This window comes from Triplophysa dalaica, chromosome 19, assembly GCF_015846415.1.
Source record: "Triplophysa dalaica isolate WHDGS20190420 chromosome 19, ASM1584641v1, whole genome shotgun sequence".
NCBI lineage: Eukaryota > Metazoa > Chordata > Actinopteri > Cypriniformes > Nemacheilidae > Triplophysa > Triplophysa dalaica.
This window is the reverse complement of record NC_079560.1, coordinates 1,930,169-2,173,961: the sequence shown is the minus strand read 5'-3', so window position 1 is coordinate 2,173,961 and position 243,793 is coordinate 1,930,169. Positions and strand designations below refer to the sequence as shown.

Genomic DNA, 243,793 nt, shown 5'->3' with positions numbered 1-243,793 from the left:
GTGATTCAGTCTTTACTCAACATGATGCCAAGTAGTTATAGGACTATTCTACATTTTTTAAAGAATACAATAATAGATCTTTCATTTTGAAAGGAGTGCTAAACAGTTGTATTTAACCCATGGTTAGAGCTATAAGTGGTAGCACAATCCTTCTTGAAGATCTTAAGATATCATCTGAAACGCAACATTTATTAAATAAAACAGTGTAGACCTATGACAATTGTAGATGAAGATATTGACTAGATTTTTTTTATTTTTTATTTTTTATTCCTGGATTTAAAAAGTTCCTTTTTTGGGGGGGGGGGGGGTCGTGGTTTTAAGACTATAACATTTGTCCGAAAGACACCCCTTAGAGGTGCTAACAGAAACAATCCCCCAGTTTGAGTCTCCCAAAAATTCTTTGACCTATTACCATAAACACATCCTTACCTAAAACTCCATTAACAGAAGCTACATTTAAAACCCCACTGTTGTGACTCAGTCTTTACTCAACATGATACCAAGTAGTTACAGGACTATTCTACATTTTTTAAAGAATACAATAATAGATCTTTCATTTTGTAAAGAGTGCTAAACAATTGTATTTTAACCCATGGTTAGAGCTATAAGTGGTAGCACCCCCCTTCTTGAAGATCTTAAGATATCATCTGAAACGCAACATTTATTAAATAAAACAGTTTAGACCTATGACAATTGTAGATGAAGATATTGACTAGATTTTTTTTTTTATTCCTGGATTTAAAAGTTCCTTTGTTTTGGGGTCGTGGTTTTAAGACTATAACATTTGTCAGAAAGACACCCCTTGGAGGTGCTAACAAAAAACAATCCCCGATTCCTCCATGACCAGGAAGAACATGGCAGTGCATGTCATTGAATCAAAAAGATATAGTTATGACACAATGATAAAATGGTGACCCAAAAACGTTAATCATTTATCAGATAAAAATCTTAAACCTGGAATAAAATAACTCTTAGATGAAACAAGACATAACCATTATCTATCACAAATTTAAAAAGACAACCGTCAGGTTTCAAACTGTGATGTGAGAACACCAGGTGTCATGCCAGCAGGCAGTAAAACATTGTATTACATGATTTTCAATAATCACTACTATCTCAAACACACATACAGGCCTACGTACCAACGGCTCTTCTTAAACATCCGGGGGTTTTGCTGTGTTGTGTTGTTACAACAGGGGGCGAACCTGTAGATAAATTGAAAGCACTTATTCATTATATATTTTAATTAATGCTATGACCCTTATAAATGTAATATGTTCATATTTACATACCGCTTGGTCCATTTAGTTTGTTCATTTCTTCTAAGCCAGGAATATCGGGGTCGTTCAAAGCACCTACTTCATTACATACAACCTGTTTTAAACAAGGCACCAATACCATGACCACATAAACATTTTGTTTTTATTTGTTTCAAAGAGAAAACGAAAATCACATACCGTTAATGAATCTTGCCATTTTAGAAGATTGGGTAGTTTTTCAAAACGACAAAGAGCTGAATGTCTGTTTACCGCAACCGACCGTCTTGACAAACAGGATTCCGTAACGAAAGAACTAACTTTTTCAGCCTTATAAAGACTTACAGGGCCGTGTGTTAAAATAGTTAGGGGGTGACTCCATTAACATATGCAAAAACACACCCCCGGTCATTGTAACCACACACACAAACACAAACTAACAAAGCCCCAAAACTCTTTATCATATTAAATCATCTTAGACCTACGACATCCTCTCAGGCATAAGGAAGTACTTGATTTAAATCAACGCACAGGTGACGGACATTTCAAAGAATTCAAATTTAAAACAATTGGTTCACATAGACACATTGGCGTCTCGCCACTCATTCGGTAATCCATGACACGACTCAGAATACCTTTTTGTTTAGAATTGGATCATTGCCTTAACTCTACGTTACAAATTTCGTTAGAGAACACCCTGTTTAATATGAAAAACACACATCCATGCCGAACGATACCAAACGCCTGTTAAAACGTAACTGACTATTGTTGACATTTTTCTTATTCTATAAAACTTTTGTCTGAATACTTTTGTTATATGTTTAATAACGTTAAAAGAAACAATACAGAGCCATATCCTTGAAGCATATGTATTTTATGCCTTATTGATGATAATCGGAACCACATCGCTTTTAATCATTATCATATAAAATCTTAAACTATTGGTACCATTCACTCTTAGCTGAAACAGTGCATTTAAACGTTAGGACTCCACTCTAACACTCCCCCTGCTTGGTTTTCACACGTTTAATGAGAGATCAATCGTTTGCCTGACCATCAGGATGACAGGCCAACAGATGAAGACAACTACACATTAACACAGCTATAAAATATAAACTAACAAACAAGACTGTCAGATCATAAAAACTAACTTACTTTGATTTACTGATTAATTACTTACTTAGGGGGAAAGTGGGGACACACACACACATTTAGAAGATTTCAAACAACAAGCACCAACTCACTCATTTGCATGATAAAAACGCCAAAGCAAAGGAAACTTAGAGGAAAAACACTTATACTACATTTAGTTTATCTCACTAGTTTACAAATGTCTTTCACTAATATCCTGCAGTAAAAGCTAAACAGGATGAAAACAATCCTTTTTGATAAGGAAGTAGTGAAGGGGGGTGAGGTTGTTAGACCCACTAAAGGAAGGGTTGGGGTCAGAGGATACCCCACAAAATCAACCATAAAACATATCTGTCATCAAGATTGACAGGCCATAAAAGTCTCAGTTTGAGTGACAGGTGTCATAAAATTTGACAGGGGGTCATAAATCAATCAAACTATTTGACACACAGTATATGATACAACTACTAGTGCCCCTTGTTTCTACTTTAGTCCATGTTTTGCCCCCAGGGGGAAGTTTTTGTTTGTCTTTTTTGAAAAGTCTTTTGGTTTTTGTTTTACATTTTCTGTTAAAACCCCTTAACTGCTGCCTCCAGTTCTGGGTTCTGTCCGCGAACCATGACATATACCGTCAGCATGTCTTCTTACAGTCAGCTGTACTTTGGTATAGTTGGATACCTCACCAGACTGTCACCAATGCAGTGCACTGTACTAAATGAACACAATATATGTCCACATGTGAGGAGTTAATGTGGGGCACTGATGAAGGAGTGTGGCATTTTGATTGGATGTGTGTGAAAATGCAATCAATTTATTTCCTGTAAGATTTTTGTGTGTTTCATAGAGGATTGTGTTTTAGGACACTGAGTCGAATGTCAGGAAGTGTATGGTTTTGCCGATAGGGTATGTGTGGTTCTTAGGGTGACCATATAAAACATTGCTCCCAGATGCGTCCTTGCCCGGATTTGGGTGCATACGTCATGGAGGTTCTCACATTGCAGTAAAAAAAGAATTAAAAGAATGCTTTCAAGAAGTGTTGTGGGAAAGGAAACTTCAAGTCAGTTCAGTTCTTTGATCAGCAAAAAAGCTGCTCTTACCAACAACCATTTTATTAAATGTTTAAATCATATACTGCTGTAAGATCATGCTTAACTCACGTAATGAAATCTTACAAACACACAGTATACTGCATTTGACTACTAATATATAAAAAGTCTTTCTAGGCATAACTAGAAACTCACTTATTGTAGATGAGTCATTTTGATTAAAACGTCTGCTGAATGTAAACATGTTCTAGGTTTTATATGGATAGAAAAGAGCTCTTAAATATTGTATGATGCTCTTTACACCCATTGACTAAGAGTGAATAGAAATTATTGTCTATTGTAATATTTCACAATATACGGATAAAATATAACACCCAGATACAGGTCACATCTTAAGTTTAAATGGCATGCAGACACTGGCAGACACATCATTAAAAACATAGAAACATAAACTCACAGGCAGCTGCTTCCTCCTTTTTCTGTTGTGTTTAGGCTTCACTGATGCTTTGTTGTTGTCATCATTTTGGACACTTAAATCAAAATTTAATCCGTGTCAAATGTATTTTCTTCAGTTCATCAGGTATATCTGAAGGAAAAGTTATTAGTTTTTTTCAACTGCTTACACACAAAATGTTTACTTGTCACACAATTTCTGAAACCTGACACTCAAACACCAGAACCACACACCAAATTGGCAAAACCACACACTAATTCTCAACCTTTGAACAAAGACCCTACAAATATCCTACAGGAAGTATTTTGATTTCCTTTTTCAAACACAACCAATCAAAATGTCACACTCCATCAGTTCCTCACATTAAATCCTCATGAGCAAACACACATTGTTTTACCAACCAATCATGACTATAGAAGAGGCCTATAATAGGTCATGGGTCAAGTTATGGGTTTTGGACAATGGATGCAAACAATGCAGACAGGTTAAGAGGAGTCGGAGGGAGAGCCAGAGGAAGAGGCAGAGTTAGAATTAGAGGACGAGGAGTTGGAAGGGGAGCAAGAGGAGGAAGAGGACGAAGAACAAGAAGAGTGGTCTTCAATGAGATTAATCTGAGGATTTGCCTGTTTACTGTCATGCTTACATACTATTTTAATTGCTGTACAAATAAATTGCATTGCTGTCTCGTTTGAATTACATTAAATTCATGTTGTAACATACATTTCACAGTTTAAATGTAAAAACAGAATGTAAATGTGTGCATAATCATCTGTAGTCGAAACAATAATAAAACAACATAGAAATAAAGCCAAGAACGGCTTGCATACTGTCACGTTTCCCGTTAACATTTGAATATACAAATGAAATGACTAAGCCATCAGCAGAACGGCAGAATCCTTAAAGCTGTCTTGACATTCGATAAAGTTGTGTTTTTGTCTTTGTTTGAAACTTGTAGTTCTTAACAACAACTATGCAAATGTTGTGCAGTATAATTAACTCATGCATTCAGTTGCATGCTACTGAAATGCCAAATAGGTTTTGATGCTGTTTTAAAGGAAGTTTGACCATAGACAAATATTGTGGTTGTGCTGTATCCCACAGACTTTATTTGCATGTTTAATAAAGCAACCTTTATGTTCTTGTGCAACCTGTCAAATTCCACATTGCATTTTGAATAGCAAATGACAAACAAATCATATGAGAACAGGGAAATTCATACCCTATAGATGACTATTGATGCATTTAGTTTCATGCCATGTAAATCTTTTAGAGGTTTATCCTGTTTTAAAGGAAGTTATTGGACCACAGACAAATTTTCTTTCCACTGTCCTTAACTCAAAAATAAATTAAAAATTTTTGATCCGAAATTTGCTTATCCTTCATTTCAATCGCTTTGCTCCAATATGTTACAGCATTGGGTGACACTCTACATTAAGATACCCTTTATGAAGCATGTATTAATGTGTTCATTAATGATTAACAAATGCATTATAAGCAGATATAACTGCATGAATAAATAGGGGGATTCTAACGAAATACCTGCCAGATCGTGAGCAGGTAAAAAAACAACATACTTTTACATTTCAGGCATTTGGCAGACGCTTTTATCCAAAGCGACTTACCTTACTTTATCCTATACATTTTACATATGTATTTGCAATTCCCTGGGATCGAACCCACAACCTTGCGTTGTAAACGCAATCCTCTTACTACTGAATTACAGGAAAGCCTATGTCACCCTACAGTGCACTCAAAAAAAATGAAAATTGGCGGTTGTTGGTCCAAAGAATGTAACTATGTTTAAATTAAATAATGTGGTTACGTTTGAGCATTAAAATTAAGACAGTCATATTGACAGAATTAGAAAAAGTGACATTTCACATTTACACAGCTCACTTATGTTAAATGAATGAAACGGAATTGCATTGCTTCTGCAATACCGCACTTTGGTCAGCAGGTGGAGCGATATATGCACATGCGCAGATGGAAAGCACATTCAACGATCGTCGTTCAGCTCACTCACTCAAAGTCTCTCAACGCCATTTTAAGTGAATCAAATTCAACATTTCCCAATCTACATTCTGTCTTTATGTGGACACAGGTGTCTGACAGCCTGCAAAGAACTTCAATATAATAATGAATCTGCTTTCGAGTGAAATAAATAATGAATAAATACATTTATTAAGTGTTTATAACATGTAAGTTAAAAATGGCTCACTATTTGGCAAATATATATTTTTATTCATGCAGTTATAACTGCTCCATAATGCATTTGTAGATGAATTATTTATAATTAATGAACAAATTTATAAATGCTTTTAAAATGGTTTCTTAATGTAAAGTGTTACCCAGCATGATACTGGCCTACTTACGGTTCAGCATGTCTGTAAGTATGCCTTTAATACATGCACGAAATATTACACGATGAAATCGCTTTAAAATCACACAATCCTTGATGCTATGGATGCGTTTTTGTTAGTTAAACTACATAACGAATAGAAAAGTTAGGGGAGGAGTTAACAAAAACAAACATTGATGAGACGTGGTAATAAAACAATGTCTTAAACAAACATGTTTGCTTGTTGAAGATGGAAAAGAGTTCTTAATGTTTTGGGGTCTGTTGTTTTATTTCTGATGTGTCCCTTTCCTAATGTGGCCTGCGGAGGGCGATATATCCCGTTTGGAAGGAGCTCACCGCAGGTCACGTGACTGTGAGCGCTGAAAGCATTGTGATACCGCCTGTGAACACCAGGTGTCAGCACAACACAAAGCTGATTTACATCATTGAATTACTGAGTGCTTGTTTTGAAATACTTAAAAAAGTCATTTGAACATTGTGTAGACGCGTATGATTCGATTCCTATACGATTCGATTCTTGTCTAAAGTAGAATGAAAATGAGACACATGTGGGTTAATCTTCAAAAACGTTAGACTACGTCTTATTACAGTTTCTCTCAATTGCTAACAAACAATTCATTAATCAATTTACCATTTTCTTTTTGCAAAGGTTTGACCATGTTATTCACAAAACATAAATACACAATGCAATTAACTGAAGTGTCAAGATGTAAACTCAAATAGCACACATTTATCCATCAGTAAACATTCATTGGCAAAATTGATGACACAGACATCAGAATCTCAGGATGATATCAATAGGAGCACAGGTTATTGTACATCATCTACTGGGGCTCATTCTACTTTACAGTAGTGTAATGTTTTGTTTTTTACTAAAGCTCATTCTTGCATTTTGCTCTAAGTGCTCTCTATATATTATATGTTCCTAATAAACATCAAGCTGTCAAATTATTCTTGAATCCCTATAAGAGATATTAGTTATAGTGTTTTGAATTGATCTCACAAGTTTCTATGTTTTGGGTGATTTTGAGGGATTTGTGTCATGTCTGCAGGAAAAGTTTGTTTTTTCAGCAAGTTTGAATGGTTTTGAGAAGAGAACTTCATTTTGACCCGAAAATATAATGTTTGGGGAATTGTCTTTACTGTTTTGAGAATACTAGGCATAATTTCAAAAAAAATGTTTAAGCAATCGAGAAAAACTGTAAACATCTAGATCTAGATAGACATTTTCTGAGAATGCTACACACCATATGTAAGAGTCAAGCAAGACGTAATAGGCCTATTCCTCGTTTTCAGAATGAAGCAAGACACGGCAATAGAACATATTGAAAACACACATTTTATGTGGAATGATACTTTCTACACTCTACAATGTTTTGGGCTGTTTTTCACCCATGCTGGGTAAATATTGGACAGAACAGCAGTGCTCCCTCCAATATTAACCATGATCTAAAAGAACCCAGCACTTACATAATAAAAAGTTTAAAATCTTTTTTATAGGCTATATAACAAATCTGTGTATGTGTTTTTTTCCTTGAGGCTATGAACAGAATTTAACTTAGTATTGCTTAAGACTGCATTTAAATAGCAATATAAGTTCTTTCTTTATTGCACCAAAGATCTTTGCAAATAGTTAATATTTTCACCAATTTAATTTGATAAAAAGTATGTGTAGACGTGTTATGTTTGTATTTCATTATTTCATGTTTTTCCAGTCCTGTTTATTTTTTCATAGCAACATAATACCAAGGAAATGATTGAGTAAAGCATTGTATCTGACTCTAAAGAATTTTTCAATGCTATGTTTTAAAAAATATTTATACATGACATGTTAATTATAGTTTTTCATTTGACAAAAAAATTATATATATAGTGAAACATGAGAAAGATAAGCTGCATTTACAGGTTGCAATCCAAGACTGAACTTGTTTTATTAACATCATGGGCATGTCACGCGACCTCTTAAGCTCCCTTGATATCTGTCTCAACTTCAGTGAAATTTTGATTAACAATAGTATTTCTCTACGATTGTTTAGTGTTTCTATGGCTTATACTTGTCTCTAAGTGTGTCTTGTTACCCATGGTTGTCTTGTCATTGTCTCATGTTGTTTATTGTTTGTTGGTTGTGTCGTCTCCAGGTTCTGTTCATTGTTTCTTGGTTTTATGTTTATGGCTTATATTATATGTTTGGAGCTATCAGCAGCATGTAGATCCTGTCTCTCTGCTTTATGTTTTTACTGCAAACTCTCACTTTGAAGTGGACTCTTCTGTTTTTAATTTACAATTTAGCATTAAAGAATGTAAAGTGTTTGAAAACTTCTATTCAATTTCTGTATACTTCCTTGATACCTGTAAGATATGAAAGCTGTCAATTATACTTTTGAATGGCTGTAATTAATGTTAAAATTAATTAAAAATAATCAATTTGATAGAGACATCAGTAACTAATGTATTAATATTGAATTTCATTCATAAAATGATGCTGGTAAAGAAATCTGTTGTTTCTACATTAGTTTGAAAATTAAATGTGAAATTATTAGAATGTAAAAGTATATTTTAAAACATTGATGTTTGGGATTAATCGTGATTGATCACAAAAGAAATGTGTGATAAAACAGATTCATTTTTTTAATCGATGCAAGCACTACTTAACAGTATAAATTTATAAACTAAAAGTAGGACCGTCTAGTGCCAAATGAGATAATTAAAAAATGATGATAAAACAGGCTGAAGTATGTCCTGATACCCCGACAAAAAATGGGATTGTGTATTTTGTACTGTGCCCACACCCCTCAATGTTTCATCTCAAGGGGTTACTCCCATAGATGAATAAATACAGAGTTAAACTAGTACTGCATTGTTTGTGCTTGATCTGTAGCGGGTTTTAATGGACCGATAGGAGTCGGTTTATGGTTTGCTGGTGCTCAACCTCCATGAATGACATGAGGGTGAATAAAGGTTGAAAATATATTTATATTTGGGTAAATTATCCTTTAAAAAGTAAAAGTGTTTTTACTACTTCATCTGAAGGAGACTTAGTGAGATGATAACTGAGATGATAACTGTGTTAAGAGTTTAGAAAAGTTGATAAAAGTATTGCAAAAATTGTCATAGCAATTGGAAAAAACTGTAACAGTACAAATACAAATACATATTGAAATGTCCTTTCAGGATTATAAACCACCAACAATATTTGTAAGTTTGGTAACAATATGTTGTCTTTATACTGTAATGTCCCATTCACTATTTATTTAATAAAATGTGAATGCTTCTTTGCACATAAAAAATTATAGATGGATATGTATTTTACATTAGGAAGGGGATCCCAGGTTCATCTTTCCCTCAATTTACATGTTAATGACATAGCAGCTGTAAATATAGACTAAGGCTGTGATTTATATATTTGCATAAGTGTTAAAAAAATGTTACAAGTATTGGAAAAATTGTCATAGCAATTGTAAAAATATGTAACTCTGTTCTCAATACAGGAAAATTGTTTATGAATGTGAAGAAAGTTTCTAAATACTAACGATTTATTAATGCTGGCCAAAACAATGGTTTGTTGTATGTTACCTTTTACATTTGCAGTTCACATTTCTTCATTGTTTTTAGTTAAAATATGTTTATATTAGCTTATATGTTTTCTAGAAAGAGAAGAGTTGCTTTAAGCTGTGGATTTTTGTATAGAGTCTGTAGAAATAAAGGTTTAGGTAAACATAACCTGTAAGCTTCAAAACTTTGAGTACCTTCTGTCATTTTTTATAAAGACAGCACAGTTAGGTATGTAAACATTTAAACATTCTTACGTGAGACCAATATGCATAAATATTCATATTCAACACACAAACACACTTTTAAGATATATATTTTATTAAATATTAGGTTAGGCAACAAACATCAGCAACAAACAAATTTAATTTAGTCAAGTATTTAGTAAATTGGGTCACATTCTATTTTTTGTTGTAGTTGTTTGTGTTCTTGAAGAATCTGAAGTTGTGCTGAATTCAGTATAACAGAGAGTAGAAGAACACTGGACACAGCAGGAGGAGAAAACTGCCCTTATAGCCTCCATCTGATCAAAACACAAAGTAAACAGAAGAAAAAAATTTGTCACATATATTTGCTGTAGATAACAAAAAAGTCTAAAGACTCTGATGATTTGGTGCTGGTTTTTGTTGTAATAAAGAAGTTAAATACAGAACTTCACTTACAGGCTACAGTAAACCAGGAGAACATTCAAATGTAAATTCTTAATTCATACAAAAACATTTTTCCACATAAGAATAATATACATATTGTGTAACATTTTACAGATTTTTTGTACAGTGGAGTCATTTTCACCACACAAAATACATTGGTGTCAGCAAATGAGACAATTTAGGAAATTGAGATTTTTACATCATCTGAAAGCTAAAATAATTATCTTTCTATTGATATATAGTTTATGTATATAGTTTCTATTGATTATAGTTATGATACAACATTTGACCGGGATTAAGCTATTTAAAACTCTGGAATCTGAAAAAAATCGAAACACACTCACAAAAATCAAAAATCCACTCACAAAAATAAGGTTTTGCTATATTTACAGTAGGAAATTTACAAAATATCTTCATGGAACAATATCTTTACTTAATATCCTAATGATTTTTGCATAAAAGAAAAGTAGATAATTGACCCATATAGTGTATTTTTGGCTTTTACTACAATTTTTCTCCTGCTACCTAAGACTGCTATTGTGATGTAGGGTCACATAAAGTGTGTTAATTATTCTTGCAAATGTAGTCTGGATTGCTATTTTTGTGGACAGAAAAGTGACACGGATCATTCTGTTCAAATGTTTACATACAACTGACTCTTAATGTATTCTTTTGTGTTAAAGAAAAATCTGTACATTAAAATTGCAGTTGCAATGTAGAAATGTGTCAGGAAATATTCACTGATTTTAATATATATAAATTAGTAGGGAGGTCAAAGGACATACCTGCGCCATTGCAAAGGTCTGTATTACAGCACTTGGTAGAAGTTGACCCTAACACAGTGTCTATGGTCGAGGCTTGACAGACGGCTGCACAAGCTTTAGTCGTAGATAGAGAACCTGCAAAAACATAAAATACTTTATATGAGGAAATAATTCCTATACCAATAGTCTCCAGCATGGTGCCCACGTGAGGTCTTTTGCTTACAAAGCTCGTTCAAGACATTTTTAGAATAAAACTTTTAAACAAACTTCGATGAAATAAGAAACAGTTATGTTAACATTTCATACAACATTAACCCCATTTCTATAAAATTTTATGGCTTGCAACCTTTTGATATATCAAAAGGTTGCAAGCCAATTTATATTTCATTTCACATTTCCTCTCCATTTAACTGTCAGTACATTATTACAGTAAATTTCCACAATCAAACCAGAATTACCAACAAAACTTGTCACTGTTGTAGATAAACATTGGGTCACTCCGGCAGGACATGTCTCTGTTGTATTACAAGGACTACTCAGAACAGACGTGCACACATAACACTGGAGAGAGTATCCTTGAACACAAGAAAAGTAAACGAGAGAGTTTTAGTAGTTTCTTTATGTAAATCAAATAATACATATTGATGCATTCTAAGTTTTGTATTACCTCCAGCGATGAGTATGAAGAGAAGTGCAATGGTGATGCGCAGATCCATCTTCAGTCAGGAGAGGAATGATCTGGTTTCAGTGTGTCAGTGTCTCTTTATACTGTAATTGTTCAGAAAAGGGAGGGCACAAAACTCTGCTGCTCCTTAAAAAAAGGTGCTTGTGTTTTAACACACTTGTCACGTTACAGCTGTAATGCATAAGTTCATAGAAATCTCTCTTTCAGAGTGTTTGTATGCAACCAAAACACTTTCTGCATGCATTAAGGGTGTTTTAATATATCAAACGTGTCTTTTCCAAGGACACATTAAAAAAAACACGGAACCTCAAAGTGTATTACCGAAGGACTTGTAATGTATTTAACAAATTTAGCATTTGAAATACTAGGCACAAATGTGAAGATTTTTTTACTGAAACTTCTTTTAGCCACAAATCAGTTTTTATATTAATCCTTGATTCAGCTGTTCCCTGTCAGAAATGCGTCCATGCTTTAACTTAACTAAATCTTATTTATTTTTCAGTATTTGTTGTGAAATAATTCATGTTTTGTAACAATAATTAAAAAAAAAAAATCTAACAAAAGTGTCTAAGTATTTGAGTTTTGCTGAATTTGAATTTAGGAGCTTTTTTATATATTTTTAAAACAATAGCTTTACCATCTTTTCACCCGAGCCAGTGCTCAGGAAAAATGTTTTCACTAATCATTGTAATCACTATTAAAATGTTGTACAATTATCAACTTCTCTTATTGGATTAAACATTTAATTAGTTGCAAAAACACTTATATTTCGCATATGAAGGGTTTCAATTGGTATAGAACTAAAGATGACTATATGACAGATTGGCTTAACACGAACAAGGAGTGGTAATGTATATCACATGCCTAAACAATTAAAATTAAGGCGTAACTGTAATCCATCTATTCCTAAAATACAGAGCATTGATCACGTAAATGTAACTATTTAACCAAAGAGGGACCTTTTAGACGTGTAAATTAATGGTTATGGTATATTTTAGTGTGTACCTTATTTTTTCAGTATGGAACACATTGTGTTTTATGTATGCAGCCATGAGATTATTAAAGGCTTTTCGATGACACTTTAGTTTATTGCAGATGGACTTTAAGAACCCATAGAGCACCTTAACTTTTTTATTTTCCATATGAAGCACCCTCAATAAGGTGTAAGGTGTTTTAGTGCTGTTTTTTTGTATGTTTAAAGTTCTTTGTTCACTCTTATCTTTTCATTTCCTGATGTAAGTAAAGAGATTTTTATACACTGATCAATTCATGTTGTTGTTCGCCTTCATTGACAGTACTTATAGTACTTATAGTCCACTTATAGACAGGGCTTGTTCTGAAATCACAAAAGACTATCTGCTTCCATCTGCTGGCTGTTGTTGTAAGACTATCATACAAACTTCATGTTTTTTTTTTTGAGCTGTACAAAAAGTAACAACACTATGACTTTAGTTAATTTGGCAAGTCAAACAAGCCCTTGCAGAGTTGGGATGCCTGATATGAACATATACGGCAACATCACCTTAAAAACATAAAGCCATAATAATGTTCGGCAGCTGAATTATTGGAACGTTCTTCTTTTTTTAAATATTGTTTATTTTTGTTATTGATATCAAAGACAAGCATTCAACAATGATATTAAGTAAAGCATTGTGCTGTAATTTAACCCATGATTCAGTGATCTTTTTTGAAACACAAAGTAGATGAGCAGAGAAGATAGGAAGAGGAAACTGCTGTATAGAATCTCTCTAATAAGAAAAAGCAGTGGTTTTACACAAGCATTATGATATTTCAAGGTGGAATGCATTTTCTGTGCACCAAATACAACATGGCATGTGCTGTATTTTAATATCAATCATATTACTCACCACCTTAAGACTCAAATTATGATTTGTAGATTTGTACGGGTCACTGCTCAGCGCTTGTCCTTTAATCATTGATATAGTCCTTTACATTCCACTGGACATCCTTTGTTGATGATCTCCTGCAAACCTGAAAAATTACCCCACCCCAAAAGAGAGAGAGAGAGAGAGAATCTACAAACTCCATATATTTACCAAATAACCCTTAAAATTCAGTGAGTGCCTTTTTTACCTCCGCTGAAAAGAACACAAACAAGAAAGATGGAGACTTGCGGATGCATCTTGGGTCAAGACAAGAGTGAATAACCAGTGTTGTAGTCGCGACCAGCTCATTCGAGTTCGAGTCAAGACCGAATCAAGAGAGGGTTGAGTCCGAGTCAAGTCTGAGTCCTAGGACAAGAGGTCTGAAACAAGACCTATGGAAATTTTCAAGAATATGTTAAATGTTTAGTGGAAACAATAAAACTGGCTCATATAGTGCATTGAATATCCCATGGCATATACACTGTTTTTTATTTACTTTGACTGATATTAGATTTAACATATTTTTAGTTGAGGTTAAAAAAGGCCACATAGTAAGTGTTGTAAAGGTAATTTTATTACAATTAGGACTTCCCCTGACCAAAGAAATCTCCACCAGTTTTTACTTTGTACAGACTGGACAACAATATTAAACAATCAGGAGACGCCTGCATGCAAAGCCGTAGAAACAAGTACATTGTTGGCCAAAAAAGGGGCGTCTTTTCAATGTATTTAATATTTTTAATAGGACTCGAGTGGACTCGGGCATAAGTCCAATTCAGAACATGTCCGAGTACGAGTCGAGACCGAGTCAAAGTGCACATAAGTCCATGACAAGAGCAAGACCATTAAAATAGGGTCTCGAGACCAAGTTCAAGACTAAGTCCGAGTCTCGAGACTTCAACTCTGTGATTAACTCTTTTGCCGTTTTATGGCTTTTCATGAAGGTGGTGGAGGCAGTGAAAAACTACAAGTGTAACTCAAAATAATATTGTAATATATATAGTGGTGCTTTTTCTTTGCAGCCTGTTTCCCAGAAAGATCTTTATCAACGTACCCAAAAAAGTTGTGGACCCTTAGCAAAACCATTGCCCTTAAAGTGATAATGCAATAAATAGATGTTTCCTGTTCTTCATTTAATGGAACCTTATGTAAACTATTTTACACCATTTGTACCATAAAAATACAAAATTGACAAGTTGTCTTAATTTTGAAAAAAATGTTTTTGACAGATTGATTCCATTTATATCGCCAAATTTTTATTTAAATTTAAAATGTATTATTGTGTTGAGATCATAGTAAATTTATGTTTAGTGTAGCTTAATTAAAAACAATCATAAATAATAAAATACTACTTTACTAGAAATAAAAAACGGTTAAATCTGCTTAATTTTGATAACTGTAGTTATTTTATGTGCGGTGTAACAGCTTTAAAAGAATTTAAAATATTTTAAAACGGGTACTTCATTATATAGTGAAACTGAACTGTTTTAGTAAATTACAGTACGTTAGAAAACCCGAGACATCTCAGCATCCATCAATCCATTTTCCATACTGCTCAACCTATGAGCTGTCCGAAACGCCCTCTTTTAACCAGTCACGCGCTCATTGGCGTATTCCAATGTCAGTAACTCTGTTTCGCGCGGTGATTGGTCAGCTTGTGTGGTGTTTAGGGAAGACCCGCACCGCACGGAAGTGGCTCTTCAGAAGCGGCAGTAGCACCGATAAGCTTTGCTCTAAAGAAATCTAATATTGGTAAGATTCCGCCGATTCCGTCCAGATTATAAATACTTCTATTATCATAAAGCTTATTTGTGTGGTTAATAAACAAGTATTTGCACTTTGTTTGTTCTCGTTTGATTTTTGTTTCCGACATTGGACTAGCAAGGTTGCAGGCTAGGCTATCATGCTAGTAAACAACCTTTATAATCACAAATGTTTACTGTAGTGTAGTAATATCTATGGCTAATGAGACGCGCTATAACTGGAAACTATTGAGAATTTATTTTGTTTAGGTAGTTAAATTATTTAATATGGCCTTGTTCCCATTTCCCAAGTCACGTTAATGTATCACTGGCTAGTTAATCCCTTAGCTGCAAGAATATGATGTTATATTGAATCTTTATGCTGTTATGTTTGACGAGATAGTTTTCGTTTAAAAATTGTGGAATAACTGTGCTGTCTGAAGATAGATTACCTGTTACAAGCAGATGAATTCGGCTTGATTTGAATGGTTATATTAGGTAAACCATCCATTCTAAAACTGAACCACTGGCTTTGATGCCTAACTTGATGTGAAAGTTGTGGTTTTCTCACGTCTCGATGTGATTGTGTGATAAAGGACTAACTGTTTTTCTCACATCCTTTGTCTCAGTTTGTAGTCATGACCACGCTGGATGATAAGATCCTAGGGGAGAAGCTGCAGTATTACTATAGCAGCAGTGAGGATGAAGAGAGCGACCACGATGAAGAGGAGAACGCTTCCAAAACCATCCGTGACCAGGAAGTGTTGGATGTAGAAATTGATTACAGTGCAGATGGCAGTTCTGTCAACACTGGTACGGTTGCCATGGGAACACTGCCTCCCCCCCTTAAGACTCTTAGCAGACACTTTCAATTGTATGTGTTGTTGTATATAGGTTATGATATAAAATGAGGAAATCTAGTCTGTATTTACTCATCAAATAAGGTCAGTTGGTGGCATTCTATGTTAATTAATTTGTACATAAGGTCAGATGTCTAAGCTTTTGGTGGTGCATTGAAGGGCATGAATTTAAAGCACTGCATCTCAAACGATAAAAGCAAAGCTTAACAGACAAATGCCTTACTACCCCTCAGATGTCATTGGATTAAATATGGTTTCTGTCCATGAACATCAACCTCATGTGTGAGACTGATCTGAGATCTTTTTGTGTGCTTCTCCTGCAGGTCCGAAGGGGGTTATTAACGATTGGCGTAAATTTAAGCAGCTGGAGAATGAGCAGCGCATGGAGCAGCAGAAAGAGATGGAGAGACTCGTCAAGAAACTCAGCATGACATGCAAGTCGCATTTGGACGAGGAGGCTGAAAGAGAGAAACAGAAAAAACTGCAAGATAAGATCGCAGGAAAGGTGAGAAAAAATAACATGCACATGAGCAGAATCTTATATCACTCTGTATATGTCTACAGGAGTATGAATGGCACAGTTAAACGGGTATATACTTTTATTCCACATTTCCATCTTTCTTTCTTCGTCTGTCAGATGACGCTTCGTGTGGACGAAGATGAGGAAGATGATGATGATGATGATGAAGCCTTCCTGCAACAGTACCGCCTGCAACGCATGGAGGAAATGAGGCGACAGCTGTGCGGGGGGCAGCGCTTTGAAAAGGTGATTGACATCCCCTCGGGGGTGGAGTTCTTGCGTGCCATTGACGAAGAGGGCAAGAACACGCTGGTCCTGGTCCACATCTACGAGCCGGAGGTGCCCGCCTGCCAGGCCATGGAGGGCAGTCTGCTGTGCCTGGCACTGCAGTACCCGATGGTATCTAATCAAGAGTCATTGAAAAATCATCGTGTTAACTAATAAAAATAAGTTAGTAATGTCTCCGTTCTATTCTGTGACCGGCAGGTGAAGTTTTGTAAGGTGAGTGGTTCGGCAGTGGGTACGAGCGCTCTCTTCCGCACTTCGGCTTTGCCGGCCCTGTTGCTGTATCGAGGGGGAGAGCTGGTGGGGAATCTGGTACGCGTGTCCGATCAGCTCGGAGATGATTTTTATGCCACAGACGTCGAAGCGCTCCTGCAAGAGTTCGGCCTGCTACCGGAGAAATTCACACAGCCAAACAAACACTCATCTATTCGAAATGCAGCTGTCACCAACGACTCCGACAGTGATCTGGACATAGACTAAATGCTTGTACACACACACACACACACATGTACATACATGCAGAACAATATGCACTCTTATTTACATTTTCTTATTATTTCAAATACAATGTAGTGACAAAAACACAGCAGTTGGAGTTCATACAAATCTAAAAGTTCACACTACTGTTAATACTGGGTCTCTGTACAAATATTATGCCCAGTATGATGAACTATCCAATAGCAGCTTATTGTTACTGGACCAAATATAACAGACATTGTCAGACCACATGTGTGTATGTGTGTGTGTTGTCATGTCAGAAACCTCTAGAATCGAAGAGCGTTTCTTTATGCAAAAGTAGCTAAACCTTTTAGAGAATCCTGCATTGATGTTTCACTATTTATTATAGATTTAGAATTATGTATTTGTTTCCTTGCATGTGATTTGTTGGTACAATTTTAGTTTGTACAATTTTAGTTTGCTTTGCCCTCTGTTAGTTTTATACATTTTATAAACATACCTATTAAGATAATTGCAAGAATAAAAAAAACTTGATTCAGATTTTACTTTGTAATTAATGATTTGTATTTAAGAGAATGAATGTACTGGGGATAGTTCACCCGAAAAAGAAAATTATGTCATCATTTATTTACCTTTAAATTGAAAAGGTTCTGAGGCGCTTTTGACTGCTATTGTAGTCAACGGTGCCCCCGAACAGTTTGTTTTTCCAAATTCTTCAGAAAATCTTCAACATAAAAACAAAATATTTCTATAGGTTTGGGACAACTTCAACAGAATAACAACAGGTTTGGGACAAGAGGGTTCTTAATTAATTCAGTCAATCAAGTTTTGATGAATTTCTTTTTTGGGTGAAATGTCCCTTTTGGGGGAAATGTTTTATTTAGACGTTTCTCCGGTACATAAGATGTAATGTCTTTATGGACACTGTTTGGACATTGTAGATCAGTATATCCAAGGTTTTCAGTACGTCTATGGCTACGTTTGACCTCAACAGCATTATGGTTTAAGAAAGTAATGTACTAACTTAGCATTTTAAAAAGAGTTGTATTAAGAATTAATATTTATTTTTCATTTAAATTCTAGAGATCTGTATATAAAAGCCTGGACTAAATAAATAACGTCCTTGAGTCAGCAGAGGGCGCATGTAATTGCAGGCCAGTCGAGCCTTAATGAAGTTGTAACTTATCAATGTAGCAAATGTATTGGCGTAGTGTTATGTAAATATGATCTTATCAAATTGTACACCCGACCCCGAGAAAATTATGAAAATTATGTAATATGATATATTCATTTTATGACATTCCGGGGCGGGGCTAATCTAGAGACAGCCATGTCGTCACATGTACACGTCGTCAAGCAGGACGCGATCGGCCAACATGGCGGACGAGTGTCAGTCGCGTCGTCCTGCATTTTTCTGAAAACTCAAGCCTAGACGTGCTCGTATTGAGTTTTGTTAGTGTCGGCATACCTCGTTCGGGAGATAAGGGGTAAGAGTTTTCCAGTGCTCTGTATATTTGTGCTCTGAGGGACCTCTTTTTAAGGGGATTAACTGTAATGGTTAGCATGCTAACGGCTAATGGCCCAGTCAGCTGTCATATGTAATACTTCACGTCCTATATTTACATTCATATACAAGTTATTCTCTAATGTTCATGCTTATGACATTGCCACGTGTCGCCTCCTAGATGTGTAGTTGTACGTGCAGATAAATGTGTGATTAAAAGCTCTTAATTTGAATGTATAGTTGATTTTTGCCTCTTGTCTGTGTGGTTTGCACTGATGCAAGTTCATCTGGTGTTTTGTTTTGACAGTTTTGTCCTCTGGTTTTAAGCACCTTTGTCAATCAGTATTAACTTAATGTCAATACTGTTGCGTGTTTCATACACGAGTGTTCTCTGGAGTATTTGTTTACTGAAAGAGTTAAACAAACAGGAATTAAAGAGCAGGACGTGACATCAGATGATAGAATTGCGTGGCAGTCCAGTAAGAGGCGCTATGAGTGTCCGCCTTTGGACCGGATATAATCCAATCCAATACAGATTTTCAATAACAGATGGATTGGTTTGATTTGTTTCTACAAGGGGGAGACGCTGGGCTACAGTAAGACACAACGATGAAGTCATTAGTTGAATACGATGCGTCGAAATAAGAGTATAAATTACTGAGATATAAAATGATGCATCAGCAAATTCGAGGTCTAAAGATCAGTGCCTGTACAAAGATACACAGATTAGCACAGAATTTATTGTCAAAGCTCTATGTATATTGTGCCAATTGTTTTCTTAAATTTATGAAATTACAAAATGAACTATAATTTAACTGTAGTAACCATGATTTGAGTACTCAGAAATGATGGTCTCATCCAAATAATCATATTTCTGCTGTGGTGTTTGTTTTAAAACTTGCAAATCACAATTAATGAGGCAAAAACGTTGTTACACTTTTACTATAAGAAAAACCCTAATTTTCATTATGAATAATAATATCTAGTACTCCTAGTTCTGTGTTATACATTTAACAATGAACCTTATACTTGCTATTAATCCTTACTCTAAATAAGTGACAAAAATATGTTAAAGCAGCTTATTATCTTTGGCACTAATCCTAGTTTTAATGTTTACAATGCAAACCTAACAGGGGGCTTTGATAACCGCTCTCCGCACACTTGAAATTTGAAATTGTTTGCAGAAGTGATTCTATTTTTTGTATAAGTAACATAGTCAAGGAGAAACATTCTTTTACAGGACCAAATAAGTTATGTTGTTAAAGGCCGCTAAAACCATCACAGGCTGCATAACAGGTGTCACCCAATAAGATGAACATGGTATTTTCATAAACAGAAACCGTATCCATCACCTGCTGGTGTTGATTAAGCTGTAACGCCTGCAGGAGTAAGTCCCCCTGCTTAAGTGTATAAGACAGTCAGGTTTCGAAGTTCAGTGTCATTTAAAGCACATTTCTCTCTTACACCCGGCCTGCAATGTGCTTGATATCGTTTTACAGATTACGGTGACCCTCATATGCCAAGATGCTGCTGTCCTGCTGTCCACAGAGGCCTTATGAATGTTTGACAATGTGATAAATTGCTGCTGTTTTTGTCCAAACTGTTTTAGGAGTGCAGTCTAGTGTTAGGGGTATGGAAGGGAACTCACTTTATTTAAAATCTGCTGCTATATGGTGAGGTTGAGAACATTCGTATAGAACCTGTGTTTGTTGTGATAATAGCCCTATAGATAATAACTGTAGGCCCCAAAATACAGATCTCATTTGTTTGTATTGGTGACACGTAGTCTGTTTAAGTGTGCTTTTAGAGGGATGCCCCGTTGCCATTTTAAGGAACATAATTGTGCTTTGCTTTATAAAATGGACAATGTTGTGAACTGTGATTTCACAATTTTCATTTTAGCAAAAGGAAGTGCATGTGTTAGAGGCCGTCACAGAACCATCACAAAGATAGACAACATATATCAATTGTGGGGTGCAAGAAATGTCCCATAGTTTCCCATCTATTGTTTAATCTATTATCCATCATTTGACTTTATTTCAGAATATTCTTATAGGCCTATGCAGTTATGTATTGTGACCTGTTTGCGATCAAATATTTGTATTTGTTCTGTCAAAAAATAAGTGTTGTTGAATGTAAGTGTTGAGTATCGAACAGTTAGATAGAAATAACCTTAATCTATGTTTTTCATCTTTGTAAGGAGATCTCCAATAATTGAAAAGCCCTGAATTTCTGTGAGAGTCAGCGAAGATGCAACCTCCTCCTCGGACAGCCCCGCCTGGAGCTGTTGGACCTCCACCCCCCTCCAGCGGGACCAATGCCTTCAGAAGAAATAGACCCCACAAGCACGGGGGTGCAGCTGCTATGACGAGCGCTATCCCGCCCACCCAGCCAATGACTGATCCTTTTGCCTTTGGTCAGTCTCCCATGCCTGGTGGTAGCCAGACTCCACCCACAAACAGCAACCCGCTTCCTATGCATGGAACGCCAGTGGCTGGGTTCAACTCTACTGCTCCACCACAAGGAGCACAAGCAGCCTCACCTGGCCCCCCACCAAGAATTTTTACCCCACAACCTATACCCCCAGGACCTGCACCGAGCTGCAACCCTCCCTCTACAGAACCAGGATACTTTTATTCCCAAGAACCTATGCCCTACATTGCACAGTTGCCTAACCCAGCCCCTCACTTACATTTTAACCCATCACATCCTGCTTCCACTGCCCCAACACCCCCAGTTCAAACACCAGCTCAATTTCAGTCCCAACCCCCACCTGTTCATTCCCACTGGGTACCCGATCACGGTAGCCGCCCACCTTCGGTTCAAAACTACTTTCAGCCCACCAGTGATCTGCCTTCTCAGCCTTTCCATTCTCATGCCCCACCCCCTGCCCCCTCTCCACACTTTCCCCAGCCTTTTTCCCAATCCCAAAATCAAGGTCTGCCAGCTCCCACAAATATGACAGGGCCGACTGGGCAACAAAACTCCCACTACCCAGCCGAGAGTTATTTCAGTCAGTCAGGTGGAACCTTAGAGCCGTGGTTCAATCAGAATCCACCTCAACCTGCCAGCCCTATGCCTCACCCTGAAGCCCCCAGTGATCCTGGAACCCTTTCAATGTTCTTTCGAGGTAACGATGTAGAAAATGTGGAGACTTTGTCAGGGGAGGGCCGTGTAAATGGAGTTTCTCACCCTCTTCATTCAATGACTGAGGCGTCTGGTCCGTACCTAAATGACAGTGGTAACATCCGAGCTGGGGCAGGGCCTTGTGATTCAGTGGATAACCTTGAATGTGAACCGAACCAAGAAGTGCTGCCTAGTGAACCACCACCAAGCCACGCCTTTGAGGTGGGGCCCAACCTCGAGATACCTGACACTGCTCCTCGTCTTGCCCGGTCTGCAAGCGTTTCATCCAGCTACAGCAATGTCAGTCACAACAGTGGGCACGGTCCTCACAGCGGCGGCCATGCCCCTCGGCGACAACAAGGTGTTATGGGAACGTTTATACAACAGGAGAGTCCCCGACCATCAGATCACCCTCCCTTGCACCCCTCCACCGGTGGCTACTTTGAACAGATAGACTCTAACCCAGCTGCGGAGACAAGTCCTACTTTCCCAACTCCTAGCCCTCCTAAACCAGTCGGTGTGTTTCAGGCAAGTGCAAACTCCTCTTTCGAGCCCGTTCGCTCGCATGGCGTAGGTGTTCGACCCGCTGAGGTTGATCGTGCCCGTATGGTTGTGGAAAAGGGTGGACGTGATGTGCAGCCTGGCAACCTCGAACAACCACCTGACAACTTGGAAACGATTTACTTACCAGAGCGACGACCCTCATCTCGAGCTCAGGGAGCACGGCGCCCCAGTGAGAGCCCCGCTACTACACTTTGGGCTCAAAATGACCCTGCCAGTCTTGGTGCTAACATCCTGTTAGCCCCTGCAGCGCCCTCACTGGCTGCAACATTCGTCCCACCGCATCCTGAAGAGGTCATCCAACCCCCCGAGGATGGCCCTCTTGATTTGCATCCAGCTAAACCAAACCCACAGCTTCCCTCTGAAAACTTGGAGAACCCACCAGACTCTCAGGCAGGTTTAGGATACGCCTCCTTGCTTGTGGCCACACCCCCTGTGGAGTCCCTAAACCAGCCTGTGTTGATTGCCCCACCTTCTTCTAATTACAGTTTGGTTACCTCTCAAAATCTTTCGCAACCATCCAATCAGATAATTCCTGAAGAGACAGTCACACCAGTCCACCTACCACCTTCTCTGACCAATCAAATACCCCAAAGTTCTCCTTCAAATCAGCTGCAGCCTCTTTTCTCTCAACCTCTTAATCCTCCTTCCACTCAAGGCGTCTTAAATTTAGCACGAGAGGCCAAAGATCCTCCGGCCTCTGGTCAAGCAGCCCAACCTGCTCTCTCAAGAGCCCAGGCTGTTAAAGGTGATAGCCAATCTCTTCCGCCTTCCATTTCTCAAGCTCTGCCTTCATCTGCTGCAAGTAATCATAATACATTTTCAAATTATGAACTTCTTGATTTTTCTATGCATCAGCCACAGTCCACAAATCAGGTAACGGGCCCGGCCGTGTCGCAGTCAGCCCAGCCACCAACCACGGTAAATAACACGCCTGGCTTTTACCTGCAGGTCACCAAAGATGCGCAGCAGGGTGGGCAGCCCGACAGCGAGGCTCAGCCCCTTCAACAGACCTCAAACCCTCCCAGACCCTCAAGCAACCAAGCCAACAACGAACCTGCTCGCTATTCCCACCCAGCTCAGTTCCAACCTCCTCCGCAGGTCCCGCCCATTCATCCAGGAGCTCCGCCTGGTGGACCTGGATCTGTTCCACCCTCTTTTTACCCACCCCAGTCTGGAAGCTCTGCCCACCAGCCGTCCCAAGAACCCCAAAGACCTCCTTCTGTTCTGAGTGGTCAGCCTGGTTACGGTGCTCCACCTGCGATCCCTCCAGGTCCCGGCTATGCTGGGTATTACCCAGGGGCTTATCCAGAGTACCAGGATGGGAGGTTACCCTATCCACCCCAATACCCAGTGGACCCGAGAGCTCAGAGCTACCAACAGGTGCAGTAATCCATTTATTTTTATAAGTAGTCTAATCAGTCAAATTTTTATTGATGTAAGTGACATGTTTCCGTTAACGGATCTTGGTGTGGTTCTTATAATTTGTTCTTACTGTTTTAAATCAGCAGGTCGATTTCTATCGTAGAGCAGATCCTCGGTATGGCCAGTATGATGGTCAGAATTCCACTTACAGAGAACCTGAGCGTCAACCCGAGAGACCAAGTTCTAGAACTAGCCAGTACTCAGACAGACCCAACTCCAGGTGACACTTTGGCCTTGCTTTTATTGCTTGGTCCAAAACAAAGAAGTAGATAAACCATTTTTTGTAGTGTGAAAGTGCCCTTGTCATTGAATTATAACAATGTATTTCTTTGAAAAATTCCTTATTAGGCAGGGGTATCCAGAAGACTATTCTAGATCCAACCGTAGTGCCCAAGATGAATACTATGCAAACTACTATAAGAGACAATATGATGCCTATGGAGGTAAGGACCTTGTATGTCCAAAACCTGTGCTTTTTAGAAAATAGAGAACGCTTGTTTGAAATTTTGTTTTTATTTCTTTTATTTAATGACTCATATACTTGCGAAACCCACACACCGATGAAGAGGGTGACCAATAGTAATGATTTTTAAATATAAAAAAGGACAAAATATCGACATACAAGGTTTCCGCCCGACATTGTTGGTTAAGTCTGTTTATGTTTTGAACATGATGTTTTGGCTCTCCGTTAACGCACGTGTGTGTGTTCAGACAGGAGTAGGTGGTATGATCCAAACGCTGTGTATGATCCGCGCTACAAAGCATACTATGACCAGACATATGGCTGGTACAACTATGACATGGATGCATACAGAAGAGGAGAGCCTTATTACAACCAACAATATTCTAACAGGTACACACAACAGACATGATTGTTTACATCCCTTAGCGCCCCACTTCCCTAACCGTTTGTTTCTGTTTCAAGGGGTAGAGAGGGGTACGACGATCCGTGGCGGTACTATCCCGGTTACGACAACAGCTTCGATGACGACTACCGCCGGCGTGAACAGTATCCTGACGACTTTGACCGAGCTTCGGTGCACAGCGAGCAGTCAGCACACAGTGTGCATTCATCACACAGTCGACGCAGTAGCTTCAGTTCACGCTCACAGCAGGTCTGTACTAGATTATTGTGTATGTGTGTGTGTGTGTATGATGGTACTGTGTGTGACATCTTGTGTTCGGCTCGCCTTGCAGAGTCAGGTGTACAGGAGTCAGACAGACCTGGTCAGCGCAGCCTATGACGCCACAGGAACGACTCTTCCAGTCGATTACACCTACAGCCAGTATCCCGACCCTTCAGAAGCCACAAATTGCAGTCAGATTCCTTATAATCAAGCTGACGGCACCTGGAATGCCCCTGAGCAGCGTAAATATTACACAAAAACACACCAAAAGCTGTGAATTCAGAAAAAGATTTACCCAAGGATGTTTCAGTGGAAGTCAATGGGCATGTTGTTGCGTTGTTAACGTTCTTCAAAATATATATTTTTTGTGTTCTGCAGAAGAAAGAAGATCAAACAGGTTTAGAATGACATTAGGTTGATGGAGACGATTCCTTTAATTTATTATATTCATAGTTTCTCATTCTATGTTTCTCTCAGCACCTCCAAGGTCATTGACACCTGAAAAGTTCTCTATTCCTCATCGCTGTGCCCGGTTCGGTCCGGCTGGTCAGCTCATCCTTGTTCAACCGAACCTGCCTTCCGCTGGTCAGCCAACACTTGTGGAGATCCACAACATAGAGGTAAAGAAATGTATAAATATAGCATAAAAACATTGTAACAAACTTCATTTTCCTTTCCACTTTCCAGTTGAATTCTTTTTACATGTTGTTTTGTTATGGGTTATAAATATTTCTTTCATTTACACTGTTGTGAGGGGTCAGTTAAAGTCATTCTCGGTTGTGATGTCATTCCAGACAATTCTGCAGGACTCTCCAGAGCAGTCTGAGATTCGTTCCTTCCCTGGCCCTCTTGCCAAGTAAGAGTAATCATTTTCTTGCAAAAGAAGACTTGTTATCTTCATAAGTGTAGAAATCTCTGGCATTTGTTGTACACGTGATGTCTAAACTGGTATGTCGGCTGTACTGTGTTTTTAAAGTCATGAACGTACCTAAATGCATCTTGTATGTATGTACACAGGGAGGACACACACAAGGTGGATGTTATAAAGTTTGCTCAGAACAAGGCCCAAGAGTGTTTACGAAATGATGACCTCATCGACAAAGACTCTGCCTACCTCATCTGGGAGTTCATTGTGCTGCTATGTCGCCAGAATGGGGTGTGTGTCTTTCCCAGCCTCACCTCCTGGTTGGATAATATGTGTAGTTAAATGTATGTTTTGACTCTGTTTTAGACGGTTGTGGGCACGGATATCGCTGACCTGTTGGTAAAGGAGCATCGCTCTGTCTGGTTGCCGGGGAAATCCCCCAATGAGGCGAATCTCATCGACTTCAACAATGAGGCCATAGAGCATGCAGAGGAAGAGGAGGCTGGGCCAATATCTCTCCTATCAGACACTTTCATGGGCGTGCCTGAGAATATCGGCAAGGAAACAGAGCGCTTCAGAGAACTTTTGCTATTCGGCCGCAAGAAGGCATGTCAACACACACACTTTCAAATATGAGCACTTATATGTCAGCTTTAATAGTAGATCACTGTTCTCATGTTTAAATATGTGCCTGTCGGGAAAACTGAAATCTGTTTTTGTCGTCTTAGGATGCGTTGGAAGCTGCCATGAAAAATGGCCTGTGGGGTCACGCACTACTATTGGCCAGCAAGATGGACAACAGAACCCACGCGCGTGTCATGACCAGGTAAACCGTGCATTCTTGCGACCACCGGCGGCGGATCAATGTTCCTTTAAAGCCACAAATGAAGCTTACGTTCTGTTTTGAAATTGTCTTTCAGGTTTGCCAACAGCCTGCCTATAAATGACCCCTTACAGACGGTTTACCAGCTCATGTCGGGTCGAATGCCGGCCGCTGCTACTGTAAGAAAGACAGATATGTGTTTGTCAATAGGTTAGCAGTCATTTATACAGTACTTAGGGTGTCTATTCCTCTCGTAGTGTTGTGGAGATGAGAAATGGGGCGATTGGCGCCCCCATCTGGCCATGATTCTGTCCAACCTTACACACACTCTTGATCTCGACAAACGCACCATTTCAACCATGGGGGACACATTAGGTACGTTAACATACATAAACACAAACAGTGTCATGTGGTAAATGTATATTTTACACCTGTTGCGAATGTTCTCTTACAGCGTCTAAAGGTCTGGTGGACGCGGCACATTTCTGTTACCTGATGGCTCAGGTGGGTTTTGGTGTATTCACCAAGAAAAGCACGAAGATGGTCCTCATCAGCTCCAACCACAGGTGTGAACAAAACATTCAGTTTATCAAAGACATGTACATGTTAGAAAATAAGCTTGCTAAGATCTTAAAGCTAAGCAATGCTATGTTAATGTAAAGTCATATATTCTCGCTCTCACTTTCATAGTTTGCCATTTTTGAAGTTCTGCTCAACGGAGGCAATCCAGCGCACAGAATCGTACGAGTACGCTCAGTCCCTCGGCTCTCAGCCTCTCTCACTACCAAACTTCCAGGTGAGACAGAAACGTTCACAAACATCAGAGGTCAGGCTAAGCGGAACCAGAGACGTCATGATTTTTACCCTTTGGCCCCTACAGGTGTTCAAATTCATCTACGCGTGTCGCCTGGCGGAGCTGGGACTTTGCGCGCAGGCTTTCCTTTATTGCGAGGTCATCTCCCGCACTCTCCTGACCCTACCCGAGTACTGCTCACCTGTGTTCACCAGTCAGCTCATTCAGGTAGAAGCGTACAAAACAACACGTCAGTCTTTGTCTTGAGTTCGCAGTACTGTGATGACTGATTGTTCATTTTGTGGTCTGATTCCAGATGTCTCTGAGGTTGAGGTTCTTTGACCCTCAGCTGAAGGAGAGACCCGAGCAGGAGTCGTTTATAGAGCCCGACTGGTTACTGCATCTTAGACAGCTGGATGGACAGATAAAGGTTTGTGTCTGCCTTAGACATCATTTAAAAGTAAAAGACGTTCTACTTCAATCAAAACGTTAACCTCCAAGGAATGGCGCAAGGGCGGCTAAAAAAGCAGATCGCTACATCCTTTTCATGCCCACTTAATTTATTTTAATTAACGAATACTAATAAATTGTTTGTAGAAAACAATATAAATATTTACAAAACTGTTGTGTTATGGCCTGGTCCAGGAGGGTGTGATCCCTCACCGTGCAGACCGCAGCACCCCACAGCTTTACCCCTGCAGTTCTCCAAGTTTAGAAGATCAGAGCAGCCCACCGGACCCCTCAACTCTGACCTCTGATCCCCACAATCAACTCATGACCTCCCTCGTACCCACACCCGGGGTTCAGCTCATGCCACCAGGTATGAGCCGTGCTTTGTCAAATGTATGTACAGGTGAAGGAAAAGGAGTTTTCATAAATTCACCGTCTACTTTCATTGTGTCTTTTAGCTCCTCCCACTATTCTCCAGGACGGGACGGCCCCACAGCAACAAGTCCCACCTCCTGGTGAAAGCGTTCCATTCTACCCAGTGGCCCCAGGACCAGCCCAGCCGAACTTTGTGGCACCGTACCAACATGAAATGCAGGAGCAGTACATGCCCATCCCACCCCAAATGCCACCCCAGATGCCCCCACAAATGCCACCTGCATACAGCCCCACAGAAATGAATCCACTGATGCCACTTCAGATGCCCCCACCAATGCCCGGGGCAGAATCTGGATCCGCTCAGTCATCTCCTCAACAGTTCCCCCAGTCGTCTCCGACATTCAGTGTCCCTCCTCAGCAGGGGAAAGACTTCTATGATGAGATGGCACGCATGGTGAGTTAAAAATAAAAGGGAAAAAGAAACCTAGAGACTGCCTATATTGGTTAATATTAAACAGACTTTTCAATTGTTGTCAGTAAGATCGATTGAGAAGTAGTTGGGAGTAAAAATTTTAATTTCAAGTTACACATCTGAGACAGTTTACGTCTGTTTTCAAAACACATTTAAGCGAACAGGCCTTCGCACAAAACTGTAGTTCTTTTGTAATGTGGTTCCTCTTGTGGTTCTCCTCGCAGGGTGCGGGCAGAAGATCTAGAACCACTTCACTGTCATCAGTGCACAACATGGTAAAGTCAACCTACTCTGTCTGTTCTGTTTTCAGACCAGTTTTTTTCACAGAAATGAGCTTTGATTTCTCCATCGTCTTTCAGGTGCCAGGACGCCGTTCTAGCGCAACGTCTGAATCATCAAATCATTCAGGACGAGAGCGCAGCAGCTCAATAGCCAATCAGGGCTCTCCACCTCCCCCTTCCATCCCTGAGTCTCCACACCATGAAGAACCCAAGAAGAAAGACTCTCCGAAAAAAGTCAGCACATACTTTACACAGACACTTCCAATGCTTGCTTTATATAGTGATTTGACATAACGACCGAAATAAAAGGTCTTGCATATTAAGATCCAGACCAGAAGATTTCTCAATTTTTCTATAATTCTATATAAATATATATTTCAATACTGATTGAATTTATTATAAACATTTTGGTATTTTTTCTGATTCACAAATTGTCTCCTAAAGTGGCTGATATTTGGTGACAAATGACAGCAGTGATGTAATGAATTTTATGTTCTATCTCTGTTCCTCAGGCTGCGAGCAGCGGATGGCTGACGTGGCTTTATCCGAAGCGCAAGAATGAAGCACATCTCCCAGATGACAAGAACAAATCTGTAAGACTTTGGTTCTTCATCTGCTCATTTCTCTTCATCATATGAGATTTAACATCCCAATTATTTTTCAGATTGTTTGGGATGAAAAAATGAAGAAATGGGTTAATCTCGAGGAGCCAGAGGAAGAGGTACAGCATATTAATGATTCAAATTATTTTGAGCTTCAGACTGTGTGTATGTTTTTCGGAATAACTTGTTCGTGTTTTTTTTCCAGAGTAAGCCACCTCCCCCTCCTCCCACCAGCTTTCCCAAAGCCTCAATGGGTGGTCCAGGGATGGGGCCACCATTTGCAGGGGGTCCAGGGGCGGGGCCACCCGTCAATATGTTCTCAATTAGAGCAGGTACAGGTATGTGACCCACTTGACCCAACTGCGAGTATATCTTTCATATTGATCCTGCTTCCAAAGTGATGCTCCTGACTGGCCAGTAAATGTTTGGGTGTGTGTTTCAGGCACTAAGAGTCGGTATGTTGATGTGTTGAATCCCAGTCGTAGAGGTTCTAAACCCGTGGCCAATGTACCGCCTCCTGCTGACCTGTTCGCCCCGCTGGCACCCATGGCCATGTCCGCCAACCTCTTCACCCCCGCTGCCGGTGTGTGCGAGTAACATCCAGTTTGTGTTCATCAAGTTTGTTTTGTGAAGAGTCTAACCTTTGTTTGTTTAGCCCTAGATGAGCAGCCGACGGAGGGAAGCGTTCCAGACGCCGGCTCAAAAGACACACAGCAGACTAATGCCACAGTTCCACAGGTACACACACATCTGCCCTGCACAACAGTTCCGCACACACACACTAATGGACCGTTTTATTTACAGTTTTTATACTAAAATGAGCGTGTTTTTCTGTCTAGATGTTTAATCCGAACACTTTGCCTCCCGGCCCAGAGGGAACGCGATCAGGAGAGGTCAGATCTTCCTTTGATATTTCATATCTTGTTTTTAAGACCACGACTGTCGTATTTGGCTCTCTTACTCATGAACGCATATTCATACACATGCTCGCATACACACTACTGCTTCTAAAGCATACACACTTAATCTTGCATCTCTAACTGTTTTCAGGAATTTTGGCCTGTAGATTCAATAACTTGTGCTATAAAGTGCATGACTGCGTGTGCCAGTGTCAGTAATTAACCTTTTCTTTATTCAGACAGTGTGAATGCAAATCATAACATGCGTTGCCATTCAGTTATGTCAGACACTTGATCTGTTAATTTACAATCATACCAATCTATAAAATCAAATTGTCTGATTTGAGATGTCAGAGGACAAAAATATCATTACAGCAGGTGTTGTTTGTTCGGTTTTAAGTTGTCGAGGGAAGTTTAGTATGTTTTAGTGATATTTAGCCCTGAACCGGGTTAATTTCTGACTCTGGTGTGTTTAATAAAGGGAATGCATTTTAAACATGCACTCTTATTGGCTACTGAGGTGTGTAATTGCCATGGAGACCACTGATTGTGATGTAATGGTATTATAATGATTGACAGAGACTTGCGCTGCTTGGGATTAATTTGGGTCTTTGGTGTTTTTGCTTGTTTGTTCGTTTGTTTGATTTATTCCTGCTGTTCTAGCTGTCACGTTCTAGCTCAATGAGTTCTCTGTCTCGAGAAGTGAGTCAGCACTTAAATCAGGTACCTTCAGCTGGTTCTTATCCAAACACACACACAAAACAAAAAATGTGTTATTTTTTTAACACACACAGCCTTTGCTATGCACATCTGCACTTCCTAACTTCACACGCCTGTAGCCACACCTCCAGCACGACACCCACGGTTACATCAGCAGCCCTCATATTTCTCAGCCAATAGGAAGGGCTCTTGGATATTGAACGGGGCGTGCTGAAGACTGAGGCTTTGACTCTTCTTACTGCATGTTATCCAATGAGCTGCATGATGATTGTGACTCACAGTGGGCATGGCAGTCTGTGTAACCAAGGAGATGGTGATGATGCTGCCCTCTTGTTCCTATAGTAACCATAGCTGTATTCTCACAGGTTCCCGCTCAGCCACCATTGCAAGGAGCTCCACCTACAGGAGGCGTGACCTTTTACAACCCCTCCCAGTTTGCACAGGTAAGAGTCACTTTTTGAATGACAGGTGCTTCGCTTACCATCCACTTGATGTTTCATTACATTACTTCCTTTCTCTTTCAGTCTGTTCCAGCAAGCCGCACTCGACCCGGTCGGCTGGGACAGAGAGGGTACCCTACACTGAAGTAACAGAATCGCTGTAGATTTAGATCAAATTGTGGTTCTAGACCAGATCGGACTGAAGTTTGGTTCCTGCCTGGACTCCTTGAAGCTCTGGCATCTGTCCCTCAGCCTCCCGCAAAATTGGTCGTACTCATCACCGTCATTATCATCAATAATCCTCATAATTACGAACGTTGACGAATGGATCTGATGCAAACAGACTTGGGCTCGATACCCACACGTCGTATGGAAAAACACTTCTCCACTTTTTTTTTAATAGACCTGCCATACCTGCTGCGATCTAACGCTGCCCTCACCCATGAACAGTTGACGCTTTACGTGAGCGTTGTGATCACAAGTGCAATATCGCGATCGTACCCTGTGTAGTTTTTATGTCGTGGCTCATTTCAGCAGGGTTTGTATGAACGTGTGCTCGTGTGTGTGTGTGTCTGATGGGAAGAGATGTGGGCGTGCTTTGTTGGCAGGAGGCAGCCAGTGCATGTTATGGGGCGTTCTGACCTGTTGTCATGGGAACAGTGGAGCGTACCAGAATGTTTTAAGGTATTTATTAAGCTTCCTGTCAAAATGAAATGGTCGAAAGGGACTTGGCGTCAGCGGACAGGAATCAGGTTGAGTTTAAGCGTAGCCAAGATGTGCTCAACAGAACCGATCTCTTTTACCTACGTATGATCGCATTGATTTTGTGAGTAGCAAAAAAATGAAATCATACATTTACATGATTTTCCTGTAATCCTTTGTGTGTCGCTGATTCCGCTCATTAAATATCATTATTGCTTTGCTGACTTCATCTCATTCTGATTTTGCTTCTCGTCTCTCAATCACACGATTGTTCTTTGCTGGTTCTGGGTTCTTGTTCCCATGGTAACAGCGAGGTTTTGTAATTCCAAAGGACAGCTCTGTTTGAAGGAAGCTTGGACTTTTCCAATGCGTTTAGAAATTGACTGTACAATTCTTGATAAAGTGATAATAAAGATATTTTTGAGCTCTTTCACCTTCAGATTGTTGTTTGTACCAAATGCAGGATTTTTATTAGGCCACAAACACCCACTTTTTATTTCATGCTGGTAAGCGTTTGAAGTCAACTTATAAAATAAAAAATGTCTGCGAGGAATCACCAATGACTCAGTGTTACCCAGAATCATGTTTCAATATGAAATATTTAATTTTCATGGAGGCAATGCAACATTGACATCACTGAATAAGTTAGGCTGACTGAGATTGTACGTAAAAACATGCAACTAAATTCATTCTGCTTTCGTTATTTTAAGCCATACTACATAGGGAAAGCTTAAGTGAAAGCTGATTATAACACATCATCAATGATCTTTGTGCAAATAACAATGTGCAGAAGTTTGTGGAATGCTGAAGCTGTGGTGTAGTGATGGCACATTCAGCTGCTCATGCAAGAGATGAAGGTTTAATTCTGGTTGCAATTTGTCTTGTCCACAGTATCTACCGTCTTTGTTAATAAAAAATGGCAAAAGCCTAAAAAGCACCCATGTAAACAACATGAGCTGTGCGAATAAATGGTACATCAGTCTGGCATGAGTCTAAAGTACATGTAAGTTTCTCTGTCCTGTAGTCCTCTAGGCCACGTGGTCTGAACAGAAAGCGTCATTGTGACATCTCCATTTGTCTTTGGCTCACAGCGCCCTCCTGTGAACAGAAAGAGAACATGCATTTTTAAACAGCTTGACCAATTTTATATTTATATATTAAAGTATATACTTGGCACACTTTGAAAAAGGTCTGAGATCATAAGATGTGATACCAGTTCACATCTTAATCTTTTACAACAAAGTACTGAGAATGATGAGAAAAGGTGTGTTTGTTTTGAAGTACCAAAGCACTTTTTGCTTTCTGAACCGCAACCTCCAGCATGGCCTGATTTGAGAGAATCTGTTGCAAACTTGCAGAATCCATTTCTAGTAGCATCCCTACACACACACACACACACAAAACTTTACTCATCACACAGTATGGATCAAAAACTCCTTATACTCCGGCCAAACATGCAGATCCTAAGGATGTGAGTAACTCACCTGTGATGTCGGCACAGTGGGCGGAGTCTAACTGCTGCACGAAACTGAAAAGTGTCTCGCCGATGTTTTCCACATCTTCTGTATCGGAGCTGTCACTCACATCTGTTGCTACGTCACCCTGCCTACACCCCAAAAAACATAAACATGACGTAGTCTTAAAGTTTCTGATTCATCCGAATACAGAATGCATGTTCTTATAATGTGCTACATTTCTTGAATTCTGAAAAACACAAACACCTACTCTTTTAAAGTTTTTAAAGCAGTCTTGACTTGCTCCTCGAGGAGCGTGTGATCTAACAGAAGCTGCAGCACTGCCTCCTTTTTCTGCTCCAATAACATACCTGCACAGTTTTGAAATCATGTTATTATCACAACAGAGTTTAAATTCACTTTAAACACAGTTTGATGGAAGGATGGATAGATTCACCTGTAATCTTCTGTGTGTGGCCAGTGTTAAAGAGGTCAATGAGGTCATACAGCTGTTCACCCAAAGAATCTGAGGACACAGAGACTGCATCATCGGTCTGAGACACACCTTCACTAGGAAAAAATTACAGGTCAAGCATAGGTTGGGTTCTGAATGGAGGCATACTGTATATGAATTCATTATAAGAAAACATCTAAACTTTCGGCAGACGTGTGATACCTGTTGTCAGACGACGTCAGAGCACCCAAAGCTCGTTCAATTGCCTCATTAAGCAGATCTTCATCCTGTAGCATCTGATTCACTACAGAAGCAGGCAGCTCCAGCAACATACCTGCAGCCAAGCACAGAGCAGAGATCAGACAATGAATAATAAACTAGGTTTACACGTCACAAAAGTTATAAACATAATAACATTATATTCTGCTTACATCACCTGTCAACTTAGGTGTCCTGTCGGTATATTTGGGATAAATGACATCATACAGTTTCTCTCCCAAGGAATCCACATCTTCATCACCCTCCATCACCGCAACGCTAAATCATTTATTTATCGGAAGAACAATATTATATCTCACATATGCTTCCATTTATATAACTATATTGTTCTCAATTTGTTTAAAATACAAATCGTAATATTTACACTAAACGTCAACGTAAGTAACATCTGAGCAGTGTTGTTCTCAACGAGCGCATGAAAATGACGTAGAGCACATAGTGTGACGTGACGGCCTTGATCCTCCGCGTTTATGTGCCCTGATATTCATCCGCGCTGTCTTTAAAAATAAAACCGTGTTTTTATTTCAAGACGCATACGCGAATGCTTTTGAAACAGATTTTTTTAATGAATCATATGGACGTTTAATTTTTGTCGATTTTTGTCTGTACACTTAAACTAACGTTTCTAATCCTCACAGCGGAGTGGGAGAACTACGTAAACGCCACCGGAACCGGGTCTTCTTCCTTTCCCTCTCTCTTCCTCTGTCGAGAAGGTAACGTGGTCGACTTGTGTTATTTCTTCAACGCTAAATTTAACAGTTTATAAAGCAAATGTTGGCAATAAATGTGTACGAGAGTGCATCGAATATGTTATAAGTCTCATTGTGGCTGCAGCTGCGACTGTTGAGTTAATGAAATGGCAGATTTTTTATAATACACGCTAACGTCATGGCTTTGCGTCGCGAGGCCTTTAGTGAGACAGACATCAGATAACCAAAATATGGCCAATAATCACACTTTTAACTGCACGTGAAGTTTGTTTTTTTGCTCCTCATGACCCGTTTAACTGAAATTTAAACGTTCCTTGTATTAGATGGCTTTTGCTGCCTTTTATGTCCTATGGCAGTGTTGATGTCCAGAATGTGATCGACAGCAAAATCTTGATTTGTGTTCGTTTGTATTCTTTATAATGCAGTTTGTTCATGCTCGTGTATGATTTTACCCTTTTTTTGCTTGGTTTATGTAGGACAGTTACCATGGCTTCGTCTGATCTGCAGTGGATGGTTGTCAGGAACAACTCAAGTTTCCTGATCAAGAGGAACAAACAGACCTACAGCACCGTAAGTGACTGTAAAGTTGCATTGGATGTGTTTACACCGCAGTGTATGAGGCGTGTGTCTGCACTAAAGTTGGTGACCTGTGTATCTGTGGAAATCTTAAAAAGTGGTTTCAATTCCCTGTATAGTTTAAGGCAATTGGTAGCTGATGTCTTGCATATCATTGATGTCAAATTCACGTTGCACTGCACATATCTTCAGGACTTAAAAACATACTTTATGTAAAAAACTTGATGTCAGTCATTCGTTAATAAACACACCACACACATTGACTATTAAAGATAACTGTCTTTACTTTGAACTCATGGAGATGGCTTTTATATGTATACTTGTATTTATAAAGTTTCTTATGGTAAGTTTTTTTTTTTTCTCTCTGAAGGAGCCAAATAACCTGAAGGCAAGGAATTCCTTCCGCTTCAATGGTCTGATTCACCGGAAGACTGTTGGCGTCGAGCCGGCAGCTGATGGCAAGGGTGTGGTCATCACCCTGAAGAAACGTGCAGGTGATGGTCCATCACTGCAACAATTTTGTCCAATTTACATGGAATCTGACCGTTGTAGTGTGAGATTCCTTTCCCAAAATGATTTTATCGAACCTGTGCACAGCTTTACTACAAAGTTTTTGAGTTATAGAGAGGTAGTAATATGATTCTTTACATTGTCTGTTATGTGATGTCTGTATTAACAGGTTATGTGTGTTTTTAGGTCAGCGCAAACCTGCAACCTCATACGAGAAAATCACCATCAACAAGAATTCTCGTGCCACTCTCTCCAGTGTGAGAAACATAATCCGCAAAAATAAGTACAGGAAGGACCTCCGCATGGTATGTTAACACTTTTCTTCACCTGCAGAGATAAAAAACTGAACGTTTGCTTCTATCAGAAATAAAGTGTCTAAATCAAGTTTTATAATAGCATGTTTGACGTACTTATGCTCAGGGCTGTACAGTGAGACATGTCATACATCCTATGAATGAATGAGTTATACACTTCAAACTGTTGTATTGTCTGTAACGTACTATATGAGGACATGAAAACATAAACTTCATCCACAGAGATGTTTATTTTGAGCATTTCGAAGTTTGAGTGACGACCCGCCAAAATAAGTCCGCTTAATTTCAATCAGATGATAAAATAATGATATAAGCTTTAGAAAACACTATAATGTACTTTAATGTTTACTATAGTAAGGTTCAATTTTACTATAGTACACAAGAATTTACTGCTGTTTACTTGAGTAAATTCTACAGAATTTTAATGCACAAATGCATTTACAACTGTTAAATTAAGCATTGAAAACACTGAGAATTCAGAAAAAATCAAATGGAAGAAACGAATTCGGGCAAAATTAAATGGTCCTAATTTATCCATTTGTATATCGTTAATGTGCATTTTGACCTGGACAGATAAGACGTATACTTGTGCCTCAAAACTTTTAAACAGCTGTAGCACGTGCCATTTCCAAAAAAAATAACATACAGCCCTGCTTATGGTCTTGGAAACTTTAATTTCTATGCAATGCACATCACTCACTGTGAAGAAAATGTACTAATGGATAAAGTTAAGAGGTTTTGTTCATCTGAAAAGATTTTGATGTTCTGTGGATCATGAATGTTCTCTCTGTCTTCCAGGCTGCTCTGAGACGCACTAGTGCCATCTTGAAGAGCCAGAAGCCTGTGGTGGTTCGGAAGAAGCGTACCAGGGCTACCAAGAGCTCATAAATACACAGTGCATAGACAACTTTTGACTTAATAAAAGTGATTTTGGTCAAACATTCTTTTCTGGTCTCATTTCTAATCTACTACGTACTAAACACTGAGTTGTACTTGTGGAGCAGATTGCAAAGTTTATTTTGTGCATTTTATAACAAATGTCATGTACTGGTTATAAGGATTTTAATTTAAGATTTACCGAATGCAGCACTTTTCATAAATGAATGTTTTGATGCTCTGCTTGAAAATAATGAATTGCCTACTGATGTTAGTATGTTCCACCTTTATAAAATGATCACAATGCATAAACGGTCATAAACACAGTTATGAACATTTCTTGGTACAAAATCTGACATATCTAGAAGCTTTAAGTTTAGTCACACTGATTCAACTCCATTTCCACAACTTGTAGGGCAGATTTGTTTTAACCCACATCATGTTTCATTCACTGGTCTTGTATACAACAAGACTGGTTTATCCGTGATGAGTTTTGATGGCTGTACTGGGTTAAATACTGCTGTGTAGTTTGGATAGTTGTATTCTGTCACATCAGTGTAATCTAAGTTCACCCACTGCTTAATGATTGAATTGATCAGGATAAAGTAGAGAACATCTCTCTCTCCCCTCTGGCACCGTATTGCATTGACAGATGTGTGTGTTGTTGACTTTAGTCCTCCTGGATTAGGTTTACCAGCTCGTGTGTTCGGACAAAGATGATATTTCTAATATTGTGATCAGTATATGATCCTGGATTGTATGTTGATGATGGATCAGTCACAGGTCATGCGGTGTGTGTGCTGCTGTGTGCTGCTGTGTGTTTGTTGTCAAACCTTCGAGCTGCAGGACACGATACATGCTCTGATCGAGGAGAACATCCAGCTTCACGACCAGCTGGAGAACCTGACCAGAGCCCTCCGAGAACTCCGACAGCTTCTGTTTCATCACAGCGACGGTACAGAACCCGTCAGGAGCCCCTCCTGTGCTGGTCTACATCATTCTTTACTCTCTCAATGTTATTAACGTTTTTCTAACAATCTGTGATTGCGGGTTTTGTGAGTTATGAAAATGTGAAGATCAGAAAAATAAGTTTAACTGTTTTTTTCATTCTGAGCGGAATTAAGATCAAATGATAATGTGTTTAATTTAGATAAACCTCAAGATCATGATGAGGAACTTCAGCATCTCTGGGATGAATGGTCTCAACACAGTAAGCCAGTCTCTCTCTCAACTTCACTTACATCCTGAAAATAATGAGTCTGCATTTTAACTACTAATATGTAAATTTTACTTGAAATTAGTCTTCATTTTTAGACCCAGAACATTTTTAAATGTGTCACCTGTTCGTTGTGCTTGAATATGAATGAACTGCATGTTAAACGCATTACTTCACAAGTGTGACACTCACGCATTTGTCTGCGTCTCTCCAGAGCTGATCTAAGAATTTATTCCATAAGCATTTGAAAAAAGATGTTGTCTACAACACTATTTGTGTAGAGTTTACTTATATTTACTAAACTAATGTTTTATATATGCATATGGAGGAATTTTACCGCAGTTTACCATAGTAAATAAGTAGTATACCACAGTATGTGAACAAACATATAATTAATATATGTAAAAGAATGGAAAACACAGAACAGAAAAAACTTGCTAAATAATATGCCCTAAATTACCCAACTTCAACATTAATGTCCTTCGTCCGTTATGTTATAAATTACATATAAATATTTTATATGTATCTTTTACCTAATATAACAGACATTTTATTCTGTACTACAACAGTTTGGCCTGTGCTACAAAACTTTAAACCTCTGTAGCACCAGCGCTACGTGCAAAAAAAGTTAACGTACAGCCCTGCCCAGTCTATATTGACTTGTGTCATGATGGAAACACTGGGCACTGCTCATCAATATTGACAAATGACCTTTGACCGTATAAGGATGGAAGCCATTGATTGACAGAATAAAACGGTTAATGTTCAGAATTGAATATTAACTTTATTTACTAAATAACGCTAACTGTATACTGCATAGTATTTTGATAAGCGAAAGGTGACATTATTTCTATCAAGCTTGATTATACCTGAAAAGTCAAGTTTCAGCATTCTTAATGCTTTTTCTAGTCAAAGTCTACAAAAGCTATTCAAATGTTATACATGGTTAGCACATGCACATATATTCCAGATGCAGGGTTAATAAACAATATTTATTGTGTCAGAACAGTGGGAATATGGACCAGGTATTTTTTATACTCATACAGGTCTATAATTATGTTGTAATTTATAGACATTTTTTTGCATGTGTTGCAGGCATCACACCTGAGACTCACCTGCTGTTGGAGCATGCGCTCTGCGGACATGACCTTCATGGCTCCGCCCCCTTAACCTCAGGACGCCTTGATTTACTGCTTCTTCTCGCTTCCATAATGTTGGCACACAATATCCTATGAGGCACACACACTGAACCACTGTATACGAAAGTTAGGATGTGTTTTACATAGTGTGTGTGTGATATTTACATACACAACATGGACATTAATTTTTACAGAAGCGGTTTCCCACTCAAAAGGGGATTGAAGAGGATAATCCAACAGATTTTAGTTCATCAGATGGTTGTATTTTCTTCTGCCATAAGAAAACATCCACAACATGGTACACTTTAACCATAGTCAATTTTAATATGTGAAATTATCCTAGAATCAAATTAAAATGTTTGAATCAAATTAATCACTTTTTTAACTTCAGTGGTGGTTATTTTTAACATTTTAAGGGCTTTACCAAGACCATATACAGATGAATAAAGCCAAACAATGTACAATCAATGCAAGTCAAGTTTTCAGTGCAAAATGATATATTTATTTAAATAACTGCATATACATTTTAAATTGTTGTTTTAATGGATTTAAATATTTGTCGTTCAGATTTTCTGAATAAAAAATGAGTATTCAAATTGTTCTGACTCCCCGTGGTTTGCAAGCAAATTTTATAACAAACAATAATAAAAGTCGTATGCAAACAGACAACGATTTGGCAACAAGCTTTTGAAGCCTAAAAGCATAAGTAACTAGATGCCGCAATATCTGTTTCTATGGGCAGCTATACGTAGGTGGTCCGCCATGGAATTGGGTTCTGAATTGGGTTATTTTGTAACTTTTGCTCCGGTTATCCACGGGTTAGTTCTGTTATACAGCTGTTAATCTTAAAATGATTTCATTTATGATTGTTAAATTCTGTTATTTGGATAGGCTCGTCATGAAGAGCCTGCTGACTGTGTAGGCTTATGAAAACATATTTGTTGCCGTGTAAACTAAAAACATTTTATTTCCTGCACTAACACACGAAATGGTATCCAATTTTTCGGCAATTAAAATGCGCAGCCATGCCTGCGACTGGGCAGTGTTGTTGCGTTTTAGCGAACTGTGAGTGACGTACGTGGACCGTTCCAAGATGGCGGACGCGTTTCCAAGCCATGAGTGCTTGAATGTGTCATCCACGTATGTCTAAAACTCTCCGTCATGACGCTGGATTGAAGTCTACAAGAAGTGACAACGCATTCTGATCAGAAATTAGCTGCTTTATCGTGTCTTCTTTAGCATGCATAAATAACGGTTAACGTTACGCTTTCTAAGGTTGCCAAAGTTGTCTGTAACAAACGAATGATATGTGTTACTGAAGTCACATCCCGCACTTTAGCACCACATCATCCAAAAGTTATGCAATTCAGTCAAAATATTACGTTTAACGCCTGTTTTGGCGAATCAAGAGAGAAAATTGTTGTCAGGTTTTTACATTCTTAAATCACAATAATCTCACCTAACGGAATACTTGATCCTCATAAATGTTCATGACATGTAACGTAGTCTTGCAACTCCGTATTCATTTCCACTGTTTGGTTGTGGTTTGATTTGCATCTTTTGCACTTTTAATCCAAACTCCATTGCGAAAGATGCTTGTTTGTGACAAAAAAAGACCATGAAACAATCATGCGAAACCGCCGAGCTCTCTTTCTCGTGTTGTGGTCAACAGATGATCTCACGGGTCTTTCTTCCATGCTGACAATGACAAAAAATACACCAAACAAACTATTTTTGTCCACAGAAATAAATACGCGACAATGTCGCAGGAGCGGGCGGTGTGTCACTGATAGTAACCAATGAGAACGTTAGAGCTAATGACTTAAAGGGGGCGCGACCAATTGTGATTTGTTTTGTTCTTTTATTTTGTTTACGTTTTTTATTACGTCCCCAGGCTCCTCATGAAAGAAATTGATTCTTTTTTGTTTCATAATTTATTAATTTGTTTTGTTTGTTTAATACATTTATCAGATTGGATTGTTGTTTCTCAACTCAACTTTATTTATATAGCGCTTTTTACAATTTTCATTGTTACGAAGCAGCTGTACATGAGACACATTGAATACAAGAAAAACAACTGAAGACATATACCTGTATACCTGTAAAAACAACAAAAGACAGAGATACAAATGCTCCACACACACAATATGCATACATACTTACACACATTGACATAGACGCACACTCGCAAAAACACTCGCACACACGCACAGTGAAGGCACACATTTGGGATAAAGGAGAGAGAACCACAGGTCAACTATTAAACGGACTATAAATTCTTATATGCAATATTAATCATGTTTAACTTCTAAATTCTAAAGCAGCCCCAATATGAAAAAACAATATGAAAACGGTGGCGAGGAAGCCAAAACTCCAATCGAGAAAAAAAAACTCAGGAGAACCCAGGCCCAACCAGGGGATTCCAGTTCCCCTCTGGCAAAAGCTGCGGCCTCTGCACAAGCTCAACAGTGCTTGCACAACAAGGCTTAGTAAAATAAAAAAAGCTCACGTATAAGGTAAATTATAGATTTAAGATTATCAATAACAATCTCATAGCATTTGAAGTGTTTTAGAAAAATCGTGTCAAATTGCCGCGTCCTTTATCCAGCTCTATCATCTCAGCTCTTGTCAGGTCATCGCTTCCCATTCTCAGCTCTGCCATCAGGTCTGGGCATGAACTGCATCCTGCGATAACCTTGGAACAAAGAGACAAGACTGGCTGAGAGTAGAGTACTGTTCTGTACTCTTTGATGCAACAAGTACATCATTTGTTGTTGGGTGTGTTCCTGGTTCCGGTTGATCTAGATAATGCAGCCTAAATCCTATGAGGATTAATATTATGGAAGTGTAGTGTATGCAAGATTAAAAAGATGCGTCTTCAGTCTAGATTTAATCTGACAGAGTGTCAGTGTCTGCCTCCCGGACAGTGCAGGGCAGATTATTCCAAAGTTTAGGCGCTAGATAAGAAAAGGGTCTACCACCTGCACTTGATTTTTAAATTCTATGTATTACTAACTAACAGGATGCCTGAGAGCGTAATGCACATGGAGGATTGTAATACAATAGAAGTTCATTTAAATACTGTGGCGCTAGTCCATGTAGGGCTTTATAGGCAAGCAAGATCTTAAAGTTAATGCGATTATATGCGGGTTATATGCTCATACTTTTTTGTACATGTAAGAACTCAAGCTGCCTCGTTTTGAACCAGTTGCAGTTTTTGTAATAGGCCTGCAGGGCAACCACCTAATAGTTAATAGTTCTACACCTCTTGTTATGTAATGGTGAGCTTTGAAATTTTCATACTCACACTAAAGACATACTTTACAATAGAACGAGTTAAAATGACATATATATTGCTTAAAATAAAAATAAACAAACATGAAGGCTACTTTGGTGTGGGAACTTATTTAATGGGTAGTCTATGTAAGCATTAATTCCAATTCAAAATCCACAAGTATGGAAAAATGACAAAGTACAACACTGAGTTAGACTGCAGGCGGTGTTTCCAATGTAGAACAGAGATTTCATGAGACATGACCAGAACGGACTGAGCATTGCTGAGGTAATCAGACTTCAAAACTTCTGAAACTGAACGTTCACATGCTTTCATAATGGCTACTAGAACTTCAGACATGAACACAGACCTGGTACAGTACGACTTTGATTATTATTATGGACAAAAATAAACAAAAGGATAGAAAAATAAAAACAGATCGAAACGCAATATATTGTTCTCTGGAAGCCCAAATTTACACATAAAATAGAAATCTATCAACTGGAAGAGCAGTTGAAATACAGATAATAAAGTAAATAGAGACTCTCTGAAACAACAGAGAATTTGATTAAAAAGCGCGTTTTAAAATTTAAATAACATTAAATTAGCAAAAGGGACTGTATACATCAAAGGCTGCAGAATTTTACATACTGTTTGAAAGAAACATCACTGGTTTTCCTTGGTTTTATGACCATAATCATTGTAAAGCAGGGGTGTCCAATGTTGGTCCTGGAGGGCCACAGTCCTGCAGAATTTAGCTCCAACTTGGTTTAACACCTCTTTGGAAGTTTCTAGTCTGCTTTGTGAGACTTTGATTAGTTGTTCAGGTGTGTTTGATTAGGGTTGAAGCTAAACTTTTCAGGACACCGGCCCTCAAGGACTGAGTTTGGACACTCCTGTTGTAAAGGATAACAAACTTTCAAATGTTTCTGATGAAATTTTACACTTGTTTAAAACACACACAAAATGATTCCCTCGCTGTTGGCTTTTCAAAGTCATAAGTTATTGTGTTGCTAGTGAAATGAATCTACACAATTGTTCTCTACCACAGATGAAAGCACACAAGCGTTTTGCACAGTGCCTTCAAAATGTCGATATGTTGCAATGGCAGATTTTAAATGCATTGACTTTTTCTGATCGCATTTTGATGACCTGCGCTTGTTCTGAGAGCACCTTCAGAATGAACACACAACTCACAAATAAATCAAAACAACACGGCCACTTAAAAAAAAAAAATCTTCAAGACTCTTTACAACAAATAGCACCATTGTTACCCAGATTAAAGGGGTTGTGAGTGACTCTCGTGTAACCTGTCGAGAACATATATATCGGGTCATATTTCACTCGGGAAACAAAACAAACTTTTTTTTTTATTTATAAAAATGTGTAGTCCTAATGGACCTCAAATGATTTATTTCCTTTACATGAAATATACTTGATTTTTGAGTAAATGTGACCTTGACATATTTTCAAGAGGCATTCAACCTTTATGCTGCACATGTCTTTGAACAAAACACACCCATCCTAGCTGAGACACGCCCCCTCCTTAAAGTGACAGGTGCACCTTAGTCAATTTAAAATAAGGCAATGCATGTTATGCTCAGGTGTGTCTGTTTAGTGATGAACAAGATATTAGTTTGATAGATAAACGCACTTTACTTAATGAACTGTGACACACACACACACACACAAAAGACACACATTCGAAGACACTAGCACAGCTATATCAAAATGTGACATCATACACCTATACACACACACTTCCCTGTCTTATGGAGTGTTACAACAAATCTTTTGAAAGAAAACACTCCTGAAAAAGCCTTCTAAATAGAGACACACACTTTAGCAATATATAGTCAATTATAATTTTTCTTTGTTTTCTTATTGCACTTTTAGCACTTCTTTTTTTTACATATGACAAAATTATTGTATAAAATATCAGATAAACATTAAGTATATATATATATACATAAAATACCTCCCAATGATCTTCATTCATCTCTGCAATAAACTGACTCCTATTATAAAAGTACACGTTTTATAATAACTTATTATTATAATTTGAAAGAGCAAGCAATAGAAGAAGAAGAGAAAGAAAAACAGAATGACTGAAAAAGAAAACTCCAAAGAAAGAAAAAAGTTTGGCAGTTTCTCCCTGACCCGGATGTCCTGAGTATTTGTCCCTGTGAGATGATTGCCTTGTGTTTAGAAGAGTCAAATCTGATTGGACATCTACGGCTGGTAGGGGCGGGATCTATTTTAGACTCCAGGAGTCCTTAGTGCTAAATCCCCCAAAGCCCCACCCACAGGCCCTCCTCTTGTTTCTGCAGTCCAATCAGTGGCTGATTACAGAAGGGGGCGGGGCAGGGACGGAGTGTGTGGCGAGTGCTCGAAAGCAAACCACACATACACACTAAAGAAAGCACACAGGTCCGACTTCCAGGTGAAGGCGTGATGTGGGTGTTGTCTTTGGTAGATTGCTTAAGCGTACAACAGGAAGTAAGGTGGGGTCAGACACCCGGAACAGGAAGTCAGCACGCTGCCAGCGTCCATTCAGTTGCTAACCAAAAACAAGCAACACACAATAAGCGTGTAAGACAGTGACCACACATAATGTCGATGTCAGTTTAAAAAAAGAAAAAAATGCACATCTGTATCGAATACAGGGTTATGACTGTTAACTTCCATCCATCCATTTTCTACCGCTTATCCGAACTACCTCGGGTCACGGGGAGCCTGCGCCTATCTCAGGAGTCATCGGGCATCAAGGCAGGATACACCCTGGATGGAGTGCCAACCCATCGCAGGGCACACACACTCACTCATTCACTCACGCACTCACGCACTCACACCCTACGGACAATTTTTCCAGAGATGCCAATCAACCTACCATGCATGTCTTTGGACCAGGGGAGGAAACCGGAGTACCCGGAGGAAACCCCCGAGGCACGGGGAGAACATGCAAACTCCACACACACAAGTCGGAAGCGGGAATCGAACCCCCAACATTGGAGGTGTGAGGCGAACGTGCTAACCACTAAGCCACCGTGCCCCCATGACTGTTAACTTAAACAATTAAAACATTTCTGCTCCTTAATAAAAAGATAGGGCTAAATTTTATTTGAAACAATGTTATTAATTAGCTTAAATACATTTAAGATAGATCAATAATAAAAAAAAATGACAAAAATTGCTAAAAAAATAACATAAAAACAAAAAATCTACGGATACAAGCTATTAAAAAAATGAACAATGAAAAATAAAACAGAAATTTGTTTTATGAATAATTAAATTACTTTTTTTATAAAAAATCTGGCAACAGACTCGTGTAAACACATTTTTTACATTTGCAAAATAAAAAGTTAATTCAAAGCTCATTATCATGGAAATATGGGTGGTTTGTAGACTTACCCAGCAGGTGTCTGCTAACACATCGGGATTTAGCGTCTCACCACTCCACGCCTGGAACCGAACGGCATTCTGGGCCGGGAGCAGGGAAGGGCCATTTCTCCAAATTGTAGTGTTCAGGCAGTGGATAGTGATTCGCTGCTCAGCGCCTGAACTCAGCAGGTGTATGAAGTTCATCTGGACACGCCTGACGCTGAACTCCAGCTGAGGGCGTCCAATCAGAAATGAGTTATCAATGTTAACAAATTGGTCATGGACCAAGGTTGTGACTTTTTGTGTTTAAAGTTGAAGGCAAATTATAGTTAAATCAAACAATTTGGCTGTTGGATGAATGTTCCCGACCTTGGCTGTCGTGATGGGTCTGAGGCAGGTGCGTCCACCACCTGTGAAGTTGCACGTCACTTCAATGGAGTCTGAGGAACAGCCCAGGTTCGGGTCGATCCAATAAGTGCCTTAAAAACATCATACACACAAACATGTAATAGACGCCTTGCACAGGCTCCACAAATATAACTGTTATTGTCATCATGAAAATGTTATATTCAAGTTCAGTTAGTAACGCATGAAATTTTTTTGTTATGCCCAACGCACACACACCATCATAAAGCGTATTCTGGCAGCTGTGCAGGTCCTTGCAGAGTTGAGCAGGATGGTCCCGTGTGCCCAGTGGGTTCTTCAGACTGTGAATCAAAGAACTCAAGTAATGGAGAGTCCGCAAGATATCCGGTGCCTGATCCAACACCGGCATGTCCATCAGACTGCGACCCTGCGGAAGAGGAGCAGACACCGAATAACACTTATTAGAAAAACACAGAATAACCTGCACTGATAAAATTAACAAATCATTCTGCGGTCACACTAGACTTTGAGCATGCGAAATTCGTTAGGAAGGTGCTGCAAAAATGGACGGAAACGATTCCTCCATCTTTTACATTTCTTCAGGGGCGGCTGACCGGTAGGACATTCTGTCAAAGTCCAGAACGGCTGTAACCAGGGGCGGACTGGCAGACGTATTATACACACAAATGTACGCAACGCGAAGGCATTATATAACGCAATCCACACGTTACATACAACCCCCCTCGACAGAATTGGTGGAGGGACGATGTTGGCCGAATAATCCAGGGCCGAATTTGCTTCGCAGTCCGCCCCTTTCTGAACCGAGAGGTCATGTTGTGACGTTTTGATCTTCTATCGGTCTCTCCCATTCACGTGACACGCATTCGCAGGTCAAATTTCACTAAACTTAAACTTAGCTACCCAGCGAAATATCTCTGGACGGGCTTGCGTTTCCGCTCTGACGAAAAGTCTAGTGTGACCGCGGCATATATCTGATGCGCGTATGTACTGAGTCTCAATGTTCTTACGTCAGATCTCTTTGTGTGGGTGTCTGTAAACGCAGCAAGAGCTACACCAAGAACATCATGTTCCTGTTAAAGCATACAAGTACACAAGAGAACTTTATTATCGAGATGCTTAGAAAACTCACATACAATACTTGTGCATGTAGACTATTTTCCAAAAAAAACTATTTGGAATCTTAAGTCAAATACTTACAAAAGTTGGTGGGATACTTGGTGGACCCTTTACAGGACAGAAACATAATGTGGTATGAATATTAGATATTATGAACACATTATACAATACAGTACGCATGCGTGTGAGAGGTCAGTCTTGAGGTAAGGTGCGTGTTTACCGGAGCTCCAGGTGGGCCACGAGGTCCAGGAGCACCCTGAAAACACAAACAAATAGTAAGAAACGTGTAAATAGTTTCTTGGCATCATAATAACGCTGATCTTTCTGAATGATGAGATGTTCTGCATCCGTATAAGCCAACACTTACTCTAGGACCCCGAACACCCTGCGTAAGAAACAAGAGAATAGTTTAGAAATCTTTTCTGTGCAATTGAAAGTATTGTGAAAGAACGTGAATGCATCTTTTACCATGTCTCCTTTGTTGCCGGTATCTCCCCTCGTGCCCTACAGAGAGACATGAGTGAGGTCAGAGGTCAGCTGAAGGTCAGATATGAGCATCATTATCACTACAGTGCGCTATAAATGTCACATGTACTCACTGGATTACCAGTCGGGCCGATTACACCAACAGGACCGGCTAAACCCGCTTTGCCCTGAAAACGACACACCAGCATGTGCATGAACAAACAAGGGACTTATTTAAATTCAAATCAGAGTAATTTCCAAAAAGATGAATTTTTGTTTTCTCACCACGCTGCCCTGTGGCCCTTTAGGTCCCTGAATACCCTTCGGTCCGAAGTCTCCCGGTGGTCCCTAAAGTTCACACAAACACAGGTCACCATTAATGCAAAAGTGTGTTTATGTGTGTGTCATCCACACACCGCAACATTCATGAGTTGGAACATTAAATGACCACAGAGACCAGGAAAGCTTGACGCTATTTATCAGGGTGGAGACCTCAGCGCAAGTGTATAAGATATTTATTTTTTACTCATCATTGGTTTTATGAATCAGGACACCAAACTGATGTCACAATCAAACCTGTTTTATAAACGTAGAGATCCAGGAGCTCAGACACACCGTTTATCACAACAAACACTTTTTGTGTCAGATGAATATTTTTGGTTAGATGAATTATGAAGCTCTTTGAGCATGTGCATAAAAAATGCTTTCCCAGCGGAGGGATATGATAAATCTAAACTCTCATGCCGGGGTAAATGGAATATCACATTTCTGTTATTCACCATAAACACATTGTGTATTCATCCACTAGGTGGAAGATCCTTTTCCTATAGCGCCTAAACTTTGGAAAAATCTTTAATAAAAAAAATTTATTACGTCCGTGTGTGTGTCTATGTCTATGTGTTTTAGTACGTGTGCATGTGTCTGTATGTCTGTCTTCTGTGTTTTCACCTTTTTCTTGTTTTTACACGTATAACTTGTCAATATGTCTCATATAAAGCTGCTTTGTTACAATAAAACAGTGCTATATAAATAAAGTTGAGTTATCGTCCATTAGGAAATTAAACTCACCATTGGTCCAAACATTCCAAGTACACCTGGAAACCCGGATTCCCCGACGTCACCCTAAGTCAAAAACTGAAATTAATACTGTTTTCCATGTAAATTCTTATTTTATTGTGAAACATCTCAAAGTGTTAGCACAACTCACAGGTTGGCCCTTAGGACCCCGGTCACCCTGAGGTCCAGGAAGACCCATTCCACCTTTAAAACCTCTCTTTCCTGAAGGGCCAGCGTGACCAGGAAGACCCCTCTCACCCTATTCACGAACACACAAACACCAACATTTAGCCAAATTATATACTATTTTATACTTACATGATGACTTTTTACATTTACTCTGTATGTAACAATATGTTAAAGTCATCTTTTTCTGACCTTTGCACCATATGAGCCTTGTTCTCCTGGTAACCCGGGAACGCCAGCTTTACCAGGGGCACCTGATTTGCCAGGCACACCAAATTCGCCATCATCTCCCTGATCACCCTGAAACAGAAAGACAAAGAGGTAATCACTAGATCCTATACTAGAAATTTAGGATTTCTCAAGTAATCGAATCATTCTTACTGGTATTCCCGGGCTTCCATCTTTTCCTGGGACTCCATCCATGCCGGGAACACCCTCCTGTCCTTCTCGCCCCACTGTGCCTTTAGTACCGAGTAACCCAACAACACCCTGATGACAGCAGATGAATCAGTTATTCGGTATGAAAGATGTGGAAATTAATGTGAGAAAGGATTTTACTGGGTGAAGAAAATAGTCAAGAGAATCACAGGCCTAAAAATTTCCAAAATGTGATGTTGCCACATTAAAAAGAATCTCTCAGCAATTTCTACCTCAACGTCAAGTTTTTAGATATTTTTTAAATTACAAAATAAAGAAAGTGCATATTATAGTAAGATTTACTGCAATTGATTTGAAACGATGCTCATCTCTACAGGATGAGAATAATTGAATATATCTCAAAGGTGTCAAAAAGGCTTTACTCGATGCAATGTTTTCGGCCTCTTATCCTTTATAGAAATCGTATATTTTTCTTTTAATGGAGTGAAAAATGTCCTCAGATGTTCTTAATGAGGCTAAAATGAATTAATGCCACACAAGAGATGAGCGATGTCTCATTTTACCGGTGTTCCTCTGCTGCCACGTTCTCCTGCATGACCCCGTTTACCCTTCTGACCCTGAGAGAGAGAATCACAGAGAGCGTGTGAGAAACAATGTAACACAATGTGACAGAAATCTAAGAGAATGAATCGTGTTCAATGATCACACAGACAACCACAGTTTTACCTGTTCTCCTTTGGATCCTTTGGGGCCCTGTGTTCCACGTGGACCAGGATCGCCCTTAAATGTGTTTAATGAAATCAAAAGCCAAATGTAATGAGTTTGCAGTTTTGAGTTGTGTGGGTCTGAGTTCATTATGTTTGTATAATTCAGTATATTGATGTACTTACAGGTAATCCAGGAGCTCCGGGTTTGCCTCGTAAACCATCAACACCCTGCTGACCCTGTATATACGAACAACAGCTTTTAAAAACCTCTCTGAGAAAACATACACACATTCTATTTAAAAAAACATGGGATTGGTGCTTGCAATGTTTAAGAGGTGGTTGCCAGGGCATTGTGAATCTAAACCAGCCCTGCATCTTCTTTTTTATATGATTATGGGTCACAAAACAAGCTAACAAACTTCACAAGTGGATAAACAAAAGTGCTTTTAAAACAGCGCTGTGTATCTCACCACATATCCAGGATCTCCCGGTTCCCCTCTGTCTCCACGCTTTCCCACAGGTCCCTAAATAGAAACAGACACGTTTGAAGTTGTGAATGTTTCCAATGACTTTACATTGAAAAGCACAGATCTTAAGCGTGAAGAGGACTCACGGTCAGTCCCTGAGGACCGGGAAGACCCTCCACCTTTCCATCATCCCCATGTTCACCCTAAAACATGACATGATGCAGAACATCAGATGAAACCACACAGCATATCTGATTCAAACCTGTGTTTGTGTGTGAACATCAAACATCACAAAGTGAATCCTGAGATGACTTTTAATAGGGTTGAAAGAGTTCTTATGTAAGATGGACACCTGTTGGCTGCGTTTTCTTAACTATCTGCTTAAATTTGAACATTTTGTGAGGATATCAAAATGCAAGCATGGTTATATTGGGCAGCAAAAAAAGTTAAAGGGTGACGCTTTCTGTCTAAACTACAATAACAACTACACAGCTTCCATGAACGGCTCAGAACCCCTACATCCATAACCAAAGCAAACCAACTAGTTATAGGCCTTTTCACATGACGTCACACATCTTCCGTTCTGTCACTAGGCAATGTAGCGTTACTTCCGCTAGCGCCATAAAATGGAGTTTACAAAGTCCCTTGCACAGGAGCCACAAAAATGGATAGATGATGTACAACATCTTGCAGACAAATTTTGGCTTACGACAAGATCAAAGCTAGTTTAAGGATACAAATACTTTGTTGAACAGTACCTGCTTGATTATGAAGTTAAGTGTTTTGTTTTCTTTTTGTGTAAGCGATAGGACAAGTACGTGAATACGTGTTCTGTCAGTTTTTCTGTGACTGTTGTTAAATTCCAGCGCGATGGCAAAACAGAACTGCTTTTAATTCTTCTTTCTTGCAAGACGGATGTCATGAGACACTGCTTTGCGAGAACGCGGAAGTTAAGTGACGGCACTGTGAAAAGGGCCTATTGTGGCTGGGAAACAAATCTTCCAAAATGAAGTCTTGCAACTTATGACAATATGATGAGTGATACTTTCACGATTAATATAAAGTTTAATGTTTTTGACAGCTATTTTAACATCCTAGTGGAGAATGAGGATTACCTTTTCACCTTTTGGTCCCGGGGATCCAATTGGACCCTGAGGTCCCTGGTGACCCTGTAAAGATAGAAACAGTACACGTGCTGATAAATTCATGGTTATAAATACTGTACTATTTTGCTTATAGAACACAATCACGGGATGATATCGGTTTTTGTCTCTTTCTCACCTCATATCCTGAGATGCCGGGATCGCCCTGAATCCCCATTCGCCCAGGAGCGCCCTGACACAAAGCAGTTTTAAATTATAACAACTTTTCTGAGCAGATTACAAGAAAATTGGTCAAGTGTGATAATAACTGTTGCTTGTTTACCACAGGTCCGATGGTTCCCCGCGAGCCCTTTGGTCCAGTGGTGCCAACTGGTCCGATCTTTCCCACGGATCCTGTCTCACCCAGGTGACCGATGTGACCTTTGGCACCCTACAGGTAACAAAAAAGTGCCATTTGTATGGCTTAATTAACATGAAACAGACTTAAACACACAATACCATATACTTACATAAATATATGACACATTATCTCACCTTAAAGCCTGGTTTTCCTCTTTCACCATGTTTACCTGATTTTCCTTCAGGACCCTGAAAGCATATGCGCAATAAATCGAACTTGATCTTGAATCGAAACTTGAGCAGGTGATGTGTTAGTTATGTCACTTCTGTGTTATTTATTGAGTTTTCGAATGCAGTGTCTCACTCACTCTGACACCAGTGAGTCCGGGGTCGCCCGGGGGCCCTTCTTTGCCCTTGATTCCAGGGTCACCTCTGACACCCTGCTCGCCCTCTCCACCCATGTCCCCTTTCTCACCCTTTTTAAAAAATACAAACATCATCACAAAACAATGAAAACATGGGTCACCACTGAATAGGATCCACCAGGACTTTTGTAGATTGGGATGTCAGCCATCTTTTACCTTTGCACCATCAGGACCAGCCGCACCAGCCTCTCCTTCTAAACCTGGTTCTCCCTGTAATAAATAAATAAAACATGTCACAACTTTAAAACTGTTTTCGTGCTATAGTATTTTATATACAGCTATCGCAAAAACACACCCTTGTTCCGATCATCCCCGCGGCCCCAGCATTCCCCTCCAGTCCGAGTGACCCCTACGCAAACAATGAAGAAACTTAACAAGACACACAGAGGGTTTTATTCTTTCAAGCAAGTTTGCATTTGTTTTAATTCCACACATGTCCAGTGAGCCAAACGGCAATTATAACCGACGACGTGTGACGCCACGCTTGTGCCAAGCACAGGTTGATATTATTAGACTTCAACAGTGCTCATTCAAAACAAATAAATTCACATAGGGCTCCTTATTAAACTGAGAGGCAGATTTAGCAACAGCTATTAAGTGCAGCGTAGAGAAAAGAATCATGGGAAATGGATTTCGGTTGAATTAATTCTACCTTCTCGCCAGATTCTCCTGGAAGTCCTGGGTCACCAACTTTTCCTGCAGGGCCCTGAAAGAGAGAAAGAAATGATGGATGGAAAATTTTATTATTTTCATCAATCATTATAAGTGGAAATTACAGTGTAAATAGCATTAATAAACTTAATCATTTGAATCTCTTTATTAATAAATCAGATCTGACAAAAGAACGGAAACATCCAGATGAGTGTTTGTGTGATGAGAGCAGTGTGTGTGTTACCTTTGGTCCTGGATTTCCAGCGGGTCCGATTGTTCCTGGAGGCCCGGAAGGGCCCTTGTCCCGAACAAACAAAATCCTTCATCAGTAACACATTCATATAAACACTATACACACATACTCATTAATACGGCATTATCATGATGTTAAGTGTGCTGCAAAATCATATTTACATTATGCAGTTACGGTATTAATAAAACTTTTTTGATCTTTTGTCAGCAAAGGCAAATTGGATAAATATCAGAGCTGAATACTAAAAAAAAGACAAATTAGAGTATAGACGTATGATAATACAATGTAAACAAGAGCCAAAATGCTGAAACAACATGCTGGTATTTTTGTTGATTTATACAACGTACTATAATATAGAAATATAAACAAGCAAAATACAAGAAAAAATAAAAATAAAATATAAACTTGCAAATAAGTAATTCTGTGCATGACAAAAGTAGAAGTAAAGGATCACTCACTGACTCTCCTGCAATTCCTTTGTCTCCCGTAGCCCCTGACGGGCCCAGTATCCCCTACACACACAGATTGATTCTCAATATCAAAAACAATCTAATGAAGAAGATTCTTCATTAAAAAATATTTTGCGTTAAAAAAATAAGTGTGTTATTAATATCTAATATTATTTAAATAGAGGGACGAACCGGAAATCCCTTTGGCCCCGCCTCCCCAGGCTCCCCGATCTTTCCCTACAATAAAGAGACATAGTGACAGTTACCATAACACCAAAATCAAGAGATTGAAGTGGCATTGTGACAGTTACCATAGCAACACTAATGAGTTTTTACCGCATGTCCTGGGAAGCCAATTTTTCCTGGAGGACCATCAGAACCCTGTGAGATGAGATAAAAGTGAGACATAAAAGCGTACAGAATTGATCTGTGGTCATCGGGTGACCTCTGCGGTCTTTACCTTCTTGCCTTCAGACCCGAGTTCACCTGTCAAACCATCTGGACCTCTAGGACCCTGGAACAAAAGCACAGAATAATTCAAATTAATTTCTCATCTATGATTAGAATCAAACACTGACATATAAATGCGTGCACACACAACCCTGCTAGAAAAAAAACAATAAATAATAGATCGCTGTCCAAAACGCAATAAAAAAAGAAAGAGCTTTAATGGTTATAATGGGAATTGTAATGGTTTCAATGGAAACTATAGTGGTGTCTACTGGTATGGGATGGATTCTATTAATGGGATGTTACCTGTCAGATTAATCCTATTGAAATACCGAACCAAAAACCATTAATTTTGTAATGGTTTTGATGGAAAAAGTTCAGAATTGTATTTGATTCAAACCATTCGAAAATCTATGATAGTTTCTATTGTGTCTTTTCAACAGGGAAAAAATGCTTGAGGTATACTCCACCACTAGAGGGAGCTTTACTGCAGGGTTTATTTGAGAGAAAAAAAACTAAAATGAGAGTCTACATATGACTGAAACAATGTTCAATCTGTCTTTGGGAAGGAAGACAAACTCATGTTCCTATTGCATCTCAAATTCTACAGTTTTATATAAATAATATTGATTATATTTCTGATATTTTATAAAAACAATTACAACACATTAACCCCAAACCCCACCTATGCAGAACCCATACCTGCACTACTAAGTAAAAACAACGTCATTTGTTTTTACTTTCCAAATTTATGACATCCACAGGGAACGGTGTTTTACCCCAAACCACAATACAAAGCAAAATACACAAACATTATCCCCTTCAGTGTGCAAAAAACATCTGTCTGGCACGTCTCTCAAGTTAAGATGAATGATTTTGTCGAGACAGACATGGATTATCTTACACTATGAGAACATTGAATGTGTGTTTGTGCGGATAATTTCACTAACATACGGTGTGTGTCCAGCCAGAAAACATCAAACTGTTGAAATAAAATCATCATCCACAATCTCTAACAGCTGGAATAGATTCCCTCTCCCGCAGACACACACTTTGACACACTGCCCTTGTGATGCTGACAGGCGACCAATGACTGTTGTAACCGTGGCGACCGTTTTTTAACATTAATAGTACATCTTTAATTCTCAGCACCCATCAATGTGATTTCATGTCGATGTTATTTCATTCTGTAGGTCTCTTGTGTTGCTACTAAACCGAGGAAACCCAGTTTCAATTTCTCAAATGCACAAAAGACATCCGAACGTCCTAAAATGTACACAACAACATGCTGTGATGTCTAGACGTCTGTGAGCATCTTTCAAATATGTGGATAGCAATATTGAACCTCTATAAAAACACCCTTTTGACAAGGAAATGAGAATTGTGTGGATGCTATGGTGTTACTAAGTTATGTAGTGTTGTTCAGCTTTGAATTTGTTACAAAGACAGGTTTAAGTGTTCTTAATAAACATAGTTGTTGATGATACCCGACAGGGTTCTCATGCTCTTTCTCTCCAAACTTGGCTCAGCTTCACTGACTCTGTGATTCATCAAGACAACAAATTGTGATTTACAGATTTCAGCGATGCTGTGTTACTAAGACCAGACAGGGTCATGGAAACACAGAGCTTCCCTGATCTTGTTTCTGCACTTCCAGCCAATAATGTCAAATCTGACGGCTAATGAAAAACATTTACTCTGTGTGTGTGCAACTGGTTTGACTCCCGTCTACAAATTGTGTCTGTCACTTGAAATAAAAACATCACCTAAATCACTATTTCCTTACACACACATGGACTTTTGATGCCTTACCCGTCTTCCTTTAGGTCCTCTTACGCCAATGGGTCCACGTGATCCCGGCGTGCCCTTTGAAAACAGACACAGGTAAATTACACAGACGCTTTCATGTCTCGCTCTCATTGTGGCTGATGGTTATTGTCGGGCAGACGGACTTCTCTGTGTGTGTTTAATGTCTGTCCGGACCATAATCACAGAACGTTTCACAGGTGGTGTGTGACAGCTGACAGACAGCAGAAGACTGAGAAAGCTACAGCTCTGTAACATGATCCAAACTGTGATGTAGACTTACCGGACTGCCGGCTGGTCCCGGTGGGCCGCTCTCGCCTGGGGTCCCTGGGTGTCCCTGAAAATGAAACAATATGTAAAAACATCATATACAATACAAATGAAAAAACACAAACATACTTCATCACAGTGGATAATAATAATATTACATAAATATTTGATTTAAAAGTATTTCATTTGAATCTTTATTATTAAATATGTCTAAATCATACCACTCTTATGGCGGTAGTACCACTGCTTTGATATATACTATAGCACAAATCATTTGCCATGGTACATCATGGTACTTTACATTAGTGACAGTTTACCATAGTAATTTTACTACATTTTTACAATGGCACTTGTTACAAGCAATGATATGTACAGTAGAATAGATCCAATTTTGTGTCTACAAATAGATTTTTTTAGTCTAGACATAACAAGTTATTTACACACAAACACACAGACGGGATGTGGAAATGAGAAATATGACATATCGCTTTATTGCCAACTGAGCTCTCTGTAAGTCGCTTTGGATAAATGACTAAATGTAAATGTGATCTTCAGATAGCTGAGGGCCAGTGGGATGTGTAACAGTGATGAACTTTTCAACACTTATGATTTGACGATTAGAGAACGAGAGAGAGAAAGAGTGTGTGTGTGTTAAAGCGTACCGTAGAGCCTTTTTCTCCTGGAGGCCCGGGCAAACCTGTCTCACCACGATCTCCCTAAACAAATCACACAACGTTTACACATGACCAATGTTAGGGGTAACACATTTCGAGCTATTATCTATTATTTTGAAATCCCTATTTTGTTCAAGTTAAAATTTTACAAAACGTTTGTTAAAGTTTGGCTCTGCTAATAATTATGCACAAAACAAGCACATGTTTATCTGCTATTATAAACTAAACTGTGTTTTAACAGAAAATGTCTGTGTTATATAGGGTTAGGGTTCAATTAAAACGTAAAAAATGTTTGTAACGTATTAAAATCAAATACAGTATTGGCCTTAAAATGATTAGAAAACTTAAACTAAATAAAAAAATAGAAATATTAGCTAAACAAGATAAAGATAAATTAATCTTATATAGCAACATACAAAATAAAAATAAACAATCTAATTTTACATTTTAATAAATTAAACTAAAAACAAAACTATAACAACTCTGCTATGTTGTTAAATGTTTTTAAACTGTGTTAAAAAAAGAGCGTTTGGAAGAGAGCGATCGTTAGTCAGATGACAAAAATCACACAAAAGCTAGATTTCGTATTTTTTCACTGACAAAAACATGCAACAAAACGACATCGCTGCCAAAGAATAAAACGAGTGTGCGACATGACATCTATTATCGCCAAAATAACATCTACGCCGTATATACAGTGGTTTTACAACCACCTTCAACACTTTATTTATCACATTCATAAAGGTGCATCTTACCTTCTCTCCACCTATTCCAGCCTCTCCTGTGGGACCGATGAAACCAACGAGACCCTAAAAACACATGATGACCAGCGTAAGGGTCAGACCGTGTGTGTTTACAGGTATAATTCACTCATGATGTACTCACTCTCTCGCCCATGGGTCCTGCTTTTCCTGTGATGCCCTGCTCGCCCTATGGCAGATCAGAGGGTGTTTGGTTTATAGTGTGCGTATGTGAAAGAGATTTGTGTGTGTTTACATTGTTTTGAACTCTCACTTTGGTTCCTTCAGGTCCGGTGGCCCCAGGGAAACCCAAACTGCCCATTAGACCCTGACGGAAGAACGAAAAATAAAGACACTGTTAGGATTTTCGATTCAAATGAAGCAGCCGGGCGTTTGTCTGTTTGCAAAAACTATGTTTTTTTAAACGCATTCTTCATCTATGTTCTTTTGGATGAGACCCGTTTAAAAGGTCCTTGATTTTTGACGTTTGTGTTGAAAAAGATGAGTGTGGCACTGAAATCAGAACACAAAAGAGAACATATGGAAATTCTCACAAAAATATTCTATTACTGACCGCGAAAACCAGAGAGAGAGGGAAATGAGTAAAACAGATACCTGTTTGAGAAAAAAAGGAAAGAATGATGGACAACCTCCAAAAATGTTTGGAGTTTGTGCCAGAAACGCAGTGATTAAACAAGAAAAGATGGAACGAAAGAAGGAAACAGATTCAGACGGAGAATGAGCCATGTTACGCAATACAGACACCGTTCGCAGTGGATACAAAACTTTCTGCAAAGGTTAAAGTGATTTTAAACCATCCCACAAGATCTGCCTTGAGGATTCATTGACATTAGTAATTAAACCTGTTTAAAATTCATATTTGCCGTTGCACCATCTTGTGGCTCATCGGGGAACTGTACTTTTATCAGCACTTACGTGCAAGAAACAAATATACCCCCAAAAGCACTGCAAAAAGAAAATAAACCACGTTTGACCTTTTTTGTAACTGTGACCATGTTTATGTAAATTTGTGATTTGTAAAAGAGAATGTTATGTGTCTGTTGTTATTTTCATTATTGCATGATGCACGGATGCAAATACAATTGGTCCTCATAAAACAAAATAAGAAAACAGGTTCATTAAGCAAAATGTCATTTCTCATTTCTTTTTATTAAAAATATGAATTTGATTAGTTTGAATACTTAGTAGGCACATGCTCTAAAACAATATCTACATCCGGCCATCCCTAAATTCTCACCTCAAGTCCCGAAGGCCCTAGTGGTCCTAGAGGACCCTCGTCACCCTGAAAATTAAAATGAGCCACAATCATTTCTCACGTTTCTATTGGTATAGTAAAATACATGTTTGATACTCGTGATATGACACGTGTATAGAAACACACAGACCTGTCGCCCAGCAGCCCCGCGAGGTCCCGGTAAACCCCTGGCGCCGAGTTTGCCCTAAAAAATCAAAAACATTGACACATACAGCATGAACATGGCTGTGCACATATACAAAACGCTCTTAAATTTTTTCAAATCTTTCACCTTCGGGCCTTCAGGTCCATTGTGTCCAGGCTTTCCAATGTCACCCGGGAAACCCTGTGTCAAGCACAAATCAGTATATTAACCATCAATCATCAACATTTATTTGATGTCCACAAAATATTTAAACGTGTCTAAAGTTTTACACCAATTGATATTTTTATGCTTGTGTTCTGGTTTTGAAATGGCAATGATAAGTTGATTCATACCTCAAGTCCTGGTGGACCCGGCACTCCGGTGGGCCCTCGTTCTCCTAATTTCCCCTATGAAACACACATAAACAACACAAAGACAATCATATAAACTGTTTTTTATTAGAGCAAAATTGAGGTTTATCCTTTTTGAATGATGTTGTACATTTGCAATGCATACACAGCTATGAGCAACACATATGTTCTATTAAAGAAAGAAAGAAACCTGCAGTCCCGGCTTTCCTCTAGGTCCTGGTAACCCTGGCAGACCCTGAACACCCTGAAACAAACACACAACAGATTGTAACATAAACATCAGACATCTGGGTTTGTAAGCGTGTATTTAAGAGAGGGAACTTTAGAAAGGTACCTTGTCTCCCTGGAACCCGATCTCTCCCTGCTCTCCTGGAAGCCCCACATCACCCTGAGAGGAAAGAGAGAGAAAGAGAGAAGAGTCACAAAGTCAGAAATGACAGAAAAAAGATGAGAGAAAATACAAGTTTATGAAGACATTTTGAGTTCGGTTTATTCAATCTATTCTTGTCACAATTTGGAGCAAAGACGTTTAAAGGAGAAGTGTGCCATTTCCACACAAGTAGTGGAACCAATAAAAAAAAAATGGGTTGTGACCTTGTTTAAAAAACTGGTAACAAACAGAGACCATTTATACGTTTAATCTGGATAAATTTTGATAATTTCAATATTGATAAATAATCCATAAACATTCTCGCAGTAACTTTAAAAGAGCATTTTATCAACATTATGTGTCATTGCTACGGTAAACATTATAAAAAGTACATTGTGGTAGAAATAATTTTGCCAGAACTTAATGGGAACGTTGGCAAAACATTCCTAAAACGTATCATTGGTGGTGCAGAAATCACACACTTCACATCTAAAATCTCACTGTAAAATGCTAACAACTATACGGTTGACCAACAGGGATGCTTATAAAACGCATGCTTAACACTGGCTGGCCAATGGGGAGAGAGAATTTCCATCACATGCTGCTGTGTAACAGGCCAATAACAGAGCATTTAGATCACCTTATCACCTTTCAGACCGGGCTCGCCCATGTTTCCAGAGACACCCTGCAGCAAACACACACAGAAACACACACAAGCTATAACTGCAGGAGACTGACATATGCAAGAGGTGGTGATGTGTGCACGTGTGTGATGTACCTTCAATCCGTTTGGACCTGGTAAACCGATGATGCCAGCCGGACCCATGTCACCCTGGAGAAGAGAAAGACATGACTGTGATATATATATGATATAACACCTGCTGTCAGGTAGGCCTATTTTGAGCTAAGATCTTACAAATAAAATTCAACATTTGTGAAATGTGTGGTATCATCTGTGTCATGCTGCCACTTCTTCTAAAGATTTTAAAGGAAGCTGAAAGGCCCAGTTCCCCGAATTTTTTTTTTTTTTTACTTATCTCATGTCAATCATTAGTGGAACACAAAAGAAGATATTTTGAGAAATGTCTCAGTGGTTTTCTGTCCATGCCATGGAGGTCAATGGGCTTCAATGTTGAGTTAATAATGCAAGAATATGTATATTTAGATTAACTTTATAGGGAAAGTTCACCCAAAAATGAAAATTCTGTCATGATTTACTCACCCTCAGGTTGTTTCAAACCGGTTTAAATTTCTTTGTTCTGATAAACACAAAGGAAGATATTTGGAAGAATGTTAGAACCAACCAGATCCCACCCCCCATCGACTGCCGTCTTATTTATTTTCCTACAATTGCAGTAAATGGGGCATGAGATCTGTTTGGTTACTGACATTCTTCCAAATATCTTTCTTTGGGTTTTGCTAAACAAAGAAATGTTTACAGGTTTGGAATAACCTGAGGATGAGTAAATGATGACTAAGAAATTTCATTTTTGGGTGAACTAGCCCAAAAATGTTATGTCGGTTTGGTAAGATTTCCAGCAGGGGGCGTATTTCCCCACATCACCAAAATCAAACTTCACTCAAACTTACTTCCACTTGCAAAATGCAGATCTGAATTTTAACATGTTTTAGATTTCATTTGCACAACAAGAATAACCTTTAGATGAATAAACATTATTATGTAAAGCAGGTACCATTTAACAGTACAAAAGTGTTAACCAAAGATATGGACATATTTGTCAATGCCTTTGCAAGCACGTATATTGTCCCGGACGTCTATATATTAAAAGCAAAAGTACTCAAAGCATCACATTTATGTGAATTGTTATCGTCCGCTGCCAAAACCCGCACAAACAAATTTCACTCACAATCAATCCAAGGACACCAGGAGGACCAGGAGCTCCAATAACACCCTGAATTGATACAGAATAAAAGACAGAAAGTTTCCACATTAAACCAACAGACTGTTGTTGTTTCAAGGATCAGGAGTCAACATTCACCTCTAAATCTGGGTGTGGAATGTGTGGCGTTTATAATATTTGCTGCGTAAATGGCCCTTTTTTAGATTCATAGATACAAAACCGCCTGTAGAAACGCATGTGTGTGACACACAGATGGTTTGTTGTTGCCGTCTCAACAGCGTGCTGGAATCATTTCCTCTCTTTCCCCTGGTGTGATGAAAGGATGAAAGAGGCATTTCACTCCTCTCTTCAGGACACGGGGAACAGGAAATGAGGGGACTCTCCACTTCCTGTTTTCACAGTTCCACTGAGACTCAAGGTGAAAAGAGGCAGGCCGGGACTTAACTGTCACCTACGCCGACCAATCAGAAGCGGTTTTGGAAAACAACAATCTTCTTTGATCGTTTCTCAGTCTGACATGATATAAGACTTTTAAACCAGCCTAGGCCAAAATGAACTAAAATCCCTCTAGACATAAATCCACATCAGCCTAAATTTATAATGCGCATAACAGAAAACGATACGAGAGTCCAAGACAACAAAAAAACTCACAGGCTCTCCGTCAAGTCCTGGCAGCCCTCTCTCTCCAAAATCACCAGGGAAACCCTGACATCAGAGAGAGACATGAAGCGAGAGAGAGAAAGAGAGAGAGAGAGAGAGAGAGAGATTATAAAACACCAGAAGTGTAGTCACGGCAGATAATTCACATGCTGCTTGGCATGCAAAAGTCGCCTCTTCTCAAGCATCCACAGGATTCGAGCATCATTTATTTCTGTGGCTCAGATGGTGATGAGCATGTTACTGAGCATGACTTCAAAGCCCTTACGCTGATGTGTATTGATGTGCTATACACCACTTATAATAACATCACTTGGTTAGCGTGCTCAGCGCTGCTCATTTGACAGGATGACTCTGAAGTCAGAGGTCAAAGGTCACGCTGACTGAAATCCCATCGTGTCCCAAGGTCATGGAGAAATGATGACATCAATGTGCAAATATAAATACACTCTTCCACACAATCTTAAATAACAACCAAATGGACTTGGTGAGCCTTATGCGTTGATGTACAATTTGTTCTACTTCCTTGGATGTGATACATCAACTGACTAATCAATATACATATTTTCTCACACACACACTTACAAGCAAACTCACGTCTGAATCTATAAAGTATGTTGAGACAAAACTTTACCGGCCTACCCATCTTGCCCCTCTTCCCCGGTGGACCAGGAATACCCTGAAAAAAAGAGACAAAAGAGAGAGAGAGAAAGATCTTAATATAGATTTACATGGAAAGCCCTTAAAGAAACAATCGATGTTAAAGCAGTGTAAGAAAACAGATACACACACAGATTTAAATGGCTCTACCGTCACACATTGACCAGTAGTGGGCAGCACTTGATTTAAAAATCTACATGTGTAACACTCCCCACAAAATGATGTTAATGAAAAAAAAAAACTACATTTTCCAACAGTATTATTTACATTTACGCATTTAGAAGACGCTTTTATCCAAAGCGACTTACATTGCATTATCCTATACATTTATACTTAGGTATCTGCAATCCCTTAGGATCGAACCCACAACCATGCATTGTTAACGCAATGCTCTTACTACTGAGCTACAGGAAAGTTTGATAATGTTTGATAATGCAAAACTCTCCAACAATGAGGTTGTTATGTTGTTCTGAATGGTTTCTGGGCCGGAGAAATATAATATACGTAATACGTAACGTAACTACTTTTATCTAAAAAATGGCTTCCGGTGCATTCAACAGCGCTACCATCTGAGCTACAGTAAACCCTGAAGCTCAGGTCTGTCCTTCAATGTAAGTCTACAGGATGTTTTTATCCATTTTCCTGTCCAGCAAGCAGAAATCACTGAATAGTCACAGCCCAGCTCTCCGCAAAAAGGCACGAGATTCAACAGGAATATTCGTAAAGCGGAGGAATACATGCTCGCTAAGTGCACTCGTGCCCACATTACTGCTGAAGACATCAATCGGGTTACACATGACAGTTTTTACAGTCAATTTTAAACTCACTCTTTCACCATCAGATCCAGGTAAACCAAAAACTCCAGGGATTCCAATGAAACCCTACAGAACGAAAGAGAGAGAGAGAGAGATGATGCCCTGCCATTTAAAAAAGTTAAACAACAAGATCTCTTTAATTTCTCAACTGTTTCTCCAAGACAGTTATTTCCTGGGAAAAAGGCTGTTAAATAATCTGGCGAGTCTTCTCTGGAGTGAGGTCACAGTGTACAGTACAGATGGAGCAGATGAATCTGATGATGGATGAACGGGCGTCTCTTCGTGATGATGCAGGCCATGAGGTAAGTGTATATGCCCATGGACTGCATGGTGCTGGCCTCCACAATGTAGTCCAAGGGCACATACGCTCACTTCAGGGAACACGTGATGAAACACAAACACACGAACAACACACAAACACAGACAAACGTCCGCTATAATGGTAACATGGGCTTATGGAGTTAAAAAACGAAGCAAGAGGTGTTTACATGTTGACATATGAATCTGTATGTAAAGACACATGCATGTATGATAATGTTTGTGTGTGTGTGGTGAAAGACAGCAGGGCCTCTTTTCAGGGATTTTAAACAGGAAATTCCAGCCAAAGGGGGCGGAGTCACGGCTGATAAAAAGCCTTTAATACTGCAAAAGTGTTTGTGCGTCTGCATATGAACTGATGCGATTGTGTGGTTTTAAACAGAAAAATAGATGACAGGGCGATAAAGGACAACTGTTTTAACGTGTGAACATGTTTACGTGACCGGCGGAGTCTAAAATCACACAAACACACACTTATGGCTCACGCCGCTGTCAGCAGCTAATCTCTCACAGTTTGAGACGTCTGTTGACTTTGGAAGCAGAAAAACTGAAATGGGAAATTAAGCCGTCGTAAAAACGCATCGTCACTTTACAATTTGAATCAGACCGACACAAAATCACAGATAAATGATGACAGATGATGATGACAGCAATGACATCTAAAATCCCCAAAATGATGAAACAGGTAGTTGTGTACACACCCGAGCACCTTTCGGTCCAACAGGTCCTATCGGGCCGGGCAAACCCTGAAAGAGCAGAAGAGAAAAAGAAACTTGGGTCATTTAATAATGTACAGAGTCTTGTTTATAAATGGATTTAAACAGGAATAAATAATGGAAATATCCAAACACATGTGCCCTCAAGAACTAACATCCCGCTTGGATAGACACTAGCCCTAATAAACTTCAACCATAAAACAAAAAGCAAAAGTTTCATTTAAGCCGAAGATGTCTTTATTTGGTAAAGTTACAAAAAAAGAGGAGAACCAGATATTACGTTAAAATAAACCTCGTCCCACATTTATTTAGCAATAATGACCATTTACTGTATTCCGCTTGTTAAATGACTAAAATGACATGAAATAGATCAGAGTTAAAGATATTTTGATAGGACTATGTGGGACGAAAGAGACGACGATACGCGAGAACCGAACACACTTCTGCAGTCATTTATTTAGAACGCTTCGAGAAACCAATCAGAATCCAGCGTTCCAGCGAGCCGTGTGTAAATTTCATAAAGTTTACATAAGCGACTTTTACAAGCTCAATATGTGGAACAATCTAGAGGCGTGTGGATATAGAAAGACGTTAGAAACCTATTTGCACGGATGGTGTTTTGGAACCAAGAAATGTTTTTCAAAACAGAACGCTATTGAAGTGCCAGAACTCATAGTTAGGTCTCTTCCTAAAGACTCTGATTTCCAATCACTGCGGCCCCCAGATACACAACACAAGGCGGTTTGTGTGCCAGGGTGACGTGTTGCTAGATTAATCACATATTTTCCATAAAGAGTCAATGAGAAACACAGTTTCATAAACACACACACACACTTCAGGGCAGAGAAAGATCTACTGCACCTGCCTGCCAGGATAGCCTTTGGCTCCAGCACTCCCATCAGGACCATGTTCTCCCTGTAAACACAGACATGTTCCTAATATATTATACAATCACATGATGTACATCCTTGTGGTGTTTCCTTTAAGTATCAAATGTTTCTTCTAAAGATGCTTTGGAGAAATAAAATGAAAAACAAATGAGATAAATGTTTAAACACAAAGAGTATGGAAGTGTAAAACGAATAAAATAATGATCTGGATTTGGATCAATTTGATGAGAAATGTTTGAGTTCATATTGAGATCTTTAATAATGTTGACTTTTGATTGCAGACTTGAGAAATCTGAGTTCAGTTTGTGACATTGTTGATCTTTTCTCAAACTCTAATGACAGAGACATTTGTGAGACGTCTGGCTCTTTTTCTTCAGGAGAAACATCTGAGATTCAGTTGAGAGTTGAGCTAAACTTTCCATCTCACTGATGTCTAGGAGAAATAATTGAGATATTAAAGAAATCTCATCTGTGACTTTTCATCTTTTGGGTGAATATTTGCACATCTTCAAAGATGTCTGGGTGTGATTTTCGATGGGTTATGTCAGAAGAGACCTCAACAATCTCTCGTTTCCCAACATTAGGATTGCAAAACACTTAAGAAAAACTGTTTGAAAAAACATATTTTACTGATACTTATGGTATCCTGAGTTTATGTGAGCAATAAAACTGAATAAATGTACTCTTGAGATCTCGCTCATATCTCAAGAGTATCTCATTGCTTGTCCAAGACGGTAAAGAATAGGATTTTGCTGAAGCTGCTCTTTCTCAGATGTATCTTTTCTAGTTTCAGACAAGGACCTTAACAGTGTCTCAGTTTGCTCAATATTTGCTCAATCTATGTCAAAATTCATTTCTGCATGAACACACATTTTCTAAGAGAAAGTAATTCTGTACTCTAACTGAATGTCAACAACTCATTTCTGTACAATTATATTTCTTTTCAGAAGATTAAGGAGGTATCAGTTTTCTAAACAATGGAAGTTTTCAGGAAACCACTTTAAAAATATTTTTGCGCAGTTCTTTTTAGTGACACTAGTGGCCTCTTGAGTTATGAAAGAGCAACAAAACTGAGCAATAAAACATTCCTGTGTGTGTGTTTGGATTTTCTTTTACTAAACCTTTGGCTTCTATTCCCAGGTCAGCAGAAAATAACTTATTTTACTTAAAATTACTTTTTTTATCTGTGTATAAGAGGTAAAACTCTAATTTTATCAATGTCTCACCAGCAGAATCCTCACATTTTGTTTGTATGCATGTGTTTGTTTATGTATGAGTGTTTGTATGTTTGTATTACTCACAGGTTCCCCGGGGAGGCCTGGTGGTCCCGGATGGCCTTTTTGCCCCTGCAAAAAAAGAGGACACGTGGTGACTAGTAAACAAAGTGTATTCTCTCTCTCTCACACACACACACACACACACACCTCCTGCAGCGTGTGTGTGTTTTAAAGATCCATTAATATTGACGAAATCCATCTGCAGTCGATCAGACAAAGCAGTTCAATATTTTCCATCCTCTTCCATCATGTAAGTGTGTCTGCATGTGTGCGTTTGTGTGTACATTACAGACAGAAATGTTTTCCTGCTGGAGTCAAGCTCCCACGAGTCATACAGGCACAATATTGTGCTGACTACAGCAAGACGTTTACACAGAGTGGAAAATACGCATCAAAGGTGGAACAGAGAGAGGGAGATAGAGAGAGAGAGAGAGAGAGAGAGAGAGAAAGAAAGAAAGATAGATAGAGAGAGAGAGAGAGAGAGAGAGAGAGAAAGAGAGAGAGAGAGAGAGAGATTCTGGTTCAGAGTGAAACCTTACAAGCAGACAGGAAAGAAAAAGGGATAAACTAAGAGAAAGAGAGATGATTTTCCATGTAGTGGTTACACACAGACCGCATTGGGAATCTGGCGCTTCTTACAACAGTGAAGTGCAGAACATGTATTTATGCAACTATCCAGCTATGTCAGACACAGACAGACGTACAGTTTAGACAGACTATGAATTCAGATTTAAACATGAAACTAGCACTCATTACAACATACACACACACACACACACACACACACTTTCCCCGCCAGACCAGTGAAATCCAACCCGTCACACTTCATGTTTGAGAGATGTCTGTTTCTTTCATTACATTTCTTTGTGGAAAACCCATCTCTAATTTCTACATGTACCTCCACATTCCAGTGAACACACACACGCAGATCACAAGATTTCTGATTGTTATTTTGTTATGAAAAGTTTTTCTCAGATTTTATTAACTATTGTCATCACATTGCTGTGTTGGCACCATCATTCTATGAAAATAAGACAATTAAGGACAATAATTGAAAGGTTCACACCACAATCCCTTTACAACGTTAAATCCCTGTAACCCACACCTTGTCACAGTTTACTGCATATATACACCACACGCTTCTCTGCTCTAGAACAACTTCTATTTTTACACAGTGGTACACACACGTGTTCTTGTGATTCACATGTTTATGTATGTCTGACTCCCCTGATGTTCTGCTTTACATTCTGATGTCTGTGTAACAGACCTGCAGCCCGCCAGATATACACTGAGGCAAGCACCCAAACACACACGTGCACAGACATTGACACAAAACACACACAGACATGCACACTTAACGCACACAAACACAGTACACAAAACCCACAAACACATAAGCAGACATGTACACAAAAAGCACACACGAAAAACACACACAGACATGCACACAAAACACACATATGCACCGACATGAACACACATGCAAAGACAAGTACAAAAACACAACTACACACATCACCGGGGTTGCAATACACAGCAATCACAATCGTGATTAATCGCATCCAGGTTATAAGTTTGTCTAAAAATAATATTTGTCTCTGTTCTTTGGACAACAATGTTGTATTTATAAACACATACACAGACATGCACATATTTAAGAAAAACACCAAAAATAAAAATGTATAAAGATTTATGTGTAGTTTTTTTAATGATTGGTAAATATATTATTATATATATTATATGATATTATAACCTAAAAATTTAGACCAGTGGTTCTCTCTTTTCATTGTAAGGCCCCCTTAGTGTAGAGTGGATCGCTTTGCGCCCCCCCAAAAGATTTATAATCCTAAACTTAGAATTTTAAGTAAGCCAAAAACATGTTCAGTTATACAATGCACATCAATTATTTTGGTATTTTTTCCCCATGTTTGATTGCCTAAAATTTATGATACATTTCTAAATTTTTTAAAAAAATGCCACAAAATCTGTGCTCCCTCCTGGATCCATGTGGGGGGCCCCTAGTTTGAGAACCACTAGGTTAGTCTATACACGTAAAGTATGTGTAAATACAGAATGAATATGCACAGTCCACAGACATATATTGGACACAAACTTTTATTCTGGATGCGATTTGTCGTTTGACAGCCCTAATTGATAATATTTTAAATTGTCCCTAATTGACTTGAATTATATTGAATACATCACGTTTTTCATTAGGGCCATCAGTTCATATAAACATCACAATATCACAAAATGAAATATAATTCACAGCAGTCAAGTGACTTTACTGATGTCCTGGGTCACACCACACACTCGTTGAATCAATTCTTATTCAGTTTATCAGTTGAAGCTTTAAAGATTCACACACCAGAAACCATAACCAGTGTTACAGTGAAACAGCAGAGAGTCCAAAACTACTCTAATCATACACAGCTGAGACACACACACACACACTACATTGTTACACTAATGTTCGTAACAAACCCACTTACAGTGGACCACTGTATGCTTCTCAGTGGCCTAGTTTGATGTTTGTGTGTGTGCTGAGTAAAAGCGAGTGATAGACGACTCATTGGGGATTCCATGTCATATTTACACTGGGTTTCCATGACAACGGAAGACACAGTGAATGAGTGGGAGAGTTTCTGGATGTTTGTGTGGGTCTCTTAAGCAAATGTGAGATAATGTCACCCATTAAGTTCACGGTAAACACAGCGTGTGCATTATGTCCAAATTAATGAAAAGTGGAGAGAAAGGTTTTAGCATTCCGTGAAAATACAGTACGAGTGCGTGTTTAAATCTTACCTTGCGGCCTTCCACCCCGACCAAACCAACAGGACCGAGCAGACCAAGATCTCCCTACACACACGCACACCAAAACACACAGGCAGGTAAACATGAGACACAACCCTTACAGAGTTGCTGCTGTGTGTGTGCGTTCTTGCCATATTCCAAAAGTTCAACAAACAACATTCTTGCTATCAAACAGTATTTTTTGCAATATATACTTCTAGACTTGCTATAAAGTGTATCACGTCACATTGGTTTTCAGTTTATATGGTTCAAACAGTTATCTAAAGCATGTGACCCCTGGGGGTCGCAAGGCCTCGAGGGCGGGGTCGCAAGATGTTTTCCAGAAATATTTTTTTATTTTTAGAAATAGCGTATGTAGTCAATAAGTTTAACAAAATATAAAAATATTAATTAAGTTAAAATGAAAGCATGCAAATAACACGCCTCGGCCTTAGGAATTTCCTCCCCCTCAATGGTGACCCCGAAGTGATAAACGCCAATATCGACCGCATTAGGTTAGGTGAAGCAAGTCCATTTACGACACCACGTAAAACAGTCTAAATCTGCTGTGAGATGATTTTTTCAGGTTTTAAGTTAGACATTTGTCGAAATGAAACGTTATTAATAAATAAAACTTTAGTTATTTTTGAAAATAACTTTCAAATAATATTATGCTCTTGTTGCCATTATGCGTGTTTGGGTAGAATAGGGGCGTGTGCGCATTGTACGCAAAGTTTGTATACTTTAAACACCTACGAGGATAGTGGGGATCTCGACTAGCACCGTTCTTTTGGGGTTCGAGGGCTGCAAGTTTTAGGAACCCCTAAACAAAAAATACAATTTGGGACTGTCACGTTGCTAGCCTTTCCCTTCATGGTTACCATGGCAAAAATCACAGTATAATTGTGACATCTATTGAAGTGTTTTTGAACGACAAATAATGCTATCGATTAAACCTTTGATTTGGTCAACAAATCACACTTAAAATTCAAGTGTAAGAATGAGAGAGAGAGAGTTTGTAGACAATTGCGGCTATTAAGGCACAATTTTAAACAGGCGATGAATTATTTATGATATTATCATATGGGTAAAATGAACACGTCATCAATAATCATGGTTTTTGTATCGTGATTATTGCCAATACTGGTATTCTGTGCCACGCCTAATTCACTCTAACTGGCAATGGATCTCGAAAGTCTTTCGTGATTTGCAAAAGTTGAACTTTTCTCGATTTAGTTCGCTGGACTTGAAACAGAACTGAACTACAAATTAACCAAACTAAATGTTTCTTGCCTAAGGTTAACATATTAGTGACTTTTCTAAATCGATCATACGGGTGCTTATCTTTCATTACATGAGATACGCATGAGATACGTTGATGTGTTTTTACTTACTTTTTCTCCTTTTGGTGCTTTTCCAGGAGAGGATCCAGGGTCTCCTTTCTTCCCCTGAGAGAACGAATGACAGAAACAGAGGAAACGGTTTGTGTGAGCACCTCAGGCTGTTTCACCTTGACCTCGCCGGAAATAATTAAACACGGAGAGCAGCCTTCACAAAACCACACACGCTGTGTACCACATTTATTTTATTTACAACAATTAAAATGCATTAAACACATGCATCAGAACACCACACGCAGAAAAGCACTTTTTACAATCTCATTTTATTGCATTGGTTTTGGTTTACAACCCCTCCTTCACAACACAGAAACACTCTTCACTAAATCTTCTGAAAGACGTTCCACTACCTGCTGGGCTTCTCTTAAGTCCAGATAAATCAGTGTGTTTGTGTGCGTTTGTGTAGGGTTGTGTACCAGCAGGCGACAGAATGATGAGTAAAACAGAAACACAGAGCAATGTGGATCGCAGTTGATCTGACAGTAAGTGTGGATGTGTTGGTTTGTACCTTCAGTCCTGGAGGACCCTGTAGACCAGGCTTGCCGTGTGGTCCTGGGGGTCCCTACAGGAAACGACAAACAAATTAAATGTATACATGAGTGAACAACATACAAAAAGTGAAGGGTCAATGATTCCAGTCAAATATTTATGATGGTGCACTACATACAGTGATGGCCAAATGTGATGTTTGGAGCGTATATTTGTACGATGTTTACTTTTAATTGTTGATTAAACCAAAATGTGATGCATTTATAATATAGAACGGACAAATCACGAAACTTTTAAGATATTTGCTAACCAATCTTATTGGGTGGAAAAGCAAATCAGTGAACATGGGTTTTAAATATACAAAAAAGGATGGACTCAATAAGAATCTATCCTTAATAAATTATATAAACAAATAATATTTATATAAACATGGGACTGGTAATACCAAGGAATATATTTTCATATTTATATTAAATATATATTTCATTAATATATAGCTTTAACAATAATCGCTTTGGATTAAAGCATGTGACAACTATGACTGATATATTCATTCTTTTATATAAAAAAAGAGATTTTAAATTCATGGCACTGATTCTGTGAGTCTCCTGTGCGCCATGTTATGCACTTGAAATGCATTTTCTAAAAACCACTCATAATGAGATTGTAAAGTGAGCCTGGCTTAATGTTGTCTGCGCTTACTGAATGTCTTCTTTGTTTAACTATTAAGAACACACACAGACTCGCTCACGCAAATAACTCAACATGCACATTTAACATGAGAAGGGTGCCGGCCGAACAAGGGCTTGCAGTCAGACTGTATAACACATGGTCTAAAATGCTAACACACACTCGTTCACACCTGCACACACACATCTCACTGCGTTCCCTTGACGCGTGAACACTACATGTTGACTACGGTTGCTAAAACAACGCTTCACGGCCGTGTGATCCTGTCAACAAAGGTCAAAGTTCAATCAGAGTCTCAAGGGTCTACAGGGGTCTGTGTTTGATTATGGTAGAAGAACCTCTTCAAACATGTAACCTCATTTAACGGGACAGTACACCTAGAAGTCATCTTTTTAAATTCAATGACTTAAATCTCTAACACAAAGCTATTGTATGGCTTTACAGCCATATGGACAACTTTATTGGACTTAAGTCACCATCCACTTTCATTGAATGAACATTTCAAGAAACAAACCATGGATGACTGGGATGTGTTTTGTTTCTTTCATCTGCCACAAGGGAAATGACAATAAAACCACTTGACCACCACTTGACCTTTGGGAACCAGTCTCTTCATAAAACTCAGGTCTCTACTTCAATGTACGTCTACAGGACGTTTTGTTAAAAAACTCTTGTTTTCCAAAATAATTATCTAAACATCCATGAAACAAGATATATTTAGGCAAGACGCAAAATGACTGCACCTTTTAAATTCGAACAAAATGTTTGCCAGTTGGTACAGAAAATTATCTCAATTAAAAGAAAGATTTTAAAAGAAGAAGATTTGTTGTTACAGCAATGGCAAACCTCCTTTTTCTTGTTTTAAGCATTAAGCTTCGCTAGATTTCTTAAAAAAAAACGAATAAATAAAACTATTTCTAAGTGTATACATATACATTTGTGAGCCTGGTCAACAAAACCGAAATTGAGAAATTTACATAATCTGAAAGCTGAATAAATACGATTTCTATTGATGAATGAGTTGTTAGAATAGACAAGAATATCTGGGTGAGATACAACCATTTAAAACTCAAAATATTGAGAAAATTGCCTTTGATGCCGTCCACTCACAAAAATAAGGTTTTTATATATTTAAGGTAGGAAATTTACAAAATATCTTCATGAAATATGATCTATACTTAATATCCTACTGATTTTTGGCATAAAATAAAAATCAATAATTTTGACCCATGCAATATATTTTTGCTTTTTACTAAAAATGTTCTTGTGCTACTTAAGACTGTTTTTGTGATCCAGGGTCACATTTGGTTTCAGGGATGTTTAGATAAAACAACACAAAACGACACAAGATAAAGATGCTTTTTGGATCTTAAGCAGGCAACACAAACAAACGTGAGAGAAACAGAATTCCACATAAAAACAGACAGACGGCCTGGTTTGTGTTTTCTTCGGAGGTCAGTTTGACCTGTAAGAGCTTTTATAAGGCACTGCATTTTACACACTTCCTGTTTATATCTGAAGGTCAAAGGTCAATGCCTTACACACACCCACTCGCTCGCTCACTCACCCGAGGTCCTCTCTTCCCTGACTGCCCCGGTTTCCCTGGAGGTCCCAGAATTCCCTGCGAAACACAAGAAGAGTGTAGTTATGAATCAAACACACACATGAATACACCCACAAAAGATTGACTGTGTGCGTCTTTGTCTACGTGAAGCCGCACCGCGTGGCTCTGTTTGGAAACTAAACACGACCAAGAAGAAACAGGAAGTCATTTCAGGGAATTTCCTTTTTGGGATAATGTGCTATATACAGACGACCTGTAGACACTGTATCCAACTGTGTTTGATGGGATGTGGGGGTCGCTGCGGCCTATTTCTGTCCCACAATCCAACAGTTAGAGACTTGATGCCATGCATTTGAAATACTTGTTTTTACCAGGACAGTAAGGGACAGTACACCCAAAAAATTTAATTTGGTCATCGTTTATTCTTTATTCATGTGATTGAACCGGTATATGACTCTTTAAGATATTTTGAGAAATGTCTCAGTGGTTTTGTGTTCATACAACTGAAAGCAAAGGGGGTCAGTGTTGTTTGCTGATCAACGTTTTTTTCAAAAGGTCTCCATTTGTGTTCTGCAAAAGAAAGTCATACGATTTAAAATAACATGAGGGTAAACACATTTTTAAGTGAACTATCCCTTTAAAAATACAGCTGACAAGTGCTAAAGAAGGGCCGTGACAAGAATACATCCACACACAGTTTTAAATACATTACAAAAGTGAAAAATTCCTCCACCTCTGACTGAAAATACATCAAATATCATCAAATGGGATTTGATCTACCTCGTCCAGCCCTAACTAGTACACACTATATGAAGGTAGTTGTTAAAACTCAGTGGGGTTGTCTCTCGCTGACCCCGCCTCCACGTGGCACAGGATGAAAGAGTTCCATTGAGAAGGACTCTTACAGAAGATGAGTGTGTGAGCAGGGTTGTGTTTATGTTAAGAATCTTAGAGGTCTGGCTCTGAACCATGCCTCTGTTGATAGAGGGGAGGTGGGGGTTTCTCACCCACATACACTACACACCCACCCAAATCATCCACACACGCACGCCTGTGTATGTGGACACATCCTCAAAGTGATGAATGAACCACGAGATGCTCCCGTGATGCAACTACACTAAAATCAATAATAATATAAATCATCACTGAGATCACAAAGGAGAAATCTCACAAATGTTTCAGTCGAGTCTGCAATTAAAAGTCAATATTATTGAAGATCTCAATATGAACTGAGCTCTCCGACCCAAGCCATTTGAGGAGAAACATCTGAGACTGTTACGAACCACAACTGAGAACAGAAAACGACTTCTGAGCCATTAAAGTAAACTACAACTCCGTTTTAAACACAGACATTGTGTAGTAAACAGTATTTTTGGGTCAGTAAAGTAAAGCTCAAGAGAACAACTACACCTCTTTATCTGTGAGTAAATTGTGTCCTGCGGGACAAAACTGTACATAATTGTAGACTGAAAGTGTGTGTAATTGAGAGAAGCGTCTGTGTGTTCAGGGTATTTTACTGAAGTACCGTCAGAATGAGTCTTTATGGTGGATGACAGCAGCTCTTGTGCTATTATCCTTTGCTAATAACAGAGAAGGTTCTGTGCTACACACTAAGAGACCCCCCTCTCCCAATTACACACATACACACCTGAAAGCCCCCACATAAACACACATTGGGTTTCCACGTTTTATGTGGAATTTCCATAGACGCAAGGGTTACATTTTCAAATTTGCATCATTTAGTGTGTTTATAATTGCTGTATAGAAACCCACAAAGAGATTGTCTATGGCAGACGGTTGCCAGGCAACCACCGTGATGCTCAGTCAAAAACAGACACTGTTAAAATGGCATCATTGTTCGTTTGTCCTCACATGGTCAAGTTTAGTCAACTGCTTTGGAAAATGCCCTCTAGAAGGTCTGAGTCGTCGAGCGGTCTTCCCATGACATCATCACAACAGACGTCCCTTTGAACATCTCTGTTAACAGAGCCGTCGCCAAGCGCTTTCCTTTACATTATTACCACTATTTCCACGTTGACACAGGACAAATGGACGCATTATCAGGCCTGAAAGTATTTAAACACGACCATCTCGCATAGTATAACGCAAGTCTCTTTGACTTATTTGTTTTTGGGGTAAAAGGTGGGGTGGCTTCTTTTGAAATCTAGCCTCTTAAACAAGCAGGTTCAGGAGAGTTTATTTCATCTGATTGAAATGGCATGCCTAGTCTTCAACGGAAAGAACGACATTCCCTTCCTGTAAACTTTTGTAAGAGCGTGTGTGTGACGGACAAAGCGTTCACTGCTTCCCCTGACCTTTGACCCCCGTGCTTTAAAAGCACTAAGCATGACAAATTTTTCGCTGACAGTAATGTTGGAATAAGCAGTAACCCAATGAATGTTTCACTCAACCGAACTAAAATCCACATTGTGCTGCTTACATCCCTCAGGGAATCGTCGAGCTGCCTGAAAATCAAACCCGATGTCCTTGATTATAACATTTTCCAAAGCAGTTTTCTTCCACACAAAATAATTTTTCCTTGCCACCATATAAAGGCATCACACTGACTGTAACTTTACTGAACGAGAGCTTGACCCGTGTTAATGGAAAATTCAAAATGTGAAAATCCAGTTTTAGACATTTTGTAATATATTGCAGTAAATTAACTTGAAAAGCACTAGACACCTATTAAAAAAAAGTTTCGGATCAAGGCCATCAAGTTCAAATAAAACCTCGTTGATCAATGTGTATTTCCCCTTAAAAACACACCACAACCAAACAGACACAAAATATATGGACTACGAAGGTTGGTATATAAAAGGCAAAGACTCTTACTATTGGTCCAGGATCTCCTTTTTGTCCCGGTGGTCCGATCGGGCCGGAAACCCACGTCGGCTCTGCCTCCAAACTCTGGAAATCTTCTAAAGCTGGAGGGGTCACAGACTGGGGGGTAAACCTTGAAGTAGCTGGTGTGACAGATGTTTTTGATTTGTTAGAATCGTTTTTTGGTGGTGGCGTGTTTGGGGCGGGGGTGGTGAAGAGTGTGGATTTGGGGGTTGGCAGGGTTTTTCTGTGCTTGTTTGAAGCTGTGGTGGTGGGTAAAGCGGGTTTTGGGGTTGGCGGTGTAGTTTGGGGTGAGCGCTGGGTTGGGTATTTAGGCTGAGGTGGCTTTTTGGTGGGGCCTGGTGAGGGTCTTTTGGAGACGGTTGGTTCTGGTTTGAGAGTGTAATTTTGTTTCTTGGGAGGTGGAGCGGCGGTGGATGTTTTCTTGGGCGGGTTAATTTTGCGGTGCGAGGTGGGCTTTGGTTTGTTCACTGTGGGTTTTGCGGCAGTCAGCTTTGCGGGTTTGAAAGGTTTCGGGGATGGTTTAGGTTCAGGGGTTTTTGGCCTTCCGGGGATGGATGTCGGTTTAGCAATTGTAGGCTTTGGTCCGGAAGACTTGGTGGGGGGTTTTCCTGGAGTTGGTTTGGGTCCACTGGGTTTACTGGGGGAAGGAAAGGCCGCTGCAGGCTTTATGGCAGTCGGCTTGGGGCTTTTAGCTGTCCTGAGTGTAGGTTTAGGGGTGACAGGATTTAAATTTCCCAAAGATGGTCCAGTTTGTTTCATTAAAAGGGGCTTGATAGAAGAGTGCTTAGGTCTCAACCCGGCTACACTGTCACTCACAACAACAGGAGACCTAACCGGGACATTTATGGATGCCCAAAGAAAACTAGTGGGAGCGGGAGTGAAAGTGCGACTGGGTGATATCGTCTGAGCCGATAGTGGTCGGGCATTTCTCAGAGGAAGTGGAAGAGCTGCAAGCGGTGCCGCTGGCCTGTACGTGTCGTTTTCCCTGCACTGCTTGCGAACGGCGCTGCAAAAATTCTGCTGCGCCTGAGCCGAGGGCACCACATCGAACTGGCAAACTGCCCCCTCAAAGGGTTCCGTGCCCGGAAGCAGAGCACTGCTCCCACCCAAGCGGAACGTCCCACGGGGGTTCAGGCGTTCCGGAGGTACAGAGAGTTTTTGAGTTAGCCCGCTGTCGCTCTCCGAGCAGGGAGAGCGTAATGTCACTGACGGCCCGTTTAGAACAAAGGCCAGATGATGCCAGCGTCCGTCATGGAGCTCGTAAGGGAAGGTGGCGACGTTCCCGGGACCGGCGTGAAGGGATAGTTTGGCTGGCGAAATTTCCAGCCCGAGCTGAATCCGATTCCCAGAGAAGACGGAGAAGAGGAACGCCGAGTTAAGGCGGTGGGATCGGACGCTCAGGACGATGGTGCGGTTCCAGAAGAGTTCCACTGGGAACACGGAGCGCGTCGCCGTGGTAACTCGTGCCCGCGTCGTAAGGATGACTCCAGAGCTGAGGGAGATGACACCAGCTGGAACGGCACGAGAACCCAGCTCGGCGCGGAGAGCCAAACGCTGCAACACGTCCACATCTGCAACGTAAACACAAAACAACAAATCACTCAAATGATCGAGGCAAATCGCTTACATATATATATCACAATGTAGAGCGAATGAACGTCTTTTAAATAGAACTAAATAACAAAAATAACACGCATTATATTAATAAACTAGTCAACCTTACTAATTCTATTTTCATTTCTTTATTTCTTTTGTTACAAAAATGCAGCTATAGCAGTTCATAAAGGAGGCCCGTGCCTCCCCATTACATCATTTAAACATGTTTTAACTCTGTTTTATACCACATGTGTTCAATTCTGCCGGGAACCAAACTTCCTTTGAGGCTGTAGGCAACTTCTGATCTATGGACGGCCATGTATAATGCCAAAATTCTTCAGTGCCAACATATGGCAACAAGGAAAATTGTTAATATATGACATGTATATGTGTGTATGTGTTTGGACAGGGGTCAGTGTTGGCTTCATAATGCCCAGCCAGAGCCAAGAGTATGAGAACAGAAACTACTTCATTCACACTAAACTCAACAGAACACTGTCTGAGGCATTTGACTGTAAATCTGCACTGTTCAATTTGGAAAGGCTTTCTTTCTTCTGAAGGACACAAAAGAAGATATTTCGAAGAACGTTGATAACAACATTGAACCCCATTGACTTCCATTGTAAGAACACAAAACCACTGAAACATTTCTCAAAATATCTTCTTTTGTGTTCCACTAAAAAAGTCGTTTTTGGAATCGAACAAATCACACAAAGCACAAACAGCGCTGACAGCATTACCCAATCCCAGAATGCATTGCATTTCTTTGTGCTCGATCAAGTATCATGCCATTAGATGGCCTCATTTATTACAATGAGCCAACATCTTATTATAAAGTCATTTCTATTATTGCGATATAAACTGTTTCAGTATGGACACTTTGATAACGCAGCATCTCTTGTCTGACATCTTTGCTTTCAGATCAACTCCAGTTCACAGACAATTGTTGCGTGTGTGACTGTCTGTCCAGAGATCGACATGAATCAGCAGTCAAACGGGAATATGAGCTCATTCTTTCTATTGAACAGACACACACACACGCACTCATTCATGTTACGGGAGTTGGAGAAAAAGGACACGCTTTAACTAGAGGAAAAGTGCTTGGAACTGATGGATGCTTTGGCAGAAGAGGTGATAAATTGGTAAGGAAACTCAAGCACGCGTGGGTCAGCAACAGAGAGAAAGTGTTTGTCTTTCACAAATCGCAATAAAAAGTTTTACGTTGTAAATCTTTCCCAACTTAGAGGAAAGTGTGTAAGAACATGAAACTTTATTATCCCGCAGTTATTCAGTGGCCTTGAGCTGTCCAGTTTTAACACATTTGACCATTTCCTTGCTTACTCTCTCATACCTGTGTAAACAAACACATAAATAAATCAGAAGATGTCTTACCTTCAAAGAGTTCTTGAGTGAATCCCAAAGAAGTGCAATAAAGAAGAACACACAGAAGAAGAGCTCTCCTGGAAACAGACAGAAAATGAGAAAGTTACTTCTGCTTCCACTGTCTCAGGGCAACAAAGTAAAAATGATGAATCGGGATTTTACTTAACAGAAGCCACTTGTCAAAACATCATCATTACAATAGACGTTCACATCTCAGGGTTCTTGCGCTGGCTTCAACCCAAACTAGTGGAAACTTTTACTGGCAGAAGCATCTTTCAGGAGCATACCATCAAACCGACGTGTGATGCCGTGCGGTTAAACGTATTAGCCGTGTTTACAGTGAACGAGAAAGTACCGGGCGTTTCATTTATTTTGTTTGGTAAACAGCCAAAGTAAACCAAGAAAAGTGCTGAGCTAAATTTCTGCTAGTCATTATTTCATACGCAGTGGACAAAATAGAAAAAAAATCTCTCTTGAAAAACTGAAGAAACAAAGTCATCTGGGATGGCATGAGGCTGAGCAAATGATGAGAGAAGTTTTATATTTTAGTGAACTGTTTCTGTGTGAACTGATGATTATTTGTTTCTTTGGTCAACGTATCCTAACAAGAAATGAGTACACTTTCAAATTTATTTTATTAGTACACTTAAGTAAAGGTCAGGTATATTTTTAAGAAGTAAGTACACTAAAAATCCATGTATTAGTAGTTTACTAGTGAGTGCACTATTTTAGTACACTGGCCCACTTTTTAGTTCATAAAAGTATACTTCAAGTTTTACAGCATCAAACTTTGAATTCACAACTGGACTTTTTTTATACTCCAACAGCAAGTGAACTTATAATGATAGTTTAATACTTCCATGTTTTCTAATTGACGAAAGTACACTTTGAAATATACTCTCAGTAAACTACTAAGTTCAGTTTTTTTAAACAGTGTGTATATGTGCAAGTTTTCTTTAAGTGGACTTAACATCATATTTATTGCTTTAATGCATATATCATTTTGGCACTTTACTGGTATACTACGTTCCTATTTAGGTATTCATTTTATACTTGAAATGTACATTTTACTATAGCTTTGAAGTAAATTCATATGAACACGGTCTGCAAAGAAGGTCAGCTTCAATTCTACAGCAGTTTTATTTACTTTAAGTAAGTTTAGGATACATCATGTAATAAGTATCTAATAGGCCACTACAACTACAAGCTAAGGATACTTAGAACACTTTATTATACTTTTAGTATATGACAAAATATTATGTGCAAGCATGTATACGTAAACTTCCCGGACAGTGTATTTTCAAGCACATTCTGAGAAGTAGAGCAACAGTATGTATTCATAATTTTAGTTTAAAGGAAGCATACTTAGCGACCCTAACTTACGGTTATACATTCTTTACCCTACCCGTACACAATACTAACAGTGATGCTCACCATAGATAGCACAACTACAAACACAGTGAAAACTGTTCAAATGTATGTGTGACAGAACCGCTGAAAACCATAAGAGGTACTTTTTGTCATAGTGACCCTGTTGAACTTTGAACCCTAACCTCAGATTTCACAGGCACATAGGAGAGGAAGTGGATTTCAGTTATGATTGGCAGTGTAGACAGAGTTATCCAGACCCCCGCCGTGTAGGCAGACATGTTTGTCTGTGTGTCTTTGTCTCACAGCTGTTTTAATCGTTACCTGGTTGGTGACCGAAACACACACACACACACACATCTACATGCCATGTACACAAACACACACACGCTCCTAGACTCCCTCAGGATCACATACCTGAGTCAGGAAGTGAGGTGTCTCAGCACAGAACGCGATAGCCAATCAGAATGCCAGAAACATGGGCCAGCCTGACCTCGGAGTTACTAAGTCGCCGCAAACAGACGTGTGAGAGATGACTCATGACTGCGTCAAGCATCTCTTGAGTCTCGTAAACACAACGCGAGAGAATGTTTGTGTGTGTGTTGTGCAAAGCATAAAATACAGTAAGATCGCAAAAATAAGTTGATCGTCTTGTGGCATTATAACCGGCCAGATATCAACCAAATTGAAATTCTTTCATCATTTATTCACCCTCATGTAATTCCAAACCTGTATGATTCTCGGTAAATATTACAAAGAATGTTGGCAACCAAACAACATTGAACTCCTTGACTTCCAGTTTGGGAACGCAAAACAACTGAGACATTCCTCAAAATATCCTCTTTTGTGTTTTACAGGAGAACGCGTCATATACAGGTTTTGAATGACATGAGGGTGAATAAATGATTTTATTTTTGGTTGGACAATCACTTAAATCTCCAGATGTGCTGCAGTTATTGAGGAATATGTGACCACTGGATGGCGCGATAGACCATTCAGAACCGTATAGACAGAGCCAAGACAATCTAATGCTGAAGTGAATGTGTTTAACTGAGCTAAGTGTGCTCCACTTTCATTGGAAGCTGATGGAGTGCGTCCGGTTTTATGAATGACGAATGTCTCCACGTTCTTGGGTGTGCAGGATTTGTGTAGGCTTTTAAATACATTGACAACACAAAACAGAGAAACTCAAGTGACAGCATATGAGATGAAAAGCAAATATGAATGTTTTTTCTACGGTTTACTAAAGTGAGCTAAACAAGTCTTCCCTTTGGGAACATTCCCAACTGGAAAAACGATTTGTAAGTGAAGCTTTCTCATGATATTAATCATCATTACATCAGTCATTATAATAAGCTCTATAGTATATACAAACAAGACCGGACCCTGGTATGTCCTCATTTAGACAGCAGTAAAAGTGTGTGTGTGTTTAGCTCTCAGGTCTTTTCCAGCACCTGCACAGTCATTTAGTGTGGAATGTTCTCAATGGCAGCCGCCACACACAGCCACATACAAAAGTGCAAACTCACACACTATGTACACAGATGACTAAAGAGACCCAATCCTTGCATACAACAACCGTTCTCTCTCTCTCTATTTAGTATTGGGGCGGTGGAAAATTCCTTCCGTTCGACACACACTGATGGACATTGATGGGGAAGAACATGGCCCCTTCCCACTCTCTCTCTCTCTCTCTCTCTCTCTATCTCTCTCTCTCTCTCTCTTAGATGACTTTGAATGTTTGTATGCATATGCAAGATACCAATCATTTTAAAAAAGATAGAAGCAAATCATTATTTATGTAAAATCACATAGGCTACAGCACACACACAGAGAAAGTACTAAATTTGTTCTGTCAGGTCTATAATTGGTGTAATGTAGTGCGCACCCTGGTGGGCAGACGAGGCAGCGCAGGGTCTCCGGTTACTTACAGTTTAAAACGAGCGATCACCAACGTCAGAAAACAAACAAACCAGACCGCACAAGAACCTTAAACTAGAGGAACCGTTATCATTTATTTAAAAAAATAACCAAATCTGCAATAAAACGCTAAAACGGATTTAATACGAAACACCTGTTCACCGGCGGCTACTGTGTATGTATCAATGCGCACGTACATGTGAGGGACTATATTTTATAGAGGAAGCGTTTAATACTTTTAAAGCTGAAGTTTGTAACTTTCTAGGTTAAAAGTCAAGTGGGATGGAAAAAGTTTGACTTCATGGGACTTCAACCCACATAAAGATAAGTAGGTAAAAAACTACGTAAATAACCCACAAATTTATGCTTTAAACAAAGGTGGTTATGTAGAGGCAAAAATGTCAGGTTCATGTTTTTTAAGTAATTTATTTTTAATTATTTCTAACGAACTTTTAAGGAAAGTTAGTTAATTAACAATTAATTTGGTGAACGTTGGCCTCTTCATTGAGTCAACATATTTATAATATTATTATATCAATAATATTTATTGGCCTGGCAGACAGCAAGAACTCCCTGCAGAGATACAAATTGGCCTCAAAAATAACAAGCATAGTAAACTTTATTACATCCAGCAGCTTCTGAGCCCTGAACAAGTTCATTCATTCTTTCATTCATTCCTGACGCGTCCTCTCGCACCGCGACCATCACAGTGCCGCAGCTGAGGTTGCGAGGAACGAAACCTTTGTTTATTTAGCGTCACTGTGCGGTTTGCACTGTGATGTTCAGTGGCAAACACACACGTCCACGCACACTGAGGCTCCTTTGAACGGACGCGTCCAAGAATTTCATGTTTCCAAGAGCGCAGGAGTTTCTAATGAATGCGCAACAGTCACCAACAGTTACCACTAGCGCGTCTGAAGGACCAGGCTGGCACACAGGAGGTTCTCTTTATGGAACCCAATGGAACAACGCTCAGAAGTAGAACAGTTTGACATATTTTTACATGACACGCGATAAAAGAGCAGCAAAACGCAACGCAAGCGTACCTTGACCATGCATTAAAACGCAAGAACGCGTCCTGTGCCCGTTTGCCGAAAATAAATCCAAAGACCCATGCCACTTTCAAACTGCACCGTGCCAGCAAAACGAAAATGGTTTGTTCTAAATTTACACTGATGCGTTTCCTATGTGTGCGCAATGATGAAAGCGAGGTCGAGCTGTCTTGTGCACATCTCTCCTGGCACACCTGGAGCCTTCTCGTTCAGTTCTGAACTCCGGCCAAGCAACACACAGGTACAGCGGTGCGCCCACAACAAGCGCTCATTCACCCGGCACCAACACACACAACCCAGTGAGCCCTGCGCAAATATCCAGTCACCAAAGCGCTCTTTGTCTCGGGTATCGGGGGTGCCCGACCTGCGCAACCCGTCAGGTTAAGAAAAACACGAAACTTACTTTGCTACGAGAAGAGAGGTTCTGCGGTCTCTCCTTCGGGTCGCCAAATTCATTTGTATTCATTTGTCCCGGCGTTCAAAATCCGGATGCGTTAATCTCTGCGTGACTGCGTCGCTGACCGACAGCGCGAGCCGTCGTCTCGTGCATCGGATAAACTGTGTTGCGGAATGAAGGCGATCTCCCACCGGTCTGCTGCGCGAGACCACCATAAATCCCTCCCGTGGCGCGACGGGAATAATCCGCGGGCGATTCTCTCCGGTCCTGCCCGGGTGCCGTAGGCATTTAGAATGAGCCGGCTTGGCAAAAGCTACACCGGGGCTGCTGGATGTTGGGTGCTTGGGGGGTTTGAGGAGTCAGGAGTGGATGTTTCATACTTTTTCCTTTTTTAAATAGCAGTTTGGAGAGCAGCTGCGGCCACGGCGGGTGTCGGGTTACATGGCGGAGCCCGGCAGCCGCGCGTAACGCCCCATATGGGAGGGCGCACCGGGCCGGGGCACCTCCACAGATGCATCCAAGGTTAGGCTACCGATAGGCCTTCCACATTTTAAACACTGGGTGAGTTTTAAAGCTAAAGTAACGCAATTATGCCTAATTTTGTTCACTGCTTGAGACTATTTGTAAACGATTCCCAAAGGAATTTTCTTTCACCCCCAAATCACCTTTTATATAGAGAATAATTTTCCCAAAGGGAAACTGTTACTCTTTTGGTTCTGATAAATACTCAGAATGGGTTGAGAACATAAGTTCAGTGTGAAAGGGCTTGCCTTGTGCCAGCAGATCCCAGAAACAAGCTCTGTGCAAAGTGAATTACGCGTGGAAAATCACCTGTTGATCACAGCGAACATCTGAACATGAGAAAATCATTTCTCTGAGTTTCTCTATGGCCTGTTTTGATTAGAAATCGTTCTGAAATACAGTTACAGTGTACAGCGTTTCCTCTAATTATGTGCACTTTGGACACTTAACCAGAGCTTATGCACCACAATTCTCCATGGATATTTACCAGCGTGAATTTAGAGCATTTTACTTGCTGTAAAGACACAGATTCTGATCTAAATATGGGCTACACACCCAAATCCAGGCCAGCACACGTCCCACCCTGTAAACTGGAGTGTGTATACGTACATTTCTACTTGAGGGCACCATGCACACACACAATTTCATATTTCTACTAGTTAATTGACAGCACATTTTTCTGTAATGTAAGTCTTTGTGATCTTTTATCAAAATGTAAAAACTTGCTTTGCCTATAATCTTTTTTTCTGAAGATATGTTTTAGAAGTTTTTTTATAAAATCTTTCTCATAGTCAACACAATACTTTAGAAATAATGGCAAAACAATCTTGTTTTTACACAAACTATTACCTTAGATATGATGAGATGTTCTTGAGGTTACGGCCTAGGCTGACTTTAAATACCCGTTTATACATAACATAACACACATACATGTTAAAAAAGAGAGAGAGAGCTATTAACTTGACCACAGTTGACACAGGTAAGTGTTACTGTAAAAGCACTTAACAGTGCAGAAATCCACACGCTCACTTTCAGAAAAAACACAATCTGTGATTTTAAGACCGTGTTTATGCGAGACAAAAACACAGATTATTTTACTCAAATGGTGCGTGAAAGCGCAGCTCTGTTTTGGCCCTTTTTCTGTGCGTCTGTCATTACACGAGTGTTGCTTTTGAGTCCAACAAATCATCTGTTATTTCTGCTGCAGAGAATGTTAGACCCGTGCCACAAAATTGACAAATTTGTTCCTGCTAATCCTCTGTATGAACTAATCCATCATCTCACACCAAGCTCTTTCCCAGAACTCAAGCGCTAGAGAATGTGTATCACCACAGTTCGAAGGTCATCGGGCTACTTCCTTAACAACCATACATTATCCAAAGCTGGGTTCACAATACTCCCATGCCGCAGCATTACTATATTTTTTAAAAGTACTAAACCAGTGTGCACGGTTTGTTTTAACGCTCTCTACTGATTAACGCTGTTCTGACGCTGTGGAGAGTAGAGAGCAGAAATTTTAAGCTTTACATAGATACCAAACTTGAGTGGGTAATTCCCAAAGAGCAGCAGAAGCAGCGAGTGAAGTGTAAACTTGTTTCCAGCCAATTTTGTTTGAGATTTTTCTGCATCCACTCACAAAAATAAAGTTTTGATGTACTTACGGGTAAGGATATTAACAAAATATCTTCATGTAACATGATTTTTGTTTAATATCCTAATGATTTTTGACAAAACAAAAATTGATCATTTTGGCCCATACAGTGTTTTGTTGGCTATCGCCATAAATATTCCTGAGCTACTTAAGACTGGTTTTGTCGTCCAGGGTCAGAAATGTCTCTCTGCTTTCGTGTCCATACACGTCAAGGAGTTCAGCGTTCATTAAAAAATCTTCTTTTGTGTTCTGCAGAATAAAGTAAATGATACGTGACATGGTGGAATAAATTCAGAAAGATTTTTTGGGCAAATTAATTCACATGTTTTGCTGTTTTGTTCCCATTTTGTACAATGTTTTTAGCCAATATTTGGTCAACAGGGAGATACTGCCTTCAAGTCAGAAATATCAAAATGATTATTTCTGATCACATGAAGGAGCAGTTAAGGTTGTATTTCTGAATTACAATTGATACAAAAGTTTTGACGATGTACCTGGGCATATTGATATCAAACATGATAGATGATAGTCTGCTGTCAATGGTAATGAATGATTCTCTCAGATCATTTACTTTAAAGGGATAATTCACCCAAAAATGAAAATTCTGTCCTCATGTCTTGGACCCCATGTACTACCATTGTAGGAAATATTTTATAATAATATTTGTTCTTTAGAACACAAAAGAAGATATTTTGAAGAATGTAGGTCTCTTTAGAATACAATTATCCTACTATGGTAGTCAATGGGGTCCAAGAACTGTTTCATAACAAGCATTCTTCTAAATATCTTCCTCTTTGTTCAATTAAACAAAATAAATATAAACAGGTTTGGAACAACTAGAGAGCGAGTAATTCAAGACAGAATTTTCATTTTTGGGTGAACTGTCCCTTTAAATGGGTGATGTAAGGAGCTTTTTGAAAAATAAATCAATTCCGATCTTTACATGATATTTAACAGAGAAGGATTAAAATTCTCATTGCCATGACTTTTGTAATGGACTACCTGTCTGGGCACTTTATAGTTCCATTCCATTCCATTTTCTACCGCTTATCCGAACTACCTCGGGTCACGGGGAGCCTGCGCCTATCTCAGGAGTCATCGGGCATCAAGGCAGGATACACCCTGGATGTAGTGCCAACCCATCGCAGGGCACACACACTCACTCATTCACTCACTCACGCACTCACACCCTACGGACAATTTTTTCCAGAGATGCCAATCAACCTACCATGCATGTCTTTGGACCAGGGGAGGAAACCGGAGTACCCGGAGGAAACCCCCGAGGCACGGGGAGACATGCAAACTCCACACACACAAGTCGGAAGCGGGAATCGAACCCCCAACCCTGGAGGTGTGAGGCGAACGTGCTAACCACTAAGCCACCGTGCCCCCCCACTTTATAGTTGAATACTGATAAATTAATTATTCATACAATCCACAGAAAACCGTTTTTGTTACATTCTCAATAACTTTGTTTGGTTTACGCTACTTCCATGTTATTTTTCAGCTCAAACACATTACATGTCGTAAAAACAAAAACCTGACTCAGAGTTACAAGTTTTACAGATGCACATAAAACTGTACTCCAGGGACAATACATCACAATGGTCAGACGGAGTGCAATGCATTGTGGGATATAACATTCATTCAGGTGTTTTATGCATACACAAAATTCCTATCCCGTGCATAGTATATCTCCTGTATTTCTCTTTTCTGAGACATACAGATTAAAAAGTAACTCACTTAGAGCCTCTAAATAGTGTGCTCGCACTTCAGTTTCTTCTCCGTTTCAATCTCAGAGATGCGCTAAAATTACAGCCCAGTTTGTGCGTCTGTGTGTGTGTGTTTGTGTGTGTGTGCTATAGTGTACCACCCAGACTGCTTTGATTACGCTCACGCTGACCCAAAGCTTTAATTACAGTCCAAACCAAACGATCCCAACACTCCACAAATAACCCAGTCAGACCAGATCAAACGCTCAACGAGCACACACACCATCATTAAGCAGGACACGCCCCTAAGTCTGCCGTGCCACGCCCTGAACCAATCGCATCGCAGCCCGAGCCAATCTACGGGCCTCGCTGCGAAGAAAGAAAAGAAAACATTAGGAGTCTCATGATAGACTCTGGACTAACTGCAGATGGATGGAAAGTCATCTCCGCAAACGACCAAATAATGAAGCTAAAACGAGTCTTGCGTGGGTTTTTTATGTTTTTCAATCATCTAAATTCAATCAAGTAATGATACATGTGAACCACACAAGACAGGGTACCAAAAATGAATTTTACTGTGTTTATGTAAGATACATAAAAACATTCCCGCGTGTGTGAGCGGAGTTTGGGTGGCTGTCAAAATAGCCCATATCTCAAAACTCCTGTCTTCAAGTGGCCTTTTTAGGTAAAATGATACAAATAAGAGCACAAATTAGCGAGGTATCATTCATTTTTGTTTCACATATAGTGCAAAAGTTGTTTCATGGGTTGCAAACAAATTAGTTCAAACAAATATTATTGCACACTCGCTTCAGTTTATTAAAGCCAATGTTTATCCAGATGTTGGTTATAACAAAATCAAATGTAAGTTTCTAATTTACGGCTTTAAGTGGTGTGCATGTATTTATATTTTTTGTAAATTAAGTTATTTATTAAATAAAAGTCAGTATAGCTGCAAGCGGTATTATTTAGGTTAAGAGTTACTGATCAAGTGTATAAACAATAGTGCTAAAAACTCTCTCCTTATCTTACCATGATTCAAAATGAAAATATCATTTTATTTGAGCAGTCAGGTATGACTTTGCAGGAAATCTCAGTTTGTCCATTTGGTTTTGTCTTTCATTAAAATATGAACATAAAGAGACCTGGAATTTAATGTTTAAAAAAAAGATGACATGCATGTTTTGTTGATCGGCTGTTTTGTATTTCGCAACATCGGTCACAGTTCATTTGGATAAGAACTGTCTGAATTACATCAATTAGCCTGCCAGATGCTTTCAGCCTTTCTCATTGTACCAAATACAAACAGTTCATTCAGTAGATTCAGAAGCAGCTCCTCCTACAGGTAGGAAATGACTCCGATCAGAGCCAAAATGAACATGAAGCTTGGAAGCATTTCATGAATCTATTAAACCCCTTTCACAAGAAATAAGTGGAGAACTTCTGTGGAACACAAAAGAAGATATTTTTAAAGTGATAGTTCACCCAAAAAAATAAAATAATGTCATTACTTATTTACCCTCATGTCATCCCAAACCTGTAAGACTTTCTTCATTCTTACTTTTCTTAAAGATATTTTTTAGAATGTTGTTGACCTTAACCCATTCACTTGCATTGGTTTTGTGTCCATACAATAGAAGTGAATGGGTGCTGCCGTTGACCGCTTACCGACTTTTTTCAAAATATCTTATTTTGTGTTCTGCAGAGAAAAGTATTGTAAGTACTTTAATACAGGTATGAAATGACAAGCGGGTAAATAATGACGGAATTTACATTTTTGGGGTGAACTATCACTTTAAGTCAATGACGACATTCTAGAAAAAATCTTCTTTTGTGTTCTGCAGAAGAAAGTCATTTTGACAAGAGGATGAGAACATGATGAAAGAATATTTATTTTGAGTGAAACATCCCTGTAATTTCATTAAGAAAGCAGAGTCTTGGCTACAAGTGTTTAAGACAGATACATGAGACAACACAGACACACACACAACATAGGCATGTCCGAAAACACACATATCCACTTTCACTTAAAAACACACACACATACAAACATTGTTCACTCCACCCAACAACATACTGGTGGCAGCATGGGCATATCTATATGTGTAAGCACGCCTACAACCATCAAAAGCACACACATACACACTCAAATACACACATGCATGTACGCACACACACACCCACAGGCATTTCCGAGTGTGGTTCTCAAAACCAAAGTGCGGTTGCGTGTACAGCAATAATCACCAACCTACACTCTCATAACACCACCAGAATAACCTACACACTCACACACACACACACATACACACACGATTTAAAGCACCAGAATAGCTGAACATACAGTACATTAAACACAGACTGCAGGCATGTAATTTCCTTTTAAATGTCCTACATGAACAGACACATGTGTATAAGCAGGGTTGTTTATTTTGAGATGAAGGCAGAAATGCAAACCTCCCTATAATGTGATCTGACAGCACGAGACTTACGATTGTCATACAGCATTATGCAAACTATGGATTATATGAAAACAATTCATGTGTTCGATTGAAGTGCCATATGACACGTTTGCTACATGTCAACTCCAGAGCGAGTTCACACAAACATTATTTTTCAGTTTAATCTAGAACAAGATCACATTTAAAATTTTCGTGCTTGTCAGCGTGTAAAACCTTGTGTGTCTTTTTGCAAGAAACACAAAGTAGTACTTAACAGACAGAGTTCCAGTAAGATGATCTGTGTCGAAGAGACAGAGACATAATTAGAGAGCAAATAAAGTTAATCAGATTACGGTCACCGAATAAGATCTGTGCACAACACAGTATATATAGTCGCGGAGAAAGTTAAAAGACCATTTCAGAGGACCATTTCTTTTTTTGAATTTACTTTTTTTATTATGTTTTCCGGTAAAATGATCACTGTTGTTTCATTCCGTGAACTACTAACAATATTTCTACCAAATTAATTATAAAAATATTGTTTCCGTCTACATTTATTTGCAGAAATACTGGAGAAACAGGTGAAAATAACAGGAAAGATACATCTAGAAATGATGATTAAATGAAAATATTGAATGGTCTCTTACTTTTTCTGACTTATTTAAAGGGGTCATATGACACGGCTCAAACAAATATTATCGATTGTTTAGATGTAATGTAATGTGTATACATGATTTAAGGTAAAAAAAACGCTGTATTTTCCACACACAGTACATGTTTGTGTCTCCTCTTTGCCCCGCCTCTCTGAAACATGTGAATTTTTTACAAAGCTCATGGCTCTGAAAAGCGAGGTGTGCTATGATTGGCCAGTTACCCAGTGCTTAGTGATTGGTCGAATACTGCAATTAAAATCATACCACGAACTGACGTATATTTGTGGGGGTGTGGGGGTTACACGAGGCGTTACAGGCAGGTCTGGGTGAGCATTCGCATTTAGATAGAATGCATCTTTTGTTTAGACACTTTTTTGCAATTTTACATGTCTAATGCATGGGAAACTTATAGACACAAAAAACACGTATTCGCGCCATATGACCCCTTTAAGGGGCAAAATGTGCACAGATAAGTGCGTGTGTAGATCTATGTGAGTGTTTCGTGTTTATGTTTGCTTTCCCTTGACCGCAAGCGTGGATAGGATCAACTCGTATGTTGTGAAATTCCATCTGCAGAACTCACACATGCAACAAAATTCATATTCAATCCAGAGTCTGAGTATATCTCGTAGATTCTAAAGAGACGTATGCCCTAACAAAATGTGTCGCCGTGATGTTGATTCTCTGCCTCCTTTTGCATAACTGATTCAGAACATAATATCTGTAGCGTTCAGTAATCCTGTATCATTCATGTGGTAGGATATAGAGTCAAGTCACGTTTCACTCCCTGAAACTTGTTCACTTAACACAATACGACTAAATTCACTATGAGAAATACTTCATACTCTTCTCTCATACAACTGTGCATGTAAGATGTCAATGCTAGACTCATGCAGCCTTGGTTTTATTGTCGTTGAATTACAGACCTGATGTTTGGTGTAAACTATGAAGTCTATTTTAAAGACCAGATTTGATATCCTGTAAAACAAACTCCTTGTTTGGTAGCCTTCATGAGCAGGAGATGATAAAGTTTTAAACACTTAATGTTGAGAGTGTGAACAGACAGGGCTGTGTGCAGTCTTTCATTTATAGATCTTCACATGCCTTAAATGTCTATATGTTTATTTACTAGCTGCTGTAAAACGGCCACAGGCATGCTGGGAAAGTGTAATGTAGCTTTATGAAGTCCTCTCACGCTCATCTCTCAATTTACAGTACACATACAAAAAAAGAAACCTAGAAATCACTGCATACTATTTTAAGTATGGAAGCATGCAGCATGTACTTTTTATACTGTGTGGAGATGTAAGTTCAAGGATCAAAATGGTAAATGCTCCCACATACCTCACCTTGTATAACATCGTATGCGATTATTTCTGAGTTGATAAATGAACGTTAATCCCTGATTGAACATGTAAAATCAAATCAAACTAAAATAAAAATGATGCACTATACAGTACTGAGCAGTATTTAGGCATCATGGTATCACGCAAAGAGCTGCCGTGCTTATTTCCACATCTGGTTTCTGTCCCGGTTTGGAAATATCAAGACATGTTTCTGAATATTCATTAAGACACCCAGCAAACATTTTCTGTGCAAACAGCAGAATACACAACAGAGTTCCAGTGTAAGACAGAGCGAGCTGTGAAATGCAATAACACAACACACCACTAGAGGGCTTCATCCCATATTCATCATTAATGTAACATTCAATATCCAGGTGTCATAGAATACCTCTCCTGTCTCACGCTCACTTCTTCCTCTTCTCGTTTCCCGCCTCGTCCTCCTGCTTCCTAGATTCCTGTCAAGCCGACAGTGTACGACTCTGTTCATTCTTTCAATAAAAACTAAACAAATATTTACTTTCGTCATTATGATCCCAAATCCCCACAACCTCGCCTTTGTCTCACTCGGTCTCTCGAAACACACCCACCGTTTACCAATCTGCACCACAAGTGTAATGTTGTATGGAAATGTGTGAATATGCAATTTCATCCCTTTTCAAGCCAGTACAATGGACGGCTATTCAAAAAGATATTTCTGTGCACACTCTTCAGATGTTCAGATGAAATGCGGAACGTGTAAAAAAAAAGACACGCATGACCAAAATGGTCCTTTAATGGTGTTTGAGGTCAAATATGATTAGGATGATGTGTTTATGAAAGGTTTTGCAAAATTAGCAATTAATCAGAACTTTGGTTTGAAATGGTAAATGTGTAAAAGTGATATCAATACTTGTATGTTTCCATGAACTTGCACGTGACGGCTAAAGGGTTACACAGTGATTCTGAAGAACGTGTGTGTGTGTTTGTGTGTGTGTGTTTTTGAAGGTCTTAACTGTTTCCCTTCATGTGTCTTGTGGCAGCAGGAAATTAGTAGATTTGCCTTTAAACCATGCCTTCTATATTCTATACATGCACACACACGCATGCACACATCCATAATCACCCATCTAACCTTACAGCACACCACTAATAAATGAGTGAGAGTAAAAAGAGATGGAGTATCCTCTCTCTCTCTCGATCCATCACATCCACACGCTCTCTCTCTTCAGTCCTGAGGGATCGGGAATAAACATTTAATTTCCCCCTCTCAGCACACAGGACGTCTTTTATGATGTCAGGAGTAAGAACGCGTGAGTGTGTGTAAGGTGGGGCCATGCAGAGATTAGGTGATTATGCTGTTGGCACACTAGCGCGCTGTTTCATTGCCTCTTATGTAAGAGGCGCAGAAGACTTCAATAAAAAAAGTGCACTGGCATGACGAGTCAAATTCAGCGTTGTTGAGTCCCCTTTATGAGTTTAAATAAAGAAATAATAACATGTGTAAAATCACACGCGTTAGCTCTGTTCCAAATCTTGCTCAGCGAACGTCCAGGGCAGCAAAATGAAAGTGACCAAAATGAAACTGGGCAAGTGAAGGATTTGTAACGCTCTATAAATTCCTGAGCCACAGGACTGCAAACTGCTCAAATATAGCTTTAAGTGATCCATTTCAATTAGTGTAACTTTTCAAATCAAACTTAAGGACTACTTCAAATGTAAGATGTAGGGCCCCGTGCGGAGCTGCGCGAGGAGGCCTACATTTAGGATGTTTTCAGGCAGCTGCACAATGCATTGAGACTGTCAAATGTGCATATTCCAATAGTTTATATGAAGAATATGGTTCCTGTCATGTTTTTATCGTGTTAGCTGTATTTTTGTCGAGTTATTATGGCTTAAATCAAAACAAACCAACTGCAGTTTGATTATAGATTGGAATGCATAATAAAAACCTATTTTATCTTATTTTGGAACCAAACTCTTCATATGTAATACTTATTTCTTATATATGTGGAGCGAGGCAGGAAACAGACGCAGATTTTGCACATGGAACTGAAAGGCGGCATTAAGTTTGGTAAAAACCTCTTTCTCTTGTGGCAGTAAAGTATGTAGCTGAAGCGAATGTTTACTCATTCCATACATTTACTCAGGAAATTAAGTACCTAAGGTCTCTACAGCAACACACACACACTTCATTCCTTAATTCACATCCCCCTGGCAAAAAACGAACAGACACATCAACACATTCACAGGTATAAGGAGCAAGTTACCTACGTCTTTCCCGTCTGTCTCTGCACGGCCGTGTGTGTGTGTTTGTTTGTTTGTATGCTGTGTATGTTTTCTTGTGGTTTGCTGAAATCTCTCATGCCAGGAATCTGTGCCATCCTCCTACATTCTGGGCACAAATAAAGCACACAGCAGGGATGCAAATATTAAATTTGTACACATATTGGCACGGAAATAAGTTCATTCCAAATGTTCATTTAATCATCATTTCTAGATTTATTGTGTTCACTCCAGTCCAGTGACTGTTGAATTTCAGCCAAATCAAACCTCAGGAGTGACAAAGTCATCCAACAGCAATGTGAAAGACTGACAGCAAGACACATTAAAACTCGGACAAAAGTTTTAACATAAAAAAACGTATTCCTAATTACATGTAGAAATATTACATTTAAAATTGAATATGACCTTTATCTGTTGCAGAGCATCTATTTTGATTCTTTCACCTGTTTCTCATGTTTTCATTTCTGCAAATAATTATAAACAGAAAAAATATCCTCATTTTAAATTTGTGAGAAATATTGTTAGTAGTTCACAGAATGAAACAAAAACGATCATTTGACTCAAGCACTATGGCCTGATTTCACAGACACACCTTAAGCCAGGATTATTATTTATGTTGCTTTTATAAAAATTCCTTAGAAGAATACATTACTGGTGTGCATCTGGAGACAAAACAATGGCACTGATATATTTCTCGTCAAGTTAAGACAGGTCACACATTCATTTTAGTCTGCGACAAGCCTTAAGCCTTGTCTGTGAAACCAGGCCTAAAATAAGTACATTTAGAAAAACGGAAAAAAATTAAAATGGTCTTATGAAATTCTTTCAGTGGCTGTATATTCAAATAAACTAAGGAATGTTATAAGCAAAAAGAAATGCTCATTGTGCCCATGTGCTTGCAGAAAATATAACACTAGCGCACAAAATTCAACTATAAACGTCTGAAAGACAAACACTGTGTAATTATCAAAGTTTGTGCGCGTCTAACTTGGATATTCTCTGTGACAGAAATGCTATAAAGGTCAGAATAAAACCTTTTATTTCTTGAAAAGATTGTAAAGTGTTGTAGTGGCTGGTTTACTGGCATAAGTGGAAAGATCTCCAGACCTGCATGGGGTCCGGATGAGATCTTATCACCTGGTTAATCATTCGACACATGAACATCAGAAGACTGATCACTTTGAAAAGTAACAGAACGCATCAGCTATCATTCTTCTTTAACACAGAAAGTGTGGGATCCGTTACACGTTACAGTTACAAACCAAAGAGGTTTCTTCAAATCTAACAATATAATTCATCTCTGTTCTCCACGTGTTGTACTTCAGCTTTAGCCACTAACTTCCGTTTACCCCTAAATCTTGCCGTTGTATTGTTTTATTCTAAAAAAATGTGTGGGTAGAGTTAATCCAGATTCATTTTAATGAGCGTTATCTTAAAACAAAATAGAAGTCTGTGGCATTTCCCTGTTTAGACGGCTATAGGTCAATGTGTGTGTGTTTGTGTTAGCACTGTGTTTAGATTGTGATCTGGTGATTTTGGTTTGAAAGATTCATGCTCATTGTTACAGTGATCCTCAGTGTATATATACAGTATATATATATCTTCATTTGTTTTGACATTTAAATTGCACTCTTGTTGTATTGTCACTATCTGACTGTCTATCGCTGTTTTGTTCCTGACATTCCTCTTAATCCTGTTTCCTGTGGATCTGTAACTGCTGTGTGCTGTTTTTGTGGCTCTTGCAGTCTGTAAAAAGAAACAGCAAACCATTATCTGCTCCTCTGAAATCTCTTAAGTACAGACTCAGATGGGCTGAGACAGACAGACAAAGAAAGAGACAGAGAACAAGAGTAAGGCAAGCATACAGAGAGAGGGAGAGAAAGACAGACATACCTGCATATACAGACAGACAGACAGACAGACAGACAGGATTAGAGAGGAGAGATGAAGTGAGTGGATGTGCGAAGAGTCAATAAGAGAAAAGAATGATTGACATTATTTAGTGGAATGTGAATGGAGCAAACACGCACACACACATGCACACAAAAACACACACATCTCATATAAAAGATAATGATGAAGTCTCAAAACAGGCTGTAAAGCTTCCCCTCTCTCTCTCTCTCTCTCTCTCTCACTCTCTCTCTTTCTCTCCCTCCGTCTCTCTCTCTCTCTCGCTCCGTCTCTCTCTCTCTTGCTCTTTCTCTCAAACACACAAACAGACACACACACACACATACACTTAAATACATCTTTTAGAAATAAAAGATGTAGCATTTCAATTTTAAAGCATCACAAATTTAAATTTGCCCGGTTTGGACACGTCATATTAAATTTTTTGCCTTTTTACAAGTACAGCAAATCTTATACTGTTTTCATACTGGAATGATTTTTCTGTCTTCTAAAACCTGGAATGAATGTTGTTTGAAGTACATGAAGGTATACAACATAATTGTTGTTTTTGGATGTGCTAATCTTTACATATACCTGATATCCTCTTGCTCTCTCTCTTTGCTTCTGTTTCTCTGTCGCATTTTGTATCTCTTCCTCTCTCTTTGTGGAACAGCAGCCACAGATACCTCATTCATTTTACAGTAACAGTCTACAAAATCTTGTGGCACAGAAGAAAACATGTAATTTTGCTATAATTTGTTCCTTCTCTGTCTGTATGAAAAAAGACACGGACACTTCTTAACAAAAGCACAACTGATCAGGTAACAAACTTCATTGTGAATGAGATGACTGGCTGTTGCTGCTCCCTCGGGTTCACACCTGTTACTGCAACTGAGATGATACACACAAAAACAGGATACATGAACACACATTTACATAAAATGGTATTACCAAGTTACAAAAAACATGGTCTTCTTTTCAGTATCAACATGATAAGAATCCAAAAACACGGAACCGGCATGGTAGATTGAAAAATGATATTAACATGATACTTGTTTAAATAACATGACACTACCACGGTATATGAAGTTTTTTACAAAAAAAACCATGGTAATTTCATGGTACTTTTTGGTACCTTTTGTCTACTGTATTTTTATCTGTGGTCTGTGCGCCGTGTCAGGTGTTACTCAGAAAAGCGCGTTCCATCCACCCACAAATACACAAATACAGAACCAGCGTTCATAAATTAAATCAAACCTAAACCAAACCCAAAATACTGCTCATGTTAACTTCTAACAGCTGCTGAGAGAGAGAGAGAGAGAGAGAGGGATGAGAGAGGCGTAATTGTAGGCTGTGAGATATATATTTTGCTGGGTGCGTATATAGTAATTATGTTTATATATACGCATGTCTGCACTGTTCTCCTGCTATATTACTGACCGCTCATCCCCGCCTCCAGATGACCATCGCTACGGCAGCAACCGCACGTTTCCCTTTAAAACCCTAATGACAGAGTGCAGCCACAGCAGAGAGAGAGAGAGAGATGCTGATGGTATCTCGATGGATGATCAACAGGGACTTACAGAATATTCTACCCTGGTCCATCAAAAAGTATTTTCAAGGTATCAAGCTATCACACCTCCTAATACTCTTTTGTCTGTGTCACCTAGGATGCTCCCTTAGAAGGCAGCTGACTATGTAGACGGCACAGCCCAACAGCAAGTGCATGCATTGATGGATATTTTAGATTCTACATGGGATTGCAGAGTTGTGGGTAGGGTTGTGTTCAAGAAAAAAGCTCTTTTGAGTAAACTGAATGACCCTTTTTAAGTGGAGATCTATCGCAGTGTACACTGGCATACCTCTTCATGACCCAAAACACACGTGAGGTACTAAAGTGTGTTTCTCATTCACTTCATTTAAGTGTATGTGTGTGTATGGTTTAGCAAATGGAAACGAGTTAGTGAGAGAGAGTAGAGAGAAAGTGCCACTGTTCCTCCTAACATAACTGTGTGTGTGTGGAGGGACAGAGAAGGTTTTATGACTTGATCTTTCCTCTATTAATGAGAAATGTGTCTAAAACGTGACAAAGTCTTTGATGGGTGTGTGTGGATGTTTACTTTTGCATCCAAGAGGCTGGTCTGTGTATGAGGTCTGTTTGAAGATACGGGCATCTGTTGTAAGACGCAAAGATATAACAAATTCATAAGACTATTTATACATAACAATCTAACCAAGTTTCTCACTGCATCCATGCTAAATGAAATCCATGAAAATGTTGCATATACCTCTGTTATTAGAATTGTCTATTTCATTTTGGATCTGACGTCAAGCTCCATCACAGTCGTGTGTGTCCAATGTGTCTGTGGTCAGGGACGAGTCAGAACACACAGTTTGTCAAAATAAAACTCACACCTCTTGCTGTACTGTACATTTCCACAGGAAAAGTCTCCGTTGACCTTCTTCAGTCATGCAATTGTCATGCAAAAATTATTATTTCATCATTTGTTTCCCTTTGTGCCCACTTGGATAAATTAACAAAATGTCAAGTCAGGATACAGAATATATAGAGAGACTATGGAAATGTGCATCTTTCACAAAAGTTCACAAGGTGCACTAGTTACAGTGGTCACCATCTACATTAATTGTTTTGACAAGCGTAACTAGAATATTTATCTTATTGCTTTTGTTAAAAACGAAAGAGATAACAACAAACATATTTGACATTACATGAGGGTGAGCTAAAATGACAGAATTTGTATCCATCGAATGATACATTGTATTCTTCTGCCAAGGTTTCTCTCTCTCATGCAGTTTTATATTTTCTCTCTGATAATTGCTCCATAATCTGTGATGATCTTAATTCAACAGTCAATTTAACATTCATAAACTCTGCTGGTTTACTAATGTTGAAAACTGTGTTTTAAACGGAAGAGCTGAGTCTTTCTCTGCACCGCGAATGGAGACAAATCGAGTAAACATAACATTGCCAAAACACAACACAAAAACGCAGCCAAACAAAATTCCACAAATAAAGCTGACTATACAAATAAAACGAGCAAACCAGAGAAACGTAAATACAGTTTAACAGCAGCGACACAGTGCGCCTCAGTCAGGTGCCCCAAATAACCATCAGTCCAGGGGGAGGAAAGTGTCCACCCAAAACACAAATACACACACACGGTTTAGAGGTTCACAATCGGTGACTATGACATTAAGGAAATGTAAGATGAGGTGTACGCCACTTTTCAAATCAAGACATCCCAGAAAAATGTTAATCAAATCTAATTTGTGTTCCTTAAACATATTTACCTTCCTAATGTCTCCAGAGAAAACAACTTGAGAAGTTTCACATGTCTCCGTTAGAGGTCAGAAAAAATCTCAGATTGGCAAAAATCTACAATCCAAAAATGTCAAATTCTTCCAAGTAAAAATGATCTAAGAACATACCTGAGAACTCCATTATTATTATTAATAAACTATTACTGTATGGTACTGGTACTGTATTTATATCCAATTGTTTTTAGGGTTAGAAAGCTTCCAAGTGTGTTTGTACGTCCAGTGTTCCTAACCAAATCATATGCTACCCATAAATTGTCAGCTATAATACAAACTCACAAACACTTATTGTGTTATTATGGTAATGACTGTTAACTGTACACTTAAATCACAGTTTAGCTGTAATCCAAAAGAAATGAGACATGAAAAATGCCAACCATTTCAGTTCTATCTTCTTTTACATGTGAGTGTGTTTGTGTGTGTGTGTGTGTGCGTGTGTGTTAAAGCACCGGGACTGTAATGTCTTTCAGAAATGAAGGTGGGTCTTTGGTGCTTTATTTTTGCTCCTGGATTGAGGTTAAACTAGTGTGTGTTTGTGTATACGTGTATGTGTATGAGTGAGGAATCTCATTTTACCTCAAAGGAACAGGGAGGCTATTGACGACTTGCTCAGATGCTTACAAACACATACACACACATGCACGCACACACAGAAATTTAGGGTACATATGTGTGTGAGAGTTCTGATTAGTTGATGTGATGTGCAAAAAATGGTTTGGTTCAATTAGGAAAATTCAGATTTCTACAAGAACTCACACAGAATAGACTAGAAAAACGAAGAAACAACAAAACACTCTTGAACGGGTCATTCAGATTTCTTCCACAAACAAAGTTGTGTGTAAACAGAATCCCACCCATAATTAATGCAAGAGGAAAAGTTGCATTCAGACAACTTGTGTTCTGTACACACACATTCTGTGCACATAAAACCATCAGTTCCGTTTGGATGAGCAGACAGACAAACTATGTATAGGTTAGTAGAATTGTAGTTATCTTTCATTTGAGTGAGACAAAGCCACACTAAACACACAAACACAACTACATATGAATTACGGCAAATTCCTATTTATCAAAACAGTGCAAACTTCCTAAACTGGCTTTGAGAATGAAGAGAAACACACACATAATAAGACTGCGGACAAGCATCCGTATGGAATAATCCGATAAACATCCACCGCCGCTTCCTACAGCAGAACAGGGATTACTGCTGAATAACCAGCTATACACACACCTGCAGACTCCACAAACACTGATACGCACAACTGCACACCAACATGAGGAATCACACACACCCCACAGACACCGGCATGTCTGCCGTATACTGTGAAGTTATAATATACTATTATTATCTGATGTCACATCAACTGTACTATCACAGATCTTTTATAAAGAAACAAACTGACTGAGTATCGAAGGCAATAAGTGCTATTACTGATAAATGATAACGAATTAATGAAGGGAAGAAAACAAGACCCAATAACGACATCTAGTGGCTGAAAGAGGAATTGCAATACCTATACTTTCAAGCTTACAAAGTGATAAAAACACCATAAAACCAAAGCGAACACGCACATATACAGCAAGACTCTTTGATATATTCAAAATATTTTTTTACGTTCTAAAAGCCAAACCATTTTAATGAAATTAACATTTTGCTGAAAAATGAATACGATGGGAAACTACTGAAATAAGACATTTGCTAAAACACATTTTTTTAATAGTTTTAATGTTATTTCGAATGGAAACCATAAGTAGTGTTGTTGTTTAAGGAGGGGTGACAAACATCTCTAAAAAATCACCTGTTTATAGCTCACCTGGAAATGATCGCTTGACTCCTGAAATATAATATACATTTTTTTTCTGGGATACTTACATTTAAAAACCTAATGGATGCATTTGGAAACTTTATGTGTGTATTTCTTTTTTTAATAACAGCGCATAAATCTCGCTCCTTTTTCTGCGTATCATTCAACCGTCGCCTCGTGTGACCAGATCCCCGTGGTCACGTGATCCAAACAATAGCGCAAGATGGCGGCGCCTATCGAGAGACTGCTGAATGAAATCCGCGAGTCCGAAGAGCCGATCGAGGAGCTTAAGACTCTCCGGACGGCCGTGTTTGCTACACCCGCGAGCGGCCTCAGAGAGACGTTGTCCGGGCCGCGACTGGAGGTTTTATTCGGCCTTCTGAGCACCAATGACAAGTGAGTGTTGATATTGCTGAGTCAAGTGACACAATAAATACACCCTACTCTCAGCTTGTAATGTTTAAGTGTTATATAATTTCCTTAATATTTTATTTAGTGTTGCTTTCTGTGTATTTGTTAATTTTTTATTAGTCCTTAGACTGTAATTTACTTTATAGGACTTCATTTTGGATGGAGATCATTAACTCTACCAAATAATACATCCCTGCCTAAACTGGTTTTGCAGGTGTAAACTGGTTTAGGATGATCTCGCAGTCTAGACTGACGGAGCACCAGCTTGTCTAGACAGGAAGACCATCTTAAACCAGCAGAGACCTTCTAAAAAAAACGATTTAACGGTCTAAGAAGAGCAAACAGGTTTCAATTACATTGATGTTCGTTTTTCTATGTAGAGAGCAGATAGAGGTGTGCGTGGAAATCCTGGGTCACGTTCTTCAGGCATTAGAACCCGTGCAGCTGGCACAGAACTACAAGACTGCGCTTCACAGCGGACTCAACCATCCGGATGATTCTGTCAAAATTCTCACCCTCACACAGGTCAGTGGATCTCTCTCTCTCTCTCTCTCTCTCTCTCTCTCTCCCCCCTCTTCATCTATCTCACTCCTCTGTTTTGTTCATAGATCGGCCGTGTTATTGGTCATGCGGACGGAGCGACTCAGATGCTGAACAGCTCAGAAATCCTGCGTGATGTGATTCAGTGCATCAGTATAGAGCGCATCGCCGTGGCTGAAAAGGTGCTGAGACGCGTCTCGTGATGATACAGAAAAACTTCAATGATCTCACCAATTACTCTTAAAAGTATGAGAATACTTTTAATAGAATACTTTTAAATAATATATTATTTGAAATTTCTCTCCATTAGGCGATAGCTGCCCTCCGTATGCTCAGCAACACAAAGGTGGGGCTTGATGCTCTGTTCCGCTCCGATTTGCTGAACAAACTGAAGGATGTGATGAGTACCAGTGACATCATCAGGTACAGAGTGTACGAGGTATGTTATTTCATCTAGAGATGAAGAGCAGTCAGATTTACAGATTAGATCTTTGAAGGTAATGCTCTGTGTATTTGTTCTGTGTATATACAGTTGATAGTGAAGGTGTCAGCGGTGTCTCCTGTATCTCTTGGTTACTGTGTCAACAGCGGTTTAATCTCTCAGATGCTTGAGGAACTGACTGGAGATGATGTTTTGGTCAGGTATTGACCTCATGCACATACTTTTGTCAATTTTACATACAGAATAGCCATAAATACGTCAATTGAAAAAACATTTTTTTCTTCAGAGCAACTGCGATGGAGATGATCACCCTTCTAGCTGAAAGCCAGCATGGCCGTCAGTATCTGGCACAGCAAGGCATCATGGATAAAATCTCAAACATGATCATCGCGGCAGAGTCCGACCCCCTCTCCAGCCTTTACCTGCCAGGTGTGGCTCTCTCTCTGCAAAGACACTATTGCTCAACTTCCTTTTTTTTACTGTAGGGAGTTCTAGGATCTGTATCATTTTTTTAGCTTTTTATTTTTTGCTTTCATAAATAATGGTCCTGTTTCCATGATCTCTTTAAAGTGATAGTTCACCAAAAATCATCATTGGGTCACTCTCATGTCATTTCAAACTTGTATGACTTTCTTTCTTCCGCAGTACACAAAAGAAGATATTTTGAAAAATGTTGTTAACTGGCACTCATTACCAACTTTCTTCAAAATATCTTCTTTTGTGTTCTGCGGAAGAAAGTCATATAGGTTTAAAATGACAAGAGAGTGAGTAAATAATGAAATATCACTTTAAGAAGCTTTCAGTCATGGTAACACGTGTGTGTGTGTTTGTTCAGCACTGGTGAAGTTCTTTGGCAATCTTGTGATCGTGGACAGCCCTCAGCAGGTGTGTGAGAAGTACCCGGTTTTCCTCGAGGTGGTCTTCTCAATGGCAATTAAGCTCGATCCCACATTGACCCCTATCGCCGTGGATACCCTAGGAGAACTGGGAAAAACTGTGGAGGGTAAACAAGTCCTGCATAAAACAGGTAACTGTGTGGGTGGAGCCGTTTAAAAAGTACCCGTGCATGTTTTATATCTGTTTGCAGAGATGAATCCCTTGTCCTAGCGTTTAAGATGTCTTTAAGGTCATGTTTATTTCTATGACACCTTTTAAATTCAACACTTTCAAAGCAGCTATGCAGAAAACACACAAACAGACCATCATTCCAATTATATAGAAATAGAAAATGAAAAATGTGTACGATCATAAAACAGAAAGATTATTCTAAACATGGTGTAATTGAAAATCTTCCAAAATGTACATTAGTGATATTTTGATTGGGTTCTTATGGGTGTATTGAATAAAAATATTTTCTTGATTTAAAATTGCAGGTGAGAAATTTGTTTCTGTGTTAAAGAGAATCAGTAAATTTGTCCGTGATGAAGCCACTGAGCTCCGAGTGAGATGTCTGGATACTCTAGCCCACCTGTTCACATTACCTGTAAGTGTGTGTTTGTCCATTCTTCCTCTTTACCAGACGAACATGTTTCTTTTATTTTTCTAAATGTCTGTGCTGTGGATTTCTGCAGGTGGAACAGCAGACGGATGATCTTCTGCTGTTGACAGAGTCTTGGTTTACAGGTCTGAGCTCTCAGCCGATGGCGATGATACGGAACGTAAGCACACAGCCGTTCCCTGAGCTCCACTGCAGAGCCCTAAAGATCTTTACTGTAAGTGGTGTGTGTGCAATAAACATCAAGACACTTTCCAGTACACACGTTTAACAATATAGTATGTTATCATGATGAGTGTGTGAACCCGAGGCTGTTTCATCATTCATTTACTTTTAGATTTCAAGTGGAGTTTGAAAGTTGTAGTGTGTTTATAGGACATCAAACAGTCTTATACAATCTTTCATCGCTTTTCATCGATTTTAATATTTTCCTTAAACCGCTGTGTTTTGTTTTTCAGGCCATCGGCTGCCAGCCGTGGGGACAGCGGCTCATGATGGACACGCCCGGATTCGTGGAGTGGGTGATGGATCGCTCTGTGGGAAAGGGAAAAGAAGTCAAAGATTGTAAATTCGCACTTGTGACGTCGATCTTGAGCTCCTCGAGCACTCAGGAGATCTTCGGAGCACAGAATTACTTAAAGCTGAGGATTTACGTGAAAGAAGGGCCGTATTACGTCCACGCCATGTCTACTGTCTGCACAGAGGGGGCAGACTGAGTCACACACTTTCTATCACAATATTTTTTCTATACTTCCAGTTTTTCTAATGTCTTCGGTGCAGATAAAATGTGACCAAATGCTCTTTAGATAATTCTTTCTAGAATAATATTAATTTACAGCACTTATATACACACACATCTATTTGTACTTTCACTATATAAACTGAGTTGAATTTGGTTTTGCTTGTATCTCGTTGTGCCATAAATGAATAAATAAGGATATTGTGGGTGTTGATTTGCATTAAATTTCTGTTGTTATTCAAGGACTACATTAAACACCCTCCATTTCCATATTCATCTTCTTTTGCGTTTCACAGAGAGTGAGTAAACAATGCCAGTATTTTAAAAAAGTTATTTTTATACCACACACCACACTGCAAAAAATTGAATTTTTTTTCTTGTTTTTAGAAAAAGAATGTAAGAAGTTTATTGCAAAAATTTGTGCTGGGGTCTTTTTCTCACCCAGATTTGATTTGCTTATTTTTACCATAAACTTACTTAATTCTTATATTATTTGTCATTAAACAATACCAAATATCTTAGGTTACATTTCTTGTCAAGTAATTGTATTCTGATTCAAGAATGTTTAGATATTTGTACTGCAAAACAAGACAAAGACACTAATTGTAGTAAGAAAGTCAGTTTTTGCAGTATAAGCTGATTAAAATGTTTAGAAAAGTGACTGAAATGTTCGTTTATGACATCACTTCTCATGTGTCTGAGTAAAGTGACATTAAAATATGTGTTCTGAGTCTTTGTAATGTGGTTCGGCAGTACATTTCTAATATCTGTGTTTAGAAACAATTCTCAGAATTCTCTTCTCCGGACAAAACTTCACAAGATCAGAACAGTAGTCTTGGATTCAGCATTGAGTTTTACTTGACAAACATTGTATCACACACGCAATTCCCACCTGAACGTGTGTGAGATTTCAGCCTCACAGAGGTAACAATAATGTGAAAATGAATCGCATTAACAAACAACCAACATTCACGCCTTTATAAAACCATTCAAACACTTTGAGGCACGTCTGCGGTGGCACCCTGAGAGCTCAGAAACTTTGACATAAATACATTTACAGAAGTTCTTCTGACTGTTATAGTGGGATCATTTAAAACAATTCTGCAACATTTGAGAAATGTGATTCATGACTTTTAGAAAGAAATGGACTGTGTAAGTCAGTTCTAGCATGAGTCACATTGTTCCTGAGACGACAAGAGAAAAGCAGCTGCGTTTACGAAGACCGTCATTGGTTCCCGTTCAAACCACACATCAATATGACATCATGTCCTCTCTTAATCCCTATTCATGCTATTTCAATATTTGGAGGTGAAGTGTGTCATCTCGCCCGTGGCACCAAATGGAATTTAGAAACATGCTTGAGTTGTCATGTTGGACATCTATGTATACATCTCTATGGTTGGATCAATGTTGAGAAAGTCGAACGCATCACCTTTGGTTGTTGCTAGCATCCAAAAAAACAACATGCATCATACACATAACATATATTAAACATGTTGCGCAACATGAAACGATTGTCCGATTCAACATCAATACTTTGGATAGATGACACGCTTTGTTCTCCCATCAGACTTTTTCTTGTCCAGCCATTTCCCGCACAAAAAGACGGTCGTCACTCCGTTGGCCGTGTTTGTGATCTCAATCCTGCTCAGGAGCCAGCCGGGGCTGAGTCCAGAGTTATCGTGCTCCACGCGCACTCGGAGCAGATCGCCCATGTCCAGCAGTTCCAGAATAAACCGGTTGGTCTTCCTGCGCTCGAACAGGTTGCGGAACTTCTGGCAGAGCTGCCTCCGACCGGAGTCGCCGTTGGAGCCAAAGATGGTGACGAAGACGTTGGCGTCGGTGCCCGCGCCTTTCTCATCACCCGTGATGACAATGATCTCGTATTTCACGGGCACGAGGCTCTGAGCCTTGCTGGTAAAACTCTCGATGAATTTGGTGCACTCGAAGGTCTGGAACTCGTCTCGTTTGGAGGACAGAGGAATGGCGGCGTCGCAGTGAAAGATATACCTAAACAAGAAAGACAAAATCAACAACATTTGTGGAACGTTCTTCAAATGGAAACGAAAGCAAGACATTCTTAGAAGATTTAGTTGGCTCACTGACTTGTTGCCCAGCTCCTTTTCTATGACCACGACCTCATCCACAGTCCAGAAGGCCTCCGATTTGACCTTCTTTCCATCTTTAGGGATGTGTCCCAGACAAATACTGGCGATGTCACCCAGCTCCTTGGAGGAGAACTCGTATCGGTCTGTAGAGCCGCTGTAAACACGTTGATGACAGAAAGTTAAGCTTTCATACATAGTGACAGATGAATATACACCAGAGGAAGACTCACCGCAGAAAACGCTTTTTCTTTGTCACGTTCTCCAACACAAACTCTTTTGAACGTCCTTTTTTCCCTTCCAGAACAATCCAGGCATTCTCTTTGGTTTCTGCGTCATCTGTATCCGCTGTGGTTACCAGAATCTCATATTCTGTACGAGACAAAAAAACACGCATTCACATAATACATTATTTTAAAGATTTGACAAGTTGGACGCATTGAAGTCTTGAATTTGAATCCCAATGCCTCCAAAACCAGAAGAAATTAAGGAAATAAAATTTTGCACAAAAGAATGAAATCTAGCTTGGGATGAGAAACTTTCTGAAAGAAAATGTGCTTTGTTGACATAAATGATACAGACAGTGATGTATAAAGTACCTAAAGCAATACTTGAGTAAAAGTACAAATATCTTGCCAGAAAATTACTTTGGTAGAAGTGAAAGTAGCTTTTTTGAATATGACTTGTGCAGTATCAGATAAATCAGATAAATGTTGTACTTAAGTATCAAAAGTACTTTTTATATTAAATCTACTTAAATGTTTAAGTAAAGTTGAAGCAAACGTCTTTAATAAAAATGTAAAAAAAATTGCTGCTCAAATAGAAATGTATAAAAAGCTCTGTCTCAAGGTCAGTAGTTTTATCAGGAACAACATGTCGCCAAATTCTAAACAAGAAAAATACAAGTTAAGAAACCACATCTTTATAACTTTACTTTATAACTTATAACTTTATAAAAGGACTTTTCCCTCCCACCCCCAATATTAACCCTCAACAAAATCAGAAGAAATCTGTCCGGCCCTAACGTCTGTCTTTCCTTGCATTTCACTAACACTAACAACCCAGTCATTTGATAATTAATTGAAAGATTTGTTTTCAGTTTATCTTTAAAAGCAGCAGCACATTAAAAGCTTGTGTTGAAATGAACTGCGGAGAGCACCTTTATGAAATTGCACGTTGAGCATTTTCTATTCAGTTTCTATGCTTTTATTTTGTAGTAACGAACACGCTTTGGGGAATCGCATCGAGTAAAAGTACACATTTTATTCACGAAATGTAATTGAGTAAAAGTAAAAGTCTGCAGAAATATAAAGCTTCAAGTAAAGTACAGATGCCCTACAAAAATTTGTAAGTACTGTACTTAAGTAATTTTACTTTGTTACATTACAACACTGGATACAGAAGCCCTTCCTCGTTGTTGGAATGAGCTTTTTCCTTTATGCAAAATGTTTTTGTTATTTTTGTTAATTTTTTACTTATTTTGTAGGAAAACAAGTTTGAAAGTGTGTGTGTGTCTCACTTGTTTTATCATCGAAATCCACCGCGTCATTGTTGGCACATGCCAGCTCTCTCATTATCTGCCCATCGTCCTCATTCTTGGCAAGCCAGCGGTCACACTGGAAACGAAACTTCTTTCCCAAAATGTCATCATGCACTTCCACATACTCCAGATGCCAACCAGGAGCCGGTCCTGACAACTCACACGTAAAAAATGATTTAATTACATCATCAACAATACTACAATATATTACAATATCACTCAAAAATACTGTATGTATTTTAAGCGTTTGAACAAAATGAATTGTCATGTTCTGAGTCATCTCATATGGTTGATGCTTGAGACAACAAATGGAAAGAATACTTTTGAAATCCAAGTTGTCATTGCGTATTCACACTCGTTGTAAAAACTGCTTGGATTGACTCACCCGAGTTGTCGTGCCAAATGCGTACTTTCGAGAGCTCGCCCAAGCCCAGGATATCAGGAAAGCGGAAAGTGTCGGTCTGTTTGCGCTCAAACTTGTTTGTGTTTGAGCTTTCTTTCAGAGCGAGCGTTCCGGTGTCACCGTTTTCGCCGAAAATAATCATCCACACATTAGCATCAGTTCCCGCCGCTAAAAAACAGCCAATCACATATCAAGTCTTTTCAATGACCGTAAACTCACTCCTTCTGTTCTGCACCACTAAACCAACATAAAATAGTTGTCGAGAGTTGTGTACCGGTGGCATCGCTGGTCTTCACAGACACAGTGTAGATGGTGAGCTCAACCATTTCTTCATCGTTTATAATGGCCGGCATCTCACATAGGAGCGTTCGCTTGGGCCCGTACGAGTGAGACAGCCATTCCTCGTACACAAACAACGCCACCTCGTCCGTCTGCAGGTTATGAAGTTCAATCTGTACACATAAAATCATTGCCGCATTATTCCCGCACCCAGAACACTGTGAATGTTTTAACATTTAGCTTCTCTCACCTTATCTAAAAACCAGTCCGGTCGGCTCCCGGAACCGTCTATACGAACTCTCATTTTCCTAAGAGGAGCGATGTCCTCGATCTCCAGATTAAAAGTGTCTTTCTGCCCTCGCTCAAACCTTTACACAGAGGCAAAACGGCTGAGAAAATAATAGCTTGTAAACATTACATTTTGTCTGTTTATTCTTCAAGTACCTGTCCTCTAATTTTGGCAGCACCATCTCCTCCGATGTGCCGTAGATTCCAAACACAGTGACATAAATCTGTGTGTCGGTACCAGCGTGCAGGACGTCTCCTGTGAGGACGGTCACCTCATAGATGACCTAGAAAACACACAAGATTTAAACCCTTCAAATGCACACAGGTCATTTCAGGGTTTATGGCGCAGGAGACACGTGCACACCTTCAGTGAGATGTTTATTATTTCTGCATCCTGGACGTTCAGCATGCGTGCGGTGAGTCCATCTCCTCTGTCTTTGGCCAGCCAGTTCTTACAGCGGAACACAAAGCGCACGGCTTTAGTCGGGACCTCCACAGATAGTTCTTCCACCAGCCAGCAGCTCTCTGGAGTCGCTCCATCGTGACCCAGCTACAACACAAGACCCACCATAACATTGAGATTGATTGTCTGAAGCGAAGTGTGTTCAATGCATAAAAAATATAATAGCAATATATGTGCATGTGTGTTCCCTCACTTGCACTTTCTTGATCTCTCCAACATCAGCTCCATAACAAGTGAAGTAATCCAAAGATCCCGGCTGGAATCCGCTCTTCCCATCAAAGTCCAGCCAGAGGCGATCCGTCCTCCTGCTTTTCTTCCCGATGATGATGACATACACACGGCTAGACGTCCCGGCGTCCCGTTCCACACCCGTTGTGACCATGAAGTGGTACGGAATCACTACACACACAATATTACACATTTGCAAACGAGAATCTCTCTCATATTGAATTCAAGGTGTATCTTTTGTTTTCTGGGTAGTTGCTAAGGTGTTTATTAGGGAACATGTTGATTAATTAGTGGCCAAAATTATAATTAGTCTTTTGTAATATTTTAGTTTACACAATCCCCACAATGCACCGAAGAAGACTTACAGACAAAACGTTTATATTTTTGACCTCCAAGGGGATTATGTAAAATAATATGGAAATGTATTAATAACAATATATTAATTTTGTGAGTGTGAATCATGACTTTGTGTACTAAGTAACTGGTTTACACACCAAAATAAGGCGACGAAAGTGTTATAACATGAAATTAAATATATTTTGTTGTGTTTTTTTAATACAAATATTTAAACATTCTTAAATCAAGACATAGTTACCGGAGAAGCAAAATGATCTATAAAATCAAAAAATAAAATCTTACCTCATTGGCAGATGTTAATCATAACCTGAAGCATAAACATAATTCGTTTTTTGACAACTAAATGGCTTGAAAACATATTTATGTAAATGTATCTTGACTTAAGAATGTTGCGACATTTGTACAAGAAAACAATAACATTGTGCTAATATTGAAACATGTTTGTTAATGTATGCTAATATAATATCTAAAAACAATAAATAAAAAATAATTGTAACCATTAAACAAAAACACCTCCCTTGATAAAAAACGCTTTCGCTCCGAGGTTTCTCTCTTACACCTCTGGAGACGTTCTTGAGATCCGTTATGTTTCGTTTCTCATGCACGAGACTGTGTTCGGTTGTACATACGTGACTGCTCCTCCTCCTCTTCATCCTCCTCTGAATGTTGTTTCTTGTTTTTCTTGTTCATGTTGCTGTCCAGATTCGTCACGTTTTTAATGGGACAGAAAGCAGTTTCTCGCTCTTCCTCAAAATCCTACACACATGCACAAACACACTACATACATTGTCGTCCTAGTATGATGCACAGCTTGTTAACGCATGCTTGCACAAGTGCACGCATGCACACATGCAGGCAGACCTTAACGTAGAAGACCCTGTCGATCCGTCTGTCCTCACGCTTGCGAGAGAGCCATCGCTCACACAAGAACAGAAACACCTCCTCTGTGTCCTGGTCCAGCACTTCCACCTGCTCCAGGTACCAATCAGCACTGAGCATGCTGTTGTCATGACGAATACGGATCTTGAACACCTGGCCCAGATCCACAGCCTCCAGAGTAAACGTGTCCACCTGACCAATCAGAAACGAGGGTCAACAACAGCTGCCAACATCTGATGAAGTTCTCACAACGACAGACCAAAGTGCTGATGTTGAGGTGTTGTTGTCTCACCAATCCTCTCTCAAACTTGTTGCTGTTCTCTGATTTGCTGAGTTTGCGTTCTCCGGTGTCGCCCATGTCTCCATACAGGGTGATGAAGACATTGGCATCAGTTCCCGCTCCACACACGTCCCCTGTGGTTACTGCCACTGTATACGTGTGAACTGCAACACAAACACGCAAGACATATAAAACTTCCTTTCGACTCGATCATTTAGCAAACGTTACCAAACCCATACACACAAACAACACACAGACACACTTACTCTCCAGTGCGTCGTCCACCTCTGTCTCGATGACTTTCAGTGTCCCGTCTCGTGATAGTTTCTGGACGATGATGTCAGAAGGCACCAGCTCTCGAATCGTCTCACCGTCCTCCTCCGATCGAGCCAGCCAGCCCTCACACGGGAAAATGACCGTCTCAGAACCCTGAACACACACACACGTGCTCTTAACAGTGGACTGACAACTTTTTTGAAGTTTTGCCACGACTTAAAGGAACAGTTGACCCCAAAATGAAAATTCTTCATAACGCAGAAAACAATAACAAAGGCTTTAATGCTCAAATGTGTAAACACATCTGATGTTTTAATTAGCGTTAAATTGGAATATAGTTCCAAAATGTGTTTATTATAGTTATAATTATTCTGAAATTGCTACTATAGTCTATAATGGGCTTCATATAAGCTCAATGTGGTTTGTAAGTCATCTTCTTGAAACATTTCCCTCTGATTTTTACATGAAATCGCACCCTCGAATTGTTTAAAATCAGTAATAATTAAAGGCGATTGCACATCGAGACCGAAATTTGCATCCGAAATTTCCGCACGGTAAAAAATAAATATGACCTCACGTTGTGTCAATCACATTTACACACTGGATCCGATATTTTCGTCCGTCATGAAAAAAAAACGGTCTGGATTTGATTTTCTGCTTACATTTTCATACAAAAATTCGGACTGGGATTGATTTTCTGCGTTTTTTCTGCATTTTCTGTGTTTTTCGCCTCCGTAGCAAGCATTTTGAGATGCGTTTTGACAATTCAGAGACACCATACAAACGAACGCAAAATACGAAAAAACGCATACGGAAATTTCTGACTGTATGTGCAAAGACCTTTATTTGTTCTGATGAAAACACAGAGAAAGATATTTGGAAGAATGCTCGTACCCAAACAGTTCTTGGCCACCATTGACTACCATAGTAGGAAATAATGCTTTGTACATTTCTTTTTTCTGCTAAACGCAAAAGAAATTTTGAAGAAGGTAGGACATCGAACAGTTCTGATGCACTTTTGACTACCTTTGTCATTTTTCCTACTATGGTAGTCAATGGTGGCCAAGAAGTGTTTGGGTACGAGCATTCTTTCAAATATCTTTCTCTGTGTTCATCAGAACAAAGAAATTCATACAGATTTTAAACAACTCAAGGGTGAGTAAATGAAAATGAAAACACATTTCAAACACATTATTTATCTTTAAAGAGGGTGTTGGTACAGAATGGCCGGAGATAACCGTAACCGTATTAATGTGCGAAGTTACAAGACTAAAAATATTATTATAAAGTAAGAAATAAATCCATTAACTATTTTAGAGATTTACCGGACGCATGTGCCTGGTCTGAAATAAACTGCCGGTCTGTGTTTGGTTATAATTGAACAATTTAATTTGTAATAGTATTATTTTATATTGATATTTTTGTATGTGAATTGTATGAAATTAAATTAAAACTACTCAACAGGCCCACATTATGTTTGGTTATGTTGTTGCCGCCGAAACCTTCCATTAGTTCATACGATCAGGAATCAGGAAAAGTACCATGGTACAATATTTGTTTTTCTTGGTAAAAACTCAAAACATAGAATATGAAAAACGTTAATCATAAAGTACAGTCATGCCATTCCTATCAGCTTCTATGAGTGTAACACTGAAGGACAGTATGTTGGTGAAGTGTGTTGTGCTGATGTCAGGTTTCACTGCTGAGTTTCAGTCTGTACAGATACAGATAGCACTGGAGTGAAGTACAGGTCAGAGAAGATTAGTCACTGGAACTAATGATGTACACACACACACACAAACACACACACACACACACACACACACACACACAGCAAATGTAGGTCAATGAAATGGGTGGAGAACAGAGGAGAGAAAAAGGAGGTCCTCAATCAGACCGGAACATTGTGGACTAAGTCCAGTCCATATCACAGTCCACTTACACAGAATGTGATACATAACACTGAGAAAGAAGTAGGTTATACAGTGTGCTACAGGACATCTTGCTTACTTACTTCTATGTAAAACCTACACAAAAATGATATTTTGAAAGTAACCCATTGACTTCCATTGTATGGAAGCAAAAACACATTCCTCAAAATATCTTCTTTCGCACAGAAGAACGTGCCGTATACAGGATTTGAATGACATGAGGAGTATGTTTATTTTTGGGTGATCTGGGTTTTTTTGGGGTCCCTTTAAAGGCGGCGTGAAATAAAAAATAATCGTTCGAATTGTTTTACACAGTGGAAGGTATTTATTATAATTAATAAAAATTAATTTGCGAGGGTGGGGCTGCAATAACTGACAGATTTCAAACTGGCGTTCAAATATTTCACCTTCGAACGATCCAATCAGTTGTCAGTGGATGAAATCAAGTCCCGCCCTACATTTTTCTCAATTCAGAAGTCGTTTCACCCAGGTATGCGTCACAATACGGAGAAAAAGACAATGGCTACTTGCGTTTCGTGCCGACTGAGATACTTTATTACAGGGAGATGGGAGGGTCTGTAATACTTTCAGTTGGAGAACCTGTGACGCATCTGGTCTTCTTTCCAGCTTTTCGCTGAAGCCAGGGCGTTAGCATTAGCCATTACACTATTTCTGCTAAAGTTTGCAGACTTGCCTCTAGTGGCTTTGTTTAAAGTCCCCGGGAACACGGAAGATGCGATCGTTTTTACTTCCGAATTTCGATTCATTAGCGAGAACATGGAAATTCAAAAGAGAAGAATAGTGGGCGTGGCTTTCATCTTTCTCTGCGATTTGATTGGAAGTATAAAACCGCCGAAAGTTGCATTTTGAAATGGAACTGGCAGCAGACAGACACTGGGTTCACACCAAACGCAAATTAAGCGTTTAGCCCGAGTCAATTACATATATTAAGTCAATGCAAAGACACGTATAGACGCCAACGAATGCCGCGAATCGGGCTGCCCGAACTTCCGAGAAGGTTGAAAAATATTTGTCAGATCGCATCACTCAAGTTAAAATAATGAACTTTTCCCCCCCGAGTAATAAAGAGCGTGGAGCTCGATTGTTCACGTTTGGTTTGACCGGGTATGACAATTAAAAGGGAGGAGTTGACGGACGCTCCACCCAAGCCGTCTAACATACATCATTTAAGATGAACAGTCTCTAGAGGGTGGAAGGCCATTTTCAGATTTTAACTATGAGGGCACACACATTTTAAAAAGAGAATGACCCACATCGATAAAATATTTACAATAAGCACTGCAATATTTCACGAATAAATAGGCATCGTCATTTTTATTTCACTGGGACTTTAAGTGCTTTGAAAAAAAGCATTCGCCACCTTTCCTTTCCGGAGCAGCCTGCGGATTTCCACCCGGTCCAAATGCCATCCAGGATTCACTCCACGGTTGTCATGACCGATACGGATTTTCTCAACGATATCACCGATATCCTCCAACTGCAGATTGAATAATTATAATCCGTCATCAATTGTGAAGTTCATTCAGTACGCACACTTCTGTATCGTTCTACACGTTAAGGCTTTCTTCACATTCACCTCTACGATGAACATGTCCTCTGCCCCTCTCTCAAAGTACATTCCCCTCTCTCTCTTAGTGACACAGAGAGACTTCTGAGATGTACACACACCGTTCTGACCGTACAGCACGATGAAGACGTCTGCGTCTGTGCCCGCCACAAATATATCGCTGGTGAAGAATTTGATCTCATAGGGAACAACTGTAACACAGGAGACAAAAGAAACATCAAGCTAGAAGCTAATCAATGAGTAAATCTAAAAAACAAGTCATTTTTGGGACATGAACTAGGAAAGAGACCTAAAATAACGTTTTTGTTTCTATTTTCTTATTTTTATATCCGACCGCTCATGGGTTTCCACAAGAAAAAAAACACAGATGAGATCTTGGTTATTTCTCCTAGACATCCATCGTAAGAATGAATGGAGCACAAATGGAAACTTTTTTCTATTTGCATACAGTATCAGTGTTATTGTCATCTTACAAATGTATGGTCTTTATTTGTGTGTGTGTGTCATACAGGGTGTGTATAGTTGTGTCTGTAGTTCATTAGGGGACAGGTCTCTGACAATGGCACCATCATCCTCTCCTTCATCCAACCAACGGCCGCAGGGAAAGCGCAAGAGCTGCCCGAGAGACGGAGCGTTGATCTCCACCCAGTCCAGAAACCAACCCGGAGAACCACCTGAGACAACACACACACATATCCACAGATACACATGCACACATGTACACTGTAAGTAATTGTCTGTAAGATTTACACCAACACTGCCTGCCCTGGAGATTCAGTAAAGAGCAGAAAACTGTCCTACACATGATCAAGGCCAAGAGCTGAATAACAAACACAGACAGAGGCTGAAATAAACATAGATAAGATAAAGATATATACATAAAACCCCGACTCTATAGAGCAGTCCATACAGAAACCTGAAAGTCTTGTGTGCCATTTTAAAATCAACTGATGGGTTTCATAATTATATTTTCTACTATAAATAAACTACACAAACATACTTAATATCTGCAAAATACACATGACAGTTTTAATGATAAACTGTTTATCTGGAAATTACTTGTATTTTTTGCTGTAAAATGAACAGCGATTCGTTACAGTGTAAACACACACACAAACACATCATAAATACAGTATTGTGGGTCATACACAGAAAGCCATTGAAATGAATGTAAAACATGTCAACGCAGACAGTAAACAATAAATATCTGACTGTTCGGGGTAATGTTTGCGTGTACCTGAATTGTCGTGTCCAATCCGGATTCTCTTGAGTTTGCCGATGTCCACAGCCTCTATCGTGAACTCATCGATCACTCCCACCTCAAATTTATTCCTTCTGTTCTTTGATGCCTTTAGATTGATGATGCCTGAAACAACGACACAGACTTTCCGTAGCGTAAGTGCTGATTATATTATCTTTAAAGCTGAGCTTCTTGTTTCCATGGTTACCTGTATCATCTTTGGTCCCGTAAAAAACCGCGAAAACATTTGCATCCGTACCAGCATACTGCTTCTCTCCTGTTTTCACCCTCAGTGTAAACGTGGTTGACATGGCTACACACACACACACATACACACACACACACAGTTTGCATACTTATAGTCAAGCCCCCAACAGTTCACACTGAAGAATGTGAAGAGATGTAGTGCACTATAAAGTACTGGAAGCCGGACATCTTGGATGCATTTTCCTGTACGCAGCGGAAGGGGAGGAGCTAAACATTCGAAGGGTAAAGCAGAACTTAATGATTGAAAACCTTTTTGCTCTAGTCCGAGCTGAGCGGGCGATGACTCGTCTTCATCGTCTTCATCTCTCTTCATGAAGGCCTCGTCTACAGGCACTAACTCACGGCCCAGCTGTCCGTCATCTTCATCCACGGCCAGCCAACGCTGACAGGGGAAAAAATACCTGAAACATAGACAGCACACACAGGGATGAAAATCTCAGACATGCACTCAATATATGTTTATATGTCTATTAAAATAGAAATAAGACTATAGGGAGAGCAAAATGAGACATGCAGACAAATCTTTGCCAATGGAGTAAGAAAAATGTACTTAAATTAAGTTTTACCTCTTTATCAAACGTCCAGTCTGTGAAATTTAGCGGCATCTAGGGGTGAGGTTGCAAATTGCAATCAACGGCTCACTCCACCCCTCCCCTCTTACCCAGTAGCCGTAAACCACGCAAATACATAGGGCCCGCAAGCTTGGGGCCCCCTAGTGGCTAAAAGCGGTAAAATCATTTGATTCTTGATTTAGACACTCAGATTTACGCAATAAAGCGCACATATTACAGCGCTGCTCAATAATGAAAGAAATCAAAAGAAAAAAATTACTAATTTTATGAATATAGCAAAACAATGCTATGAAAAGAAGCCATGAAAAGAAAAATGAATAAAACAAATAACACTTTTTCTTCCCAAAAACAAGAAAGTTTATTCTTATTCAGAGAATTTTGTACTGTTGTGGTTCAACGTAAAATAAATCCAGTTTATATTTGTACGTATATATGTGTCATTAATTCCATGTACTCAATACTGCTGTGCAATTCAAACAAAAATGTTAGGCAATGTGTGGGGGCCTCAGGTCTTGACTTTGGGCCCCAAAATGGTAAACACACTCCTGCACTTCCCCCACCGGTTTCTCACCTAAATTTATAAATGTCTTTTTTGTAGTGCAGCCTGAGTGTTTCTCTAAGGTTCAACAGACGTGAGGTTGTGTGTGCTTATGCAGGAAACTCACATGGTTTCCTCTTTGACATCAAAGATCTCGACGCGGTCGAGGTACCAGGCAGCATTCGCCTGCTTGTTGTCATGACGAATCCTCAGTTTCTTCAACAGTCCCAGATCCATCCCAGTGATTGTGAACAAATCCTCCTGAGAATGATCCATAAATTCTCTATATGAGGGTGTGTGTTTGACTCTAAATAATATATTCTGTATGCCATGAAACAGTCGGGTGTGTGTGTATTGTACTCACCTGTCCACGCTCAAACTTGTTCAGGTGGTTTGACTTGCGTAGTTTTCTTTCACCCGTGTCGCCCATTTCTCCATATATGTTCATGTAGACCCCAGCATCTGTTCCGGCCCCGAGCGTAGTGCCGGTGAACACATGGACCTCGTACGTGTTCTCTAAAACACACAAAGTCATTCACTTTAAAGTACTGAATATACAGAATGTTGATCATGATTTTAAAAACCTTTTGATCAAATGCTTGAAACACTATAAACAGCAATGCTTTGGTTCTCTTTTGTTAGTAAAGCATTGGCTAACCTTCCAAATCTTCGTAGTCCTCGGCACGCAGCTCAACGAGTATCTCACCATCCTCCTCACCACGAGCGAGCCATCGGCCACACGGGAAGCTGTAAGATTGAACGACCTCCTTCAGTTCACCCGGAGACTCCTCCTCCTCCTGTGAATGACAGATAGTCAGACACTGAAGACGGGTCTCATTCACACAGAATTTTTGTTTAACAAAAGCGTCTCGTTTCACCTTTTTCCTTTTTTTCTTCTTCTTGTCTTTCTTGTCGTCCTCCTTCTTCTCTGGTTTCAACATTGCCATGACCAACCGCTTCACGTCCACTTTCTCCAGGAACCATCCTGGTCCGACTCCAGATCCGTCGTGCCCGATCCGGATCTTATAGACACGTCCTACATCTAGACCCTCGATCTGAAACAACCAATAGGAGAGCAGCCTTTGAGACACAACAACAGATTTTACGTACCTACTATGTCAACTTTTAGAAGAACTTAAAAGCGCAAAATATGTCTTGAATTTCAGTCCAGTCGAAAATTTTATTTTGTTCAATCTTCTACCTTGAAGATCTCAGTGGTTCCTCTCTCAAAGTTGTTGGATCGGCTTTTAAGCCGAATTAATTCGGTTTTACCCTCTTCGCCGTATATCTGGAGGAAGACATTGGCGTTTGTCCCCGCGGCCCAGACGTCCCCCGTCACCACGGTAACCTCGTAATTGATCACTGCATCAGACAAAACACTTTCATGAGGCCTGTTCTCTTAAATTTAGAATGATTGTGTGTGTGTGTGTGTGTGTGTGTGTGTGAGTGGCCTTGCTTTTATATCCCAGTGGGGACATAAACCTGAACACACACCAGCTCTTGGGGACTCGTGTCCCCTTGGGGATTCAGGTCCCCATGAGCAAAAAATCTTATAAATCGTACAAATCGAAAAACGTACTAAAATGCAAACGTTTTTTATGACCTTTAGGTTAAGGGGTGGAGTTAGGGGATAAAATATACAGTTTGTAAAGTATAAAAAGCATTACGCCTATTGACTGTCCCCACGGAGATGATAAACCAGACATGTGCGTGTGTACATTCATTAAAATACACACATTTCTCAATCTCTAGTGTCTCGCTGGGATAGATTTCCACCTCCACCTTCCCGTCAGCCTCGTCCTTACAGAGCCAGCGATGACTGGGGAACATGTATTGAACCCCGTGCACCGGTATCCAGATTTGAAGACTGTCCAGGAACCAGCCGGCTCGCAGGCCTTCATTAGTGTGACCAATCAGCAGCCTGTTTATCTACAGGCCCCTCCCACAGAGCAGAAGGGAATCACAATAAATACGCAAATAATGTTCATGTATGATAAATGAAACTAACTCCGGTGACATACCTTGCCGATGTCAAATGTTTCTATGGTGAAGATGTCTGTCTGTCCGGTCTCGAAATAGTTTCCCAGGTCGTTATCGGAGACGACCAGAAGCATCTTGTTGGTGTCGCCTTTCTCTCCATACAGCTTCACAAACACCTTCGAATCCGAGCTGGCGCCGTTTATACTGCCCGTCTTTATAGCAATGTGATAACTAACAGCTGGAACACACATTATTTACATCCAAATATGCATTTTGTTTATTTTTTGTACATGTGTGTATGTGTGTGTGGCTGTTTGTAGCTGTCTGTTGACTCACTGAACAAACGCTGACCGTCGTCTGTGGGAACTAACTCTCTCACGATCTGCCCATCGTCCTCATTACGATCCAACCATCTGAAAGAGAAACACATGTGACAGGAAGAAGAGTGTGTGTCATAAAATGTGTTTATTATGAACAATCGTGTGTTGTGTGTGAATGAAACAAAGCGAACAAAAATTTTAAAAAGAAACAGAATTTGCGTTGGTGTTGAACTTTTCTATTCAAATTATTTATAATAAAACATCAAAATATATATAAGTTTACATGCACATGCTTTTTTTTACATTTCTACCGCTTGTGCCCATGTGTCATGCACTTACACCTCAACATTGAACACACAAACCTCAACCACGGTAGCGATCAAAAACCATCATTCATTAAAAAAACTCTAAACTCAACAGATAACAACGTAACAACGATATTAAAGCATAAATTAAGCCAGCAAGATCTAAAACACTAATATTTAAAAGAAAAACTAATAATAAACACATGAACATGAATTGAATAAGCTGCAATGCATGTCAAACTCTTGAAATATAGTTTGTTCAGAATACACAGTTTTGTAAGTTGTGCAAACTTTCTGCACATTTTTGCCGAAACTTGAGAATCTAAGTCCAGTCACCAAATAATCTTTGTTAGAAACATGTTTAGGCTATTTCTGTTCAGCATTTGCAAAACAATCATTTGACTCATTTAACTAAAAATGTTATGTTCAATTTACTCATTTATCTGTATAGGGAGAACATTTTAGCAAGTCAGATTTTTAAATTGATATATAATGTTTACATTTCATATTTTAAATACAATTTAAAATGTTTAATACATGATAGATAAATACGGAATACATCTCAGCTTAAAACAAACCTAAATCAATGAAGCGTGCGTTTCGATTAAGTTTTGAAATGCCGTTTTGACAGGAGCCGCTGCAGTATAGTGTGTCTCTGTTTGTTATATATAACTGTTCTCTTGATGTTTACGTAAACGTAGGCCTATATTTATTTATCTTCTGTGATAAATATGCTTTCGAAGTTGTGTATCTTTCATATAAGTCAGTAGACCTATAATGTAACTCCCAATAAAGTTAATAAATCCCCGTTAATTTTCAGAGCCCTGTTTACAGTCCACTAAAGAAAAGGCTTGAAAAGCATAGAATATATTTCAGTTTGAAAACATAAATAAAAAAATTATCTGTATTATTAATAATACAGTACATTAGAATTGGAGGACAAGGTGTGAAGATAAAGATTCATAGCTCAACTATTAATGAGTGTTTATTCGCATGATTTTCTATGTCGGGCAATAGGTGGTACTTACAACAACTATTTTATTAAAGGTGGTACTTGATCAGAAAAGTTTGAGAACCACTGCTATAAAATACTATACTCATTTAGTGTGTGTGTGTGCGTTTGTGTGTGTGTAACGGAGCTCTCTCTGTGGTGTAGGTTAGGTTTCCTCTGCACTCTTTAGTGTCCATTAGTAACCAGATTCTAGTTTCCCAACTACATTATTGAGTTAAACACCACTCTCTCATGTTCTCCAGCTTACAGACACACCCATATATACTTATATACACAATGCAGTTTTGCAGAAATCATTGTGCGAGTGTTTGCGTGTTGCTCTCGTGTGTCTGTTCCATCATCTTGCCTGAAACACGGAAATTCAATGGATGTGTTCTCAGGTTGCCCCTCCTCTCTGATCATCAACTTATCCAAGAACCAACCACAGCCTCCGCCACGGCCGTCGTGGCCAATCCGAACCCTCCTGATCTGTCCTAGTGAAACCGCCTCTACGATGAACTCATCAGCCTGAGAAAAAGTACAAGAGAGGCGAACATTGCATACTAAAATACATTACTAATTGAACGCACGTTTTCTAAGCAGTACAGAACGGAAGGCAATGCAATAAAGCCCTGTTTACAGAATTCAGAATTCAGAATTTAATCTGCAGAATGTGACACATTATTTATAATAAATGTAGTTGGCTTATATAAATATATGTCATTGATATTGTCATGTAAACTCTCTCCAGGATGCCCAATGTCATTACTCACATTTCCCTTCTCAAACTTGTTTACGTTGTTTTTGCTCATGAACATCAGACGTTCTCCTGTATCACCCAAATCACCGATGATGTTCAAATAAACACTGGCATCCGTTCCACTGCCACTGATGTCCCCCGTACAAATTGTCACACGGTACTTCATAACTGAAAATATTTTAAACAAATATACAATATAGAAATATTATAAACATATGTGGTACCCGTATGACCTTCCATCTACAGCAGCACATAAAATAAGCTACTTGTAGGAATAATGTTGGTAGCCCAACAACGCTGGACCTCAGTGACTTCTTTTATAAGGACATTCCTCAAAATATCTTCTTTTGTGTTCCACAAAAGAAAGAGTCACGGGTTTTGAATGACATGAGAGTTTTTTGTTGTGTGGTTCTCTCACGTGGTACAGGTTCTGGCACAAGAGCTCCAGTAGCCGGTAGTTCCCTGATGATCTCATTATCATCTTCATTGATGTCCAGCCAACGGTTACACGCAAATGAGTATTTTTCTCTCGTGAAAGTCTTCATCAATGTCACCTTAACACACACAATGTCACAGTAATTAACAGGAACCAACACAAACAGTTTAAAAAAACACTATTCTTGTGTACACCATGTGAAATCGCAAACAGTGTGAAACCACAAACAGGCTGTGTGTAATCGTGCACTAGATTGTGGTGGAGGCTCTTACCCTGCCAAGATGCCAGCCAGAGAACGGATGCCTCTTCTCGTGCCAGATTCTCAGCTTGCGAATCTTCCCAATATCAGGCATTTCAATCTACAAAAAACAGCAGAGATTCTAAACAATAATAAACTGTGATGATACTACCACATTTTCGAGGTTGTTTTTAAATGCAATGATCCCAAAATGTATTTAGACGCTGAAGTCAAACACGGTTATTTTATTTTACTCAAATTAAGACTGTGAATTTTTCTTTTTTATTGAAATCAAATGAAATATTGTCCTAATTTTTTTGGGGAAAAACTGAAAATAAAGAATTCAATTGTTGCCTCAGAAAGAAACTGAAATATGTTTAAGGCACTAATGAATAAAAGCTAAACCATAAAAAACTTGAAGCTACCATATTTTCAAGTTTTTTTTAAATGCAATGCTCCCAAAAATTATTATTAAATAATTATGAATAAAAAAATCAATTAAATTGTTGCCTCAGAAATAAACTGAAATAAGTTTAAGGCACTAATGAATAAAAGCTAAACAAAACAAACTTAAATAGCCACATTTATAAAAATATTTATTTATGTAAAAGCTCATTTAAAATATTAATAAAACTATAACACTGGTTTTAATGCAATACATGTTATTTTAATAATGTAAAACAATGCTGTTCAAAATAACAAGAAAATATTCTGACACAGTCTGGTTTTAAACCGTTCATCGAGCATGTTCACAATTAATGTGATGTACCGTACCCGTGGTTACTTGTCAAGGATGGCGGGTTTAGTTCTAGTCTAGTATTTTTAGTATCTTTATCTATCTGCAGATATCCACTGGTCTGATATTAATGACCCTCATGCATTGTTTACTTGTGGTTTAAGTGTCCATACACATTTTTGGCACACCGTGTGCAGACACACAGACGTACAATGAACTTGTCGCACTGTCCCTGTTCAAAACTGTCCGATTTGCTCTCGAGTTTCATCTCATCGCTCTTGCCCTTCTCTCCGTACACCTGCAGGAACACCTGTGCGTCTGTGCCCGCACCTTTGATCTCAGATGTCCAGATCCACAGAGACCAGGGGAATTCTGGGAAATGCACACACACACACACACGCAAACAGAATTAAAAGCATGAAACTTTAATATTCTGTGACAGTTCTGGAAACCTTCGCTTTAGTCTCATCTGCATCTTAGATATTTCTCCTGAGAAAAATGTCTGAGATTTGTCAAGTCTGCCATCAATAGTAAACATTATTGATGCTCTAAGTTTGAACTCAAATAGATCTCATCGAATTAACCTTAAATCCAGATTATTTTACCTCTACAATCTACATTCATTTACAACTCCATAGTCTCCATAGATTTGAACAACTGTTTCTCTTTCTAATCCTCCTTCAATTTTAGGAGAAACATCTCTCAAGTCTAAAAACACAAGGGAGAACTCCATCAGATCTCTTCATCTCTGAAAGAGCACCCTTTTCCTTTGTGTGGTTAGAAAACACCCACTTTTCAGTTTTCTCTGCCTCAGCGAGACCATCTCATAAAGCTCTCGCTCCACCAGTCCATCTCCCTCGTCTTCATCCAGCCACCTGCCACAGGGAAACACCTGCTCGAGACCTGTGAACGGGCAGTACACTGTCACCTGGGCGACAAAAACAGACCGTAAGAACAGCACGTTGTATCTATGAATAAATGATGAGAGCTTTAAAAGCCACGGCACCTTTTCACAGTACCAGCCGCAGCTGATCCCGGCGTTGTCGTGTCCGATGGTGACTCTGCTGAGCGGGCTGAGCATTTCCAGGAGCTCCACGTTAAAGATGTCTATCTGAGCACGCTCGAAAGTGCCGCCCTCCAGGAATATCTTACCGCTGTTCTTAATACCCTTGTGGCCGTGCATCACCAGATGAATCTTTGAGTTGGTACCTGCTCCACGGATATCACCCGTCATCACCTGCACGTTATACACAATCGCTACACACACACAGAAATTGCTTTGATATCACTGCAAATTATTAAAAGTGAAGGTATTCGTTTTAGTACACGCTGGGAATCGAACCTATGATCTTGCAGTCGCGAGCGTATTGCTCTGGTGCACAACGCTTTAAAATACACAAAGACAAAGACTCTCACCCATGGGTTGTGTGGCTCCGACAAGGACATCTCTCTGAATTTTTCCATCCCCTTCTGAGATATCAAACCAAGCATCGACAGGAAACTCGTACACTTCTTTATTCCCCATGTCATCAATCACAACCTGACACAAACACACATCAGCATATACAAAAAATACACATCATTTTACTCTATCAAACAAAATGTAACAAATCGTGGAAAAATGTTTCATCTTTTATTATAAATATATTTAATATCTAAATGTTTTAGATTATTTAATCAACCTTTGATAAATACCATAATCTTTTAAACCTGTTAACTGTCGTAGCCCTTTTTGAGCGTACACATGAAAACACATGTTGGAACTAAAATGGGTGTAACTCATGAATTCTTTGGAATACAGACTTACGGTTGGTCTCGTTTTAAAAAAAGAAGAGAAGTTGATTATTGCAAAATAATAACACACACGCAAAAAAATATTTTTAAGGTATTTTTTTAGGTTTATTGTAAAAAATTAATTAAAAAGTTTGTTTTTCTTTGATAAAAAATACATTAAAAAAATATGGGTCGCAAAAGGATAACAAAAAATCTAAGCACACTCTTTATAAAAAAGAATCAATTACTCTCGCTATATAAATTATTTAAAAAAACACCAAAGAATCTGTATTCTAGAGTCTTAGACCTTTCCAATGATATATAGTTTGTCATGATTCGATTAGATATTACATGCACAATCTTGACACAAACTTAGGTGTCCCATATACGGGACGTGTGACAGTTAACAAACTACAAAACTGATAAGATAGCAATCCATACATTTCTTCATTATACTCATTTTATAAATAAAGTTTATTTTGTGGCTTAAATCAATTTAATGTTACTCAGAGACTGACAAGTTTGGTATGAAAAAGTGTAACGAATTCATTGACATGAGTGTGCATGTACTTTGTCACAGGCCCATCCGGCAGAAGACCCCTTGTTGTTGTGTCCGATAGTGATTTTTCGGAGTCTGCCAAGATTCGGGGCCTCTATGGTGAATTTATCCTCGTTGCCTCGCTCGAAATTGTCCTTCCCCTCACTAACCAGCTTACGTTCTCCTAAATATCGCAGGCAAGTATCGAGAGGCAGAAAACATAAATACTTGTGTTACATCATAAAAAACACACAGAGATTATCAGAGGTTGTCAGACCTGTGTCACCAAATTCTCCAAAAATAGTTAAATAGACATCAGCGTCCGTTCCACTGCCTTTAGCATCCATAGTGAAGACGCTGGCGATGTATTTGTTCTCTGCAATACACAACATACACACTTGTAGTCACATCTGAAATACTACAGACATATTTCAACATAAAATCAAAAGGAAGCATTGAGCCACCTCAAACTCTCTCTAAGAAACTGATTGGACGTAAAAACATTTGTATCCGTTTGTATAGTACCCTAGTGATTTTCAGTAAAGATTACTCATGCAAATTGCAAACTTAACTTAACTTAACTTTGTCTATTGCACAGTTGAATGTTAATACAACTTAACATGTTAAGTTTTAACCTGCACTGTAAAAATCCAACTTGCAAAAGGTCTAAGTGCATGAAACATGTGCATAAGTGGTAGAAATGCAGTCAACACTAACTGTTTAAATAATAATATGATCAAAATTTGGTCTGTCCAATTGTAGTAAAATACAAATACATTTGTTTCACTTTAAGTTCATCAAATAAAAAATATATTGTTCTGTTGTTCATTAAGTAAACTTGACTCTGTTGTGACAACTAATGAATTAAACATATTTTTTTAAGTTGGGTGAACTTCCGTCTCTGTTTGTTGAGTTAACTCAAACACGTGCTAGTGATAGGTTGCCTTTTATTATTTTAAGTTGACTCAACTATTTTTTTATAGTACAAACTAAAGTGGGTTAAGGCAATGAGTTTTCCTCGTAAATTTTTAGTTAGTCAACTAATTCGGGTTTAAAGAGTGTGAGACAACAAAACAAAAACTAAACTTGAGCTTCAACTTGAGCACCAACTTTTAGCAAGAATAGAGTTTTACAGTAGAAGACCAAAAACTGATGATGACAATGAAGATATGGCCAGTCTTATTGTCCTCTCTCTCTCTCTGTCGAATGTAATGTTATATTGTCTGTAGCGTTTAAGGAATATCGAGCCGGTGATATTGTTATCCCTGTCTGAAACTCTACTCTACTACTACATTTCTCCTAATCTCTTAAATGCAACATGAGTCTGGTTAGATGTTGCTGGCGTTTGGGTGCATCATGAAAGCATAAACCGTATGATGTTATCTATGGTGATATGAGATTATACCGACGCCAGTGCCAGTGAGTGTGCCTTTTAATTTGATCCTAAATAAATATAATATAAATGTATGAGGTTTCTGTTCAGAACAATACTTTATTTATAATTATGTGTGGTCTGATTCACACAGCCGTAAATGAATCGGTATATAACACGCAGTTGTAAAGATTCACTTGACCAACCCAAGTCTAAACAAACAGGTTCAACAAACAACGATTCCTCTGAATGTGAAATTGTGTTCATACAAATAACAACGTACGTTTGGGAATGTCCATTGGGTTAAGGCTGCCCAGCAGATATCGAACGGTAAGTCCATCCCCCTCTTCTCGGCTCAGCCAATTATTGCAGGCATAAAAGAAGCGGAGGTGTGGCCTGTACATGTCAGTCACAATGACCCGGTCCAGGAACCAGCTGGCGCTCATGCCCGTGTTATCATGCTCAATTCTACAGTACGGAAACAGTGCAGGTGTCAGATGTGGTTTTCTCGGGAGAAATAACTGAGATCCAGATGAGTACTAAGCCAAACTGATGTGAGGAGGAGATCTCATCTGTCTTTTTGTTCTATTGATTCACAGAATGAAAATGCCGAGCTGTGACTTACACAGATGTGCAGACGTGTCCAAACCTTTTACTGAAGTGTATGAAAAGTATGTACCTAATCTTCTTTATTGGCCCAACATTGTGTGTTTTGATCCGAAAGACGTCAGTCTTGTTCTTTTCAAAAGCAGTTCTGCTCCTGAAATAAAAATAGACCCGTTGAAGACAGACAGACATTTCATTTGACACTCAATCATGTGCCTACCTGTGTGATGCACCGATATCTGAGACTGCTTGCGTGTGTGTGTGTGTGTAAGAGAGAACCATCTGTTACTGTCATTGACCCAAATATCTTTCTACGGTCCCTTGCGATGGCTTCAGCAGAAAGCATATCACTAATCAAAACGCATGAATTAAAAATCACCCAGTATGAATTACAGATGCAATCAGACTGCCAAACGCCTTACACACACACACACACACATGGACACACACACCTCACCTGTGATCAGCACGCTGGTGATGCATTACTGACAAACCCCACCGGCAAACTTTGGAAATGATGACATTTAGACAGACTCTGCGATTCTGTTTAATTTCATCTCAATTCCAAAATGTTGCATTCTGACTGTCAGATTAAAATCTTCTGATGAACAAAATCCCCACTGTCAGATGTACCAACCGTACTAAATGTGCTGTTTTTGAGAAGAAATGTTTCTTGGATAGATCTCAGAAGCTATAAATGCCAATAGATACTAAACTTATTCAAAAATGTATTAAAAGCATTGCACTTGTCTCGCGATCTCCTTCTATACTTTCTAAAGGACCCCAAAAATAAGCTTGTCATATTTAATTCACATCATGTTTCAAACCTTAACTTGTTTCTTCCATGGAAATAAAAGGATATGGGAAAGACTTGCATCAGGACCGTGCATTCTTTTAAATTTTGTGATCAAATGTTCTACGTGTTTCATAGAAGAAAGAAGGAAAGTTTTGGAACTTCATCAGAGTGAATAAATGATGACAGACTTTCTATTTTGGGGTCAAACCTTTGTTTTGTTTTCTCTTCCTCTTAATATTAACACTATGATCTCTGAGTCATTATGCAACATGAACTGTTTGGACATCCATCGGAGCAAAATAAATCTCTCTCATGAGTAATTCATTTCCTAATCGTTCACCGATCAGGAGTATTGAACACTGCAGAGAGAGTTTATGGGTCATTATATGAGCTCATATATAATCAACACACATCCCATGTTATGTATGTTTGGAGATTTATATGAATTTTTCTGTAAGACCACACATGAAGTGATGTCATGTGACTTTACCCTCTCATTGGTCCAGTGAGAAAGTCACATGGATCTCTTCCCATTTGTCCAGATGAATGTCCACAATAATGCTGTATAGAGGAGAGCAATCCTGTGCTTTTCCATGGCATTGTGGGTAACGGATGAGCAAATTCACGTCATTAATAATCTCACACCATCAAAACAGCATCTGTGTCTCATTGTGTGATAATGTGTTTGTCACGATCAAAGGCTTCAGGATGTTCTCTTGTACAGCATTGTGTGCAAAATGAAATGAAGAGAAAGTAGGCCGTGTTAAAGTTATACCTCTTCTCAGTGCTGTAGGTTGAAGAAGAATACAGAATTAAATTAACATCACCACGGCTTCCGGAGAAACCACTGCTGATTAAACTCTGATGCGAATACTGGATATTGTTTTTAGATGCTAAAGGATGGACTCTGAATAAAACATGAACTGATACAGAAAATATAAAGCACACCTGAAATGTGTCAACAAAATAAAACGTAAACAAATATCATTAAAAACACTGACATATTGGGAAAATGCAACCTTGGCAATCATAAATTATAATCTCACCATTCCTAATAAAGAGGAAATAAATTGTGTTAAAAAACTAAGGATAAACTGATAAAAAAACATACTAATGAAAAAGAATGTATAGCTTGAGTGAACTGAGAGTCGCTTGGATAAAAATGTTTACATTAAAGGGATAGTTTTCCCAAAAATGAAACTTCATTTGTCATGTACTCATCTTCGTGTCATCCCAAACACAAAAGAAGATATTTTGAAGAATGTCGGAAGCCAAACATTGAATCCCGCTGACTTCCATTACATGAACACAAAACCACAGAGACATTTCTCAAAATATCTTCTTCTGTGTTCCACTGAACAAAGTGTCACAAACGGATTTTAAACCACACGAGGGTGAATAAATAAATATTTTTTGATAAGAAACTATCCCTTTAAGAAGCATTCGTTGTCCCATTAAACCTCACGTTGTAAATGAGTTGTCACTTCACTTCAAGACAACTATGAAATGAAGAACAACTCACTTGCTGGCCAGATGAACTTTGGGAGACACGCCAAACTCTCCATACATGGTGAGGAACACGTTGGCGTCAGTCCCCGCCCCTTTAACATCACCCGTGACGGTCACCGCCTCGTACACTGAGTGAGAGGGGAAAGTAAAACAGTGACATCTGTAAAACAAAGCATCATGTTTTCATTTGCATCACATTAGCGTGATGTAGTCTCGAGTGCTCGGGTCCTGTAACTCGACAACCTGCTATTCTAAACTCACCCACGCCTGTATAAGATGCATCGTTGTAAGCCGTATCTCATGTTTAATGAGTGAGAGCAAGTGCTGGATGTGCACCTCGTGACCTTCACCCGTCTCTGAACCACTTTAAGAAACTGGGACAACCACAAGCATCTCTTAACCGGGGCGTTTGTGAGCCTCGTGTTAATCATGAGTAATGTTCAAACGCCTTGATGTATAACAGATCTCAGTGTATTCTGGTGAACTCTGAACTGCGATAAGAAGGTTGGAAACGATATTAAAGAAGTGTTTATCACCGTTTAGGTTTCTTGGGTTCACAGGTTATCAGTTTTTGCAGTTTATCCAACCTCAACGTAGAAAAGTCACTCTTAAAGATGACAGTTTTTCAATTGTTCTGAAGCTGCATTCAGCTAAGAACCATCCAATAAGAAAGAAAAATATATATATATATATATACTTCTACTAGACATCCATGAGATAGTATTGAGAGCAAAGGAAAACTTTTGCTTAAGTCTTAAGATGTTTCTTCTGTGAAAGAGTCGGAAATCTCACAGAGAATTTAGACTTTGTCAACAATGTGTCAAACTGAGCTCAGATTTGTCAATTCTCCAATCAAAATTCAATATTATTGAGGATCTCAAAATGTACTCAACCATTTCTCATCAAATTTACTCAAATCCAGATACTTGTATACCTCTAAAATCTAAAAATGTTTTACACCTCTACACTCTTTGATTGTAACAATTGGTCTGAAATGGTTGTATAGGTCCAGCAAACAGCTATTAGCTACTAATCATAAATGATGTGTCTTGGGTTCCTATGTTGTTCTTTGAAGATGAAAATCATATTTCTTTAGAAAAGTACCAAAAATTACAGAATCCATTTTTTTTGCGGACATCCAAAAGTGTTTCATGGATCAGTGCTAAACAATAACCTCCAGCCGACATGTTGCGCCTGACCACCCCGACAGCGTGACGTCCAGCAGGCTGAATGAGGTTCTGAAGGTTGCATGAAAAGGCAGATTAGAGTGTAATGTTTCAGGCCATAGAGAGGTGGCTGTCTGATTCAAATCCACCGCTGGCATGATGCCCGCTGTCCCGATACCCTGCTGCCAGGACACTGTAATAATCAGCCAATCAAAACACGCTTCTCACGTGCCAATCAATGAGTTTTCTGCCAAAAACAAATCCGGAAGGTTCTCTGAGCAGTAGTTTGATCAGACCCACACGGCTCCTGCTATAATACTTAAGAAATACGTTTCTAAGCAAAACCGAAAGAGGTAAAGAAATGTTCCAAATCCTCCTTTTCAAAGGCTTTTTATGATATTGTGACGTGATCTAGATTAAATAAAATAAATTGAATCTAAAAGAAGTTCTACAAAGAACATTGCACTTCATATTGCTCCATATTTTGTAACTTCATTTTTTTGTCACAAATCATTATTATTGTCACTGGGTTTTGCAAAAATTGAACCCCTAAAAATGTGTAAAAAGTCCATATCAACTTTGTATTTAACTTTAATTATTAACTACTGTGTCATCAGTCTTTTTTTTCATTTCCTGACAAATTGTCGGTTTGGGATTTCATGTACACAATATGTACTGCTGCTTTAAAAAACACAGAATTTTTAAGGTGTTATTGATTTTAACAGCAATTAAGAGATCAGGATGAAAAGAAATCCAGCCTATGAGGGGGTTGAAAGTAAAAGACAGAGTAAAAAAGAGAATTAATGCAATACATTTTATTAAAAAGACTTGATATAGAATAGGAAAGGAAGATTTCTTTCTTTCTACCTTTCTTTTTGTAGAATTCATCTTCCTGGTCATCCGATTCTTCTGTATGATAGTTCAGTAACTCCTGCTGATAGAGCTCGGCATAATCCACCTGTTTAACCTTTGACTTCTTTGCCTTTTTCGCCTTCTTCTCCTCGTCGCTGTCCGAGCCTTTCTTTTTCTTCTTCTCCTTCTTTTTCTTCTTCTTCTCCTCCTCTTCCTCAGCCTCCTCCTGCACAGCATCCTCATCCTCATCTTCCTCCGACGTCTTTTTCTTCTTCTTGCCATCTTTGCTCTTCTTCTCCTTCGAGCCCATGTCGTCCTCTCCTTCTTTGTGTTCAGGTGGTTTACTCTTCTTCTTCTTCTCTTTCTTTACCTCACCTCCGTCCCGTTCCTCGTGCGATGACTTCTCTTTGGTGCGTTTTTCTTTCTTGATGGGTTCATTGTTGTTCTGTTCGTCCGTCCCGTTGTCATTTTCCATCACCTCGCCATCGTGGTTCTCTTTGCTTTTCTTTTTCTCTTTGTCCTCTCCAGTATTTTTCGCGAGCACTTCGGTGTTCCCCGACTCCTTTTGTCTCGTTTTCTTCTCGTCTGCGTCCCTCTTACTCTTTCCTTTCACCTTTGGCTCCTTCTCCTCTCCTTCGTCATCCTGTTCTTCAGTTTCTGCTCTTTTTTTCTCTTTTGTGGGCATCTTTTATTCATCCGGAGTGTGGCAGGGTGAGGGTGAGTGTTTCCTCGCCGTCTGCGGTGTAAGGTGTCGCCCGTCTGACCCGCGGCGACCGACAGGCCCCTACGCGCAGCTGGAGCGGGGCCTCAGCTCAGAGCCGGAGGCCCTGCGATGGGTGCCGAGCTCATGAATTATTACTGTTCAAAGAGTGATCACATGATCTGTGAGAGAAAGCAAATGAAAACGGAGAGGACAGAGATAGAGGGGGGGACCGGGCCTTTATGCCCTTTATTATTCATGGTCTGGAGATCGCTTTACTAAAGCACGGCCTGCATTGTATGCACACATAAACGTATATATATGATATGCATACAAAGTATAGCGTGTGTGTTAATATAAGTGGAAATAAACACACTCTCTGCGTCAAGGCAAGTACATTATATGAGATAAAACACGTTTATTTAAGCACAGTGGCACATGAACAGATAAAGTACGTAAGAAGAGAGGAGGAGAGAGAGAGACACCAGAAAGAAGAGACACCCAAAGAGAGGGATAATAATTACAGATAATTAAAGACGCTTCACTTACACCTGTAAATTATTAACAGTGATTTCATTAACACAGATAAATAAGTTAGTGCCACTAGATTAACGTGGTCAAACTATTTAACATGCTTTACCCAAAGTACGCAGTGAACTAATTTAAGCAAATTGACGTCTGCCTAAAAACACAGTCAGAGAGAGTCGCTTTTAAACTCTTTAAGCTTTAACAGAAACCACTGAATAGCTCCTTTTTGCTAATTGTCTGAAGAAAATTTGGGAAGTATTTGTCTGTATACAAAAGTGTTTGCAACAATAGTAAACGAATAGTTCACCCAAATATCAAGTTTATATCCAGGATTTAAATACAACATTTTTCATTTCTGTTGAATTGAACAAAACATGTCACATGGCACGAGGGGTCCGTCAATGTTTGTATTTGGGGCAAACTATTCTTTTAACATGGCTGCAGTCAAATTTACTGTTTTTTCATTGTATTAAAGTGTTCCACGTTGTTTGCTGGACCATTACATGCTGAAAAAAAAACCCAACACAAATCTCTGGGAACACACATACTTGTAAGTATACATGCACTGTTTATATGAACTATTTTTACAAACATAATTAAAACATAATCAGTATAGTTACACACCCACACAGACAATTATAGTTTTCATTTAAACCAATACAATAGACTATCTGCGATGGTTTCTGGTGTACGTTCAGCATGTTGGTTCAAGTAAATATAACCTTGTTTGCAAGCTTTTATAAACTTTCACAATATTTTTACACTGGTAGGGTTTATCATCCATCCATCTATCCATTTTCTACCGCTTATCCGAACTACCTCGGGTCACGGGGAGCCTGCGCCTATCTCAGGAGTCATCGGGCATCAAGGCAGGATACACCCTGGATGGAGTGCCAACCCATCGCAGGGCACACACACTCACTCATTCACTCACGCACTCACACCCTACGGACAATTTTTAGGGTTTATCATATGAATTAAATTAAAATTGATCATTACTTTAAAAAATATATATAAATGTATAAAGACAAAAAGGCGTATTCCTGTTGACGTAACTTGGTTACTGTAGGAGGGTCGGTAGTGAAAACAAACGTTGTGTTTACTAAACTTACCGTTTAGAGTGGATTATTTGAGTTGTTGGCATGTTTCGGCTGTCATCCTTTAAAATGTGTTGTAAAATGACTCATTATTACCGACATCTCTAATGTTTTCTACGAAGTTAAATATAGAGTCACTGATATCAACGTAGTTATAATTTGTGGATGTGTTGTTTTTGTAAAGAAACTCTAAACACTAATACAAGTTTTGAATGTGTAAACTCGTTTAAACGTGTGAGAAGAGCCATTTACTTCGATGCCAAGCAGGAATAAGCAAATGACGTACAGGTCTGTCTCGAAGTTCTCATTGGTCGACTTTTGGTCGCGATTCAAACATTACTCGAACAATCGACTCTTCTATCGATTCTCTCCAGATCATAATGAGAATTTGTACATTCGACCCCTGTGAAATGGTTTTGTTACAGTAGAAGTATAGTTAGGATATTTTTTGCCAAATTGATCGTTTGTATTACCATAGATTACTATAAATGCCATTGATAAACAAACCCTAGTTAGAGCAAATTTGTAATGGTTTAACTTCAAAAATATATACAGTCGTCGGTTGGTTTACTTTGTTACTAAATGTTAATAAGTGGTTAATTTAAATAAGGGTTTAGTGTTCCTTCAGTACAAATATTATGATTCGTGCAAAAAAAAAATTGCATGTTTATTTAATATCATTACACACAGCAAACGTGATTTGAACAATGTTTTTCTGCAAAGCTAATGTCAACGGGTTTGTGTCAAGGTTACTGTATTTTAGGTGTATTTTTTTGTCTTGCTCACATTTAACAGGAGAGTGAATACATTTTGATTTTTATCAGAATTTGTTCTTACAAAAACATTCATTTGTCAGTTCTGCTTTTGACTTTAGTCCTGAACACTTATACAGGCATTAACGTGACCAGCAGGGGGCGATATGTCAGGGTACTGCCATAATGTACACAGCTGACCAGCTAACACACCTACATATGACACTCTTGTTGTCATTGTGTGTGTACAGGTGTATGTACAGGGTAGGGTATAGAAAATAATACTAGACCCTTATGCACAAGTGTAGATACAATATGTTAATACTGAATGTATATTCTACTATATACTACTTTGTACAATGTCTCTTATATGTTTTTACCCCCCATTTACTGCACAATAGTCTTTTATTTTATGCATGCATATCTTAGAATCTTTTAGACTTTAAATCTTATTATATTTGTATTGTCATTGCTTTGAATGTCTATACTAGAAGCTTCCAACACCACAATTCCCTGTATGTGCAAGCACACTTGGCAATAAAGCTCTTCTGATTCTGATTATATAGAATAGAAGTCTATGTCAAATCCCCACAAATATACCAAACTTTTTACAAAACAAAATATTTTAAATAAAAGTATGTGTTATGTAGTAACCATTTATTTTACTGCACATTGTGTCTTACAGTGCATTGTAGACTGGACCATATTATCAATATATGAAGATGAAGCAACCCATTAGAAATTCCAAACAATTTTATTTACATAATTGTTAAAAAGACAGTCAGGAATGGGCACAGGCCAATGAGGCATTATATCAGAGCAATATTCATAACAGATGGTTCAGTGTCAGAAGAAAACTGTAAAAAAATAAAATTGTTAATCACTGCTTTAACTTGATATAATGTTAATGCAGTTATGACCAAGGAATGTACATGAATGAGCTTAACAGAATCAAAATAACATCTGTCAAGGTCACCAATCTTTTAAAAACTTGAAAAAAAAAGTGATTATTTAGATTCTATACCAGAATTGTACAAAATATGTTAAACAGCTAAACACAGTAAGTTGTGGAAATGATTTATAATTCTGCATTTATGACCAAAATCGTTCTTTCTGTTTCTGTGTGTGCAGGTAAAAGAGAGGAACTCCAGAGAAATCAAACTTTGTTTGTCTGATTAACACTGATTAACCTCTGAAACTGATGAATTATTCACCCCAGCCTCAAAACCTGACACCAGCACTGTATGTGTGTGAGAGAGAGAGAGAGAGAGAGAGAGAGAGAGACTTTCAAGCTAAAATTAAAAACAAAATTACACTTTGAAATGTGTGTTGGTGGTCATAAAAGCTCAGTGATTTTGCATAACTGTCTACAGTGAAAAATAAAGCTCAAGAAACATAAATTAAGAAACAGAATAACTCTGTATTCATGTGCGGGTAAGACATAGCCAATGGTGAGAGCAGAAACGTGTTTGCAAGTCATAAGGTCACAGTTATCACAATATCATATACAAGCGACCTGTGTATATAAAGCTTCAGTGTTATACAAACACGATCAGTCAATTTAAGGGACATTAAAACCTTAAGATTGTGTGCGTGTGTAAGGGAGAGAGAGAGAGAGACAAAGACCGATAGACTGCATAACCATTCCTTAACATAAACAACTGTGTTTGATATGATAACACAACTCCCTTTTCCAAAAATCATACATTATTTTTGAACTTGTGCAATACACACGTACAAGCATTTGCCTTTATACATTAATGTTAAAACCATTCAGAGATAACTGATTTGGTCAACACGTGTCAAGCTTTTGTGTGTTCTGATGTGTTATCTGACCTGATGCACAATCACAACACCGCTACAGAAAATCACCAAACATGAGACACCATTTTCTGTCCCAACAAAACATTGTAAAAACACGCAGTAAAACATCTGGCCTTTGAGGCAGAGTTGCGTTGAGATGTATAGCGCCACCAGCTCTACAAGACAGAGCGACCAGACAGCGGGTCACCAGACGTGTTTCACCTACAAGGGCTTGTGTGCACACGCACGATTCCACGAGCATGCATGTGCATAAAGTTGAAGATCTCGTACGGCATGGCGTGGAACCCGGGGCGGGGCTTGACATTGTCATAGTAATGGTGTGTAATGAAGATGCCCGAGGGGTTCATGGGAAAAGCCCAGAAGCCATAGAGATGGACTTCTTCGCATAACTCCATCGCCGCGGTAACAAGCATCAGACCGCTGCTGAGGCGTTTGGCCCGCACACCCTGCACAGCCCAGAAACGCTGGACGTTCAGCAGGTACTGCGGGTGGAAGAAGAACACGCCCCGGGTGGACCCATAGTCATCGAGCATGTATTTGACACGGAAGGACACGTCCGTGTTTCTCGTGTTGTAGAACGCGGGCAACACCACAGAAGAGTTCTGGTAATTCCGGAGGACATCGTAAAACGGCTTCCTCCATTTCTCTAGTTTTTGGAACCTAGACAGTGAGACAGAGAAAAAGTTCTTGTGTTACTTGCCACGAGACATTGCAAAAATATCTAAAAAGGATATTGCATCCCAAAATAATAATTCTGTGATCATTTATTCACTCTTCTTGTCATGTTCAAAACCTATGTGACTCTATTTTTGTGAAACACAAAAAGAAGATATTTTGAGAAATGTCTCTGTGGTTTTGGGTTCATACAATAAAATTTAATTGAAGCCAGTGTTCTTAAAAAAATATATTTTTTGATTTTGAAAAATAAATAAAATAAAATAGAAAAAATAAAATAAAATAATAAAATGAAATACAATGTGTGTACCTCTCTGTTATGATGCTGGGATTAATTGTAACAAGATCCGTTTTCGATCCCACATCTTCACTGTACATATCTGAGATGGGTGGAATATTGCATCTAAAAGATGGCAATGAGAGAGAAACAAGAGTTGAGTAAATTAAATTGTAGAAAGGGTTTTTATAAACTACTAAGAACTCTTATAATTTATAATTTTACCGTAAAACAAAGTCAGCTGCATCAATCTCTCGTCCACACTTGCTGTTTTTAATAATGCCTCCGTTTCCTATGACGGCACATTTCTTGAACTGGGATTTGGAATAGGGCATATCCTGCAGTCAGAGCAGAGAATATTTTCAGAAAAATGTCAGGAGAGACTTCAATGCGATTAGAGAGACGGATGATTGCTGGGAGACGGTTGCTAGGCAACTGTTGCAGGAATAGGGTGTCTAGGGTGTGATCACTGCGCAGGTTGCTAGGTAACGCTTGCCGTGATACAGCTACCTAAGGATGCTTGATTCGTAATGCTAGGTGTGTCTTTCAAGAAAAGATTTTGGCCAGAAATGAATCCAGCCATTTTTATTGATCTTCAGCTTTATACCTCTCATCCTTCAAGTCTGATTAAAATACGCTCAGGATTCCTACATGAACTTTCATTGTAATTCGGTTTAAAAAATGTAATTATGTTAAATTTTTATTTGTTGCTTATTTTTAAGCTCCAAATGCATTATATTTTATCTTAAACTAAATGATTCGGAAAGATTTTCTTCCAAATACCTTTGTTAAGGTCATTTTACCCTATTGGTCATAAATAATGCTGAATTCCACTTTTCTCACATTTCTGTTGGATGTTATGAGTGATATTGTACTTAAAAGTGGTTTAACTCACATTTGGGAACATTTTGAAAATCTCAGGGCTGATGTTTAGGATTCCACTCGTATCCACCTCATATCGCAGCTTTGTGCCGGAGGGAGTGTTTCTTTTTGTGGTAAACAGAAAAGAGGGGGCATTGCAGCATCGTGACAGAGACATCCTGTTGAACAAAAGAAACAATCTCAGTACTTTGTTATGGTGTCTATTGGATACAGACAGATCTGATATCACTACTTTCTTATAACATAAACTCTCCTATATAAGAAAAAGAGGTGATTAAGACAAATGAAAAAAACTTGTCGTGTCTATGTGCACTCACTTGAAGTTATCAATCTCCTCCTTGTTTTGCTCCCACTTACACACCTGAAGGTTTCTCCATCGCTCAAACAATTCTGACGTCTTAATCCTGAATGAAAAACACACATATACACACAGTCAAGATGCGAGGTGGTTTTGGGTGCGTGCTGGGTGATTGCTACAGTAGTCTGGATGGTTTTCAGCATGTTGCTATAAAGTTGCATATTAGTGTTCAATCAATAGAAAGATGAACAGCGTTCTCAATAACAATGAACATAATCTGTGTTATCGGTCATGTAGTACAATGTGGGACAATAGTTTTGGGTTTAGCGGTTTGTTTCTAATCCAAAGTATGCATTAAGCAGTAGTAAGAATGCTTTTTCAGCAAAAACACCGCTGATTTAAGGAGAGCAGAAGAGAGGCTGTTCTTGTACAGATATTATATTTCTTTAAATAGATGTTCTTCACCGGATTTGTCCTTCGAGAGGAGACTTTCATCAGGTCATCTGACTCCCGCTGGAACGCTCACTCACACGTCCGCGCACAGTTGAATATGTGAGAGAAAGACAAACTCACATTGTCAGTACTTTCACATCTGTGATCTCCTGTCGTAGTTCCTTGCATGCACTGGAATTAAACTCCATTGAGCCCTGCGAGCGTTCCAGATACCTGCCAGAAAACACCAAGTCACAAATATGTTCTCTCTGCAACCTGAACGTTAACCCAAAAACTGAAGGAACTTTTTAGCCACTGAAGATCCTGACCAGAACTGTTTGCATTTTAAAAATCTAAAATACCAAAGACATACTATAGTTTACCCAAAAACGAATATTCATCCATGATTTATTCACTCTCACGTCATTTCAAACCTGTATGACTTTCTATCTTCCGCAGAACACAAAAGAAGACATTTTAAAGAACATCAGCAACCTCATTGACCTCCGTAGTATTGACACAAAACCACTGAAACATTTCTCAAAATATCTTATTTTGTGTTCCACATAAGAATGAGTAAATACATCATGAAAGAATTTGTATTTTGGATGAGCTATTCCTGAAACTTTATTAAACATAATTATTAAGAAAACATCCGACTCAAAACTGTATTTGTTTTATATTGCACATTTTTCCTTAAGTATTCATAACAGGGAGCTTTATCTCTTCGATATAGACACCTTTAAAAATCTCTCTAAAACTAGTCAAAACGGTCTTTTCCACTTTTCTGGGGAGAGAATAAAAGAAAGCGGTTTCACCGCAATGACAAGAGGCAGCAGGGTTTAAATAGACAAATGTGTCCTCACCTTGGTTGTGAAACAAAAATACAAAAACAAGCATTAAAATGATGGAAATGCAATAATGTAAGTGAATAAACTGTGAAATATGAGAATGCATTAGGCTGTAATCAGCTAGAAGAGGAGGATGTATATTTAATATGGCTCTAATTCCCATTCTGAGTGTTTCCTCAGGCAAAACGTCGACGGATAAACATCCTCAATGCTTCACGGTTCTATTTTAATGGGCTTTAAATGGACCATAATGAAGGTTGGCCCTCTAACTGCAGACCACGTACTGAAACTGAAAATGAAATCAGAGCCAAAATGGCCACCATATACAGTATCTAACATCATGCTGATATGGGATATAAAGCTTTCCTCAAAGTATATTGTGATCTTTGCATGCAAAAAGGCTTCTGGAGTCACAATATTTTTTATATTAACTATCAAATATTATCATCACATCATCTAGGTTTTGAGTCTTAACGTTATCCAACCCTTTTCCCTTTTTTATTGGACAGTTACGCTGATTGATGATAACAAAATGATCAAATGAACAGCGATGAGAACATAAAAAGGAAAACAAGCAAACATGAAATGGCAAGACATGAGAGAAAGACAAAACGCATTAGCGATTCCATACATCTCAGACTGAAGTGACATTGTGACATGTGACTGTAATGTAGCCTAGAGAGGTGCACACTAGGTAATCATGAACGGCCCTTGTATGTGTGATCAGACCGACCACGAACATCTTTGACATCACTTTGATGAAAAGAAAAAACGCAAAATAAGATCTTCTCGTCACGTCAAAGGCAGCAATGTGCAAGCGGGAAGAGGTGTGTTGAGATCACATGACACGCACTCACACAATCCATTCCATTGACTGTTTGCGTGCACACACACACACACACACACACTCACACGGGTGTGCTATGTGTTTTGAGGTGGGGGTTTAAAAGATGCATGATACATAAAAGCACTAACAACGAGCCATGAGATCCAAAGAAACAAACAAATTCCCGACTTCAGGGAGCGGGGGTGATGGGGTCAAAGGTCAGTAGCAGATGGGAATTTGCAGACAACATGCACGAACGGACCAGAAGTGCACTGAGAGCATAAGCAATCAGATCCTCTCAGATCAGATGGAAAAGACGAAGGAGACGTCCTCGGGGGGAGCGTAAGGTTGATAAGGAAGTGAACTAGAAATGCCATCAGCGTGGCCTACCTTCTCTGCTTTTTCTTCTTAATATCGGCTAGGCAGGGCGTGAAAGATACGCATCTCAGAGCTGCTGAGTGGTGAAAATTCTGATGGACACGTCTGTCAAGATGCATACAAGTTGAGTTAAGTTAGAGATAAGATAATTGTTTTAAATGACCCTTCAACTGCTCGACCAGCACTGAAAATGGCAACAGTAGGGTTCCATACGCCAAACATGCATTAAGATCCTCCTGTATAGACCTACACTACCGTCAGCCTGGACATGAAAATTGAGCAAAAAAAGTTTATTTTAGTGTACTATCTTTTAAACAACAAATCCAAAGAAAAACTCAGTCTCCTTTTTTATGAACTTCTCACAAACTATTTACTTTGTGTACTTTTAAGAAATCTAAATTTAATTTAAACTTAAGTACAGAAAAGTATGTTGGTTTATATTCTTCAAATCTACAAATAAAGTATTTCAAGTATAAAAAAATTAACCTAAATAGTAACATAGTGGTATATTGTTAAACTCATTTAATAAAAACGTAAGTAAAACGTGCACTAAAGGGTCCTTTCATAAACAAAAACAAATGTGCTACAGATATTGTCGCGGTGCGAATAAAAATTTAGTTGTAATCAAAGTTCTTTGAGTATACTTAAAAGTAAAAATTTTCAAACTAAAAAGACAGACAAATGAGTCCCAAGAAGTATTAAAATAGTCCAAAAAAACACAAATGTATTACACTTAATAAAAAGAATACTTAAAAAATATACCCGAACTTTACTTAATTGTACTTAAAATGAAGAGAGGTGACTTAAATATGTTTAAATATACTTTACAGAAATGTGATTCAACATTCAAACTATTCACAGATTTGTTCTTAAAAAACAATGATTTATTCTCAATAGCTTTCTTTTGTGCAGTATACAAGATTCTATTTAATGCTACTAAATTTCACGCTGCACTAGAAAAAATGTAGCACACTGCAGAGAATACTGTATCCCATAATGCAATGCGCTCAATTTGCCATACTTTCGATATAATAAGTGAATCTCAAGCAATTTCGGTATTTAACCCAGTTTAAAAATATATACTGTACAACAAATTATTTCTTGTTTTAATTTTTTCTTTAAGACGCATTGGAGAAAATGAATGGGAACGAACACGTCTGGAACCCAGACCGCTGAGAAAGTGGGCGGTCACCGTTGTTCTATTTTCTCCTCTAAAAATAACACAGTACGTAATCCTGGCGCTCTGATTGGCTCTGATGTTAGTAGGTGGGTTTAAATTGCCACAGCTGGTCATTTCTGCAGTCTGATTGGCTGATGAGATTGAATGTGTCTCCAGACATGCAAGCGTCTGAGTTATCATTCACTATGTGAGATTCTCTCTCACTCTCTCTCTAGAGTGTTAGTTGTGTAGTTGAGAGGTTTCTGTGCTGTTTTGTACCTTTTCCTTCCATTTCTGGACAGCTTCATCCCTCCATCATCAGGGTAACTAATGAGACCGCTCCAGTTGCCCACCTCCTGTCCTTTGAGGCGGTTAAATTGTTGCCCACTAGTGAGAAAATGAGGCAGGACGTTTAAAGTTTCACTCACTCGTTCATGCCAAGCAAATGTCAAACACACACAGATTTGTATTTGTTGTATGTGATGAAACTGTTGGTGGTTGAATGACAGAAAGAGTCAAAATTCATTTTAAACTGTATTTACAGAAACGATTCATCTTTTATCTACATGTGCACCCGCACCAAAATCACAATTCAGAATGTCTGAATTGCAAAAAGCAACTCGTAAAGGCTGCTACCAGTAATCCTCACGGCAGATGTAGAGAAACTGAATACATTTAACACATCAGACCTTTTCCCCGTCACCCGTTACAAAAAATATGAGAAACATTTGACCCGATGACGTGTGAATAAAGCAGGTTTTAAAGAGGGATTTTATAAACAGTATTTAAAACTGATGTTGCAAATGTTCACTCATGGATTTATTTGGCTTGTATGTTATATTTAATGCTGCTGTTTATCTTAGTCTTAAATACTTCATGGATTAAAACACTGGAATAATCCAAAATACAGACTGGACATGTGCTGGATTAGAACAGAAGCAATAATCCAGATTATTTTTAACAGGTGTTTGGGATGTAAAACATTGCGGCTTTAAAGGAATGGTGAAAATTCTGTCATTATTTACACGCCCTCATTTCAAACCTGTATGACTTACTTTCTTTTTGCAAAACACAAAAGAAGATATTTTGAGAAATGTCGGTAACGAAAACAGTTTGCCCCCATTGACTTGCATTGGTTTTGTATCCATACAATAGAAGTCAATGGGAAATTTTTCATTTTTCAAAATATCTTCTCTTGTGTTTTGCAGAAGAATGAAAACAACACAGGTTTTAAATGACTACAGGGTAAATAAATAGTGATTTTTATATTTTATAGGTCAATCCCCCCAAAATTTATTCACTGATATGGATTGATATTCCTAATTAAATTATGTACTCAAAGTATGTGTTCATATCACAATATTGCCTGATATAATTGTGAATTTGAGTAAATTGACTACTGTCCTTCTGAAACGCAACCATACATTTAATTCTATTGAAATAAAAAAAATGCAATGTTATATAAATGGTGGATATAACACTGGATTTGAGATCGTTTGAAACTGAAAGATGCCGCGGTCCTATCGCTATAAGATGCCGGACATGAAGCGCGGCGGTAAGTCAAACTAAGTCATATGTCTGTGTCGGTGCATAATGCACACCTCCAGCACCTCGTCTTTTTCCGGAAATAATCGTACAGCTGTATCTCTCTTTTATGAATTTGATCAAACTAAATAATCTTCGAAGATACAAAGTATGCAATACTACTGCATAGGTCCTCAAGATTAAAATGACGTGTTACCCCATCTTTAACATTATTTTCCTTAAGCACCCAACCCGTGACACACTGAAAATTAAAAGGTTTAAGATCAAGAGCATTATTACGTATAGATGAAAGATTATGCAAACAGACGTTTGACATTTTTTCGAATAATGCACACAAATGAACAGTGCAAATAAATGTGCATTAAGAAAGTATAAAGGGTTCATTTTGATTCCCAGTGAACCTGGAGTCAAATCAAATTACACTCCTATAGCACACGCCAGCCCATTGCTTACGTGTTCAAAGCATCCGGTCACAGACATCAGCTATTTTTAACCTTCTGTGTATATTGACCAATACTAGAAACGCAAACTCAACTGTGCAAAGAGAATAAAATTAAGCGAGATACAGTGTGAAGAACAGATGCTCTTCTGCAGCCGAGCAGATAATGAAGAGGTCACCGCTGAAGATCTAACTACGTGTCAATACTTTTTCAGCATTGAGCAGCCACTTACATATCAATATTTTCAGACCGAACAGGAAATTTAAAGCCTGACGCAAGGGCGCATTAACTGGTCTTAAATCAAGCTGTAACTGGAGCCCTAAATTAACCATAATAAAATGACCTCACTTACATGATTCATGTCTCAAACGCAGCTGATTGCATGATTATATGTGATATTCATTCACAGTTTTAAAATCTGATTTTCTATCAGATGTCCTCTGTATGACACTTTTACGATATACTGAAACTGAAGAGGGACGATTTTTCTTGTTTTTACACGTCTTTTCAAGTGTTTCAAGTGTCAAGTCATAATTTAGCCAACATGGCAGGAGCGTTTAAGGGGAACTGAGCAGCGTGTGTTTCGTTCAGTTCTGTAAATGTATTATTAATACTAGCATTTGTCAACATATTTGCAGGATTTCAGCACGCGTGTCGTTGCTTCGACAGAATCAGATCCTGTTCACTTCCTTAACGCACATTTCAGATGAATGAGCGGTGCACATTTGTGTCTACATAATCTTTCATTCAAATGTAATCATGTGCACATTCCTCTTGTCTTTCAGCTTTTCCTTTCCAACCGCCTGTCCTGCATCCTCATCTAATCCATGCCTCACCAACATTTTTATCACGTATATAACATAACAGAAGAAGACTGGATAGCAAATGCCATATCATGTTGACATTTAATGTCCATTTCCTCTTACTGATTAATTATGAGTACATCAGTCTAATGTGTCACTTTAAATGTGAAACTACAAACCAAAACCACTGCGGAATAGATGGTGAAATACAGGACGGTATTCATGCAATCTGTGGCCATCAGCCTCTGATGTCATGAATCCTGAGTGTGCGTCGAGGTGGACGCAGAGGAAAGGGGGGTTCAGGTGGGGTGTGAAATAGCTTTATTTAGCATATGGGCATCTGCTAGGTCGCAGGAACCATAATGCACTGGGCCGCGCTTTCCAGAGACGCCATTTTACATGGACGAAAAAACACACGCAAGCACTCCAACACCCTCGCAAAACATATCTCCGTTCCAAAAAAACACGATTCACCTTCCGGGGACTTATTCCTAGTATGATGTCATTTCTTTTTAAGTGGCCCAAAAAGATCTGGGTCTTATGAAACATCATGATGCATATTTAATCAATAGTGCTTGAATCTGGGCACATACAAAATGAGAGGCTACGTCACATCGCAATGTATTCATATATATATAATATCATCTTTTCAAATCATGGACATAAGGGCTTTTAAAGCCGTATATGTGCTGTCACATAGGTTTTAGGCAAGATGTATGAGCTGTTCTAAAGATAGAAAAAACAACAAAACCAGAATAGAAAGAAAACAGAATAAAACCAAGACTAGAGCGTCTCGCTGCATAGACAGTCGGTCAATAGACTGTGTATGGCATGATTTAATGATTAAAAGAGAGATTTTCATAATTTCAAATAATCAAATCAAATAATTGCTCTTGTCATGCCAACACAATTTCATTCAAAGCACACATTTTGCATTATATGTAAACCTTCATGAAACATTCTTGTATTCTTTCTGAAGCATGCATTATAGCTATAAAATCGATGATCTTACCTTTTGATGTAATTCTTGCCATAGAGGATTTGCTGGAATAAGGTAACCAGTCCAAAAGCACATATGAAAATAAAACAAAGAGATCTGTTTCCCAGCAAATCTCTACTGGATGTTGGGTCCACGTACCCCATCCTTTAAATGTCAGGTTGTCTTAAATAAGACACATTCAGGAACACCCGTGATTGTTTACCGTCTGAAGCGCATCGTTGTGTCCGTTCGCACGGATGCGCGGTCAGTCTCCATAGCAGATGGGTTTCGCTTTATTGTTGGGTTTGAGCAATCTGGCCATGCATTCATTCATTAAATAGAAATGATTACCGTCCATTACGACGAATATCGAATTTGGATGTGAATTATATCTCTCCGTCCTATGAATAACGTGTAAGGACGTGACACTCCTTTAGAAATGCGCGTCTCTCGGCTGCGGAGTGCGCGCGATCGGTGACGCGCTCCACTCCCTCTCATCAGCACCAATGGGACTGAACTGCAGAGCCATGCTGGTAGCAGGCTTTCAGCCATCACTACACAAATTGTAATGCAAGAACAATGGGCTGTTGTGCAAGACTGTGATTGCATACCGACTTGGTGCTTGTATTGTGGCAATAGACGGTCATTTTGCCTTTTTTGTTTGTGGTTCGAGCTTAGACGTTTTTGGAAGCTGTATAATTTATGTTCACGTGCTGGCCGTGAGCCCTTGCAGTTAAAAGACCGTTTATAAAGACCAATCAATACAACAGCTCCAATAAAGCATTCCATTATTACCATTGACTTTAAATAAAGCTGACCATGCTAATTATCACACAATACACGCGCAGATGCTGAACTAAACATTTATTCTTGGACCCCAGGCGATAAAGTATATTTGAAAGTCCTTACAAAATGATACAAAACTTAAGGAAAAATACGCAATTGTTTCAAGTTCAGTATATTAATACCATCAATGCAGTAGGCCTAAAGCAGATTTAACTTTGCACAAATTAACTCCATTACATCAAACAGAATTAAAGAAAGACTCGCTTATTTATGAGGAGGACGTGCGACTGTCGCAGAAGTGCTCTCATTGTTTGTAAATGTTGGCAATTCATTTAACATTGACGTTGCGTTCTTTATACACTAGAGGGCGCACGCTTTATTATTGTTGCCTTCCAGAAATTTGGTTTGAATGTTGTTTTAGTCTTTTAAAATTAATTAAGAAATGTTTTGTATACTCCATCGTCTAATTTAAAACGATTCATGTGTAAAACTGATTGAAACTAAAAAACTCATCTAACTAAATTATTTTGCCCGTCGTTCAAATCGATCTGACAGTACAGACACTTAGTTTTAGGTTCCACGAGCATGAACAATAATGACGACCCTTCGCTCCCTTAAAGACAATTAGGCTACCTGTTGTTATATTACCCAATGACTTATTGCGATTAAAAGTAATCTACATTAACTCGAGATGTCGTTTTGATAATAAAAATCCGCAGTGGACACGGGGGACCTATTTAGCGGTTGCACCGGAACCTAGCCGGTACTTTTTTATTAGGACACCAGCGACTTTTCCGGCCTCTTTCGAATCAGCTCCGAGGAAAGATGGTGAGTTTGGAAGCGTCTTGCCTTAAAATCCTCTAACATCTGCTCAATAACGCTAGTTTCTCACTCAAATCATAATCATATCACAAGCATATATATTCAAGGCCCGATATCATATATTATGTTCGTGATTTGTTGATAAGTAGAATGTGTGATTTGATTATAACAATTAGCATGTCGCTTAGCCTTCATGTTAAAATGGGAAATGAGTTTCACAACGAACCCAACTGTACATGTTACGGAATCTCTATGTAATTACTGGGCTTGTATTTCACATAATGAGATTTTTAAGTCAATGTTATGTATCGACATAAATTATAGATGCTTTCGTGGCAAGATTTCTTTGGTAGCCTATCTGCAAACATGTCTAGCGGAGTCTCAAAACCTACCTAGGTGACGTTGTTTGTTAAAACCCAGCGTGCCAAAGTTTGAGACATCTGTTGTGTGACACACATGACAGTGATGTTATTCCTGTGTTGTTTCCTAGACGAAGGGTACGTCGTCTTTCGGTAAGCGTCGCAATAAGACGCACACTCTGTGCCGCCGATGTGGATCTAAAGCATATCACCTGCAGAAGTCAACCTGCGGAAAGTGCGGTTACCCTGCCAAGCGCAAGAGAAAGTGTAAGTATGACTTGTAGTAATGTGAGTGTTTCGGGTGTCAGTTTGGGTCACATCAAGGCCTCCAGAATTTTTATGCTTACCTGTGATGACCAAAAAATAAATGTCTGAACAAATGACTGTCCAGTGATATTAGTTTTAAACTGAGGTAAGCCTAGATGGCTATACACAATTTAGTGGTGAGATTTTCTGTGTTGTGCATATGTTTTAATTGTGTTGTGTTTCTAGACAACTGGAGCGCAAAGGCCATGAGACGGAGCACCACGGGAACCGGACGCATGAGACACATGAAGGTTGTGTTCCGTCGGTTCAGGTGAGATTCAGTTTTGCAAGCTTAACTTATGCTGGATACCGGACCCCTTGGATCTAGGATATTTCCCACATTAAACCTGGATATGACGTCTGGATTTATTAACAGTAAAATAGCAATATTCCAGAAATTATTTCCTGGTTATGTTGGGTAATGCCCTGTATCGGAGGTGTCAGGAACGCAGCATGAGTATGTAGTGTTTTTGTTCTTGGTGAAGTTTGAGTTATTGGCACAAGTTTATTTTGTAGCTTTTTCAAAGTGTATTCAGGTTTCTTCAAGATGGTTGTCTTGAGTTTTCCCCCCTTTACTTATTTTGTGCATTCTTGAACTAGTTCAAGCGTGTTTGTTAGAGAAGTTCCTTTTTTATTAAGTGGAATCTGGAAAATGGTCCATTTATATCAAATAACACTGTAGTTTTGACGGGATGTATGCACTTGCTTACCAATGATGTCCCAAAATAAATGTCTGAACAAATGACTGTCCAGTGATATTAGTTTTACACTGAGGTAAGCTTGAGCTGTACATTAAACTGCTGTTTCAGTTATCCTATGCTGCTGTTGATTTTCATCACAGTGGTTTGAAACTTACACTGTAATGTTGGTCTTTTGACTTCACTTGCGGAGTTGTTGCTGATTCTGTTGTTTGTTTTTCAGAAATGGATTCCGTGAGGGAACAGTCCCCAAGCCCCGTCGGGCAGCAGTGGCTGCATCCAGCTCCTCATAAACTATGTTTCCAATAAAAGTAATGTTTGAAAAACCTGTCTTATCCCCTCTTATTTCTCTGTCATGCAGACACACCGAATATTCTTAATCAGTATTTATCAGTTTGATGGGTAGAGGACTTAGATATGGTCATTTTTCAAAGCTTTTAACATTTTATCAGGTTAAGGATTTCAATATTCTAGGTTATGATAACTTTCAATTTAAGAACAAATAATTGTTTGTTCTGTTACACATTTAAAATGGAATACGGTTGACACAGCAGCTTGTAATAAAATCTTTATTCAATTCAGACACATCCAAATACATTATATTAATACAATGTGTAGGGTGTTAAAAAAAAAAACTTGACAAAACAGCCTTTTCTGTGGACCTCACCAACTGAGAACCAATTGTGACACAAAACATGTAAAATGAACAAACATTAAATGTGAAACACTTTAAATATGCACAAAACATAATGTGGTCAAAGATCTCTAAAGTGAAACAAAATTGGAGTGATTGTGTATAAATACATTTGTGCGAGCAAAACACTACGGTTTTCGAAGTGAACCTTTTCTACCTATTTGTGATTTGAAGTGACGAGTTGCAGTTAAAACAGCAAGTGAACGAGTGCATAAACCCAGACTTGGCTCAGTTAAAGTTCTAGAGACAGAATAGCTGAATTGAGCCATGTTTAAGAGCTCTCCATGGAACGAATTCTAGACCCAGTACTGTTTGGTAGTGATAGGGGGTGCGTGGTGTCTGTGTTTGGGAACGTGGTTCTGAGTGACGTAACTTGGGTCGTAGTAATCCCATTCCAGAGGGGACGCCCAGGCCGAGCATTGAAATCCATCGCTGTCCATGGAAAGGATACGTAGAGACACACCTGCACAAACAATCTGGTGAATTCAAAGACCGGACTAACTCAACAAATGAATGTAATGTTTCTATAAAAGTCCATTACTGTAGATACATTAATCTTCACCCTAATGACATCATACGGACCTGCACTGGCTCCGAAGTCACTGTCCAGTCCTGGGCCTCCAGCAGAAGGGCTGGATGAAGGCACGTAACAGGAGTTCTCTGGCGGGATGCTGCTGGCCGTCTCACACTCCACACGGATCTTATCCAGATTATGACTCTCCAGATCCATGGTGCTGCTTCGACGCATGGAAACCATTGGAACGGAGAACTGTAACCAGAGCAGTTACACTTCTGTGTTACATAAACTGGCATTAACTTCAACACAAAAATGCACAAGTCAATACAACTCAAGCCATGTATTGAGCAAAACCTATTTTCCCGTCTATTTCTCATGCACTAAACTATAATAATACCTTTGAATTACAGTCATTTAGTCATCAAACAATATTGTAGTATACTTAGTTTATTGTAGTAAATTGTATTGTCATGTGACTTCAGTACAGTAAACATTCTGCATTCTGCAAATGAATAAAATGTAGTAAATACTTAAGTATCTACAATAGTAAGATTCAGATAAACTGTTCCTACCCCGTTTGGTGTCTCATGAAGTGCGGGTGAGTTCGGTGGCACCGTGTTTATTCGCTCCGTTTCCGAATCACTGGACTGCAGCAGAACCGGGGCGCTTTTCCTCCAGCTTGGCACGCGCAGTGGACGAGACCCGGGGTACGTGGCCCCGTCCGGGCGTGGAAACCTGCCGCGCTGTCCGGCCGCCCTTCTCTCCGCCGAGGAGGTCAACGACGACGTGATCGGCGGCGCCAACATCGGTTCCGAAACAGAAACAAAGTTGGTCTTCCTGTGCGGAGCGAACAGAGGTTCGTCAGAGAAGCGCGTGACCCTGTGGCGGGTGGATAGAGATGAGTGCATGAGCGAGATCTCGGACCCGCAGCGCTCTCTCTTCCTCCGGGTCAACAAAAACAACTTGTAGCCCACAAACAAACAGTTGATGAGCAGCAGCAGAACCACGCAGGGGATCAGTACCAGGATCAACAGCGCCAAACTGGACACCGGGAGGCCCTCGGCTAAGTTGGGTGAGGGCACAGCCGATCCCAACTGCGACATTTCATCACAAATCAAGGATGCACCTGTGACTTTGATCCTTACTTATGTTATCAACTGTTATTGGTGTGTTTATGTAAAATAATAACTATAAAACCTCTAAAACTGACAGCAAACAGTTGCGCACAGGTGCGCTCCATTGACATCAATTAATACCGACCCGGCGCTCTCACCATGTGTAAGTGCTGGAGTGCGGAGCTTTTGTCACTTCGACCCTTCAAATTAACCTTTTAAAATAACATTGATATCTTACCTTATGCATGTGGTTCTATTTGGTGGTCTTACTCGTCTGCAAACCTTTACTATGTTCAATAAGTAAATGCACTTTTGCAGGGCGCCCTGTGGCTTCTCTCTGCGCGTGATGGTTAAAGACTGTCAGCTGAGTTGAGCTGAAATCAAGGCTCGTGGTTTTCCTAAATATGTTTTTTCAGAAACCTGACATTTCAAAGATTGGAAGGTAAACCGCAAGTGATAATATGTTTGTTTAGATTATGTGTAATTAATACGATTAATTCCCTTTGTTGCAGTTTAATCGGGACAGTACCTAGTTATGTCCGGAAGAGGTCGCCACTAAACCCCAATCACAGGTTTGTAAAAGAGAAATGCATGTATCACACCCATGAAATTAATATTACGATTACGTTCTTCTTCATTAGGCAGACTTTAACAGATTTGTTTAAATCAGGGCAAGTTTGTTGTATCCACATTTTTTCCGCAGTAATTATAAACACATTATTATGACGGATGCTTCTGCGTAAAGGCTTTAATTTTGTAATTCAATGGAATACGTCCTCTTAAGGTAGACAGGTCAATTCTCCCAAAGCAGTTTTTAATTTGCTTGATTTCGTGAGAGACCTTTCTGTATCAAAAAACAACTTCTGCTAAAAATGTGATTGCTTCGATTCATTTTATGACCAAGAGGGGGCAGTATAACATCACAGAGAAATTTAAAGATTCAAATCATTTTGTGGGGTTTTGTATGAATACTTTACAAAGTTTTTTTGTACAAATTCTCTCACAAATTCCTGTTTTTGGGTGATATGTACATTCATTTTCTAGACCCATGAGGTGCAGTATGAAACACAAGTTACATGATCATGATCTATGTCTGCATTGTTTCTTGAGGCTACTAAAATACAAGCAAAAAATATATGTGTGTGCACCATCTGTAGCTCACTGACATCATGCAAATGGTGATTGTTACTAAAACTAGCAAACATTACACTTCATATTTAGCATGGACGGTTTTAGAATCATCTGGGATCAGAATTCACTGATTCTCACGGATTAATGTCACACAGCTATTAAAAGGCCATTCTGACCCTGAGTAAGTGTTTGGCAGTTAAAGGCGTGAGAGTGATTCACGAAGCTCTGACTGACACGAGACAATGTTCTTCTCACATCACACATTTACACATTCACTGTGAACCACAGTCTGTTGTGCTTGAAAGGATATCAGTAACAAGTCTCAGCTGAAACACATGAGAAAATGTCAAGTCGTCTCCCAAATAAACGATTATTTCAAACACTTACTGACTTTGCTTCACAGGACACATTGTTCCCAAGTGGATAAAGTGAATTTCATTAAAAGCTTTGTTGCATGGATTCAAAGTCAACCACACCATGTCCTCAAGTAGCCCTGAAGTTCATAAGTAGGCTATCCTCATCCACCGAACAAACGGTGAAATATGATTGTGTCATATAAAGGAATATGCAAAAATTTCAAAGTTTTATAGTCATTTGTTCACACTAAATCATTTTAATGCCTGGTCTTCAAAAGAGAAATGTTTTGTCTGTCCATTAAATGATTTTCTTGGGTTGATGTCACCAGTAATCAATCCACCGAAGACAACACGTTTCATTAATAAAACTTTATTGATCCTTATAAAACATGCATTCGTCATACAAGGCAGGTTACATATGTTAGAAATCCACATCATCTCAGTATAATCTTTACAAATAATTCATTGGAACATGACACAGGAATCTCTCATAGAGACTAAATCACTGACAGTTCTGTACGCAAGTACAAGGTCATCATGGATCAAGAAGTATGTTAACACTTCAGAGTAGAATGCAGGTGTGTGTTCAACGTATACCTTGCATGTTTCCGAAACATTTCGTCTCATACAGATATTACACACCCGCATGTCTATGGTTTGTAGGTGAGTGTGCGTTGGATGTGTGTGCCTCACAGAGACAAACGGCTGACGTCACGTGCGTCAGTGAAATTAGTGTGCATCCACTTGTGTGTGTGTGTGCTCAGTAATTAACATTGTCCCAAGCTGTGTTTGATGATCTCCTTGCTACTCGGTGGAATGCGATCAGGGAAAACCACTTGAAACTCCACCAGCAGGTCACCGCGCTGAGCCGGGTTTTTCACTCTGGGCAGCCCCTCCCCTATGAGCCGTCTTATCGATCCTGGCCTTATGACATCGCTGCATGGGAGGGGCTTCGTCTGTCCGTCAAGGGTTGGGACATTCACTGTGCATCCACACAGAGCCTGAAAACAAACAAGGAATATTTGTTGAATATTTTGCATCCTTACGCTTCGTGTAGATTAGAATGACTTCTATCGCATCCGTATCGATCTCGGCACAAATACGAGATGCGCTTTGTGACTCCTAAACTGTTATATCACACACTGCAGTGTTGTTGGCAGGAGATGAACCAGCAGGAGCTATAACGCCCCTCCGGCATGTTATAAGATCTATTCCACTTGTGCATATAATGTGGTTTTGTTTTATATAACGCGAGCATCTATTATGAGTCGAATGCGGGCGGAATATAGGCCAGACAGATTGAACCGCACTGTTGTGCAAGAGCAGCTAATCGCTCTCATTTTTCATCGACGCTACAGTCTGCGGGGGATGAGAGGACGTGGGTGGATAGAAAAAGATGAAGTGGATGTGGAAAGGAGAGGGAGGGAGAAAGGTTTGCTTAGAGAGTAAGAATGGAAATGTCAGAATGAAAGAATGAATGGGTTTTTTGGAATGCCAATACGATTTATTGATAACAAATAATTGATCGATTTATCAAAATAGTTCAGAGAGAGAATAGAAGGACGATGGAGGAGAGCAGGAGGAGAGGATGACAGAATGTGTGCGAGACGATGCTGAGGAGGCGGTGGTGTGAGATGGGAGGGGGAGTGTGCGAGTGAGCCCAGGCTGCGGGGGCGAGATGCTAAATTTAGAAGCTGCTCTCTGCAGAGGCTTATTGAGTCCTGGAGACTGCGAGGGAACATTTCGTACGGCACACACATAAACACACGTACGCGTCTCACCTCTCGGAGCGTGATGATGGAGGTGTACACAACATGCGAGCCGTCTCGTCTGAACTGGGCGTGCTTCTTCTCCTTAATCACGAACGCCAGGTCGGTCGGGGCGTGGCCTAGCATCTGATGCCCCTCTTTGGGAAAAGTGATTCTCGTCCCCTCTTTCCATCCTTTCTGCACCTCGACGTCGAACACCCGCTCTTCCGGCTTCAATGTGTGCTTGTCCGTCTGACGGAGCCGGGTCACTTTCACACGCTTCGTGACGCCCGTCAGGATGTCCTCCAGCGACACAAGGATCTCGTGGACCTCGGCCCCGCCCGCCGGCTTATGCCCGGTCTTGTTGCCATGGTGACGGCTGAGGTGGGGAAGGGGGTTTCGCAGGAACGGGTTGAAGAGGTCGTCGTCGGAGTCGAGTTCAAAGTCGAAGAACATGCGCCAGGCGTGGCCGTCGGCTTTGGATGCACTTTGGGCTGGGTCGGTTTTGTTTCCTGTGGAAGCCACACCCCCTTTGGGCAAACCTGGGGAAGACGGAACAACTGTTTAGAAAACACAGTCTGAGGGTTTTCTGACAGCTTTGTGAGCATGCGTGTAGAAAGAGCTTAATAAAATCTTGTTAAATAATTAATCTTGTTTGGAGATTTTTGCACATGCAAGCCTGCAGCACATTGTGTGCATGGGCAGAAAGAGAGTCAGTTCTGCTGGGGATGTCTGAACCCGTTGCCCTCACTTTACTGTATATCTGAACTCAGATACTGTGTGTGTGAGCAGCTCCCAAATATCTGTCCCAAAGTGTGTGTTACATGTTAAATTATTATTTTTCTAAATACAATTTTGACATTTTAACCCAAGACCCGAACCCTCCAGTACATTCTTTGGAAATATGTTTCGGCATGTGCTTTATTCTCACCTTGTTGATCATAGATGCTGCGTTTCTCCGGGTCTGTAAGAACATCGTAGGCTTGTGCAATCTGTTTGAATTTGTCCTCGGCGTCTGCGTCTTGGTTCTTGTCGGGGTGGTAACGGAGCGCCAGACGCTTATACGCCCGTCTGATCTCCTCCTCGTTGGAGTCACTTGGAACGCCAAGCACAGCGTAGTAATCCTCACACTCGGGTGAGGGCGGGGGGCTAGACACCTCAGGCTCCTCGCGCACCTCCTGCACACACATAGGGAAGAAGTTTAGCAAAATCTTGTCTCTCGTTTTTTAAATAAATAAGATTATAGAGTGATAATGGAGATTAATGCTAGTTTGGGTAAAGATGAGACCACCTTAAAAATTCAGGGTGTCATGTATAGATAAGTGGATGATCAATACATGCATTTTTTATTTTGAATATTTTGATACAGTGTTGCACTTGGGCAAAAATTTAAAACTATGTTTTGCCATCCCTCCATCATTACGAAAGAAGGTTTACTGGCATTAACTTTATCATTATATACAATTTTCAAATTGTCAATTATTGAAAAATTATAATTAATTAAAAATTACATTTTTAAAACACATTTCATTTAAATATGTATTCTATATTTTAAAAATGCCTTTGCACAAAAGTGCGCAATGCACTTTGATTAAAAGTACAAGAAAACTATACATGTGTCTTTATACTATGCACTCAATGTCCAAACTCGTTGCATGTAAATAAACTAGTGGAGAACATGGACAATATCGACATTCTGCATTGAAATGTAATCCTCTCACCTCTGAGGTCCATCCCTCCTCGCCGTGGATAACTCGCACTTTACACTTGACATTCTTGTGTTTGACGCCAAACTGAGTCCAGATAAGAACCATGGTGCTGGTGCTGATGCTGAGTGTGTTCCGCGTGCGCTTCAGTTGCCGTCTGCTGCATCTCCCTGCCGCTCTCCTCGCGCTTTTATACCCGCGCTCTACACACAGCGCCCACGCTGCGTGACCGAGCTTCCCCGAGCCTGCCCATTTTCCACGTACACGACAGGGAATACCGCGTGCCCACCAATCCGGTCTCGTCGATCGTGCTGGATGCGATGAGCCTCACGCGGATGTAGCAGCCCATCGCTCCATGTGGAGGAGCGTTTCCGGAATTCACAATCAGTCTCCATCACTCCCTCCCTCCATCCGTCCTGCCTGCCTAAATTCGGCTCTGTTACACGTTGTTCTTTTAGTTTTTTTCTGCCAGCTTTTTGGATGAAAAGTTGTGAATGAAAGCGACAAATGATTTCGCATAGACCGGAGAGAAAAAAATTAAGACATGGGGTACGTATTGTAATAAGAGGGCAATATTACCTTTCACATTTCTTTTTTAGAGGGAGAGATTTGGCTACTGGGTCTGAGGGACCGGGGACAGTGGGTAGCACGAGACCGCCACATCAATGCGCATCACCATTCATAACCAGCATTTTTTCTCTTAATGCGTGATTTATTACTTAGCCACATTAATATGTATACTTAACCTCTTTTATATACAACCCCACTTAGTTTCTTGACAATAATTAAACACTATAATAATTTAAAACATAACTGCATTAAACGTTTGGTGCTATTTACAAAAATATGCTTTAAACGCAACGTTATCCTAACGTTAGTATTTGGTTTTCCTTTGGTTAGACTACTTCAAAAACTAAAATTCTGGGAACCACAAATTGTCAGCTGTTTTTTAATGTAAATAAGTTTCTACATTCATTTCCGAGTACCCTGGCTGTAAACCTGCCACTCGTGAAAAGCTTAAATGTCAGTTTTATTCTTCATATTTGATGCTTGTGGATTTTTATATAATGCAATGACACACATGACACTTCAATGTCGCTTACAGAGTGAGGTTAAACAGATAGGGGGGGGGCGCTTCACCCACTCATGCAATTAAAGACAATTATTTTGTCCTTGTCAACGCCGATGGCTTGTGTACCGCTCGTCAAAGTGGCAATTCAATGTTCCTTCTTCACGGGCATTAAAAGCAATTTGGAATCCGCAAAAGCGCGCTGCCGTCTTTCCACATCCCAGCGTTAACTGAGCGTTAACGCATTAAACGGAGCCGTGGGGAATGTCGCATTACGCAACGTACGTGCAGGTGAATCGGCGCGCATTCCTCGGTACATAAATGGCCATATTTCCTTAGTGCTGAGCGATCATCCAATCACAGAATAGAGAAGCTTCAGGATTCTCGCTGTTACCGGAACGTTGGACAAATTTGGTGTAGACTATGTACTTCTCTCAGAAACGACTGGAAATCATCCAGTCAGATTTCCTCCATTTTGAGGGAAGACAGAAAAGAGCAGAAAAACCGAACTTAACGGTGTAAACGACACCTCGAAATCTGACACGATTGACCGGCTCGACTATAAACATGAATGTGAGAGAACGCGTGTGAGTGTAAATGTTTGTGAGGAAATGAACCATCGTGAAAGCACGGCGTCGGGGACATTCGAGGGAACATCGTGCTTCTGCGGTAAAACTCTCAGTAGGGGATCCCGAAAAGTCGTGATCTCGTTTTTTTTAATAACCCGGGACGCGTGACAAGCTGATGTCCAACTGTGCCTCACAATTTGCGCGCCCTCATAATGCTGATGTCGGTTGGGCGCGCGCTGCGAGGACGGCCGTTATTAGCGGCGACTGAGGGCTAATTTAAACCCTGAATAAATTAAATTAAATCACATCTATTAACGTTACACCCGGTGCGAGAGATGTCCAGTAAGTTAATGAAACTCCACTGTTATTTATAAACGGTAAAGATCTTCTTAAACGGACATATTTTGACTTTATGTTCCCAGTAATTCCCCTGAACAGAATGTTCAGGAACAAAAACTGATATAACTAACAAGTCGTTTTGAACTTATATTTATGCAAGTGTATAAATGTTATTGGGTTTTTTTTAGGAAACCCATACGTATATTCTGTCCTAGTCCTTAGATGTCCTTTCGTTGCAATTCAGTGAGATTTTTCAGGGAATATTGAATAAAATGTTTTGTAATCATTCAACACATAACAATCATCTTACTGTCTAACCATTATCTCATTTTTGCCGTATGTGGGTGTGTGTGTTGTAGGACGGCTGTGGATTTGTGTGTTGTAGGACGGCTGTGTTTTGCGGTGGAGTGACATTCACAGGTACACTTCTTCCTACACCACTTTCTTCTTCTGCACTCAGTTTCCCTCGCTGTGTGACACAGTAAAGGTTACAGGGGTGATTCATAATGAGTAAAGTGGTATTTGAAAGCACTCCTCGCTTCAGTTCCAACTCTCAAGTGGGATTCGTTTAGTTGTGTAATGCTATTCATAATCAACAACGTTAAAGGTGAGTTCAAAAAGACAGACAGAACAAATTCACATTCAAGGGGACATGAGGTAAGGCACAGAAGGGGAACACAGTGAGGGAAGCATCCTTCTAAAAATAGCTCAAAGAAGTACTCTATGAACTTTAGGGCCATACTGCCACCTGCTGGCCTTGTAGTCTAAATGTTCTTGGAGAAAGATTTCCCCCAAAGTCTAATAAAACATCTTCCACATACAGCAGGAATGTGAACAGGGGCTTGCTGAGGTTAGCATGAGCTAAGAGCGAAAACAGCAGGAACTCTCTGTGTGACCTCACCCGGGCAAATGTGCTACAGAACAAACATGAACTAGCTCACTTGAACAAATTGTCTCGAAGCCTAGTCACCCGTCTACCTATATTTAGGCTGTATTTTCAGGCATCAGAGATACAATCCTGATGCAAAGGCTAGCCACTTACTTTTGGTCACATAAAGTATATAAATCCAAATGTCTCAGGCCCGGTTTCACAGACTAGTCTTATCTTAAACAAGGACCATGCTTAAGTTAGATTAGGATAAATAAAGTCGCTTTTATAAAAATGCCTTTATTGGTGTGCATCTTGAGACAAAACAAGATATTTCAGGGCACGTTATTTTAATTTCAGACAGCTCAATCATTCATTTTAGTCTGTGATTAGGCGTGAAGAGTAGTTCAACTTCGATATGAAAATTCTGTCATCATTTACACGTCCTCTTGTCATTTCAAGTTCATTCTTTTTGCAGAACACAAAGAAGATATTTTGAAGAATGTTGTTAAAAGCCTCCCATTCACTTGCATTGGTTACAATAGAAGTGCTGTTCTGAACATTTTTCAAAATATCTTCTTTTGTGTTCTGCAGAAGAGGGAAAGTCGTACAGGTTTGAAATGACAAGAGGGCGTGTAAATGATGAGAGATTTCCATTTTGAAGGTGAACTACTCCTTTAAGCCTTTTCCGTGAAACAGGGCATTACTGTCTTACCTAAAGTTTGGAACAAATGTATTGTCTCAGGGCCACAGAACAGAATTTTGACAACATAATCACAATTAGGGATGAGCGAGTACAGCATTATCTGTATCCGTATCTGTATCTGTCAACCATATGAATTATCTGTATTCGTATCTGTACTCGGACTGGGCGGGGCCTAATTTGGAAATGGGCGGGATTTAACCCGGAAGTGGGTCGGGTTGTCTTGATATGGGCGGGGCTTTAACCGGTATGTTATTTTAAGCATGCAATTGATATGGGTTGATCAGAAATTGTTATATTTATTGCTGATTATAAAACTATTTATATGACAGCATCAGCATTGAGCTTCAGATCAATGGTTTTGATCACGATAACAAACAAACTATATTCAGAACAAGTTTGGCAACAATGAATACAACACATGCGGTTGCAATTATGAAGTAAAATGTAATGAACAATAGTTTTCATCTCAACATAACTTTATTTTTTTAACTTTTAATTAAAAACTGGTTAGAGCCAGCTGACGGTTTAAAAAAGAAAAATAAACTCCGACAGGCGGAGACGCAAAGCGAGGCGCATTCTACCAAGCACCACGTCTGAACAAACCCCACGTTTACCAGAACTCTTCTCGTTAATAAGTAAGTACTACAAACCGAAATAAAAAAACAAACCTGACGCTGAAGAAACCCTAAACGTTAACGGAAAAGACCCGCGAATCTGAGTGACTGAGGGAGAGACAGATAGACAGAGCGCTGTTCTCTTCTCAGTCTTCTGTGTGTGAGTGAGCAGAGCGGGACACAGTCAGCAACAGAATGAGTATTTTTATTCAATCCGACCACAGATATTGACTTGTAATTACTCGTATGATACTCGTACTCGGCAAAAGTGCTTTATCCGTACCGGATACTCGTTTCAGCCGAGTATCCGGCTCAACTCTAATCACAATCTTATTTTTATTGTCAAACGGCATGTGAGACACCAGGTGTACATGTTTCCTTTTTACATGTTTGAACCTTTTTGTAAATATTGTCTTAACAATGGATTTGATGCAGAACTACCTTCATTCTAGGCAATTGTGTTAAAAAACAGAAGATACTATCCATCTTTTATCTAAATGTTACATGAACTAGTTTATTTGCATGAGGATTTTTAAACGCTAGAGTAAAAAAAGGAGTGGATAAAAAAGGCATACACATTGTGTATACACATATCCCAATTATACACACACATTGTGCAAAGCTGTGTTTTCAGAAGCACACAAGAATGTGCGTAATGGTGCGAGTATATATACTCACACACACTCAAGTGTGTATACTGATATTGGAGTTATTTACAGCGGGTCCACGCCGTGATGTGTGCTGAACTCCTGGAAATCCTCTGGAATGGTGTCTATAAAGAGATGCAATACAAAAATGGTAAGTGTGGCTTTTGTACATTTCAGCTACATAGGTAAGTATATGAATTCATTGTTGTATGTGGACAGCTGTGTCGATACAATCTTTTATCAACATATCACTCGTCGAGAGGTTATATATTAATTACGTTCAATCTTTTTATAAATATTGATATCATTTTCAACAGTTCTGTTAACATGATATGATGGATGAAAATAACCATCTATTTGTTATGAATGTTGCAGTGGTGATCCTGTGAAACATTCACGTGCGTCCTCACCATTGCAGCGATACTTTAGGTTGGACCAGATGATGTTTTCCTGAGAGAAGCAGAAGACACCCAGTCTTCCACCTCTCATTGTGGTATCAATTGTCACCCCAGAGTCTGCCACCAGGTCGGAGCCCTCATAGAAACGCACCCTAAACACATAAATGTCCATTACTGAATCATTTTGAGTTGTGACCTGTTTCTTTTTCATGTGAATCGGGTGACTGATATGTCTCCTTGTTTAAATCCGCCCATTTGGAGACTCTGACCATCACCTCATAGGTCCATTGAATAGATCTCAAACTTTTGATCTGAAGTTAGAATCATGTGTGTAGTTTGCTCACCTGATGTATCCGACCTGGGGGCGGTGCTGCAGATACCAGCGGTATGACACTTTATCTTTCCAGCCGACATTCCGTGGATCCTTCCACAGCAGACGCACCTGATCATTAGTGTCACCGGTGTGCCAAAGAGAGTTTCTCAAATGCTCACCTGGTCCAGATTTAGATTTCACTGCCTGCGAGATAAAGACAGCGAGAGCTCTGTTGGTTTCATGCAAGACACAACATTTACATTCACAATCTCAATATTCAGCTAACCGACCTTTAGCTGAATGCCAGGTTCGGCCACGGCTCTGAAGGGCGTGGCCTGCCAATACGTCTGCTCAGTTTGTTTCCACATCACGACATAAAAACTAGAGGAATCCTGGTATCCGAAGATAAAGCCGGCGTAGTCGTCATCAGTCACCGTATTCACATGGAACGTACCCTCGAAGTCAACGCCGCTGAACGCAGTGTAGCCTGGTGTCATCGAAGAGGGGTATGATGACAGTTTGGTGGAATTCGTACAATAGATCATAGTACAATAAAAAAATAAGTCACTCACCGACAGCCAGGCCGGGGTCACTGTTCATGGTCTGGACAATCTCCATTCCCTTTACAGCAAGATGAGAGTTTTTCAAACTTGTACATCACAAAAATAATTTTCTTTGTAGGTCTGCTACTGATCTGTTACCTGATTCAGAACCACCCAGTTGGGGTCAATCTGGGCATCACCTTCTGGGTCCAGTACGACGGTCTGATAGGCTCTGAAGTCTGTCAGGGTGATCTCTGCGTTTTCCGGGCAGTTATCAATTCTGTCAATCACTTTGTCCTGGTCGAAGTCTGACTCGCATATGTCACCCACCCCATCATCTGGATAGTGGAGAGAAGAACAAGACATTTTTTTGACTACCATTTCAGTCCATTCACCAAATTACAGTATTGTCACATGAGGTTGAGTAGATTCTTTTTTTCGGTAAAATTTGCTATTAATGTTCCACAGTTCACGGTGTATGTATGGCATACTGGAATTGGTTTGAAACCAAAGTTTAAGAAAGGACTTTATGGTAAGTACTCACTGTTGTCATCCATCTGGTCAGGATTGGGCACCAGCCGACAGTTATCAGGTCCGGGAGGAATTGAGTCAGGAATACCGTCATTATCATCATCGTCATCACACTCATCTCCCAGTCCGTCTTTATCTGTGTCTAACTGGGAGCTGTTTATAACCAGTGGGCAGTTGTCCTTGCTGTCTTGATGACCATCACCATCACTTGAGGATGCAAGATGGGATATCAAAAAAGCTGCGATATCTCTGAACGTTTATTGATCATTAGTCTTAATGTAAAAACATATAAACCCAGTCTAACTGCACTTTGCTTGGTTTAAAGAAGCAGAAAAGAGTTGCTCGTCTTACCTGTCTTGATTTGTGTCACAGGAGTCTCCAACGAGATCATGGTCAATATCAGACTACGGAGAAGATTGAATGCCAATATTCATATTCTTTATCTTATCAGGATTATTATTTCAGAAAAAAAAATCTTTTTTATAGAAATACCTGGTTTGGATTTGGGATATCAGGACAGCTGTCACATGCATCTCCCACCCCATCCCCATCACGATCCAGTTGATCACGATTTTTCACCCGCTGGCAGTTATCCAGAATGTTTCTTATCCCTTACAATAAATATGGGGAGACTCAGCAGCAGAAAGACAAAACACAGACAGATCTTTTGTTATTGTGTACGTGATCTCTTACCATCTCCATCCATGTCATCGTCACATGCGTCTCCGAGGCCATCTGAATCTGTGTCTCTTTGATCTGGGTTATCCACTCGGACACAGTTGTCGCATGCGTCGCCGTGACTGTCTTTATCACTGTTCAGCTGATTTATATTCGGGGTCAACCAGCAGTTGTCCTAAAATTCGTACACATGCACACCACAATATAGTCATTTCTTTATTCAGAAACATCAGAAAGGAATAAGCACAATATTCCGAGTTAAAGAAACACATAAAAGCTATGCAACTAATGATCCCATTTGAGTTTACCTGCTCGTTGAGAATTCCATCGCCATCTGCATCTGGGTCACATGCGTCACCTTTCCCATCGCTGTCTGCGTCCTCTTGTCCCGAGTTTGGAACGGTGACACAGTTATCCTGGTTGTGAAAACACACGATTCAGCGGTTCTTGAGACAGACAAATTATATCTCCACAGCAAGTCAATACCGTCTACATTGTTGCCATAGTTACCTTTCTGCAATTGGGGTCTCTGCAGCGAAGCTTCTCGTCGGGGTAGCCATCGATGTCTGTGTCTTTTCCGCAGAGAAAACCATTTCCAGCCCACCCAATGCCACACTAAAGCACACAAATGTTGCGTTTACCACAAAACACGATACATTTGGTCCTCGTTCAGCAGTCTATGTGCGACTATGCACCTGACAAGTGATGGTTCCATCTCTCTCCTCTGTGCACTGAGCGTTGGGGTCGCAGGGGTTGTGCAGCCGGTTTCCACAGCTTTTCTCTGGCTTACAACCTCGGATCTGGTCACCTGTGAAGCCGGTCTTACATCTGCCACATTGATATGATCCCTGCATTCAAGAGAACGGACACGTTATTGATTCAATCTGCTTTTTAATCAACATTTAAGATCACGGAATCGTGTCGATGTCAGTTCTCACCACAGAGTTCACACAGATGGAATCGGCAGTGCAGCCTCCATTATCTGGACCTTTACACTCGTCGATATCATCACACACCTACGACAAAACATTTATGCATTTGGCAGACGCTTTTATCCAAAAAACAAAAAAACAGGAATGAGAGATATGAACCTACATGCGCTCTATTGTAGCTAAGGCTTCAATGCTGCTCTTAACACGTGCTGCTCTGATCATATTTAATTAGTGATTTGACTTATCAATATTTCTATTGAATGATAGGATTGTGCTGGGAACTGATATGAATGCGAGTTGTTCAGTAATCATTAGTCGCTCATCACAAGATCTCGGACCACCAGGGTCAAAGCTGAAGTTGCTAGAACTGTATGCACTAGTTTCTGTTACTAATTCTAACCTGTGTAGTGGGATTTTTGAGAAATCGCCGTCGCTTCACGTTGTGTTGGGGATGACATACCTGCTTGTGCGTTTGTGCAAAGGCCACGCCCACACCCTCCACGGGTTTGCCAGTGAATCCAAGTGGGCAGGCTTCACAGCGAAACCCTGGAGCCATGTTTACACACCTCACGCCCGGGAAACACGGGTTAAACTGGCACTGCAATTTATAGACAAGTGCATGCCAATGTTATTCATTCATTCAAACAAGAATTCAGAGAAAACCATATCTTGTTTATATATGTTTCAAAAACATCTTATTCCCCCCATCCGATCAGATGGACTGCCCCCTCCTACCAGTAGCCACCATTCTTAAAAAAAAGATCAATCGGACTAGGAAAAAGGTTTTTCTTCTGTTAAGGACCATGTTTTTTGTCTCAAGGAAATATCAAACATTCCTCATGATAGTGAATGCCATACCTCATTAACATCATCACAGCTGTATCCATCCCCTGTGTATCCATCAGGGCACGGTCCACACTCCAGCCCATCCTCTGTTTCTATGCACATATCGTCACGGAAACACACTCCAGGAGTACACTTTGGCTTTACCACCTCCGATCCGCCCAGTCCTAGAAATGTAACAAATTATGTGTTGCATCTGGTCAGAAATAACGGCACGTCATGGTTAAGCTTAAGAGTACATTTTTGGCAGGTGTTCTGCAAATTTGCGGCCATGTTAAAATCTCATTTGCACAAGTGTTGTTTGTATGCTTTGGCTCGTGTGATGTCTTACCACAGGCCTGGCACTCAGAGATGGTGTTTCTGAGGAAAGAGGTTTCCTTTACCTGTAAATGCATTAACACACACATATAAGAGCGGTAAAAAAGCAATGGAAATTAAGAATATTAATTGAATTAATATGATTTATGAGTAATATTTTAAAATTAATTCATATTAATTAATAAAATTTAGTGGCATCTAGCGGTGAGGTTGCGAATTGCAACCAACGACTCAGTCCTCCCCTCCCTTTCGAAGCACAACGGTGGCTAACACTGAAGATGTTGTCACATTTTCGCTTCTTTGCCGGAGGAGATAACGTATTTACGAATGGCCCACTGTAGAGCAGTTTGTCCATTTATGGCTAGTATAGACACAACATTGCAAAATTTCCATGCAAGGGAGCCGTGGTGTTTGTATATAGAAATAGCTCATTCTAAGGTAATAAAATGCCTTATTATGTAAGGTCTTTATACACCTCTGAAAACATAGATATGAATATTATATTGCATTTCTGTCAAAAGATCTACACACTTGACCTTTAAGATTATAAAAATGTTACCTGCTGAATGAGAACATCTTTTAGCTCATTAATGACCTTCGTCAGCTCCAGCATCTGTGTAGTGAGCTGTTTAGTGTTTAGCCCTTAATTTACAGAAAAGAAACTCAATTTATTCACCATTTCTCTGTCAGTCAACCGAATCGAGTCTGCATTCAGCATTGAACACTTTTGACTTTATCTTTACCTAAAGTCTGTACGGAGTCACTCTGATGAGTGTGGCAGTCCTGAAGTGATGCAACATTTTCCATCGTATCACCGAATGCCAGTTTGAGCTCCTCCAACTCCTCCTGCCCATCAGGACACAAGCCACAGTGGCCTTTAATACCAACAGGTGAAGAACAAAGTCAGCGTGCATGCAACTAAACGTGTCATACTTGCGCTTTCCCCTGCATCGTTTTGAGTTCAACTCCCTGGTGATTGTTTAGACCGTTGAACACAGCGGGTAAATCTCTCAGGGTCTCCACCAGCCTGCAGTCTACATGTAGCTCCACACCGGGCACAGGTATCACCCCCTGGCCCTGCGGAAACGCCTTCGGACCGCCTACTTCCAGTCCCTTCAGATGGAAAAGCAAGCGATGCTTTTCCCCGTCAGCCAGTTTGAGATTGTTAAAGGTGACAGTACCCATCCTGCCATCTCGGCGGAGGTATCGTAAGCTAGCTACAGAGAGGGAAAGAAAACATAATGTCATAGCCTACCTTTAAAATTAAAATGTTTTCAATCTAAATGGTAATTTAACTTAATTGACAAAAATTTGAAAGATACACCACATTTATTTGACTTTAATTGTTTGATAAATATGAAGTTAAAACTAACCATATTTACTTGCTTAGCAAAACTTGTACTCGACTTTATTGTAATCAAATTATTCAAACAATTTGGCCAACGGAAATGGTTCATAACATTTGCTTCTGAAACAAGGCTTCTTTAGGCCCATATCTAAAAGTCATTTTCATACCTTTATTGAGTTTTCCCATTACTGTAAACTCAAAGTACTTGCTGTTGTCTTGCGGGTTATACAGAGTAAATACGGTGCTTCCGGTTCGAGGCTGGAGACGAAACGTTGCAAGAATAAAGAGTTCTGTTACTCCCTGCTCTGCCAAACCTCCGTGCAGTAGATCTGGCAGACAGTCCGGTGAAGTTAGCAGGTTATACACTGCAAGAGGAAACATTAATAAAAGGTTACATAAGTGTTATACAAAGAGTTATTCAAACACAAAGCATCCCGCTCACAAAAATAAAGTTGTTCCTTATGCTATTGCATGCTGGGAATGATGCCCGAGTCTTTTTAGGTTGATGTCATTCTGTAAGACAGTAAATGCTGTCGCTGTTCATGAAGCAAGTTGAATACGAATTTAACTATTTTTGTGGAGTTTAAAAAAAAACTCAATCGCAAGACTTTCTATAGTTGGATTTTGCATGTTCTGGACTTCAGTGGGTTTGAAGGATCGAAGACAAAATGTTCCTTCATTTCAAGTTCTTAGTTTAGTGTGTATTCTGTTGGGTTCCAGAATAAAATAAAAGCTCTTGAATTTCAGATTAATGTCTGCTGATACCGATGGTGTTATTGAGATTGACGTGAAATGGGATTGAATTGGACCTTCATTAAAGATTTCTAACGGAAAACTTCTTGAAAGCTTCAGCCGTTGTGGTGTTACGATCGGATGTCAAACACAGATGTCGGTTGTTATGGGGATGGCAGTCTGCCATTGGCTGTACAGGCAAATATTATGGTGTAAAACGCGATTACTTAAATGATACCAAAATTACATTTTTCCTATAGCGTAACAGAGAGAGAGGACCAGACTTATTTTCATGACTGAGCAATCGGTAAGAGAATTGAAAAGTAAAACTAAACAAAATTTTCGCCAAATCCAAGCCTCTGGTTGGAAAAAATTTGGGAACAGTAGCAACCACTAAACCACCATCTTTCTTTGTTTAACGTCACGTGCACTTCTTTGGCTTCACTTTTTTTTTAGAAAAGAATGTAGAATTTGTACATTTCTTTTGTTGCTCAAATGCATCATTTTGTTTACAGATGATGTGCTGAAATGTTTAGATGCAGAACGTGATTACCAACATATGTGTTTGGGCTTTATTTGTTATTGGTCATTCTAATGTTCAAACATGCGCTGACACGCCGCTTCAAGTAAACGTTGCACAGACAAGTGTTATGCATTCATCTCTGTGTTTCGATTTCAGACGAAAGCCACAAATTAACTACCATTAACACACAAAGAGTACTAATACAGCAAATTTGTAGCCAAACATAGATAAGTTACAAGTAGACCAAGAAAGCCACTGAAGGAAAAAATAAGGAAATCAGACCCTCGTAGAGTTAAATTGACATGAACAGCTCAGCTCAGCGTGAGATTTTACGTGACTGACGGAGAAATTAGTAAAGCGAGTGATTAAAAAAACGCAAAAATGCTGTTAAGAATGAACTCAAATAATCAAAAGGTTTAATTCAGGTGACGTAAGCAGTTCTGAATGAAAAAACACTTGTTTCTTTAAAAATGAAATAATACAATAGTACTTACCGGTTGATTCTGCGTTTGCCGAACTTAAACTCAAAATCAGAGAAACGGCCGCGAGGAGATGCATTATGCATGGCATCTTTACCCACAACCTTCTGCCTACTAACAGAAGGAGTGTGTGCGCTGATCTTTGATCCTTGTCTTCAATGACTGGTTTTTGCGAGTATGATGTGAATATATGTGTATGTTGCTGTATCAGCAGGGAAAACCTTTGAGCTACTGAACCTTAAAGAGCTCTGTGTTTGTTTGAGGGACAGGAGAAAAGAACGACTTCTGTGTGCCTTTGGGTTTTAATGATGTGTGTGTTGGGGTGAGGTAACAGGCTGTCTATCAACTCACAGCAGCTGTGGTGGGCGGAGTTATGAGCCTAACAGACGCCCCCATGCTGTGTGGGCGGGGCCATATAAATGTTGGGGCCAGGCTCACGTCTAAACTCTTATTGGTACCTTTTATGAGCTTCCATTTGTTCCACATCCTTCGTCCTCCTTTTCCATCCATCCGTCCTTCCTTTCTTGTGTCGTCACATACTTTCCCGTCATTTTAACGGACAGGCACCATTAAAACGCGTGCTGAAGTGGATCCGTGGGGAATTGTTTAAAGATAACTGGACGGTGTGATGCTAATGTTCCATGAATGTCTGATTCTCGCACAGAGGATTGCCTAGTAAAAAACCTAAAAAAAAGATCCACGTGAACGCGGCGGAAATGTGGTTAGCGGTGTTTTAATGATACAAGAGCAATTCAAACCAATTATCACATTTTTCAACACAATAACAGTTTAATAACATACAAGGCAACACAGGACAAAGAAACATGTCTGAGACTGTGAGCTGTGTGTGTCGAAGGCAAACATTACAGGTAAAACTTAATCCCCAAAAATCCAATAAACATATCTAAAAAAAGAATATTAGAGACTGGAGACAGGCCTGTTGGCAACATCCCAGAGCACATGGCAACCTCATAGCAATCAAAAAACACTCATGACATCATAGCAACATCCTGGCAACCACCTACAATAGCCAAGCTTGTGGTCCGGTGAGATGAGATCTCTTTAATATCTCAATAATTTCATCAATGAGAATAAATGGAGAGCAAATGTAAACTTTTGAAGTCTCATTTTCATCTCTGATCAATCTTAAGAGAAAAATTTGAGACTAAGGAAATACTTTAGTGAAACAAAACTGAATACTACATCAAATCTCCTGAGATATGAAGAGTTACATACACAAAAGCACCACTAAACTATTAATGTAGTTTCTACACTTTTTCCACAATTAAAATGTGTTAAAGCAAAACAAACAGTCAATGATTTCATCCTTTGTATTTGATTTTTAAAAACGGAAGAAAGAAATCGTCTACAATCGTTGCTCATGTGGCAAGGATCCAGTAAATGACTCACGGTGAGCGGTCACCATCAATAATAACAGACCCATTCATATACGCCAGATTGATATTCACACCGCCGGCCGGTCCATCAAACTGACCATCCAGCAACCACGCCATGATGCGGTGAGTGACATAATCCCACATCCTAATCAGAGCGTCAAACGCCGTTCTGTGTGTGTGTCAGGAGACCAAATTACAGTCTTTAGCTGAATCTGCTCTGTCATTAAACCTTTCCTAGCCATTATGGGTATGTAAAGACCCAGGTGGTCGAAGTACTGGAATGTTCTTCCCATTGGCGCAAGCATGTGTTACAACAGGCGCTGGCCTGAAGTTTTTCTCTGAATGTCTAGTTCTGTTAGATCTATCGGTGGACCAGCAGGAAGCAAACACACACACACACACACAGAGACACACACAGTGTCCTTTTGTTCCTATCATAGGTTGAGATGGCCCGACGAAAGCAGTTCGTTTGCCGTAAGACGACCTTGCTAATGATCTTACCATGTGTGTGAGCCTAAAGGTTCGACTGCACAACGACACATCCACGTCTGTGTTTGTGCAAGAACAGCCACAATAATGTGAGTTGGAAATGAGATTCTGTGCGAGTCTTTTAGCAGACATGGCTACCGACATACCTGAGTGTCCCTTTCACACACACAGACCCTGTTCGGTGCGTTTATTGGAGTAGGTTACGCTGGTGCTTTTAACAGCCTGTGTCACTGGCCATGTTACATGCACTTTAGGGGCATGTAATTGCCCAGACGGGTTAATGTGGGGCACTAGAATGTTCTCTTAATCTCCTCCAGGAAGTATAACTTTTTCCCGACCCCTCTTGGGACGGCTTAACCTCATGTGGGATGGTGGAATATCATCTCCACAGAACTTTCAATATTTTTTAACGCAATAATAGATGTGTTTGTCTGGATTCAGATGGGTTTCATAGTTCCGTCAATAATGAGACATTACCCAAAAATAAAAATGACGTCATTGTTTAGTCATCCTCATGTCTCAAAGCTTGTAAACATCTCCTCTGTGGAACACAAAAGAAGATATTTTGAGAAATGTCTCAGTGCTTTTGTGCTTTAATGATGGAAGTCAATGGAATCAATCAACATTCTTCAAACTATCTTCTTTCGTGTTCTGTAGAAGAGATAAAGTCATACAGGTTCGGAAAGACCCGAGGATGAGTAAATAAGGAAAGAATTTTCATTTTTAGGCGAACGCTTACTTTCTGGGAATGCCTCAGGTTTAATTCAAGCACCATGCTTTCGATTAGCGCAATAAACAATTTTGGTTCATCCGTCAGTTTGCAAAAACAAGCAATGAATCGCAGTGGCATTTAGGCCTGAGTTTGATTTGAATTAAACCTGGAACATTCCTTTAAAGATTTGACGAGATAAGAACAAAACAAGCAGCAAAACTTCATTAAAATCTAACCTCAGAAAGCTCAGAAATGTTATTCTACAAGTAGCTGAAGAAAGGCAGTTGTGAAAATACACCAACAGGCTTTCATTATCAGCTCCTGTTGCGTGCCACGCCGGACTCCGAATGGATTTGTCTTCTGATCCACGAGACTTTAACAGTCTAGGAGCTCGAATCTGCGGTCACACGCTAAAAACCTCAAAGGCACATCAGCAGAGATGGATGAGAGTGTGTGATGGATAATGTGTGTTTGTCACAGTATAATGTGTGTGTGGGGAGCTTGGCGGCACATGGAAGCTATTACTCAGGTACTTAGCCTTCCACATACACAGTATCTGCATGTGATTGTGAAAACTGTACAAAAACAGATGACGTTAAAAGTAAGTGTTAAGGAAAATTAAAGATGTGCCTTAAACTTCTAGTTCCTTTGCTCTGTGAACACAAGTTATCTTCATAACAAAACATCTGATCTGCTCTTTTCCACACAATGAGAGTGAATGGGGAAGGTTCTCAAATATTGCCTCACATGGACTCATGTGATGATTTTTTCACCTCGACAGCCCTGGTGCCCTTTCATTGTGTGGACGACAAAAACACGAACATTTTTCTTCTGTTTCACAGAAAGAAAAACGTTGAACGGGTTTGGAACAATGTGGGGTAAATGATGAGACATGTAAACAGATGCACATGTGTGAACTTTGGGAATCTGGTTTTGTAACGTTACATAAACTGCCCTGTTCTTCAAGCACTCAGCAGATTTTAACGTTAAAACGCAAGAACCCTAAAACAGGCTTACATCACTTCACCCAAACACTGTTAGTTACAATTTAAAGTTAGTCGCACAGATGTCTGGATCCCACTGTTTGTAACGCTGGCATTGGGAGGGAAGACGTGCTACATCTCAATATTTTCCCGGAATGTTATAAAGGGAATTAAATGGTCAAACACACAAAGAAAAATCTAACGGAAATGTTTACCTGGAATGAACATGGGGGGAGAATATTCTGCAATGTGTTATTTTGTGAATCTGCAAGCGTAATATTTTGTCAGATGGTGTCTGGGATCCAGGCGGAGTGTTTCCATTGGTAAAGCTAATGATTTAGAGAGCTTTAGTCTACAGAGGCTGAATAGGTCACGCAGCAGGTAAATCACTATCGGTCGACACTCGGCTAATCGGAAACAGTTCCAAAAACTGACATCATTCACTTGAATGAGCTAACTAATGTTCCTGTTCTTCCAAAAAGAATAACAGATCTCACCGTTACAGAAACACAATTAAATGCATGTGTGGGTTTAGTTTAGAGGTAGTTTAACAAAAAAATTCTGTCATCGTTTATTCAGCTTCTTGTTATTCAAAACCTGTATATGACTGTTTGTTGTGTGGAACACAAAAGAAGATATTTTATATATAGTTAGATATATAGTTTTGTCTCCATATGATGGAAGTCAATGGTGGTCAGTATTGCTTGTTTATCAACGTTCTTCAAAATATCTTCTTTTGTGTTCTGCGGAAGAAAGTCATATAGGTTTGAATATATAATGATTTTGTTGAGTGTTATTATCATTAGCTTTAAAGCCCCAGTAAATTCAATATGAATGATTTTTTCCTTTTATAAAAAATAAGTTAGCTTAAAGGACGTCAATAAACTGATATGCTCCTACGCACTGACGAAATTCCCATTAAAAACATATCAGCGTTCTGAACTGACAGTCTGGCACGGTCGCTGAAAAAAAATCTAGAAATTCCATGACATCACGCTGCACCTTCGACCAATCAAATCCGCTTTAGAATCTGAAGAGAATTTCGATATGTCTTATGATCACTGCATTTTTCATCTGAGATTACGTACAGACATTAAATAATGCTGTGCGTTCCAAGGCATTTCACTGGGAATTTAGATAAAAATATGTTGATGAAGTAATGTAGTTTCTTTACAATCTTTACATTGGGAAGGACTTTGCCCAGTGTTTTTTTTTACTGTTTAGTGACACATAGTTAATAGCTTTTACAGATAGTGAAGCAAAAACACAGGAATTGGATCAGTTTTACAGTTTTCTCTCGCTTTCTCTTTGCTTCCAGTATTTATAGCTTTCATCTCTCAGATTAACAGCAACAGAATAAAAGAAAGAAAAAAACTGCTTCAAAAACAACTGTGATGTTCTCATGTTTTCTTTCTCTTTTTTTGTTTTGTTTTGTAGAGCACATTGTGAACAGCTTTACTTGTTTTTGAATTGTATTGAATAAGAAAATATTTTTTCTACCCTCATGTTTACTCCAAACCTGTCTGTCTTCTGTGGAACACCAAAAAAATTGTTTTTTCAAAAGAATATTCTTGTCCACACAATCTGATTCATCGTGTCAAATAAAACCAGGAATGTGTATTAAGAGAGTAAATAGTCTGTTTTGTTTTGAATTTCAGGGTGAACAGTTAATTTCTGGTTAATTTCAGTAAATTAACATTTACGGCATGAGGACCCTTAAAAATGAACCTTGGTTTTATTACAACAATGGTAGATTAACTATTTCAGTAAAACCAAAGTATCCACAAATGAACCAATGTGTCACACCACAATTGAACTACAAAATTGGTAAAACTGTGGTAATACATAAATGTTAATATGATAATGAATCTGCCTAAAAACATACTACTACACTTTTACTATAATAAAACCATGGAATCTTCCTAAGCAAAGTCACTTAACAGAGAAAAATGTGACAATGACACCAAATGACTGCAAAATTTCAGTCTTAGACAATGTAACTTAATAAAAAAAAAAAAATTGGAGACCATTCAGAACTGTACTTTTTATCATAGGGCGATCTGTGGCACTTTGCTCCTGTTTTTTAACCTTGAACCCCTGTCACCCCTGCGCATTAAACTTGAATTCAGTGAGGTCTAGATTCTCAGACTAGAACTCACAGTTTCAAATGGGCTGCAGCATCCTGTCTGGTTTATACACAGACACACACACACACACACACACTCAGACTCTAACATCAGACCTTTTGCATTCTTGTGCCAAAAGTGTGTTTGTGATATTAGCATGTATATTGGGACCTTATAATACCAAAGCCATTACACACATGCAAATATTGCAGCAGTGAGATGAGTGTTTTATGGTTGGAAGATTAATGTGTGTGTGTACTGCATCCCGCTGGTATATGACATCTCCTCTCCTGGCTAATAGAGAGGCAAACCGTATCACTTCTATTAACAGATGCATGCACAGTTGCCAACAAGAAACAACCTATGAATGTTCTTTCCAGCCTTTGCCACATTTTTTTTATTTTTAGTGTAGAATAATTGATTGCAGCTGTTTGATTCTGATGACAGATGAGAGAGAGTAGTGTCGACACAGAACGTATGTAATGATATGCTGTACTTTGTCAGCACGTGTTTGAGGGTTTGTTTGTTTTCTTGGGTACATGATGGCTGGATGACACACATGTGCATTGACACAGATGCTGAAGAGCTGTGTTTGGTTGTATTATTTGTAAAATGTTCCTTAGGTTAGTGTGTTTTTTTCTATTCCTCAGATCAGTCCTACTGGTTTTGCATGAGGATCCAGATTTTCCATTACACATCAGGTAGTGAACCAAACCAGCTTTATATTTATGAAATATTCAGTTTTAGTGGTTTGCATTTTAAAGCACAGTACACAGTTTTCTGATAATCATTGCCAATGAACCGGTTATTTTAAGAAGTGTGCGTCATATTTTCTTTTACCTCACGTGTAATTGTTTTTCCATGATGAGGACATAACGCAAACCGGTCCATGATGTCCAGTGTCAAATCTGGAGCAAATTTGAAAACCTGCAGTTAAGACCTGTTTGATCTCCAGCTTGTGTCAGAATGCTGACGTCTCCATCTGGTGGTAAAGCCATGGACAGCATAGTTTATTTAGAAATTAACATTTGGCATCACCCACTAAACCATCTTTACACTCATACTGAACTGGCTTTTTTTTTTAAATAGACCTAAAGAACCCAAGAAGGGAACTGAGATGCCCTCAAATCTAAACATTCGTACTTTAAATGACATTTAATCATACATTTCACTTTCATAGACAACGCATTTTTCTCTAGAATAAGACATTTAAGTACAGCATGTCACAGCTTCATATCATATAAATAACCTATTTAAAAGATAAAATTTCAGTACAATATCTCTGCATTAAAGCAAGGACTTAATAATCAGTTGTCATCGGGGTCAAATTGTTCAAAAAGTAATCGGATTAGATTTCATTTTACGGATTGCATCAAAAAAATGGATTTGGAATTTGGATTGGATCACAGAATCCAGTCTAGGTCGCAGTCGTCAGTTTGTGTTGTTCAAAACTTTCAAGTGAGATCGACATACGTTTAAGCCAAAAAAAAATCTGAATTAAACTGATCCCAGCTGAAGGGTGGATTTCTAGAGCAAAAAAGACTAAAAAATAAAAACGTTATAACATGTGGTATAGTAGTATAGTGTAGTATACACTTAATTTTTATGGCACTAAAAATGTGTTTTTAATAACCGTTTGTAAACAAAATTGGTACCATCATTCGTGTCAACCTGTCAAAAGTAGGACTTTACTAGTGAAAAACAGTCTCAAGGGTGAACAAAACGCCAAACTTTTCCAAGTGAAAAAGGCATTGAAATGTATTTTCGTCATATGCCCTTTAAGGGCGTTCGTAGAGTATCAGTAATCCAGATTTGGTGTATTTGGATCAGGGTTATCAAATTCAGTTTTGCTCTGAAAAACCAGTTCAAAAATCTAACAGATTACCCATTACTGTTCTAGATTTAAGAACTCCTCACACAAGAGTTCACATTTAAACAGTTGAGGAACCAGCTCATACAGAGCATTGAAAACGATTTATGCAAAAAGCCCAATTCATGCATTCCAGGGCTGTGTTTCTCAAAAGCATCATAACCTTAAATTGATCTTAGAACCACTGGAGCTATGATTAACGTAAGCTTACGATGTTTTTAGAAAACGCAGCCAGGATGATGTTAGGAGTGTAATACTTCACTACCACAATAGTGTAAAACACATTTTAGGAAAACAGATGAAATGCAATGAATCAAGATTTTTTTTGTCACAAACTAAAACAGGTTATGTTATCAGTAGACTTTGCTTCAAGATGCTATTGCATATGCTTACCACACTCAATTACTAAAACACAAGATATTTGCAACCAACGTTATAAAAACACAGACACAAAGTTGGAGTAGGGAACACTTTATTCTCTCTTAGGAGATTTCTGTACATTGAGGATCAAGTGCCACTTGAATTTTCTCTTGAGGGGTTTGTATAAATTTAAGATGGAGCACTATGCAAACATTGACAAAACATTAGCAATACGGGGAACAGACTACTCGAAGCTTGACAGGAAGTTAAGCACAATCGCCTTGAGTTTAACGTCAGAGGGCTCTGTGATTTTACCCTCAACCCTAGAAGAAAAAACAAAACAAAGTTAAGACGTATTAAACATCTCAATGATTAAGACCGCAAGATTAGAGAATTTACAGGTTCAAGAAAAACACAGTGATGATGAAAGTCTATCACGTCAGTAAAAATCCACAATTCAATAACTTCCTGACAACCAACATAGAATACATAACTTCTCAAGAGTTTTACCTGATAGATGTGAGCAGATCCTGGTGTTGGCTGATGACGTGTTGAAGGAAGGCTTTCTCAAATCTGGTGATTTTGCTAGGCTCCATCTTGTCCAGATGTCCCCTTACACCGGCATAAATGACTGCCACCTGTTCCTCAATGGCCATGGGTGCTAGACAAGGAAACACCGTTAGTACAAGAATATTCCAAGAAAAGGATGTCCTCCAAAACAGCAGGGGGCAGACTTACCGTACTGTCCCTGCTTCAGCAGCTCTGTGAGTCGTACGCCTCTGTTCAGCAGCTGCTGGGTAGCAGCATCCAAATCAGAACCGAACTGAGCGAAGGCAGCCACCTCACGATATTGGGCCAGCTCCAGCTTCATGGTACCAGCCACCTGGAGAACAGAAAGCAATTCAAGAGATGCTTTACATTGCAACATGAATCTTGTAGTTTGCAAACTTTAAATCTCAAACTTGCTAAGGTCTTGGCAGGCTAATTAATCAAACAATTTCAAACTCCAGATTCATGCTAATCAAGGTTCACAGATTGAATGTAAAAGAATCAGCAACAAATGCACCGACCTGCTTCATGGCCTTGGTCTGAGCAGCAGAACCGACACGGGACACGGACAGACCAACGTTAATGGCGGGACGGATACCCTTGTAGAACAACTCCGTCTCCAAGAAAATCTGCACGGGCAAAATGTGAAATCATTGAAGGAAGGAAGGAAGTGTAGTCTTTGTTAAAGCTCAATACATAACCATACCTGCAAACTTAGAAGAGGTGAAAAAGGATAACGGCATACGTATGTGCGGTCTCTATATTTTCTTTGTGGTGGAGCAGGTCTGGACAATACTTTTTCAAATAAATAATATTTAATCAATTGAGCACAGACGAATATGTACATAAAAACGTGAACATCTAATGTTTTATCAGGCCATTTATTTTATATTCTGATACCCACAGTTTGTAGGCTTTGGTGCTAAAACGAAGTCCTAGTGGCATATTTTAATACTACTGACAACAAAATGTAACAACTGAAATGAATTTGATCATCAGCAGCAGTACTTGAAGTTACTAAAAAGTAGCCTTTCCATGCCATTCATACTAAAGCTGAATCTAAATAATCTCCAGCATGTTAAGAGTGTTTCATAATGAATCAGGTTTTGATTATTAATGCTATTGATATTGTTAATATCATTAATGCTAAATGTAGATTCAAGACATTATGGTTTATAACTTCACAAACCTATATAGGAAACAGTAAACTAACAGCTAAAAATACTTTATTACTGCTGCATTTCGTTTACTTAAGCATTACAGTAAGTGTCCATTTATTAACTTGCTCCTGGTGTTGTCTACAGGTCTTCTTTATAAGCAACGCTTCTTTGGCGGGAGAAGCAGCGTTTACAGAGGGTTAAAATTAAATTGTTTGGCACTATATAAAGATATTAGAAGTTGTTGTCAAAATAAAGTCAACATAAATTTCCGAGTTCGTGTGATGTGTACAGTTCAGTTATGTAGACGCGTTGCTCAATTTAAACTACAGATAGTCTGATGATGTCAATGGTTAATTCTGTCTGGCAGTGTGGATGGAACGAAGCCAAGCTTGGCGAAAACCTGTCATCCGGTGGTGACTGGACTGTTGCTGCTTGTCAGGGGCAGGGCGTGCGTCTTCTGTACTTAGCCATGTTTACCACCCTGGGAGCATTCCTTTTCAGGTGGTTGACGTGATATATTGTCTGTGTGCGCGCATGCATCAGGGCGGAACACGATACGGAGAGCAAATGAGAATTGTAAACGTGAGACTAAAATGACATGCCGCCGTATAAATAAGATAAGACCATAATGCTATTTAGTTTGTTTAATAAAATACACACCCCCCAAAGAAAAAACTCTTTGGATTTACACGATTCACATAAATGACCTATTTTTGATTCATAACTGCTAAAAGCGACTAGTTTGCAGGTATGATAACAGCAGAAAATCCAAGTTGTTCAGCCTCACCTGTCCGTCTGTGATGGAGATGACATTAGTGGGAATGTAAGCAGACACGTCTCCGGCCTGGGTCTCGATGACGGGCAGGGCAGTGAGGGATCCACCGCCAAAGTTGTCGTTCATCTTGGCTGCTCTCTCCAGCAGACGGGAGTGCAGGTAGAAGACATCACCGGGGTAGGCCTCACGACCTGGGGGACGACGAAGAAGCAGGGACATCTGGCGGTAGGCAACAGCCTGCAGAAAGAAAAGATTACTTTAACTCTCATGTCAGAAATAATGCATACTACTTTGGTTTAAGCACACTACCAGTCAAACGCATGAGAGCTGTTAAAATACAGTACTTTTTTAATTGACTAACACTATTCTAACAGATGATGAAGGTACATCTACAGCAAAGTCCTCACCTGCTTGGACAGATCGTCGTAGATGATGAGGGCGTGTTTGCCGTTGTCTCTGAAGTACTCGCCCATGGAGCAGCCGGAGTAAGGAGCCAGGTACTGCAGGGGAGCGGCATCAGATGCGGTAGCAGACACCACAATGGTGTATTTCATTGCATCGGTGTCTGTAAGCCTCTTCACCAGCTGGGCCACAGTGGATCTTTTCTGCCCGATGGCAACGTAGATGCAGTACAGTTTCTTTTTTTCATCTGTGCCCTCATTGAAGCGCTTCTGGTTGATGATGGTGTCGATGGCAATGGCGGTTTTACTGGGAGACAATTTAAATTACACATTTAAAGTACAAGCAGATAATCAAAGTTGCATTCAGCTCACAAATTAGGGTTGGGGCATCAGCCATCGCTGTCAGACGTTAAGCCGGCATCGTGGTGACTCTCGCTGCAGTCTATAAATCTAAATAATCTTTATACAATATAAATGTATAAAGACGCATCTGCGCAGCTTACGTTGTATAAAAACGCACCTCACTTTATAACTTTTTTCCGCACCGTTTTATAATGACGCAGGGTGATGTCATAATCCATCATGATGTTTCACTGTAGCCATCGCCCAACCCTATCGCAAATAACTTCAAATATCAAGATGGATTTCAAATTTCAGTTATAACAAGTTGTGCGGCAAATTTGCATAAAATTTATCTTGGAAAAGAAAACCCACCACACCACAAAAACTTTGCTCCGTACAAAACCTTCCATCTTAATAACTCTGCTATTACTAGGATGAACAGCGCACCTCAAACAATAGAACATAATTTCTCATTTATTTTTACAATACTGCACTCTTTTCAATCTGGATTTACCCAGTCTGTCTGTCACCAATGATCAGCTCTCTCTGTCCACGACCAATAGGCACCAGACTGTCCACAGCTTTGATACCAGTCTGCATGGGCTCCCTCACAGAGATACGGGGGATGATGCCAGGGGCCTTCAGACCCACACGTCTGCGCTCCTTGGAACCCAGGGGGCCCTGGTGTTGAGAGACAAAAGGGTTGAGAATAATTATTTGTAAATCTCATCGACTTACCAAGAGTTATTGAAAACATTTCAAGTTCAAAACTTTGATTTGCGGTCAGACCTTGCCATCGATGGGGTTTCCCAGAGCATCTACAACACGGCCGAGCAGCTCCAATCCGACTGGGACATCCACAATAGCTCCTGTTCTCTTGACGATGTCGCCCTCCTTGATCAGTTTGTCGTTACCAAACACCACAACACCAACGTTATCGGCCTCCAAGTTCAAAGACATGCCCTGCAGGAGGAGTAAAAAAAAAAAGAGATCTCATTAATGCAAGTGAGAAAGACATTGACAGCAGATACATTAAGAAATACATTTGGAGATGTACAGTATACTGCGAAACAAAGTTTAGCTTTTTAATTAAGAGTCATAATGTCAACATTAGTAGCAGACATTGAATTTCTTTGACTTTATTGCAGTTTCTAAATGGGAGCTGTAAAAAACACGTTAAGATCTGTTGTATTATTGAATCCCTAAATAGCATCAAAGATAAAATCCGAAGCATAAACATTTAATTCTCATTCAACAAACACAGTCAATGTCAAAGCAGACAAACTCGTTCTGACCCAGCACACTCACCTTCAGACCAGAGGAGAACTCCACCATCTCCTCGGCCTGCACATTCCTCAGCCCGTACACACGAGCGATACCGTCACCAATGGACAGCACGCGACCAGTCTCCTCAAGATCCGCACTAGTGTCAGCTCCAAGAATCTTCTCCTCCAGAATGCTAGAAACCTCAGCTGTGCCTGAACAAGAACAAATACACTTGAGTGAGAAATGCAGAAGACTAAACACAAAATAAACTGGCAAAATAATTTTAATATGACAGAGCATGAACCACAAACCTGTCTTCTGCAGCCATGGTCTGGCAGTGTGCAGGTTCTTTGCTCCAACGCATGCAGCAGCAACATTTTTGGAAACCTGCATGCAGAGACATTTGGTTCATGACCCTAGTTAAGACTATTCACTTTGAATACGAGTACAATTAAAACGGTTGTATTTGAACGCTTGACCTTCATGAGCTGGCAGCAGCCATGCTACTGCAGCTAACGTTAAAGCCTTTTTGTGTATAAAATAGACATTTTTCGGAACACCAACATAAACGTCCGTTTAATTCACATTCAACAGTAAAATGAAAGTCTCAAGTGAGAATGAGAGGTCAACGAATCATATCGCCAGTCACACTTCCTCCTAAACGTGACGTACATGCTAAAACAATAAAATGTTCAATGTAATAATGCATTTAAGACTTTATGCATCAAGTACTTTATTACAACAAATTGATTCGTACTAACTAACAAACAATTGACAGCTGACATGTCGCGAAACCGAGCTGCGTTTCCTGACCTTCAATAGGGAATGTCATTCAATGAACCACACCACCCCAAAATGAGCAATTACAACTATTTACATCCTTAAACCTTAAACAAAACTGATTTAATAGGACACACGAGGTAACATTATGCAACGAAGTAAACAGAAGTTAAACGAAGCAGAATGAAATGCGGTAATGCGCGAGACATTAGCAGGCCCTTCATAATTCAAGATGGCGGCGCGCTCAGCCTCTCGCCATTAACTGCGCTGACATTCACCGGCTTGGCTCTGTGGACTCGAGAAAACGCCCAAAAATAAGACTTACGAATCCCGCCCGTCGGGGCAGGGTGCGGGCCAGAGCCGCTGCGACGCGAACAGACAGCATGATTGACGACGGTTGATATTGCGGGAGCTTAAACTTATGTCCTCCTGCAGCGACCGGCTGAAGCGCGAGGAGCTGAGTGAAGGAAATGGAAGACGTGCGAGCAGCTCATATACGAAAGGTCAGCGCGAGACCCGGATACACTTCTGAGAGGCGATATCAGAGGTTGTGCATTTTAAACATTGAAATAAAACTAATATAAACATTGTTTTAGCAGCAGGTTAATTATAACTTATTTTGCTTTAGAAAATCGTAATTTGTTTCACCAGAAAAAAAAAGATCGCCAAAAATGTATTTTGAAGAACGGGTCATGATTCATTTTTCAGTTTGAAATGTTTATGAAGAATTGTTAGCTTAATATTCAAATACGAATACATCCATTTTACATTATGTTTTATTATAATATGATTCCATCCATTTATTCATAGGCTACTTTACCTCATTTCATCACAGTATATTTATCCAATATTTGTCCACCGTGTTTGTGGACAGGGTATCAGTTAATGTTGGTTATTGCAGGGTGTCTGCTGCTTGGTCTTTATTAATGTAGTGACATATCTTAAACAACAAAATAATAATAACGTAATAAGAAGTAATATACTTAAGACGCAAACAAAATAAAAAATACGTAAAAAATACGCTATATAGATATGGGTGTTTAATTTTAACCAACAACATTTATTCCAGAGATCAGAATAACTCAAATAAAGATAAAACTTCAAGTAGTCCGTGACGTGCCCTTTTTCTCCCGAACCTCATTGGTCAGCGGCTCAGACGGCCAGCCAATGGCACCATGCGCTTTGAAACCCCGGAACAAGAAATACAAACAGAGTGGCGGGATCTCTGGTTGCGATAGAAAGTTTGTTTATGACTGAAAAAAAAAAATATTTTAGATACTACGTGTGAGGTACAGGTGTTGGAAACATGTGTGAGAAAAGCAAAATCGTGAGTTATTTTCTATTTTCAATAAATCTGGTCTGCGTTGTGTTTTCGGCTCTAAACGCACCGTTATTAGTCTCATGGATTTAGATAAATCAACACACACGAATACAAATCTCGTCGCGATGAACAGTAGTATTTGTTATTTTAAAATCTGCCATGTATCGTTTGTAAAATTGCAGGTGACTCAGTGGCTTAAGAAGGTGTTTGGGCAGCAGCCTCTACCCGACTTTGAAGTGAACACGCGGACGATAGAGATTCTGCATGAGCTGGTGGAGAACAGTGAGATGAGATGCAGAGAGGTGGAGCTGCTCATACAGGACCACGAGCAGAAAGCAGAAGAATACAGCAGTGAAGGTGAAACCTTTTTTTTTGGAGTTATCTTTGTAGTAAAAATAAAGTAACAGTTATTAAGGTGATTTTAGACGATGTATGAAATTGATAACATGTAGAACTGTATTGTTGGATATACAAAAGCAACCACACTTTTCTTGATCCATGAAAGTACAAATCCATCTGCTCCTCTGGTGGATTTTGTTTATTTAATGACAGCTGGCCATCTGCAAGAGGTGCTTGTCCAGGGAGTGGGATTTCAGACTGGGGCAATGACCAAACCCACAGCAGACCTGCTGTCAGCGCTGGAGGCCACAGCTGAAGTGCTTAAACTCAAAGACACATCACTTGGGAGGTAAAACAATGTCTTGCATTCAACATTAATTTTCCCTTCTTGTGATGTATTACAGCAATGTCAGTAAAGCAACTTGTACTGCACCGTATTTCACACATACACTTATGTTCATATCCAAAAATGGTCTAATAATAGATTACATTATGTTAATTAATTTCTATCGGTTGCATTAACCAGCTACTTGCCTGCAATCAATAAACTGACCAATGACGTGCTGGAGGCTGAAAAAAAAGACAGGCGACTACAGCGGGAGCTTTATACTATCAGAAAAAAAATGACAGCCACAGCTGTGCTTCGGAAGAAACTCCAAGAGTAAGCAAACACAAGTTTATCACTCTGCTTTACATCTCTGTTTCAAAACTAGGATTCTAATCTTTCCAGTGCCTTCTGGTTTGTAGATAGAGATGGTTTTCAAAATGATGTTTGTGACTTTGTCTTTCAGTGATTTAATGAAGATCACACACATACAACAGGTGGAAGCAGCTACAGCAGAGGAGAGACTTCTCAACATGGACTTCATGAAGAATAAATCCAGAGACCTCGCCTGCCGGAATAAAATTGCACAGGTGTTGTATGTTTAGGCTGGAGACCTGGGTGTGTGACAACTTGGTTCCAGCTTTACAAACTGAATCCGTATGTTTGTTACAGGAAAAATTGAACTCACGGCAGATGGATGATTCTCTTACACATCAGGCCATTCTGCAGTTGTCAGAGGTAACCTACCCTTTGAACTACTAACCAGATCACAGGATAAAGATTTAGACTGAGGTTTCGTAAAATAAAAAGTTCATTAAAATGACATTCAACAGAGTTGTGAATGACTTGTACATTACAGCAACTTCAACAGGTGAATGCAGCATCAGCATTGCAGATGTGAAAGTAAATTGCCACATTTCTCTGATCGTTTATTCCATATTTAGAAAATTGCAGCACTGAAGGAAGAAACACTACCTTTGAAGAAGAAACTAGAGCCATTTAGTGACCTGAGCCCTGTAAGTACATCAGATAATACGTTTTTCACTTTTAAGTGACGGCAAAAGCATGGCAGCCTCACAGAAATCTATTCATTTTGGCACTCACATTTTCCTTTAATCTGATTTGTATAAAACGATTTCCTTATTTGATGTGTAGGTTGTTAACGGTAAACTTTTTGTTGGTCTTGTCTATACAGAGTCCAGCTTTGGCACGAGTGAAAATCGAGGAAGCTAAACGAGAACTTGTAATTCTCATTTCACCTTCTATAATTTTACATTTTTTAAATTTGTACATAATAAATGTTTTGTTTTGTCTCTAGGCTGCCTTGGACGCTCAGCTGGAGCAGAAAGTGGACTTCATGAACACCTTATCTAGATAAATCTGAACGTCGAAATAAAACTGTACATACGTGAATAATGTGACCTATTCCGGTCCTGTTTAATAAACGCAATGCCTCTCCAAACCTCACGGTGGCGATGTTGACTTTTCTCTGCCGCAATTTAACCGGAAGTGACGCCTGCACATTTGTTCCAGCCACGGCTAGTGGGGACATTTTAAATTAGCAAACTGCTAAAGGGGTCGGAAAGTCGAGAACCAATAGTTGTTATTTCAAATAGTATTTATAAATTACACGTTTACATTTATATGTTAATCTAAGCGTAACATGTTCAAGAGAAAAAACACATGAGGACAGATTTGATTCAGGTAAGCCGCTGTCGTTGTGTTGCGCGTGCTGGTATCAGCGGCTCGTCCTTCCATTTTAAGCCCGTGCGGCAGTTTTGAGTAAACCCTGGTTTCTCTTAAAATAATGTCCGCTTTTTTACACCGATATATGTAAATATGAACTATAAATATCTCGTTTCGATTCGCAAATGAGCCAGTTAAAGTGTTACAAGATAAAACTTCCTGAGTATGTGTTGCAGCAAAAGCGTGTCGCAGAGTTAACGCAGCGCTGCAGTATTTCCCTTCAGCCGATGCTACTTTTGTGTACATTCTGTTTAACTTTAATCCCTTTTCTCCACTAGAGGTTCTTTATTTAATAAATTCAAGCATTTCTATAACAAATGCATCGCAACATGTACTGTAGTGTTGTGCACGTACCGTGTTTTACAAACTGATTCTGGAAACACATTCGTGCATTGAGTTATATATGCATTGAGTTATATATGCATTGAGTTATATATGCATTGAGTTATATATGCATTGAGTTATATATGCATTGAGTTATATATGCATTGAGTTATATATGCATTGAGTTATATATGCATTGCAGAGCGATAGCAGACAGCTGCACGCGCCATTTACAGCAGTTGAGTGCATGCGCGCAGTGTGATGCGAGATCTTCATGCATGATGCATTGGTGATCTCTGACCATCTGATAGAGCTCGTGCTGTCTCGGGTTTCAGTCTGATCTTATGTACCGAGGAATCTGTAATTTGGCAACTTATACAAAAGTGTGCCATGCCAACTAAAGTTTGCAAATGTAGTTATTTAGTCATTTACCTTTTATAAAGGGGTAGTTCACCCAAAATGAAATGTACTCATCCTCATATTATTCCAAACCTCTATCACTTTATGGCTTATAAACGTGTATTGATAAACGTGTATTGATAAACTTGCTTTTTTTTACAGATCAACTGCCCCTGTTTATCACATCTCAACGGCCACTTCACAGACTCTTCCTGTGGCCCCGCCCTCCCGAGATGACTGATGCCCAAAAGGCCAACGAGCTCCCAGAATGCCCATCAGAGGGCAGGGCTACCGCTGAGGAGCAAGACATGCCCCTGACACAAGAAACCACGCCCACCAGCTCTCCAACTTGTGAAGAGCCAAACAGCATACAGAGTCCTGACAAAGAGCCCGCCCCCCTGCTCTCCATGCCATGCTTACTAAAGGAGCTACACAGAGACTCCGCCCCCGGGCAGACGCAGGAAACCGAGCCTACTTCGACCACCTGCCCGCAAGAAGACAGCGACTCCTCCGTCTGCCTGCGGTCGCCGTCCTCCTCCGGTCACCTGGGCGATTCGGACACGCTTTCGTCGGCGGGGGAAGTTGCCGCGCCCGCCCAAGCGGCGGCCAGGAAGTCGCGCCGTTCGCATTCTGAGAGCGACACGTCCACTGTTGCCATGGCAGCAAAGAAGAACCGCTGCCAGGAGAAGCAGGTGAACGGCCGCATTCGTGTCAGGGGTCCACGCAGCCAGAAACAGAAACAGCGCATAAGACAGTTGCGGCAGAAGCGGGAGGCGGCGGCCAGGCGCAAGCCAGACGTGCTCCAGGACAGCAGCACCAGCGACAGTGACATCACAGCCCACTCTTCATCATCATCGCCATTAACAGCCTCGTCTGACAATGAGGGCGAGACAATCAACTCTCACGCACCAGGTAAGCGTACAAACCCGAACACAGAGAATGTAGTCTACAAGTAGACAGTTTGTAGTCTAGCTTTAAAGGGGTCATATGGTGCGAATACATGTTTTTCTGTCTCTTTGATGTGTTGCATGTATTAGACAATTAAAAATTTAAGTGTAGGAACAAAAGATGCATTCTATCTAAAAGTGAATGCTCACACAGACCTGCCTGAGACGCCTCGTGTAACCACACGCCCACAAATCTGTGTAAGTTTGTGGTATGATTCGACTAAGACCACCCAAATGTGTACGCAAGTGAGGTTGGCGTATCTGTCTGTACATTTGCTTTGGAACCCCTATGTTCCAAATATGGTAAGAGGCGTTACATTTCCGTCACATGCTTGCAGTATTCGACCAATCAGTACGCACTGGTTAACTGGTCAATCATAGCACAACTCGTTTTTCAGAGCTATGAGCTTTGTAAAAAATCCTTGTGTTTCAGAGAGGTGGGGCAAAGACGAGACAAAAACATGCACGGTTTGTGGAAAATACAGCGTTTTTGAACCTTAAATTTTTTAATACACATTTCATTACATGTAAAACTAACGATAATATTCGCTTTAGCCGCGTCATGTGACCCCTTTAAAAACTGACGCTTTTTGATTCTCAAAACGATTCTGGATCCATTCACAAAAATACACAATTCGATATTTTGAAATGTTAATTCTTAAGTGAATACAAACAGGACTGACAATCACACTTTCGAGTGTTTTAAAAGTGGACTTTTCTTATTCTTGTGCAAACCAACAGAAATCTATAACTGAACCACTGACTTGACCAACGCTTGATTTTTAATGCCGCTTCCGATTCAAAGCTGTAATTTTAAGAATCGTGTAAATGTATAAATGCGTTGAGAATCGTTTCAGAATCAAATGATGAAGAATATCTAATCTTCCCTTGACCTTTCCTAAGACAATGCAACACATGTAACTGAAGTCATTGTTTCATTTTCTCTTCTGCATTGTTTAGTGCATGTCGAAAATGTCAAAGTGATTGGCCGGTAGATGAGTCCAGTCGCACATCAGTCACGTCATTTAAACAAACACATTCAGGATATTTTGCACCAGTCAGTGCCCGTGTATAGTGCATGCATGTGTTACGACTGACATCATATTTAAAATGTAAAATGAGGACAACTTTTTTCTTTAACAAATGATGACCACATCTAGATCAGACATCCCTTAAGATTTACGTTAAGTCCTTCTGATTATACCAGATCTGAATGAACGGCTTTTCTTCCAGGGTACATTTGAGTATTATAAAGGGTTGTCTTGATGTTGTGTTTGAATATCTGTTTTAATGTGACTGTGTCATGTGCAGTACTGATATTTGTATGTTTTGTGCATAGTAAATGATTCTCATTCGGGTCTTTCTTTTATATAAAAACTGTTACTGCAAAGGCCACCAGAGGGCGTTGTGCTTTCAGGGGGTCATGCTGGTGACACACCAGGTCTTTATCCGTAGCATCTCTGATCATGATTGCATGATTTAATGCGTCCAGTTGTGATATTACTAGGAATGGTTCAGGATGGTCATCCAGCTAGTTGGTTCAGTTGACTAGTTCATATGCATTTTTTGCTTTTTATTTTATAAAGCAGTGGTACCTTTTAAGCTTATGTATTAATTGGTAAGCACAACTAAAAACACCACTTGTGTAACAAATCACTTCGTTCATTAATTAATTATTGTCAATAACTGCTGCACTGTGAGGCATGTTATGGTGTATAATCTGCAGGCCTCAGTTGTGTTTGTAAATACTTTGAGGCTATTTGTATTCTAGATATCTGTTACCGTATTAAAGGGCTACATTAAAGTGTACATGTATCGCTTAAACTAAATAAACTAGTTTATGTTGTGCTTGGCAGAAAACTCATAGTTTTAAAGTAACACACTGTTATTTAAGGTATTGACCGTGTCTTAAAGCTGCAATCTGTAGCTTTGTTTGTGTTAAAAAATATGTTTTTTTAGCAAATGCTTGAAGCTATTATTTAAACTATCTTAATTCACAACGCTTTAAGCCGCGGTCACACTTGACTTTTCGCTCCGTTGACTTCCATTCGTACACACCGGAAAAGCAAGCCCGTCCAAAGATATTGCGCTGCGTATAAAAGATCAAGTTTGGTGAACACTTACCTGCAAATTCGCGTCACGTGGGTGTGTGAGACCAATAGAAGATAAAAATGTCACAGCGTGACCTCTTGGTATGTAAAAGATGGAGGAATTGCAATATTTTCGCGGCTCCGTCCGAACGAAGTCTAATCTAGCCGCATTAGTTGTAGATGTCGATAGAGAGGCAAAAGTTATGTTAGCAGTTTTATTTATAAAAATTACAATTAGCAATAACATTTGCATTGTGAAGTTAAGTTTTCTTGAAGTGACATCTGATAGATTAGTCCAGACAGCTGTCCACTAGCTTGGTCTTCTATCTTCACTTGCTTTTCTGAGGGTTTACTGCGTAAATCTTGGTATCTTTCTTGCTCTGTGATCTGTACGGCCTTCAGTATTCACGCGATCATTGGTGGTCTGCATTCAGAATGCACTTCGAGAGCTGCATGACGTGTTCCCAGCATGCTCGCCGGTGTGCACGCAATAACGCCGCCACTTTCTGCATTCCGCATTCCTGTTTGTCTGACGTCTCTCTCTCGGCACTGCCGTCTGTCTTTAAGCTGGTCACCGCCGAGCCGAGAGTTCCGGAGCTTCATCGCGTGGACGGGGCCAACTCGACTTGGGTGTGGCCGGCGGCAGTCTGGGCGGAGTCTTGGAGGAAGCGCTCACGCGATTCGCCGCCATGCAAAGACAGACCGAGGAGCGCTTTCGCGTGTGGATGGACAGACTGACCCGGATGCACTCCGATGATGACCTGTCGTCCAGCGAAACCCAGGAGGGGCGGAGCCACGTTAGCTCGTTCCTGCCATCGTCGGAGTCACAGGAGACTTTGGCGGCCTATCAGATGGCCCGAATGAGTGCCAGCATGGTCCCACCGACACAGACTGCCAACCTTAATGGAAGCATGGACCCAGCCGAGCCGACCGTTTAAGCAACATTACCAGCCCAGAAGTCCTGTGCCGACTCGATTTGACCACTCTTTAGTGGAGACTCAGAACCATGCACAAACGTTTTCTTTATTTCTCATTAAATCACCCTAACCCTCACCTATGTTCTGCTCTCTTATGTGCATTTCTCTTTGAAGGAAAAGATTGAAATTCTGCCATTTACTCACCCTCAAACCCTTGTGACTAACCTCCTTCCATAAAATACAAATAGTTTTGTGAAAAATATTCTGGCCGGTCCTCCCTTGAACTGAAAGTAAGTGAGGACTGGATGTTTCAAGCTCACTAAAGTTTGGTAAGAGTCATCCGTATGACTTTTGTGCTGAAGGTTTGTGTGGGAAGCGGAGAAAATTCATTTTTCAATAATAATTCACAAGTTTCTTTTCTCTTAAATGAACATGAACAGCAAAAGCTTATTTTGGTCCGCTTTCCGCACAAAGCTCATGAGATACGTTTTGAAAGAGCTTGACAACCTTATTCCCCATTTGAGGTAAACTAACCCTTTAACTTGATCTGTGTCTCGTTTTTCTTATTTTGTAGTCACATCTCAGGGCGCCTCCACAGTCAGTGCCTTCGTGTGCTCTTTTCTTTGCGAGTGCCGGTTCTTCCATTCAGCTGGAGTTGAATCGTTTTAGTGAATCATTTAAAGGAATCATTTGTCTTCCCCGTAGAATGATGACGTTAACGTGTGACCGACAAGATGTTTCTCCGAAAGACTGCTGAAGTTTTGCCTTGACTGCCATGTTGTGTGTGTGTGTCCTTTTCCCTGTTCATCTAGAACACTTAGACCGGCACGTTTACCAAAGAACTCCTCTACTACTCTTGTTTGCATTGTGGCTTGTTCTTGAAGGTTCTTATTTAAATGCTTCTTCCAAAGCAGAACGTTCATGAAATTGGAGCGCTGTAATGTACTGACAGCCTGCACATTAGTTTCAGTGATGTACACTAACCTAGAGATCACACGAAACGAGTATTTCAAACTAGGGCTGGGTATCGATTCACATGTTCCGATTCAATTCCATTCGATTCTCAAGCTTTCGATTCTCGATTCATTTCAATGCATGCATACAGATAAAAATCATAGATATAAAAAAAAACAGTTGATATTGAATTACAAAGGTGAGTTAATAAAAATAAATGAAAAGCCACAAAAATGCAGTGTTTCTACTAGGAATTTGTGGAACGTTATTAACATATTTGTGACGCCATGGTCATTCATAGTTTTTGAGCTGCAATTTCAGACTTGTTTCGCTTGTACTCTATGAACGTTCTGTATTTTAATACACCTTGTTGCCCAAAAAAGCAGTTTTTTATTCACATACTTACTGTCATTCTGATTCTGTCACGGTCTGACAAAATCACCACTCACACACACGTGAAAGAGCAATTAAACTAGAAAGAACACAGCATGTAGCCTCGATCAATATAATCGTACGCTAGTTTACAAACGAACTGTGTTCATATTTATATATCAAAACAGTCGACATAACGGTTGCCAGGTTTCCATTACCCTTTAAAATGGGTACGGCTAGAGAAGTACATCTAGAATTACTTATGGCGAGAAGAATCAAATAACACTTTAATCGCATAACATCATTTAATGGAAACTCAGTCATTCCGCGATATTGTTTAAATCGACATTTAGAAAACATCGCTTACATTTTTCGCAAATCTGTAATGGAAACCTGGCTAGTGACAGGTGTGTGGAAATGCCGTGTTGAAGTATTATTAACGAATCGAATGCAGTATGGTGAATTGAATGCGCTGCAAACAAAAGTGAAATCTAGTGGAGAAGACTAGTAGTAGCAATAAGTTTCACGTTAATTGACTGCTTGTTCAGTTCTTGCAGGAATGTGAAATAAAAAATCCATTCATGACTTGAGGATCGATATTGAATCGAGCGCATTTAAAAAAAACGGTTACTAGATTTTTTCTTTTTTTTTTGCCCAGCCCTATGTCAAACACTAATATTCCTGCAGCAGATGCAAATACACTGGAATGATGTTACTTAGAAAACATTAGGTCATATTGTCCCTTTACAAAAACATAAATGCAAGCGCATTTCTTTTCTCATGTATATGTAGTTAAATCTCCCAGTCATATTTCACGCCAAAATCTGTATTATGCGTTGTTTAGGACCGTTATGATTGTTTTTTTGTATGTTCTCTTTAATGCTTTGTTTTATTTTGGGGGGATTTTGTTTCGTTGATGATTCTCATAAAGTTTTCATTCATGAAAATCGCTATGTTTCGTGTATTTACTTTTAAATCAGATGTTTGTACTTTAAGATATTTTGTCACATTAAAATGATTTGCTGAGAGCTTTGTTCATCATACAAAACGTCAATGTAAACTTCATTGTCTTTAATTCACCAAATGGTTACACTTTATTTTACGGTGTAATTATACATTAAGTACAGAGTAATGAAAATTAACTTCATGTACTTACTATAGTCGTTAGGATTATGATTTGGTTTTGGGTAAGATACAATTGTTATAATTTATAGGAAATAAAATGGTAAATACATGTAACGTTAAACAAGGGCACCGTAAAATACCATTTATAAATGTTATCGATTATTTCATCATTTGGGGGGGGGGGTTTGGTGTGAAATATGACGGGTACATATTCTTGACAGGCCTTTGTGACATCACATTTACTGTAATTTTACTATACTGACTGATGTGCAGGACGATGTTTACTGTTTTACTTTATACTGTGTCTGAGAGAGAGTGTTTACGCTTTTACCACACAAACATAATCAAGCTGCCTAAATCATTTTAGTTTCAATGTTTTAGGCAAGAGGAAATATCCTTTTTTTTTCTTTGTGGCATTTTTTGTTTTTTAATAATAGTGCCTGACCAAAATAAGAGGTGTGTCAGGTGAAGTTCATTTTGTCTTCATGTTGATCATGTAACACATTATTGAGGTTTGATGTCTGCTCTGTCTTAAGTTGGTAAATAAATATACAGAAATTTTTACCAGCATCCCATTAGTTTGACCTGACTCAGACTTTTAATAACATTATCCAACAAGAAATATAACCGTTTTTCTTTAAATTATCTTCCATATACATACGGTGTGGATTATTTTATGACGCTAAGCTTTTTTCTTGGGTATCTTAGTACTTAACTCTCACTTCACCTAATAGAAGTAATAATTTCACAGGGAAAGTTTGACTTGTATTTTTAATAACGGTAACTTTGTATGGTGTAAATTGCAGGCTATATGGATGTAAGCAAAAGAGAGAGCTATGACAACCCGGGATCTTCTTGCAACAATTCACTCTGTGGTAAACGTACCGTCAGACGTTAAACTAGTTAACTAAAAGCCTGTTTTAGTGTCTCCGCATTGCAGTGAATTCCCAACAAAAGAAATAAAATGTCAGCATTTGGTGACGTGTTTGACAGAGGTGCCACTTCACAAAGTATGCAAGGAAAATATTCTGTCGATGGGACTGAAAACTAGTTTTAGGCCTTCGTGCAAGATGCAGTTCACTTGCTTTCTAGTTGGCTATTATCAGTGTATTTACTGTTATAATACTTGACATTTCTTTTTATGATTATTGTCTGTGGTAAACAGGTTAGCATATAGATTTGTTTCGTAGAACTTGACCTCTAAAGTCTTCAGTGTTTTGTGGAACTATTTTGGCCAATAAATAACAAATGCAGAAGCTGTAATGTGTTTGTGGATGCAGCACTGAATCTGTGTGTGTGTGTGTGTGTTGCAGTGGGTCCTGCTGTGGTTGGTCACTATGATATTTCAGACACACACTCTGAGCAGGAACAGCAGTCAAACTCGCTCTCAGGTTTGTTTGGGCCAAAATGCGTGCGACTCCATTCACATACCACTCCTTCTACTTATTGTATGTATATAATGCTCAAGGTGCCCACATATTTAATGTTTGCATCTGTGCATGTTTCAGGCCTCCTATTACCCACAATCCTTTGGGTGACAGAAGAACAGATGCTTGTGTCTGTTCTCTTTAGATAAGTTAAAGGTGTAGGGACTATGAATGCAAAGCCAAAACTGGATTAAATAAAAATGTTAACGTTAAAGGAGTAGTACACTGTAAAATTAAAATATCATGAGTATTCACAATTAGTTTTCGTCAAAATAAATAAATGACCTGACGGCATTTATAACATGTGGGTGAGTGAATTGTCATGACATTTTTATTTTATAGTAAACTACTCCTTTAAATGTTAAAAAGCATACGTTTCATACATGTCATGTGTAGTTTACATGCAAACATTATTCCGCTTCTTACACGGATACTTGCCACATCCGTAAATAATGTGACATGCAATATTGAATTGAAATATTTTATGAGCTCATTTATTACAAATGCAAACAGTATACAAGTAAAAATGGTGTCCTAGTTGCTTTTAATGAACAACACCGAGTTCAAGATGAACATGAAATCTGGTTAATCATATTCAGTCTAATGTTATTAATTGGGCGGTTTATATTTAATTTCTAATTATGAAACCGCACCGAACACAATGACTCTGAGTTCTCAGACGGGTGGTGTGTTTTGGTGATTTGTTATCAGGAATAACAGACCTTGGAATGTCACAACTGACCAATCAGGATCAAGAATCCCGGGGAGCTGTGTGATAATGTGCCGTTTAATTCTGAGTGCAATGGTATGCGTGTCCGTTGCGTCTTGTCTCTGTTGTGTTTGTTTAAGGAGACTGTAAATGATATATTTCCTGATTTTAGTGAAGTGCTGAGATTTGTGTTGTTTTTGTGCAGGTGCTGTTGAGGTGCAGCCGTCTCAGGCGAGCCAGGCCTCCACAGACAGTGAGGTGGAGATTGTCGGAGTTCAGGAGAATCCCAGGTATCATCTTTTTATCTAATTCACGGCAATTACATTATATGACACTATTAAAATGTACATCTGTTTAATTTCATTTACTTGTCAACGCTACACACCACTTGCATTTGGCTGTTACTTTTATGTTATTGCAATAACGTGTTTGTATATTTAATATGATTGTAGTGTTGTCTCAAGATTTCCCCGTGGTGGCGTGATCCAATCCATTTCTTCCTGGAAACAAAGAGCGCCGCCTCCATGGACGTCAGTCTCCGCCCAGTCCGGCTGGGTTCCGCCTCCTGAGGTGGTGGACCTGACGCTGGATGAAGACAGGCACAGATATCTGCTGTGATCAGATACATGCACACACACTCTCATAAACGTGATTGGTGGGCTGAGTGACTCGATACAATACAATACAATACATTAAATGTCACTGCTGGATTTAATAACACAGACAAAAGGTTCTTGGTTGAAAAAAGTGTTTAGAGAACGAAAGCGGTCACTGTTGTATACACTTTGATATATCTGAATATTTATTTGTCACTGTGAGACTGCAACACGAGTAAATGATGTCTGTTTTTTTATAGGTCAGTTAGGATTAGATTTATTCTTTACTATGATCTTCACATTATTTGGTCGGGGTTGAATAATCCTATTTGTAAGATATTTACAAAAAACCTAAAAACCTTACTTAAAAAGTACTTATAGTCTGCAAGACATTCTGGGGCTTCTTTACAGAAATAAATATGGATTGTGAAATGGTCGCAAGACCTTTACCCAGGTCATATTTTACCCCAAAACAGAAAGACAAAAATATTCTCTGAAAATAATTTATTCTGCTTTGTGTTTGGTTGATTTTGTATAATTGACATGAGTTAAAGTTTTGGGGGGTATTTTCCCAATGCAAAATATAAGTGTATTCTTCTCATTATGTGTTAAAACATCAACTTTTTAGAAGATTCACACAACACTTGTTGATTCAGACTTCAGTTTATCACTAATTCAAGGATTCTTCGTCTGATTTTAAGATTAAAATTTTGAGGAACGCTGGTCCACTCCATCCCAAGATAACACCGGCACATGCGTAGTTCTGCTGTCAGCCCCAGGAGCCGCTTGCTGATACGTCCCAACCATGCCCCTTCCTGTTTATAATGATGTAATTTCCTGTCAAGCTGCTAGCGAACCTGTTAGCCGAGATGAATGCAAACTTGCTGGTCTTACTATGACCGGAGCGAACGCTCAGTGTGTGTGTGTGTGTGTGTGTGTGTGTATGTGTTTGTGTGTGAACCGGATCAATTATTTAATGCTGCTGTGTGAGGAGAAGAAGCCTTGAAGTGTGTGTTGCTTATGTTTGTGTGTTATCCTGAGCACGTTTGTCTTAAATATCATCCAATGTCATAGAAAACCGCCCGGCCCTTGCTTTTACTATGCCAGTGGTGTTTTTTATTCAGATATCTATTTGTGAATACAATCAACGTTTGACGACAAATTTTGTTTTCTAAATTGGGGTCTAGAATTTAACGGCAACTTAGTTTTCTAATCGTGTTTGTACATCACGCTTCCCCGGAATACCGCTGAAACTATTTATTAATATTTGCTATGTGTTTTACTTGATGTTACATATACAAAACTATCTTCGATGAGCAATAGGCATCTTGAACACTGCAAGTTAAAGGAATAGTTCACCAAAAATGAAAATGGTCATCGTTTGCTCTTCCTCGTGTCGTTTTGAAGCTTTTCTTTGCTAAACAACATGTTTTGAAGAATCCTCGCACTTAATATACAATGAAAGCATTAAAAAGGCATTTGATGAACACATTCTTCAAAACATTTGTCTTCCATGGCGGAAAGGCAGAATTTTCATTTTGAGGTGCACTGTTTCTTTAAATTGTACTTATGGCAATATGTTCGGTCTGTATGAGATCAAATGAGAAGTTGAAGTTCAAGCAAGAACATGTTTGCGTTTCTTCCTCGAGATTATTATTTGTCACACCACTGTGTATGAGTAACACTCACTAACTGAATGTGAATTATTTCGCTTCGTCCTGCTTCAGTCGACCTCTGACCCTTTAAGAGATTCACTGGTGGCTGTGAGAAACGTTTTGAGTCACTTAGCTCCACCGAAACTGTGACCTGTCCCTTTAAGAGAGGTTTTATCTTGAGCTTCTCTATTAAGTCACATTGAGCGACGTGTTAAAAAAGGGAACTGGTCATTTCAAAGCGAGAACGCTTTATGTGAAGAGCGTTTCTATTATGCTTTGACGTCCATCTTTAAACTCCAAAATCTGCTCTCATGTGTTTTATGAAGAAGAAACTTTGTCAGAGAGTTTAGTGGACACATGTGGTGACTGAAGACTCTAAACCCAGAATGCGTTTCATCTGTGTGATCATTGGAGCTGATGTGGATGTTCTGTTTCCTGTAAGATGAAACATCTGCGTTGTGTTGTAAACATTTCATTGGATGGTTGTGTGTCATCCTAACATTTCCCGCTCTTCTATTAATCCAACCGTTGGGCTTCTTGTACTACTGGTTGTTTAAAACTATTTTGGAGTTGAAAATGTTGTCCATCACACATAACAGTAAATCATTTAAAGGAACGGTTCATTTACAGATGATGATGATCTTTTATTCACCCTCCTGTCATTCAAAACAAGTGATGTTTTATTTCATAAAACACAGAAGGAGATTGGTACGAGTCACAATGCACTTCTAATATACTAAATGTATGTATTCGTAATAATGTATCAACATATTTATGCTTAAATTTAGTTTTTATTCGGGCTGTCAAGATTTAATCGCATCCAGATTAAAAGTTTGTGTTTAGGCTACATAATACAGTTCCCTCCACTCATATGGGCACCCTTGGTAAATGTAAGGAAAGAAGGCTGTAAAAATAAATCTGGATTTTAATATTTTATACAAACAACTCTAGTAAATTCCATCATTTCATTAAAGTAATTTTTTCTTCTCAAATACATCCTGTTAAAAATAATTGGCACCCCTCTATTCAAAACTTTCTGCATCCAATGTTTGCATGAAAAACAGTTTTTAGTCTTTTCTTTAATGTCTGACGAGGTTTGACATAGAACATGATTCCACATATCTGAACAAGATGTCCAGGACCTCTGGTATAAAAGCATGCAGATTAATATTGTGGAGTTTATTTTTGCATGAGAGCAGAAGATTTCTTTCTTGAACAGTCTCCCAAAAAACTTTTGTTGATTGAGGTGCAGTTTTCCTTCTTATTATTAAATGCTTTCGTACCCCCAAAATTCAACCGATAACTGCAATTTTCCATCTGTGATCTTTGAAGAGTCATTGCATTGATGTGGGAAATTAGATTTTTTTTTAGAGTTTTAGATCTTATGAACTATTTCCTTAAAGCCATTTTGTGTAGCTCAACAGAGCTATATTGTACATCAGAACTATGTTCTTTGGTTTTATCCATTGTGAAAAATGATCACGGGGGTAAAAATGTACCATAAAGTAGATGATGGGTCCATTGTATTTACAGCCCATGGAAAGATTTGGGAACCTATGATGTTTAGCTTGTGCGACAGTAATCGCCATCCACTTTTGTTCTGCCCATTTATATTTAATGTCATATGAGGTCAGAAGGACATGAGGGTGAGTAAATGATGTAGAATCTCGTCTTGAATTGTTCCTTTAAGGCTTTCCAAAATTGGGGTGACTTGAGTTTAAAGTCACATGGCCTCCATCATCATTCTGCTGGTTTCCAGTAATGTAACATCAGTTCTTGCTGGGATGTTTAGTGGTGTGTTTCGAAAGTGTTTAAAGCTTTATAAACAGCAATAACAACACATCAGACGTCCTGAAAATTCATTATGGCTGTACTTGACGTAACTCTAACCTGACGTGAGGAGGATGGAGGAACGTTTTTTTGCATTCGAGAAAAGCTGTCCCTTTAATAATGTTTCTCTGTTCTGTTCATTTTAATTTGACAGTATTTTAAACCGCAAGGAGTGTTGATATTTTTTGCTTCTGCAAGGGTTTCCTCCCTTCAACATTTATGTAGAATAAAATGAACCTATTTTAAGATGAATAAATAGAGATATTTAAAGAGTACAACTGTGATTCCTTGTGTTTTGTATTAGTCGACTTGTTGTGTGAATGAGAAAAAGCACTGGTAAAGGCACAGATCTTTAAGAAAGCAGACTCCGGTGTGCAAAGGAGTCTGTGACCTCTGACCTTTGGGGGTCACAGTTAGGCAGCTGCCACAGGAGCTTCTGTTCATCCCTCATAACAAAGAAGTAGAAGTTGTGCTCATGCAGACACCCGCAGCTGTATGCAAATGTGTGCTCAGTCTGTCGCCTTTAAATGAGAGAAAAGTCTTCTGGTCTTGAGTGTAGAAATTCACTGCTGCGAAGTTTTAACTAAAGAACTGCATTTATTTAGATAAAAGTAGATCTTTTGAACAACTTTTTATGTATTAAAGCTAACATGAATTAACAACGATCTGTATATATTTGGTAATACAAATACAACTTTATTGTTTGTTCATTTTAGTGGAAAAGTTGTTTGTTAACATTATGCATTGGTCAACATGAACTACCAATGAACAATACTTCAACCGCATTTCTTAATATTTGTTCATGTTCATTTTAGAATGAACTAATACAATTTTATAATCAAAAGTTGACGTCATTAGTTAACGCACAATGAACTAACGAGAAAAATTGTATTGCCATTAAACGTCATTACCAAAGAAGAATAAATGCTGGAAAATATTATCACAACTGGAACATTTAACCAATCACAGCCTTCTCTGTTCTTACGTTTACTTGCATATCTCCTTGATAATCTATATATAAGACTTGACACTAAAATTATGAAATATTAGTGGAACAACTGATCTTCAGACATTTGTGCATTATTGTCTGAAGTTTGGTCAGGTGGAAGGAGCTTGCTTTGGTTTTCAAGATCCGTTCTTATTTTAAAATGTGACTTGTGAGAATATGGATAATAGTTTTTGTGCTTATTTTTAATGAATTCATTAAAAAAATAAAGATGATTATATAGCGAGAGCAGTATTTGATGTTAAATGAGTAGCGTTTCTTTATCTTTAGAGACAGAGAGAAGCAGTGTGAGGGTTTTTACTGGGTGTCATGGTGAGAAGTATGAACAGAAGGAGCACAGATAATCACAGCTCAGACCAGCTCGTGTGTGTGTGTGTGTGTTTGTGTGTGTGTGTGTGTTTGTGTGTGTGTGTGTTTGTGTGTGTTCGGGGGAAGGGGCATCAGGAGGGGTAAAGGCTGACATATGGACTGTATAGTCTTTCAAAGACACCAACCCCCTTTATGACCAACAGTGTATGTCAGTCTGTCTGTGATTCTCTCAATCACTCGGTTTCAAAAAGGATTTAAATCGCAAATTGAAATACTAAATAAAATATACGTTGACCTTAACTTCAGAAATTTTGAACAAAACTGTTAGAGAAAAAAAAAAGTGCAGAATAAAGAATTTCAACATAGCTTCAGTTTTATTGTTTTCTGTCACTGACCACAGACACCTGATGAGTGAAATTAAAAACATATAAATCTTTACATATAGTACCAGAATCGTGTTATGGATTGTTATGGACTAAGCATATGCAGTATCATTCTTGATTTTCCCCCACATATAGATCCTATAGGTTCCATAAATACTTTCGATGTTATGGTTCAGAAAAGAAACGTCTCTCCATCATGTTTATTGTCCATATCTGTAGCCACTTTTGAACATTGCGTTCTTATTCCAACCAATAAGCGAGAAAACACCAACACACATAGCATATGGTTGAGCAAACAGAATATGTGCCCAGATAGCACAATCCATCTGGCTTAAGTCTTTTTGACGTCTGTATTTACATCTGCAAGACATCTGCGATACTTAGTTTGCTCATCTACAATACGTCTCGGAGATGTCTGAACGTCTGTAATACGTCTGCTAAAGATCTGGAGATCTGCTGCGTAAATCATCTGCTAAACATCTTAGAAAGAGCAGCTTTACATCCATTCTAAATCATAAACATCTTACAGACGTCTTCTAGATGTCTACATGACGTCTGACAGCTGATATCTCCGAGTCGTATTGCAGATGAGCAAACTATGTATTCCAGATGTCTTGCAGATATAAATGCAGACGTCAAATAGATGTAAGCCATATGTATGTGTGCTATGGGGGTGTATATAGGAAAATAAAATGAAAACTCTAAAAAGGTATGAGTTCCTCACAGAAATAATTTGTATGACCAAACTGATCATTTCTATCCGAAATAGTAGAAAATAGTTTAATATCAATATGTTCATCCCCGTGATCTGACACAGGGTACAAATAAAGGTCATATTTGGTTCTCATCTCCGTCTATCACGTATGTCCACATTAATCAATATGTACACACTGACGTCATAGCATACGAATCCGTGGACGCGTTTCTGAAGCTGCGCGTATCCGCCGCGTCCTGCGCGCACGCTCTGAGCCCAAGCCCCGCCCGCAGCTAATTCACAAAAGACTCGCCGCCGTGCCGACCCATCCTATTGGCTGCGTCCGGAGCCACAGGAAGCGGCACGCAGCTCGCTCATTGGCTGTAAATCTCTTTGTGTGCGGTGCAGCTGGCGTCCGGGCTCCGTTTTGAATGGTCTTGTATTGGAAGGCGAAGGTGTCCATGGGCAGCACACCAACAAAGGAGCCAGGATGGTGTTAGTCCACGTCGGATATCTGGTTCTTCCCGTCTTCGGTTCCGTGAGAAGTAGAGGTAAATGTTGCTTTATTCCCTCGCGCGACTGACTTTTATGTATGATGTTGGGTCGCTCGGACGCGCGGATGCGATCAAAGGCTGCCGGCCTTCCGATGCGTCGCGTACGTCTTTGCGACATAAACACGGAGGCTGTGCAATACCATCAGTTGTTTAACTTAATACGGCATATCGATAATGTGATGTACACCTGACGTTATACATACTCTTATATTACGCACATTATATGTTTTGCAATATAAATGATCGCCAATTGGACAATGCGCAACGCCGTCGTTTCATTCAAGGACGCTGTATATTTCACATAGAATTGACGTCTTTATTCGTTCATCTGCCTCTGTATATACGCGACGTGCCTGTCGCTAAAAAAACCCGAAGCTGTCCAATTACGCGTCAAACGCGTGCGCACAGTGCAAAAACATCGCAGACAGGTTCGCTGGGTATAAAAAGAGCGTTTTATTTAGTGTCGGTAACGCGTTCCGTTACATTCCCGTACATCCGCTCCGCCGTGTGCGGTTTTGTTTATGAATAATTAAACATGGCTTCAGCAGCTGCAGTGGCACAAATATCCTCAGCTGAACCTGCTCCTTATTTTAACCGCCTTGTGTAACATTATAGACAAAATAGGTTAAATACTAACGTGTTTATACATATCACATATGCATATACATATGCGGTGTTTAATGTTTGATTTAATGTGTTGAAAGAAGCGCACGGATCTTAAAGCCCAGCGTGGCAGCCATGTCTGGATAGAAAAAAACAGACGTATCTATACAGTATGTGTGCTTTAAATATGATATTAAATTGCACGTGCAATTTTAGCCATTCTACACCACTAAAAGTGTATAACATGTCATAACATTCTTCGTAGTATGCATTGTATTGCCATGCGGATGCACCAATAAAAAAAAAAGAAGATGCATCCATATACAACACGTGTGTGTTTGTGTAATAATAAAAAAATAGTAGTAATGCATTTTGTAGCCATGCCCTGGCACCTACGGTTTCATTGATTGTGCTTGTATTTTGTTTCTATTTTTTTCCTTGTTCCATAGTCTGGGGGCAGATTCTACATACCGCATTATTTCAGAGCTCTGTTCCCTTCCATTGTGTATCTAACGATCACCCGCCGTCGCTGTGCTATAGCCTCTGCCTGCCCTGCATCTAGCTGTGTTGTGAATCCCTCTTCCTCATTCCCTCTCTTTCCATCTGAAGACGACATTACAAACAAACTCTCACTCATCCAATATATCTTCCTGTGTAACCGACTGCAGAATAACACTCTCTTCACTAGAAGAAGTCTCCTGTCTCCTTATGTTTTTTAAATGCTCATTGTTGCTTTGACGAAAATAACAACTCATTGTAGCATTTAGCTTTTTTACGACTGCCATTGTGATCTGTGTCATTCTCCGTGTGGGTAGACCAACATTTTTGCTGTAAATTTCTGTCAAGTGGATGAGTTGGCCTCTCGCGCGATCATAGCCGGGCTTGATCGACCCCCTAAACGCACGTCTGTCTTTCCTGTTTCTCTGTGGGGGAGGAGGGGGGGTGTGCCGGTGTGATTTGGCTGAAATTTTGATAAATGTTTACTGGAGAAACATAACTAATGCATTAGTTCCTTCTCATCATTTATATAGGGTTCAGATCAATATCGCCCTAGGTGACCCTGCACACGCTGGGATTTGCTTCCCGAGACCATCCCGTAAATGCTTTAAATCAAATGAAATCTATCCTGTCTAAAGTTCATCCCAAAATGATCGTTCTTGTTTAATTATTTGCTCACGCTCATCTTAAATCCTGTATTTTTATTTGGTGGAACACCAACAGTTTATAGTGACATTTGTCAAGCTCCATTTCTTATGAAAACATTTAAATTGAGATTCCATAAGTGTCTTTTTGTAGCCTTAGAGCTAAATTCTCTATGAACTGATGATGACGTGTTTTGTGTTACATGATAAACAATAACTCTATATGAATTAGAATGTAGATTTTTGGATGAACTTTCTCCTGTACATATAGTGTATATATAATGTATATTTTGTCTATAGTTACAGTTTACATACACAGGGAGTAAATGGAAGTGTAGTCAGACTGACAGATTACTCAGCTGAGCTTTATTGATCCCTGAAGTGTAATTCAGGAGAAATGTAGACATGCTGCTATTTCAAGTCAATTATGGATAATGTGCCTTCAAGAGAGAAGCTAATGCTAGAAAACTGTTTACTTTATGTAATGATGTAAACGACTATTTTGTTAATGATCCAGTTTCTTCCTAAAATGTCTTTTAACTCTTTGCCTGCTAATGTTTTTTTAAGATGTCAACCAGCACCTGCATTTTTAATCAAAAAACAATCATGGCATCACTACATTTTAATTGTAATTATTTAATATAGCAAAAGTACAGAAAAGTAATGGCCACTTAGCCTCAATGTGATATTGTTTTATATAAAATTAAGCCAGATCAGAGATATACATTTGTTTTAAGTTTTTATTAAATGTAATTGGCTTTTATTTTTAGATTAATTTTAGTAAAAGGTTTAGCAACAAAAATAGTTTGTTTATTATCACAATTAATAAAATCAATTAATATTATAATGAGAGGGCTTTAAACTTCAGTTTATTTCTGAGGCAACATTTCCATGTATCGTTTAAACTTTTTCCAATCATTTTGGACTTCAATAAAAAAAGAAACGTTTAATCTTCGTAAACTAAAATAGCCTTGAACCTGAGCAGATTCAAATCTCCTATTCTCAAAAGTTTTTGCTTGTATTTTACAAGATGCATTTTAGCGCCCCCTACCAAATAAACGTGTACAACTGGAAAAATACTGTGGATGCATCGTGTCATAGATGATGAATAATCCTTTCAACGGCAGGCAAAGAGTTAACCGGTCAATACCAAATTGGTCTGTCAGGTAACCTCCGTTCACTGGCACACTTTAACCCGACACCTCTCAAACTGATCCTCATTTGATTTAACATCCCGCTGCACATCTTAAGCAGCAAAAGCCCGGCGGTATCGACCAGCGTTCCTTACGCCGCGCGAGCGCAAACGTCATCCACTTAACAGGGATCACTAGAAGTGCACTGTAGAAGTCCTCTTAGTTGAAATATGTCTCTTTCTTTGGTTGTGGTTCTTCTGTTTCCTGTACTAGGCTATAATGCATGATCATGTTTATTTATTTTACTGTTTTTATTGTTTCTTTTCCAAACATTGAACAGCAAATTCCAATGTATCTTTGTGTAGAGATGTTCTGCTGTACTGACATTCTGTAGCACACACATCTACCCATTGGATGCTGCTTCTGTTATGTTAACTATATGGAGCATGGTCGGGCCTTGCCTTTGCTCTTTATTTGCATGGAACGATTATTATTATTATTATTATGATCACACAGTTCCGCTCACTCTAATATTTTCCAATAAAGACTGTAGTTTTTCCCTTAACCCTCAGTGTGCTTTCTGCTGTTTTCCATGTGTCGCACCTTCAAACCCCTCCCACTTCACTCTACTGCCTTTGGCTCCTCCTCCAGTCATATCTCGGCTCCTCCCTCTTGCCAGAGTGACTCATAGGAATGTTTTACCCAAGTACACTCACAAACATGGAGGCAAAGTAGTGTCCCACACATCCCATCTGCATTTCACTCTCTGCAGCAGCGTATCTGTCTTTCTCATTTGTTCAAGCACATCTCTTCTGGTTTGAGTTAAAGAAAATATAGAAACTACAGGACTTTTCACACTGCGCTGAACCCCGGGTTATCTTCATTCTAAACCCCGGGTAAACCAACATTTCACACTTGTAATTTTGAAGCGGGGCTATTATTTTACCCAGGGTTATGAAACCCTGCTCTGTATCAGGGTTAGCACTGCTTTTGCAGGGTCAACCGGGCATTGCGGTGCCAATGTGTGCCGTGTGAAACGAAGTGGGGCTAGAATGATATGACCAGATGCTTAGCAACGGACACCCAATCAAAAACTGAACAGCGCCTTGCTCATTTCATGAGCTGTGTACAGTCACCGAAACAATCCTTGAGTTTACGTCTCAGGAGGCTTAAAACAGCCAAAAAGTATTTGTGAGGCGTCATTTTCCCCCGAATGCGGAACAGCAAAGTATTCGGTTATTTAAAGGGCCAACGCAGTATTTAGATAATCTTATTACACGGCATTTGGGAATACTTCATTCTGATTGGTCAGTTGAGACATTCTAAGAGTTATGTAAGGGATAATGTACAGGCAGCTGGTTGTTATCGCAGAAATAAGACACGACAGTTTAATCGGGACCTTATTATGTGATAACAGCCGGCTGCTTGTACGTTATCCCACGGGCTACTTGGCAAAGATTTTTTTTTTTACATAAAATATGAATTTAAAATGTTTTATTAGCTCATTTTTACCGAATGCACACCTTCCGTGAGGAAAAGCCGTTTACTTTTGGTTTTAAAGTAAGAAATGACGTTCAAACGTCACAAACAAGCAAATTGGTTTAATCGTTTGTAAATATATCATCATATGCTATTTAAAGACATATTTATGATGCATTTTTGTGAAATATTAAACTGCCCCTCTCAAAATTATTTGCATCATCCGGGTTAAAGGATGTTATCAGTTTTGAGCGGTTATTTGAAAATATTTGTCGCGATTGGCCAATCAGAATCAAGCATTCAAATGAGTCGTGTAAAAATCACAGATAACGACCGCTCCAAACGAATAACACCCAGCAACCCGCATGCTCCAAATCTTTTTGAAAGATGCAGTTTAATATTACACAAAATTAAATATAAAATGTCTTTTAATCAAATATGACATTATATTTACAAATAATTAAACCAAATTGAGTGTTCGTGACATTTGAAACATTTTTCTTCCCTTGAAACCGAAAGTAAACTGCTTTTCCCCGCGGGAGTTCTGCATTCGGTAAAAATTAGCTAATAAAATATGTCAAATTCGCATTTCAAGTCCATTTTTTTTCACATGTGACAAGTAGCTGTGTAATAAGCAGGATAATGTACAAGCAGCGGGCTTTTATAACAAAATAAGCCCTTTCAGTGTGAAACAAGACCCTCCACTTCGTGTAACAACAGCTGGCCTGTACATTATCCCTTACATGACTGTTGACACCCCAAATATGCAAACATCAGGTTACAAACACCCAGGTTTATCCCTTAACCCCTGGTAAATTATAATCCGTGTGAAACGTGAAACAGGATTCGGTTTACCTGGGGTTAAGAATAACCGATTGCAAGTGTGAAAAGCCCTATTGTGTGTCAAAAGTATTGACTTAAAAACAGGACGTTAGGTCTTAAATCAGGACAAAACTGTACTATTTTCATACGAATACATGTAATATGTCAAATGTATGTTCTGGTGACTCTGTTTACTTACCCTTATTCTGTTTTACACCTTGCGTTCAATAGCCTTTAAACGTATATTATTAACTTTATGAATCCTAATAAAAACTTAAATTATTATCAAACTAGCAGAAATTGATATTTCATGCATGGTCATTCTGTGTCGACCAGAATTTTTTAAAGAAATATTTAAACGCTTCATTGTAAGGGATAATGAATCAGAATCAAGAAGGCACCCAAAATATTAAATTCCATTGGTGAACATTTCCTGCGTAATACACTATTTTGTATGGGGTGTAAATGACATTTTCAGCCAAATTATTGGAGGTATAAATAAACTCAATCTTTGAGCTGTGCTGCTTGACCTTCAGACGATGACCTTTATTACTAATGATGAAGATTTTTTTGGGTCGATCAATAAGTGCATATTAATTCCAGATAAATGAGATGTTTGTGTTGCATGTGAGGGACACACAAAGACAAGCTTTTTACAAAGACCAATCTACGCTACGAGTCTATTAGATGGTCACGGATCAATATTTTTGCTCAAATCCGTCCATTGGTTTTCGAGGAACGCAGAGGAAGATCATTAGAATTCAGGTGGTGTGACGCACGCTCCACGAGTTTCTGCTGATCGAAGAGTTTTGCTTGAATTTTCTGAGCCTTGGGGAATATTTCCCACCGAGAAAATCGCCTGTTTTGTTCCGTTCTCCAAGGGTGGTGTCAAATAAGACAAGAACAATTCTACATCAAGAGTCCGGCACTTGTGCACTGAGAGAATTTCATCTTTTGCACAAAGCGAGCATGTATTTTCAACTCCTGCAGGGCAAAACACTACAAGCGTTTAAAATTCTTCTTCCAGACCTTTACGAGACAAGATGTCCTCGCTGTAACCCTGGCGGAAAATAGCATTTAAAGAGCCGCACAACCACATAACACGACTCTGTCAAAATACTGAATTTACCAGTAATGGGGAAAGTAAATGGCTGAATCCATATTTCAGCATATTTCGACTTTTCAGCATCATTTTCATAAACATTAACACATTAAACTTTGAAACATGAGTGACTTTGTTAAAAGTTGTTAACATTTAGTTTTGTCTCTTATGATCTCTTGGGTCAACATCCATTGTATTTTCATTCTGGCACATTGTGGAACATAACACACAAAGTTTGAAATCAAACAAAGTTTTGTCACTTTGTGACATGGTGATCTGAGGACTTTATTACCTAAAGTGCATAAGCCGAAACTATAATACACACAAACGTACCTCAGCTATGGCAGAAATCCATTTCCTCCAATGGCCATTTAAAGAGTTCAGAGGTCATTATACACAAAAACCTGACCACATTATTTACATTAAACCATTTCAGATCATCAAATGTAAAACACTTGCATAAAAAAAAAATAGGATTTTTATGGCTTTCACCAAACCAAGTTCTTTGCTGAATTGTGGTAAGAAGTAATTGACTGTGTGTGTGTGTGTGTGTGTTTGCTGGACAGCTGAAGGGCTGAAATAGAAACTTTGAAGAGCAGCTGTTTACTGACCGTCTCTCTTCAGTTCTCTATCCTCTCCCATCCCCCTTTCCTCCTAAAGCCACAATTCAACCTCGTGTCCTCCTACACCTCCACAAGCCCCCCAATCCCCCCCTGGCCCATCTGTGTACGTCACGTCCATCACGTAATCTGTGTTTGACTGCTCATACACAATGAAGATCTGATAAACTCGTGTCATTTCCTCCAATACCTTAGTGGCCAAAATGTACAGTATTTGCTCTTAATGCCCGATATATATCATATGTTACAAAATGAATAAAAAATTTGAAGATGTTATTAGACAATTTTTGGCAAATAGACAAACCACAGCATATCAGAGAATATTTTTATATAGAATTAGATTTTTTATAATTTAATGGAAGAAATTGAAAAAAAATTAACTTTGCAGGTAATAAAGCCGCTGTTGAGTAAAGTATTATCGGTTATAAAAAAATAGTTTTGATAACAGCAGTCAACCTTTGTTTGTCTGTTTGTTAAGTATTTTTTATTACTGTTTTTTTATGATTTTGAAATATGCTTCAAAAATATAAAATTACAAAAAAAGTAAATTTAAAAGAAAAACGTTGGACTTGTTATTTTACAGGGATAATCTTTATTTAACTGTTTATTTCTGGCGCCCAGAAATCAGGATTTTTTTTTTATCTGCAGAGGTCAGCAAATTTACAAGAAAAAAGGGAAATCTATTTATTAAATATCCTTCTATCCTGTAATATTACAGGAAACAATTTTATTTTACTGTAAATTTTTGTCGCTGCCTCCAGCTAACAATTGTTGTCTTTTTTACTGAATTTTTCAGTTTACACTCCAAAACAATTACATAACATGCATCGAAAATCTTGCATACGTTTTATAAATATTTGAATAAAAGGCAAACACGTAAGTTTTTCAAAGTTGGTCATCACCTTTGGGCACTGCTGTAAGAACTCTTAAAGTCTACATGAAACTGAAGAAGCGATTGTCTTTTTTTGCGTATTGTGACATATACTCAAGGGATTGACTTCTGAAATGAGAAAAAAATGCAGGGCGGGACTTGATTTCAACACCTGACAACTGATTGGATCGTTAAATGGTAAAAGATCAAACGTCAGTTTATAATCTGTCAGTCATTGTAGCCCCGCCCTCGCGTCCTTCCTCCTGAACAGAAGTCGCTTAGAGAGGGGCAGAAGGATAACGTTTTTGATTAACGATTACAAGTGCAAATTAATTAAAAATAATGATGTGCACGGATAAAACATTTGTAATAAATATTTTAGCAGTGTGTAAAACAATTAGAATGATCATTTGTTTATTTCACCCTGACTTTGAACAGGATCACAGTCAGATATGATTGAGGAGGTTAGGTGGAATGTATTTTCTCTTAGGGTAAAGCACACATGATCCTATAGGATCAAGATGAGTTGGATGTGTGGTCACACAGTGTCCTAACTGATGTAATATGGGTCGTTAGATTGAGCAGGTGTCACACAGCTGACTTCAGTACACACAACAGGTAATATAATGCAGCGTGAAGTCTGGTTGATGTTTTGATGATGATAACATCACGCTGTCATGACGTTGGTTGTTAGTTCCTAGCAGGCCCTCGGGACCGTGGTTTTATTATAGTAAAAGTGGTTGCCGTGGTAACCATGTAATTTAATATATGTTGCAGGGCAATAAAATCCACTGTTGTTGCACTTTTTCAATAAGATAAAAAAGGACCTTATTTTTTTACCAGTTCTCATATATTTTTGGTTACTATCGTTTCGCTGCAAATCAAATCTTTTAAGTTAAAAATATAGATTAACTATGGTTAATGATTCATAAGGTACGAAAATCTACCACGGTACTATACAAAATACTTTAGTTAAGGCCACTCTGTTTATTGTTTTTGATGTAAAATCATCATAAATGAAGATATGAAGTTTTCATTTGCAAAAACGGGTAACTCTGAAGGAATGTTTTATTGTGCATTTTAATTTATCTGGATCGAACTTCGAAAAAAATGCAGCTAACTAACACACAAAAACACATGATATCATAATAAAAAAGGATTTTAGAAATGGTGTTTATCTGTTTTTGCCAATAAACTCTTCAGTAGAAAAGCATGCAACATTTTTCTTTTTTCACGACACGGGTGGCTAGTACCAAGTTATCAAGAAAAGTGGAAAATACTGAATTAGTGAACTCCATAGTGTATACTAATCGTATTCTATTCTCTCAACTATGAATTGATCAAATGTAGCAAATACTGGTACAGTAGGCTTTAGTATTTAAAAACACTAAAGTCTAAGTTTACTTCAGTAAACACTATACTATACCACACTCTTTTTATGTGGCTTGTATTGGAAGCTATTATATTCACTTTTCTGTGCTAGCTGAATAAATAATACTTCATATGTTGTAAAGCCTCATCCAATGAATGTGTTTAAAGTGATAAACGTGTGTGGACTCTCTTCTGTGATTGGTTGCCCTGTACAGGAGCACATTTTAGCAGGCACCAGCATACTCATGCTACCTCCTGCCGGCATTTTCACCTGGCTGCTACAGCGACGCCCCTGCCTGCCGAGTTCCCACCCCCTCCCCTCGCCCCGCCTCAGTACCAGGAAGTCCCGCCCCCTTTCCTACCTCAGGCCTTACAGCAGCAATACCTCATCCAGCAACAGTTACTGCAGCGCAGGTAGATACAACACATGTTCAGCTTATTCTGTCGGGTTCTGAATGGATTCTAGAATCTGTTTTTTATATGGCTGTGTGTCTCCACAGACGTACACAGGAGAGGGTCCCGCTGAACACAAACAGGTTACGCCCAGGATATGAATATGTCCCGCCTCTTCACGTACCACAGCCAATCCCACAGCAGCCCAGATATCTGGCGGAAGGCACAGACTGGTGAGTAATGCACAAAAAATGGTACAAAATCTGCTCGTGCTGATGTTTGTGTTCTTGAATGAAATGTTTGCGTGTTTGTAGGGATCTGAGTGTGGATGCAGGTATTCCTCATCAGTACCCACTGCAGCAGATTCCTCAGCCGTACCAGCATTACCTGGCATCCCCCAGAATGCATCACATCCCCAGGAGCAACGGATCGACACATGTGGTGAGTGTTTGTGTGCACTAAGGAGTGTGTCTTATGCATACAGCGCATGTATTGAGTGTGTTCTGTATGTTGTGTTTTCTGCAGGTTGTTCATGAGATAAGGAACTATCCGTATCCACAGCTCCACCTGCTGGCGCTCCAGAGCTTGAGTCCCGGTCGACACTCTTCTGCTGTTCGAGAGAGCTACGAGGTTACACACTTTTAAACATTCAGCCTTGTGTAAACTCATTTTGTGCAAGATTTGTTTTGTTTATTTGTGTATTTTGTAATCTTTTTGGCTCAAAGGCTCACCCTGCTGTCCACAACAATATCCAAAGGCCCCACGCTATTATAGCACATGGTGTTAAAAGATATATTTGTTATAATAACAACCAGACAATGAGAAAGATCTTTTTAGTTGTGTTAGCTTACTTTAAGGATTGTTTGATGTCATTTAAAATAGTTTTTATGTCTTGACGTTTAAAGCATGTAATGCATTATACAAGTGAACATATATTTACAGTACTCACTCACCTTTTATCTCTTTGCATTTTATGGTTTCCCTTTTCTGACAATTCACGAAACTTTTTTTTCTATCACTGGATTAATACAACATTAATCCATTTCACATCAGAAAACACAGTTTAGTTCGTTTATGAACATTGATCACTGTTTCGGGTCTAGTTTTGCGGATGATGGTTTCATGAATTTTATCCTAAAAAAAATGATCTCTTGTTACAGTAAAAGTAAGAGTAAAAAGCTTCTCCGCGCACATTTCTTCACTCGACACTGAGTTTTTATCCTGTGATTATTTGCAGGAACTGCTGCAGTTAGAAGATCGATTGGGAAGCGTGAGTCGAGGGGCCGTGCAGACCACCATAGAGAGATTCACCTTCCCTCACAAATACAAGAAGGTAAACACACACACAACCCTGGAACAACAACAATGGCAGAATCATTTTAAAATCGCATAGAATTATTTTTACCTGAGACATCTAATCATTTGTAATAATTGCAGAGATTGTCTCTGATCTTAATCCCGCGCGAATCGTCTGTAATTTGTAAAGTAATTGAAATATTCCCCCGCAAATTACCTGCCATGTTTTGACAAGCACAGAGGTCCTGCGATAATATTAGTCCCGTGCAATTGTCATCTGTTATTTGGCGGGCTCATAAATCTTCAAGGATTTCTTGATGAATAAGAATCAATTTCAAGGTTCTATTCACTGTTCGCGAATAATGGAAGCTGTGCTGAAGTGTTTTGATAGTATTTAGTGTGCTTGGTCATATCCATACCTTCCAACAACTCCGAGATGACGTATTCTTGTAGGCTAACTCGGAAGTAAGCACCGCGCTGGTTTCCATCGAAACCCGATGCATTTTTCCCATCGATTTTTGGAAGATCACAAAAAATAAGCTCTGTGATCAACAAAGTTGTTTACACGTTTTGTCTCAAAATAATCTTTACAAATTAACACCACATTTGTTATTTGAAGTAAAAAGCTATCACAATGCTATAAACAGACTACACTTAAAGGGGTCATATGGCAAAAATACGTGTTTTTCTGTGTCTTTGGTGTGTTATAAGTTGCCGTTGCATGTATTAGACACGTTAAATTGCAAAAATGTAAGTGTCAGAACAAAAGATGCATTTATCTAAAGCGAATGCAAACCCAAACCTGCCTGAAACGCCTCGTGTAACCACACCCCCACGCATGTACGTCACTTAGTGGTATGATTTGACTAAGACCGCCCAAATGTATACGTAAGTAAGGTGGGCGGTCTTGTAAAAACTTATTGTACCGGCGCAGCCTGATGTTCCGAATATGGTAAGAGGCGTTACATTTCCGTACAGTATTCGACCAATCACTACGCACTAGTGACCTGGCAAATCATAGCACACTTCACTTTTCAGAGTGATGAGCTTTTTAAAATATCATTGCGTTTCAGAGAGGCGGTGCCACGATTTAAGCATTTTTTAACATTAAATCGTGTATACACATTGTATTACATCTAAAGCAGACAATAATATTCGCTTACCTGGTAAGTAATTACCCGTGAATGAAACCTCGTCTACTTTTTGAGAGGTTTGTCCCCATGTGTATTATTCGTGAGCTTTATATGCGGGATGACGTCTAACGTCCCTGTCAAAGGAAGTAGTCCTTTGTTAGCAACCGCCGTTTTTAAGACACAATTAGGCTTCAAAAAAATCACAAGCGCGTTATAATTGCCGTTTTATTTCAAAGAATAAAACGTGAAAATATTAACGACTTTGGAGCGATGGAACCAGATGTCCTTAAATGCTAACATGCATTCGTAATATCTGAGCCTCCCTATACCAATTCCGTTCGAAAAGGGCTAAAGAAGTATTGTCACATTGAACAGGATCACTGTTTTCTGAAGCTAACCTCCCTCTCTCTCTCTCTCTATCTCTCTCTATCTCTTTCTATCTCTCTCTCTCTCTCTCTATCTCTCTCTATCTCTCTCTATCTCTCTCTATCTCTCTCTATCTCTCTCTATCTCTCTCTATCTCTCTCTATCTCTATCTGTGTAGCGGAAGCCTGTGGATGTGAAGATCTGTGAGGTTGAGGAAGAGTCTGATGTAGATGAGAAATGCACCATCTGCCTCTCCATGCTGGAGGATGCAGAAGATGTCAGGTAGTGTATACTGCAGGGTTCAGTGCAGAGTACACACTAAAGAAGTCTGGTACTTATGAGAACACCACACAGACTTCATGCTACACAGGGTGTGCTTTATAGAAGCTCTGCACTTTGTGGAGTACATATTACATAGTACATACTTTAGGATGCATACTCCAGAGGGCAAAACCTCACCGAGCACACATCTCAATAAAAAATAAGTTTACAATACACTAAAACAAGCACACATCATCAGTAAATCATGGTAGGCTACGTGTTGTTTTGCAAAAAATGACATTGTATTGTAGATCTCTAGTGTTTGTGTGCAATTTTTACAACATGACATGCTGACACATGACCTGCATCAACATATTATACAGTAAAATGTTTTGTGATTTTGTGTTTTAACGCTTTAAATCGTTTTCTTTATTTCTTTCCTCGTTGCGGTTTAAGTTAATGTCATTTTTAAAACTTGTTCATTTTCTGTTAATTGATTGACATGTTTATACTTTTTTTTTATCGGCTTACAATTCACAATTAAATATTATTGAAACTTAAAGTATTTAAATTAAAAAATTATTCAAAATATAGGTATACATTCATTTTGTGAACTCGTGTATTGTGTTGTTACCCCTAATAATACCACAAGAAAATTATTAGCATATAGACAATAAACTCTATTTTTATAATAATATAATAAATCTCTCTCTCTCTCTCTCTCTCCAGGCGGTTACCCTGTATGCATTTATTCCATCAGGGATGTGTGGATCAGTGGTTGGCCACCAGTCGGAAGTGTCCCATCTGCAGAGTGGACATCCAAACACAACTCGCGACCGAGAGCTGAAACATGAGCAAATAACTCCCATCCTGAGAGCTGGAACGCAAGCTCTTCTTTTGCTCTTATTAAACAAACACATCAGCATATATCTCAAACAGATATCGATCTAAACCCGCGCTTACAGGGTTGCCATCCACACACACTCTGTATATTACCTACACGCATGCATATGTGTGAAAATCATACACCCCACTAAAACTTCACCCAATGAGCCATCCAATACGCACTAAACACACACACGCTTTACTGAGCCAATGACAATAACCGACACTAAACACACACACACATGCTGGTAGAGCTGAAGGGTCTGTTGCGAGGAGTGGCGTGTGTGTTCGTAGCATACGTGTGTGTATTTGTGCAATTCCTTAAGCCATGAACTTTACTAAAGACCCTCAGCTTGCATACAATACACACACACACACGGAGTAATGACACACACATACACGTATGTACACAACCGAGCTCTTGGCGGATGAGACACTGTCAAATCTTGCTGCTGGAGTGTGTGTGTGTCGCTGTATTTCTGATCTGCAATACTGCTTTAGTCTTAAACACTGGAGCTATTTCAGCATTGTTTGTGTGCCCGTATGTACGCTTGAGCCTCGTTTTGGTACGTGTGTATTATGTGTGTGTGTTATTATTTTATTGGTCATGGACGGGCCCAGACGGAACCTGCGGGTGTTTTTTTTACATTCTCTGTTTTATTTTCCGTTCACAGAAAAACGAAACCTGAGAAATGTGTTAAACGGAGCTGAGCGGAACCACACTTATCGGTAGCATTTAGAGTGAATATTTAATAGTAATAGTTAAACTGCATGGGGTTAATGGATATTTAGAACTTTGTGAACGAGTGACATTACATGTTTTTTCAGAAATCTGCGATTTAGTGTCAGAAATATTTGCCCTATTTTTACTTTTACGGCGATATATTTTCAGACATTTTTAATATTTTATGCTTCCAAATCTTTCTTTTTATCATTTTGTTAAAGTCCCAGTGAAATTGAAAATGACAATTCTTATTTTTTCATATATTTTACAAATATTGGAGCGTTTATTGTTAAAAGCTTATCAATGTGGGTGATTTCCTTTTTAAAATTCACGTACCCTCGTAAACTGCAGTTAAAATCTAAAAATGCACTGAAATGAAGATCCGTAAAGTAAAGAGCTGGGGTGGAGCATCCGCTAACCCCTCCCCTTTATTTCAAAATCAAAGCATCCAATCAATTTGCGGTAAAAAACGCAAGCCGCGGCAGCTTATTTTCACCTTTGAAATTCCTTTCCACTCGGAAATGTCGGAATACGGAAGTAAAAATGATCAACTTCCGGTTCACTGGGACTTTAAATTGTCTCTCCAACTGGCCCTAGAATACAACGTTAAGAAATATATACGGTTTTACAAATAAGAAAGTTTTCGAAGGTCTCAATTTCTGACGCTGCTGCAGAGTTCCGTGTGGGCCGGTCGCTGGGTTCGCTGTGCACGAAGGTGCATGTAGAAAAGCCAAAAAACACAACACATACTCAAAACAAAAAAACCTTCAATTAGTCATTTCAAAGACAGCAGGAGGATGGCTGTTGTCTTCTAAGACGCTCCAGGCATACGTAGGATGAGAATGTTGTGATCGATAGATTCGTGTAGATAGGCGCAGTCGTAGTTGCATGCATCTGTGCTTCGGCCATTGTTTTAAAGGTACACCTGGAAGTGTGGGTGCGTGCGTGTGTGGTATTGCATGAATGTGTATTAGCTCCTTTAAGCTGTGACGATCTGTATCATTATCAGACTCATGTAGCTTGTGCGCGAGTGCGTCGCTGTGTGCGAGAGACCCTGCCATGACCTTTGACCCTAAATGCCTACTGAAAAAAGCACATGTGAGCATAGCTGAAGTGCCCGGCCTCACTCTGGTGCTGCGCTGCCATGGTTACTGTATTTATTATTGGTATTTAAAACGTGCAGTGTTGGGAAGGGGGCGGGGCTTGTGCGTGTCCAACCGTGTTTTTTTGTGTCACTGGTCTGCCCTCGTGGTTGCTATGCTGTATTGCTAGAACAACAATGTAGAATGTTGTGTGATAGAGGACCATCCGCCAACAGCACGTGAGCATGGCGGGACGGTTCGCAACCACGGAAATGGCCATCGCAGTTTTAAAGGTCTAATTTCGTTCCTTGAGAAGTTAAAGTGAATGTACACTTGTATTATTTCTATTCCTTTTCCTTGATTTTATGCGTAGTTAATTTACTCCGGGGTTCAAATTCACAGCCACAAATTCACAAACTTCCAGCCATAATTTCAAATGTAGCAAATGCTATTTTGTTTTTCAACCAATCGGCTGCGGCCTTCGTCCCGTGTGTTGGCCCCCTCCCCCAGTGTTCCGTGTGCTGATTGGCAGATGTTGGCTCACGTTGATCGTTTACACAGGGTTATGTCCGTTGAAATGCCTTAAGTATTTAACAATCATAATTTATTACTAACTGTAGATATCGTGGGTGCGTATTTAATTTTGTATAGTTTCATTCTTTTGCAATGGAATCATATTTTATTTATTTAGAAATAACACAAAATGATTAAAACTCTTACCTCATGTTTGAGTTGGTTTGCGGGAATGCTTCGCATGCGGTTGGTCGTGTTCGTGTGTGTATCTCCCTTTGGTGCTGTGACCTTACTGACATTCCGCTTGCTGATTGGTCAGACACGGCAGCGGAGTGGGAGTATTCGGGGTTTTGATTCGCTGTCCTGTTTGCACTTAGTTTTTCGAGGCCACCCTCTCACTGGCATCATTTTAACCACTCTGGCAACACAATCTCTGTCTCTCTCTCTCTCTCTCTCTCTTTGTGTAAGTCTTTCTTACATTATTAATGTTTACATGATCTTTCTCATCTATGCTAGTTTTTAACTTTTAATGTTAACATCCACAATCTTTTTGCTCTTGCACTCTTTTCTCTAGTTTTTATCTGCTTCGTCTTTCTTAAACTGTTAATGTTAACATTCTGTCACTGAAAAATTCACAATCTCTGTGATTTTGTACCAAAACCTAATGAGCTGACTTTTAAAACGGCTTCCTAAATAAAATAGTCTCAAAGTACATGCGTTGAAAAAAGCACTCTTCGCCATATTGGATGCATTTAATCACTGATCTTGTTGCAATGCCTTATGGGATTGTCTTCTCCATGCTGCCTTGGAAGTTGTCCAAATGTAAGATGTTCTTAAGAAAGTTAACCATGGTTTTATCATGGTAAAACTGTAGTAACCGATTTGGTGGATTGATTACCATTTGCATAACACCTGTTTTACTTCAAATGGTTAAACTATGGTTACTGTGGCTTATTTTCGTAAAGGATTCACTAGGTTCCCTTGTGCCCATATCTTTTTAATTCACTTCATCTCATCTCTCTTTTTCTGTCTCCAGGGCATGTGAAATCTATTCATCATTTCTCACTTTCCAAATGTCTTTCTCTCAATCTCTCTCTTTCTCCCTGTCTGAGGATCGATCTCTTAACCCTCGCAGGACAGGGTCAGGACTAACAGAGTATGACAAAGCACAACAGATTTAAAATGCATGTTTTCTCAGGTTTGAATATATACACGACTTAATAGAAATATACAGCTACATAGAGAAAATAAAGTTACTAGTGCAGATGTTTTACTAACGGTATTAGAGAATTGAGTTTTTGCTGCTGCTTGCATTTGAAAAAAACGAAAACGACAAAAAAATGACTTAAATACTAAAGTTGTCCTACAAGTGCCAGTGACAGGGGTGCCGCGTGCCGTGGGTGTTTTTCACTAGAGGATTTTCTAGCAGAATATAGACTATTTATCATTCATATTAAAGCAATAGCGCCTCCTGCTGGTGTGACTGCTAGTACGTATAACTGGTCGAGTATAAAAAAAGCGTCTGTGTAAAATGTTAGATTTCTCTTTTGGTGGAATTTTTGTACCTTATTTATTACTACTACTAATGATGAATTTAAAAGTGGCATCGCTAAAATGTATTTTGGGTTTCGTTTCGTTTTCATTTGGTTTAATTTCAAAGCTTGTACATTATCCTTTTTGTATGTGCTCATTTTGTAATAAAAATTGTTAAAATGTTTAAACTGCTGCTTCGTTTCTTAATTGCACACAAACAAGTGATATATAATTGTGCCACCACCTTTTTCATCATAAAACTTTTTCAAAAATATATATATATATTTTGTAGGGTTTATGTCCTGGATGACTTGGACCAGGGCCGGTCGCATAAACTGCTTAGACTAGTCTTACAATTTTTTTTCTTCAAGAATGTACCTAACTTTCTTTAGGTAAAAAGGGTAGATTTGGCTAATTGAAATCTGAAAAGTAAGCCTGACTGAGCCTCTTTAAGACAGTCTTAATTAAGCGGCATTGTTTATCCAACTGGCCCCAGATTATGAAAATCTCCTAGAAAGTTAACAATTGTTTTACTAAATATAGTATTTAAGGTAAACTCATATTAACCTCAATTTCATAATTATCTTTCACGACAAGACAACATCTACAACATCTCTGCAACCTAAAGGTGACTATACATTGAAGATGGTCAAATAGCCTTTACATGGATTCGATTTTGTTTGTTTTGGTTACAGCATGCATAATTCACATTTGTGTTAATACATATTTTATGTGTATACTGTTATTCTGAAATATGGATAATTATATATAGTTTAAATGTATGGTAATGTTTAGTGTTTTATGTATTTAACTGATTATATTTGTGTTGACAATATGTTGCGTAAGAACAGTTTGTTTCGTAACACTAGAGGGCCAAACATACCAAAATAGACACAATGTGGCAAATTCTACAAGTGTAACATTTTTGCGTCTACATACTGTTAGAAAAACACCAGACTTTCATCCACATATGAATGTTTATTCTATTATTATTATTAATTATGGAAAAATTATGACATTCTTGTAACACTGTTGTAGTTATGACACCGACTAAATCAGATATGTTGTGTATTAAATAACATTACAAATCTATACAACTAAAAGAGATTCTATGTTACATCACTAAATTGATATCGACTTAATTATTTATAATCCATTCTATCCCTGGCTGATATCTTTACTCGGAAAGGAAAGTTTATCCAGGAAAGTCATTGTTTTGCACAATACCAAACTATAATACGTCGCCAGCATGCTACAGCGCCTCCCATTCCCCGACCCTAAATCTCTCCAAGCCACGCCCATCAGCCTCCCTCCCACCTCTGCAGAGCTGAACAGAAAGTTATAACAGCAGGGGTAATAGTGAACGTGACGGTCGCCGCAAAACCGAGAGCTGTGAGTGGCTACCACACCTGCCCGTCGTGCGCACAGTCCAATCAGAACGTCCGAGGGGAGGGGAAGAGCTACGTTCTGCGCGGCGACGTACACCTTTCTCACCACATCCTGTGACAGGAGGAAGGCGGGGCTTGAGCAAAAGTCTGGCAGGTACTTCTCAGGGTACACGTGGTAGGGCAGGTAATGCGGTCTGCCGGGGTCCCGCTCAGGCGTGGCCCTGTGGATGACCCTGCCCAGGTAAAGATCATCGGGGTGTGTTTTTAGCCCCAGCAGGTGTGATGCAAGCGCAGGTATGTTTAAATACACCGTATCTTCTGAAAGCACGATAAATCGAGCTTGGGGGCAAAACACCAGAACCCAACGAAGTGCCATTTTTACCTGTTCCCAATGTCCCCACTCTCCCCGTGAAACCCCTCCCTCAAACTGCACGACGTCGCCGTAGTGCGCCGACTCCTCCCTCACGGCCTGATGCTCCGCCCCTAACGCGGAGGAGCCGAGGAAAAACAAAGTCCGCAGGGCCACGTGCTCCACCGTCGTCTGATTGGCCCAAGAGTTCCGCACCGCCTCCCTCTGGCTGGAGTTTCCCGGGGCACTGAGGACCACCGTGAGAATGAGGAGGTCCTTGTGGTCGGGGCAAGGTTCAACATTTAGAGGATAAAGTTGTGAGGCGTTGAACCTGGCTTCCGTCAGGTCCAGTTTACGTGCACGCTCCCGAATGTCAAGCACAAAGCGGTCGGTGTAAGCCGCTGGAGACGACTGCAGCAGAAACTCCTCGACGATGTCACCGCCAAACAACAGAGCATGAAACAACACAACGTTACACAACAGAAAGCACCACTGATGAGTCTGCAGCCTGATCATGCAGATCTGTGGAAAAAGAAAAGATCAACAACGTTAGTTATTTGACGTCAGTGATCAGTCTTCAACTTATTTTCTATACTGTAAAACTTTCCTGTAGTTTTTGCAGCAGGTTTCCAGTGACTTACCGTAAATTTAATTACTACTTAATATACTTTGCAATAAGTACTGTTACTATCACTAGTTAGTATTACTTTAATCAAAATTAAAACACTTTGACTTTTGAGATTCAAAATGAGCAAGAAGAGGCTATAGCACAGCAACACTGCCAAAATGTCAATCTTCCTAAGCATTTTACTCTTGTTTTCATTAAAAACATTTAAAACTTCTTAAATTATGATACATTTACATAACAAGAAAAGTGACACAAGATATTTATTCTTGTTTTATTAAAGAAAATATATAAACTCGGTAAGTTTTTGCTTAAAACAGAATTGCACATTAAATCTACAGTAAGTTACTGGGAAAAAGTGTAAACTGTGTATACTGTGCTCACTGATACCAGTTTTGACTGCACCTAAATTGTTGTTCTTTTGTTGTTCAAAGTAGTTTTCCCCTTCTTTGTACATAGCTTTGGGTAAAAGCGTATGCTAAATGACTAGATAAAAATGATCAAATGTGTACTGTTTTTTTTGGTATTTTCAGAAAAAAATTAATGTAAAGTAAATGAAGGCCGAAAGAGAGGACCTACGGAAACAAGTAGTCTGTCTTACCTTCATGATGTCCTTTCTGTAGATTTCGTCTTAATCTCTGTAAAGAAAATCCTTTATTTGTCTATTTTCTATCTTTGAACACAGGTGTGTGAAGTAGCGTGCATGCTGCTGGACTGGAAGATGACACCAGCCAGGTTACGGTAACACAACACAGCTCTGTCTCCACCAGCTTCACCGGCACTAATAATTCATGATATTAGGATACATTACTCCAGAGAAACTAAAAACTCCTCTTAGACATCAATTAAAGAAACAAGTCAACCAAAAATAACAATTCTGTCATCATTTATTCTAGCTGGTGTGGTCTAGAATCTGTATATGTGTCTCTCTTCAGAAAGAAGATATTTTGAGAAATGTCTTTGTGGTTTTGTGTTTATTTGATGGGATTCAATGGGGTTCAGTGTTGTTTGGCTACATTGTGGGGACCGGGTATACGATGATGATTTGAAAATGCATCATGTGAAAACAGATTATTGTGCTTATTAACATCACTTTAGGGTCACCATGTGCTGTGTATATGTTGTTTAATAAACGTGACTAGTGACTATAATTTGTGCGATCTGCTGTGAGATCTCTTTCCCGAGCGCGAATACACTTTTGTCATTTGGTCAGAGTGTATTTTCTATATAAGGATTCTTTCTCAAACATTCAGAAGTTAGTAAATCAAAATGATTTCCGGGACCATTTACTGGGAACCAAATTTCACGAAGTTTTTAGGGTGTTTTATCTCTTTATATATTTATGAGATGAGGTACAGTGTGCTCTCTATCTTTCCCCTGAGGAGGAATTTATGACAAATTGCACCGACACATGTCTGAAATGAGAGCATTTGTGTCTTCTTACCTCTCTCTCTCTCTCACATTCACCCACTCTCACTTTCTGAAGGACTTTACCATTTCTGTGTTTTTGTAATTGATGATTATGAGTTTTAAAACTCTCGGGTTGAGTGTGATATCTTCCAGAAACTGATTTGAGCTCTGGGTTGTCATGGTAACAAAACTGGTTGCCAGGGCGATGATCTCATTGTCGACTAGGCGAGCGATTGGTGAATTGGTGAGAGGTTCGGAAGGCATTGTGAAGTTTTATGACAGTAGAGTTGTCACGGGCCGATAGTGATTGGATTTGTTGTGGTTGTCGCTGCAGTTATCTCCATTCTGTTCTGGTGTCAGGACTTTTTTGTGCAAACTGAAGACATGCGTTCAGATGGGCTGCTATGTTTGTCAATAAGAGTTAATGACAAACTTTTTTAGAAGTGAAAGTCTACCTCTAACCCCTGACACATCCTCAGAGGTGCCGCCCAATTGCCGCACAATTGTATTGTGGATTATGCAGAAATATATCGAGAGAGAGAGAGGCTATATAATTCTACAGGAATCAGACAGAGTCAATGCTGTTTGTCTTACACCCACATATATGAGTCACAACTCTATGCGTGTGTGTCTGTAGATGGAAATGTGATTCTTGGTCAAGTCTCCCGGATGTTTTATCACTGCTATTAAAGGGGTAGTTCACTTTCAAATTCAATTTGCATGATAATTTACTCACCCCCATGTCATCTAAGAGGTTTATGTCTTTGTTTCTTCAGTCGAAAAGAAATGAAGGTTTTTTGATGAAAACCTTCCAGGATTTTTCTCCGTATAGTGGACTCCAAACGGTTGAAGGTCAAAATGACAGTTTCAGTGATGCTTCAAAGGGCTTTAAACAATACCAGATGATGAAAAAAGGTCTTTAGGGAAACGATCGGTCATTAAAGAAATTGTATATGCTTCATAAACACAAATGCTCTTCTTGCTATGTTCCGTGATGCGCGTTCATGACTTCACGTAATACATCATTGAAAGTCATGAACGCGCTTCGCAGAACGGAGCAAAGCGAGCATTTGTTCCGGTGTCAAATAAAAGTTAACAACTGCCAAGAGATGCTTTCTCTTGCTATATTTACTTATCTGAATGGTTTCTTAGATATTGTTTATATTCTACAAATATCTTTGTGTTCAACCCAACCGAACAGAGAAATGTATTCAGGTTTGGAACAACTAAACTCATTTTTGGGTCGAGTGTCCCTTTAGGGGGCTCATCGGATGAAATCAGTCTTTTTCCCACGTTTCAGTGCTAGAATCGGTCCGCGATCCATCTAGGCTACCAACTCAGAAAACGTGAAAAACAAGAACCCAGTTATTCTTTTTGGTTTAATTCTGGTGAATATCATGAATAATGTCTGAGTAAGTATACAAGAAACTCATCTTTTATATGCTTAGAATATAAATAAATATTTTGGCTGCAGTACATTATGAAAGCAGATCAAAAATCCGCAACCAGTGGCTCCATTATTTTTCCCGCCACCGCATTTTCAAAATAGCCCAAATGTGCGGGAAACGGCAAACATGGAAACAGTTCGCACGCGCGGTAGTTTTTAAGCTTCTGTATTCGCTCTTTGTTGCTTCTTAAGTTTGCAATATAAACATTGTTGCGCAGAGTCAGTTCACATTAACTGAATGTTCAATTTAAGTAGTTTGGCAAATTGGCACATTCATTTAAATAGGCAAATTGCATATAAAGGTAAATGTAAGTCGAACAATGTCGGTACTTTAGCTTTTTGCTAGTTCAGAAACAGCACAGGTGAACATCAGTCAAGTCTGCCTTTAAGTCCGTGATACTCTGTTGCTATGTTACTGTGAATACATGTAACCTTGGTTACTAAAGAGACTCTTGATGTTTTATTATTACAGATTATTCATGTATAAGAATCCGTTCAAGGCTCTCCAGCGTACGGCGCTGTGCCCGACCATTTATAAACGCCACGACGTTAATGCAAGTTGATGTAGAAGTTGACAGACTTTGGTGCGAGACGGGTTTCGTTTAAAAACAAATTTGAAAACGAATACTGATTGAATTTTTATTTTTTTTGTGGGGTCATACTTTGGCACCACAAGTTTTAATTTAGAAAGTTAACGTGTATATTTTCACGGTTTATTTTTTTAAATGCCTGAAGTTCTCGCGCGCGAGGAGGACGTCGTGGCCGTGACATTCCCGTCCGCGAGACGATCTTCGGGTGAAAAGATGCGGGACGCGTGCTACACCAACCACACGTTTGAATACGATGACGGGAGCACGCGCCGCACGCGCATGAGGTAAAGTGCGCGCTCATGTCTCTTGAGCAGTTAAATCAGCAGTAAAAGTAGATAAACGTTTATAATTGTGTATTATAAGTAACTTGTGATTTTTGTTAGGGTCTGTTATGAAGCCGCAGTTTCTCTAATATTGTTTTACTTCCTTTACTCTTCTGCCCTCCAGACAACCACCCCGCTGTTCTAGACTATGAATCAGAAAAACTCACCAAAGACACAAACATGCTTTTTAAACGTCAAAGCGACTCTTTCATATACATTTTTGTTCTTATTCCTCTCCTTGTTAGCTCAAGATGTGGCTCGACTCGCGGGGGCAGAGGGGTGGTCTTGAATGTGCAGGACCTCGAGATGATCGCTGGATCTGCATCTGTTGTCCCCTCCCTTCAAACCCACTTCCGCTTCCAAGACCTGTTGCTAGGAGACCAGACATTTCAGAATGATGACAGGTATATACAGGGTATTGTGAATGTTATGTAACTTTAATTTCATACCTTTGCAATTAAACAACAGAAGTCAGAACCACATCCAAATGATCGGCATCTTTAGAAAAAGTTAAAAAAAATGTGTAGTCTATTTAATTGATATGAACTTTATTATTAAACTTTGTCATTTCAACTTTGGGATTCTTTGTGATAAGAAAAAGTACCTCATCTGACGTGTTAAGAGGATTTAATAACTTGATGCACCCAACCGGCAATGCTCTTGCAACCTCAGAGAACACCTTAGCAACTGCACAGCATCTCCCTGGCAACCAATAAGACCACATTATCACCTTACAAGCATTATTTACATTAAGCTTCTATTGAAGATGTAAAAATCTAGTTAATAGCATCAGCTTTGCATATAAAGTACTTTGAGTTTTATAATACTGAAACCTTCAACGATAAGGAAAAGGGAAGTGTCTCAGTCTGTTTGCGAGTATGTGGGCACATCTCTCCAGTTAGACAGAAATAGCCTCTCGAGCAGGTTATTATCTCAAATAGCTGGAGAACAGGAGTGAGAGGAAGAGGACGGGCACTGCAAATACGTAAAGAAAAAAGCAGCTGTAAAAATGGCTAATTTTCCTCAAATGTCTTTTCTACCATCTTGAGTTTAATCTCTTTGTAAACAAGCACATTACAATTACACTGCGTGACACTTTCTGTGAGACTTTTTTAACAATCTATTATAATGACCATCATTGTTTATTTTATAGGGCTTAAGGCATGTTTCTATGGCAACCATTATGAATGCACAATAGGTGGAAAGGTCATGTTTATGCTTACAAATACACTTTACATTACAAACGTTTTGCAGCACCCTACAGCTGTTTTGTCTGTCAATGAGCAACAACACACACCTTGTAATGCTTCAGATATTTACATATTCGTTGTTTGTAAAGATAATGGAGAATGGTGAGATTCGAATGCACATGCACTCAGAACAGGGAGCGATACTGGCAGTAAACCTCACGCCCGCTGCCTGCAGTGGAGATTGTGTGGGCAGGTTATTTTGAACCTCGCCGCTGTTGATGATGTACTTCCATAACAATCCACTCAGCCCAGACCTCCACGTATCCTCGACTAGAAAGCCTCTGGGTTTTCTTCGGAATGGAGCAGAAGAATGCCGTGCCGTCCTGGGTTAACCCCAATCTGGTCAATTGGAGGCTGGACTCTTTTGGTAGTGATGCTGGGCAAAGGTAGGATACGTCTGCTGTTTTGAAGGTTTCACATGTTAGCTGGCAGCGCTTACTGCGTATATAGTTTTTTTTCTAATTTTGCCTAAAGCAGGACCAGTTTAATGGAGTTTGGACATGTTAGATGAAGTAATGCACTTTAATGTTGTTATAGTTGTTTCGATCTTTCGTTATAGCACTTTGCAAAGTTCCTTAATAGTTTTTTATAATTAAAGCAATTTCCACATTTTCATATACGCATTTTATATAAAAAAAAATTAAGCAATCTGTTTCATTCCTTGTATAATTATTAGAAATGCAGTTTTTATGACTACATATTACTTAACACTGAGGAATATTTCAAGAGTTTGGTTCCAAAAGGGGATAACTCCTCTTACAATTTTTTTTCAAAAATCATGTTTTTTTGTGCATTCCAATTAATATCAATCAAACTGCAGTTGGTTTGTTTTGATTTAAGACAGAATAACAAAAAAAATACAGCTAACTAACACAATAAAACATGACAACATAATAAAAAACATGACTTTGAGTTATATAGTATCTCATTTTGGAACCAAACGTTTCATTTGTACTTTATCTTGTCACAGGCAGCGTGTTTTATAGTTTTAGCTTAATTGCATTATTATTACATATATTTTTTTGTAGTGATAATCTTAGTTTTAGTTTAATTTAAGTGCCTTCATCTCTTCTAATTGTATTTAAGTACTTCAATCAACAGAAACATTTCTTTAGTTTTGCTTTAGTAAACTATAATAACCCATTATGGTGCAAAAATATACACCTTTACCCTGATTTGCATTTTATCTAAAATCTTGATCTTAAAATGTTATTTGTATAAATCCCTTATTGTAAAATGCCCAATATAATCCCAAATTTTGATTGTTTTTCCGTGCACATGGGCACTGTAACGTGCCTGGGTTCTTTCTCTGATACTTTATGATGGCAAATAAAAGCATCACACTGGTGGTCTCCATGGGAACTGACAGAATCCTCACATCTCCAGCGGGCTGTCTGAGATTGTAATGTAGAGAATTGCTCTTAAAGCTGAACTATGTCAACAGAGCCAGGCAGACACTGATCCGAGAGGATGAAAATGACAGTGAAAACTAGAAATGATGGCATTTTTATTGACATTGTGTAAGGCTGCGGTAGCTTATCACATCGTTTACTGTAAAGCTTTAATTATTAAATATACATAGTCCTATCTATCATCCCCCAACCAACCCTCCCTCTGCTTATCGTTTTGCCTGTTTGGTGATGGTGTGCAGTTGCCAGTGCTGTTCATTTTAATGTTGTTGAATACAATAAAAATTCATGTAGTTTTATGTGCTGCTAAAATATCCAAATACTTTTCGGGCCACTAAACATTTCATTGATGTGTCATTTTATTTTTGTTTTGTTTATTGACAGTGATGTAATGACTGTTAATGGTTGTGGTTGTTAGACGTGTGAGTTGTGTTTCTACAGGGTTCATGTGGAGTTTTATGTGGATGAAAACACATTTAAAGAGAGACTTAAACTCTTCTTTATTAAAAACCAAAGATCCAGTAAGTCACGTGTATTGTGAACTTTAACCCTCATTTTTAACCATTTTTATGACGTCCCGATGCACTGATGTGTCAACTTTTGTGATGTAGGTTTAAGGATCAGAATATTTAACTTCTGTCTGAAGCTTCTGACATGCGTCCTCTACATCATTCGAGTAATGACGGATAATCCGGGTCAACTCCGCAATACATGGTGAGAATTGTGTGTCTGTGTGAATGTGATCACTTTGAGTTATTTGTGCTGCTGTTATACAACTGACTTACTAAATTTAGTGAGTCATTTTACATCATAGATTTATAGCCACATCAACTTCTCTATCCTCTATACAGCATCAACTGTAACAGCAGCACCACACTGACCAATGACATCAACTGGTGAGACATACATACCAGCATTATTTACTGGTTATTCACACAATGAAATTATGAAGGTTTATCACACACATGCTCATTTTGTGCTTTTATCTCTCTCAGGGAGCTGATATTCTGGGTAGATAGAAAAGTACCCGTGTGGGCCATTCAGGTAAATCAAGACAAACAGAACCAAAAAAACGTAAGATAGTAGTTTCCAAACTAAAGGATACACAAACTTTTTTAATTTAAACGAAAATAATAACATTCAAACAAACATAATATGTGCACCATTAAACATTTCTATAACCATAAATAAACGTGTTATGTGAAGTTCAGTAATGTGGTACTGTCCAGCACAGTCTCAAGGCAGTTCGTGTCTAGATTTAGAATCTATTAATTCGTGCTTGTGCTCGAAATCCCAGTTTTTGTTCGTGCCAGTCAGCACGACTTTTGATACACAAACCGCGTATGTATATACAGTATATTTATATGTCTATAACCCGATACCAGAGGAAGTTCCACAAAATGGCTATAACCCCACCTCTTACCCCACTCAAACCCTGAAATCACAGGCGCAAAGGCTAATTTTGCTAAAACGAATGCATTTTAAACACACCCTAACACCGTTAAGCCTGTGGCATACTTCGTTTTTTTACATGCACTCGAGCGTACAGCCTTGCAAAGTATACTGCTTTTGACTCATTAGCGTGCACACGGGTTGCATGCGCATTGCGAGAAATATTGCAATATCTTTGTCTTGTACTGTTCTTATTTTGTGCAGTACTTTGGTGTTTTCTGTCTCTAGTCTCCTTTTAAAGTAAATGGATTTGCAAAATAAATGAAAGGCGTTTTTTCTATCTCCGTGACTTTCTGACTGTTCAGGTGATTGTGGCATCCATCAGTTTCATGGAGGCCATGTTGCTTACGTATCTCAGCTATAAGGTAAGTGCCTTGAAAAGTGTTTCTTAACTCTTAACCTGAGATTAAATGGAGTTTAGAATATGTGACCATGCCTGTGAAACTGTACTCTACATCATCTAATATGATGTAAAGAAAATTCTGTGAAAATGTAATCTTGATATCTTCAGTATACACTGAGCGAGGCCATGTCAAACTTTTAAATCATAAAGAAAATAATTATTAAAATTCAACTTTGACTTGATAATTAGATAGACAGGGTATTATGTATGTTTGTGTTTGTTCAGGGTAATATATGGGAGCAGATATTTCAGGTGTCCTTTCTGTTGGAGATGTTGAACACTGTTCCTTTCATCATAACGGTAAGGACATCTTTAGAATGACTATAAGCATCTCACCACAGTTGGTTGTGATATCTGACCTTTGATCTTCACACGTCAGATTTTCTGGCCTCCGCTCAGAAATCTGTTTATACCAGTTTTTCTCAACTGCTGGCTGGCCAAGTGTGCTCTGGAGGGTATGATAGTGAGTATATACCTAGACCTGTATTCATCATCAAGTGGTGTATGAAAACATCAAGTGACGTGTGTGTGTGTGTGTTTGATAGAATGATCTACACAGAGCAATCCAGAGGACACACTCCGCCATGTTTAACCAGGTCCTCATTCTCATCTGCACTCTCTTGTGTCTGGTTTTTACTGGGTAAGACGATCTCTGTCAATTCTTATGTGAGAGGCAGACTTATTATTGTTAAATAAAAATACTAAAAGATTTCTGTTAATTAAAAATCATATAAAATGTAAGATGAAATAATATTAGAAAAAAAAAAAAATCAGAAGTGTTGCCACAGTAATGAACTGGAATAAGTTGATGTTGAGGTAGACAAATAAAATATATTAAACCTAAATAGTAATATAAATATAATACCACTGCTGTCCTCCTGAAACCCTGTATCTCCATATTTTGTCATTTTTTGCCACCATTCATGTTTGTCACTGGGTTTTACAACTATCTAACAAATAAAAAGTTTTATAAAAAGAGAATATAGCGTGCTTTTCAACTTTGACAACACCGTATTTAATCATTTAAAAAGTACCATGTTTTTATTCCATTTCCTGCAAAGAACAAATTAGGAGATTTCTGAAGGACGGTGACGGTATATTTACTATAAAATTATAAAAATTATGAAATGAACACTATTCATTGATCTCAATTTAAAAACTGAAGTAAAATTAGCATGAAAACTAATCTTACTTAAATTATTAATAAAACCAAAAAAAACTCTGGTGTAAGGGTTCGCATATACACAATATTTTGGTCAATATTTGTATATAAATTGTGTTTGTATATATGCCACTAGATAGATAGATAGATAGATAGATAGATAGATATAGATAGAGAATAGAACCTAAACACAGAAAAAAAACTTCCCCAAAAAACTTTACCCAAAATGTCTTTCTTTCTTTCAGCACATGTGGGATTCAGCATTTAGAGCGAGCCGGTAAGAAGAGTCTGTCTCTCTTTAACGCGTTGTATTTTTGCATCGTGACCTTCTCTACGGTGGGCTTTGGTGATGTGACGCCACAGATCTGGCCATCTCAGCTTCTGGTGGTGGTGATGATCTGTGTAGCTCTGGTTGTGCTCCCTCTACAGGTGAAAGGAATCCACGACAATAAAACTCATTTTAAAATGACTAAGGCTGTTCTCACAAGAGCATACTCCCGTACTACTCTTAGTGTTTCTTACGTATACTGTATGATACACAATATTTGCATACATATCTGTCAAAGATGTCCTCCATCGTTTCCCTTAAGATTTTATTAACCATCTAACTTTTGATTCATTCTTCTGTGTGTGTAGTTTGAGGAATTGATTTATCTGTGGATGGAAAGACAGAAGTCCGGAGGAAACTACAGCAGACATCGGGCTCAGACAGAGAGGCATGTGGTGTTGTGTGTGAGCACGCTGAAAATCGACCTGCTCATGGACTTTCTCAATGAATTCTATGCTCACCCGCACACACAAGTACGTCTGTCCGTATCTCTTCTCTTTCAGAAACATTGGTATCAGGTAATGTTCGTTGTGGATTGTGTGTTGTAGGATTATTACGTGGTGATCTTGTGTCCGTGTGAAGTGGATGTTCAGGTGAGGAGGATCCTGCAGATTCCACTCTGGTCTCAAAGGGTCATCTACCTGCAAGGCTCCGCTCTCAAAAACCAAGACCTGCTCAGAGCCAAGTGAGCGACCGCCTCGATGGCCAATCACGACATCACTCAGGCGACAGAGCTTTCTCTGAATGGTCTGTTGAGTTGTAATTGCTCTGTTGATCCTTCTCTCTGTGTCCTGCAGGATGGATGATGCAGAAGCATGTTTTATTCTGAGCAGCAGGAATGAAGCTGATCGCATGGCTGCAGTGAGTTGAACGATCATATGTGTTGATAATCATTCACACATTCAAATCTCAAATAAATCTCTAAAGAAGATTATTCTTTACAAAAATACACTAAACGTCTATTGATTAGAATGCATTGATGGATTGACAGGATCATCAGACCATTCTTAGAGCCTGGGCTGTGAAGGACTTCGCTCCAAACTGTCCTCTCTGCGTCCAGATCCTTAAACCTGAAAACAAGTTCCATGTTAAATTTGCAGGTACTGATTTTGATGCTTTTTATACATGATTTTTACACTTTTGGTTCGTTCTTCATCTTTTGTCCTCTCATACTTTCTTCTTTGTCGCGTGAGTTTAATATACTCTGTTTAAGGAGTTGAACAGCTTTGCTGTAACCGCCATCTTGGCTCTGATGTCCCTGTTGAAATAAATAGCATATGATGGTTATGTGGGTTTTGAAGCATGGAAGCTGGTTTGTGCTGGTTTAAGATGTTCCTTTATACTGCAAATTGCCAGTTTAGGACCAGCTAATGACCAGGTTAAACCAGAACAAGACCAGCTTAGGACCAGCTCGTGACCCTCTTAAACCAGCACATGTCCACCTTAAACAAGCACATGAGCAGCTCGTAACCAGTTTACACCAGCACATGACCCGCATAGGACCAGTTCATGACCATCTTAAACCAGATTAGGACCAGTTCATGACCAGTTTAAACCAGCACATGACCAGTTTAGGACCAGCTCGTGACCCTCTTAAACCAGCACATGTCCACCTTAAACAAGCACATGAGCAGCTCGTAAGCAGCTTACACCAGCACATGACCAGCATAGGACCAGTTCATGACCATCTTAAACCAGATTAGGACCAGTTCAAGACCAGTTTAAACCAGCACATGACCAGTCTAGGACCAGTTCATGAGCTTCTTAAACCAGCACATGATCAGTTTAGGACCTGCTTATGACTCTCTTAAACCAGCTCATGACCATTTTAAACCAGCACATGTCCAGCTTAAACCAGCACATGACCATTTTAGGACCTGCTTATGACCCTCTTAAACCAGCTCATGATAATTTTAAACCAGCACATGTCCATCTTAAACCAGCACATGACCATTTTAGGACCTGCTCATGAACCCTTTAAACCACCACATGTCCAGTTTAGGAACAGCTTAAACCAGCACATGACAAGTTTAAACCAGCACATGACCAGTTTAAACCAGCACATGACCAGTTTAAACCAGCACATGACAAGTTTAAACCAGCACATGACCAGTTTAAACCAGCACATGACCAGTTTAAACCAGCACATGACCAGCCTTAGACCGCAACAAACCAGCAACCACGTTTCAAAACCTACCTAACCAGCGTATGCCGGTTTTCTCAACAGGAGTGTGTCTCTGTTTCTCTCTGTAGATCATGTTGTGTGTGAGGAAGAGTTTAAATACGCCATGTTGGCTCTGAACTGTCTGTGTCCAGCCACTTCTACACTGATCACTTTACTGGTTCACACATCTCGCGGCCAGTGAGTCAAAACTCCCAAAGTTTCTTTTATTGTGTTAACATACAAGACGCTGTATAACATCACTGTCATGTATGGCAGCCCAATGGGTTTGAACTCAACCTTGTTGTATCTACTTTAAAAACGTACCATAGTATTACAATGTTGTTTTGTTACTATGTTGTGGGAACCTTGGCAGTATAATGTTATATGAATATGGCATTCTTACAGTACCGCAATATATCAGCACCACGATACCACAGCAATTTAAATTCAACAAAACCGATATCTTTATCAAACCTCTTGTAGAGAGGGGCAGCAGTCTCCAGAGCAGTGGCAGAGGATGTACGGCCGTTGTTCTGGTAATGAGGTGTATCACATCCGTCTGGGTGACAGTATGTTCTTCATGGAATACAACAGCAAGAGTTTCACCTACGCAGCCTTCCATGCTCACAAAAAGTATGTTTACACTAAAACGCACAGCTCAAATTCTCAATAAACTTCTCATAATGTCAACTCATCGTGTGTGTAGGTATGGTGTGTGTCTGATCGGTGTTAAGAGAGAAGATAACAAAAGCATACTGTTGAACCCTGGACCACGCCACATCTTGGCTGCCAGCGACACCTGTTACTACATCAACATCACCAAGGAAGAAAACTCCGCCTTCATCTTCAGACAGGAAGCAGATCAGGGAAAGGGGCGGGGCCACTGTGACATTTTAAATAGCCCGTCTGGTCTTCCTGTTCACAGCATTATTGCGAGCATGGGTGAGCGAGAAATAGAAACCAGGACGAGTTTAGAGCGATTCCGTTCGACCAACATTTTGATTCTTTACAGGAACGGTTGCCTTGGATTTTCAAAACACAAGTCCCACTAAGAGCGCCGTCAAACTGGCCCCACCCTCAGAGAAAGAAGCAGGAAGTCGCCGCCCGAGCATAGCTCCGGTACTGGAGATTGCAGACTCCGCCTCCTTATTGCCATGTGACCTCCTCAGTGACCAATCAGAGGATGAGGCTGGACACTTGGACGAGGACGTAACGGCCAATGAGTGAGTCAAATCTTTCAAGAACATTTTTCTCTGTAAAACCGCATCCCTAACCCCCCAAAAAAATCAGTCCGTGTTCTTTTCATTTAAAGTTGAATGTTAATCTTGAGTCTTTGTGAAGAAATTCACAATATTATAAATATCACTACCTCAACTCTTTCAAGAAATACGTTTGAGATCTCAAATAGATTTGTTTTCTCTCAGATTTGTGAAAGGATATCCCCCGAACTCTCCTTATATCGGGAGTTCACCGACCCTCTGTCACCTGCTCCGCCAGAAAGCTCCGTTCTGCTGCCTGCGGCTCGACCAGGTGACGCGTCGTCCGTCCACAACTGTTATTCCCATCTTTTAATATGATGCTTCGTCACACATTTGTGTATTCGTTGCTGTCGTAGGGCTGTGCGCATGTCTGCTTTGAGGACGCAAAAGCGTACGGCTTCCACAACAAACTCATAATTGTTTCAGCCGAAACTGCAGGGAATGGTCTTTACAACTTCATAGTCCCTTTAAGAGCCTATTACAGACCCCGCCGAGAACTCAACCCCATAGTGCTGCTCTTAGACAACCTGTAAGATCACAAAACACACATTATAGATCCCGCCGAGAACTCCACCCCGACTCCATGAACATTTCATATTTCTACTTCCTGCAGACCTGACGATCACTTCCTGGAGGCCATATCCTGCTTCCCCATGGTGTACTATATGGGTGGCACCATTGACAAGTAAGACCAGACAAAAGTGTTCTGTCCTTCGCAGTCCATTCAGACACATGCCTCTGTTTCCGAGTGATCTGATTGGAGGGTTTGCTTGTGTTAGTTTGGACAGTCTGTTACAGTGTGGCGTTCTGTACGCTGATAATCTGGTGGTGGTGGATAAGGAGAGCACGATGAGCGCAGAAGAAGACTACATGGCTGACGCCAAAACCATCGTCAATGTGCAGACCATGTTCAGGTGAGACTAATGCCACTGACCTCAGATTCGCATAAAAAATCGGATATTTCATTGGTCAAATCATTACAGACAAAATAGGCCCTTTTCACAACAACCTCACTTGACTTCCGCCTTTCGCAAAGCAGTGTATCATAACATCCACAAGTTTGTCTACCGTATTTATGCCCGTTGTGCAAGGGACTTGGTGAACTCCATTCTGAGGCGCTATCGTAAGTAACGAACAGAAAATGCGTGACGTCATGTGCGAAGGGCCTATTATTTTTATTGAATGGATTTCACAAAAAGCAGTGATAATGGTGGTTATGTAGTAGAGACACACTAAAGTAACATTTAATACTTCTTAAAACATATCAGCTGCTCTGACAATAAGTGAAAAATAACGAATGAATAACATTGAGAATAGATTGAAAGAAACAGTTTTTCTATAAATATGAGTTATTTTAAATCCTTTTTTAGGTTGTTTCCGAGTCTGAGTATAATCACAGAACTGACTCACCCCTCAAACATGAGATTCATGCAGTTCAGAGCGAAGGATTGTTACTCTCTCGCTCTGTCCAAACTGGAGAAGGTAAGGAGTCCAGTCTGTTATTCCCGTCCTCATAGATAGAGATGCAGAACAAAATGTGTTTCTGTGTTTGATCGACAGAAGGAACGTGACAAAGGTTCAAATCTCGCCTTCATGTTCCGTCTCCCATTCGCCGCCGGTCGAGTGTTTAGTATCAGTATGCTGGACACACTTCTGTATCAGGTACAAATAGGTGTGTTTGTGTGTTCTGACAAAGATAAATAATAATATCCTCTTCTGATCTCAGTCATGGCGCCCTCTAGTGTGCGTAAACTAAACTTTCCTGTTATAACTGGTTTTTTTAGTTGCTTAGACACTAAAAGTGATACTTGAGGCTCACTCAGTGAAACCATTCACCAAATCTTTAGATCAAGTCTGCAAAACGGAAAACACATTACATGCTTTAAACTCAGTTTTCTATTGTAAAACGAACATTTTGGAAAACTGTAAACACAGGTCTTTACATCAGACACACAACATTTCAAACTAATAGCACATGTGTTTTTAAAATACTGACATTAAAAATGCTACACTCATTTACAGAAGTGTGTGAAAACACTTCCAACTTTTTGTTTACACTTCACAGCAGACACAAGAGAGAAGTGTTATACATTGTTCACATCTGTGTGTAGTTTGCTGTGTATGTGGCTAATTATTTTATGTTTGTGTGTTACAATGCACAGATAAAATATTTAGTTTAAATAGTTTTAAATGACGTGTTTGCTTTTCCAAGATGTGCGTGACATTTTGCAAATTCATGTTTGTGTTTGGTGGTTTTGTGTGAAGAGTTTTGAGAAATGGAGCCATAGTTTCAAAAGCAATAAAAAAACTGTAATACAATCTCTTTGTGAGATGTTTGATTGTTTAATGTATATTTTGATGCTTTTATTTTGGGGTTGTTTTGTGTGTAAGTGTTTTGTAAAGGACTACATGATCCCAATAGCCAGACTTCTGCTCGGACTGGACACCACACCTGGATCAGGATACCTGTGTGCTGTGAGTACAACATACCGTGTGTGTGTGTGTGTGTGTTTGTGTGTTTATACAGTATGCAGATTGTAAAGGTGTGTGTGTTTGTGTGTGTGTCTTTATACCAGTACATCTTTGTGCAGATGTGTATTTGGGTGTTTGTGTGTGTGTGAGTGCGTATGTGCGTTTGTGTGTGTGTGTGTGTATGTGTGCGTGTGTGTGCTTGTGTTTATACCACTAGATCTTTGTGCAGAGGTTTGTGTCCTTGTGTTTATACAGTACATCTTTGTACTGAAGTGTATATGCTTGTGTGTGTGTGTTTATACAGTACATCTTTGTGCAGATGTGTATAGGTGTGTGTGTCTTTATACAAGTACATCTTTGTTCAGAAGTGTATATATGTGTGTGTGTGTGTTTGTATTTGTACAGTACATCTTTGTGCAGATGTGTATATGTGTGTGTTTATATAGTACATCTTTGTGCAGATGTGTATAGGTGTGTGTGTTTATATAGTACATCTTTGTGCAGATGTGTATAGGTGTGTGTGTGTGTGTGTGTGTGTGCGCATGTGTGTGTGTGTGTGTGTGTGTGTTTGTGTGTGTGTGTTTATACAGTACATCTTTGTACAGATGTGTATATGTGTGTGTGTGTGTGTATTTGTACAGTACATCTTTGTGCAGATGTGTATATGTGTGTGTGTGTGTATTTATACAGTACATCTCTGTCCAGATGTGTATATGTGTGTGTGTGTGTATGTGTGTGTTTGTGTGTTTATACAGTATGCAGATTGTAAAGGTGTGTGTGTTTGTGTGTGTGTCTTTATACCAGTACATCTTTGTGCAGATGTGTATTTGTGTGTTTGTGTGTGTGTGAGTGCGTATGTGCGTTTGTGTGTGTGTGAGTGCGTATGTGCGTTTGTGTGTGTGTGCTTGTGTTTATACAACTAGATCTTTGTGCAGAGGTCTGTGTCCTTGTGTTTATTCAGTACATGTACATCTTTGTTCAGAAGTGTATATGCTTGTGTGTGTGTGTTTATACAGTACATCTTTGTGCAGATGTGTATAGGTGTGTGTGTCTTTATACAAGTACATCTTTGTTCAGAAGTGTATATATGTGTGTGTGTGTGTGTGTGTGTTTGTATTTGTACAGTACATCTTTGTGCAGATGTGTATATGTGTGTGTTTATATAGTACATCTTTGTGCAGATGTGTATAGGTGTGTGTGTTTATATAGTACATCTTTGTGCAGATGTGTATAGGTGTGTGTGTGTGTGTGTGTGTGTGCGCATGCGCATGTGTGTGTGTGTGTGTGTGTGTGTGTGTGTGTGTGTGTGTGTGTTTGTGTGTGTGTTTATACAGTACATCTTTGTACAGATGTGTATATGTGTGTGTGTGTGTGTATTTGTACAGTACATCTTTGTGCAGATGTGTATATGTGTGTGTGTATTTATACAGTACATCTTTGTCCAGATGTGTATATGTGTGTGTGTGTGTATGTGTGTGTGTGTGTGTGTGTGTGTGTGTGTGTTTGTGTGTTTATACAGTACATCTTTGTACAGATGTGTATGTGTGTGTGTGTGTGTATTTATACAGGTGTGTTTTAAAGGGCGTGTGACGCGTCAGTGCAGCAGTGTTGGAGTAGTAGTGGAGTAGTAGTGCTTGTACGTCTTGTAGTTCTGCTTGCCACTTTCTGCTTTCAGCTGCTGCCACCGGATAGCCCCTTGTTTTTTTCAGGGGCGAAAAGAGGAGCCGAGTGTGTAAGCCTCCTCAGCCGGTACATAGCCTCTCCACTGTCAAGATCCCGTTCACGCCTCCTCGTGGCACACATGGTAACTGGTCCCCTGCGGTTCCAGGCTAAGTTGCACGGGATCTCGGAGCAACAGTGGGCCCCAGAGACGCGGCATGCAGGCCCATCAGAGAATGGAAATGCCCTGCTGCCCGTCAACCGCTGTCCCAGCTATGGGTAAATAGTCCCAACTATGGGTGAATAGCCAAAGACCCCAACGGCAGCGCAGGCGGAAGATGGTGCTGTAAGAACCACCACAACGGCTGGGTTGGCGGAGGAAGGCAAACCCACAGCCACATGGGTTAACTCGGGAGGGTACAGTGGCTAGGGGAGTAAACCCCGAAGACAAATCTGCATTTGGGGACAGGCATAGGCGGAGTCCAACCGACCGGACCACCGGCAGTCCCCTGCAACTTCCTGCCAGACGAAGGTCGTCATGGGTTCTCTCATGCCACTGGAGGTCCATCTGGCAGGAGTGAAGATGGTGGGAGTTAGGTCTGCGCACCCACACCCTCACCTTAAACCTCACCTACGCGCAAGCTTCTTGCTCCCCCCCCCCCATAAAAGTCCTGTGGCGATATGGAATGGTGGTGGGCACAGGCCAAGGATGTGGCTGGGAGTGTCTAGCCAAACCATGCACACAGGCGGCAATGGAGTGATGGTCGCTAAGACTGCGGGATGGAGCAGCGCGGCTTTTCGGCAGCTTCCACTGCGACTGAGCAGCCCCACACTGCTCACCCCTGTGATGGGGAAGGACCTGGAAAAGGTGGTCCAAAAATTGTCTGCTCCCCACACTCCGGACGGTAAACCGCAACCGTCGGAGCATCCCCCTCTCGCGGTCGAAAAATCAAAGTGAAAAATAAGCTAAGCATTGCTTCGTGGAACGTTCGTACACTGCTGGACCTGGCCGAAACTCCGGACAGGCCCCACCGCAGGACAGCACTGGTGGCCCTGGAGCTTGCAAGATATAATATCGACATTGCAGCTCTCAGCGAGACCAGACTACATGGGGAGGACTCCTTGACAGAGGTTGGTGCTGGGTACACTTTCTTCTGGAAGGGGGTCCCCGAAGGCACTCGTCGTAATCATGGTGTTGCCTTTGCTGTGAAGACAAAACTGCTGCAGCGCATTCCCGAAACCCCTATCGGCATCAATGAAAGATTGATGACATGGCGCATTCCCTTGGCAAAGGAACGCTTCGCCACTCTTATCAGCGCATACGCTCCAACTCTTGATGCCGAGTACAACATCAAAGAGGATTTCTACAGAGCTCTTGATACCATCCTACAGAAAACCCCGGCTAAGGACAGACTCATTCTCATGGGAGATTTCAATGCTAGAGTGGGTATGGAGCATATGGTATGGAGTAAAGTCATCGGCCAGCATGGTGTGGGGAAAATGAACCGCAATGGGCTCAGACTCCTCTCCCTCTGTGCAGAGCACCAGCTGGTCATCACTAACACCATTTTCCAGATGAAGAACAGGCTCAAGACCACCTGGCGGCACCCCCGCTCAAAACATTGGCATCTCCTTGATTACGTGATTGTCCGTCAAAAGGACAGACGAGATGTCCTCACCACTCGTGTTATGCGCGGAGCTGAGTGCTGGACTGACCACCTCATGGTCAGATCCAAACTACTCATGAGTATTCAACCTCGTGTTCAGAGGAGAGCCCCAAACAAGAAACTAAACTGTACAGCGT

At 39.4% G+C, this 243,793-nt stretch overlaps 17 protein-coding genes, 3 long non-coding RNA genes and 2 other non-coding genes across 39 annotated transcripts in view; 11 read left to right on the top strand and 11 right to left on the bottom strand.

Annotated features, from left to right (window-relative positions):
* Window positions 1-10,186: 10,186 nt before the first annotated feature.
* LOC130407406 (uncharacterized) lies at window positions 10,187-11,918 on the bottom strand. The gene is made up of 4 exons (XR_008904619.1): window positions 11,877-11,918; window positions 11,668-11,784; window positions 11,231-11,344; window positions 10,187-10,318 (listed from the first exon to the last, which is right to left on the bottom strand). It is a non-coding gene; the product is annotated as an uncharacterized LOC130407406 (long non-coding RNA).
* Window positions 11,919-15,446: 3,528 nt separating this feature from the next.
* Window positions 15,447-18,186, top strand: pdcl (phosducin-like). The gene is made up of 5 exons (XM_056731364.1): window positions 15,447-15,532; window positions 16,152-16,335; window positions 16,706-16,887; window positions 17,020-17,301; window positions 17,389-18,186. Exons 2-5 carry the CDS (start codon window positions 16,161-16,163, stop codon window positions 17,665-17,667), a joined length of 918 nt encoding a protein of 305 aa, XP_056587342.1. The 5' UTR covers window positions 15,447-15,532; window positions 16,152-16,160; the 3' UTR covers window positions 17,668-18,186.
* Window positions 18,187-19,007: 821 nt separating this feature from the next.
* On the top strand, window positions 19,008-33,244 carry sec16a (SEC16 homolog A, endoplasmic reticulum export factor). Of its 3 annotated transcripts, none has more exons than XM_056730448.1 (30): window positions 19,008-19,133; window positions 21,351-24,220; window positions 24,346-24,482; window positions 24,611-24,705; window positions 24,974-25,115; window positions 25,188-25,377; window positions 25,460-25,631; window positions 25,867-26,009; window positions 26,184-26,245; window positions 26,407-26,545; window positions 26,621-26,860; window positions 26,983-27,080; window positions 27,175-27,256; window positions 27,335-27,452; window positions 27,532-27,643; window positions 27,768-27,873; window positions 27,958-28,098; window positions 28,187-28,300; window positions 28,516-28,690; window positions 28,779-29,149; window positions 29,392-29,442; window positions 29,527-29,682; window positions 29,961-30,041; window positions 30,113-30,169; window positions 30,256-30,388; window positions 30,493-30,633; window positions 30,706-30,788; window positions 30,890-30,943; window positions 32,035-32,112; window positions 32,194-33,244. In XM_056730448.1, the coding sequence occupies exons 2-30, from the start codon at window positions 21,401-21,403 to the stop codon at window positions 32,257-32,259; spliced, it is 6,357 nt and encodes a 2,118-aa protein (XP_056586426.1). In that variant the 5' UTR covers window positions 19,008-19,133; window positions 21,351-21,400; the 3' UTR covers window positions 32,260-33,244. The 3 variants fall into 3 exon arrangements, with proteins under 3 accessions (XP_056586426.1, XP_056586425.1, XP_056586423.1); XM_056730447.1 differs by lacking the exon at window positions 19,008-19,133 and adding an exon at window positions 31,613-31,672 and having other exon boundaries at window positions 24,349-24,482; XM_056730445.1 differs by lacking the exon at window positions 19,008-19,133 and adding an exon at window positions 31,613-31,672.
* Window positions 33,245-33,391: 147 nt separating this feature from the next.
* On the bottom strand, window positions 33,392-35,513 carry LOC130407514 (uncharacterized). The gene is made up of 7 exons (XM_056730449.1): window positions 35,156-35,513; window positions 34,942-35,053; window positions 34,723-34,835; window positions 34,537-34,636; window positions 34,296-34,417; window positions 34,096-34,190; window positions 33,392-33,909 (listed from the first exon to the last, which is right to left on the bottom strand). Exons 1-7 carry the CDS (start codon window positions 35,244-35,246, stop codon window positions 33,868-33,870), a joined length of 675 nt encoding a protein of 224 aa, XP_056586427.1. The 5' UTR covers window positions 35,247-35,513; the 3' UTR covers window positions 33,392-33,867.
* Window positions 35,514-35,650: 137 nt separating this feature from the next.
* On the top strand, window positions 35,651-38,051 carry rpl28 (ribosomal protein L28). Its single transcript, XM_056730450.1, has 5 exons — window positions 35,651-35,711; window positions 36,185-36,278; window positions 36,655-36,778; window positions 36,981-37,099; window positions 37,907-38,051. The coding sequence occupies exons 2-5, from the start codon at window positions 36,195-36,197 to the stop codon at window positions 37,994-37,996; spliced, it is 417 nt and encodes a 138-aa protein (XP_056586428.1). The 5' UTR covers window positions 35,651-35,711; window positions 36,185-36,194; the 3' UTR covers window positions 37,997-38,051.
* Window positions 38,052-43,743: 5,692 nt separating this feature from the next.
* Window positions 43,744-86,118, bottom strand: col27a1a (collagen, type XXVII, alpha 1a). Of its 2 annotated transcripts, none has more exons than XM_056731763.1 (61): window positions 85,755-86,118; window positions 81,021-81,088; window positions 78,021-79,603; window positions 75,189-75,242; window positions 72,951-73,004; window positions 72,440-72,493; window positions 71,058-71,111; window positions 68,277-68,321; window positions 66,947-67,000; window positions 66,071-66,115; window positions 65,064-65,117; window positions 64,211-64,255; window positions 63,571-63,624; window positions 62,926-62,970; window positions 61,836-61,889; window positions 61,698-61,742; window positions 61,022-61,075; window positions 60,878-60,931; window positions 60,670-60,723; window positions 60,464-60,517; window positions 60,323-60,376; window positions 60,175-60,219; window positions 59,191-59,244; window positions 59,062-59,106; window positions 58,932-58,985; window positions 58,165-58,218; window positions 57,516-57,569; window positions 57,239-57,292; window positions 55,437-55,490; window positions 55,313-55,357; window positions 55,169-55,213; window positions 54,986-55,039; window positions 54,519-54,572; window positions 54,276-54,329; window positions 53,919-53,972; window positions 53,780-53,833; window positions 53,567-53,674; window positions 53,394-53,447; window positions 53,182-53,289; window positions 53,038-53,091; window positions 52,872-52,925; window positions 51,903-51,959; window positions 51,760-51,813; window positions 51,473-51,526; window positions 51,309-51,362; window positions 51,146-51,199; window positions 50,586-50,693; window positions 50,397-50,504; window positions 50,170-50,277; window positions 50,031-50,084; window positions 49,248-49,310; window positions 49,097-49,150; window positions 48,966-49,001; window positions 48,865-48,882; window positions 48,718-48,753; window positions 48,579-48,605; window positions 48,389-48,451; window positions 47,619-47,787; window positions 47,364-47,473; window positions 47,025-47,225; window positions 43,744-46,173 (listed from the first exon to the last, which is right to left on the bottom strand). In XM_056731763.1, the coding sequence occupies exons 1-61, from the start codon at window positions 85,805-85,807 to the stop codon at window positions 46,027-46,029; spliced, it is 5,358 nt and encodes a 1,785-aa protein (XP_056587741.1). In that variant the 5' UTR covers window positions 85,808-86,118; the 3' UTR covers window positions 43,744-46,026. The 2 variants fall into 2 exon arrangements, with proteins under 2 accessions (XP_056587741.1, XP_056587742.1); XM_056731764.1 differs by having other exon boundaries at window positions 50,170-50,196.
* Window positions 86,119-103,555: 17,437 nt separating this feature from the next.
* psmd5 (proteasome 26S subunit, non-ATPase 5) lies at window positions 103,556-107,207 on the top strand. The gene is made up of 10 exons (XM_056731352.1): window positions 103,556-103,762; window positions 104,158-104,302; window positions 104,386-104,499; window positions 104,628-104,756; window positions 104,850-104,959; window positions 105,046-105,188; window positions 105,595-105,786; window positions 106,133-106,242; window positions 106,331-106,471; window positions 106,713-107,207. The coding sequence occupies exons 1-10, from the start codon at window positions 103,590-103,592 to the stop codon at window positions 106,968-106,970; spliced, it is 1,515 nt and encodes a 504-aa protein (XP_056587330.1). The 5' UTR covers window positions 103,556-103,589; the 3' UTR covers window positions 106,971-107,207.
* Window positions 107,208-107,991: 784 nt separating this feature from the next.
* LOC130408054 (lipoxygenase homology domain-containing protein 1-like) lies at window positions 107,992-122,670 on the bottom strand. The gene is made up of 28 exons (XM_056731465.1): window positions 122,544-122,670; window positions 122,249-122,445; window positions 121,964-122,156; window positions 121,429-121,589; window positions 121,106-121,282; window positions 120,886-121,024; window positions 120,592-120,743; window positions 120,355-120,488; window positions 119,367-119,518; window positions 119,059-119,163; window positions 118,848-118,976; window positions 118,120-118,284; window positions 117,620-117,801; window positions 117,404-117,520; window positions 114,082-114,244; window positions 113,828-113,979; window positions 113,518-113,727; window positions 113,286-113,412; window positions 112,265-112,470; window positions 111,973-112,158; window positions 111,765-111,892; window positions 111,571-111,688; window positions 111,316-111,493; window positions 111,024-111,209; window positions 110,618-110,788; window positions 109,332-109,470; window positions 109,100-109,255; window positions 107,992-109,003 (listed from the first exon to the last, which is right to left on the bottom strand). Exons 1-28 carry the CDS (start codon window positions 122,635-122,637, stop codon window positions 108,523-108,525), a joined length of 4,698 nt encoding a protein of 1,565 aa, XP_056587443.1. The 5' UTR covers window positions 122,638-122,670; the 3' UTR covers window positions 107,992-108,522.
* Window positions 122,671-138,417: 15,747 nt separating this feature from the next.
* Window positions 138,418-149,535, bottom strand: st8sia5 (ST8 alpha-N-acetyl-neuraminide alpha-2,8-sialyltransferase 5). Of its 3 annotated transcripts, XM_056731592.1 has the most exons (9): window positions 149,085-149,535; window positions 145,564-145,671; window positions 144,138-144,230; window positions 142,212-142,304; window positions 141,658-141,744; window positions 141,354-141,498; window positions 140,684-140,796; window positions 140,492-140,584; window positions 138,418-140,166 (listed from the first exon to the last, which is right to left on the bottom strand). In XM_056731592.1, the coding sequence occupies exons 1-9, from the start codon at window positions 149,213-149,215 to the stop codon at window positions 139,704-139,706; spliced, it is 1,326 nt and encodes a 441-aa protein (XP_056587570.1). In that variant the 5' UTR covers window positions 149,216-149,535; the 3' UTR covers window positions 138,418-139,703. The 3 variants fall into 3 exon arrangements, with proteins under 3 accessions (XP_056587570.1, XP_056587571.1, XP_056587572.1); XM_056731593.1 differs by lacking the exon at window positions 144,138-144,230 and having other exon boundaries at window positions 149,085-149,534; XM_056731594.1 differs by lacking the exons at window positions 142,212-142,304; window positions 144,138-144,230 and having other exon boundaries at window positions 149,085-149,534.
* Window positions 149,536-150,510: 975 nt separating this feature from the next.
* Window positions 150,511-152,352, top strand: rpl37 (ribosomal protein L37). The gene is made up of 4 exons (XM_056731359.1): window positions 150,511-150,665; window positions 151,150-151,285; window positions 151,511-151,595; window positions 152,246-152,352. The coding sequence occupies exons 1-4, from the start codon at window positions 150,663-150,665 to the stop codon at window positions 152,313-152,315; spliced, it is 294 nt and encodes a 97-aa protein (XP_056587337.1). The 5' UTR covers window positions 150,511-150,662; the 3' UTR covers window positions 152,316-152,352.
* On the top strand, window positions 151,359-151,437 carry LOC130408565 (small nucleolar RNA SNORD72). The gene has a single exon (XR_008904779.1). It is a non-coding gene; the product is annotated as a small nucleolar RNA SNORD72 (small nucleolar RNA).
* LOC130408566 (small nucleolar RNA SNORD72) lies at window positions 152,028-152,105 on the top strand. Its single transcript, XR_008904780.1, has one exon. It is a non-coding gene; the product is annotated as a small nucleolar RNA SNORD72 (small nucleolar RNA).
* Window positions 152,353-152,577: 225 nt separating the features above from the next.
* hwa (huluwa) lies at window positions 152,578-154,363 on the bottom strand. Its single transcript, XM_056731620.1, has 3 exons — window positions 153,806-154,363; window positions 153,299-153,485; window positions 152,578-153,179 (listed from the first exon to the last, which is right to left on the bottom strand). Exons 1-3 carry the CDS (start codon window positions 154,334-154,336, stop codon window positions 153,013-153,015), a joined length of 885 nt encoding a protein of 294 aa, XP_056587598.1. The 5' UTR covers window positions 154,337-154,363; the 3' UTR covers window positions 152,578-153,012.
* Window positions 154,185-154,948, top strand: LOC130408147 (uncharacterized). Its single transcript, XR_008904727.1, has 3 exons — window positions 154,185-154,305; window positions 154,667-154,790; window positions 154,861-154,948. It is a non-coding gene; the product is annotated as an uncharacterized LOC130408147 (long non-coding RNA).
* A 1,241-nt stretch (window positions 154,949-156,189) lies between these two features.
* Window positions 156,190-159,466, bottom strand: zgc:122979 (uncharacterized protein LOC641576 homolog). Its single transcript, XM_056731011.1, has 4 exons — window positions 159,305-159,466; window positions 158,515-158,761; window positions 157,617-158,125; window positions 156,190-156,836 (listed from the first exon to the last, which is right to left on the bottom strand). The coding sequence occupies exons 1-4, from the start codon at window positions 159,395-159,397 to the stop codon at window positions 156,603-156,605; spliced, it is 1,083 nt and encodes a 360-aa protein (XP_056586989.1). The 5' UTR covers window positions 159,398-159,466; the 3' UTR covers window positions 156,190-156,602.
* A 1,296-nt stretch (window positions 159,467-160,762) lies between these two features.
* On the top strand, window positions 160,763-202,302 carry haus1 (HAUS augmin-like complex, subunit 1). Of its 13 annotated transcripts, none has more exons than XM_056731022.1 (12): window positions 160,763-160,931; window positions 161,626-161,686; window positions 178,096-178,146; window positions 186,452-186,626; window positions 186,822-186,957; window positions 187,135-187,269; window positions 187,400-187,523; window positions 187,606-187,671; window positions 187,878-187,949; window positions 188,129-188,176; window positions 188,252-188,333; window positions 189,565-189,679. In XM_056731022.1, exons 4-11 carry the CDS (start codon window positions 186,557-186,559, stop codon window positions 188,309-188,311), a joined length of 711 nt encoding a protein of 236 aa, XP_056587000.1. In that variant the 5' UTR covers window positions 160,763-160,931; window positions 161,626-161,686; window positions 178,096-178,146; window positions 186,452-186,556; the 3' UTR covers window positions 188,312-188,333; window positions 189,565-189,679. The 13 variants fall into 13 exon arrangements, 12 of the variants coding, with proteins under 12 accessions (XP_056587000.1, XP_056586999.1, XP_056586997.1 ...); XM_056731021.1 differs by having other exon boundaries at window positions 160,763-161,027; XM_056731019.1 differs by having other exon boundaries at window positions 160,763-161,269.
* On the bottom strand, window positions 163,644-172,060 carry thbs4b (thrombospondin 4b). Its single transcript, XM_056731009.1, has 22 exons — window positions 171,754-172,060; window positions 170,172-170,369; window positions 169,590-169,873; window positions 169,400-169,502; window positions 169,216-169,298; window positions 168,670-168,721; window positions 168,354-168,505; window positions 167,956-168,093; window positions 167,502-167,579; window positions 167,259-167,411; window positions 167,074-167,178; window positions 166,872-166,979; window positions 166,579-166,738; window positions 166,378-166,496; window positions 166,237-166,289; window positions 165,899-166,092; window positions 165,514-165,692; window positions 165,385-165,433; window positions 165,103-165,299; window positions 164,844-165,016; window positions 164,512-164,651; window positions 163,644-164,226 (listed from the first exon to the last, which is right to left on the bottom strand). Exons 1-22 carry the CDS (start codon window positions 171,827-171,829, stop codon window positions 164,168-164,170), a joined length of 2,853 nt encoding a protein of 950 aa, XP_056586987.1. The 5' UTR covers window positions 171,830-172,060; the 3' UTR covers window positions 163,644-164,167.
* Window positions 179,771-185,432, bottom strand: atp5fa1 (ATP synthase F1 subunit alpha). Its single transcript, XM_056731010.1, has 11 exons — window positions 185,274-185,432; window positions 184,480-184,555; window positions 184,211-184,380; window positions 183,692-183,865; window positions 183,417-183,583; window positions 182,567-182,867; window positions 182,172-182,396; window positions 180,746-180,853; window positions 180,414-180,558; window positions 180,186-180,336; window positions 179,771-179,998 (listed from the first exon to the last, which is right to left on the bottom strand). The coding sequence occupies exons 1-11, from the start codon at window positions 185,331-185,333 to the stop codon at window positions 179,920-179,922; spliced, it is 1,656 nt and encodes a 551-aa protein (XP_056586988.1). The 5' UTR covers window positions 185,334-185,432; the 3' UTR covers window positions 179,771-179,919.
* Window positions 202,303-204,633: 2,331 nt separating the features above from the next.
* On the top strand, window positions 204,634-222,481 carry ark2ca (arkadia (RNF111) C-terminal like ring finger ubiquitin ligase 2Ca). Its single transcript, XM_056731077.1, has 8 exons — window positions 204,634-204,967; window positions 214,329-214,527; window positions 214,614-214,739; window positions 214,821-214,947; window positions 215,032-215,136; window positions 215,744-215,839; window positions 217,480-217,583; window positions 218,292-222,481. The coding sequence occupies exons 1-8, from the start codon at window positions 204,907-204,909 to the stop codon at window positions 218,407-218,409; spliced, it is 936 nt and encodes a 311-aa protein (XP_056587055.1). The 5' UTR covers window positions 204,634-204,906; the 3' UTR covers window positions 218,410-222,481.
* A 976-nt stretch (window positions 222,482-223,457) lies between these two features.
* On the bottom strand, window positions 223,458-227,342 carry LOC130408181 (beta-1,3-galactosyltransferase 9). The gene is made up of 4 exons (XM_056731663.1): window positions 227,304-227,342; window positions 226,808-226,957; window positions 225,263-225,299; window positions 223,458-224,558 (listed from the first exon to the last, which is right to left on the bottom strand). The coding sequence occupies exons 3-4, from the start codon at window positions 225,266-225,268 to the stop codon at window positions 223,458-223,460; spliced, it is 1,107 nt and encodes a 368-aa protein (XP_056587641.1). The 5' UTR covers window positions 225,269-225,299; window positions 226,808-226,957; window positions 227,304-227,342.
* Window positions 227,343-228,104: 762 nt separating this feature from the next.
* kcnt1a (potassium sodium-activated channel subfamily T member 1a) overlaps window positions 228,105-243,793 on the top strand; it is a 23,117-nt gene continuing 7,428 nt past the window's right edge. The window contains exons 1-26 of the mRNA XM_056731199.1: window positions 228,105-228,392; window positions 228,677-228,835; window positions 231,532-231,611; window positions 231,702-231,804; window positions 231,942-231,986; window positions 232,086-232,134; window positions 232,848-232,907; window positions 233,171-233,245; window positions 233,325-233,408; window positions 233,491-233,585; window positions 234,353-234,536; window positions 234,744-234,908; window positions 234,984-235,120; window positions 235,233-235,296; window positions 235,427-235,535; window positions 236,689-236,797; window positions 237,083-237,232; window positions 237,306-237,541; window positions 237,612-237,822; window positions 238,024-238,129; window positions 238,215-238,387; window positions 238,472-238,543; window positions 238,638-238,772; window positions 239,229-239,340; window positions 239,419-239,520; window positions 240,250-240,333. Of these exons, the coding sequence (XP_056587177.1) occupies window positions 228,244-228,392; window positions 228,677-228,835; window positions 231,532-231,611; window positions 231,702-231,804; window positions 231,942-231,986; window positions 232,086-232,134; window positions 232,848-232,907; window positions 233,171-233,245; window positions 233,325-233,408; window positions 233,491-233,585; window positions 234,353-234,536; window positions 234,744-234,908; window positions 234,984-235,120; window positions 235,233-235,296; window positions 235,427-235,535; window positions 236,689-236,797; window positions 237,083-237,232; window positions 237,306-237,541; window positions 237,612-237,822; window positions 238,024-238,129; window positions 238,215-238,387; window positions 238,472-238,543; window positions 238,638-238,772; window positions 239,229-239,340; window positions 239,419-239,520; window positions 240,250-240,333 (3,048 nt within the window). The 5' untranslated portion in view covers window positions 228,105-228,243. The remainder of the gene's footprint in view (window positions 228,393-228,676; window positions 228,836-231,531; window positions 231,612-231,701; window positions 231,805-231,941; window positions 231,987-232,085; window positions 232,135-232,847; window positions 232,908-233,170; window positions 233,246-233,324; window positions 233,409-233,490; window positions 233,586-234,352; window positions 234,537-234,743; window positions 234,909-234,983; window positions 235,121-235,232; window positions 235,297-235,426; window positions 235,536-236,688; window positions 236,798-237,082; window positions 237,233-237,305; window positions 237,542-237,611; window positions 237,823-238,023; window positions 238,130-238,214; window positions 238,388-238,471; window positions 238,544-238,637; window positions 238,773-239,228; window positions 239,341-239,418; window positions 239,521-240,249; window positions 240,334-243,793) is intronic.
* The window catches only part of LOC130407881 (uncharacterized), a 13,812-nt gene continuing 5,126 nt past the window's right edge, over window positions 235,108-243,793 (bottom strand). Inside the window, exons 2-3 of the long non-coding RNA XR_008904692.1 lie at window positions 235,438-235,505; window positions 235,108-235,226 (exon numbers count right to left, since the gene is read on the bottom strand). This is a non-coding gene — a long non-coding RNA (uncharacterized LOC130407881). The remainder of the gene's footprint in view (window positions 235,227-235,437; window positions 235,506-243,793) is intronic.

Coding starts and splice junctions, on each gene's coding strand:
- pdcl (XM_056731364.1), top strand. CDS start 16,161: ATGACCACGCTGGATGATAAGATCCTAGGGGAGAAGCTGCAGTATTAC. Junction 16,888..17,019: donor AAGATAAGATCGCAGGAAAG/GTGAGAAAAAAT, acceptor TTCGTCTGTCAG/ATGACGCTTCGTGTGGACGA. Junction 17,302..17,388: donor TGGCACTGCAGTACCCGATG/GTATCTAATCAA, acceptor TGTGACCGGCAG/GTGAAGTTTTGTAAGGTGAG.
- sec16a (XM_056730445.1), top strand. CDS start 21,401: ATGCAACCTCCTCCTCGGACAGCCCCGCCTGGAGCTGTTGGACCTCCA. Junction 28,099..28,186: donor TCACCAGTCAGCTCATTCAG/GTAGAAGCGTAC, acceptor GTCTGATTCCAG/ATGTCTCTGAGGTTGAGGTT. Junction 29,443..29,526: donor TGTCATCAGTGCACAACATG/GTAAAGTCAACC, acceptor ATCGTCTTTCAG/GTGCCAGGACGCCGTTCTAG.
- LOC130407514 (XM_056730449.1), bottom strand. CDS start 35,246: ATGGAGGGTGATGAAGATGTGGATTCCTTGGGAGAGAAACTGTATGAT. Junction 34,836..34,941: donor CTGACGTCGTCTGACAACAG/GTATCACACGTC, acceptor ATTTTTTCCTAG/TGAAGGTGTGTCTCAGACCG. Junction 34,191..34,295: donor CCACTGTGCCGACATCACAG/GTGAGTTACTCA, acceptor GTGTGTGTGTAG/GGATGCTACTAGAAATGGAT.
- rpl28 (XM_056730450.1), top strand. CDS start 36,195: ATGGCTTCGTCTGATCTGCAGTGGATGGTTGTCAGGAACAACTCAAGT. Junction 36,279..36,654: donor ACAAACAGACCTACAGCACC/GTAAGTGACTGT, acceptor TTCTCTCTGAAG/GAGCCAAATAACCTGAAGGC. Junction 37,100..37,906: donor ACAGGAAGGACCTCCGCATG/GTATGTTAACAC, acceptor TCTGTCTTCCAG/GCTGCTCTGAGACGCACTAG.
- col27a1a (XM_056731763.1), bottom strand. CDS start 85,807: ATGAATTTGGCGACCCGAAGGAGAGACCGCAGAACCTCTCTTCTCGTA. Junction 61,076..61,697: donor CCGGTCTGAAAGGTGATAAG/GTGATCTAAATG, acceptor CTTTCCTCTCAG/GGTGATGTGGGGCTTCCAGG. Junction 51,527..51,759: donor CGGGAGATCCTGGATATGTG/GTGAGATACACA, acceptor TCGTATATACAG/GGTCAGCAGGGTGTTGATGG.
- psmd5 (XM_056731352.1), top strand. CDS start 103,590: ATGGCGGCGCCTATCGAGAGACTGCTGAATGAAATCCGCGAGTCCGAA. Junction 104,500..104,627: donor GCATCGCCGTGGCTGAAAAG/GTGCTGAGACGC, acceptor TCTCTCCATTAG/GCGATAGCTGCCCTCCGTAT. Junction 104,757..104,849: donor TCAGGTACAGAGTGTACGAG/GTATGTTATTTC, acceptor GTGTATATACAG/TTGATAGTGAAGGTGTCAGC.
- LOC130408054 (XM_056731465.1), bottom strand. CDS start 122,637: ATGTGTTTCTCTTTCAGATGGTTGGATCGTAATGAGGACGATGGGCAG. Junction 121,283..121,428: donor GAACCACTGAGATCTTCAAG/GTAGAAGATTGA, acceptor TGGTTGTTTCAG/ATCGAGGGTCTAGATGTAGG. Junction 119,164..119,366: donor GCTCGGACTAGAGCAAAAAG/GTTTTCAATCAT, acceptor GTGTGTGTGTAG/CCATGTCAACCACGTTTACA.
- st8sia5 (XM_056731592.1), bottom strand. CDS start 149,215: ATGGGGTACGTGGACCCAACATCCAGTAGAGATTTGCTGGGAAACAGA. Junction 141,745..142,211: donor GATGTGAAAGTACTGACAAT/GTGAGTTTGTCT, acceptor TTTTTCATTCAG/GATTAAGACGTCAGAATTGT. Junction 140,797..141,353: donor TTTTCAAAATGTTCCCAAAT/GTGAGTTAAACC, acceptor CTCTGACTGCAG/GATATGCCCTATTCCAAATC.
- rpl37 (XM_056731359.1), top strand. Junction 151,286..151,510: donor TGCCAAGCGCAAGAGAAAGT/GTAAGTATGACT, acceptor TTGTGTTTCTAG/ACAACTGGAGCGCAAAGGCC. Junction 151,596..152,245: donor GTTGTGTTCCGTCGGTTCAG/GTGAGATTCAGT, acceptor TTTGTTTTTCAG/AAATGGATTCCGTGAGGGAA.
- hwa (XM_056731620.1), bottom strand. CDS start 154,336: ATGTCGCAGTTGGGATCGGCTGTGCCCTCACCCAACTTAGCCGAGGGC. Junction 153,486..153,805: donor TTCATGAGACACCAAACGGG/GTAGGAACAGTT, acceptor CTCTGGTTACAG/TTCTCCGTTCCAATGGTTTC. Junction 153,180..153,298: donor TGACTTCGGAGCCAGTGCAG/GTCCGTATGATG, acceptor TTGTTTGTGCAG/GTGTGTCTCTACGTATCCTT.
- zgc:122979 (XM_056731011.1), bottom strand. CDS start 159,397: ATGGTTCTTATCTGGACTCAGTTTGGCGTCAAACACAAGAATGTCAAG. Junction 158,762..159,304: donor AGGAGGGATGGACCTCAGAG/GTGAGAGGATTA, acceptor ATGTGTGTGCAG/GAGGTGCGCGAGGAGCCTGA. Junction 156,837..157,616: donor CCATCATCACGCTCCGAGAG/GTGAGACGCGTA, acceptor GTTTGTTTTCAG/GCTCTGTGTGGATGCACAGT.
- thbs4b (XM_056731009.1), bottom strand. CDS start 171,829: ATGCCATGCATAATGCATCTCCTCGCGGCCGTTTCTCTGATTTTGAGT. Junction 169,503..169,589: donor CGATGCAGGGGAAAGCGCAA/GTATGACACGTT, acceptor CCTGATGGGCAG/GAGGAGTTGGAGGAGCTCAA. Junction 165,300..165,384: donor TGACCCCGGCCTGGCTGTCG/GTGAGTGACTTA, acceptor CGATGACACCAG/GCTACACTGCGTTCAGCGGC.
- atp5fa1 (XM_056731010.1), bottom strand. CDS start 185,333: ATGCTGTCTGTTCGCGTCGCAGCGGCTCTGGCCCGCACCCTGCCCCGA. Junction 182,868..183,416: donor ATTGGTGACAGACAGACTGG/GTAAATCCAGAT, acceptor ATTGTCTCCCAG/TAAAACCGCCATTGCCATCG. Junction 180,337..180,413: donor GCTGAAGCAGGGACAGTACG/GTAAGTCTGCCC, acceptor TTCCTTGTCTAG/CACCCATGGCCATTGAGGAA.
- haus1 (XM_056731013.1), top strand. CDS start 189,636: ATGACTGATGCCCAAAAGGCCAACGAGCTCCCAGAATGCCCATCAGAG. Junction 190,315..193,006: donor AATCAACTCTCACGCACCAG/GTAAGCGTACAA, acceptor TCTGTCTTTAAG/CTGGTCACCGCCGAGCCGAG.
- ark2ca (XM_056731077.1), top strand. CDS start 204,907: ATGGTGTTAGTCCACGTCGGATATCTGGTTCTTCCCGTCTTCGGTTCC. Junction 214,740..214,820: donor CTGGCGGAAGGCACAGACTG/GTGAGTAATGCA, acceptor GCGTGTTTGTAG/GGATCTGAGTGTGGATGCAG. Junction 215,137..215,743: donor CTGTTCGAGAGAGCTACGAG/GTTACACACTTT, acceptor GATTATTTGCAG/GAACTGCTGCAGTTAGAAGA.